Consider the following 286984-nt stretch of genomic DNA (forward strand, 5'->3'; position numbering starts at 1 on the left):
GTGGTTTAACCCACAGCGCCACCCGCATCCCTTCAGAGGTATTTACCTTTGTTATTAACCAATGTTGGCCAAGAACAAACATAATTCTTAAGCAAAACCAAGGACAGGTAGCCCAAATCCATAGAGAACAAATGTCTGCTTCCAGTTGAAGAACAACATTGCAGACACATCTTAGCACACAAAATATATTTATCAGAAAAAAGTGGTTTGTGTCATCTCTGAGGATTTATTAACTCCCAAGATCCAAACCTGTATGCTATATGTAACCTTGGTAACTATTTTGGTTTTATACACCTTCAAAACAGAAGGTATATATTGACCTCCTTTTGCATTGCAGAACCTCAGTAGTGTAGTGCAGCTAGAATATTCAGTGCACCTGATACAGTTGTTGCGAATCTTAAGGATGAATGGGTGCCAAGATCCAAGTATAGGGCAAAAACCTTTTGGTAAGAGAACCCCAGCATAGATTTAAAATCACAAAATATGCAGCAAAGTACAGCATGGAAATAAAAACTTCCAAGTGAGTTTCAAAACTGTTCCATTTAGAAGTTCCTTCCAAAGTCCCTCCCCCCCCCCAGCATAGGAAAAGACCACACATTTGGTAAGTTAAAAATGGTTTACTTACAAACTCTCCAAAGTCAGATTCATGTGCTTTCCCCTACATCAGTCAGAAAAGTTGCACAGGCAGTAAAATGTAACTTTGTTGCAAAGTGGTCAAAGCCCCTAAACTATTGGTATGGAAACACAAAAGAGGCTGGTGAAAGCCATGCAGCTGAGTCAGAACGACCTGCTCAAACCTCACACACAGAACTCACTGGTAGACTGGGGACAACAACAAAGGCTTCATTACCTATTTCCTCCCAAGGTAAGAGGAAGTGACATAGCTAAGCCTTGCAAAGCAGCTTACTCTATGGTATTAACCCTTTCATATATTAAATTGACTTAAGGAAGTTGATTATATGAAGCTGGTCATCCTACAGCAGGCATAGGCAAACTCCGGCCCTCCAGATGTTTGGGACTACATTTCCCATCATCCCTAGCTAACAGGACCAGTGGTCAGGGATGATGGGAATTGTAGATCCAAAACATCTGGAGGGCTGGAGTTTCCCTATGCCTGACCTACAGAATCAGGTTCTTTTTTTTCTTTTCAAAAATCTTACTAGGTTTCCATGCCTTTCTTCTCTGCATGCCATCCTATCTTTAGTAAGAACACATTAACAAGAAGCCACTAATTAATATACAAAGGCCTCATCTGCACTCTACATTTAAAGCAGTATTGTAGCACTTTAAATAGCTATGGCTTTTCCCAAAGAAATGTAGCTTTAAAAAGGGGGGGGGGGTGCCTGGAATTGTTGAGACCTCTATTCCCTTCATGGAGCAACAGTTCTCAGACTGGTTTAACATTTCTCTTTCTTCATTATGTTTGAGTTGTCTGTATTCCAGCCACATTTTTAGAGTCCTTGTATAGCTTGGAAGCATGTGAGGAGGGGGGGCACATTGTTGCTGTGTGATCCAGCAGCCTTGCTCCCACAGTTTCTAGCGTGTGAGGCTTTTTAGAGCTTGGTGAACGTAACCCCACCCCTCGGGGCAGTCCTGTTTTTTATTTATATGTCTGTGGTCCAACTGAGTTCAGATGGAGTGCTGTGTGTGTGGAGATGAGCTGGAGTCATGAGGCTGTGTTGCTCCGAGTGGTTTTAATCAGCAGCCCGTTAGGGGAGAATGGAAAACGTCTGACAGGGCTAAGAAACCAAGTAAGTAAACATAACTTTGAACTCCGAAAGCTGGAAAGAAAGAAAGAAAGAAAGAAACTTAACTGAGGGAAATCTAGCCTTTCGGCTTGTTCGAAACCAGATGAATTCTCTTTGAGAGAAGGCATGCACATTTGCCGACAGGAAAAGGGCAATTTAAAAAGATCTGGAATGAAGGAAACGGTATTTTAAAAAGCAACAGAAGGGAGGGGGGACCTACAAGGAAATCTGTGGTGCTTTTCAGCTGTACAAAGAACACCTCATAATTTTTCACCTTTCGCTTTCACGAATGCAGTTGTTCAGCTGGAGTTTTGTGGGATAAACTTTCTTCCAAACGGTAAGATTCTTTCTGCCACTAACTATTTCAGGATGCTGAAGTCTGCTCCTTCCCAACCCACACGACGTATGTACGTGTGACTTCTTTCTCTTTTCCTGCCTCCTCTCTTTTTGCACAGGTCGGGGACTGCTTCCTGAAGGGCCGTTTGTCGTAGTCTGTTTTGCTTCGGAGACCTTGAACTTCTCGCCGGCTGATGCCATGGGAAAGCTCAAACCCAGAAGTGATGGAGAGCACTTCTGTTTCCCCGCGGGCAAGTCACGTTTCTCCCTTTATTTCGCGTTGATGAAGAGTAGCCAGAGTGACTCTTCCTACAATGTGGAAACGGGACAACATTAGAAACCCAGGGTGGCCATGGCTTGCCGGCAGATTCTGCCTGGTCGGAGGTGGTGTCGACTTCGCCCGTTCTTGGTGGTGCTGGTGCTGGCTGCTTGCCTTTTCTACCAGACCCTGACACCCTTAAGGACGAGGAGATACATCTCACCAGTTGGCAATGGAGTTCTACCAGACAAAGTGGTTTCGGAGTTGGTACAACACAGGAGGTACAAGGAGATTTCCGCAAGGCAAGCCCGTTGCTTCCTTCCTTCAAGCAATCTACAAGGACAGAAGGAGGTAAGACAAATTCAGAATGAAAAACTGGCTTAGAAACTGGATGCACATTTCTGGCAGTCACAGCTAAAATTAACCTTCAAATAAACGGAGATGGATCTGCTTGCTAGCTAAGGTGAATCCTTGGCCCTGTTATATTGTCTAGATGAGGTTGTTCCAAAGTGATGAACCCCCTGGAGTGAAACTATGGGCAAATATGTTAGATTTGTTTTTCTCAGTTTTTCAATCTTAAGTTCAGTTCTCTGCATCAGTTTGCTTCAACAGCAAAAAAAGTCCTCACAAACATTCATCAGCATCTTAACGTGAACTTTTCCTAACGTACGCAATTTTGCAAAGCAATTTTGCCAAACACAACGTATTTTGTTATGTTATATTCCCTAACATATCAATATGTATGCATACTGTACTCTAGCATGTTCATCTTTGTACTCGTGACTCGACTGTGGAACGGCATCGCAAAATTCAGCGACTTGCACATTTTGAAGGAGGGCTGCGATCCAGTTCGCATATTGTTTCTGGAGTGCAAATTGGGCAGCTTCACCTTTTGATGTGAACTGAATCGCATTCCTGCTCCATCCCTGCTGAAGCATAAAGAGCATGGTCAAAGGAATCGGTCCAGGAAAGGTGGGTGGGCTTACACAAAAAGGACATATAGAATGGGGAGAGGGAGAGGGTACTTCTGAGATGGATTTTGACTGTGGGATGGGTTCTCCTCATGCATGCATCTCGCAGCATCCGTACAACATCCTTGGGATCAAATGCTAGCTCATGTTTCTACACGTCCTATTTAATGCAGATCACTCTTTCCAGGAGAATCTGATAAGTTAAACAAAATCTGTTGCCAACCATTTCTGAATGACCCGTTTACGATATTAAGCCTCCACGTCAAAGCACCCCGAGCGAGGGAGAAAGTGCAGTTGCCCAGTAGCAATCGTGGCACCCCAATCTCATTGGGAAATGAATGTGGTTCTGCGTCGTTTGCAGTAAATGCATAGCTGTCAACGTTTCCCCCTTTTTAAGGGAAATTCCCTTATTCTGAAAAGGATTTCAAGAAAAGGGAAAAGTTGACAGCTATGCTAAATGCATAACAAGAAACCCAAAGTCCTGTGAAATGGCAAAGGCAACAGTAACTCCAGGCACATCCCGTAGATTTGCATTTATCTGTTATTATCCTACTTTGCTTCTTCCAAGACTTATGGCTTCAAATCATATAGAATATGTCAAAAAGAAACAGGGAGATGAAGGATGGGAGGAGAAGGATAGGATTGCGTATCAAATAGGATAAAGGAAGCAGGGAACAGTAGTGATCATAGAATGCATTGTGCTATCCTCTGGCCACAGGAAGTGGTCTGAGTGTTTACCAACCACTTTTCGTACATTTTAAATGCTTCCTCCATAATCATAGAACTACTATGATGGAATTTGCTGGGTAGAGAATTTCCCCTTGACTCAGTATATAGTTATTCCCATTCCAGGCCCAAGTGTGTTTGCTCAGAAATAATTGTGTTGAGTAGGCCTCACTGCCTTGCAAGTTCGTATAGGATTGTTGACTTAGCCTCCAGTAAACCCTATCCCGAAATCCTGCTTACGCCTCATTGCAATCCTTTGAACAGATTTTGATGGCTAGCACAGTGCTAAGCTGATTTGCTATGTACCCTCCAAACTGGCCCTCTCATTTCAGACCAAAAACAATTTGAATGTTCTGATTACAAGGACCTCCAAAATTTTGCTGCATCCTGGACTCTGTTGTTGCATATCATGGAAGCAGACTCCCAGGACTACTGAATTTTTTCTCTCATCTGTATGCTGACCTATTACCTAAAAATATGATGCTGTCTTCAAAGTCCAAGCCATTTGATGCTGGCATATTAGGGAGATTGGACTATTTTTCTTGCTTGGCTCATTGTGTTCTGGAACAGCTAACCTGACCTACCAGCATAACAGCAAAGGGTGCACACCCTCCAACCTTTCTCCAATGAGAACCTTTCTCCAATTCTGTTGTTGTTGCTGTATTTTATTTATACCCTACCCATCTGACTGGTTGCCCCAGCCACTTCAGGCAGCTTCCAACATATATAGAAACATAATAAAACATTAAACATTAAAAAAAAACCTTCCCTATACAAGGCTGCCTTCAGATGTCTTCTAAGGTTGTATAGTTACTTGTCTCCTTGGCTTGGAGGTCATGTAACTCCATACCTTCCAACATTTTTCCAATGAAAATAGGGATGTCCTAAGGAAAAGTGGGATATTCCAGGATCAAATCAGAAACTGGGACGGCTTCTGTAAATCTGGGACTGTCCCTGGAAAATAGGGATTCTTGGAGGGTCTGAGGGTGGGAATGAAAAGAAGAGGGCTAAACCCAGTCCTCCTAAGTTTGTATCACCCACAATTCTTTTCTGTAGGCCCTAATGACCTGGAGTGAAGCGGTGCTCCATCGGCCTGAACTAGAGATTGTAGGGATGCATGAAAATAATAGTGAGTGGTGTTCTGTATTTATGGTTCTCTCGGTGGTGGTGGTGGCAACTCTGGTGGGCTGCTTCTTCTTTGGCTATCACTTATAGCTGAATAAGATTATCTTCCATAAACATGGTTTTAAAAGTGAGTCCATAAGCGACTGTGGAGGCCAGTTCTGGATCCACACATCCTCCAGAGTGGGGACATAGGTATCCAGGCAGGAGTTGATCACAGTGAGGGTTTGCCAAGCATGCCTTCCTCTTAGCGTGTTTCCTCCTTTCGTCCTGAGTTCGAGCGTCTTCTAAACCCATGACACCTTTTTTTAAAGGCTGTTCTCCAATTGGAGCGCTCACAAGCCAGTGTTTCCCAGTTTATACTACATTTTTTTAGATTTGCCCTGAGACAGTCTTTGAACCTCTTCTGTTGACCACCAGCATTACACTTTCCATTTTTAAGTTCGGAATAGAGTTGTTGCTTTGGAAGACGATAATCAGGCATCCGCACAACATGACCAGTCCAACAAAGTTGATGTTGAAGAATCATTGCTTCGACACTTCGAAGCAGTGTCGAGTGTCTGGTGGGCTTCCTGGTACACAATTGTTGAAATATCCTGAATGTGTGCAGTTATAGGAGATGGATTCCTGTCTATTTGACTGTTGAGAAAAGGAGAGTTCTTGTGGATTAACACATTATTTACTCATTCAATACAGTGGTACCTTGGGTTACAAACACCTCAGGTTTCAAACATTTCAGGTTACAGACTCCGCTAACCCTCGGGTTAAGAACTTTGCCCCAGGATGAGAACAGAAATTGTGCAGTGGCAGCATGGCAGCAGTGGGAGGCCCCATTAGCTAAAGTGGTACCTCAGGTTAAGAACGGTTTCAGGTTAAGAACGGACCTCTGGAACGAATTAAGTACTTAACCAGAGGTACCATTGTACACTGTTATCACATCCTTCCTCAAAGGACCTTAGGGGGGCATACATGGTTTCTCCCCAGTTTTGCATCAAGAATGTGTGCTGGTTAGACTGATAAATACTGGGACTGGCCTAAAGTCTTCCAGCGAGCTTCATGGCTGGTCGAGAAGTTGAACAAGGGTCTCCCAGGTCAAAGCCCAACACTATGCACAACACCACTTGGGCACTACAAGTTAGTTTTCCTCCAGAGAAATAATATAGTTTTGGCAGAATGAAAGCTTGTTTACTACAGGGTGTGGTGTGCATAACTGAGGTTTTCTGCACTGCTAGTTTGCTAGTCGGGCAGCTATTTATACACACCGGCTAGTCTACACAGTTGGTGTGTTTGTTCAAAAGCTCTTACATTGCATCTTGCACTTGGGGAGTTAACACAGCAGAGGAAAATGGTAATAGTGTGACCCTCTCTTCCAGTAAACCTTTTAAAAGTTGATCTGCCCCGTCCTCAGTGCAGTGACCTAGCCTTATGATGACATTGCATGCTGTTAAATACTGGATTTTATACTTTCTTTCTTTCTTTGACAAGCTCCAGTACTCCAATGATCTACGAAACAGTGTTAGGAATTTTATGGAGTTCAGACACACAAGTCAAATGATAGGGCTTTTTTTTCAAGTGACTTCCAAGGTTAATTAGCACAGTTTCTTGTCCCCAAATTGCCCTCAGGAGTGCATGTAGAGATCGGCAGTATTTCAGAGCTGCGTGCGAGGCCACTTTCAGGTTCCTTAAATGATTTTCTGAAAAGCAACCATGACAGCAAAAAGACAAAACTTCGAGGGAATGATCCAGATTTAGGAATGTGCTTCCACCTTTTCCATTGGATTCAGAGGCTCTTAAGTGTGGCCAGAGAATATTCTATGTTTTTCACATCATAGTATTTGTTTATAGTTCCTTTGTGTGCCAGAAACAACCACTTGTCCTTGAGTTACCCACATTCCAGCTGTGCTGAAATATTTCAACCTTAGCTATTTGTTTGATCATAGTTATGAAGTGAACAACCTCTTGTGGCTGTGCAAGCTATTTTCCTGGTGACATTTGTTAGAAAATGTGCCAATGGCTCTTTAAATTAAATGTCCTCCAGACCATTTCTCTTATTACAAACAAATCTATGTCATGACTATAAATAAAACAGTCTTGTCGCCCCTAATTATTGGGCAGCTTGCATCTAGAAATTGCTCTGTAATCCAGATATAGTTTCATCTAAGGGGTGGCTGATAATTCAGATCGGTGCTTTTTTCTGGGGGTACACAGGGGTACGCATACCCCTAAACATTTTGTGATTCTAAGTTTGGCCTCATTGAGGGGCAATATTTAAATATGAGTGGGAAAATGAGAGTACCCCTAAACATTTTTTTTAGAGGGGGAAAGCACTGATTCAGATATCCTTTTGCTGATTTCTTAGTAGCAGGTCTGAGTGTAATTTGATGACATAGTTGTAAGCAAGTATGGCCAAATAATGCATCTAGAATGTTCTTCTTTGCTTGTTAGTATTTTATCACTTGTAGATTTTAAGACGCTTGACAAAAGTTTGTCCCTTCCAATAATTTTGAACCCTTTTAGGGCAATATTCACACCTTAGCGCCGTGATGTTGAACCTGTGGCCCTGCAGACGTTGTTGAACTCACAACTTCCATCATCTCTGACCACATAAATACATAAAGTTTCCAATATGTCCCAGTAGGCAGTGCTTTTTTCTGGGGGTACTCAGGAGTATACAGTACTGTCACCTCCCCCCTCCCCTAGAGATAGAGAGAGAGAGAGAGAGAGAGAGAGAGATGATAGATAGATAGATGATAGATAGATAGTGTGGCATTTAGAGTAACAACTAAAAAAGGAGAATACATTGGGGCTAGGAGAGATCCTTGTCTGAAATTCTGGAGAACCACTAGCTAGGTGGACTAATGATCTGACTCAGTTTACGGAAGTTTATGGAAGCGATTCCACAATACACAACATGACAAGGAGGCAAAAGTTTGCCTGGTGTGTATATTTAAGGGCAAGGCCTGGCTTTGGTATTCATCCTCTTTCCTGTTGCTGAAATATGAACTTCAATTACAGTAGGTAGTACATTCTTTGTGGCTAGCCCAGATTGACCTACACTCCTGTGGGAACTGCAATCAACCTAAAATAGGGACAGCTGAATGGAGGACCAATTTAGAGTCAGCTGAACTGAATATTTGTAGCTGTGCAAGTTCTGAGCATTCAGAAGAATGGCCGATCTTATTGTTTTAAAAGTTGGACGAAATCTATGCAGTTCTCACAGCAAATTTATTTATATTTGCCTTCTGGGAGGGACTTTGAAGCAGCGCTTGACCACAAGGCAACCAAGGGAGGAGAGAGGTTGGAAATTTAATTATTTACTAGATTTATATGTATGTATTTATTCTATTAAATTTATATACCGCCCCTCAACAAAAGATCTCAGGGTGGTTCACAGAACAAAATGCAAGATAAAACGCAAGTCAATAATTAAACCAAAACAACAAAACAATAACCCCCCTTCCCGCATACACATTTAAAAGGCTAAAAAAAGAGTAGGTACATTTAAAGGACGCGGGTGGCGCTGTGGGTTAAACCACAGAGCCTTGGACTTGCTGATCAGAAGGTCGGCGGTTCGCATCCCCGCGACAGGGTGAGCTCCCGTTGCTCGGTCCCTGCTCCTGCCAACCTAGCAGTTCGAAAGCACGTCAAAGTGCAAGTAGATAAATAGGTACCACTCTGGCGGGAAGGTAAACGGTGTTTCCGTGCGCTGCTCTGGTTCGCCAGAAGCAGCTTAGTCATGCTGGCCACATGACCCAGAAGCTGTACGCCGGCTCCCTCGGCCAATAAAGCGAGATGAGCGCCGCAACCCCAGAGTCAGTCACGACTGGACCTAATGGTCAGGGGTCCCTAGGGGTCAAATACCAGCGGTACATCATTTTCATAAAATTTTCTTTCAGCATACAACTTGCTGTAAATTTCCATTACCTGTCTGTCCAAGCATTAAACCCAGTACCACTCAATTTATAATCTGCATGAAACGACTCATACATGAACAACAGCCCACATCTTCCTTTTGGAATATATATGTCAAATTATTAAGGAAAATGAGTTTGTGTTTAGCACTATCTTTCCACCCAACACACAAAGTTCTGTCGACTAACCACATAAGCCATTCAGCCCACTCTTGTGTGCTACGATGCCAACAGTCACAGCATATCTTCCTGATTTAGGGGCCTGCCCTATATTTAGATAGCAAACAATGAGAAGCAGAGTAGCATTCCAGCCATCGCAGTTGAAATCCTCGTCCTTCCTGAACAAAAATACTAGTGATATAAAAAGCCAACAAATGTTTAAATAGCCTCCAGAGAAGGAAAAAAGAAAGATAGAGGAAATTAGTTTCTTTCTAGCAATGCAGGAAGCACTCAAGCATTCTAGGGTTGCCATATTTCAAAAAGTAAAAACCAGGACACCCCGAAAGTTGTTGAGCTGTTTTTAGGAAGACCTCAAAATTGCTGAACATTTTTTAAGGAAAACCCAGAAGTTGCTGAGCTTTCTTTTTTTAAGTCAAAAATGCAATTTTGCAATTGACTTGCCTAAGATCCAGGGCAAAGCGCCATCTTTCAGAAATTCTCCCTGGGTGTCAATTCTGCCTTCGAAATCCTGGCAATGTCCCAGACATATAGCAGCCCTAAATAAACCATATCCCAATAAAACATGCCAGAGGGGTGTGGACAACTGGAGGAGCTCCATATGATAATACAAAGAATCGTGTTTCAGAAATGTACATGTAATGAATGTATGGGGGTTGCTCGTGCGTAAGTTGCTACCATGCCTGGCTAGTTAGCCTGGTTAAACCTTTCCTGCCTGGACAGCCCTTCACTTCGTGGCTGTCTCAGTCGCTAGCAGAATCCATCAGTGGGCGTTTCTTAAACTTCTTCCAGCACAAAAGCTCTTTGACGCCAAGCCTACGCCTACTTTCCCTGCGCGGAAGTCTTCTGCGCAGGGTGGGTGTGGGCAGAGGAGGACCAGTGCTCTCCCCGCTGGTCTCCAGCGAAGAGTCCTGGAGACCCCTCTCCGATTCCCCCAACCGCCCCCCTTTATCCCTGGTGTTACGCTGATTTCCTTCCCCAGCCGATGAGTTCCCTCTCTCCCTGCTTGCCCCTTCTCCGGCATCGCTTGGGAGCTCTGTCTCCACTCCTGGCTCCGATGTCAGTTCCCTGACAGTACATTTGGGGTGTTGTTGGCAGCTGATTTGCATGTTCAGACCCAGAGACCTCCCCCTTCAATAAACACACAATTGACTCAAATTATAGTTTTGGTTTTGGGCAGAATTTAGGCCACAACTTTATTGATTACAGAAAGTGAGTGGTTGCATATGCTCTGCTTCAACTAGCTCTCTGCACCCTTGCAAGTAGAGCTTACCCAGAGCTCCATCATAGGTCAGCCTATGGTTTTATATTTTGATTTTCCTGTAAACTGCCATGAGACCTCCAGATATAGGGCAGTATATAAATAATAATAATAATAATAATAATAATAATAATAATAATAATAATATCCAGTGGGGAAAGCACTTTGTCTTTTCAACTTATTTTTTAATGCAAGGCCTTTTTTGCTGGCCTCTGGTGCTCTCTTTAGCTTGCATAACTTCAAAGCAATTTCTGTTTAAATACAAAATTGGCTCAGGAACTTGTTCATAACTGCTGTCCTATTGGCCAAAAAAAGAGACTTATTTTATTTTATTTTTTAGGGCTAACATTCTGAAAGCTAGAAGGGGAGGAGCAGAGCTCATTCTTTAGAACTCTCTTGGCATAAAATGTAATTTTAGTACTCCTGCCTCATCTATGTCTGACTTTGATTAGAAACACAATCCACAAAGGGGGTGGGGGGTGGGAATCCACACTGGAACAGGAACCCCATGAAGCTGGCCTCCTCTACTTGGATTCATTCAACCCACCCACATTCAAAATAAGAGAGTGGGTTACATAACCTGGCTGCTTAGGAAGGGCCATTGACTTAACTGCATCACATCACATCTGTGCTCTTTGATTTGCATCACACTTCCCCAGTCGCAATCCTTCTTGCAGGACCATTGCAGAAGCCGAGTGGGAATAACTTATGGTTCTTGCAGCTGATGAACAATCCTGCACTTTTGCAATGGGGTGCAGAGAAGCAGTAATGCTGCATTTAACTGCGGTTAGGTTGGATGTGAGGGAGAGCCAGCGGTTGCTACAACACAGTGCGGGTGGCGCTGTGGTCTAAACCACTGAGCCTCTTGGGCTTGCTGATCGGAAGGTCAGCGGTTGATATCTGCACAACAGGGTGAGCTCCCATTGCTCTGTCCCAGCTCCTGCCAACCTAGCAGTTTGAAAGCACGCCAGTGCAAGTAGATAAATCGGTACCACTGTGGCGAGAAGGTAAACGCCATTTCTGTGCGCTCTGGTTTCCGTCACAGTGTCCCATTGTGCCAGAAGTGGTTTAATCATGCCGGCCACAAGACCTGGAAAGCTGTCTGTGGACAAACGCTGGCTTCCTCGGCCTGAAAATAAGATGAGCGCAGCAACCCTATAGTCACCTTTGACTGGACTTAACCGTCCAGGGGTCCTACAACACGAGGTGACAAAACACAGAAACACGGCAGCTATGTCCTTGGGAGACATATTCTTGAGGGGGCTGCAAACCTTATGGCTGTTGAGCATCTCTTCTATTTAAGCAGACATTTTGTGTCAGAGATAACAACTGCAGCTGTTTTACTTTTTCATAGATGCACCTATGTCTGCTTCTGTTTTATCATTACTATCATTACATTATCATTACTTCTGATAGTTATTACCTTGACATCTATAACTAGATAAATATACCCCCGTCAGCACATCACATATGCTTATCTGTTTCAAAATTGTTCTTCAGTGCAGCAAATGAGGCTGCTTTTGGAAAAGCAAAACCATCCACCCACACTAGTTAGAGGAGTATAAAAAGCATAAATTATTTGACCAGGCTCTTTTCATCTGTTGTTACTGAATCTTTTCATGCCAAGACTCAGCCTGAGGTACATTTTTTTATGTAGAAGCAGGTCTGAAAAAGCAAGATTTCTGCATAAATTGGAACGTTGCTTCCAAAGCACTGTGAATTATGACAGGCTCAACTGACAAAAATTTAAACAGAATTAATAGTGATGGCGACGTTTTGTGTACAAAATGGTTAACAGCTTGATGATACTCATTCAGAAAAGGGGAAACATGAAGTTTGACAGGTTGTTTTTTTAACCAAAACACAGTTCAGGTCTGTAAAATATATCTCAAAAGAAGGGGGAAGAAACTTTATATGTTGTTGGTCAGCAAGTAAAGGCCGTGAGTCAGTGATAGAGCACGTACGTATTTTACATGTAAAACCTTCCAGGTTTATCCCTGGCATACCAGAAGAACTGCTGAAAGTCTCAACAATACTAAGCTGGTGGACTGATGGTCTCACTTGGTAGAAGCCATCTTACTAAGTTCCTTGCCTTAGCAGAGCTATGCATTTAAAGCAGCATCATGCCACTATTTAGTCATGGCTCCCCCTACAGGAGCCAAATCCCAGGGGCCGAGATCCCTTTGTCGTCCCCCCCCCCCAAAAAAAATTGAAAATTGAAATATTTGAAATTGATGGGCATTGCCATTCAAATGACGTGTGTGTGCTGCATCTTGTGATCAGTTATACATAAAAGAGCTTACTTTGTCCCCCCCCCCATGTTTTATTCAAGTTGGCACCCCTAGCTCCTCCAAAATATTCTTGGGAACTGTAGTTTGTTGAGGATGCTGAGAGCTGTTAGGAAACCCCTATTCCCCTCACGGAGTTACAGTTCCCTAACTAGATTAACAATCAGTCCTTCTCAGGAAAGACTGGGAGTTACCCTCCAACATTTCTCCGATTAAAATAGGGACGTCCTATTCCATAATGATGTTGATGATGATTTTATTATTTACATTCCACCAATCTGACTGGGTTGCCTCAGCCCTTCTGGGCAGCTTCCGACCTATTCAAAAGCATAATAAAAAAATCAAACGTTAAAAAAACTTCCCAATACAGTGGTACCTCAGGTTAAGAATTTGATTTGTTCTGGAGGTCTGTTCTTAACCTGAATCTGTTCCTAACCTGAAGCACCACTTTAGCTAATGGGGCCTCCTGCTGCCACCGCACCGCCAGAGCACGATTTCTGTTCTCATCCTGAAGCAAAGTTCTTAACCCAAGGTAATATTTCTGGGTTAGCGGAGTCTGTAACCTGAAGCATATGTAACCTGAAGCATATGTAATCCAAGGTACCACTGTACAGGGCTACCTTCAGATGTCTTCTGAAGATTGCATAGTTACTTAGGTTCTTGGCTTGGGGTCTCATAACTCCAACATTGCTCCGATGAAAACAGAGATGTTCTAAAGAAAAGTGGGACATTCCGGGATCAAATCAGAAACCGAGACGGCTTCTGTAAATCTGGGACTGTCCCTGGAAAATAAGGACACTTGGAGGGGGGAAATAGGGATATTCTAACAATTCTCTGCAGCTTAAGAGACTACAGTTTCCAGGATTTTTTGGGAGAAGCTGTGGCTGTTTAAAGTGGTATGATACTGCTTTAAATGTATTGTGTAGATGGATCTCAATATAACAGAAATACAAATCCTGCTACTATTTAATATGAATCTATTGTCTTCAGTATAGGTCCTGTGCAGAACACAATCTTGAAACAATCCATGGAATCTGAACTCGGGTTTGCCAAGCCAAACCTCAGGTTTCTACCCAGTGGATACAGTGGCTAAATGGAAAGCTTAACAATATGCTTAGTCCAGTCCTGTATGCTAAACATCTTGTTGCAAATGGCACAATTAGAGAAAACTAGGGGCATAGCTGTCAACTTACAGATTTGAAAATAAGTGACCAGCAGCCTTGAAAATAAGGGACCAGCAGCCAAAATAAGGGACCTGCAGCCTCACCTGTTCCAGGCACTCCAGTCTTCCTGTCCTCCTACAGTCTGGTCAAACTCATGCTGGTAGCTTCGAGAACACTGTCCAACCAACTTTGTAACCAGAGGTTCAACTGAATAGAATCTGAATTGCATGCACCACAAGGCCTATGCAACCTCAACTTAAGATGGCTCCCCGGCCTGGTTTTGCACTGCGAAGTTTGCAGCAGCACGTGCAACAAAATGGCATCCAGCATTCAAAAAACCCCTCAGCTTGCATTAAATAGCCACACACAAGGCATGCAAGCTCCATCCCCAAGTCATTCTTAGACTTCTTATTGGGTGAGCAACACAGCCAAGCAACACAGTTGGAGCCTCCCTCCTCCCTGGCCGGCAGGGAGCGAGGGAGAGGAGCTGCTTCCTTTGAAATTTAAGGGACATCATTTAAGGGACATCCATCAATAAGGGACAGCAGCGGGACATGGTGCTGGAATAAGGGACTGACCCTTCAAATAAGGGACACTTGACAGCTATGACTAGGGGTCCTGGATTTCAAAGGGAAAGGGAAGTTTCCACGAAAGAAGCCAAATTTTTCATCATCCAGTTAGAACATATTTATTCTTTTAGTGCTACATGTGTGTTTTTGCAGTAGGAAACATTAATGTCTAGAAGTAGACCCTGTTTTACATTTTGTGGTCTGTTAAACAAGTGGCCAAGGAAAGATTTCAAAGCACCTGCATTTAAATCAAGAGTTTATGAAGAAAGTGTTTGGGTCAACTCCTTCCAGAAGCAGAACAATCCTGTACAAAAGCTTTCTGTCTAGACGCTTTGGAAATGAGAGGCTAGATGATCTATTATCCTGTTTTCCAAAACTGACTTGTGCAATGTTTTTAGGAACTATTTTTAACCGTTATCGCTGCCTGTGAAGGAAAATTACTGCTTGGTTTGGCTATGTTCCAGTCAGGCTGTTTTATTTCTAAGTATATATTCTGTCAAAGTTTTATTTGCTAATTAAAAGCACAAAAATGAAATGGCTATTGTTTCTACTGGACCATTAGTAGTAGTAGGCTTGACTAAAACATTTAGAATTCTTGAATCTTTCCAAGGTCAGATATTACAAACACACACACACACACACACAAATTTTGCTTTCTTCCTTTAGAGAAAAGTTGTAAAACATTTATGTCATCCTTATTCATATTAAAAAGGTAAAGGGACCCCTGACCATTAGGTCCAATCGTGGCCAACTCTGGGGTTGCGGCGCTCATCTCGCTTTATTGGCCGAGGGAGCCGGCCTACTGAGCGTCTTGGGCTTGCTGATCAGAAGGTTGGCGATTTGAATCCCCTCGACAGGGTGAGCTCCTGTTGCTCTGTCCCAGCTCCTGCCAACCTAGCAGTTCTAAAGCACACCAGTGCAAATAGATAAATAGGTATCGCTGTGGTGGGAAGGTAAACGGCATTTCTGTGCGTTCTGGTTTCCGTCACAGTGTTCCATTGTGCCAGAAGCAGTTTAGTCATGCTGGCCACATGACCCAGAAAGCTGTCTGTGGACAAATGCCGACTCCCTCGGCCTAAGAGCGAGATGAGCGCCACAACCCCATAGTTGCCTTTGACTGGGCTTAACTGTCCAGGGGTCCTTTACCTTTTTTACCTTACCTGTGAGAAGGGTCTCAGTGGCAGTCTCTGTCTAGAAGCCATAGAGCTTCCCTCTGTGGAGGGCCACCTTAGTAGATCTGCATCTTGAGTGGCCCTCCATCCCAGGCATGATCCTTCTTAAATGTACAGTAAGCCCTCCATCCGGATGCTGATAATGGATAAACAACCAATGCCTGAGCCAAAATCTACCTACATCTGTAATCAATAAAAGTTGTGGCCAATTTTAAATCACTAAACGTTGCCCTGCCTGTTTTGTTTGCATCTGTTGTTTCCTTGGTTTTGCCCTCCAGGAAGGGAGCACTGCAGGCAGGTCTGCAATTGTCTCTCTTTGTGAGGTTGCTTCCACCAGAAGGCCTCAATAAACAGGGACAGGACTAGGGTTGCCATACGTCCGGAATTTGCTGGACATATCCGGAATACAGCAGTGTCCGGCCGAAATCAGCAAAAAGAAAAATTGCTAGGAAAAATCCAGCCCATGTCGATAGTGATTTATTGTATTTTAATATTTAGTTGGAAGCTGCCCAGATGGGTGGGGTATAAATAAATTATTATTTTATTATTATTATTATTATTATTATTATTATTATTATTATTACCCATCCTCCATAAAAATAGCTCCAAAATGGCATTTTAAACCTTTTTTTTTTTTTTGCTGTCCAGATTTTTGTCGTTTGAAATATGGCAACCCTAGACAGTACGCAATAGACTCTGAGGAGTAGGTCCAAGTGGGAGGGATGCTGAACTGTCCAAAGTGTTGGAAAATGATTACCTGCAAACAAAAGAGTCATGGCAGAAGAGTGTGATACATTGGGACTGTCTTTTTATTTATTTTTATTCTCATGTAAAGGATCATGTGGAGGAGATGACCGTGTGAACCAGGATGCATGCAGAGACACCCAGCAGGCATTTCCGCAATGGCAAAAATTGTGTTTCTGGAGTCAAGGATTTGGAGAGTTTGGGGGTTCAGTTTAAGCGACAGTTTTTGATGTATTGCACTGTTTGGCTGGATGATGTAACTGTAATCACAGTTAAGACGAATCAACAGACACTGTGTGTGTGTGTACACACACTAATATTTGGTTTGCCTAAACTGTCAAATTCTAGTCCAGATGAAAAGGTTTTGTAAAAGTTGTGAAAGTTAGCTAGATTTTGGCAAGTTTCCAGGAGAAAGGAATTCCACAGCTGTGGGTTAGGCACTAAAATTGTCTCGCTGTGTTCCTTTGCCGGCTGTCCTTACCGGGCACACAGATAGTAAACTCAAGCCGGCATTCTCCCTTGAACCTCCAGATTCCACTGGGGCCTAGCGTAGATGAGAACATGACTCATAGGTATGTTAGACTCTACTGGTGTAGGACTTTATGTATTAAAAAAACTTGGGTGACTGCCAAATTCTGCTTAAAGTGGAATCTGGCTTAACATTTACTTTCTATTACAGTGAAATAGCATTGTAAAACAGCTCGCTTACTGAAAGCTGTCGTTTCCCATCAAATCCACTGCAGATTCATTGATATTTATCAAGGAAAATATTGAACCCTTCGCACCATGTGACAACTGGTATTCTGCTTTCTTACAATAGCTTCATCAGTCTCTTTATCCTCACTGTATTCCAGTCCTTCTGTGCCAAACTGCCTTCCATAATGAAGCCCATGGTGGCATTTCTGCCAGTGCTGGCTTGGCATTGTCTTGTGTGCATACATTCATTCATACAACTTTGCATTTACTCATAGAACACATGATCATATGTTTCTGTTCATCAGGATCTCAGGATGAAGCTACATGAGGCATAACGGATGCACAAAGTATTAAACGTTTGCAAATAGTGAGACATCACCTTGCCAACAAAGGTCCGTATAGTTAAAGCTATGGTTTTCCCGGTAGTGATGTATGGAACTGAGAGCTGGACCATAATGAAGGCTGATCGCCAAAGAATTGATGCTTTTGAATTATGGTGCTGGAGGAGACTCTTGAGAGTCCCATGCATTGCAAGTAGATCAAACCTATCCATTCTTAAGGAAATCAGCCCTGAGTGCTCACTGGAAGGACAGATCATGAAGATGAGACTCCAATACTTTGGCCACCTCATGAGAATAGAAGACTCCCTGGAAAAGACCCTGATGTTGGGAAAGATGGAGAGCACAAGGAGAAGGGGACGACAGAGGACGAGATGGTTGGATAGTGTTCTCGAAGCTACCAGCATGAGTTTGACCAAACTGCGGGAGGCAGTGGAAGACAGGTGTGCCTGGCATGCTCTGGTCCATGGGGTCACAAAGAGTCAGACACATCTAAATGACTAAACAACAACAACAAATAGTGAGGTTGTGCAGGACATAACCCAGTCTGGACCTTGACACAGGGAAGAGGAACTTGTCGCATTGCACCATTCCTCCATTGGTTGCCCCCCCCATTACTATTTGCACTTTTAAGAAAAGCACACATGTGCTCTGTCCAATATAAATCAGGACCCTTTGCAGCTGCTATCTGCAAAAGTTTAAAGAGATTAGTGATGCATTCAGCTGTAATCTTTGCCACATCTAGTTTGGCTGTAGCCTCCAGGTCCACAGCAATAGAGGGGAGCCCTTGTTTGAAAGACTACAAAACCCAAGGCGCAGCGTAATTGTGTGAAATATCATCTGCATAATTGTTTGATGCCTTCAGTTGAATTCAAACCAGAAGCTGAATTTTCCATGAAATGCCACTGCTTGCGAACATATCTTAATTCCCCCCACCCTCCTCTCTTTTCATGACAGAATTTCTCCAGTTGGTTTTGCATAATCCCAGTAAAAAACACTCTTTGAATTATATTCAGAAGAAAATAGGGAGGCAGACATTTGAAGCAATAGGAGACTTTAGTAGCCCTTGAGGCTAACTGAGAATAAGAATATAATGGGGAAGGAAATTTCAGAAGAAGATAGCAGAAAGGGGTAAAAAGGGATGAAGGGGTGTTTTGAGGTAAAATTGTACTTCGAATCATTGTACTCCCTGCAATGCAGGAATACCTAATCTCTCACTGTTGAATAAATAGGTTATAAATACAACCTCAGCTGGCCGAGCATGAATTACAAGAGTGTGCAACACAACACCGTTGAAATCCTAACTTCCTCTTTACTCCTGGTTACTTTTGCTTCTGAGCACAATGCATTTGCTGCCTGGAATATTTTGAAACTTCTTGCCTGACACGTTTGTTCAACATATTTCATAAAATGTGAATGGAATAGTTTCAACTAGCATCAACTGTACTGATTGTAGTCAGGGAAAGAGGTATACTCTATATTAAAAACAGAGACATGTTTGTCGTTCATCAAAGAGCTTAACACAGTTATGTGTTTGCCCCCCTGCAAAGAATTTTATACTTGAGCCAAGTGTAACATAAACCTACTTCCTGCGACTGGGAAAATATGGCTGTAAGCGTCACTTTATATCTGGCTATCGGGCACCTCAACAACTGGAAGCATTTTGACTGACACTCATTTATAGTGAAACATATAGCCAACACCCAAAGACCCACAATTCCATGTTTGCATAATGTCTCCTGTAAACACTCCTTGGCATCAGTTTAGCAAATACGAAATTTATCTGGCAGCCCTCTAACTTTCCAGTTTTGTTTTTGCATGGTGGATGTACAGTGTACAGTGGTACCTCGGGTTAAAAACTTAATTCGTTCTGGAGGTCCGTTTTTAACCTGAAACTGTTCTTAACCTGAAGTACCACTTTAGCTAATGGGGCCTCCCACTGCCCCTGTACCGCCAGCACACAATTTCTGTTCTCATCCTGAAGCAAAGTTCGTAACCAGAGGTACCATTTCTGGGTTAGCAGAGTCTGTAACCTGAAGCGTCTGTAACCTGAAGCATCTGTAACCCGAGGTAGCACTGTACACGCAAGCAAAATTCCAGATTAAAGCTTCTGCACAATTACATTCCCAACGGGAACTTGAAACTTTGTATTTTGTGGTTACCAGATAGTCTTGCCACAGTTACTATGCATGCTCTAACAACAAGTAGATATGAAACATTTTGCATAGGGGGTTGTGTTTAAAGTCGTCTGAGAAATTTCAGAATCTAGCAGCCAGATTGATGCCATTAGTCTTAAAAATTAGTCAGTTTCCCAGAGTCTCCAACATTTCTCCGATGACAATAGGGACGTCCTATTCCATAATAATAAATCTATTATTTATATCCCACCCATCTGATTGGGTTGCTGGGGCCACTCTGGGCAGTTTTCAATGTACAGTGGTACCTATTCGAACGACGTGGCTCCCGAACAAACCGGCTTCCAAACACCGCAAACTTGGAAGTGAGTGTTCCAGTTTGTGAACATTTTTTGGAAGCCAAACATCCAACGCAGCTTCCGCTTGAGTGCAGGAAGCTCCTGCAGCCAATCGGAAGCCACGCCTCGGTTTTCAAATGGTTTTGGGAGTCGAACGGACTCCCGGAACAGATTAAGTTCGAGAACCAAGGTACTACTGTATATAAAAACAGCTTGGGACCACTGTATCTGAGCAACTGACTCCTTCCATGTGGGCTCTGGTCCCTTTCACCACTCTAGTGCAGCCAAATATACAACCTTTTCGTGGTGGCACCCAAGCTATGAAATATTCTCTCCAGGTACACCTGTATGGTATCTGTTTTACTTGTTTTCAAAGGCAGATTTTGGGGGCAGTGCGCGGATTTTCACATCCTGTCTGTAGAGAACAAGTGAGAAGAACAATTCATGTATAAAGGAGCCAGCATATAAAAAATGAAACTCTGCATGAATGATCTCCTAATTTTGGGTTTGTCCTGGGAACTACAAGGAGAACCTGTGTTCTGTGTCCCTTGTTGCACTTCTGGGGTAAATGCAGTTTCAAAACTATTTAGTCAAGGTGGATTCAGACAACCAGCTAACAACTCCTATGGGAATTATCTTACTAGGTGGGAATTTTCTTTCCACCCCTAGGAAGTAAAAATGACTGTCCCCTAGTGAGTCAGAATGTAACTAGATATTCAAATGTCACATGACTACATTACTATTGTAATTATTGCATAAATAATATGGTTGTCTGAAACTGCTCCCAGGAAAAACATATACTATTTTGCATGTGATAGCATTTCACGGTCCTGTGTGTTGCCTTATATAGCTTACGAATACCCCTTTTACTTGTTTTAGATGGAGGACTCCATTTTTAAATTCTTTGGAAGTCAGACAAGGACAGTAATCCTGTACATCCCGTCTTCCGGCAGTGAAGAAGACCTCCTGTTATATCGGCACATCCTTGCACAGCACCGTTATAGAGTTACAGTCCTTGAAGACAGGAAACTGAGTGAACATGCAATCCCCAATCCAGGTGAGAAGACTTGACGGAGCCGTAATATTTTCCCAACTGTAACACGATCAGATCATGAGGGAGAGGAGAGTTTAGTGACCATATATTCCACAGATTATTATTCAGAGGGTTTCCAAGTTGAATCAGATCGTGATCTAGGGTTACTGCATACTTTTTAAATTTTATTTGCAGTTTTCTTTCATCTCAGTCACAGTGCAAACGGCAAAAGGCAGCTTGAAATTTGCATAAGTGCATGCATTAGTATTTAATCCAGCTCAATTGCACTCCCACTACTGATGTTTGAAGCCAGGTACACATACCGTTAGCCGCAATCCATATTTATCATGGGAAACACTTCTGTTTTATTTGTTTACAATCAAACCAGCTTCCACCTGATTTGAAAATGCAAATCACGGTTAAGCTGAGGTGTGTACCTTAGAGACAGCCACTGCACATGTGCAGACGACAGCTTTGCTGAGTCAGAATTTGGGGGCAGGGTGGGGTTGCAGGCACAGAGAAACAAACTTGGTGAATACATCCCTGCCCCCTCCCTGGTGTGTACAGCATTGTAAAAATGTGATTTGAAACACAGTGGGAGTGAGGGGTGGGAATGACGTTGCTGCATTTTAAGTTGCAAATATGTACTTAAGCCTTAGGTTAGGTTCCATACATTTGAAGCTCATCCAACAAATGACTCTCCATTCCCACCCACCCCAAATCCTGAGAACTGTTAATTCCACCTCACAGAGGTATAATTCCCAGCACCCTTAAAACAAAACTGCAATTCTCAGGATTCTCTGAGAGAACTAATGTAGAACTGCCAAAAGTCTGGATTTTCCTGGAGATATCTGGGATTTGTCCATTGGAAATATCATCTGGATGGAATTTCCTGAAATTACGAAAAATGTCCAGGAAAACCTGGACGTATGGCAACCCATGTTGGAAATGTTGATTTTTGGGGGGGAAATTTCCTTAAAAATAGCTGGAAAATTTCTTCTTCTTCTTCATCATCATTATTGTTATTATTATTATTATTATTTTGCAAAGAAAGCTCAACAACTTTGTGTCTGGGTTTCCACTTTTTGAAATATGGGAACCCTAACTAATGTGCTTTAAATGTGCATTTAGTCTGGCATCTAAAGGGCTTGAAGGAAGGAGCCAATCTGATCTCCTGGGATAGGAAGTTTCAAAGTCTTGGCACCACAACACAAAAGGCCCTGCCAGTGTGTTCCCATCAGCTATACCTCTAATAGGGGCAGGACACAGAGCAAAACACAGACACATTGATCCGAGTGGATGGGAAGGATTACATAAATGTGTGAATGATGTTCAGCCTGGAGGCAGTGTCAGGCTGCCTGCTTCTCAGCTGTGTCAGGCTGCCTGCTTCTCAGCTGTGAGGAGTGTGTGATTTATGGCCAGCATAGATAACTCTTTTCCTTAAAGGTTTGTAATCAAATACACTCTGACGCACTGTGTGGTTCACCAGTACAGGTGAAGTTTATTCATGTTCTGAGATCAGCAGTAATAATTCCTTACATCCCCCACCCCCCGCAGCCGTAAAAGGGGATTTAAAGGCTTTTTTTCAACGTCCAGATGTACCTGCAGCCTTGCCCTTTGGGAATTGTATGGAAAACATCAAACAGGCGACATTTTTAATTTGGGGGACGTCTGCTTCATGAGTTGGAAGGGTTTGTAGCTTGCTTATGTTTCCAGATTTACGAATAAGCTTTTTGAATAAATTTGAGAAATGAAGTAACTTGCTTACATACCAAAGCGATGATCTTCTCTATAACAGATGGAAAATCGTTCCTTTTTTCTTGCTAGCAAATAACATTTCCGTGTGTTTTTGCAAGCACAGTACTCGACGTGCTCGTTTCTGAAAGCATATGCTTTATGTTGTGTCATAACATTTTCCTAGCAGAATGGTTCTGATGTATAAAAACATGCTCCTATTTAAAAGAGTCAGGCTTTACATACTGAAACAGATGAACTGAAAATGGTAGGATGAGGAGATAAGAATCACTTCTCCTTGTATAATGTAATTATCCGAGGTTTCTTCCTCCTTACTTTCAGGTTTCCAAATTCTGCCTCATTTATCTATATCCTAGAGTTAAGAGGAGTATTTTAAGGAGTTTTGAAACACTGGCTTTGACGTAAACCAACAGATCAGAGTGATAATGGAGAGAGAAACATTTATTTTTTTATCTCTACCCTTTGAATACATAATAGTTGTGCAGCAGTTAAGATTATTATGTGAAGTCCATGCTTTAATCCTTTGGGCTACTTCTTCATTTGAACCACTCATGGGGCCAGGAGTTGCCTAGAGAGTAGTAAAGCTTACGTTTGCATGCAAAGAATCCAAGTTCAATTCCTGGCATCTTCAATTAAAAGGACAAGGTAGCAGAACAAATCTAATGCCTGAGTTCTTGAATGCTGATGCCAGCCAGAGAGAGCACAATGCTAGGCTAAATGAGCAAATGATTTGACCTACTCTAACATAGCTTCCTATGTCCCTAATATATCAGACCCTCCATGTGTCTCTATTTTCGAGGGATGGTCCCAGATTTACAGAAGCCATCCCAGTTTCTGATTTGATCCCATAATGTCCCGCTTTTCCTTAGGATGCCCCTATTTTCATCAGAGAAATGTTGGAGGGAATGCAGTTTTGCGACCCTCGAGCTAAGGAGATAAGTACAGTGGTACCTCGGATTAAGAACTTAATTCGTTCTGGAGGTCCGTTCTTAACCTGAAACTGTTCTTAACCTGAGGTACCACTTTAGCTAATGGAGCACAGTTTCTGTTCTCATCCTGAAGCAAAGTTCTTAACCTGAGGTACTATTTCTGGGTTAGTGGAGTCTGTAACCTGAAGTGTCTGTAACCCGAGGTACCACTGTAACTATAAAACCATTTGAAGGCATTTGAAGGCAGCCCTGTAGAGGGAAGCTTTTTAAAATGTTCAGCGTTTTATTATGTTTTTTATATATGTTGAAAGCTGCCCAAAGTGGCTGAGGCAACCTAATCAGTCCCTACTTTGAAAAATTTTGGTGGGCACTTGGCTCCTCTTTCCCTCCCTAGATGGCACCCCTGCAATAGTAAAGTTAAAAAGATAAAGGACCCCTGGATGGTTAAGTCCAGTCAAAGACGGCTATGGGGCTGTGGCGCTCATCTTGCTTTAGGCTGAGGGAGTTAGCGTTTGTCCTCAGACAGCTTTATGGGTCACGTGGCCAGCATGACTAAACCGCTTCTGGCACAAAGGGACACTGTGACGGAAACCAGAGCGCATAGAAACGCCGTTTACTTTCCCGTCGCAGTGGTACCTATTTATCTACTTGCACTGGTATGCTTTAGAACTGCTAGGTTGGCAGGAGCTGGAACAGAGCAACGGGAGCTCACCCCATTACGGGGATTCGAACCGCCAACCTTCCAAGAGGCTCAGTGGTTTAGACCACAGTGCCATCCACATCCCTTAGTAGTAACCCTCATATATCCCTATCAACTTCTCTAGGAATGGACAGCTAGTAAATAACTATATTCCTTAAATTTCAGGCTGTTCATCCACAGCTACACTTGCTCCTATTGCTTCTATACATGGACCATATCTTCTGCCTCTTCTTGCTCTTATTACAATCCTGTGTAATCAGAACATGTCATCCAAAGATAGCTACTTCCTCTTCTTTCTGAAGAGGACACACACACACACACACACACACACACACATCCAAAGAAGGATGTAAATTCCTGCGCAGCTTTTGGCCCAACAGTCCTATGCAGCTGCTGAAAAGGAGGCAGAATTAGCCATTTGGGTTGAGGTTGGGGAGGGGAGAATCACAAAATTATAATGGGAGGGACACAACACAGCTGCCGTTCTGAGCTACAGTTACTAAGACGCTCTTACTCATTTTACTTGCCAATCGACTGCATTTATTTTTACACCAGTTTACTTAGCGTACGTAGGATCTCTTGCTGAAGTCTGGTTTTGCCAAAAAAGACCTTTTAGAACAGACATAAATAGACGCGAGTAAATTCAGAGTACATAAACCATATGACAGAAGGGCATAAAATGCAGAACGTATTAGGAAATGTTAAAGGCACTGGTTTTGTCGGCCAGGAGAAGGAACCAAGTTAAGAGGGGGCGTAATGGCTCTTTTGCCACTAAAGAAAGGAAAAGGCAGAGTAGCTACAATCCACAAACCCACACAAATCTAGCTGGAGGAACTAAGTAGGCAGCTTTCAGTGTTCAAAAGGAATTTGGCTGTGGAAACTGGTTTCCTGGTGGAGTTGCAGGATCTTCGACAAGCTGTAATCAGGAAAACAGGCAATGCCCTTTCCAGCTCCTGCTGTTACAAAACCCAGTTCTGAGGTACTTCTTGGCATGTAATGTTACCAGAAGAAGAAATTTTCCATATCAGTTTTGCGAGGCAACTATTCCGTATGAATGTACTCTCATTCAGCAAGAGTCGATACTTTATGGGACTGGCCAGGACTTATGGGAGCGGAAGTCCAAAACATTTGAAGGCCACCATGCCTCTTTTCAAGGAGCAGTCCCGGATTTACAGAAGCCATCCTGGTTTCTGATTTGATCCCGGAACATCCTGCTTTTCCTTAGGACAAGCATCCCCAACCTGTGGCCCTCCAGATGTTTTGGCCTAAAACTCCCATGATCCCTAGCTAACAGGACCAGTGGTCAGGGATGATGGGAATTGTAGTCCAAAACATCTGGAGGGCCGAAGGTTGGGGATGCCTGCCTTAGGATGTCCCTATTTTCATCAGAGAAATTTGGCGGGGTATGGAGTTATGCGACCCCTGAGGCAAGGGGATCATTATTATTGAATAAAAAGGTAAAAGACCCCTGACAGTTAAGTCTAGTCGCAAACGACTCTGGGGTTGCGGTGCTCATCTTGCTTTGCTGGCCAAGGGAGCCAGCATTTGTTCGCAGACAGTTTTGGACCACAGTGCCACCCGCATCCCTGTTTTCATTGGAGAAATGTTGGAGGGTATGGAATAGGATGTTTCCAGGGGGTTTTTTCCCAGCTGGAATTGACCAGGAACTCAGCTGCAGCACCTCTCAGGCAGGCGTCATTGCCATTCTATGCGAACGAGGGAGGCATTCATGGTGAGTTCCGGCACCTCTTTTTCTAGAAAAATAGCACTGGACGACCCTTTTTTCATCAGAGAAATGTTGGAGGATATGGAGAAGGCTCCAGTATAGCCACAACATGAGTCCATTTATACTCCCAACAGAATCAAATGGTGAAGCTTTTTGTAGACTGTGGCACTTCAGGTGGAGTTCACGCAAAATTCTTACACACATGTAAAAAGCGGCACATGCAGAAGGGTAGGCCAAATTTCTCCTAGTAGCCAGGTATGTGCCTCATCTTCTGCATGCGTACAAATAGCACAAATAGAGGAAGAAAGGTATGTTCAACTTCCAATAGCAGCCAGTTACGTATTGTACTGTGGAGAGTGTATTAACTTATGGTTTGTGTGTGTGGTTTGGGAGCTGCACGGTTAGGGAAAAAACAATGCTGTCCAGGGTTGTAAAGACTGTGGAAAGAATAATTGGGTGCACTTTTCCCACCTTGGATCAAATCTATGCTTCCAGGTGCCATAAGAAAGCTGCAGAGATAGTGCAGGATAGTGCTCACCCCAGAAATGATCTCTTCCAGCTTCTGCCTTCTAGAAGAAAGCACAGGGTTATATAGACTAGGACTAGCCGCCTGAGAAACAGCTTCTATCTAAATGCGATTTTGGTTTTAAACACAGTGTAAGGTAGTCTCTATGGGAGTATATTGTATTTAATTATGGGGTATCAGAGTTTTTAGGGGGTCAACCAGGCTAGGATAGCTGGGATAGCAGGCTTATTGGTTTTTGAATGTCTGATGTAGATTTTTTTCAATTTCATTGTTCTGTATGGGACAATGACAATAAAGATTATCGTATCGTATATAACCTAATATGTGATTGTAGAATTCAAGCAGTGCATGCAAGTCTTCTTTCATCAAAATAAATAGCTATAGCAAACGGAAATAAAAGCACCAGATGCCCTGAAGGGAAAAATGCTATAGTGTTCTGTAAACATCTGGATGCCATTTTCAATTAGGACTGAAGGACCCGCCTTTTAAAGGAACTGAAATATGTTTTTAAAAATAAATAAATGGGACACTAGGCATTCTGTTCTTTTCATGCCTGGGGGGTAAAGGAAACACCATGGATAGAGAGGTCACAAGAAGCTCAGCTTTTCTAAACAAGAAAGTCTGAGAAATTTAAAGTGAATTGAACTCAAGTTCCAGCAGTATAAACAGTCCAACAGAGTTAAGGTTAAATAAACATGCCTTGGGACCCACCGATTCTAGTAGAAGCACAAATGTTCTTGTGCCATTAATGCATCCATTCTAGAGTAACCACAAGAGAAACATCTTAGTAATAAAGTCAAGCAATAAATAATTAAATTGTGCAGTAAATAGCTTAAAAAGTACCACAACATTCTTGCCTTATTTTCTCTTAAACGGAAGATGTGAGCACAACTGGCCCAGGACAAGCAACACTTATTTCTTAATTCAGAGCATATGTTGCAGGCATTAATTTTTTTTTTCCTTTGGAAAGCAAAATATTCATTTCAGTTGCACCCTTTAGTCCCATCTTTCAGCAGAGTACGCCTGTAAACAAAAGCTGTGGAATGATAATAACACATTCTTACAGTTTAGCATTGCTTGTATAGAGATGAGTAGATTGTCGTGCAACTTTTGAGCGTTTCAGTTTACAGTGAAAACTTTCTGAAGCTTAAGGAGGGTGAAAGAGCAAGGCGGGGTAGGATGCTTAATTTCAAAAGTATCGTAATGCTGCAAAGAACTGTTAAAACACTGAACCCTTCATAAACATGCACAATAGGCATTTCTTTGAAATCTGTTTCCAGCCTTAAATTACACAATTGGGGTCTCAACCTCCGCCACCCTCAAAGAACCAGAGTTTCTTTCATTTTGTAACAAGGTTCTCAGTAGTTCACAATTATTTGTAGGTACAGAACAGCTTCAGACGTTGATAACTGGTCACAAAAACATAGCATATCCTGCATTTATTTAATTTGCTTATTTTGAAGCGGGTTTCTGTTTCTTATGGATGCGAAGATAGTCTTGAAAATGTGTGAGCCCTGGGTGCTTTGATAATCCAACGGGTTTAGCTTACCATGTGGAGAATGTAGTTGCACGGGCCTAGATAATTTTTCCAAGCAAACCTTTTGGCCAATTCTATCCAATTTATTTATTTTTTTGTTGGTCAAGGTAGATGGGCGGGTGGATGATTGGACCTATTTTCATGCAAACAAACTCTGCACAAATTCTAGATATATACAAATTCCGATGTAAGCTAGCTGGAGGTTCAAAAAAGCACACCCAAAGGCATATCCCACTGAAATCAATGAACAGCATCCCCAATGGATGTGCATTTTGATCCATGTCCTTTTAAAATATATATATTTTAATACTTTTCAGGTTTATACATTTCATTAATTTTACAATCGTTTTAAAATGTCAAAGTTTGACTCCCTTCCCCTTCTTTCTGCAGTTCCTTAAATTTATTTTTTAATATCTTCTGCATACCCAAATTCATTTAATTATCTACTTTAAATATATACTCTTATGAAGCTGCAGATTATTACAATAATCTTGTTTTTTATCTGTTTGCAATTTATCTGTAAATATTCAAGAAACCATTTCCGTTATTTTATAAAAAGTTTGCTATCTTGATTTCTTATTCTTCTGGTAAGTTTCTCCATTTCAGCATATTCCATAAGTTTTTATATCCATTCTTCCTTTGCTGGGACTTCTGCTTCTTTCCATTTGGGGGCAAGTAACATTCTTGCCACTGTAGTTGCGTACATGAACACGTTTCTATACAATTTAGGTAGTTCTGTCCCTATAATTCCCAAGAGAAAGGCTTCTGAGTTGTTGTTTTACAAACGTTATTTTGAACATCTTTTCCATTTCTGCTGACCCTAAATTAGTGGTTGTGTGACTTGGCCCAGTAAACAGAATCAGTTACATAAAACATTGTTTGCAATAGGGACCCGGTTGTAGGAAAGTCAATGGGTAAAGTCAATGGGTGAAGGTTCCCACTGTACTAGGGTGAGGGTTCAGAGCAGCAGCTAACAGTATGGGGAGCTAAGAGAGATGTGATTTCAGAGGGCAATCTATGATTCTATGATTCTAGGATGGTTGGCATGCTGGGGCATTATCAAATGTGCTGCTGGAGAGGTTCCGGGCATGGAGGGAAGTTGAAAATGTTGTAATCTGCTTGCAAGGGGAGTCAGAAGAAGAAGAAGAAGAGTTTGGATTTGATATCCTGCTTTATCACTACCCGAAGGAGCCTCAAAGCGGCTAACATTCTCCTTTCCCTTCCTCCCCCACAACAAACACTCTGTGAGGTGAGTGGGGCTGAGAGACTTCAGAGAAGTGTGACTAGCCCCAGGTCACCCAGCAGCTGCATGTGAAGGAGCGGAGACGCGAACCCGGTTCCCCAGATTATGAGTCTATCACTCTTAACCACTACACCACACTGGCTCAGAGTCAGAACTCGGGAGCAGCTCTTTCTCATACTATAGTCTCCTTGGATGCCAGAGGCTATTCCAGAAAGAAAGAAAAAGCGCTGTAGTTTTAGGTTCAGATATTCTGGAGGGAGAAGTTCTGGCTTAGAAACCAGCTCTTGACAGATGCATCCAGTATGTAGGAAGCAGTACTTGGGACTGCCAATATGATGAGCACATTCTGCAAAAGTTTGAAGGTTCATCCAAAGTACCAAGGTCCAGGACAGAAACAGGAAAGCACGATGTGCTAGGATTTCTGTTATTTGTTTGCAGTTGCAAAGGTGTCTTCATCTTGAAATAAATAGATGTTGGTACGTCTTTCTTTTCGTTAGGCCTTTCATGGTGCCTTAAAGCTGTAAAGTCTCGTTTATTTTCCTGTTTATAGAGATGTTTGTGTATTCATCCTGACAGTGTTTAATTCGTTCCACGGACACAGAAGATAAATAACAATGGTGCTGTGAATGGAGAAGGCACTATTCCTAATGCATATCAAGACAATTCTGTTGGGTAGACTCATTCACGTTGATTAACAGAGTTGACTGGGTTACATTTATCTTTCTGTCCCTCTGGATTAGCCAGATGATGTTTTCCTGTGCTCTTGATTCTTCTGTGGGGTGTAAAACTGGGATTCTAACAGCTGCCCAGGGGGAAAGCAGGCATCTTTTCTGTGGGATCATCCTGTAGCGATGGCAGGATGTTGTCAAGAGAGCAGAGTGCTGCTATTTGATGTGTGTACCTTAATACAGTCTTCATTTATTTTGCCTGTAAAGGAAAGCTAAACAGACAACAATGGTAGCAAACCCGGCTTAAATTCAGTTTTACTAATTCATGCGTCAGGCTTGTGGCTCTCATTATGTTTGTTTCCCCTCCATTTTAGGGTCTTCAAAATTTAAATATTTACTTTTCCTATATACTACCATTCATACAGAAATTTTGCATTATTACCGTGATATCCAAATCTAGTCAAATATCCAAATCTAGCGGACCCGTTTGACTCTGAAGACAGCTTAGTCAGATGTATAGTCAACAAGTTCTATGTTTTACTTTGCTTGAGATTGTGGAAGGAATTTGTGTGTGGTTGCAGCTGGCTCTTATATACTAATAAATAATGATTTAATAGCCCTCTTCATATCTTCAGTAGCTTGTTGCTGTAAACGGAAACAGTACTGCACAGTTGTTTGTCATTGCGATAATCAGATTTTAATAGCTGTCTCTTGCCTGCCACCGAATTGTTGCTTCCAAGATGGATCCCACAAAGGTTGGCAACTGATCAGGGAGGGAAAACCAGCCAGGCCTGCCCTTCTGCCTTTAATAACAGTTTTCAAAAATTAGCAGGTGATAACATGATGGTAAATGATGGTGATAATGTCTGGACAGTGGCAAGTTGAAAAGTTGCAACCTCCCACCTGTCCTGGTACATACTTGTCCCATAACTGTGGCGGTTTTTGGAGACATCTCTCAAGTCAGGAGTAAGTATTGGCACTTGAATTCCTAGGACAGCTGGCAGCTGCCCAAGGCTCCAGTCCCCCAGTAGTTGACACCTGCTCCAGTCCCTCCACAATGGGCAGCTGTGGCTGCGAACCTCAATTTTAATTTCACACAACCCCCTGGAGCAACATTACGGCAGGCATTCCAGGGCATTGTGGGAAAGCAAAATGGCATCTCCCTTGGAGTGTTCTTTGCTGTGTGGCAAGCCTAAAGGCATAGCCTCCAACATTTCTCCCATAAAAATAGGGACGTCCTAAGGGAAACATAGGGATGTGGGTGGCGCTGTGGGTTAAACCAGCATTTCCCAACCTTGGGCCTCCAGCTGTTTTTGGACTACAACTCCCATAATCCTCAGCTAGCAAGACCAGTGATCAGGGATGATGGGAATTGTAGTTCAAAAACATCTGGAGGCCCAAGGTTGGTAAACACTGGGTTAAACCACAGAGCCTAGGACTTGCCAATCAGAAGGTCAGCGGTTCGAATCCCTGTGATGGGGTGAGTTCCCGTTGCTCGGTTCCTGCTCCTGCCCACCTAGCAGTTGGAAAGGATGTCAAAGTGCAAGTAGATAAACAGGTACCGCTCCAGGGGGAAGGTAAATGGTGTTTCTGTGCGCTGCTCTGGTTCGCCAGAAGCGGCTTAGTCATGCTGGCCACATGACCCGGAAGCTGTACGCTGGCTCCCTCAGCCAATAAAGTGAGATGGCCGCCGCAACCCTAGAGTTGGTCACGACTGGACCTAATGGTTAGGGATCCTTTTTTTTTAAGGAAAACAGGGACATTCTGGGATCGAATCAGAAACTGGGATGGCTTCTGTAAATCCGGGACTGTCCCTGGAAAATAGGGGCACTTCGAGGGTCTGTAGAGAAGGCACTTTGCCCAGGTTACCTTCATTCTTCGAACCACCCCTGTCTCAAGTACACATCTCATGGACTCTGTTTATTTTTTTCATTTCATAAAGTTACACAAGGTAGTTTGCAATGCCACAAAGGGCTATTTTGGGGGTTTCGCACTTTTCTTCTATACGATGCAAAATATTTCTGAAAGTAGCCCAGTTTATTTTAAGCCCGTTTGTCGTATGAGGTCTTTGTTTTTGGTACCTCCGTTTGCAGAATAATATTCTCCCACTCCAAAAGCTCTTTGGATGAAAGAATGTTTGCCTTTCTCCTCCTACCAGCCCTTTGTCCATCTGCATTGCTTGGCCAGCTTAGGCATTCCATGTGGTTCGTTCAGAGGGCAGCGTTCTGAAGAGCGTGTGAGGAGAGAATGTTATCTTGCTGCCATCTGCTATCTTGATGAAAATATTGAGCCGCATATCTATGAGAAGCCAGTTGTCAATATGCTGCTTAATGTGTACAACACACTGCCGGGATCTAGACTGCTTGAAAAAGAACATTAGCAAGCAGGTATGGTATGATCTGATGTACCGAGGGTGCCCCCTAGAGGGCAGGTGAGGGAAAAGGTGAGGAGGGGGGGAAAGGATCCTAGCATCAGTGTTGCATTGCCAGGCCAACATTCCCTTTCTTGCCTCCCCATCCATATAAAATACACCCATGCTTATTCAGGTAAAGGAAATATGGAGCTAAGCTGGCCCACCTTTCAGTGAAGCTAAAAGCTCACCAGAGTAATTCCTGAGATTTGTATTCAGAGTGGTGCTGAAAACACCAAGGTTGCAGGTTCGATCCCCATATGGGATGGCTGCATAATTTAACAACAACAACAACATAGTATTTATATGCCACCCATCTGGCTGAGTTTCCTCAGCCAACAGAATAATAATACAGTGGTACCTCGGGTTAAGTACTTAATTCTTTCTGGAGGTCCGTTCTTAACCTGAAACTGTTCTTAACCTGAAGCACCACTTTAGCTAATGAGGCCTCCCGCTGCTGCCCCGCTGCTGGAGCACAATTTCTGTTCTCATCCTGAAGCAAAGTTCTTAACCCGAGGTACTATTTCTGGGTTAGCGGAGTCTGTAACCTGAAGCGTATGTACCTGAAGCGTGTGTAACCCGAGGTACCACTGTAATAATAATAATAATAATAATAATAATAATAATAATAATAATGGCAATAAAGTATCAAACATAAAAAACTTCCCTAAACAGGGCTGCCTTCAGATGTCTTCTAAAAGTCAGATAGTTGTTCATTTCCTTGACATTTGATGGGAGGGTGTTCCACAGGGCAGGCGCCACTACCAAGAAGGCCCTCTGCCTAGTTCCATATTCCTGCATTGCTGAGGGTTGGCTTAGAATTAGATGATCCTCAGGGTTCCTTCTGACTCAACAGTTCTGTGATTCTGTAACATATTATTCCCGGCAAATACACATTTATACCATCTTTCATCCAATGAGCTCAATGTGACATACATGGTGGTTCTCCTTCTCTCTGTTTTGATTCTCCCAGTACCCTTATGAGGTAGCTTACGCTGAAAGACTGTGACTGGTGAACTTTATGGCTAAGTGGGCCTTTGAGACATGATCTCCCAGGTTCTCTCCCACTAAGCTGCATTGGGATTGTACTTTCATTTCCCACCATAATACTCTTTAGCTGTGGTGATTTGAGTTTCAACTTGTGCTTCCCTATGAAATTTGATTTGAATTTCAAATTGTGCTTCCCTATGAAAATAAATACTTGGTCTATACAGGCAAAATAATTCTGACGAGAACTGAGAGGAGTCTTTAGCTGTACAGAGATACCTCAGGTTAAGAACTTAATTCGTTTTGGAGGTCTGTTCTTAACTTGAAATTGTTCTTAACCTAAGGTACCACTTTAGCTAATGGGGCCTCCCGCTGCTGCCGCACAATTTCTGTTTTCACCCTGAAGCAAAGTTCTTAACCCAAGGTACTATTTCTGGGTTAGCGGAGTCTGTAACCTGAAGTGTATGTAACCTGAAGCTTACCAGAGGCGTATGTAACCTGGTAACCTGTATGTACGCGTATGTAACCTGAAGCTTACTCTGTACCAGAGGTACAGAGGTACCACTGTATTAGTAAAAGTTGTGAAACTCTGCACAGGATCAAGTGAGGCCCCGAATCTTGTGTCCGACAAATGCTGCTTCATAGCAAAAAATACAAGTGGCACCTGGAGAATTTTTTAAAATAGTTGTTTCCTATTGTGCTTCTCTTTCTTTTGTACAGATGAATTAAGCTCTTGGGATCTTCTGATTTGCCTATCTTCCAGCAAAGCTGACCACGAAAGTTGCTTAAATAAAGTAGAATCGCATGGAGCCACATTACTGCAGAAGGTATGGTTCAAAACTGCCATCTTTGTTTTTGATATGCCCTTAAGTAGTTATTGGCCCACCCAGTTAGATGCTAGTTCTGGCACCTTTATCGTACGTTTTTGGTGTTATAGCTATCCAACCGATATGGGAATTTGCTAGTGTTAGAAGAGGACCATTGTGTGAATGATGTCTCAGGCACAATCTGCAAAAACTCTACTTGAAAGACCTCTGAGAATAAGACTGAGAGAAAACAGCCTCCTGAGATCTTGGATAATTTTTGCCAGGAACAGGCAACACTTGTTTCAATGAGGCTTTTGTGGCAATGAAAATTGCAGGTGCTGAGGGCTTGAATTGGATTGGGCCTGCAATAAACCCAGTGCTTTTTTTTCTTTAAAAATGTTTAGGGGTCCTCTCATTTTCCTACTCATATTGAAATATTGCCCCTCAATGAGGCCAAACTTAGATTCACAAAATGTTTAGGGATATGCATACCCCCAGAAAAAAGCACTGTATAAACCCATGCTTAATCCAGGCAGAGCCCCTATACAGTGGTACCTCAGAAGTTGAACAGAACCTGTTCTGGAAGTCCGTTCGACTTCCAAAACATTTGGAAACCAAGGCGCAGCTTCCAATTGACTGCAGGAAGGTCCTGCAGCCAATCGGAAGCTGCGGAAGCTGTGTTGGACATTGCAAATCGTAATGCTCACTTCCGGGTTTGTGGCATCCGGGAGCCAAAACGTTCAACTGCCAAGGCGTTTGGCTTCCAAGGTACGACTGTACTGGCAAATTAGAGAATCATGGAGTCAAAAGGGACGCTGAGGATCCTCTAGTCCAGCCCCCTGCAATGCGGAAATATGCAGCTGACCCTTACGGGGATTGAACCTGCAGCCTTGGCATTATCAGCACCACGCTCTAACCAACTGAGCTATTGTGGTGTGGGGCACAACAGCCCTGCATTTGAGGGTGGAACTCTGTGACTGACATCACCTGAGGTTTGGCCTGAGATAGCTAGTCCAATGGTCTGATTCATTCGAAGGCAGCTTCATATCCTGAGTGCAGGCCATCCCAGCATTTCAGGCTAAGAATCTCGAGCAAAAGACCTCTGAGATGCTGGAGAGGTAGCTTCTTGTAAGGGTGAACAGCACATCCCGTTGGCTTGATTCTGGAGAAGACAGCTTCATGGAGAGTTGTAAGCACATGTTTAATTCTCCCCCTTTGATATAAGTGAAAAGTGCAGTGGCTTAGCCTTGGCTGGATCATGCCCACTGAAATTTCTACACGATGCCGCAACAATTCTTCGTTATCTGACCTAGATTGTTGTAGTTCACCTCACCCACAGCTGGAATTCAGCTCTCACACATTGCAGTAAAAATATAGGATTCCAAAGAAATGGACACAAATGTCTCATTGAGGCAAGAATGCTTGGGAACAAAAGGAATTAAAGTGTGCAACATGCGCTCGGCATTTTGAAAGGATTGAGTGCCCCTTCTGTTGGGTGTAAGTGGGTGTCACAAGTTTTCTTGCCAGGGCAGGCTTGACTTTAAGATTTTTTTTTTTTTAAGGCTTTATTGCCCTTTTATAAACATCCCTCCTAGGAAATTGGCAGTTGTATCCATAAATAAACTAAATGCCAGTAGGGTTTTGGACTGAATGCCAAAGAGGAAACTTGCCTCGATTCCTGATGCCTTGGGGATGTTCACACCTACGTGACTTGCAGTTAAAAACGAACAGGATTTAGGGCTGATTGAAACCCTCAAGATAGTTTCTGTCCATTTTCTCTCCCCACAAAGGGAATGAGTCCCAGCTAATATCTCTGGAGCAGCAGAGCGCCTTAGTGGCATCTTTGACTGCCACAATAAAAGTGACGCAGCAGCTACGAAAAGGAAACGCCAATGATCAGAATCTCTCCCATTGTTTTCAGGCAAATGCCATTCCCCAAATACAGCGCCTGCTTTGCAGAAAAGAAGGGTTATGCCAGATAGTCAGAACATTTCCAGGTAAGATTTTGATTTATTCCAATGGACGTTTGGTTAATTTTTTTTTTAATAAAAAAGTCTTTGTGTTTCTGCTGGAATGTGAACCCACATTGGCTCATCTTGGGTCACTGTTGAAAATAACCTGTTACTCACAGTGCCAGGGCAGCCCATCCCGTTTTGCCGCCTGAGGGGAAATGAGAATGAGCTGCCTCCTGCTCCCCTGGCTGCCATATCCTGTCCTGCCCCCCACCTCCCTGTCTTCTCCTGCCCCCCACTTCTGCTGCCACTGAAATGCAGCAAGAGGGACATCCCACAAAGCCTCCCCACTTGTCCTCTCCACCCCAGGGGGTGGAAGACGAGTGGCAGTGCCATGTCCCGGAAGTGGTGGGGTGGGCAGGGAGCTGCCTCTTCTGCTTCTGCCACCTGAGGCGGCTGCTTTACCCTGCCTCATGTGTGGACCAGCTCTGCGCGGTACTTAAAGGTCATTCAGAGGCATTAAAGCTATTCAGTGCTCTTGTGATGGCCTGGGATTCAGACTCAGATGCTGAACCTGAGGGATCCCAGCCTGCACAGGATTCCCCGCCTCCAGAACCAGCTGAGCCAGGGCTGGGGCATGAGCCTGAAGGGTCCTCACCTGTGCTTTATCCTCAGGTGCAGGCATCAGCTGAGTCTGCTCTGGTTCCTGAGGTGATGGAGGACCCATTGCCTGCAGGTGCTCCACTCTCAGCCCCGTCAGAGGAGGCTGAGGTTGCCTCTGGGTCTAGTAACCCTCCAGCCTCTCCTGAGCTGCAGAGGCTCAGGGCAGAGAGGCAGAGGGAACTAAGTTCCCGCAGGAGGAGTGCTTGCCTCCAGGCCAGAAGGGCGAGTCACCTGTGGATTGGGGCTGCCCTATGCCTCGGGGAAGATAAAAACCGGCCAGCCCAGTCCCAAGTTGCGGGAGCAACATTGTTGGTAGCCTGTTCCTGACCTGCCCTGGCTTCCTGCTTGCAAGCCTGTTCCTGACTTCACCCTGCTCCCTGCCCTGCACCCAGCTTCAGCTACTATGGACTGCCTCCATGTTGCACCTTTGACCACGGACCGGACTTGGACCTTGCCTCTTGGGTAACCCACAGGACCAGCACAGCTCTCCATGCATTGAAAGAACATGTGTGTCTGGTGGTTGCCCTGGGAGCAAGCAGACGAGCATCACTGCAAACATGCCCTGCTGTCTGTGCATTCACAGTGTGGGAAGGGCCTCTATGCATCTTCTTCTTCTTCGGCAATCACTTGTAGCTGAGTAAGATTGTCTTCCATAAACTCAGTTTTAACAGTGAGTCCATAAGTGACTGGGGAGGCCAATCCTGAATCCACACATGCTTCCACAGTGGGGACATAGGTTTCTGGGAGTGAGATGAACACGGTATGGATTTGCCAAGCGTGCCTTCCTCTTTGTATCTTTCTCCCTTGCGTCCTGAGTTCGAGCGTCTTCAAAGTCCATGACGCCTTTGGTAAAGGCTGTTCTCCAATTGGAGCGCTCGCAGGCCAGTGTTTCCCAGTTGTTGGTGTTAAAGATTTGCCTTAAGAGAGTTTTTGAACCTCTTCTGTTGACCATTGGCATTACGTTTACCATTTTTAAGTTCAGAATAGAGTAGTTGCTTTGGAAGATCGTCAGGCACAACATGACCAGTCCAACGAAGCTGATGTTGAAGAATCATTGCTTGAATTATTGCTCATGCAGGAGGGGGACACTGCTTCAATGAAGGTCTCCCCTTTTCATGGAAGAGTCCTAGGGGCATGCACACTTACACTCTTAGTGCCCCTTTGCACACCAGCAATATGTGCAGATGGCTTTGTTGTGGCTGCATTGGAGGGCAAGGCTTGTCAGGAAAGCCCCATGAACCCCCATCACACCTCCTTCGGTGAATGAGAGAGTAATTCAGACCCCCTTGCCAGATAAAGGAGAATGTGGCCATTCTAGGCTTGCCCTAAGGCCTGGTTCTCCTTCATCCTGTTAGTGATATGCCCTTCCAGCCTGAATGTGCAGGCTCTCCTGACATAATGCTCCTCTGTGTGGAAAACAACAAGGTGTCTCCTTTTTGTCACTGCCATTGGTAAACAATTGGGAGCCAGGAATCCTTGCCAGGAATCTAGTGCAAATGGTAGCGAGATCTACCAGCAGAGGCAGATCTCCCTTCTGTTCTAGGGTAAGTTTCTGCATTATTGCATGATGTCAGTGGCCCACCTATCAGTGGCCCCAGTCCTGTTACTCACCACCTGGCCCAGGGCAGGGCCTGACAGGCCCATTCGGACTGCTGCTGCGGCTACCACCCAGGAGGACTACCCTGCTCAGCGCCTGAGGGCCCCAGTCCTGCCACTCAACACCTGGCCCAGGGCGGGGCCTGATGGGCTCTATAAAGGACTGCTGCCACTGTTGCTGCTGGGCAGAGAGGGCTCCGTTTTGTTTTGTTTTTTGCTTAAATTGCTGTTATTTTTTTACCTATGTCATTTTAAACTGTGATATTAATGCTGTATTCTTAGTTTTAGATTTAGATTTATGTGGACATTGTTTCCCATTTTTGGGAATGTGGTTTATTTATTGTTTATGACTTTTGTAATTATGTAAATCTTGTTATGCTGTAAGTCGCCTTGAGCATTGTTTCTTTAACTGTGGAAAGGCGGCATGCAAATAAAAAATGATGATAATGATGATGATCTGAATTTTCTGCCTGTTGTGCACCTATTGATATGGACATGGCATTTTTTAAAGTGGTAACTCGCCCACCACAAACCTGGTACTAGAAGCTTTAAAGACTGGGGGAAGAGGGAAGGATAATCTTTTTAATGGTTGAGCATACCCAGCCCCTAGTGTGTCCCTATTTTCCAAGGGCGTCCCGGATTTAGAGAAGCCGTTCTGCTTTCTGATTTCAACCCGAAATGTCCTGCTTCTCCTTAGGCTGTCCCTATTTTCATTGGAAAAATGTGGGAGGATGTAGAGTTATCCAACCCCCTAGTTGCCTGAAGGCAATCCCGTATGGGGAAGGTTTGTTTTTTTTAACGTTTAATGTTTTAATACATGGTGGAAACTGCCCAGAGTGGCTGGGGCAACCCAGCAAGATGTGTGGGGTATAAATAGTAAAATTATCATCATGGAATGGGAGTCCCTATTTTCATTGGAGAAATGTTGGCGGATATGCATACCTAGGGGGGAAATGAACTTAACTATTACATTATAAAAGGAATAGGATTGTTTTGGTGTCAAAGTGGCTCACACAGCCAAATGACACACCAAGGAGTGTCTCGTTTTTACCACCCAGAGTCCTCAGCCATACTTGAACTTTAAAAGGGGGGGGGGCTGAGTTATCTTAGAAACAAGGACATAGCCTGCACATTGATTCAAGAGGAGCGATTTCAAAATATAAATAAAACACTTTCCTATTGTTTCTCTATTTTCCCTTGGCTCTTCTCCTCAGTCAGGATATCCTCCCCTGTATCTGCTGTGTTGATTTAACTTTAGTTTTCCTGGCAGCACCTTTCGAATTAGCGTTCAGCGCAAGGATTACGGCTTGGAATTATGAAGTTTTATTGCCCGGGGGTCACGTGCATAATCTTGGAAAGGAAATTGGAATGGGCTCCTTTGGGTTGCTCTTGTGCGCTGCATGCGATGCCTTCTCGCAAATTAATAGCTGTGCTCCAAAAATGAGAAGTCACCACTAGAATGAGAGAACAAAATAGGGAGGAGAAAGAGGGAGACAAATAAAACTTGAGTTTTCCTAAGAGGGGTGAGGCACAACAAAGCAGAAAGTTAAGGGCATGATCTAGCTGTGTGAAAATCATTTGATTTTCTTTATGGGAGAGGCTTAAGCAGATGTTTACCTCTCACATTGCAATCGATGGGAGTTTAAAGTGTTTCTTTTTGTCTGGATTTTGCTATCAGCAGAGGGTTGTTGTTGTTTTGGATGAGTAGTGATAAATAATGGCAGTGTGACTGCTTCTTATAAGTGCCTATATTTCTTAGATTTGTTCCGTCTTTCGCAATACTTTTCACATTGCTTCTGCAATCGGGTCAGCCCGATTTCCCCTGTGTTTTTCTTTAACGTGCTTTCAAAACAACAATTTTGCCACAGGCAGCCTTTCCCTTCATCCTCCGGCCCGATGGCGGCATGTGGTGAGTCTGCTGCTCAGTTTGGCTGCCAGCCACCGTACACTCCCTTAGCCCTGACAGAGACATCGTGTCTCTCTTCATCTTTGTGGTATCTTCCACAACAAAAATAGTGTATCTAGACTGCAGATGAATTCATCATGCGAAAGGCTTGGCTGGATGAATCCCTAGCCAGAATGAAGATTGCCGGAAGAAATATCAACAACCTCAGATATGCAGATGACACAACCTTGATGGCAGAAAGTGAGGAGGAATTAAAGAACCTTTTAATGAGGGTGAAAGAGGAGAGCGCAAAAGATGGTCTGAAGCTCAACATCAAAAAAACGAAGATCATGGCCACTGGTCCCATCACCTCCTGGCAAATAGAAGGGGGTAGTGAGAGATTTTACTTTCTTACTGCAGATGGTGACAGCAGTCACGAAATTAAAAGACGCCTGCTTCTTGGGAGAAAAGCAATGACCAACCTAGATAGCATCTTAAAAAGCAGAGACATCACCTTGCCAACAAAGGTCCGTATAGTTAAAGCTATGGTTTTCCCAGTAGTGATGTATGGAACTGAGAGCTGGACCATAATGAAGGCAAGAATTGATGCTTTTGAATTATGGTGCTGGAGGAGACTCTTGAGAGTCCCATGGACTGCAAGAAGATCAAACCTCTCTATTCTGAAGGAAACCAGCCCTGAGTGCTCACTGGAAGGACAGATCATGAAGCTGAGGCTCCAATACTTTGGCCACCTCATGAGAAGAGAAGACTCCCTGGAAAAGACCCTGGTGTTGGAAAAGATGGAGGGCACAAGGAGGAGGGGACGACAGAGGACAAGATGGTTGGACAGTGTTCTCAAAGCTACCAGCATGAGTTTGACCAAACTGCGGGAGGCAGTGGAAGACTGAAGTGCCTGGCATGCTCTGGTCCATGGGGTCACGAAGAGTTGGACACGACTAAACGACTAAACAACAACAAAGACTGCAGATATTGACATGGCAGATGTTATGTGCTGAGCTGAATCCTAGAACAATAGGAGCCAGAATGCAGCAGTCTGACTGGTCTGCAGGAGCCACCCAATTCAGCTCCAGGTGGAAGTGAATCAGCGATCTGATTGGCCTGCAGGAGCAGCCAATCAGGCTTCTGGAGGAGGTCAATCCGCAACCTGATTGGCCTACAGGAGAAGCCCGGAATTATCAATGACGTGAGGCCCATTGTATAAATAATATATATATAGCTAGATGTCTTGGGGAAAGTTTCATTCATTGCTACTATGAGCTGAATAAAGAGCATGAAATTCACACTCAACTCCGAGTATATTTCAGCAGACATGGCTTGGAAGCTACCTACATTTCTGGTTGCTTTGCTTCTTCTTTCTTCTTCTTTTGAATTTTATTTATAAGTTTCCAGAGTTTACAAATTTAACACAACATACATACTTTCCCACTGATATTTAATTACCAGTCGACTCCCCGCCCCTGCTGCCCCTCCGTAATTTCTAGTGTTGCTGCATATTGAAATTATCCTATTCCCCGTCCTTTCCTATTATTCCCAAATACATATTTTACTGCCACTTTTCATTCAAATCCTACCTGCGTTTTTACATGTTTACAATGATTTTTCAAATATTCATAGAATCACAGAATTGTAGAGTGGGAAGGGACACGAGGGTCATCTAGTCTAACCCCCCCCCCCGAAATGTAGGAATTGGTTTGCAATCCTCTTTCAAACCTGCCTCTTCTTGGTCTCTAAATTTCATAGTTAAATTTTCATAGTTAAATTTGCTAATCGGGCACATTCCATTTCAACTGCCACCACATCTGGCTTCACTTTGTCAGAGGAAGCAAGAGCCATTGGTGAGGTGATCTTTCCTTCTTTCCCCACCCATTTTTCTGGAATATGTTGCAATTTCTTGATGTGAGAGACCATCACAGAGTTCCCCCCATCTTCCCAGTTACAGTTTCACAGTAGCAGGTGGTTGCTTAGTGCTGTCAGCTGTGAATTGTGTCATCTTCATCTTCATTCCTTCTGCAGGTTGATCGATAACCGGCTGCCTTAACCTTACATTTCTTGTCTTTTAAAAAAATATTTTTTTTTTTATTTTCTTTTCTCATAACAAATATCCAATAGCATTACTAAACATTCCCTTTTCAATTTCCCCCCTCCCTGTTGACTTCCCTCAGCTTCCATTTCTGGTTTATTACATCAAATGATATATTCTGCTGTTTGTATATAATATTGTGTTATCATATTGTTATACTTCTTGTTCTCTGTAAATAAAATTCTAAATGTTTATTTAAATCCTGCCAGCGAGTCCATATTTTGTTGTTGTTTCTGCAGATATATTGTAAAAGGTTCCCATTCTTTTTCGAAATCGCTATTGTCCTTTTCATGCAGTTTGTCCATTGACTTTGCTAACTCTGCATAATTCATCAGTTTTTCTTACCATTGTTCTTTTGATGGTACTTCTCCATCTTCCAATTTTGTGCTATTAAAATTCTTGCTGCTGTTGTAGCATGCATAAATAATGTCTGTTTTTCTCTTGACAACTCTTATCCTAAAATACCTAACAAAAAAGCTTCTGGTTTTTTGACAAATGTTATTTTAAACATTTTTTTCAGTTCATTGTATATCATTTCCCTTTTTTTAAAAAAATATCCTGCAATCTCACTGCATGTGGTAAAATGTACCCCTTAACTTTACATTTCATTGTAAGTTTCTTAGGTCTCTTTTAGCAGTGGGCTGAACCCAAATATCTTCCTTTCCTCCTAAGAGAAACACCCACACGTCCACAGTTAGTGATGCAAATAATTATTGCTTTAAAAATTGCCAGAGTGTCATCAGAAATCACTTGGAACCAAGCTACGAATCATTGCTTTGAGAGGAAATCCCCCGCTGGCAAAAAAAATTAAGGGGTCCCCCCCCAAAAAAAGCCAATACTAGCTTCAGAAAATGGATTTTCCTCAGGAATGCCCACCTACTCAAATCCCATTAACTATTGGTCACCATCCCTAAACTAATGCAATTTCCATTTAAACAACAACAACAGCTGCCAGGCATATGATTGTCATGTGTAGTTTGCTTCTTAGTCAGGTGATACTATGCTTGCTCTTTATGGGGAAATCTCTACTGAAAGTCAGGATAAGATTATATAGATTGTATTATATATCACTCAGCATCTTAAAAAACAGAGACATCACCTTGCCAACAAAGGTCCATATAGTTAAAGCTATGGTTTTCCCAGTAGTGATGTATGGAAGTGAGAGCTGGACCATAAAGAAGGCTGATCGCCAAAGAATTGGTGCTTTTGAATTATGGTGCTGGAGGAGACTCTTGAGAGTCCCATGGACTGCAAGAAGATCAAACCTATCCCTTCTTAAGGAAATCAGCCCTGAGTGCTCACTGGAAGGACAGATCGTGAAGCTGAGGCTCCAATACTTTGGCCATCTCATGAGAAGAGAAGACTCCCTGGAAAAGACCCTGGTGTTGGAAAAGATGGAGGGCACAAGGAGAAGGGGACGACAGAGGACAAGATGGTTGGACAGTGTTCTCAAAGCTGCCAACATGAGCTTGACCAAACTGCGGGAGGCAGTGGAAGACAGGAGTGCCTGGCGTACTCTTGTCCATGGGGTCACGAAGAGTCGGACATGATTAAACAACTAAACAACAACACCATATGGTGTTGTCATGAAGAACTTCTTCCTTTCTGTCAATATACCGATGGAACTTCCATTATGTGTTTATATATGCCTCCGCACTGCTTAACTCTGGACTCGGCTACGCAGCTGCCAATGAAATGTTTTAAATGTGTCGCAGAGCGCAATACACAAATGTGATGCTAGATGGCGATGGTGAGCTGTGCCAAATTCAATGTATTTTTCAAAACTTTTTTAAAGAAAGCATTTTTTATATGTGTGTAGATTCTGTGGGATTTTAAATATTTTTTTGTAGCTTCACTAAATACCTGTCACCAGTGCCTCTATTTGAAATCCTAGAATCTCAACATTCTCTGAATTCTCACATGGTGACCACGGTGGGAAAGCAAATTTTGCTTCCTCTTGTACTGTTTTCCTTTGTATCATAGTGACAGAGCCTTGAGAAACTGTTTAGAGGAGAAGGGTGACTGCCACATTCTTGGCACCTGGCCTAGTTTAAAGGAGTCCGTTCCCCTTCTTCCTGAAGCCCTTTCCTTTCCACTTGATGCTCCTGCTGCTGAAAATGTTGTTGGTGCAGGAGCAGGTTTGTACAGAAGACACTGCTTTCCCCCGCAATGGAGCAGCGCAGAATTAGCAGTGAAGTAAACGAAAAGCCAGCTTAACTGGCACCTTGCCTGGCCATCCCACACTGGGACATACCCTTGCTTGACATTCACCAGAACTACTGCTGCTGTTCTGCCTTACTAATGAATAAATACTCAGGGCCAAAGTTGGTGCAATGCTCAGCAGCCCTGATTTTTTTGTGTGCATTTGCCTGCAAAAAAATGTAAAAGGTTTCGGTTTCATGTAAAGACTCCTGATTCCTGCATACATCAACCTAGCTCTGTGTGTGTTTGTGTATCGGAAGAGTGCAGCTTGTTGTGCTGCACATCACTCTTGGCCCTTCTGGCTATTTTGCTGGGGTTCATAGCGGCAAAACTAAAGATTGTTCTGCTGTTAGATAATCTTCAGACGGAACATGGAACAGAGAAGCATTATTGTTTTAAATTCAAACCCTATTCAAAACAAAGGCTGGAATCCAAAGAGGCGCACGATTAGTTCTGCGTGACCCAGATGGATCTGGGATTTGTTTTGCATTTTATTATTGGGGGAGGGGGAGTCACAAACACTGCTGTGCATTTGGACTTTAACATATAAGTGGGCCTGCAACAAAATGTTGCAGTGTGGAGTGCTTATGTTCAGGGTTCCAACTAGCCAGCCCGTGTCCTTGTCACGGATAGTCTAGCCCAGGGGTAGTCAATCTTTTTTACCTAAAAAAAGGGTAAAGGGCCCCTGAGAGTTAAGTCCAATAGCAGATGACTCTGGGGTTGCGGCGCTCATCTCGCTTTACAGGCTGAGGGAGCCGGCGTTTGTCTGCAGACAGTTTTTCCGGGTCATGACTAAGCCGCTTCTGGCACAACGGAACACCGAAACCAGAGCACCACACAGAAACACTGTTTACCTTCCCACTGGAGTGGTACCTATTTATCTACTTGCACTGGTGTGCTTTCGAACTGCTAGGTTAGCAGGAGCAGGGACCGAGCAACGGGAGCTCAGCCCGTCACGGGGATTCGAACTGCCGACCTTCTGATCAGCAAGCCCAAGAGGTTCAGTGATTTAGACCACAGTGCCACCCACGTCCCTTTTTTATACCTACCACCCACTAATGCATCTTTCTTGATGGTAAATTTACTTACCGCCCACCAGTGCTCAATGGAAGGAGGATTCAGCTTGTGCCGTAGAACCTCCTACCGCCTACCTAGAATCCTGAAACGCCCACTAGTGGGCGATAGAAACCTGGTTGACAACCCCTGGTCTAGCTCAGTCCCCCTCTTGCACAGAGTTTTCTGTTTTATTTCCCTAACATTTGGTCAATATTCCACAGCTACTGAGCTTGCTCAGTCCTCATTTGGCTGTTTGGGGTATTTCCTCCCCACCCACCCACCCACTGGGCAGGTTGCCTATGTTTTAAATATATTTCTGCAAACCTTGGGGGTTCCCCATGCCTGCTGATACCTTCCTCTTGTGCATGAATGGCACCATTTCAGTTGCATATGCATCCACATAATAATGATCAATGGATCAAATGAGATTTTCGTTACTTCAAGACCATTTTAAATATGCCAAATTTTCCATATGGGAAGTAATACCATGAATAAAAGAGCATGGGAACCATGCTGAAAATGGCCTATGAACCATTTTGTTGTGTGTACCTTCACTGAGTTGAAGGGAACTTAGGTTGAGTCCTAGTTATTGTTTAAAGGGGGAGTTCAGCACTAGGCCATTTTTTTCTGTAAGACAGCAGTGCTTTATCGTATCTGCATTTTAGAGTGCTGTTATCTGACACCCCCAAAAGCACGATCATTTGGAGAATGCTATTCTGCATTTCCCAAAGCTTATATCCCATCATTGTGGCTGAATGGTTGAGGGTTTCATCCTTCACTTTCTAGTTTTCCATCCTAACCACTTTGAAAACCATGGATAATTAGAAAACTGTGCTTCAAAACAGTTAGCTTATTCAGTAGATAATTTGACTGGTATGTGCAAGCTTTTTCGAAAGGCTAGGTCATTGTGGTTGGAGAAATGAAAGTATTTTTCTCTCTAAGTTAGGCTGTGTTCCATTTTAAAAAAAAAAGCATGAAGATTTTCTTGCACCTTTTCCAAACATTCGGATGAGGTGCTTTCTAATATGTAGCTGCTTGCAGACATAATCAATTGATCAGAATTTCTCTTTACAAAATGTTCAATGTTCTCTCTTAATAAAGAGGAGGCATGGGAGGATACAGAGAGATAAGTTAAATTGTTTCCCCTGATGCAAGTGTTAAAGCCTTCTTTAACCACATTCCAGTCCTCTGAAATGTAATCGATATGTTTTCATTGACTTTTTGGATATGATGGATTAAATAACAGAAGGGGGGAAAGACGAATCAAGACACAGTTATTACTTTCCTTATATACTTGATGTTTGTCAGGGATTTTGGGTGCCAATTCATGCTGCAATGCTCTCTGCTATAAAACACTGGATTGATAGTTGTCTGTCATATGTGAATAACTGCATGTATATGCGTTCTTCGCCCACCCCAATGGGGCAAACTGCACACTGTAGAAATATGGTTTTGATCACATCAGGGAGAAAAGGATTAAGCATCTTCTCCTTTCACTGGTGCTTCAATAAATTGGCTTCCCCCCAAATGCCCACCACCAACTTTCACAGCTTGGACTATGGGGCTCGGATGGTGGATTTGACATGTACTGACTGTGTAGCTTGGCTCTTAAAGCCCCTGATGGGTGCTCAGTGTTATGTATTCAGTGGTCTGTGTTTCCCTGAGTTTGAGTCTGGATTAAGGATTCTGATCCCCTGTGTTCTGATTTGATACATGATATCCAATCACAGAACATTTCAGAATTTGGGCCTCTGCCATTGGCCCTTAAACTCTGAGTCATGATTCGCACCTCGGAAATTTAGACAGCCAATCACGTTGGGAGTGGGAGTGGCCCAGGCCTTCAGAAATGTGTACAGTGATACCTCGGTTTAAGAACTTAATTCATTCTGGAGGTCTGTTCTTAACCTGAAATTGTTCCTAACCTGAGGTACCACTTTAGCTAATGGGGCCTCCCACTGTTGCCACGCGATTTGTGTTCTCATCCTGAAGCAAAATTCTTAACCTGAGGTACTATTTCTGGGTTAGCAGAGTCTATAACATGAAGCGTCTGTAACCTGGGTACCATTCTGATGTAAAATGAGGCAAAATGTGATTTGATTTGATTGGATCTCTCACTCTTGTTGGCAAGCGTGGCAGCAAGCAAACTGTTTCAGAGAAAGTTTCTCGACTTCCTAAAGGGAAGCACTGTGACTGAAATGTTCAGGAAATTCAAATTAATAGAGGGGCACTCATTTCTGCCTTCTTGATTTTCACAAACCCACAGATCTTCCTTTACACGGGCATTCTGATTCTCTTCCTATCCTAATGTAGTGTCTCTGTGTTCTCGTTCAGGCCAATGAGGAAAAACCTGCGTTCCTTCACAAAAGCAGCTGCTAGCTATACCAAAAGAACTTCCAATACTATCCTCTCACAGCCAGACCCTAGAATAAACCTATGGTGGCATAATGGCTTCTTACTTTGACACATTCTCCTTTGCGGGATGAGTCATTAGGCAGGACATAGATCTTCATACTTTTTGCAGAGAAAAGAATCATTGGGTTTCTCCCCTCCCACCCCCCGCCACCAAACTACACTAGCAGGATTGCACTGTGACACATTTATTGTGGAATAATCTTCTGTGGGCCAGAGCACACTTCATCAGAAGCATAAAATATTGTGCTCATTTGGCAGCTGTAGATATAGCTCTTGAAGTCTTTACAAAAGATTTGATCTATGTAACAAACGCAGAAGAACATTTGTCCCGTTACTCAGGAAGAGGAAACGTTATTCAGAGTGCGGTTCAAATCTAACCTAACCACAATACTTGGGCCGCATTCTTTGGAAGGGGGAATTCATGAATTTATTTTATCTTCTTGGGTTCTATTAATTGTGTATTAGTAGCTGCTCACCCTTTTTGGTCCCCTTCACGCATACCCTGATGTATATGCTCTTTGCGACAGGACCACCCATTCAAATATTGCCTTTGCTGCTGATTCCTGTTTATCTGCTGAAGCACTTTGCGTCACAACTGCCTGCTCTCCTGAACTTCTCTCTCTCTCTCTCTCTCTCTCTTCCAGTCATTTGATTGCACTTGCTTTATTATATTTGAAGGAAGCTGTTCAGTCATTAATAACTTTGCTGCACGAGGAATGTAGCTTTTAAACGACTCCAGCTCTGATTTATTCATCAAACCATATACAGTACACTACGCGCCACCGGAGCCCGATTTCTGTTCTCATCCTGAAGCAGGGTTCTTAACCTGAAGCACTATTTCTGGGTTAGCGGAGTCTTTAACCTGAAGCGTATGTAACCTGAGGTACCACTGTATAGTCTGTTCAGTTCCAATGCCTAAGCCCAATACCACTCACATTCTGTAACCAATAAAGTTGTGGCCTTTTTTAGCCCATTAACCTAAAATACTTGTGTCCATAGAATAATAATAATAATAATAATAATAATAATAATAATAATAATAATAATTTTATTTATATCACGCCCTCCCCAGCCGAAGCTGGGCTCAGAGCGGCTAACAATAAAAGTAACACAACATCCTAAAATCGATTCATTCTAAAATCAATTCAGAATCAAATTAATGGCAACCATTGGGCTAGAATGTTTCATTTCATCACAAAGCGCAGAGCGGGGCCTCAACTCACAAGCCTATGTATCATTTCCTTGGAGTAACCTCTTGCTGCTTACTTCTGACTGCACCAGTTTTGTTAATCTGTAACAAAAGATCTTCAGCCAGCTTTATGCAGCCAGCTGAAGTTCAATCTTTAGCTTTAAATTTGAAATGCAAACAATCTTGCTAAGAAGTGCTGCCACTTAGAATGAAGTAGGAGCCACATCAGGGACGCGGGTGGCAGTGTGGGTTAAACCACAGAGCCTAGGACTTGCTGATCAGAAGGTTGGCAGTTCGAATCCCCACGACAGGGTGAGCTCCCATTGCTTGATCCCTGCTCCTGCCAACCTAGCAGTTCGAAAGCACATCAAAGTGCAAGTAGATAAATAGGTACCACTCCGGCGGGAAGGTAAACGGTGTTTCCGTGCGCTGCTCTGGTTCGCCAGAAGTGGCTTAGTCATGCTGGCCACATGACCCGGAAGCTGTACACCGACGCCCTTGGCCAATAAAGCGAGATGAGTGCCGCAACCCCAGAGTCGGCCACAACTGGACCTAATGGTCAGGGGACCCTTTACCTTTACCTAGGAGCCACATCAAAAGAAAGGAAAGATGTATCCAGCCTCTGACATAGTGCTCTGGCTTTCTCTATGCTAACTGGTGCAAGCAAACTTGGAAACCTCAGTATTCCCCTAATTCACTTCCCAAAGCAAAGACAGACCATCACTTACCCAGGTGCTCTTGAGTGATTATGTCATTGCTCCTGTTCTGAAATAAGTCTTGTTGTTCATGGTATAGCATGGCAGTAATAATCATAACTGTGATCAGATCATTGTGGCCTCGTATGCATCTGCCAAGGTACTTTGGAATGTGCATTCTTTTGAATAATATTTTGTCACCAATTCCTTATTCCTGTGCAATAATTAGACATCCTGCAGCCTCAATTATGTTCTTAGATTGGCATATTGAAATAAAGTGCATCTGTTTAAGTAGAAGTTATATTAATCACTTAATAAGCTTAGCACTGTGTGGTCTCATGCTAAGTAATGAGATCTGGGAATAATAGGAACAGCTTGACTTCTCTCTTAAGCATTAAGAAATGTCTAAAAATGGACTTTGCTGCAGTTAATAAAAAGCCACACCACATATGAACAAAAAAGGCTTTGTCACAAAAGCGTGGGGAAGGGAAAGGGAGAGCACGCCCTCTACTGGCAGATCTCATTACAATACCTTCGCAGTTTCATCACTGTAGATACAGTAACTTCTGTGAAGCAATTTATTGGTGCTATACCAGAAGCATTTAATTCAACTAATTGGCAGCATTCCATCAGTTCGATTACTTATGTAAAACACCGGATATGTTCACTTCCTATCCCACCATTTTGTGCAATGTGTAAAGCATATCATAAGCCCCATCATGGAAATATATGACTCAGCCTTACCTTGTGCATGTTTACTTACCAAAGTGTTCGGTGGAGCTTACTCTCAGGAAAGTGTGCATATCGGATCACAGCCTCAAGAACGTAATTGTGGGTTTAACCATTTCAAGGAATTTGGGTATGCCAAACTTTCCCTGGTTTTTTTCTGAATGGGTGCAATCCGCTGCGTGCTTATTTCAGAATAGATCCCATTAAGGTCAGTGGGACCTATAACCCAGTCCAATGGATATTTAATTATAAGTCAGCTAAACTTTTGTTGTGCTAGCCAAAGGCCATGGCATCATCCGAAGTAAGGGAGTGGGGAAAACAGCAGTCGCTACATTTGCAGTGAAACCATGATCAGATCCACTGAAATTTCTTACTTTTTCTTTTTTTCTTTTCTTTGTTAGGTCTTTTTCTCAGCCTACTCTCTGTTTTTTTAATGAATTTATTTATTTGGTTTTTCAGATTAAAGTTTTACAATCACATATCCAACATACAACATAAAAACAAGATTCCAAAGAATCTCCTGGACTTCCCTCCTCCCCTTTGTGGGTCCTACTTTTAATCATTTCCTCCTGCATCTTTTATGATAATCCAAATCTTTTACATCCCCACTATGTCCAAAATTCACCATTAAACTAGAAGTGTTATTCCAATCCTACTAACGATTTCAGCTGTTTACAGTGTTTTCCAGGATAAATTATAAATTTTCCTCATTACTTATTAAAATTTTGGTCTTCCTGATTTCTTATTCTTCTGGTCATTTTTGCCATTTTGGCATAATCCATCAACTTGATCTGCCATTCTTCTCTGATCGGGACTTGATCTTCTTTCCATCCCTGGGCCCATAACATCTGCACAGCTGTGATCATACATAAATATAGTCTTTTCTGCTCCACTGGGATTTCAGCGCCTAAAATCCCTAAAAGAAAGGCTTTGGGATTTTTAGAAAAAGTTACTTTAAACATTTTCCCCCAATGCATTATATATCATATCCACCGAAATTTCTTATTAAACAGAATAAAAAGTAATTCTCAGATAAAATATGCAAATTAGATCCCAGAGTCCCCATTGCAATTGACCGTTAATTATAAGAGTGTTTGTAGAATCATAGAAGTGTAGAGCCCAACCCCCTGCAATGCAGGAATCATTTGCCCAAGGTGGTGCTTGAACCCGCAACCCTAAGATTAAGAGTCTAGTGCTCTACTGACTAAGCTATCCCAGCAGTTACTGCCACAGCCACCTCTGCCTTCATCCAGCCCCCACCTGCCTGCTACTTTTCTTATATCCAGTCCAAGGAGTGGCACTGCTTATCAGCTTTGTCTTCCTTCGTCTCAGTGTTGCCCTTGCACGACTCAGGATGGAGGGGGATGGGGACAAAGCTAGAATTAGTGGGCTCTGCATGTCGTTGACTCTGGCTCCACTTTATGTTGGCCTCCCTGTCTTCTTCCACATCAGTTTCATTGAGCATCAGCCACCACAGATGGTCTTGGAAGACCAACACCTTCCTACTTTGAAATAAGTAGGACCTGACAAAGTGTCTGAAAATCTTCCACCACTGGAAATCTTATATAAGCCACTCTGCGTCTCCTGTAAGAAGAACATAGAATGAGCGTAATAAATAAAATGTAAGAAGGTGGAATAATAAAGCACTCTGTGTACACGGAGAAACGTTAAAGCGGAAAATAATAACAAAACATTGCAGTTCCTGAAAAGAGAGGCGCTAGCTACTTTAACAATCTTCTCGTTTTCATTCCTTCTCCAACTTGATGTTGTTTCAGATGTGCCTCTTCCAGTTGCCCTTTCTGCCTGCCCCGAATCAAACATTGTACCTCTTCATACTATGAAGTCCCAAGATGATAACAGAAGGGCAAGTTTTACACAAATGTTGCATCGGCCGATCGAGAACGCTCAGCAGTAAGAGACTGGTTTTCTGTTCTTAATAACTGCATCCCCATGGGTTGAACTAGATGTTACAATTTCCCCGTGGTGTATCTGGATTCCTTTATGATGCCAGTTTTGGAACTGGAAGGGGTATTTGCAAGGAACCGTTCCCTAAACAAGGCTGCCTTTAGATGTCAGATAGTTGTTTATCTCCTTGACATCTGATGGGAGGGCGTTCCACAGGGCGGGTGCCACTACCGAGAAGGCCCTCTGCCTGGTTCCCTGTAACCTCACTTCTTGCAGGGAGAGAACCACCAGAAGGCCCTCGGAGCTGAATGATGGGGGTGGAGACAGGTATACTGGGCCGAGGCCTTTTAGGGCTTTAGAGGTCAGCACCAACACTTTGAATTGTGCTCGGAAACGTACTGGGAGCCAATGTAGGTCTTTCAGGCCTGTGTTATACTGAACTATAGTGAAGTATTATGTGAATGAGCCTATCATCGTTCCATGCTCACATGCAGCGGAGCCAACTTGGGCCCCAGGTTATGGGTGCCCAGGGTGTGTGACGTCATGACGTAACATGCACACACACACCCAGCCTCGGAACCTGACTTCCAGTCCCACTGAAAGTCAGGTTCCAAGACCTTAGAAAGCATCTCTATGGTCTCGTGAGGCCTTGGAGGTGACTTCCGGTGCTTCGTGAGGCACCAGAAGTTGCGTCGTGTGCCCCACAGTGTAGGTGCTGAGCACCCACAACAAAAATTTTGTGGGTGCACGGGCACCCAGAGCCCCCTATAGTTGGCGACCCTGCTCACATGCAACCAATTTTCTCTCCCCCATTGTTGTGGCGGCAAGGAGAACATCTGAGGCTTTCGTTTCTGCTTTTGTTCAATCACAACTTGTCATGTCATCTGAACGGACAAAACTGTGGCTAATGTTAACTATGGCTTGCATTAAGCAAGCAAATGTCGACCATATGGCTAAACTGGTTTTAACATAGCGTCAAAATGTGTCCGGTGTATCCAAATTGGAGCACGCTAGTTCTGCAAGGCTTTGGGGATATATTGCTGCTTTGTGAAATAGAGGGCAAAGGTTGGTGTCTGAATTGTGCAGTGAGATATTTTCAAAACTACGGGTCCTCAGAAAGTGGGGTACCATTCTGACTCTATTTCAGCAGGAAAATGTTTGGACCAGCACTGAGGAACATAATGGGAGGCATTTTTGTGCCAGTTAAACAGGAAGGGAAGAACTTTTGATAGAAAGGAAGCAGCCCTTGCCTAACACTGTGCTGTCATTTTCCAGGCATCCGTCACCCACTAAAGACACCTTTAAAATTCAAGACATTTCAGTCATCATCAAAGTGTACGTGCTGGTGACATCTTTAACACCTCTGCGGGCATTCATTCATTCAACTGCTGTCGTCTGGTATCCGCCCAAGAAGAAGCACTTTTCAGTCAAGGTAAGCCTGTACTTTCATCTTCATTTCAGTTTTATTACCAAAGAGCTTGAAAAACACTTGGTTTGTTGGTTTGTTTTATTTCCCCACTTGTGTAAGAAGCTCTTTGCATCTTATCCACCGTGCACTGAAATGAAAGTTGGCTTTATAAATGCACGGGTGAGAGTGCTCAGATTTTGAAATCAGCTAGAGATGTGCAGAATACAATAGGACAATCTCTTTCTCTTTTTAAAGTTCCCACCCATGTTTTTCTCTGTCTGTCATTTTCACCGTTTTAGACTTTGACCGGATTGTGGTACAGCCAGTTACTTCAGCATCCGGTAGATGCTGATAGTATGTTAGGGTCCGTATTTCAGCCAGACTGCATATTACAGATATAATCTTGGCTCCCATCTCTTGCTGGGCTTCACGAATTTCATGAAGATGAAGAAATGCAACATAATTCAGGCTTTTGAAAACTCCTGCATTTTTTTTCCTTTTCATTTGCAGCTGCAAGCCTTTTTCGAAACCGTCTTGAAAGGCAGTTCCCCACAGCAGGCGCTGGAAGACATGAAAGAAGCAATAACCAAACTCTTATTGATAACTGAGGTTTTTAGTGAAGCCTCTTCTTCCGGACCAAAGACCTCCAGCCAGTAAGGAGATTGAAGCACACAAATTGAAATAAGCTGAATTTTCTTAGAGATGCTCTTTGGAATATGAGGGTGCCTTGGACCTGGCTTCCAAAGTCTGGGACATAATGGAGCCATGTAGCTTTGCCTTGATGGGTTTATTTGAACGCTCAGAGTCTAAAACAGCAATAGATACAGAAAGAAGTATCTGTTGGTAAGGAGAAAGACTTCTTTTTTTAAAAGACATCTTCTTGGAATCTGCTATCTGAAGCCACTGAACACTTTCCGAGGTGTTTTGTTCCTTCCTGGTTAAAGTATTGTTTCAGGCAACCCCAATCTCTGAGCAGTGCAAGATTCCAGGGTTTCCGGGATTAGTTTCCTCTAAATGAGGGTCAGCAGAGATTGTGGTGTCTTTATAATATATGGTTTATTTACACATATATACAGCTTAAGCCTACAGTGGAGGGGCTCACAGCCTCAATGCCCCAAGAGGGTCTTGCTTCTCTTATTGCCCCTGCCTTCGATTCTGGCAGAAATCAGACATGGCTCTCACTCTTTGCCTTCTCAGCTTTGCCCTGCTGCCAGCTTCCAGTTTCTAGTTCACATAATTTGACTCTCAATTCTGGCCTTTGTCTTTCTAACTTCCAGCGAATTGAAGGAGGGCCCCCCACCCATTTTCTGTCTGGCACAGAGTCACTTCCTTTGTTACCTTAATGGCCCATAGTTAGAGGGCCATTATCTCTCCAGGAAGCTAGCCTGGCTGTTCCAGGATTTGAATCCTGGTTTCATGCATACAATCTATCTCCACCCCCTCTACAAAAACAAAAGAAAGACCCCTCACAACAGTATTACTCACAGGCAGTCATTAAAATGAGGCTTTCTGAGAGAGATGCAGTGCATTTTGAAATCTGTATCTTAGGTCATTGCCTCCTTTGAAGACAGAACCAACTCTTCATTTCTGTCATCTTACTTCAGGTGCAGTTCCTGCTTTCAGATGCTAACCTTTGACGTTGGGCTCAGCCGCTCTATGGATCTGGTTCTTCTTGAGGTAAGCAAGCGTCGGCAGCATTTTCCCACATGAGCAGCTGCCTGCAGCTAAGCGAGAGGAAATCCTATACGAATTCCCAGTGAAGTTTCCTTATACTGCAGAAACCACGGAGCTTAAAGCATCACACTGGAATGGTGAACATAAAAGTAAATCCAGAAACAGTAATATGAAACACCTTCATCACCCTTACAGGGCTATCTCCATCCCCGCAAGTCAATTTAGCCTGGAGCTGAAGGTCTATGCATGTTGTCAGCCCTTCCAGAGGGACAGTTGATGTGTCATAGATGGACTCAGTGTGACTCGATATAAGGCATAGCATGTTGTCCTTCATGGAGAGCACATGTTGCGGTGGGGTCTAACAAGACATCCCACTGTTGCTCGGCGGGTAAAAGATAGTTGGCCACCATTGTGATTGGGCTCCTCTTGTCGTTGGGGAGAATGTGATGTTGTCATTTCGTGATTGACAGCCATAAGCTATATATTCCCTGCGCACACCGTTGAGCTTCCTCTTTTCGCTGTGCACATTGGATCACCCATCCACCCTCCCTATATTTAGGGTTGTTCGCTTGACCTTGCTATGCCTGTCCTGGGGCCGCCTGCTTTTGGGGCAGGGGCCGGTAAGAATTTTGTTTATTTGGCTGATTGGCTGGTGCCATTTGGTTTCCGCCTACTGCATAGCAAATCGTCACAACTTGCAAGGTTGCGGTTAGGCATTGGTTTTATGAATTGGTTGGTGGAGGGGCATGGATTGGCTGTGCCTGTCCCTCCAATGCTGCTGCTGCAAGGGTAATCCATTAAAGGAATCCAGGGGCTCGCCATGCTTTTGTCTTAACCCATGTCAAAGGGCTAGGGCCACGCAAGAGCCCCTGGGAGCATTTGGGGAGAGGTGAGGGCATGGTACCCAGCTCCACCTTTCTCCCCAAAATATTTCCCCTTTCTGACTTCGCAGGCTTGCAAATGTCAGTCTGTCCTCGGGCGGGGACAGATAGTTGCAACCAATGCCTAAGCAACCACTCACATTTTTTTGTATTTTAATAAAGTTGTGGCCAAAATTATGCCAAAAACCTTAAACAAAACTTCTGTGTGAATTGTGTTTTATTTGAGGTAGCTTGGGGACCTCGACACGCAACTCCCTTGGGCTCCCAGACCTGCTTTGGGCTCCTAGCCCAATATGATCACTGCCCATATTTTGTTCTGATAAACAACCCCTGGTGGATTTTACATTTATGGTCAAATTGTAGGTACTGAGAGCAGTGCACTTGATAAATATTCATCTCCGAATGAGTCAATAACCTTAAGTTAATAACCTTCCTAGGTACATGAACACTTTGATTTTCAAGCTGACGGAGAGTCGGATTTTCAGGACCAAACTGTTAAAGAAACCCTTCTTGGAGATACTTTCAGAATCCTCTTATCAAATCAGTCATCTTCCTCTACTTTCTTTGAGGCTTTGCAGAATGTTTACCGATCAACAGGGATTAAGGTATTGGTAGATCTGTTTATCTAATATTTATTACACTTAATTAGTCGCTTTTTTAAAAAAAAAAAACGCCTAACAATCTGATCACTCTGTAAAATATCTGTGCTTTTCTGTGTTTGTCCAGCATAAGAGTAAGGCTATACTCCTGCCAACCCAGCCATTTCTCAAAAATCCTCTGCTACTCTCGACCAGGTTTAACTTGGCACCAGTGTTAACCATGGTTAATGTTAATGTTACTCTATTTTAACTCAGAGGTGGGTCGTGTCTTGTGCTATGAGGCAGAGATATGAGGTTCCAGAAACATGATGCTGGCATGATGTAGAATCTCATAAGTTCAGATAGTATGCTCACCCCGTTTCTAGTATTCTGTTTATTTTAAGCACAATCCTGAACATGGTTTGCATTCTGTTATTATATGAAAAAAAATCATTTGGCCTTCTTCAACAGGCAGGAGAAGTTAGGAAAGTATAGGCTGACAATCCTCCAAACTATGGACCATTTCAGCCTATCCTATATATCTCAGATGGCTCAGTCAGCAGAGCATGAGACTCTTAATCTGGATTCAAGCTCCATGTTGGGCAAAAAGATTCCTGCATTGCAGGGGGTTGGACTAGATGACCATTGTGGTCCCTTCCAACTCTATGATTCTAGGATGTATTTGAAGCTGTGCCTCCAATATCCCAATCCTAAACTCACTTACTTGATTTCAGCTGGCAGATCCAAACCATACACTTAAAGCACACCAGTACACATTTACTTACAATGGGGACGCAGGTGGCACTGTAGTGTAAACCACTGACCCTCTTGGGCTTGCCGATCAGAAGGTCAATGGTTCGAATCCCCACGGTGGAGTGAGCTCCTGTTGCTCTGTCCCAGCTCTTGCCAACCTAGCAGTTCAAAAGCATGCCAGTGCAAGTAGATAAATAGGTACAGCTGCAGTGGGAAGGTAAATGGTGTTTCCGTGTGCTTTGGCTTCCATCACGGTGTTCTGTTGCGCCCAAAGCAGTTTAGTCATGCTAGGCACATGACCCGGAAAGCTGTCTGTGGACAAATGCAGGGCTCCCTTGGCCTGAAAGCAAGATGAGTGCCTGTTACATACTAAGCCTGGATCCTAGAACAATAGGCAGGTAGGATCCTAAAACTCAAAAGAAGCAGCCCAATTAGACCCCAGGAGGAAGTTAATCAGCCTATTAGGCCAGTACGATACTAGGATGCAACAACTGATTGGCCTGCAGCAGCAGCAGCCCAATCAGGAGCCAGGAGGGAAACATAATCAACCAATCAGACGGTACTCATTTTGTAAATAATGTATATAAAGCCTGAGGTTTTGGGGAAAATGAATCACTGTTCCTATGAGCTGAAATAAAGAGCATGAAATCCCTACTCGACTCTAAGTATATTTCAGCGCCGCAACCCTGTAGTCACTTTTGATTGGACTTAACTGTCCAGGCTTACTTGACCTTCTTACCTTACACATTTACAACACAAGACTGCCAGCAAATAAATATGGGAGCTATAGTTTGTTAAGAATGCTAGGAATTGTTGCTCTGTGAGGGGGTAACTCACAGCATTCTTTGGGGGGAAAGTCCTGTGTTTGAAATATGTGTTGGTCCTTAAAAGTATGGAGCTGTCCAGTGAGTCAATGCAAGGTGGATTTCTTCTGGATGTTGTGGTCATTAAGCATGTGTCCATCTTCCAGCAAAGGACAAGTTTATAAAACCCCAACAGATTAAAGTAATAAAGCTTTTTATTGGTCAAGGAGTCAGGGTGCCAGTAGCAGAGAGCTGTCTGCCTCAGAACACATGTACTTTGCCTTAGGACCCAAGGCTTCCCCTACTGCCTATGATCTTCTGCTTTCCTTTCACAGCAAGAGCATCTCCCAAAGGAATCTGACCATTGTCTAACTTTAGAAGAACTAAACCCACTGATCAATTTTGTGAAAGAGCTGCAGAATCTAGGACAATATGAAGTGGTAAGCCAACATTTGTGGGTTTGTTTTATAGCAAGTCTGTTTTGTCAATGCGAACATTTCCCCACATACCTTTGATATGATTTTTATTCACCAGAGCAGGGAGAAAGAAAATAGGGGGGAATATGTCTTTTTTTTTTTAACGAGTAAGAGATACAAAGACTTATCAGTGTGTACTTGTAATTTCACAAGGGCCGTACAATGTTTTATTAAATCTTTTAGTGTGGCAGCACCTATCATTTTGACCTCCCTGCCTATTGACATTAAATAGGCACTCTCACTATCATTTTTTATGCCAGCTGATTTTTTATTTCAACCTACACAGTAGTATAATTTAATTAGCTATATTTGCTTTAAAAGATTTACTGATTTTGCATTCCATTGATAATTATTTACGTATATTTTTAAACAGCTTTGTGGTTTTAACTGGTTTATTGGTAATTAAACTATGTACACCATGTAAACAACTATCTGACTTTTAGAAGACAGCTGAAGGCAGCCTTGTTTAGGGAAGTTTTTAGTGTTTGATGGTTTTATTGTGTTTTTAATATTCTGTTGGAAGCCATCCAGAGTGGCTGGGGAGGCTTACCCAGATGGAAGGGGTATAAGTAATAAATTTGTTGTTGTTGTTACTGAGTTTTATGATTAAGCAGTCTATAAATATTTCTACAACTATAAATCAACTGTGTTATGTACTGAAGTTCTCACCCTGGGCCAGCAGGGGGATACTGTAGATAGTTACGCAAATAAGGGATCGAAAGTGACCTTCAGTGATTGGATAGTTTTAGAAAATTGTTACAGTTACGTTGTCCTGGAGCTCTATATAAGCAGGCTGACTGAACCCTTCAGTTCTGTTCTGTTCTGGCCTGTGAATAAACAAGAGCTGTTTGAAGAATCACTGTGTCATCTGATATGTTCACCCACAAATTAACAAACTGCATGTCTGTACTAATCTGATCCACATTCACTTTTTTTCCTTTCAGCTGTTCCCCTCCACTGTTCCCAAGACCCACTTTTTGATGCATGACCTTTATCGTATGGTGAATCCGGGTGAAAAACTTGGCTCGATCCTGTCTGTGCATTGGCTCCTTTCAAATTTACTTGAACAGTTGCACATCATTAACAAAGTACCACGTGCAAACCTTCCAAAGGGGTAAGGTGCAATTTGACCCTATTTCTGGGTTTAGAGATAGATTCCATGCAAAGATGACAACGCTTTGGACTTCTGCAATGATACACTTTGTTGCATCAAATCATGCAGTTGGAAAGGACCCCTAGGATCATCTAGTCAATTATAAATACAAATAGCTTTCTTGGCATTAAGAGTTAAAACATTTCAAAACACTAGGATCAATTTAAAAGGAACAGGAGTGAGATTGTCGAGGATCACAAGGTACTCAATTGTTCTGCTTCACCCTATCTATTCCCTAGAGCAGGGGTAGGCAAACTAAGGCCCAGGGGCCGGATCCAGCCCAATCGCCTTCTAAATCTGGCCTGCGGACCGTCCAGGAATCAGCATGTTTTTACATGAATAGAATGTGTCCTTTCATTTAAAATGCATCTCTGGGTTGTTTGTGGAGCCATTCTACATGAGTAGAATGTTTGTTTTTATTAAAAATGCAGCTCTGGTTTATTTGTGGGGCATAGGAATTCGTTCATTTCCCCCCCCCTTCAAAATATAGTCTGGCCCCCCACAAGGTCTGAGGGACAGTGGACCCGGCCCCCTGCTGATAAAGTTTGCTGACCCCTGCCCTAGAGAGATGGTTCATTAAAAACCCTTTCAAGTAAGATGGAGGTTAAAAAGGAAGCCACTGGGGCAGTAATGTCCCTGTCCCTATCCGCTAGGAGGAACCTCATTCGGCTTTCTCTCGGAGCCATGAGTCGCAGGTCCAAAATCTTGCTCAGCACCTGGTCCAGCCCCCTGCAATCCAGGAATCCTGCACACAGCTGTTGCTGGGTGGCTTCAACCTACTTCTAGTTAACAGCCAGACACACTGACCCATTATATATCAATATCCATTTCCAGGCTAGGGCTACAATGGAGTTGTCCTTTGAGTTCCAATTCTGGCTTATTATCTTCAGTAATCTGTTAGATTAGGGTGCCAGCTATTGTGTGTGTGTGCTTAAATGGATTTTTTTTTAGCAATTTTAACAGAGTTTGAGGTGTTTTCTCTACAGGAGAAGCAAGGTAGACAAATCAAATACAGTGGTACCTCAGGTTAAGAACTTAATTCGTTCTGGACGTCCGTTCTTAACCTGTAACTGTTCTTAACCAGAGGTACCACTTTCGCTAATGGGGCCTCCCACTGCCACCATGCCGCCGCCGCGCGATTTCTGGGTTAGTGCAGTCTGTAACCTGAAGCATATGTAACCTGAAGCATATGTAACCCTAGGTACCACTGTAAACCAAATAGACACTGATACTGTAATTTGAATAATATCTCCCGTTAGAGTGAACAAGCAGTTTTTCCACAATTCACATTGTAGTGGGGGATGGGTTTGTGTGTGAAATCAGGAAGTAGAGTGGTTATGGCCACATCTGGCTTTGGCTTATCACCCACAAAGGAATGCAGCTCACTGCTATAAGATAGCAATTATTGATAACGTCTATAGTGTATGTGTAAGACAAGAAGAATGCCATAGGATCCACGTGACTTGGTTCTGTAAATCACATTCCTAATATTAGACCAATGTTTCTTTGCAACTGGGCAAGGCAAAGATGTTCCCGTTAAGTCCTTATACTTCTAGCACTATGAATCAAGGACTTTTAAGAATTATTTACTCTTTTTCCACAGGCAAAACAAGGATTCCAGAAACGTGCCCTGGATGAAAACCAAATGGTCAAGCCTTAGGTGAGAATTTAAAAGCATGTGTTTATATGTGCTGAAAGTTGCCCAGAGTGGTTGGGAAACCCAGCCAGATGGACGGGGTATAAACAAAAGAAGAAGAAGAAGAAGTATAAAGGAAATTTTTAAGCAACACTTGTACTTATTTTGTGTTTTTATCTTGTATTTTTATGCTGTGAACTGCCCTGAGACCTATGGATGGAGGGTGGTTAATAATAATAATAATAATAATAATAATAATAATAATAATAATGTAAATGACCCCTGGGTGGTTGAATCCAGTCAGAAGTGACTATGGTCTACAGAGCTCATCTCGCTTCAGGCCGAGGGTGCCGGCGTTTGTCCGCAGACAGCTTTCTGGGTCATGTGGCCAGCAGGACTAAACTGCTTCTGGCACAACAGAACACCCTGACGGAAACTAGAGCACATGGAAACGGCGTTTACCTTCCCACTGCAGCTGTACCTATTTACCCACCTGCACTGGTGTGCTTTCGAACTGTGAGGTTGGCAGGAGCTGGGATGGAGCAACGAAAGCTCACCCTGTCGCGGGGATATGAACTGCCAACCTTCTGATCAGCAAGCCCAAGAGGCTCGGTGGCTTAGACCACAGCTCCACCTGCATCCCTGGCAACAACAACAACAACAACAGTCGTATGAGCACCGTGGGAGAACCAGTGCAAAGGGAATAATGGGCACAGATACAGTCACTGCACAACCTCCATTTGCATCAACTGAGTGTGTACAAATTCTCCTACAAGTCCTGTTGAATTGAGTGGGGGTTGCACAGCAGCGAGTCCCTCCTAGGGAACTTCATTTGTTCGCTTCTGTGAATCATTTATCAGTAGCAGTGATTAGGGTCATCAGAATTGCGTAGCAGAATTTGATCATGCTGTCCAGCATTCAAATATTTTAGAAACTCACAAGCATAACATGATGGTGATAACCTTTTGTCCCAACACTGTAGGGAAAGTCAAGCCTCTGGCAAATGTCATTTTGCATATGCAATGGAAACTTTTCACTGAATGAATTTTTAAACCCTTATTAATGGAATGCCATGAAAAATATATATGACCCATGCTAGATTAAATTATATTATCTTTCCCTATAAAGATTATTGAAGCAAAGACCATCTACAAAGGTCAAGCTCTATTTCCTTTATAGGTTCCTTTACTATTCCAGATTAGCTTCTTCCATTTTATTAATGTCAGCAGTTACCAAAAGAATTCTACTGAAAGGAAAGTGCTTGGGGGGGGGCAAGGGGAGGGGGAAACAACCTCACACTAGTGTTGCATGCAGATGTTTTCTTTCCTTGCACTTGTTAGTTTAGAAATCTCTCTGCTTTTTCATCATTAGGACTGGTTACTCAGAGAAGGGCGGCATTAAAACAAGATCTTCTGCAATTAGAGAAAAACATGAAGGTAATAAAGTTTGTATTCTCTCTCTCATTCTATTTGCGGGGGGGGGGATCACTTATGGGCAGAGCAATATGAAGGCCATGTAGTCAAACTGAAGCAGCCAAGTAGAATTGCCTCAAGGAGATTTCCATTTGCCCAGGCAGGTGCATTATGTGACCCATGAGAACAGCAAAATAACCAGACTGTACAATGGTGCCGGGATAAAATCAGGCCAAATCTTTGCGTGGACAGGCAGAGTCCCCCAAACCCTGGGTGCCCCGCCCCATGTGGAATAATGACTCAAGACAACGTGCTATGAGATTAAAATTGGCCACAACTTTATTATGTTTCAGATGTGGGTAGACCTTGGCTCAGGCATTGGGCATTTATCCCTCCCAGTCCCCGCCAGGGATCTGGGGAACATCAGGGTTATCCAGTGTGTGTGTGGGGGGGGGGGGATGGGCTGGCCCTGGAGAACATATATTCAAACAGAGAGAGCTTGCCCCCGTTATGCCGCCATCACAGGGGAGAGCAATGACGACCTCTAGGCGTACGGCCAAAGCCTCCCCTCAAAACAACCACTTTAACGGGGAACCCTGGTATCGCCGCCACAAAGAGAAGGGGGGCGTGGATCACCGCTAAACGCTCACCCCCATTTAGAGAAGATAGACTAAAGGATTCCTCCCAAGGCCTAATACTGCCAAAATTGTGACGTTTTGCTATGGGAAAAGCAAACCTGCCAATGAAGGAGAATCCCTTTCCGGCCCTTCAACAGCGACCCTGACGTAGCAGCACCCGCGTACCTGTGGAGAAAAGGTTAACCTGCAAAAGAAGTCTTAACTGAGGGTGGGTAGGGTGGGAGAAGCTCTGGAGCCAACTGACGATTCCCAGGTAAGACCCTCCCCCTATTGTGTGGGCAGGTAGTCCCTCCCCCTACCTGGCCTGGTCACCTTGGCAACGCCTCCCCAGGCGGGATTGGGCAACTGGCTGAGGTAGGTGGAGACCACCAGGTATCCCACCTGGGGGAAAGCGAAGCCAAGCCTGTGCTAATGGAGCCACATAGGGTCAAGGGGCTGCGCATGACAACGCAAAGGGCGCCCCCCCATTTAGTGTGGGGAGCGGTCATTATTGACAGCAGCAGGCGGGGCAAGGGTTGGCATGGCATTGGGTCCCAGGATCAGTTAGTTCATCATTCCACAAGCCCCAGGTTAATGGAATGGATCCACTGGATTTGGATGGGAGTCGGCCAGTGTTAAACCTTGCCGTGGTGCAAGCCAAGCAAGCAAGGTCTCACTGGGGGACGAGGGTGAAGATTCCAACCAGGCAGATACTGAACCCACGCTTGGGTTTTGCCGTGGTCAGTCCTCCCCTCAGGCCCCTTATGGGGGGGGGCTATACTACGTTGATCCTGCCCAGTGCTATTTCCTCCCTCAAACAACGTTCTGCCTAACAAAGGAAAGCCATAATTTCACCGAGGGAAAGGTTGAAAAAACCCCAACCAAGTGCCAATTAGCTTGAGAGAGAAAAAAAATCATTTCTGGCCCTGTCAACCAACAACCCAAAACTGCTCAGTGAAGGCTCTAACCTGAGGGTGGGAGGGTGGGAAGCTCTCAAAGCAAAATGGCTGTGAGCTCCAACAAAAGCAGTCTTATACAGTGGTACCTCGGGTTACAGATGCTTCAGGTTACATACGCTTCAGCTTACAGACTCCGCTAACCCAGAAATAGTACCTCAGGTTAAGAACTTTGCTTCAGGATGAGAACAGAAATTGTGGGGTGGTGGCGGCGCGGTGGCAGCAGGAGGCCCCATTAGCTAAAGTGGTACCTCAGGTTAAGAAAAGTTTCAGGTTAAGAACGGACCTCCAGAACGAATTAAGTTCTTAACCCGAGGTACCACTGTATAGGCTTTCCCCTCGCTGCTGCAGTAAGGGCTCATGGGACAGCTATTTCCCATGAGCCCATCACACAGAGAAGATACTGGGCAAAAAACCTTGCCCAGTATTTTGCTGCAACCTATGGGCCACAGCACCACCAGGCAAAGGTGTCCTGTGCTTATTGGGCACAAGACGGGGCTTAACAGCAGTCGCTTGAGTGTTGTCATAAATACAGATTCCACCCTGACCATTCTTGGTTATTTAGTGTGGGAAATATGACTGTGCTGCTGTCGTGAACACATTTTAGATGGTGCCTGCAATGTTATTGCATGAGTCCCTCCTTCAGCCTTTTATCTCCCTTGCCACTAAAATGGCCTCTACACAGTGCTTTTCTTCCCTCTTTGAATAAGACTGTTGCTTCTTGATATACGTTTAGGGAAAGTACAGTGGTACCTCGGGTTAAGAACTTAATTCGTTCTGGAGGTCCGTTATTAACCTGAAACTGTTCTTAACCTGAGGTACCACTTTAGCCAGTGGGGCCTCCCACTGCTGTCGCACCACCAGCGCATGATTTCTGTTCTCATCCTGAAGCAAAGTTCTTAACCCAAGGTAATATTTCTGGGTTAGCAGAGTCTGTAACCTGAAGCATCTGTAACCTGAAGCATCTATAACCTGAGGTACCACTGTATTGTCCATTTCTATCATATTGGTCTCTCTGTGGCTTTTGGCCGTGATTATCAGAATTGTTTTATAACTGACATGGTTGTTCTGCAGATACTGGCAGAGTTATCTGCCATGATATTTTAGGGTTGCAATATATCCTGGATATATCTGGAATACTGCAGTTGGCTGCAGTGTCCAGGCGGGAAAACATCTGGGAAAATCTGCATGTATGGCAGCCGTTTTTGCTGATTTTCCATAAAAGTAGCTCAAAAATGTTGATTTTGCCAAAACAGGCAAAAACCCCTCTAGGTTCTCATTGTTTGAAATATGGCAATCCTATGATATTTTTATTTCTTCTCAGATGCAGACGTATGTAGTAGAGGTATCACAAACCATCCTGAATTGTCTTTGTTTATCCTCTAGGTTTGCGTTTTTTAAATCTGGCTAAAAAAATACACTGCAGTCATGGTAAGTCAAACCTAAGATTTTGGCAATAGGTGGCGCTCATTCAACAAAATTGCATGCTGTATTCATGTAACCTTTTTGGAGGATGATTTTTGCTTTCACTAGTTGCTTGGGTAAAATAAATATTTAGGCACTGAGAAATACTAATGGTGGATTTATAGACCTATAAGGAAACAAAACATCATCTACTTTCAGTCTCCTTCTTCCAATACGGTAACTACCTTGCAAATTGATTCATTTTCAAGACTGCCATCATTAGCCACATTTTCCCTCTCATTACCCTCACAAATGTTTCAGTTAATCTGTGGGAAGATCTTTTACCACTCTAATCCATATTAATTGTTTAAAGATCTTACTTCATGTGGTGCTTGGGGAAGAACCATGGAACTGCCCATCAGAAACAGTTTGGATTACAGTGGTAGCTTGGAAGTCAAATGGAATCAGTTCCAGAAGTCCGTTCGATTTCCAAAACATTCAGAAACCAAGGCATGGTTTCTGATTGGCTGAAGGAAGCTCCTGCAGCCAATCGGAAGCCACGTTGACATTCAGGTTCCAAAGAACATTCGCAAACCAGAACAATCACTTCTGGGTTTGCAGCGTTCGGGAGCCAAAACGTTCAACTCACAAGGCGTTCAGGATCCAAGGTACGACTGTATTTAAAACCTGATATTTTTATCCACTTTCATATGCAATTTTTTTTTAAAAAAATATGCCTGACAGAAGGGAATAGAATTTGGCCAAGAATAAGGAGTCAAGCCATTGATAATGTCCAATTGCTTATTTAAAAAACTGATTTCCCTTTTTGTTATAGATAAAGATTCCCTACCTCATATCAAGCAGATCTTCACCAATCCACATTTGGATTTAAATCCTAATTTTGACCCAAAGATCAAGGAATACTACTCTGAAGTCCCATTTGATGTGGTGACAATAAAGATTAGAGCAGAACCTGCAAACTGTCGCTGTGAAGTCCACCTGGATGAGAAGAACGGACCAAGGTATTTTGAGAGAGTGGGCTATTATTCAAGAGACATGGAATTAAAACACACACACACACAAATCCTAGTGATAAGACAATGTGGGTGAAATCCAAGTGAGATGAGACTCATAAACTTTAATGGACATAAGGAGATTGATTTCAGTGGATCTGCTCCAACTATGCCTTAGTTGTCTATCTCTCAATAGTCTTGCTTCTTAGGAAGGCCTGCTGTAGCAGATTTCTCCAGACTATTGCTAACTGGTTTGGTAGTTCACATGGAGAAGAGCATGCTGCTTCACATGGAAGATTTGTCAGGTGAAGCAGTTTCTAAGGTGCCCCTTTAAGCAGTTTGCTCCAATAAATTGGCCCTGATGCTGTGGTGCTCTTCATATGACTTGATGTATAGGGACGTGGGTGGCGCTGTGGTCTAAACCACTGAGCCTCTTGCGCTTGCCGATCAGAAGGTTGGTGGTTCGAATCCCCACGACAGAGTGAGCTTCCATTGCTCTGTCCCAGCTCCTGCCAACCTAGCAGTTCGAAAGCACGCCAGTGCAAGCAGATAAATAGGTACCACTGCGGCGGGAAGGTAAATGGCGTTTCCATGCGTCACAGTGTTCTGTTGCACCAGAAGCAGTTTAGTAATGTTGCCACATGACCTAGAAATCTGTCTGTGGACAAATGCCGGCTCCCTTCGCCTGAAAGCGAGATGAGCACTGCAACCCCATAGTCACCTTTGACTGGACTTAAACGTCTGGGGGTCCTTTACCTTTTTTTACCTATGACTTGATGTGTATGCAGATTTGCTGCAGCAGGCTTTGACTTGGGTATGTTAATGAATTTACAATCCCTATGCATGTACAAGTTGCAGAACAGGTACACTCTGTGTACATAGCTCAGAGCCCTCCAGAAACAAGGTTCCCAGCTATGCAATAATGAGCCCAGTTTTCATCACGCTGTAGACTTGTACCCATGTCCAATTGGGTCAGAACTGGTTGTGCATGCATAGATTGGGGAATGGGGCTTGCTGCCATGCTCTTCCTCTCCATTATATACATGTATGCACATTCAGTAACATGAACAATGCTTTGTAGTGAAATCATGCAGATTGCTAAAGGAAGAAATCAAAATATGCTCTACACCTGTGTTTTATGAACTAAAATAAACATCTCTACTGAAAACCATGGAGATCTCAAATCCAGACATATAGAGCTAAAAGAGCATTGGGAATGTTAATGAGAACAGGGGGGCAGAAAGACAAAGTTGCATGTCATCAGATAAACCTTCAGTTCATCTATAATCTTTTTATAAAAAAAACAACTTAAAAGTTGTTATGGCCTCTGATAAGAAGCTATAAAGTGCACAGGTTGCTCTACTTTTCGCTGATATTTTCTTGCTATTGTGCTTTTTTCAACAGTGTTGCAAATTACCCTCTTGGACTAGGAATAAACAGAATAAATGTCCTGGTAACAGATAGATCTCAATCACTCCACGAGGTTGTGAGCATGTACAAAATCATCATTTACCGAGAAGACCGCCCAAGCTTGCCATTGTTTGACGACTTTATGGTGTGTGGCTTTGTGCAGGTACTGTTTGATTTTGTGGAATAGTAGAAGTAATTTCTCATGTAAAACCCTTGTCGCTTCATGCATTCTTCTCCAGCAAAGGAATCAAATTGTCCTATAATGTTTTTGGGATCTCCTCTCTGTTCTCTGTGGATCGCATGTTTTCACTTGCCTCCACAGTTTCAGTCAATCCTTTTTCCTCTTCCTGGGCCATATTTCTCAGTTCCCAACTGCTTCAGAGGCTTCCTACTTTTGCAAGTCCTCAAAAGCAACTCCCAAGTGCATGTGGATGATTGCATGCTTGGATAGTCCCTATTACGTCTGTCCACACTGCAACAGTAGGGCATGTGTAATTTGCAACCGATCATAGAATCATAGAATTCCAAACAGTTCCAGGATAATAATAATAATAATAATAATAATAATAATAATAATAATAATAATTTATAATTTATAACCCACCCAGCTGGCTGGGTTTCCCCAACCACTCTGGGCAGCTCCCAACAGAATATTAAAAACACGATAAAAGATCAAACATTAAAAACTTCCCTAAAACAGGGCTGCCTTCAGATGTATTCTAAAAGTCAGATAGTTGTTTATTTTCTTGACATCTGATGGGAGGGCGTTCCACAGGGAGGGTGCCACCACCGAGAAGGCCCTCTGCCTGGTTCCCTGTAACCTCACTTCTCACAGTGACAGAACCACCAGAAGGCCCTCGGAGCTGGACCTCATTGTCCGGGCTGAATGATGGGGGTGGAGACGCTCCTTCAGGTATAGTGGGGCGAGGCTGTTTAGAGCTGTAAAGGTCAGCACCAACACTTTGAACTGTGCTCGGAAATGTACTGGGAGCCAATGTAGGTCTTTCAGGACCGGTGTTATATGGTCTTGGCGGCCGCTCCCAGTCACCAGTCTAGCTGCCGCATTCTGGATTAGTTGTAGTTTCCGGGTCACCTTCAAAGGTAGCCCCACGTAGAGCGCATTGCAGTAGTCCAAGCAGACCACTGTCAGAACAGGATACTGAACTAGATGAGCCATTGGCCTGATCCAGGAGCCTCTTCTTATGTTCTAATGGTCCGACTTGATACAAGGCAGATTCTTGTGCCGTTTCTTCAAAACTCGCTCACTGTGCAGGTGAAACCATAAGAGAGGCCGGAGGGAAGGGGTCACCTTACTAGCCATTTTACGAAAGTGATTGACTTTTGGTTAATACATATACTTCATTGTCCAAATGTTGCTTCAGTTCAAATTGTGTTATAGCAGTCCGGACTTAAGGCCTTTCAGGAGAACAACAGGAATGTCTGTGCAAATTGTGAGCGTGCGGCATGCCGCTTCAAACATGTTTCTATTTCCATGTACCCAGGGGACCTTTGGGCTTGCGTCTTGTGAACAGCAGGCCCCCACGAGACGCTGCAAACCGCTTTGAAAATGAAGGAATTCCCAAAGCAGTTTGCGATGCACCACAGCAGCCTGCTATTTAAAGGCGGAAAGCCAAAACTCCCGCGGGGCAGGCCCAGGCATTTGGGTGTGCCTGAGCTAGATCCTTGGACCCTGGCCAGTATTTGTATTAATTCTAAGGAAGGCACCCTTTCCGGGAACAAGCCATCCTATTCATTATATATCATTAAAGTGTCTAATGATTGCTTTTAGAGTTTAGAGAGGGAGCAGGCAAATAAGGTGCTGTTTGCACACGAGAATTTCTCCATAGCTTGAATATTGTAGCGCTGGTGTTTTTTTGTGTGTTTTTTCCAGTTCTGAAGCACATTACTCATGCTGGCGGGCTTTGCCTGTGCCAGAGATCAGAGACTTCCATGCCTTTTCTCTTTAGTAACCAGACACCTGTTCTAGGAGCAAAAGGATAAACAGAGAGGAAAGGGACGGGGTCTTCTTTAGACCCTCGGCTAGGCACAACTGGGCTCATGCATAGGAAGGAAAAGGTCAAAGACAGTGGCGTGGTCTTTCTCACAGCGGGGTTTCAGTTGAAAGCCCAATCCTGAGACTCTTCTCTTTCATGTCTAATCCCGTTAGGATATTCAAGTTTCACTGCAAGCTGATACCGTGATGAAGGCTGCAACACAAAGGGAGAGCTAGGGATGTTGTTTCCAGTCTGCCAGCAATTCTCATGCATTTGAGTAATCCTGGATTAAGTTCAAGGCTATTCAGCGAAGAAGTGTGCAGTTCCAAAGCTGAACAGCCCTTAAGAGACCAAATTATTGTTATTTCTCTTTCTTACAGTACCCATAATATCCTCATTAAAAGCAAATTAGTCGGGGGATAAACTGTTGAGCCTACGATGGCATTTTAAGAAGCATGGGTTTCCCATTGTTTGCATTAGGCCGACTTGTAGGAGGGTTCCCTGTAAATTAAGAGGTGGCTGTAGGGTTTATGCTGGGTTTCCTTTGGATTGAAAGGACTATGTTTAAAATGTGTGTTTCTGTCTCAAGAAGAAAGAAAAAATGCAATTACAACTTCGGCTCCACATTTCCAGCATCGTATTTCAAATAACTTTCTAGTAGCTGTGTGAGAGGCACATAAAAGGAGATATTGAAGTACACAGATTGGAAAGACTTGCGTAATTATCTTGCAATTCTCTTCACATGTTGCAAATATTAAATTTATCCTCAGTAGAGTGGTCTCCAAAACCAGATTCTGAATCGTCCAATTAAGTTAGAGTAGACCCAATGAAATCTATTGATATCAATGGGTCTACTTTGAGTATGACTTGATTGAATACAACCTATAGTCGCTAGTTTAGGCAAGTAATATAATAAAAATGCTACACTTAAGAAGCCCATATAAGCGTTGTTGTTGTTTTTTTCTAGGCCTGCATCACTGAATAACTGATTATAGCCCTTAAAAATAATAATTAAATTTCCAATAAAATAAAATAAAAATTAAGTGTCCCCATTAATTAACAAAAAAGTGCACACTTCTCTTTCTCTGCTCCAGTGCCTTCTAAATTGATATGTGCCATTTTCTGTCCCTTCTCTAATTAGTTGGCAAGGTATAGTAGGTGGAATCTTAGTATCCTCTTGTGTAGCCATTGCGTGCCATTACTGTAGCTCATTTTGGGACACGGTAAAAGTATGTTTAGCTATCCCACCACCAGGGAAGAACATCACATTGGTCCCTTTTGAGCATTCTGAAAATATCTTAAGTTTATTCCACAAATGCTGAATGGCTGAAAGAGAACCACCCTGGTCAGCAGCACTCCAAAAATCCCACACATGTACTGTAACTTGTACACGTGAATCTTATGTAGAAGTCACACTGAGACAGGATGTGGAGATGGCTCCTTGCTTAGTTGGCTTTTAAAAATAATTGCAGAAGTGCATCGAGATGGATGAAGACCAATACTGCTCAGAGGCTGTATAGGTCTAAATGTTCTGGAGAACATACATGGAGGGTGGGCATCAACCTTTTGTAGGATTCCTGGATCCACATGACTGGCCACTGGTAAAAATAGGATGCTGACCTAGGTGGACCTGTGAACAAACAGGTCCAGTAGGCTCCTCTTAAAGATCACTAGAACACTGTGTTCCTCCAAAAATAAATGAAGCAGTTGAGTTGCATAATGCCTTCAGGACATGAAATGCCATTGCCTTCTTCTGAAAATCATGGCAGGAGACACTCAGGAATGAGGAACAACAGCAGCACAAAAAGGGCATAGGAAAGGTGTGGGAATGTTAAAGACAGAAGGATATACAGTGGTGCCCCGCAAGACGAATGCCCCGCAAGACGAAAAACCCGCTAGACGAAAGGGTTTTCCGTTTTGGAGGCACTTCGCAAGACGAATTTCCCTATGGGCTTGCTTTGCAAGACGAAAATGTCTTGCGAGTTTTTCCAACTTTCCCCCCTTTCCCCCCTTTTTCTAAGCCGCTAAAAGCCGCTAAGCTGCTAATAGCGCTAATCCGCTAAGCCGCTAATGGGCTTGCTTCGCAAGACGAAAAAACCGCTAGACGAAGAGACTCGCGGAACGGATTCTTTTCGTCTTGCGAGGCACCACTGTATTGAATAAGTATTATCCTTCCTTCACTTATGCTAGTAAGTGATGTAGCAGAGCAGATTCCCTTCCATATAGCTGGAAGCCAGTTTGCAGATTCATTTGAATCTCTTAGTTAAGATTATTTCCTGGTGTCCCCTTTTATCCCTCCTAAAAGAATAAAAACACAAGAGTATTTCTGAGTAAAGTAACAAAAAGTTTACTCACATTTTAGTTCATGATATGATCCCTGAAAGGCAGGCTTTACTTGGTAGTTACACAAAGAAACCGTGAGTTAATCTCATATGGAGACTGAACTTGTGTGCTGCTGTCTGAGAGCCAGCAGACAGTAAAATGACATTAGGAATACAAAATGGCTGCAAGAGAGCAGCATGGCAGCAAAAGATCAACAAAACAAGAAGACAAGACAAAACTGCTAGAATCAAGACAATAGAAAGACTAAACAGACTCAGAAAAATGGCTGCATGACTCTGCTCTTTTATGGAGTCAGCCAGAGCCATGCCTATCTCCCAAGTCACATGCAGGGAGAGGAAAACTCCAGACCAGTGGAACAGGAAGTTATACTGACTGAATGCCCCCATGCCTGTGCCCACTCTAGGGAAATAAGGAATGTTGCATTTGACTGCACTAATGGATTACATCCCACAGAAGGGAGATGTGGCAGTCCTTGCAGAGAGTAGAACAAGACTGGGCAACTTATGACCTTCAAGATGTTGGGAGTATAACTCCCACGATGCCTAATTCTTGGCCATACTGGCTGAGATGGATAGGAGTTGAAGCCCAGCAAGAACAGGAGGGCCATAGGTTGTCCAAACCAGGAGGTTATCCCTAATAATGCTCACGGCTGATCTACTGCTTCTCCAAAATGGTTCCTTTCAGCCAAATGGTACTGCTTGCCTTAGATATGCTATTCAAATCGCCCAACAAGTGCATCATTTCCTCTCCAAATAGAGGCCGTGGGTACAGTTTAAAGTGGTTCAAAATCCATTAAATGAAAGCCATGTATGAAGCTAGGCAAGGACTCGCCCAACGATTGATCTGAAATATTTTCCTTGTTGCTTTTGTTTGTTCCTTGAAATATTTATAAGAAGGGGGCAGCCTGGTTTCCTCATCTACTTTTGTCCATTTTGCTGTAAACCTACCTCAGCCCTGAAAGTTCAGACTTTAAGAATGCTGAGTCTGTTTTTGCAGTTGGGTCACAAATGAATGAAATGACATCAGCAGACTATTTTCATTAATGGGCAGCAGGCTGAGGAAGGATTAACTCTGTGTGTCACTTAGCTAATTTAAATTCTCTTTAAGCTCCTTTTTTTGGTATGGCTTTTAGCCTTTCCTCATCTGTTCTCCTCCAAGGATGAGGCACTTATAATTAGCTATGATCTCATTCCTCGTTATGGCGGAGACCTGGCTATGTTGGGTCGCTTGCAACAATTCAGTTATTTCTCACGAATGTCTTCTAATCTTCCTGGCCTCCTCCTGCTCCTTCTTTTGTGCTTATACTATAGAGCATCATAGCCTACGAAGTCAACTGAATTCTGGGCTGTATGAGCTTTGGCCTTGACCCAGCAGGATTTTTCTTGTGCTCTTACAGGGCTACGTTTGAAATGAATTTGAAATGTGAATTCGAATGTAGAATTTGTCAACATATGTAGGTGATGGTACTGTTTCTTGCTTCCCAGTTCCTAACCCTAAACAGAGTAGCTGCATCTTTAACAGTTTAAGGGAAATAGATGCAATGACAAGGATCCTGCTTCTTGCTAAAATAATGCTGCAATAATAATTTTTTTAAAACCCACAACAGGTCAACTGAAATCACTGTTTGCATTACAACTATTAAAGGTACCTTCTTGAACTTCCTGGTTCGATGCTTAGAATCATAGAATTGTTCACACAATATTCAAATCTGGAGATTGGGATTTCCATACCCTCCATCCTTTCTCCAGTGAAAATAGGGGTGTCCTGCTATACCCTCCAACATTTATCCGACGAAAATAGGGGTGTCCTAAGGAAAAGCGGGACATTCTGGGATCAAATCAGAAACCAGGACGGCTTCTGTAAATTCGGGACTGACCCTGGAAAATAGGGACACTTGGTGGGTCTGGATTTCTGATGTAACAAGGTCATTTTGTGGTGTGTTTCCCCCTCATTTTTAAAGGCCTCATGTTTGCAAGAAACAAATGTGCTTGGGAGTATTCATTTCACTCACCCAACCTTTCTTGCTTGGTTGATTCCTTCTGCCTTGAAACGAAGCCCTATTAATTGGAGCACACAGTCACCGAAACCCTTTGAGCCTGTCTGAAGCCATCACTTTCGAACTCGGTAGACAATGTGAAGTAGTTTGCTGCACTTTTCCCTCAATGAGATGCACAATCGAGGTGAAAGAGGATCGAGGATCAGTCAGTAGGCAAGTTTCAAAGTGTTAACAGATTGTGAAAATTGGCAACAACTGTTTTGCTGACGATAGTAATCTTGCAAGCGGAGGGTGGATAATTTCACAGTGATGAGCGCTTGGCGCTTGAGCTGTGGTCGTGTTTGCCTTTCATGTCGTTTGGGCCTCCTGAACGAACTTCAGCGAGAGAGGAAAGCTAATGCAGCTGCCTTTGTTAATCAGCCCCAATGGCCCAGCCCTTCAGGAGGCAGGCGAAGGCAGATACACACTGAGACACACAATCCTTGCTGATTAACAGTAAAAGCTGGTAAAGTTACCCTCTAAGCCTGTCTGGTCCATCAGCCCTAGAAATGTAATTTAGATGATTATCTATGTGCCCATTAAACCTCGTGACCCACTGCTAGCCTGTTTGAAGTTTGCCTGCTTAAACTTGCTAATAGGAACAATAGCGGGATTAGCTCAGGGGTCGTGAAATATAAGAGAGCAGCAAAAAATGAAGACAAGAGCGTGGAGGAGAACTTCCTTCTTGCAAGAGTCTGTGACATGGGAAAGAGATGATTTTGCTATCTAAAATATAGCAATCCAGATAAGACGAGTGCCGGGTTATCATCCCAGAGCTCATGGGCATAGATGGGCAACCAAATAACCATACTAATTGGTTCCAGCCTCTTCAGTGATGCTTCATAAATAGATAACATTGGGGGGCAAAACCGTACAGTTACTTCCTTCCTTACTTGGAAGGAAAGTCAGCTGCAATAAATGGGGCTCTTTCCCCCCACCAAATATGTTTAGGATTAGAATAGAGCCTTGGCAGAAACCATCCTTTCCTTCTCTCAAACGTTTTCCAAAAACTGCACTGTTTAGACAGGCCTTCACAATACAAATTTTTCTTTAATACGAATTCTTTCTTTAAGTGTCTACTGATGTTTTAATTGTGTTTTCTAGGTATTTATAGACCGATTTAATTGCATCTTATATGTTGTAAGCCTCATTGCTATATTTTATAAAAAAATTCCTTCCAGTAGCACCTTAAAGCATGCACACGAAAGCTCATACCTAAAACTAACTTAGTTGGTCTTTAAGGTGCTACTGGAAGGAATTTTTTTATTTTGTTTTGACTATGGCAGACCAACACGGCTACCTATCTATAACTGCTATATTTTATGAAAGAGCTGTTTCACAAGATACAATGAGGTGGCTCACAACATATACAATACAATAAAGTTAAAAGCATATGATTTCTGCAGAGATGCATCAAGCTGCTTGCTTTTAATTATAGCTTGTGGCTTTCTCTCTCTCTCTCTCTCTCTCTCTGTGTGTGTGTGTGTGTGTGTGTGTGTGAGAGAGAGAGAGAGAGAGAGAGAGAGAGAGAGAGAATTTGTAAGGTGCTTATGAAATTCATTATTTATTTTGACATTGCACACCCAAACTTGGCTGTCGACCTTTCGTTGTTGGATTTGATTTCAGTTTGTTTTCCTCCATTCTCCATTTTGTCCTCAATATAAATGCATTACAAATGCATGTGAAGAACTTGGAATAAATCATAGGAGGCCAAGTAATGCTCAAGCTAGTATAAACGAGCAGGGAATGCCTCAAAAAGAAATGGAAATAAAATGGATGTGATACTTGTAGGGTAAATCAGCCACATATAATCAACATGCTTATCTCTAATTAATACATGAAGGGGTTAAGACAATAGAGTAAGCTGTCATGCCAGGCTTACCTAGGTCACAGTCCCCCACTTCCTGTCTTTTCTTGCTGTTGTGTGGAAAAGCACATGAATTTGACCTTTGAAGAGTTTGTAAGTAAACCATTCTGAAGTTAATCAAACATGTGGCCTCTTTCCATGTTAAGAGAAGTGGAGAATATTGGAAAGAACTTAGAAGGGTCTATTTTAAAGGTCTAACAGCCAATATTTCTACACTTTACATTGCTGCATGTTTTGTTATTTTAAATCTCTGCTGGATCTTTCTCACTTGCCCCAAATCTGGACCCAGGGATTTTTTTCTTTTATTTTACCTATGGTTTTTTCCCTTTTAAACAAGTTACAAACTAAAACTAACAATACTAGCACAAAGAGCAATAGATGAACATTGACTCAAGCATGTTAACAAGCAAACTATCATTTGATGACTTCCTTCAACAATTATAAAGTTTCCTTGGCCACTGTACCACATACTTGCATACAGACAATGCAGCCCCCAAAAAGGTTAGGCTAAAATTATTGTCCATGAAATACTGCAGTAAATTAGTTGGCAGATTATTAAACAATATTTGCCAGCAGACAATTGGAACACCAGAAGAATAAAAAATACATAACAATACGTGAGCCTATAGGTATGTACAAATACTGTTTGGGGAAATCTAGCCTGGCCTCTTCAGGGAGCTCAATAGCCAGTTACATAGCTGTATGTAACACTTCAACACCCATTCACAAAATGAACTATTGCCTTATCCCCTGTTGTCTGCTTCCTGCATAGACTAAGGAAGGCGAATACATAAAAATCAGGATTTAAATGTATAACCAGGTGAATACATTTTACACAGTAGGAAAGACTTGTGCCTGGAATCAGTTTTGGCAGCTCCTTCTTCTTTCTGACATTCCTTATTAATTATTGTTTCAATACCAATAAATTTTTGTTTCCACCTATTTTCCATGTGGAAATACTTTTCCCACTTGTGGGCCAGTGGGTCGCCGAAAGCAAAATGAATCACTAGCCACAGGAGAGAAAGTGTTCACTTTGTGGCATTGAGAAAATATGCAACAACAGATTTGGTGACTTGGGCAATATATTTTTCACATTTAATGCTTGTCCCTGTAATTTATTTTTCCTTTGTGCATATACGGTGCTTTTTTCTGGGGATACGCATACCTCTAAACATTTTGTGAATCTAAGTTTGGCCTCATTGAGGGGGCAGTATTTCAATATGAGTAGGAAAATGAGAGTACCCCTAAACATTTTTTTAGGGAAAAAAAGCACTGTGCATATAGATAGAGATAGAGATAGTTGTTGTGGTAGGACTTAGAAATCTTAAGTTCCTACACTTAATTATTTGTATATTTTAGAGCCTATTTCATGCCAGCAAACCAGATTGCTGCGTGCCACAACATAGGGCTTATGAGCCCTCCCGTATAATCAGAAGTCCATATATCAGTTGCCCAATACTTCTGCACTCATGTATGACCAGTCGATATGAAATGGTCCAGGCAAATTATGCAGCAGATGCATGTCTGTGTACAAGCTATAGGATCCAGGCATTTAACCAGTTTCATCTATATAATGTTCCATCAGGCTATTTAGTGGAATGGTTAAGCCTGAAATCTAATAATTTTAGCTTTCTGCATTTTGGGACAGAAGGACAAAACTTGTCATGCTGGTACATTGACCCACACTAAACATTTTTTTTAAAAAAAATTTTGTAAGCAACGCCTCTGCAGGAGCAGAAAATTGACAAATGTGTACTCTTGTCTTGTGTGCTCAAGCCTAAAATCATGTACTTTGGGTTACAAATATGAATCTTGGCACACATATCCACTGACCCGGTTTTTTATATGGACCCTAAGCAGTGCTTTTTTTTTCTTTAAAAAATGTTTAGGGTACTCTCATTTTGACTCAAGAAAATCAATATTTTATAGTTCGAATAGGGAAAAATAAGTACAGTGGTGCCCCACAAGACGAAATTAATTCGTTCCGCAATTTTTGTCGTCTAGCGAATTTTTCGTCTTGCGAAGCACGAAATCCCATAGGAATGCATTGAAAATCAATTAATGCGTTCCTATGGTCAAAAAAAGTCCAAACAAAGCCAAATTTGGTACAACAACAGTTTATTAACTGCTCTTTAAAGTCACACATACTGTAAAGAGCAGTTCAAAAATTGAAGGGAAAATAAATTAACTTTATAAACATGACAGAAAAACATTTAAAAATCAACAAAGTGTACAGTACATTTTCTAAGACTCTGGGGGACCACTCGAAGAAGGCTCCTCTTCCACTCTTTGCTTCTTGGTCAAGAACCTGTCCATAGTCTGCTGCTTTATCCGCCTTTTCAGCAGCTCCCTGAAAGACGACATGACCCTCGTATCATAAAAGTTCCCAGCGTCATGTGCCACGTGCTTCTCATGGTGGTGTAGATCTGCAAAAGTCTGCACCTCCTTCCACTTCTGGCAAATGTCCCTCAGTCTTTCGGAGGACAGCCGTTCCTCAGTTGCTTCCTCCTCTTCCAGTGAGGCCTGCTCCTGCGCAGCCTCTGCCTGCAGAATGTAGCCCTCCGTCGTCACAACCTCCAGGAACTCCGCTGCAAAGTCTTCAGCCGCAGGAACATCAGAACTGGCAGCCTCTCCATGCCTGACCACACTGTGGATGCCAGATCTTGTCTTGAACCGGTCAAACCAACCTCTGCTAGCCTTGAAGACTTCTGGCTCGGCTGAGGTTCCTGGCTGTTCCCGGATGAGGTCAGCGTGCAAGGCCTTGGCCTTCTCACAAATGACGGCCTCAGACACTGTGTCCCCTGCACGCTGCTTCTCTTCTATCCAGATGAGCAGCAACTTCTCGACCTCCTCCAGGACAGCTGGGCGGTTCTTCACGATCCTGGTGACTCCCTTGGCTGCATCAGTCGCCAGGATCTTCTCCCTCATCTTCAGGATGGTCCCGATGGTCGATGGGTTCCTGCCGTACTCCCTGGCGATGTCCGTCACACGCATTCCGCCGTCGTGCTTCCAGATGATCTCCTTCTTCATTTCCAGCGTCACCTTCTCCTTCTTCCTCTCGCCGGCCACCGCAGCAGCAGTCTTCTTGGGTCCCATGGCAGCACAGCTCCTACCTTCGTAAACTCAGAAACAGAAAAAAAAATCAGTGATGTGCTTCAAACCCAAAAAATACAAAAGCAGCCAGCCACCCACCACACAGAAATTAAAACCCAGAACCAAGGCCTTGAATCCCAAGCACCCCAACCCCAAATCCAAAATCCAAAAACCCCAAAAAAAGTTTTAAAAGTTTAGCTTACCAAATGGATGAAAGAGAAGTTCTCGAAAAGCTTCAACAATCAACCACCGACGTCCTCAGAAACCTCAAATGGCTGCAAAATAAGTTTAGGAAAAGCTTCAAAAATCACCAATGTCTTCAAAAACCTCAACTGCTCCCACAGACACGCACCAACCCACCCACAACACAGAAATTGCAAACCCCTCCCCAACTGCTCCCCCAGCCCCTCCCCAACTGCTGCAAACCCCTCCCCAACTGCTTCCCCACCCAGACAAAAAAAAATTTCAAAAAATAACAACATGGCCAGCACTCAGAAATTCAAACTCAGAAAATTTTTCAAAAAAAATAAACCTGGCCCAGTGGTCACAGAAAATCATAAAAATTCCCCAAAAAGGCCCACAAGCCCCCAGATTATCGCAAACCCCTTCCCAGCACCAAGTCCTTGAATCCCAAACACCCCAACCCAAAATCCAAAACCCCCCAAAAAAGTTTTAAAAGTTTAACTTACCAAATGGATGAAAGAGAAGTTCTGGAAAAGTTCTGGAAAAGTTTTGGAAAATCTTCAAAAGTGAGCAAAGTCTGAGAAAAGGCTACCAAACCACGTGCTAACAGTTGCTCCTCGAAGTCAAGTCGCAACTGCAGCTGCTCAAGCTAAGCACCCTTGGTTTTAACGGTTTTTACACAAAGGAAACAAAGTCGCGAGACGTTTTCGTTTTGCGAAGCAAGCCCATAGGGGAATTCGTCTTGCGAGGCAAATCGCGGGCGAAAAAACCTTTCGTCTAGCGAGTTTTTTGTCTTGCGAGGCATTCGTCTTGCGGGGCACTACTGTACAGTAAATGGACAACAGTACAAAGAATCACAAAATGTTTAGGTGTATGCGTACCCCTGTGTCCCCCCAGGAAAAAAAACACTGACCCTAAGAAATAAACACTGGGGAGGGAAAATGTCTTTTAAAGTTTTTGTCCACTCTACAAGGAGCCTGCGATTACAGTGGTGCCCCGCAAGAGGAATGCCTCGCAAGATGAAAAACCCGCTAGACGAAAGGGTTTTCCGTTTTGGAGGCGCTTCGCAAGAGGAATTTCCCTATGGGCTTGCTTCGCAAGACGAAAATGTCTTGCGAGTTTTTCCGACTTTTTTCCCCTCCCCCCTTTTTCTAAGCCGCTAATCCGTTTATCTGCTAAGCCGCTAAGCCCCTAAAAGCCGCTAAAAGCCGCTAATAGCGCTAATCCGCTAAGCCGCTAATGGGCTTGCTTCGCAAGACAAAAAAACCGCTAGACGAAGAGACTCGCGGAAAGGATTCTTTTCGTCTTGCGAGGCACCACTGTACTCTCATAGTCTGCAGGGGGCACTGATATATTCACAATGCATCCACCAGACCTACGGTACTGCCTTCTTTCAGCTCCCCAGGTTCTCTCCAGCAACATTGCCCATCCTTCTCAGCAACCCTTGTAAATCACATTGAGTTCAGTAGGAATTGCTCCCAGGGAAGTGTGCAGAATTGTAGTGTAAGTGGCAGCTATTGATGAACTGCAGGGGGAGATTTTCCATGCTGGAATATGAACCTTTTTTGCTTTCGTGGGAGCCTGTGGGGTCCATTTCCTCTGGCCTTCAGATAGGCCCTTAAAGCACAGGCATATAATTCAGCAGTGCTTGGACACCAGGAAACTTACTAGCATTCCCACGGTTCATCCGAGTGCTTACTTGCAACCCCATGACCTCTCTGTATGATTTATTTTTACAAATCAAGTGCACACAGAACCTCTGAATGGTTAGTAACTGACTGTTCCCATGAATAGAATTTAGGACACAAATTGAGCAGGAATAGACAGATTTAACCATGAACCCAGTGTATCTCAGCAGTTGTCCTCACACAAGTCATATTAAAGCACAGACACAGGACTCACCAGTCCCCAAATTCTGGGACAGAAAGGGTGGACAGTGGTCCCTTATAGTCTCTAGGTATCTTCAGCTAGAATTTCTGAATCAGCTTCGGTTATATATATTTCCTCCCATTATATACTAATAGCAAACAGTGTGATTATTGATGTAAACCTTCTATATGTAATTTGTATAGTTTAGGTTTTTACCTCTTCAGTACATGTACTTCAGTACATTTTATTTTATTTTATTGCTATGGCTAGTGGCTGATGCAAATAAAGATTCTTCTGATCTGATCTGTGAAACACAGCTCCCTAAGTTCCAGTTCTTAAATATCCAAAATGGTACCATCTGCCACAAGTACCTGTGGCCATTTGTTAGGGATAAGTTAGAGTTGCCATACATTCAGAAATTCCTGGATGTAGCCAGGATTTGGCCATCAGGAACAGTGTCCCGGTGGAAATTGCTGAAATGTCCTGAACATATGGCAGCCCATGTTGTAAGTGTAGATTTTGGCAGTTTTCATTAAAAATAGCTCAAAAAGAGAAAGGAAAGCTCAGCAACTTTAGTGTCCTGAATTTCACATTTGAAAATATGAAATATGGCAACCCTACTCACAATGCAGTGAGCTTGCTGTTGAGTATCACCGAACTCTTCTAAACCTATAAGAGGTGAGTGGGTGTGCTGAAAAAGATGTTACTGGTATAATAATAATAAAGTAATAATAATAATAATAATTAATGATTTATTACTTATACCCCATCCATCTAGCTGGGCTTTCCCAGCCACTCTGGGCAGCTCCCAACAGAATATTAAAAAAACGATAAATCATCAAACATTAAAAACTTCCCTAAACAGGGCTGCCTTCAGATGTCTTCTAAAACTCAGATAGTTTATTTTCTTGACATCTGATGGGAGGGCGTTCCACAGGGCGGGCGCCACTACTGAGAAGGCCCTATGCCTGGTTCCCTGTAACTTCACTTCTTGCAGTGAGGGAACCACCAGAAGGCCCCCGGAGCTGAACCTCAGTGTCTGGGCAGAATGATGGGGGTGGAGATGCTCCTTCAGGTATACTGGGCTGAGGCCATTTAGGGCTTTAAAGGTCAGCACCAACACGTTGAATTGTGCTCGGAAATGTACTGGGAGCCAATATAGGTGTTTCAGGACCAGTGTTATATGTCTCGGTGGCCGCTCCCAGTCACCAGTCTAGCTGCTGCATTCTGGATTAGTTGCAGTTTCCAGGTCACATGCAAAGGTAGCCCCACGTAGAGCGCATTTTAGCTGCCTGGTGGAACATATGTCGTCTTCCCTTTGTGAACCTAACATGGTTTTAAATCAGAGGGTATCTACCGCAGACCTCTGCATATAGGTCACGCGTTGCAGCCGTATGCAAACATGTGATTTAGAAAAGCACTTTTATCTTTCCGTAACCTTGAGAGTGTCGCACTTGTCGTGGCTTATAGTCTTTGAAGGAAAGCACACTTATTCCAAAGCATGAATGGAATGACTAGATGAAATAGCTGTCCTCTAGAAGAGATCTCTGGCATCGGAGCTGCTAAAAAGGGTGCGATCTAACATGGACATGAAATGGATGTGTTGTAGTGCAGGATATAGCTTGCTTCATTCATTTCAATAGGATTTAGGGTAGAGGTTCTCTACTGGATTCTGCCTTCATTCTTGTTTCTGATACTCTGCAGTGGTACTTTGTCTTAGGAAAAGTGCATCTATACATATGAATTAGGATATCTATAGATATACTAATTCATATGTCTAGATGCAATCTTCTGACCTCTGGATCATACGTTCATTTTCAGAAAGACTAAATTACAGCCGACTGCTTTAATTTAATTAAACTGATATCTGATTCAATATTTAGAATTAACAAATCACAGTTATTTAGAACGAACTCATCTGTGTAAAACTAATTAAATATGATTAACATTTTTGTGAGTATCTAGTTGCCTGAAGTAGACACAATTGATTTGTTAGAGTTGTTAGCGTTCAAGGAACATTTCGCCTACGGGCCAAATAAAGAGAAGCAAAATTGCTTTTGTAAAAACAGCAAATTGGATTATTAAATTGTGTTTCTCAAAACTTTTCTTTAAAAAAAAAAACACTCTAGCAGATATCCTTGTTGTAGATGACTCAGGACTCTGCCACATCATGGTGTGTGTGTGTTTTTGAGGCTGGAACAGACCAAAGTATCTTTGGTCTCAAAGCATACAACCAATAGCTTGGCCCCAAGTTTCCACCTTTTTCTGGTAATAAGCAATATTACCATTACTATAGCTGGAATCCATTCTGCTTCTGAACTTGAAGGTACCATATAGCCATCAAAACTAGAAGCCACTAATAGACTTATCCCCCATAAATCCTCTTTAAAAGCATCTAAGTTAATGGTCTTCACCACATTTTCATTCCACAGTTAAGCTGTGCACCATTCTGTTTTCCACCATTCAATCTCATTGGATGGCCCCGGATTCTAGTATCATGGGAGGAGGAGTAAAATTCCCTGTATCCACTTTTTCTACATCATGGATAACTTCAGAGATCTCCATCATATCCTCTCTTTCGGATTTGTTCCAGCGCTTTTCTGCAGCTCTTCCAGCTCCCCGGTGTCCTTGGGCTCATCAAAAGTAATGTTACAAAAGACCAGCGCTGGTCCCTCTCTCTGCTAAGCTGTGGCAAGGGCGCATGGGATCTCAGGCGCCCCCACAGGCTCTGTGTCCCTTTGGAGAATAGAAGACATGGTGGAGGCTGTCGCACTTTAAGAAATAGAGTTTATTTGCCTATTTAACACCCTCAGTGTGCATGGAGGGGGTCCAGATCTCATAGCATGGCCCCAAGCATTGCAGGCCGTCCTTCCTTCTGCCTGGCCAAGATGGATCTCCCCCTTCTTCTTCCCAGAAGCCCCTTGCCCTCCCCCAGGGCAGTTCCAGATCTCTGGTCTCTGGTCACACCTGGGACAAGGAGTTGTTGACGACCCTCAGTGGCTCTCTATTGTAATGCTAACTGATCTGCTCTTCCCTCTACCAGCCAGGCTGGTTTGCGTAAGGCAGCCCAGAAATTCCTCTGCAGCTTATATTCTCTCTTCATATCACAAATAATACCAAATCCTAGCATTTATTAGTTTTAGTGTTTAGGAGGAACACCCCCACCTTGGTTCTCTAACAGTAATTATCTAGATCTCAGCCAATATCTATGTGATGACTTTGTCAAATGAGATCATGTGTAACTCCTCGCTCCTCAACTGTACCTTCATCAGAACCTTGTAAGTTACCTTAGGCTGGCAGATAGTGACCGTCGCGAAGCTAGGTGGCTGAGATATCATTTGAATTTGGTTCCTGCTGTCCTAGTTGACATTCTGTCCATGTGGACTGACTTTGGCCAGTACAAATTTGCTCAGAGGACGACTTTCCTTGTGCTTTTAAAAGGAGGGTTGAAGGGTTGCTGTAGTGATGTTTCAAGGATGTGACAAACACAGATATCTTTATTACATAGTCCCGGGCTGAGTAACCTGTAGCCCTCCACATACAGGGTTGCGTGATTTCGGGTTGCGCACTGTGCCAAACCCGGAAGTACCGGACTGGGTTACGTCTGGGTTTCAGCGCATGTGCAGAAGCACTAAATCACGCTTTGCGCATGTGCAGAAGCACCTAATCACGACCCGTGTGTGCGCAGATGTGGTGCTGTGGGTTGCAGACGCTGCGGGTTGCGAACATGGTTTCCGTATGGATCACCTTTGCAACCCGAGTGTCCACTGTATTGTTAAATTCCCAACTCCCATCGACCCCAGTTGGCATCACCAACTGGGATTTGTAGCTCACCAACAACTGGAAGGACATAAGTTCCCCACCCTGGACTTAGCCAAAGTCCATTTCCTGCACAATAAAAAGTGAAGCTACAGTCAACATTTTAAAAAACTAACAGAATATTTTGTTTGTAAAACTTTAGTAAATCCCAATATCATTACAATAATAATAGTAAATCCCAATATCATTAGAATAATAACGTACAGTAACCCTCATTAAAACAACCAAGATCCTGTACATTTATAATGCAACTCAACATTTTAACAACAGTTCCCTGCAGTTTTCCTTTAGTGTTCAATTGCAGTGAATCATGTAGCATTCAGCTCGTTCCTTTTTAATAGGCTAAGACACAACTACAAAGCTATGCTTTGTCACCAGAAAGATCTGGGCATCCTCTCCTATGCAGCCTTGCCGTACTCCTTTCCCAATTTTGAACCAATCAGTTGTTCCATATCCAGTTCTAACTGTAGCTTCTTGTCCCACATAGAGATTTCTCAGGAGACAGATGAGGTGATCAGGCACTCCCATTTCTTTAAGAACTTGCCATAGTTTGCTGTGGTCGACACAGTCAAAGGCTTTTGCATAGTCAATGAAGCAGAAGTAGATGTCTTTCTGGAACTCTCTAGCTTTCTCCATAATCCAGCACATGTTTGCAATTTGGTCTCTGGTTCCTCTGCCCCTTCGAAATCCAGCTTGCACTTCTGGGAGTTCTCGGTCCACATACTGCTTAAGCCTGCCTTGTAGAATTTTAAGCATAACCTTGCTAGCGTGTGAAATGAGTGCAATTGTGCTGTAGTTGGAGCATTCTTTGGCACTGCCCTTCTTTGGGATTGGGATGTAGACGGATCTTCTCCAATCCTCTGGCCACTGCTGAGTTTTCCAAATTTGCTGGCATATTGAGTGTAGCACCTTAACAGCATCATCTTTTAAATTTTTAAATAGCTCAGCTGGAATATCATCACTTCCACTGGCCTTGTTATTTGCAGTGCTTTCTAAGGCCCATTTGACTTCACTCTCCAGGATGTCTGGCTCAAGGTCAGCAACCATACTACCTGGGGTGTACGAGCCATCCATATCTTTCTGGTATAATTCCTCTGTGTATTCTTGCCACCTCTTCTTGATGTCTTCTGCTTCTGTTAGGTCCTTACCACTTTTGTCCTTTATTATGGTAATCTTTGTACGAAATGTTCCTTTCATATCTCCAATTTTCTTGAACAGATCTCTTGATCTTCCCATTCTGTTGTTTTCATCTATTTCTTTGCATTGCTCGTTTAAGAAGGCCTTCTTGTCTCTCCTTGCTATTTTTTGGAAATCTGCATTCAATTTCCTGTATCTTTCACTATCTCCCTCACATTTTGCTTGCCTTCTCTCCCCTGCTATTTGTAAGGCCTCGTTGGACAGCCACTTTGCTTTCTTGCATTTCCTTTTCATTGGGATGGTTTTCGTTGCTGCCTCCTGTATAATGTTGCGAGCCTCCACCCATAGTTCTTCAGGCACTCTGTCCAACAAATCTAAATCCTTAAACCTGTTCCTCACTTCCACTGTGTATTCATAAGGGATTTGATTCAGATTGTATCTTACCGGCCCAGTGGTTTTTCCTACTTTCTTCAGTTTAAGCTTGAATTTTGCTATAAGAAGCTGATGATCTGAGCCACAGTCAGCTCCAGGTCTTGTTTTTGCTGACTGTATAGAGCTTCTCCATCTTTGGCTGCAGAGAATATAATCAATCTGATTACGATGCTGCCCATCTGGTGATGTCCACGTGTAGAGTCGGCTCTTGTGTTGTTGGAAAAGCATGTTTGTGATGACCAGTTTGTTCTCTTGACAGAACTCTATTAGCCTTTGCCCTGCTTCGTTTTGATCTCCAAGGCCAAACTTGCCAGTTGTTCCTTTTATCTCTTGATTCCCTATTTTAGCATTCCAATCCCCTATAATGAGAAGAACATCCTTCTTTGGTGTCACTTCTATAAGGTCTTGTAAGTCTTCATAGAATTTGTCAATTTCAGTTTCTTCAGCACCAGTAGTTGGTGCATAAACTTGGATTACTGTGATGTTAAAAGGTCTGCCTTGGATTCGTATCGAGATCATTCTATCATTTTTGGGATTGCATCCCAGTACAGCTTTCGCCACTCTTTTGTTGACTATGAGGGCCACTCCATTTCTTTTACAGGTTTCTTGCCCACAGTAGTAGATATGATGGTCATCCGAACTGAATTCGCCCATTCCCGTCCATTTTAGTTCACTGATGCCCAGGATGTCAATATTTATTCTTGCCATCTCATTTTTGACCACATCCAACTTACCCAGGTTCATGGTTCTTACATTCCAGGTTCCTATGCAATATTTTTCTTTACAGCATTGGACTTTCCTCTCGCTTCCATGCATATCCGCAACTGAGCGTCCTTTCGGCTTTGGCCCAGCCGCTTCATCAGCTCTGGATCTACTTGTACTTGTCCTCCGCTCTTCCCCAGTAGCATGTTGGACACCTTTCGACCTGAGGGGCTCATCTTCCAGTGTCATAACTTTTATATGCCTGTTGTCTTTGTCCATGGAGTTTTCTTGGCAGGGATACTGGAGTGGCTTGCCAGTTCCTCCTCCAGGCGGATCACGTTTGGTCAAAACTCTCCACTATGACCTGTTCATCTTGGGTGCCCTGCTCGGCATAGTTCATAGCTTCTCTGAGTTTTTCAAGCCCCTTCGCCACGGCAAGGCAGTGATCCATGAAGGGGAGTAGCACCTTAGAGACCAACTAAGTTTGTTCTGGGTATAAGCTTTCGTGTGCATGCAGATAGGCTGAGATGTGCTATTTTGAGATATGGGAGAAATCAACTTATTTTATTCCCCGTTATCCATGTAGAGACAGTTCGCCACAACTTTACCTGCTCACAGGATCTGTTTTCTGTTTCTGGGTTTGTCTAACTAACCGCCCACTTTAGTACACAACAGCGCTGGACCTCAGTGTCTGGGCTGAACGATGGGGGTGGAGACACTCTTTCAGGTATAGAGAGACGTAGCAGAGAAGCAGCAGACAGCACAAGGCTCCACTTGATTCCAGAACCCCTTGACTTTCATCTGTTCACTTATTGCCTTACCCCAAAATTTCCTTCTCTCTATTTCTTATAGCTGTATATCCTAATTTAGGTAACTGTGTTTTCCACCTTTTTAATTCAGCAGCAACCTTGCCTTGTGTTTTACGCACCTGCCAAGCTACCCTGTTAACTCATTCATCATGGTCTCATGCAGCAGATGTAAGTGCTTGAACTTAGTGATTCATTCAGTGTCCCAGATTAATTTATTGCCGCTGGAATGGCTTGAGTCACTTTTTGCTACCGGTTCCTTGATTACTCTTCCCGAATCGAAAGAAACTGAGGGTATGGAGCGCTGTGAACTTTCTGCTACGGAGAACAGAGTCAGTTTTTAACCGGGATCTTGCCCTTTGGCACCAGCTTCAGCATCCAATCTGTAAAAAAAGCTTCCTCCATGCCATCATGCTAGCAAGCTACAAGTAGACTGCGTTCTATCTGCTATGCACCAGAAGGCAAACCCTTAATCAATATCTTTTGGAAAATGTTGTGAGATACACACACACACACACACACACACACACACATACACAGTGGTACCTCAGGTTACATACACTTCAGGTTACAGACTCTGCTAACCCAGAAATAGTACCTCGGGTTAAGAACTTTGCTTCAGGATGAGAACAGAAATCGTGCTCCGGTGGCGCGGCAGCAGCAGGAGGCCCCATTAGCTAAAGTGGTGCTTCAGGTTAAGAACAGTTTCAGGTTAAGAATGGACCTCCAGAACGAATTAAGTACTTAACCCGAGGTACCATAGTGTGTGTGTGTGTGTGTGTGTGTGTGTGTGTGTGTGTGTATATATATATATGCCCATCCAACATTAAATTCTCTTCTTTGATTAAAGCAGCAAGAGCGCTGAAAATCTATTAGAGCCAATTTAGTTACCATTATGGGTTTCAAAGAAAGAAAGAACAGATTTGTAGGTGATTTGGGGGAGCCAATTTGTCTTCCTTATTTCTGTTCTCCAGCTGTGTGCATTAAACGAGAGTATATTTATCAGCAGCATTGGTATAAGCCAGCCAGGGAAATCTAACCTAGAGATGGCCGTTCTTTTATCGATTTTCCAAAGCAAAACGTTTCTTCACTTGACAGCTCTGAATCCCAAAATATTGGTATTGATTGGTAGTATTGATATCGATATAAACCACCCTTCAGTTTTATCGCCTTCAGTGTGCAGCCTCATTCTGAAATTGACCATGGGTTTTCATTCTCTTTTGTCCTGAACCCCTGGCCTACCTGGAAGCAAGCCAGTATGTCAAGCCCCCAGTCCAGGGTCAAGCCACATGTCCAAAGTCCTGCAGAGACCTTGCAACATCTCTACACCAGTGTGGTGTAGTGGTTAAGAGCAGTGGACTCGTAATCTGGTGAACCGGGTTTGCTTCCCTGCTTCTCCACATGCAGCTGCTGGGTGACCTTGGGCTAGTCACACTTCTCTGAAGTCTCTCATCCTCACTCACCTCACAGAGTGTTTGTTGTGGAGGAGGAAGGGAAAGGAGAATGTTAGCCGCTTTGAGACTCCTTAAGGGGAGTGAAAGGTGGGATATCAAGTCCAAACGCTTCTTCTCCTAAGCCGAGGTCCTTCAACATGGGCAGTGGAGCAGAGACAGCACCTCAGCTCTGCTTCCCTTTTATACTTTGCAGGGGAGCCAACTATAGGGGACCCTGGGGCCTTGAGTTTTGTTGTGCATGCTCAACACCGCAGGGCTCCTGATGCAACTTTCAGTGCCTTGCAAAGCACCGGAAGTCACGTCCGAGGTCTCACAAGACCTTGGAGGTGGAAGTCAGGTTCCGAGGCTGCGGGGCGTGTGATGTCATGATATGACATCACAGCGCACATGCTGGGCACCCATACCCTGGGGCCCAAGTCGGCACCCCTGCTATTTTCCCTGCTGGTTGCAGCATCTGGGTTTGATGAGGCAGGTGTCAGGCTTCAGGGAATTCGATCCCCCTCCCTCACGGCTGGCAGCCAGAAATGGGGAAACAAGAAGTTCTTACTGAGATAATTTATTCAATATTCAGAGAAAGAGACGTGTGATGCTGCCTCTTGGATAATGCCATTGCTGCGAGTAAAGTCCCACCATCTCTGCCTCTCCTATTATACATCATCCCTAAGTTGGTTGATCTGTGCTTTCTGCCTCTGAGCTTTCTGTTCTCCTACTCTCAATGCCTGCCTGGACATGGGAGGGAGTGGGTCTGGCCTGCTTTCCAAAGACACTGAGTCTGTCAGCAGTCTCTCCCCTGGTGCATCTTCTTCTTCCTCCTGCTCCTCTCCCAATATTTCCCACCTTCTCCCCTCTGCAGCCTCTGAACTGTGACCTTCTGCAAACCACTGTTCTAAATCTATACCGTCTCCCTCTTCTCTGATAGTGCAGGAGGAGGGGGAAGGTTTCTACCATTCCTCTTCAGTCCAGTCCCTGACAGCAAGTGACCCTCACCTGTTCCAAGCCTCCTCCATCTGAGGAATCACACATGTCCTCCCAGAGCTAGCAAGCCTCACCTGGCGAGCTAGGGACCTGGGCTGTAGGCCTTTGTCTGTCTCAGCTTCCTAGAGCACCCCTCTCACTGTTCCCTATGCTTCAGCACCCGCCATGCTCATGGAGACAGAGGTCCCTCTGGTGATGTGTCCTGCTGTTCTGGTTCCTGTGCATTGATCCCCCCCTTCCCCTCATTCTCCTCCATCACCCCATGAGTACTTCCTACACCCAACCTCTCCTTCCCCATCCCCAGCTCTCAGGTCTTTATCCACTCATCGATGGCAAGCAGACACCATGGCTCTGTTCTAGCTCCACTGCCAGAGGAAGGATGTTAGGAGAATCCTCAGGTTGTGCTTCTTGGGTTCTCACGAGCATCTGGTTCTTGCATCTGTGGAGCTCTGTGGCTTCCCTTTGGATCAAAAGGCTGCGAGTTGACGTCTAGCTCCCACGGGAACTCCAGCTTTCCTGGCAGCAAAAACACAACAATCATAGCTAACAATTTGATGCCCTTTCACCACACCCAAAACAACGGCTTGAGACAAACGCCTGCGTGCCTAACGGCTGGTCAGGAATGGAGGTTGCTGTATCAAGGCAATCAGGCCCAGATTTCCAATTTGGATTGAAGCCAGTTTGGGAAAGCAAACATAAGATTTCATTTTAAAAGACGAGATAGATCAGGATAGATGTGGATTGTGGTTATCGCCATGTGCACGCCACTTCCCAAAGCAGCACACTGGATGCAGCGTAAACAGCGGTCCTTCAAATTGTTATGAATAGAAAGCTACAAATGTCTTTCCAGTTGGTTCTTACCCAACCCATTAAAAATCATAGAAGGGATTGCAGAGGATTTGAACTGTCCTAACCAAGAGTCTGTGCTGTGTCAAGGTCTAGGGCTGACCCCTTTATAGATTCCCTCATTCAAGAAAGAGGTAGGCAGCGAAACGTCCTGGTTAATGGAAATCTATCGGCGGGAAGAAGGCTGCTTTTTTTGCAGCCCAGCCGGCACGTTTTTTTCTCATCAATCACCCATGTGATTCCTTAATTCCCCAAATGGGGAGATGAAGCATATGGCTTCACGGGTTTTTTTTTTTATAGATATACAGCCATCGCACCCGATACGAGACGCTGCTTTCATATGAGGCCTTTGTGATATTAACAAAATTAAAAACATCAAAGCCCTGCGGCTCGGATCTGTTGGAAGCATATTAGAGAGTAGACGGTAAACACGAACAAAGAGATATGCCTGCGAACAGAGTATGCTTTGCATTAGCGTTATCCCTCAACACACATGTAACCCCCCCCCTCAACTTTTGCATGAAGGGCAGGAATTAATTGGGTCTGTGGCGTTGTGTGGGAGAGCAGCCTAATCCTGTTCGTGTGCCTGATGCCGCGTTAACTTCCTCTCCGACTTTTATCAGAACATATTTACTTCAAAGGGAATCTTCCAGATGCTTACACACCCAGAGGAGTAGCCCAGATCTTCAGGGAACTAGTTGTGCAGGAACTAATGGCAGCAAATTTCATCCTTTGCCATTGTGCTGGAGTAAACCTTACGCTTTTTTATTGAAAGAAAACCCCAATATGAATTTGGTTTGCAACTAGCCTAGTCAAGGTGCGTAGTACAGTGGTACCTTGGATTACATACGCTTCAGGTAACATACGCTTCAGGTTACAGACTCCGCTAACCCAGAAATAGTACCTCGGGTTAAGAACTTTGCTTCAGGATGAGAACAGAAATTGTGAGGCGACAGCATCAGCGGGAGGCCCCATTAGCTAAAGTGGTGCTTCAGGTTAAGAACAGTTTCAGGTTAAGAATGGACCTCTGGAATGAATTAAGTACGTAACCAGAGGTACCACTGTACCTTGTTCTCAAACGTTCTCGAACGTTTTGGCTCCCGAACGCTGCAAACCCAGAAGTGACTGTTCCGGTTTGTGAATTATTTTTGGAAGCTGAACATCCGACAGGGCTTCCGTGGCTTCTGATTGGCTGTAGGAGCTTTCTGCAGCTAATCAGAAGCCCCGTTTTGGTTTCTGAACGTTTTGGAAGTCGATCCGACTTCCAGAATTGATTCCTTTCGACTTCCATGGTACGACTGTACCTAAAACGACACTTAGCACAAAAAACCTCACAAGCGACGCTTTCCATCTCTGGCAAATCATCATGGATGATTATTTGTTGCCCTTTAATTCCATCCAGAATATAGCATCGGTAAGGCCAGGGGTTTGTTTTTTTTCAGCCGAAACTCAGTCCCGGCATCTCTCAAGTGGGCACCACTGCCATTATAAGAGAACAAGGGAAGTGTTTATGGGAAGTTGCAGCACCTCTTCTAGAAAAATAGCAAGCACTGAGTAAGGCTATTCACTACCTCATTCACTCAGGGTAGAATGTCTTTTAATTCATGAACTTTTTACCAAATCTTCAGCCGTTTTCCCGTCTTTTCCAGCATGGAAGCACATATCTATTTTGAGCACCCTGTTCCCCCAAAAAGAGGGCAAAGAGTTCAATGTGTTGAGCTGGATATTGTGCTGTTGCTTTTAGATGGGACTTTTTGAGGCCAGAAATAGGGAGCCCAGAATGTGGCTGGGTGTGGAGCACACATACATCAATCATTTGCATAAAACCCCGAGGCAGGTGGGTTGCAGTAGAAACCACCGTGGCAATTATGGTGGCATTTGCTTCTCATTTGCTCTGCTGCATGAATCGTTTTTGATAGAGTAGGGTTAACCCATCTGCTCATAATTTATTTCTCTGCAGTGAGAATCCTATCTGACTTTTTATGAGCTCATTCCGACTAATGTTATTAGCCTACTTTTCCTACAGCATTTGTTAATCACTTTTCATCGTACACTTTGGTTGTGTATGAAAACGGACATCAGCTGACTAAAAGAATTCATGAGGAGCTTTTCCTTTTAAAAAAAATGCAATGAGTTGCAGATGTTTCAGAGAAGGAATTGGTAATTTCATTTTGTCCTGATTAGATGAGATAGAGCTGTGTAGTCACAACTGAACAGTGCAAGCAAGAATACTATTCCTCTTCTTTAGATATAGCTGTCATACCAAGCTGACTGCATACTTCATTCTGTTATGGCATGGAGTGATGTTCTCTGTGGCCCATTTGAGACATATATTTGAGATATTTTTTCATGGAGCTGAATATTATATGTTAGATATTATATGATATGATATATTATACCACCTGTGATCTGGACGCCCATCTTTCTGTTGGACGATTGGGCAAAGAGGAGCTGCAGGTTTCCTTGTGGTTCAGAAACCTGGAAAACTTGTTTGCTCAGAGCTAACAAATGCCATGCACATCATGGCAATCGTGGTTCTGTTTTATCACTAGAAAAGCTCTTAAAAACAACCGTATGTTTCTGGGTGAGTCCTGTTTGTACTTGTTTTGATTTAGAGGGCATATGTCTCCTTTAATATAACCAACCCTACTGTTTCCTGTTGTTTTGTGGGAATCTTACAGTGCCTTCCCTTTGGCAAAGCATAGGACCTATCGTTTAATTAAGGGGGAAGTACTCAGAACATAATTTGCCAAAAGTAGATGCCTAATGGCATGCCCATACCAGACAATTTGGTGTGATCAAGTGAATGTGAATGGACAGTCCACACCAAACGCAGTCTCCTTTCTCAGTTTTCTCTCCTTTTTCAGGGTTTTTAGTGATCAGTCAGTACCTCATTCCTCATTAAAAGAATGGTGCCCCTTACCACTAGGAATGCATAGTTCTTGAATTTCTGATTTTCATCATGACATGCAAGGATGCTTTTTTGCAATGTTCATATTATTTTTAGATTTTAAATTTCCTGAAATATAAATGCTATTCAAGTTAAATGAATGAATAGCAAGTCAAAGGCAACACACAGACATTTATTTATGAGGGCAGCAGAACTGTGCAGATCTATCCCCAAGCTAGTTCATTTCATTTTTCTATTACTCCTGTTTTACAATTTCAGTGATTTATTGCTGGACTCAAGCTTGATGAATCCAGAAAATGCCTTGGATGAGATCATAGGATGCTGATGCTCTAAGGATGTAATTATTCAAGTGTTTTAAATAAATTAGAACTTTTTAATATGTGAGAAGTATAGCTGTAATCATGTGATCTCAGGAACATGGACCCGAGCTTGAATCAACCTTGTTGCTAATATTTTGAAACACGTATTCTTGATATATTTATGGCTTGCTTAGATTTACATACAAGCGTGTCGCTTTTTCAGCTGACATGAAGCCAAGTTACCAAATAACCTGCTGAAATCAGTTGCCATAATCCATTTAAGACCACATTGGCATATTCACTAGAGGTTGTATAATTTATTTCCCTTTCAGTATGTCTCGCACCAACCTCTCTCTTGAACATAAATTAATAACATAAGTTGTGGGTTCAGTAGAACCCCTTTGGGAGACCTCCAGAGAGTTCAGGTGTTGGAATCAATGCCAGCATGATTAACTCAACATAAACTGTACTACTCCAACTAAACTAGGTGCTCATTTTTTGTTCCCTATTGAATCTTCTCTGTTGTGACTTGCAGTGGTATAAATAACATTATCACGCTATGATTTAAAGGGCACCTGCCAACCTGGCATTCTTTTGAAATCAGTCCAGACATTTCAAAGGTTCCTTCTTGATTCCCTTGTATAAATGAGGGTGCCCCTCCCCAAAAAGAAATATAATTTGTTTGCCTGCCTCTCATTCTAAGTGTCCGATATTTTTGACAACTTCCAAAGTTTTGTCAGCTTTCATCTTTGAATAAAGCATTGGAAATTCTGCAGTTCTGCAAGTGCCTGTAAGGAACCTTCCAAAGCCACACACTCTGAATAAAATCCTCGGAGTATCTTATGCGGAGCTAAAGTAAATGTGAGTGGCTGACCTTTGGCCACTCCATTTTACAAGGCAATATTAATGCCGCCTTTGATCACAAGACATTAGCCCTCCCTTGCATACTGCATACGTCCTGCATTCATCCCTGCAAGAGATCAGGGGTTGTTTTAAACATTAAACAAAATAAAATAACGTTTTTGGTCATATTTTCATTAGCTGAATTGAAGGCAAAGATGCATTTAATCAGCCTGCAATGAAAGCAAAGATTATGGCATGTTGCTTAAATACCTGCAACATCCGCAAGAAATGAACAAGAAAATCCCTGTTCAATTTTCTTATGACACTCGGGCGACGGCAATAGCAGTTGGTTCAGGAATCTGGAATTTGCCTGCGAAGGCTTGTGCAAATTGTCATGCCTTATGGTAGAAGCCTTTGATAGTACTGTTGGTGGTTGCTGTTCCAATGTTGTGTAAATCCTGGGCTCAGAGGTTCCATACGGACCTGACAGAGTCACCAATGGAAAGCGCATGGTTGTGATGCTTCTGTATATGAAGCTGTCTTGTTCCAAGGCAGGAGATCGGTTCACCCTTTCTCGCTATTGTCTGTGCTGCACCTGTAGTAGCCCTCCAAGGTTTCAGTCAGAATTTTCCCGAAGCCTATTTGGAACTGCAGGGGATCGAACCTGCAACCTTCTACATGCAAAACACATCCATTGTGCTATCATTTAGGGATGGGGGAGAAATTCAATTTGGTCCATATTTAAAGGCAACTATCTTACTCACATTTCCGTTGAATGTCTTTAGGTACTGTTTTTGTTTTCTCATGTATTCTTGTGTCTTTATATGTGAACTGCCCTATGATCCTCAGATGCAGAGCTGTATAGAAATTTAAAACAAAACAAAACAAAACAAAACAAAACACTATCATCCTTCGAAATGCACACTATACTGAATTTTGCAATACAGCTATCTAGCCAAGTACATGTACAAAAGTGCATAAACTGTGGTAAAGAATCCTTAGAAATGCATATATTCGTGACAATGACATACAAAAAATGTATTATTTTAGGGGAAAATTGCTTTGCAAAATTGGTATATTAGGCAAAGTTGCAAACCACCATGTGTAAAAAGGTAAATGGACCCCTGACCATTAGGTCCAGTCGTGGCCGACTCTGGGGTTGTGGCGCTCATCTCGCTTTATTGGCGAAGGGAGCTGGCATACAGCTTCCGGGTCACGTGGCCAGCATGACTAAGCCGCTTCTGGCAAACCAGAGCAGCGCACGGAAACACCGTTTACCTTCCCACTGGAGTGGTACCTATTTATCTACTTGCACTTTGATGTCCTTTCGAACTGCTAGGTGGGCAAGAGCAGGGACTGAGCAACGGGAGCTCACCCCATCGCAGGGATTCAAACCACCGACCTTCTGATCGGCAAGTCCTAGGCTCTGTGGTTTAACGCACAGCGCCACCCACGTCCCTTTTATTTTATAATTTATTCTATAATTTGTATTTTAGTACAAATTGACGCAGATAACATGAGGAATTTTCATGATAACTTTTTAAAATTGCAAACTGATGTGGAAATGTTGAAAACTGATCTTAAGATTCTGAAAGCAAGAAGCTGAATGAAACTATGACTGAGAGACTTGTGCATCCCCAGAAGAAGAAAAAGTCCATATTTGCAGAGTTGGGATTATGTATGTTTGATTTTTGGTCATGTTTCAGAGCCAGCTAAGTCTGACAGCAGGAACCAGGAAAGAACAGCTTCCCTTGCAACATTCTCTTAACTGGGGAGTTCTTAATATTGTATTGTCCAATGTATTTTATATGTGATATTACAAAATAACGGCTGGGTGTTAACAAATCGTATCTGCACATTTTAATACAGGATTGTGGCACACTCATTCATCCTGAAGAACCCTGTGGCTTGCAACCTCTCTCTGCTGTCTACCTGTCAGCCATTTCAGAGCCGCAGTTGAAAACATGTGAAATGGGAGACACAAAAGGTTTGTTCCTGACATATTTCATACAGGTTCAGAAAGGCATCCTGTTCCACTAGAATGCAGGTTATTTTGCTACAGGGAGCCACATTAAGCGAAAAAGATCAAGAATGAACCATGAACTTTGAATGCTGATGACACAGCTAGGTTAGGTCAAAACTCTGTGTGCTTCTTGAGAAACAAATGTCTGTTGGATATATAACAATATTTTAATATTGCTAAAAAGTGCATAATTCCTTACTACTCCTAGATATTCCTATACCCATTATTATCAAGAAATAAGCTCCCTTGATCACAATGGGTTTTAGCTCCTGAGTCAACATGCATAGGATACTGATGGAAATGAGCTGGTGAAAAAGACTTTTAAAATAGTATTAAAGGAAAGAAGACTCTCTCCTTTCATGGTGGCAGCTTAAGATGGGCAAAGCTTTATACAGAATGAGGAAGGCTTTTCTTTAGATACTACAGTGGCAAAACCCTAATCTCCTAAGGAACCAGGAGAGGCAAGTGTTGACAGCAGGAACTTTGTTCAACACTTGTCTAGTGTTGTATAAATTAATTATAAAAATTATAACTTTGCAATGTTTAGAGAAGGGATCGAAAATCTGTGATGGAGCTCAAGCCTTTCATGGGCAGGTTCTCAGGTTCATTCTTCAGTATCTCTAGTTGAAAGGATCAGGTAGCAGGTGATATGAAAAACCTAGGCCTGTTTCCCAAACTTGGGTCTCCAGCTGTTTTTGGACTACAACTCCCATCACCCCTAGCTAGCAGGACCAGTGGTCAGGGATGATGGGAAACCTTGGTCTAGATGGACAAACGATCTGACCTGGTATAAAGTAGGTTTAAGTTCCCACTGGGTGACCCCATGGCCAGTCACCATCTTTGAGCCTAACCTAACCCACAAGGCTGTTGTGAGGAGAAAATGGTGTGTGTGTGGGGGGGGGGGGGTAATCTACACAGCCTTGAGCTCCTGGGAGGAAAGGCAGATACAGAAATAAGATTCTTGCGTTATTCTGCCAAGCTTAAAGGTTGTCACATTGAGGTCTTGTCTGGCAGTCAGTGACCAGGCGGTAGGAAGAAATCTTGTCCTAGTCACACACGCCTCCTCCTAGTAACAGCGAATACAAGTGTGTTTAACAAAAGCCCAGATGAAAACCAAAGTGTGGTTATGTTCTGTTTTTAGGACAATGGATCGTGCCCTGTCTGAGTTGTTCCGACAACAGAACCTGTGATTGGAGGCAGATAACATGGCAGCCGCACAATTGTCAATATCCCATTGTGAACAAACCAGAGCTGCAACAATGTGTAAAAAACAAAAAGGTAGGTTGTAAATTTGGAACAGGAAAGCTGAAAAGGGATTCAGCTTATCTCAGCGCCGAATACATTGTCCTGACATTCTTCGGCATAAGTTTGCACATGAATATACGCTATTAATATATTAAAGTAGCCTTGATTTACTTCAGAATTATCTCCCTGTGACCGTTGCGCTTTCATTTCTAGTTGGCCTTGACTTGACAGTATTCAGGCATTGAATGAAATACAGTGGTACCTTGGGTTACAGATGCTTTGAGTTACAGACTCTGCTAACCCAGAAATAGTACCTCGGGTTAAGAAATTTGCTTCAGGATGAGAACCAAAATCGCGCGGTGGCAGCGGGAGGCCCCATTAGCTAAAGTGGTAACTCCGGTTAAGAACAGTTTCAGGTTGAGAACGGACCTCCAGAACGAATTACGTTCTTAACCCGAGGTACCACTGTAGGTCCCAGTCACACATTAAGATGTGACATGTTTGAGATGAAGACTAAAACACAACATACAGTGGTACCTTGGTTCTCAAACGTAATCCGTTCCGGAAGTCTGTTCCAAAACCAAAGCGTTCCAAAACCAAGGCATGCTTTCCCATAGAAAGTAATGCAAAATGGATTAATCCGTTCCAGACTTCTAAAAACAACCCCTAAAACAGCAATTTAACATGAATTTTACTATCTAACGAAACCATTGATCCATAAAATGGAAGCAATAAACAATGTACTGCAGTCACACAATCAAGCAATCAATAGCTGAACTGGGTTCCACATAGTCACACACAAAAAGAGCCGCAAAAAACAAAAACACAAAATAAATAGCAAAAACAGACAGACCTCAGCGTAACACCCAAAAGGGAAGTGAGGCACTCAAATCGGAAGCGTAACACTCAAAACGGAGGACGTTCGGCTTATGAAAAAAGTTCATAAACACTTCCGGGTTTTCAGTGTTTGGGTTCCAGGTTGTTTGAGTGCCAAGGTGTTTGAGAACCAAGGTACCACTGTATTATGGTTGGAGAATAGACACACTTTGCATGCACTCTGTTTCTTTTGCTGGGTATCTAATGCATGGCATTGCTTCTGCCTAATCTTAACAAATCTCCCTTCTTTCACATTCTTGTGCAGGTCTCAGGCGGACCTCACTAGACTGACTTTTCTTGTAGTGAACATTCTAAGATGGTTGCTTGGAAATTCTTAATAGGCATGGCTTGACTGTCTAACATTTGACAGAGATCTGTGGCTCAGGTACAATAGCCGGTGGCACAAGTTTTACAAGTAAGTAAAAAAAAAAAAAAAGTACAGATTTTGCTATATGTTATCCAAATTAAGGAACACTTAAACCCAGCTGTAGGAAAAGGAGCTTTTCTTAAGGAAAGCTGGTTGTGGAGCCTCTCCTGGGACCCTGCAGGATCACTTGCTAAGGAGAGGAAAAGTGATTCCTAAAGGAATCCCACTTACAGAGCACCCTATAGGTGCACAGCCCTATACAAACTTCCAGGCTTGCAAGTGGATCCCAGGATTGCAAACATTTTTATTTTTTTCTGGAAGCAAATATAACACGGAAATTAGCACTAAACTTGCATATTATTCCGCTAGATTTCTAGAAGTGGCTTTTACATCACGTGAAAGCTGGAATATAACACACAAATTAACACACAAATTAATGCTGTCCAATGAATGCTTGGTCCAATGGGAGCCATTAAATGTGTCCAGGGACTCAGCTATACAGCTGCAAATAAAACATTTTAAATGCGCTGTAAAGTGTGATATACAAATGTGACACTAGATGGCGAGAGTGAGCTATGCCAAATTCAACATATTTTTCAAAACTTGTTTAAAAAGCATTTTCACAGCGGTTTTTTTAATATGTGTGTAGATTCCACCCAGGAGTGTAGTTTCAGTCTATCTCTAATAGGTGCTATTGCCTTCATCTGAACCACTCCCCCCCCCCCATTTCCATGCATGTGACTTTGTGCTTGAATTATTTCTGTCAGTACTAACTCAAGATCACCTGTGGTGAAATGAAAGCCATGGATTGGCTGAGACATGAAAAGGGGAAATATATAAATTCCCCAAAGTATTTTTTTTAAAGAGGGTCTATATAGATTAATGGTGTGTTAGCAAAGTTAATCAGTCATATGTGGAGTCTGAAAGGAATTCCGGGTTGAGAAGTTCTTTGCTCACTTCCTTTCATATTATATGCAGCAGTTTGTCTTTGAAGCCCTTATTAACGCAAACTATGTGAAGGCTATATTGCATTTGTTAAATTGTATCCATTTGGGAAATGACATGAGCTTAACAGTGTTGGGGGGGGGAATGTGAAAACCAAATAAAAATGGTTTAATTAGTTTTACATCTGTGTCACAAAACCTCATATAAGTTTATGGTTAATTAACTTTTACCGTAATAGTTCAGTGATGTGCTGAAGCATAAAACTTTAATTATTGTACACGTCAACTTTTGAGAAAAAGTTGAAGTGAGGAACAGGTCATGAATAATAAGTAGTTGTTCAGATAACTAGGTATACCTAATTGCACAATTACATTTTAAGTGAAAGGTGATGAAGCATACATATTATTTATTATGGTAAGAAAGCAATTCACATTTTACTGCTGTAATAAAACGCCCTCAGCGATGTATTATATAAGAACACGAAATATTAAAAAGACAATATTTACTAACGGTCTTACAATACACCTGTTTAAACAGGAACTTGTATACTTTTACCTAAAGGAGCATTTTAGAGTTAAAGGTGCAATCTAAAACATACTTACCTGGGAGAAAGTTTGAACTCAGTAGGACCTACTTCTGAGTAGATGCGGTTAGATTCTGCTGTAAATCTCTTAACTGTGCCTGATTTATGATACCTGTCTAATTAATTCCATGATTTAATCCCATTTTATAGACATAATGAGATATTTCCATGCTTGGTCCTTGCAGCAAAAAGCACAGACTTCCTTCTACACTAGGCAACTGTCAAATAGTTTAAATTTTAGCTTGTGGTCATTTTCCAACAGAGCTGTCCAGTGCTATAATGCTGGGCAATATCTTGACCAAGACCATAATTATCGCACATTCTTTAGTTGAAATTGAATGGTAATTAATTGCCATTCTTTCCCACTTGCTTTGTGTTAAGGGCAAAGCACAGTTACAGATCACAAAACACGTGAAGAGCCCTAGCTCGGTTGGGCGGGGGGAATAACTCAACAACAGAGTATCTGCTCTGCTTGCTGAAAATCAGAAGTTCAATCTCTGTGTAGGACTGGGAAAAACTCCAGCCTGAAAGCTTGGCAGGCCAATCCCAGACTATGTAGACTTGGGACTCAGCTATACAGCTGCAAATAAAACGTTTTAAATGTGCTTTATGGCACTGTGGGTTAAACCACAGAGCCTAGGACTTGTCAATCAGAAGGTCAGCGGTTTGAATCCCCGCGACGGAGTGAGCTCCTGTTGCTCGGTCCCAGCTCCTGCCAACCTAGCAGTTTGAAAGCACGTCAAAGTGCAAGTAGATAAATAGGTACCGCTCCAGCGGGAAGGTAAATGGCATTTCCATGCACTGCTCTGGTTCGCCAGAAGCGGCTTAGTCATGCTGGCCACATGACCTGGAAGCTGTACACCGGCTCCCTCGACCAATAAAGCGAGATGAGCGCCGCAACCCCAGAGTCGGCCACGACTGGACCTAATGGTCGGGGTCCCTTTACCTTTATGTGCAATATACAACGCAACACTAGATGGCGATGGTGAGCCTTATGGAAAATTAAATGTATTTTTTAAAAATGCTGCTTCTTTTTTTTTAAAAAAATAGCATTTTCATAATGGTTTTCATATGTGTGTAGATTACACTTTGGTATAAGTCAGTTTCCTGTCTTTCTACATAACATGGATGCTTCTAGCGACTTGTTAGCCTTGCCAGAATTAGAAGTGGAACACAAATACCTACAAATACCTGCAGCAGGCAGGTTGATGTCGTTTATATGTGGTGTATTTCCCCCTAAGTATTTGAAAGTACCTGATCAATGTTGTCCACTTGTAACGGGGTACTGCTTTTTGTTGTTGGCTTCCTACAGATGTTAGTATTGGTTTCATGGTGTCATTGCGTTTTGTCCCTTTAATGATTTTCTACGCGCAAACGGCCCGGAGGTTATTTATGACAACCGGTGGTGTAGAAATTCATTGACTATAAGAAAACAAATAAATAGCCTCTCGGCTGAGCAAAAGCGCTTCGATTTAAGCTGCTTTCGTTCCGCAGATGCCTGCAAACTTGAGAACATGAAATGCTGCGATATGCTTTTTCGCCCTTAAAGGTTCTTTTCATTGGCGATTCCACCAACAGAGGGATGATGTATTACTTAATAGAGAGAGTGAACGAGACTCTCCAAGAATGGCAAAAGGCTCATGACATGAAGTTCTATCATAACGTGAACAACAGGGACACTTTTATCAGCTACTCCTATTACCCCCAGTTTTGGATTGACGTAAAGCAAAGACCAACCTTTGAAGAGGCTCTCAAGCAGCTGCTACTCAGGTATGATAGAGCGTCTGTTTCCCAAGGTATCGTTTTTGACAGCGATTCACTTGATTTCCTTGCATCCAGTGTCTCTATGCCAGCATTTTCTAGCCCATCGGTAGGCAATCTAAGGCCTGGGGGCTGGATCCAGCCCAATCGCCTTCTAAATCCGGCCCTCGGACGGTCCAGGAATCAGCATGTTTTTACATGAGTAGAATGTATGCTTTTATTTAAAATGCATCACTGGGTTATTTGTGGGGCATAGGAATTCACTCATTATTATTTTTTCAAAATATAGTCCGGCCCCCCACAAGGTCTGAGGGGCAGTGGACTGGCTCCCTGCTGAAAAAGTTTGCTGACCCCTGCTCTAGCCACAAGAGGGAAGGAATTTGTGAGAGGTTCTGAGTCCCTTGGAGACGTTTTAGTCAATTATTGTATTGATGAGAAGGAATTACTACTTAGGGTGCCAACTATAGGGGGCAGAAGGGGCTTTGGCCCCCTCAATATTTGTGGGCAGGGAGCTGAGCCCCCCAATTTTTTTTGAGGGGGCCACCATCCTCTGACACCAGGCGAGCATGGGCAAGCATTGGCGTATATCCACGGGATGTTCGGAGGGTGAAGATCACCCTCCATGCACCCCATCCCCCACTGCCAACACAAGAGCGTTGGTGGGACACATCACATGATGCTGAGACCCCTCAATGGGCAGGCAAGTTGGCAGTCCTGATTACTTAATGCAGAGCTTCAGTAACTGCCTCTAAGGTAAAGGTAAAGGTACCCCTGACCGTTAGGTCCAGTCGCGGACAACTCTGGGGTTGCGCACTCATCTCGCTTTACTGGCTGAGGGAGCTGGCGTTTGTCCGCAGACAGCTTCCAGGTCATGTGGCAAGCATGACTAAGCCACTTCTGGCAAACCAGAGCAGCACACGGAAACACCGTTTACCTTCCCGCCGGAGCGGTACCTATTTATCTACTTGCACTTTGATGTGCTTTCGAACTGCTAGGTGGGCAGGAGCTGGGACCGAGCAACGGGAGCTCACCCCATCATGGGGATTCAAACCGCTGACCTTCTGATCGGCAAGCCCTAGGCTCTGTGGTTTAGACCACAGCGCCACCCGCGTCTCTAGGTCTATATTATTAATTTTTTTTATTGAATTTATATTCTGCCCTATACCTGGGAGTCTCAGGGCTGTTCACAGAAAAGATCATGACATATATAATCAGAATAAAAACAACAACCCAATAACACCCTCCCCACAGAAGAGAGCCCAATTTTAGAAGGGCATAGAATGTAAATCAAATCAGCCAAAGGCCTGGTTAAAAAGGAATGTTTTTGCCTGGCGCTTAAAGGTGTATAATGTAGGCTCCAGGCAAACTTCCCTAAGGAGAGCATTCCACAGATGGGGAGCCACTGCAGAACAGGCCCGTTCTCATGTTGCCACCCTCTGGACCTCTCGAGCAGGAGACACATGAAGGAGGGCCTCAGAAAGTGATCTCAGGGTCCAGGTAGATTCATATGGAAACGGGCGGTCCTTGAGGTATTGCGGTCCTGAGCTGTACATCACACTCTGCCTCTTAGTGATGTATCATCTGACACAGATTATTTCTTCTTCTTCATGCCCCCTTTATGTCAGTAGTATTCCATGGGTATTTTTGCACACTGAGCAAAAGAGAAGATTGTGAAGAGGTCACCCTATAACCTCCTTCGAATTCCAGTCCAATGCTGATATCTTGGCACAATGCTGAAATTCTCTTCCCTGACAATATGTGTGTGTGTGTGCTGCCTTTGCCAAATATATATCTAGATTTGTGCAAAATGAAAATGAGAAAAAGTATAACTACTTAATATGTCTCTAATTTCTTTAAGCTTATGTAACTTTAAATGACATCAGCCATTTGTGGCCAGGAATGGCCTGTAGGGTTGGCTGAAGTCAGTGCTTGCCATCTGTTCTGATTCTGCGGCAGGGTATATTTTGCAGTTTTGGCTTTCTTCTTTATTCCAGATCACAGCCGCTAGAGAACACAGACCAGACTATATTAGTTGTCGGTGGTGTCCAATGGCTCAATTTCAACCACTTACATATTATTCAAAAAGTGCTGAAGCGGTAAGTGTCCACGCTACAGTCTTTCGTTGCTGTTCTTGCACCAAACTGTAAAATAACTTCCACTTCAATTCACATGATGAGTTCTCCATGCCTAGAAGGTTTTCCGGCAGTCATCGGCACAGAGCCCATTCTTCCAGAGGATTTCAATACCTTTCCTAGTGCTCTGTGCAGTGGTAGAGCATGGGGGGAGGCCATAGGAGCGGTTGCCCTGGGCGCAAAATTGTTAGGGGTGCAAAATTTCAACACCCTGTGCTGCCTCAATACAACTGTGTGCTTCAGTTGAAAATGGGTTTCTACATGCGAACCGGGAAGTGACCTCTTCTAGGGTTGCCATATTTCAAACGGTGAAAATCTGGTGAGAAAAGTTGTTGAGCTCTTTTTTTGCCCAAAGTTGTTGGACGTTGCTGCAGGCTGCAGTATTCTGGGAAAATCAGGACATATGCCAACCTTCCCTCTCCAGACAACAGAACAACTCTTCTTTTATCAGCTCTAGGGCTGTGATCTGCTGGGTGATGGCGATGCCGTTAGACAGTGGAATGTGCATACGTACCCCCTTCATGTGGCCCGGGCACTGGCAACCCATGCTATGTCACTGTCTCCATCTCTGTCCTCTTGCAAGCTTCATTTTTAGCCTGTGAATTATGGAATGACATGCATTTCTTTTGTATTAGGGCATGTTTGTTTGTTTTTTTAAAAAATATTTTTATTAGACAATTTCAGCAGAACAAATTATCAATCCAAATAATCAATTACATTATTTTCCCCCTTTTTATCCCTCCCTCTCCCCCTCACCAAAGACTTCCCTCAGCTCCCCTCTCTGATTTCTTTGCACATATTATTCTCTGCATGTTAAAGTTTGTACCTTATCTGTCATATATTCTATTAATAAATTTGTGGATGTTTATTCAAAACCTGCCAAGGAGTCCATGTCATTTTGTTGTTTTTTTAAATACCTTGTAAAAAGTTCCCAGTCTTCCTTGAAGTTACAATTGTCTTTCTCACATAGTTTATGTGTCAATTTTCCAACTCTGCATAACTCATCAGTTTTTTGTATTAGGGCATGTTTTCATTTGTCAGTGCTTTGCTACTATCGTAAGCCATTTTGAGCTCACTTTGGTTGCTGGGAAGGTGTCACACAAATACCAGACAGATTAAAATGAAAAAAAAAACCCTACTCACCAAAATGAGCTACAATTCACTGACAAAACATGATCCGGAATGTATCGTGGTGATAGCCAAGGGCTCGCGAACCCTGTGCTAAACTTTTGATAGCTCATATTCTCAGTATCAAACTGGCTGCTCCCAGAAAAAACAAACAGACATCATTTTATCTGATTCTGCATTGTATGGGACATTATACGAAACGGAGACAAAAGTAAGAGGTGCTTATGGTACGTCAGTTTTATATATCTGTAAATAAAATGTGTGTGTTTTATTTCATTTGATCCACAGGGCGAATCTGTCAAATATCCTGGTAGTGATAAAATCCCTGGGAATGGGCTTTCACCTGCCAGTGGATGGAGTGCATTTCTTGTCACCAGTAGGTTACATTTTTTTCTCCGTTAGGATGGGTTTGCAATTTTCTTTTGCGTGGACAGGCGGAGTCCCCAGATCCCGAGCACCCCCCCCCCATCATGTGGAATAACGACTCAAGACAACGTGCTATGGGATTAAATTGGCCACAACTTTATTATATTTCAGATGTGGGTAGACTTTGGCTTAGGCATTGGGCGTTATCCCTCCCCAGTCCCCAACCGGGGATCTAGGGAACATCAGGGTTATCCAGTGGGGGGGGGGGGATGGGCCGGCTCTGGAGAACATATGTTCAAGCAGAGATGGCCGCCCCCGTTATGCCGCCGCAGGGGAGAGCAATGACGACCTTTCGGCGTACGGTCAAAGCCTCCCTTCAGAAACCCCTTTAACGGGGAACCCTGGTATCGCCGCTGCAAAGAGGAAGATAGACTAAAGGATTCCGCCCAAGGCCTGATACCGCCAAAGTTGTGACATTTTGCTACGGGAAAGGCAAAACCTGCCAATGCAGGGGAATTCCTTTCCGGCCCTTTAACAGCGACCTTGATGTAGCAGCGCCCGCATACCTGTGAAGAAAAGTTAACCTGCAAAATAAGACTTAACTGAGGGTGGGTAGGGTGGGAGAAGCTCTGGAGCCAAGTGAGGATTCCCAGGAAAGATCCTCCCTCTATTGTGTGGGCATGTAGCCCCTCCCCTACCTGGCCTGGTCTCCTTAGCAACGCTTCCTCCAGGTGGGATTGGACAACTGACTGAGGTAGGCGGAGATCTCTAGGTATCCCACCTGGGGGAAGGCGAAGCCAAGCCTGTGTTGATGGAGCCGCTCCCGATCCCCGTTTTATGCGGGGAGCGGTCATTGTTGACACGTTGCTCCTCAGAAGTATGGTGGGTCATGTTCCTGTCGAGCACAGCTGCTATGCCCGTACAACATTATATTTTGCCAGGTTATGTTTTATGCCTCATCCTAAACACGTAGAATTGTAGAACTGTAGAGTTGGAAGGGACCACGAGGGTCATCTAGTCCAATGCAATGCAGGAATCTTTTTGCCCAATGTGGGGCTTGAACCCACAACCTTGAGATTAAGAGTCTCCTGCTCTACTTACTGAGCTAGATGGTGCTGCATGTTTTGGTATTACTAATACAGCGGTACCTTGGTTGTTGGACGGCTTGGCTCTCGAACAAATCAGCTCCCATACACTGCAAACCTGGAAGTGAGTGTTCCGGTTTGTGAACCTTTTTCGGAAGCCGAACGTCCAACATGGCTTCTGCGGCTTCCTGCAGCCAATCAGAAGCCGCGCCTTGGTTTTTGAATGGTTTCGGGAGTCGAAAGGACCCCGGAACGGATTAAGTTTGACAACCAAGGTACCACTGTACCTTTATTTTATTTTATTTTATTTTTAACTGTATATCTTATATCATTATTGTTTTAAAATAGATAAATTTATGCCAGGAAAGCAAACAAACCAACAGACAAACATACAATCAGATAAACAAACATACAGTCAAATAAACAAACTATAAATTCACAAACAGACAGTAGCAGCACTGTACCTTAATTTTAATGAGGCTCCCTAAATTGGCTTTAAATCTAAACACTTGGCCAGAAGGGGTTAGTGTTTGGCCTGGTTTGGAAGCCCTTTCCCTTAAATCCTGTTGAGCAACCCCTCTATGAATATTCAGTGATTAAAGAAATGTACTTTGCACCCGTCTAGAGGCCCGTTCATATTTTCTGACATCAAGTGTTTCAGAGTTGAGCCTTGGCATTGAAAACAGGTTCTAGGGATAGTTTGTATCCACAATTTAAGCCCCTTCATCCATTCTGTCAACCACCAAAATAAAAACATGTTTATACTGTACCATACAATTATTATCATCTATGGCTTTCAGGCTATGTACCATCTATGCATTTGTTACTGTAGAACAGCTTTATATACCAAATGTATTAAATCTATTCTCCCAGGCTTTTGGCTAATTAAACAGACTGTGGCCTTTTAAACTGTCGGGGGTGGGTATGGCTTTCATTTGTTACTATGGTATGTATTTTTGTGTTTTTATGTTGTAAACCATCCTGTGATCATCGGATGAAGAAATCAATCATTCAAATAAATAAAATAAAAAAATAAAAAAATAAAAATCAACCAAATAAATAACATAATAAAATAATAAAAATAAAAATAAAAAATTAGAAAATTGTTTAAATGCATGCAATGTGGTATGGTAGAATTCTGTTTCTAGTCCCAAACTGCCACACTGGAGCACAGCACTTTTTGCACCTTCTCATTTGTGCACATCTGTAAGTTTGGGGTTCAGTTATTTTAAAAGGTGTGACATCTAAGGGACACAATATTTCCCCCTCTGTTCCTCTCTTTTGAAGAAATACATGTTTGAGCTTAACTATTTGCTGGGGGAAACACTGATCAAATAACTCAAGAATTAAGGTTATCTTTTCTCCAGCCCAACACCTGTACATAATATCCATATGCTTACTGTCCCAATGATAACATGTCTTGATTTAACCAAAAGCTGGATAAATGAGATAATATGAGATGACTTGATTTCAATTGCAGGCCGAAGTGCGAGATCTGTGGAAGGAAAACCAAGCTATTTTGAACACTGCAAAGCAATATGGCTTCGAAGTGGTTGATACTTTTATTATTACCATGGGACGGTACAAGGAGTTTTTGCAAGGGAAGTGTGGGTGCCATTTTCACGAGGTAATTGCTTGTCATTTAATCCTTGACGCTAACCAAGGGTGCCCATGCCAAAGCAAGATTGGGGAGCAATAAGGGGGGGGGGCTAAACAAGGCCACAACATTACAGTGGTACCTCGGGTTAAGTACTTAATTCATTCCAGAGGTCTGTTCTTAACCTGAAACTGTTCTTAACCTGAAGCACCACTTTAGCTAATGGGGCCTCCTGCTGCTGCCGCGCCTCAGGAGCACGATTTCTGTTCTCATCCTGAGGTAAAGTTCTTAACCCAAGGTACTATTTCTGGGTTAGCAGAGTCTGTAACCTGAAGCGTATGTAACCTGAAGCATATGTAACCCGAGGTACCACTGTATTGTGAATAGAGCATCTCTAGTTTGCCATGGCCTTCGGACGTCCCAACTGCTGTCTGAACTAACCCTAAGCTGCTTTTGTGGATCCCGCTAGCAAGCTGGGAGCATGGACATTGGCTTTGCCCCACCCTGCACCCCAACTGGGGCAGATGTTTTTCAGCACCCATCCAGGAGCCTCATGGTTCCTTCCTGCTCCCTGCTGGGACGGTGGTGCCGAGGGGCCTTGAGCCAATTAGAGGGCTATATTTTGTCAAGTGAGAGATTTACCTAGACAGCATCTTAAAAAGCAGAAACATCACCTTGCCAAGAAAGGTCCGTATTGTTAAAGCTATGGTTTTCCCAGTACTGATGTATGGAAGTGAGAGCTGGACCATAAAGAAGGCTGATCGCCGAAGAATTGATGCTTTTGAATTATGGTGCTGGAGGAGACTCTTGAGAGTCCCATGGACTGCAAGAAGATCAAACCTATCCATTCTTAAGGAAATCAGCCCTGAGTGCTCACTGGAAGGACAGATCCTGAAGCTGAGACTCCAATACTTTGGCCACCTCATGAGAAGAGAAGACTCCCTGGAAAAGACCCTGATGCTGGGAAAGATGGAGGGCACAAGGAGAAGGGGGTGACAGAGGACAAGATGGTTGGACAGTGTTCTCGAAGCTACCAGCATGAGTTTGACCAAACTGCGGGAGGCAGTGGAAGACAGGAGTGCCTGGTGTGCTCTGGTCCATGGGGTCACGAAGAGTCGGACACGACTAAACGACTAAACAACAACATTTTGTCAAGCTTTGGTGCAAAGATTTGCAATGCAAGCACACCAAAGCAACCCACACTAGGGCTTCAGACGTTATGCTGCATCCCTAAATGCACTTACTAGTAAGCCCCATTGACTTTCCCATGAGTAAGCACGCATAGAAATGCAGAATGAGGGACCAGGGATGGAGAGTTTGTGCTTGTGCCCTCCATGGGATAGCTTGTGCTCACTGAACTGAGAAGGTGCATTGAGAGATTCTGTCAGCACCGGGCTGATCTGTATCTTGAGCTGCAGATCCCTACAGCAGACCTCTCTATCCGCATGCATTTGCACACTTCTTTCCCTCGGCAGGTGCTAATCGCAAAGAGATTTGAGATTTCCCCAAAGATACCATTTAAAGTACATTAAGCAACCTCTCTGCGTACATTACAGCACTTTGCTTGCAATCAGAAATAGCCGGTGGGCAGTTCCCCCTTGTAATTTTATCTGGTCTTTTATGGCCCTGCTAAATATTAAACCAGGTAAAATGTCGTTCCAGCAGTTTTACTCAGGGAGAAAAGAATAATGCTTTCAAGGGCAGATATGACAAACTTCAGGGTGACATATCCGTATTGGATTTGGTTCATACTTCTACGCAGTATAACGTGCTCCATAATGAAGACCTTAATTATGCTAGATGGCACCAAATTGGTCATGGAACCTGACCTCTTGGGGGTGGGGGTCAGTTTATTGTGGCAAACTGTGCTCCTGGCCCTCAAACCATGTCTGGAGAATAGAACATTCCCTCAAGAAGACAAAAGTTGGCCATCTCTTAAACTGCCATTTAGCCCATCTAAAAGACATGGAAAGTACCTTCGACATTTAAGGCTGATCCTCCGATATTTTTGAGGAATGCCTTTCCATCTGCGCAAGTTAGAATACCCATTGCCAGCTGATCACCTCTATCCTGCTAAGCCCCATGTTGTCACCCCCAAAGCTGCTCCTGAGAGTTTGGGGGCCCTCTGGAGCAGTATGGGAGAAAGCACAGGGTTGCTTTCAAAATCTGGACACAAAAGTTTGAGCTTCAGGCAAAGTTGTTGAAATTTGCCAAAATCTACACGTCCGACATGGGCTGCCATACGTTTGGGTTTCACCAGACATTTCAGTGATTTCTACCAGGACGCTGTTTATGAGGGATGAATACCAGCTATGTCTGGGAAATGTAGATTGGACCCTGATTTGTGCTAGTGGAAGCCCTTTTTTGCTGAGGCAAGCGTCTCCATTGGATACAAACCTCAGAGTTAACATATCATGGAACCACTCTGCTTCTTAGAGGAGCCTCAATGGGATAGCACTTCAAAGCACATCAACATATTGTTTTGTCTGGAGCTGATGCGCTGAAATGAAAGGAAGAGGAGAAGCAGCTGCGTCAGCTGGTTTGGTTTCAGGTGTTTGACTTCAACCAGAATGATCCCTGCTGTGAAAAGCAGGACGGTGCACTCAGAGATTATCAGTCATGGAGCATTTCAAAATGAAACAGTTGAAGAATTAGAGGAGGCAGGTCAATCTGCAGTCACGTCAAAACGCTCAAGTTGCTCAGAAGTGAAAAGCGATAGCGGCAGCAGGTCTCTGAGCCCTGAAGCTCAAGCAATGCTACTTGACAACACGGGCGATGACGTTCCATGCATCAAAATTATCACGAACTGTTTTGTAGATGGCGGTGTGTGGAGACTCTGCGGCTGAGAGCTCCCTGGAGGGGAGTCAGGGTTTGTTAGGACGAATTATTTATAGCCGATATGAAATGCTGTTATATACTAAGCTTGGATCCTAGAACAATAGGCAGGTGGGATCCTAAAATGCAACAACTGATTGGCTTGCAGGAGAAGACCAATCAGGCTCCAGAAAGAAGTTAATCAGCCTATGAGGCTAATCCAAAATAAAGCAGAAATAGAATCTAGCTATCCCTCCGCAATTCATCCATAGCTTAAATGGGTGCTGCATTCTGTTACCCTGAAGCACCCGTGTGAAAGTTTCACAAGGACATTTTCTTTCTTTTTCAGGTGGTGAAATCTAAAGCTTCTGAAGGAAGCTCTCCCATGGCAATGATTTTATCGAGGCCCTATGCTCTGGGCAAATTTTTCAACAGCCAAAACAACCTGATGAAACTGCAAGCCTATGCCTCAAATTCTCAATCCCCTTATCATGTGCGAGGTCCGATAAACCAAGTGTATTCAGAAATCCTCCTCAGCCGCATTTGTGCAAATGACAGGAAGGTTCTTGGAATGTAACTTTGCTCGGCTGAAGTGCCTGGTTCCAGCCTCCTCTCTTTCCCATGTGGCGATACACAGGCCATACCAGATTTGGCTATTATTTTTTTTACACACTTCTCTGAGTGGCTGAACATACCAGCATAACTCAAGACATGTGGCACTTTCCGCAAAGCCTTATAAAATCAAGATGTGTCCACATGTATCTGTGGTTTCAGAATGGGAGACAGAGAAGCACGAGAAATGGCAGTGAGGGCAAAGGGAGGGGGAGACGTTACTTGAAATATTGCCAAATGTTTAAACAGTTGTAAGCTAAGTAAATGTAATGTTATATAGGATGTGATATATGTTGCTCAAGTTTAGGTACGGATTAGAATGCTATATTGCCGGTGAAACAAATCTCATTCCATTTTGAAGAGTTTTATGGCATAGCAAAATAGTAGTACAAGAATATGCACTTAAGAACAGGCATCACATCTTCATCTATAGAACCAGATGTCCATTTCTAGCATTTGCACTTAGGTAATGATGGCAAACAGGTCCTGTAGTCCTAAGGGCCAACGCAGACACGACATGGGAGTGCCATGACTGGAGATTGTGAAATCATTTTCTTGTCCAAATTACCCTGTAGGCAGGTTGCTTTAGATCTGAGCTGCAAGTTAACTTAACCTCCCTATTGCAGCACTAATTAAAATCGCACACATGTCCCACAGCTGTTTTTTGAACAAGAAAATGACCTTGGGTGCTCCAATCACATCACGTCTAGTTTTGCCCTAAATATGTTGTTTCGTACCTCTTGGTCCTCCTTAATTTATGAACTATTCTTGGATGCGAGACGAGAACTTCTCCAAACACCCACAAGTGTGCAGCCATGGAGAAGCCACTCGTTTTATTGGAGCTTTACAACAATTTTTTTAAAAAAGGGAGCAGAGACTTGGCACGTTTTGGATTGCACAATAGCTAATACAAGGTGTGACCAGAATGGTGAATGGTCACAGAAATTGGACAGTGAGAAATATTCTAGCATACAATTGGCATCAGAAACCCATGAAATGCTCACAATTGTGTACAGAGATGAAGTTGCGTGGCAAGTTCCCGCCTCCCCCCAGTAAGAATAAAGACACAGGACACAGTTATTTAAGGTTAATGGGCTAAAATTGGCCACAACTTTATTGGTTACAGGTAAGAGTGGTATTGGCTTAGGCATTGGTCCTATCAGACTATCCGGCTTCAGCCTGTTTGCTTGAACACCGGAAAGGGTTAACACCAGCAGGGGGAGCCCTGCTGATGCACATCAACTAGGTACTCCCCCAGGGTCACCAATCAGGGGCGCGCTTTAGGCCCTGGCCTCCATAGGCTTCAGACGAGGCAACGCCCCCCGGAATCCTTTACCAGACTACCCTTCCATATTTGGGGGGAGGTGATGGTGCTCCTCCCCCCCAACACATCTACATAGCAATACCCCTACCAATACCTAACCGCCAAAACCAAGGAGTTGTGACGATTTGCTACGAGGTAGGCAAAAAACCAAATGGCCAGTGCCAATTTGCCAAGTGGAAACCGGCAAACCATTGAAGATGACCCTCCGTCTGTCAGACCGCTGACAAGCAGAACAGCGACAAATGTCAACAGAGTTTGTGAGTTATTGATGTGGGATCGGTGCTTGTCCGTCCGAATGATGGCAGAAGAATTGCATATTCCGAGCGAAATCGTTACTGAGGTTACTGAGTTGTCCCACCCGCCATATTCTCCCAATCTGGCCCCACCAGATTTATTTATTTTTCCAAAATTGAAATCTGCACTAAAAGGGCACAGATTTTTCAACATTTCACACCTCCAAGCTGCTGTGACGAGGGATCTGAAAGCAGTACGAAAAGAGGACTTCTCCAGAAGTTTCCAACAGTTCTACAAACATTGTCAATGGTGCATTGTATCAGAGAGGGCCTACTTTGAAGGCCTGTAAGGTATGTATGTTCAAATATTTCTCGCTGTCCGATTTCTGTGACCATTCACCGAACTTTCCGGTCACACCTTGTAGCAAAGCTTTACCAAAGCCACCTAGTGAGTTAGTGCCTGATACCAAGTTTGGACAGAGGACTTTCTGGCTCACAGTCTGACCCATCACAATACATCAACTCTCTGTTTTGCTTATGACTGTGACTTCCTGTGCTATGTTGGAAGTCTCTCCCAAAGGTCAGAAGCAGCATGGCGGATGCTTCCAGCACCCAAAAATTACAGGCAGAGCTTGTTGAACTGATATTTGGAACCCTGCTATGAGTCAGAAGGTCCATAGATTGCATGTGCAATTTCTCATAGAGTTCTGGAAAACCCCAAGTGGCAGCCTCCCCTCATCCGGCCAAGTGTGTGCCACCAACCATCACACCTATAAAATGAAGGGACAATTTCCACATTTCCCAGTGGATGACCTCAGAATTTGCACATATAATAAGCCCTGCCCTTATTTGCATTCAATTTGCAAGCTCACCATTTCCCTCTCATTGTAGGCTTAAAGAAATAAATACATATTTGTTGCAGAAATAATTCATACATTGACTCCAGCATGAAAGATGCTGCAGTAGGGCCAAAGGTATGTTTGTGGGGGGAAAGCAGGCCTGTTTTATTGTACAGTCTTAAAAATCACTACCTTTTATCTTTAGATTTCTGAATATTAATTCTGATTGTGTTCTTTATATATATATATTTCTTTTCTACATTATGTGGTTTCTTGTGACTGGGTTTTCTTGCAATGGAAGCAAAAACTTAGAGAGGGTTGCTTATACAAAGATGTTTATATTCATAGTAATATTAAAGTGGGACTCGGGTTCCTTTTTTATTAAGGATGAATTTTGGTCGTGTTATAGTTCATGCTGGCAAATGTGCAATGCAGTTTCTGCATAATCACCATTGTATGGTTTTCCTATGCTGTAGTACATTGTGTTTAATTTTCCTCAGATGCTGCTGTTTCGAAAGCGACCCAGGCTATATTTTTATACGTATATTTTTATATGAAGTTATCACTATAGCATGAAAGCCCACTGGCATTTAATGTAATAATTAGTGTGGACCAGATATTTTCATAAGTAGTTGCTCATCAGTGATAAAAGTAAATGTGTAGAAAAGGAGTCTGATCAGTGTATTATGTGGTACAAGATTTCCATGAGATAATGTTTGTTTGTTTGATGCACATCCTGGTATGTGAGGAGATCAGGAGAAAGTATCCCTTTATTGTGTGCTGTCTTCATCATGACCAATTATAGAATACATTGCGGTACTCAGTTTTTAAATTTCAAAATTTTCTCTAGCATAACCTTCCTCATATTTTGGACCACAGCTTCCCTCAGTCCCAGCCAGCATAACCAATGAACTCAAATGATGCAGAAGTATTTCATTGGCAATAGGTCACAATGAAGTTATGAAGTTGTGCCTTTAGTCACTAGTTCCCTGAAACTGTTCAACTAACACAGGGTTGCCATATTTCCAAAATTTCCCAGACATATATGGCATTCGGCCATCAGAAACAAGGGTCCGGGTAGAAACTGCTGAAATGTCTGAGAAAATCCATACCCTTGTCGGAAGTGTAGATTTTGATGAATTCCCTTCAAAATACCTTTAAAACTTCATTATTATTTTAGATTGGGGGGGGGGGGACTGTGTCTGGATTTTCACTTTTTGAAATATGGCAACCCTAACTAACTTCTAACACTTCTTCTTGGGTAAACAACTTTTCCAAATTATTCCACAGTGAATTAGCACAATTTGGTGTGACCAAAGAGTCCATTTGCACGTGGGTGAAGCAGTCGTTTCACCAAAACAGCTCGCAGTTATTTCAATGAGTTCAGGAACACTTTTTTCCATAGTCAGTGGAGACAGAAATTTAAGACACGAGCTTTGCCTCTGTGGATATACACCTTCTGCTTGGTTAAGGGTAGCTGATATGAATTTTGCATACGTTTTGCTTGGTACAATCTGTGCCACTTTAGATGGGAATAGGGTCCTGCAAGCTTTCAAGGAAAGGTGATCCCTTCCACTCCTCGAAAAATCATTGCTGATTAGAAAGGGCTTTGTCAGTCTCAGGCCTGTGTCTAATCTTCCAAACAACTTAAGGCATTCACAGATGAAATATCTGCTCTCAATCCATTTGTCCGACTTCTGACCTGGTTGTGACACAGAGACAGGTTTAGGAGCCTAGGTGGATAAACTGTGCTTCCAGACTGATAGGGAAATAATTATCTTGGCCACAACACAGTACACAGCTTTGGCATGGCATGGGGTGGTGATCCTGATATAAATGGGTCTGACTGCTAGCCAATGTTCACATATGAGGAATTAGCTGGAATGTCTTGCCCACTTACACCCCTCTAGCAACCTGGGGGTTCAGCAACCTAATGCCCCTCCCTGAGCTAGGGCTGCAGGCATAGGTGCCACCACAAGATCCATTAAGGGAATTCCCTCTGAGGAAAGTGGGGCACCCATTACCTGGTTAACCCAGCTATAGATGCTGCCCAATGCCTCTCCCATGGCTACCAAGCTGAGACAATAAATGTTAATAGTCCTAACCATTGCATTGCAATGAGGAAGGTAAAATCACAGGTCCAATTGTGCTAGTGACTAAAATTTCTTCCCAGCCCTGTTAACCATGGGCTGACCACTGTCCAGAGCCATGCACTTTATGGAAACCCACCAAGTGGCAAAATCTGGAGAGCAAGAAAATGAGGGATGGCAGAGAGGTTGTTGACCAAACTATTGGAGACCCATAGCCAGGGCTGTATGCATAGTCCAGGAGGGGACCAGAGGAAAGAAGTCTTTTCTCTGGCCAACTCTGCTGGCTGCATCTCTGGTCCTAAAAGACCTACATTGGCTCCCAGTACATTTCTGAGCACAATTCAAAGTGTTGGTGCTGACCTTGAAAGCCCTAAAAGGCCTTGGCCCAGTATACCTGAAGGAGTGTCTCCACCCCCATCTGGACACAGAGGTTCAGCTCTGAGGGCCTTCTGGCAGTTCCCTCACTGCGAGAAGCCAAGTTACAGGGAACCAGGCAGAGGGCCTTCTCAGTTGTGGCACCTGCCATATGGAATGCCCTCCCATCAGATGTCAAGGGAATAAACAACTATCTGACTTTTAGAAGACATCTGAAGACATCCCTGTACTGGGAAGTTTTTAATGTTTGATGTTTTATCGTGCTTTAAATATTCTGTTGGGAGCTGCTCAGAGTGGCTGGGGAAACCCAGCGAGATCGGCAGGGTATAAATAGTAAGTTATTATTATTATTTCAGGAGGTCATTCGGGGCTTTTGATTGGTCAGCCAAGGCAGATTGATTCGAATCCCCATGTGGCAGGTTGGCAGCATGAGAGACGCCTCGCAGCCACATCATAACATGCTAGGGAACTTGCTCCCTCCTGCAAATTGGGATCCCCAGGGAAGACAGAGACCTGAGATTTGTATTAGATGGAGTTTAGCCAGTGTTCACTGTTCTGCACCATTTACCAGAGGTGTGCAATCAGTAACATTACCCAAATGGGGATGAAGGAAAAATTACCCTTGAAACACGCTCCTACTTAACTCCAAACTTAGTGCTTAATTGAGAGCAAGAGAATGCTGTTCCAAGTGAAATGAAACCATTGAATCCGGTGGGGTAAACCTTAGCCAAGTCCCAACAAGCAAGGCAAAAATTAATTTCATGAATGTCTCCTACAGTGACTTGTTTGTATATCCATGGGCTTGTCAACTGTTATACCATACATTATAGTTTCTTTATGAACTCACATATTCAGTATTTTCAATGGGACACCTTTTTTTTTTAAGAACACAGGAAAAGAGATTTATGGCACTGCTTGCTGCTATTAAGATCTGCAATTGCATACAGCGTACATTACTGTCATTGCAAAATATGTGGAGACCTGTATGTCCAATCTGAAAACTGTATACTTATGGTTGTTGTTGAATAAATAAAGCACAAATATTTTAACAGACCATCAATCGGAAACTTTTTTTAGTAATTTATTAGTGTGTCTTTTTATTTTATGATTTCCCTTAAATGTGCCTAAGGTAAAGGTAAAGGATCCCTAACAGTTAAGTCCAGTCATGAATGACTCTGGGGTTGTGGCGCTCATCTCACTTTTCCCGGGTCATGTGGCCAGCATGACTAAGCTGCTTCTGGCGAAACCAGAGCAGCGCATGGAAACACTATTTACCTTCCTGCCGTAGTGGTACCTATTTATCTACTTGCACTTTGAAGTGCTTTCAAACTACTAGGTTAGCAGGAGCTGGGACCGAGCAACGGGAGCTGACCCCATTGCGGGGATTCGAACTGCCGACCTTCCAATCGGCAAGCCCAAGAGGCCAAGTGGTTTAGACCACAGCGCCACCCGCATCCTTTAAATGCACGTACTCCTTCCTTAATACAAGCTTCAGCTCCAGACAACGATAAGCAGAGTGACCTCTTGTCTCTAATACCTTTCTATTCCAGACATTACAAGACAAATTATTTGGGGCAGCAGTTTTCATGGATGATAAAAAGGAAAATAACAACAACAGAGCCAATACTTTAAAAGAAGCACCTGCAGACTGCAATCCTGTATACACCTTCATAGGATGAAGTTCTAGTTAACAATGGGACTTAGTTTTAAGTAGAAATGCATTGGATTTCACTGGCCCGCACTGCAGACGTTTAATACTTAAGATGAATCAAAGCTCTTCATTTTGAAGTTAATTAGATGACAACCGTGGAGGTCACTACTGAATTACCCTTGCAATCATCCAGGCCTGTATTGAGCACTTCCAGTGTAAAATAACAGTGGCAAAAGACACAGCTTTGCCAATGTTATGTCTAATTGTTATTATTATTTCCAAATCATCGGAATATCAGCCAAAATGAAGCAAATTTGCTAACGTTTGCCAAAGGAAAAGCATCAGTGAAAAACTGCACAGCTGATCAAGTGATCAATGCCGTCATGAATATAGGTAGACCTCAACAAATTCTGTGGGGTGCTATTGCTGACGTTTGAGTTCCAGTTATGTGGTTTGATTTTGTATTCCACATTACGAATTTCATCTTCCATTGTTCCTTAGTTTGCGTCAGGACTCAAGTCCTATATTGAATGCCAGAAATATCTGAAGTAATAAGAAATGTCTCTAGGTCTTACGAAGGTGATTCCATTGCTACTAAATTACCATAGACAGGCTATGTATTTCTTGGCTTAGTATCTAGAGCAGTGTTTCTCAAACTTGGGTCTCCAGCTGTTTTGGACTACAATTCCCATCATCCCTAGCTAGCAAGACCAGGGGACAAGGATGATGGGAACTTTAGTCTGAAAATAGCTGGAGACCCAAGTTTGAGAAACACTGATCTAGAGCTTCCAGCCAGGTTCACAACTGACATCTTTCTTTAGAAACTATTTTTGTTTATAAGCCTCCCTTTTAGTTGTGCTTTGTTGGAGACGTACTGTCCAGTACAACCCTAAGCAGAACCAATACCTGTATGACATACGTCGTAGCACTGATAAAAGGTTAGTCAGAAAATATATCTTGGACTTCCCAACAGTGTTCGAAACTCCCATTTTGCGACAGGGCATTTCATTAGCGCGAGCAGTTTCTGAGCTCTGGGCACAGCGCTGCGCCTAAGATTTCAGATTAAGACTGCAGAGTGGAAGGAAAGGAGGACCTTTTTCTGCCTCCCCCACTACTCTCTGAAGACTGAAAAAGAGACCCTCTGAAGAATATTAGGGGGGTGGGCAGGGGAAAGACTAGACCATGTGAAAAATGAACATAGTATTTTAGCTGCAGTTCATTCATTTTTAGCTTTGTATGCTTGTTATTAAAAAAAAGCACACCTGAAGAGTCTGTTGTTGCGCCTGTAACTTTGGTTTAATGTGCCTTCTAGCTCCTAGCTTCCATATCTTTAACATTGCTACCCAAGGTATAAGGTCATGGTTGCGAACCTTCACAGTCTGAATCCTCAAATGGGAAATTGTCAAAGTGTAGAGGAAGAATTAGCTGCTCAATGTGATACCACTCCCTCTGTTTCAAGCCATTATTTGCAAGCATCTGGAATATCTGTGGAGACCTTACGGTCCATATGTGGTCAAAGCTGTGAAGACTTCTGGAAACCAGAACAGCTGCAGTGGGCAGGAGACATCTGAAGTAAATACGGTCAACTTGCTGGCCATGCTGAAGAGCCCAAAATGTACTCGGCTAAGAAGAAGAAAAATACTTAATTCTCTGAGATAAGTTACCTCAATTGCTGGCCAAAGCGGAGGATTGAGTGGAAGAAGACACTGTGCTATTCAGCTGAGGGCAAAGTATCTCATATTTCACTCCTGATTATTGTATGAAGAGACGGTGGCTGTGAGTGTTGCAAACCATCTCCTCACGAACGCAGCCTTACAGCAATTTCTCCATGTGGTTGCTGTTACCAAGTGAGGAGGACATCATATGAGGCGGCTTGCTTAGGCACAGCCTATATTTCCTTCAGGGTGTTTGTGGTGCTGTGGGCAGAAGAATCCACCAGAGCCGATGGCAAGAATCTGCACACAAGAAGCTTACCACAGGGTCACCGTTGCCAAGAGGAACAAGCGAACGAGGTCTCTACGTGGCAGCCGATGTAGAACTGGTCCCGAGGGACAGGCCTGAGAAGTACTCTTTGAAGCACCAAGACTTGACAAGCACTTCCATAGCACCCAAGACGACAGATGAAAAATTAAACTCCTGACTCCGAAGCTTCCATTAACATTACAAAAAATAATAATAATGCATTCATCCACTGAAAGTTTGATGTGCAAGTTATATGTAATCATTTGAGCCTTTGGAATATGCCTGCGGGAGCTATTTGGACGGCTTGTGCTACAGCGAGAAGTTAATTTACTGCAGAAGCCAGGCTTTAAAAATGATAGGGTGGCTTTTTTATTTTCTTTGAATGAAAACGAGTGGCCTGGCACGGCGGATCATTTTATGTCAGAATTGGAGGACTTCCTTCAGTTAACTCCCCAAGGCAGCTGCAGGGAGGTTTTAACCTGTTGCCACTGAAGAATGTCAAGAGCGGTGTTAAATATGAAGCAACTTAAATAAATCCCGTTTTCCCACTTAGCTTTAACCTTGACACTTCCGTAAATGATGTGTTGTGTTTCGGTGTATTCATCCATCTGTGTTTCCATTCACTATTAGTAAGGGCTCATCCACACTTCAGTTTGTGCTATGACAGCTCAGTTGGTAGAGTGTGAGACTCATAATCTCAGAGTTGTGGGTTTGAGCCCCACGTTGGGCAGAATATTCCTGCATTGCAAGGAGTTGGACTAGATGATCCTTGTGGTCCTTTCCAACTCTACAGTTCTATGATTTCTAGGTCTGAGAGGTTTTTCTACTGTCCCGCAACTTATCCTGGGAAAACCCACTGCCAACTGCTGAATCAGAACAAACCCCAATCTGCAGATTGTTCCAGTTCAGCAGGAAACAGCAGGTATTTTCTGAGGAAGACAGCAGGACAAAAGAAGAACCTCTCAGAAATCACGGGACAAACAAAAGTGCGAATGAGCCCTAAGTTACAGTCAGTTGCTGTCCTGCAATTTAGTCTTAGCATCCTCCTGAACAAAGAAAATTAATCAAGAATTATGTAACCTGCAAGCATTTTACATTTTATGAAGTCTTAGTAGTTCGAGGGAGCATTCTACTCAGAGGCTTTGTTCTGTTTCACTGTATTGTGTTTCCATCATTCAGTTATTATTATCTTTACGTTTCAGACTGTGCTATAAACTGCCTCAGGATTTTGAAGGGCAGGATACAAATATATCCCCAAACCAATCAACCAATGTACATAAAGCCTGAATCGCTTTTCGTGAGCTATAAATCTATGGAGGTGCACACAGCTATTATCTTCTTACGCCTGCATGCTGAGACTTCCTTACAACAAAGTGACTCACCCAAATACAGTCATACCTTGGTTTTTGAACAGCTTAGTTCTCAAACGTTTTGGCTCCCGAACACCTCAAACCCAGAAGTGACTGTTGCAGTTTGCGAACTATTTTTGGAAGCTGAATGTCCGAAGGGGCTTCCAATTAGCTGCAGGAGGTTCCTGCAGCCAATCGAAAGCTGTGCTTTGGTTTCCGAACATTTTGGAAGTCGACCACACTTCCGGAATGGATTCTGTTTAACTTCCAAGGTACGATTGTACAAGACAAGCTGTCTCCTGACGAAGGGCACCATATACCCCCAATTCACCCCTCAAAGTTTTCAAATTTGTAAAATTCCTGAATGGAACTGATACGGGCTTGAGAGTCTTTTTCTTCAGTGAGGCACAGCTGAGATGGATGTAGTTTCAGCAAACAGAAAGCCAGTTGGTTTCATCCCTGAAATGAGTCCTCAGGCAAGTATTAAGTGAGTGTAGATGCACCACTGGTGGAACTCTGCTGTGGATCGGTTGAGATGATTAGATTTATTTCTGTAGACACCCATTGGTCCAAGAAACGCGGGGCTTGGGGTAAAGGGACCCCTGACCATTAGGTCCAGTCGTGACCGACTCTGGGGTTGAGGCACTCGTCTCACTTTACTGACCGAGGGAGCCGGCGTACAGCTTCCGGATCATGTGGCCAGCATGACTAAGCCGCTTCTGGTGAACCAGAGCAGCGCACAGAAACACCGTTTACCTTCCCGCTGGAGCGGTACCTATTTATCTACTTGCACTTTGACATGCTTTCGAACTGCTAGGTTGGCAGGAGCACGGACCGAGCAACGGGAGCTCACCCCGTCACGGGGATTTGAACCACCAATCACTTTACTGCTTCATATTTGAGTCCCCCCCCCCCAATAAAATGTCTATTAAAAAAGAGAGAGAGACTGATGTAAGGTCAAGAGGAAAGCTAAGAGAAGGTGGGAGGAGAATGTACCAAAGGCTGGACTCCATCATCCTTCATCTGATCCATAAAGGCAGTCTTCCATTATCATTCTGTGTGATACACAAACACAGCAACTTACCGGTGTGTGTGTGTGTGTCTGTATGTTCTATTCTCAAACAATATCCCGATGTTTTCCTTCTACAATAAACCTCACAAACGCCGCACCCAATTAAATAGGGCTGCCCTCGTTTGTGGAATGCAACAGCTGTAAAACTGGGATGTGTTCCCCTACCCTCCAACAGAAATATTTCCCGAAGTAAAATTATCTCATTTATGGAGCATTCACTCTCCTTCACATCCTTTGCCAAGTAAAAAAATATCTGAAAGAAGATTTCTGCACTTCCTTGACTTCAGGCAAGTCAGATAGCCTTTGATGAAGTAAGTCGTTTCGGATATAGATCAAGATAATGGCAGAAATGTTGTTTTTCAGTTCATAGAATCGTACTAGGGCTGGTAGAAAACAGAAGGTCGAATCAAAACTTCTCCTCTGAGTGAGTGGATGTCAGGCTCCCCCCCCCCCCTGCCAAACCCATGGCCACTTAATATTTATTTCTTTTGTTCTACAAATCAAAGCACATGCGTAACTCATATTTTAATAAGCGTAGTCTTGCTGTTCTAATGTGATGGATGCCCACCCACTCCTTCAGAAAAGTTCTGAGAAGTCAGGTGCATTTGTTGTCCACCTCAGTCATTCATCTTGCTTCTGTTATTTGGACTTGAGGGCAGTAACTGATGAAAAGGACCATAGCTCGGCCACAGAGAATCTGCTTTGAAGGCAGAATATCCCATGTTCAATTCCTAGGTAGGGAATCTCTAGGTAGGGCTGGGAACGCCCCCTGTCTGAAACCCCAAAATGCCCTTGACAGTACAGTGGTACCTTGGTTCTCAAACTTAATCCGTTCCGGAAGTCCGTTCCAAAACCAAAGCGTTCCAAAACCAAGGTGCACTTTCCCATAGAAAGTAATGCAAAACGGATTAATCTGTTCCAGACTTTTAAAAACAACCCCTAAAACAGCAATTTAACATTATCCATTTCCGCAGTCACACCATCAATCAATCAGTAGCTGAACTGGGTTCCACACAGTCACAAAAACAAATTAACCGGAAAAGCCTCAAAAACAAAAACGCAAAATAAATAGCAAAAACAAAAGCGTCAAACTTAATCCGTTTCTGGAAGTCTGTTTGACTTCCAAAATATTTGAAAACCAAGGCGCGGCTTTTGATTGGTGTAGGCACCCCAGAAACAATATCTGACAGCAGCATTGGATGTTCGGCTTCCGAAAAATGTTTGAAAACCAGACACTTACTTCTGGGTTTTTGGCGTTTGAGTACCAAGGCGTTTGAGAAACAAGGTACCACTGTATATAGATGGCTAGATGGACCAGTGCTATTTTTCTAGAAAAGAAGTTGCCAGAACTCACCATGAACGCCTCCCTTGTTCTCTTAGAATGGCAATGGCACCCACCTGAGAGGTGCCGGAACTGAGTTCCGGTGAGTTTTGGCTAAAAAAAGAGAGCCTTGGATAGACCAATGGTCTAAGACAGTGTTCTCGTATATTCCTGTGTAAAAATCCCCATTCTGTACAGCTAGGGGCCTGGTCAAAACAGCCTCCATCTCTGTTTTCAGAAATAAAATAAATCAATTACAGGTCCATAGATGGGGGGGGGGCTGTGAGGCTGTGCCCCTCGGTGTTTTTTGTGGGGGGTTTTTTTAGGGGGCGCAAGTAGGTGCCCCCACAACAGGGTACTTCATCGGAACCTGGCTCCAGTGCACGAGGGAGATGCAGAGTCATAAACAGCAGATTCAAAACGATACAACATCCCTCCTAAATGTGTCAAAATCCTGGAGGAATGGTTCCAGAATTTAACACAATTTCCATTTCAGGTGATACAGCAATTTGTAATAATTTGGCTCGCGCTACTTGCTGAAAAACGAGCGAGGCTGCAATCCTATGCACTGGGAGAGAGGACGCTTTCCTTCTTTAGAAAGTAACTTTTTTAAACCTCCAGAACTATCGGGATTGGAAACTATTCTGATTTCTCTGTCTAAAGCTTTTATAAGAATTAGATTTATTCAGATCTATTGCAGGGATAGGTAAGGAATTTTAGGCATGGGAGCTAATCGTGACCCCCAAGTCTAAAATCCTGCCCTTGGCTCCTCCCTAGACCACACCCCCTTCCCAAGCCACGCCCCTCACCAGCCTTACTTTGCCCCTGCCTTTAGTGTTTAGACCTGGCTGGAACATACCCTCAAACTCTGATAATGCACGGATGGAGGATAGGTGAGCATGGGAAACTAGGCCACTGTACAAAGGGAAAAGTTGCAATTTATTGTTCTGCATGGGTACAGCCATGGGGCAGCTGCCCCCTAAACCAATAAAAATACATAGCTAACTGAGGTTCTGCCCCCTCCCAACAAAAATCCTGCCTAGGCGGCATTTTTATTATTTATTGAATTTATATACAGTGGTACCTCGGGTTAAGTACTTAATTCATTCCAGAGGTCCGTTCTTAACCTGAAACTGTTTTTAACCTTAAGCACCACTTTAGCTAATGGGGCTTCCCGCTGCCGCCACGCCACCGCCACACGATTTGTGTTCTCATCCTGAATCAAAGTTCTTAACCCGAGGTACTATTTCTGGGTTAGCGGAGTCTGTAACCTGAAGCATACGTAACCCGAGGTACCATCGTACCGCTCTATAGCTGGAGGTCTCAGGGGCGGTTCACAGAACAAAATCAAAAGACAACACCACAAAACACTCAATTAAAATAAAAACAACAAAAAACCACATTTTAAAAGGGCATTGGATGTCAATCAATCAACCATGCGGCCCTCAGATGGCTGCCCGGGAGGGAACGTGGCCCTCGAGCTGGAAAAAGGCTGCTCATCCCTGATCTCAAAACAAAAAAATTCCTTCCAGTAGCACCTTAAAGACCAACTAAGTCAGTTCTTGGTATGAGCTTTCGTGTGCATGCACACTTCTTCAGATACCTTCTTCAGGTATCTGAAGAAGTGTGCATGCACACGAAAGCTCATACCAAGAACTGACTTAGTTGGTCTTTAAGGTACTACTGGAAGGAATTTTTTTGTTTTGACTATGGCAGACCAACACGGCTACCTATCTGTAACATCCCTGATCTGTTTTCTTATTGATGCAGCGAGCTTTCCTAAGGATGCAAACTTCAGCTTGCTATCACATTCCAGGGAGTTATTGTGCCATCTCTCCCGGCGGCAAGCGGAGAATTCCTAGTAAAATGGTGTTGAGACACGGAAAGCAGCATTTTTCAGGATCCAGAGCAGCGCCTGTTCCGTGATGCGCGTTCTCCCTTCTTGCAGCGCAAAATTTTGGTTTTATTCTTATTTTTTTGCAGAAGGCTCGCAGAGCACAGCACAGGCCGCCTGATTGCGACCGCGTGCGGGCGAGCCCTTCGGAACGCGCCGCAGCCAATGAGAAGCGCGTTTCATATTGATGAGCCGCCGCCAGCCAATGAGGCGGCGAGCGAGAGTCGCCGAAGTCGAGAGGAGCGAGGCAAGGCGCGCCAGAACTTCTCTCCCTTTCGGAGGGCGCGCTGCTCTCTTGGGTCGCGTCCGGTGGATCGCCGGCCGGGGATCGCGCTGCCCTCGCAGGTGATCCGCGTGAGCGGCGCTCCCCTCAGTTAGGGGAAGGGCTTTTAAGGCGCTGTCTCTGCTCAGGACTGAAGATCGCAGCTGCGGGAGCGGAGAGCGGCTGGGTGGGGATCTCCCGGGGATCTCCATGCTCTGGCTATGGAGAAGGGGGCGCCCTGGGGAATCCTGCCTCGCCTGTGCGTGCTGTGCACGGCGCTGCTCTGGCAACTTTGGCCCTGCGGCGCCCACGGCAACTGGATGTGAGTAGAAGCGGGTGCCGAGCGGGATCCCTCATCTCCCGGGGTCGGGGGTGGGGTGATCGAATTGGCTGCGCCTCTCCTGCCTTCGGGACAAATGAAAGCCGTTCTCAGCTCTGCAGAATGTCTCTCAAAGATAATAGTTGGAAAGGGATCACGAGGATCATTAATCCAACCCCTTGCTATGCTGGAATACGCAGTTGTCCCATACGGGGATCGAACCTACAACCTTGGCGTTATATCAGCACGGTGCTCAAACAACGACGTTACCCAGGCGTTAACTCGATTCCGAGCTTTGGGCAGTTTTCACACGTGCGTGGTTTGGATCTCCCGGGTCTGTGCATAATAGAATGCCAGCTTTCCCGCACGACACGGAAGCGTCTTTCTTTCTTTCTTTCTTTTTGCACGTGCGAGGCGCGGCTGTTTATAAGGAAAGCTCTTTGGTGGGTTGTCACGCGACTTTCAAACCTTCGCCTGGTGGGCCAGGATGTTCATTCCCATAACAAATGCCGCCGCGTTAGTAAAGCTCAAAGGGGTGGTTGCATGCATAGTCATTTATGCCGATCTAAAAGGAGCTGCTTTACTAAGGAGGCTCCAAGAATCCAGGGAATCCTGTTGTCTTCTTGAGAGAAGGAACGCCAAGGCAGGATGTGTGCAAATGCTCCTGAAACACCTTTTTAAACGTCCCTTTTTAAACTGGGAAATGTTAGCGCGCAATATATATATATATATATATAAATGGCAGAGACATTGCCTGTACATTTTCACCAGGGTTGCCATTTTCCCCATCAAATGGCACATTGCAAACGTAGCAAAGCGGAAGGCTGATTTCATCCTTACAAGTTTCTAGAACGCCCTAGAAAGCGAACTTTTTCGATTCCTTTATTAAAAATAAATACAAACCTGCCTCCCCTTTTATAATATTCACAAATGGTGGCAGTAAAGTTTGCAGATCTATTTCGTGTGTGTTGTTTGAGAGGAACCTGAAACCCTGATTTGATTTGAAGGTACGAATCTGTTTGAAACTTGGTTACATGGTCTACAGTTTAGCATGCATTTATTTATATCCTATCTTTCCTCCAAGAAACTGAAGGGTACATGCATGGTTCCCCCCCTCCCCATTTTATCCTCACAACAACCCTGTGAGGTAGGTTAGGCTAAGAAACGGTGGCTGGTCCAAAGAGTGAGTGAAGATTTAAAGCTGGTCTCCCAACGCTCTAAACACTAGATCAGCCCTGGATGCTCTCACCCAGCATGGAATGGAGAAAGTGAACTGTGAAGCATTTCTCCCTTGCTCTGTAAATACTGGAAACCAGGGTTATCAAATAAGGCGGCGGCGGCGGCAGAATCCAGCACACCAGTTACATGGCAACAGTAGTGGGTCAGTGTGGTGCAGTGGTTAAGAACGGTAGACTTGTAATCTGGGGAACCGGGTTCGCTTCCCCGCTCCTCCACATGCAGCTGCTGGGTGACCTTGGGCCAGTCACACTTCTTTGAAGTCTCTCAGCCCCACTCACCTCACAGAGTGTTTGTTGTGGGGGAGGAAGGGAAAGGAGAATGTTAGCCGCTTTGAGACTCCTTCAGGTAGTAATAAAGCGGGATATCATATCCAAACTCCTCCTCTTCTTCTTGCTTCCCACACGCATTTGCTTGGGAAAGAGAATGCCTTTGGCCTCATCCCACAAGTTTTTTTTAGTTTGTGCTCAGAGGATGTGTTCTGTGAAACAATTCTTTCACATTTGCAGAGATAATTTTGTGCTCAGGATCTGGCAAGGTGGAATCCTGCCTGGATATGTCTTGTGGTGATTAAATTAAACACACACACACACACACAAATGCCAGGGGCTTGGGGTGTTTGCGGGAATGTCATTAACTGCAGATGTGATACAGGCTGTTACAATCCAGTAGTCTCTCATGAGTGTATTTTCCCCAAGTGGCTCCAGGAATTGTGTTTGAATTATCTCATATCAGTACAGTGGTACCTCAGGTTACATATGCTTCAGGTTACATACGCTTCAGGTTACAGACTCCGCTAACACAGAAATAGTACCTCGGGTTAAGAACTTTGCTTCAGGATGAGAACAGAAATTGTGTTCCAGTGGCGCGGCAGCAGTAGGAGGCCCCATTAGCTAAAGTGGTGCTTCAGGTTAAGAACAGTTTCAGGTTAAGAACAGACCTCCGGAACGAAATAAGTACTTAACCCGAGGTGCCACTGTATATCAAAAGGGGAAAGCTACATTGTACAATGAGATTTTTAAAATCGCCCTTTGTTTACTATGGGAATTTCCTCAGTGACATCTATCACCTACCATGGGACTGTTCAGTCCTCTTTCTGACTGTTGCCGAGTTAGAAGGCCACAGTGGGAAGCCTCTAGCCCAGCCTTCCCTAACACTGGGTCCCCAGATATTGTTGGACTACAACTCCCATCATCCCTGGTAGCTGAGGATGATGGGAGTTGTAGCCTAACACCACCACCCAAGTTTGAGAAAGGGTGCCTAGGACTTGGACCTCATTAGATTCTCTAGAACTCCTGTGGGGCTCTTTTGGCCAAGCTCACCTGCCCCACACCTGATGTCATATAAGGTAAAGAAAGAAAAACTGGGTCGCCTGATGTCATGGTGGCGCCAGGTGATTGACAGATGGGCGACTCCACCCAGCTGTCAAACCCTGCGCTCTGGGGATGTGGGAGATAGTGATCCCTCCTGCAGAATCCTCTCAGGCAATCCTCTCAGTCTTGCCCTGCCACAGAAATCCAAGATGCCTAGTACTAATCCCTCCCTCTCCTCTCCAGTCCTAGCTTATCGTCTGATTTCAGGTGCTTCTTGTTCCACACCTATTTCTGAGGAATGTTGCATTTGGAAGCGTCATATAATGCTTTCGGAAGTGGCCAATAAAGATTACAAGGTATTCTGAGCATCACTTTTTTTTTAAAGGGAAATGCCCAGATTTATTTATTTACCTTGGAAGTCAAACGGAATCTGTTCCAGAAGTCCGTTTGACTTCCAAAAGATTTGAAAACCAAATCACAGCTTCCGATTGGCTGCAGGAGGTTCCTGCAGCCAATCAGAAGCTGCTGAAGCCCCGTCGAACGTTTGGTTTCCAAAAGAGCGTTCACAAACCGGAACAATCACTTCCAGGTTTGCGGCGTTCAGGAGCCAAAACGTCCAAGTTCCAGGGCGTTCAGGAGCCAAGGTACGACTGTACTTGATTGATTGATTGATTGATTGATTGATAGATAGATATACGGCCCTTCATCATAAGATCTCAGAGCGGTTCAAAGATTGAAATGCAGGATAAAACAAGTAAATAAGTAAAACAAAACAACAAAATAATAACACCCCCCTTCCCACATCAGTCAGCCAAAGGCCTGGTGAAGAGGAACGTTTTTGCCTGGTGCCTAAAAATATAGAATGAAGGCGCCTGACGAACCGCCCTGGGGAGAGCACTCCATAAGCAGGGAGCCACTACAGAAAAGGCCACCATCTGGACATCACGTGGAGGAGGCTAAGGAAGAAGGGCGTCAGGTGATGAATGCAGAGAGGCGGTCCTTGAGGTATTGCGGTCCTGAGCCACTTAAGGCTTTATAGGTCAAAACCAGCATTTTGAATTGGGCCCAGAAACTAATTGGTAGCCAGTGCAGTCGTTCCGGGATCAGTGTAATATGATCTAACTGGTGAGCATTGTTTACTATCCAGATGTTGAGGACCACAACTCCCATTGGTCTCAGCCAGCGTGGCCAATGGTCAGGGATGATGGGGGTTGTAGTCCAGCGACATCCGAAGGACACAGCTTTGGCTACTCCCTCTGTGGGTCTTCTGTGAATTTGTGTTCCTTTGACCCTCTGGTGTTTTGATAGTCCTTTCGCATCGCTGGGTTGTTTGAGCTCCTCTTTCCTGATTTGGCCGCTCTCGTCTTACCTGTGTCAAATGAAATGTCCGGTGCTTGGGTCTCACCCCAGGGGCTGCTTTTTCAGGTGGCTGGGCATGGCCTCCTTCGGTGTCCCCGAGAAACTGGGCTGCGCCAACCTGCCTCTGAACGGTCGTCAAAAGGAGCTGTGCAAGAAGCAGCCCAACCTCCTGTCCAGCATCCGCGAAGGAGCCCGCCTGGGGATTGAAGAGTGCCAGAGCCAGTTCAAACACGAGCGCTGGAACTGCCTCCTGCCACTTGAGACGGCTTCTATGGCTTCCAACCCTTCGCCCATCTCTGCGGCTCCCGCTTCCTCCGGCTTTGGCTATGAACTGAGCAGCGGTAGGTCCTCTGGTTGGGAGGAGTGGGAAAGTGGCGGGTTTGAGACGCACCATCTCACGTCCCATCCATGCAATGCACATTAGAAATTAGCCGGGTGCCTTTTGCGACTGGCGCAGGGCCAATTGTGACCATGTGGAGACCATGTGGCAAAGATTCCCCATCCTTTGGACTAATTCAAAGGTAGCCAACAATTGCCTTCCAAATGTTGGTGGTCTACAATTCCTGCCTTCCCCAACCAGCAGAACTAGTGGTCATTGTTGTTGCAACATCTTGAGGTAAAGGTTAAAGCTAGGACTGTTAAGTCCAGTCAAAGGCGACTATGGTGTTGCGGCGCTCATCTCGCTTTCAGGCCAAGGGTGCTGGCATTTGTCCACAGACAGCTTTCCGGGTCATGTGACCAGCATGACTAAACCACTTCTGGCGCAAAGGAAATCAGAGCGCACGGAAACGCTGCTTCACTTCCCGCCACAGCAGTACCTATTTATCTAATTGCTCTGGCGTGCTTTCGAACTGCTAGGTTGGCAGGAGCTGGGACGGAGCAATGGGGGCTCACCCCGTCGCGGGGATTGAAACCACCAACCTTCCGATTGGGAAGCCCAAGAGGCTCAGTGGTTTAGACCACAGCGCCACCCGCATCCCTCCTAGAGAACACCAACCTGGTGACTGCTGCCCTAAGTTATGTGATCTTGGTACACTGGCCCCAATCCAAAGCAAGCTGGTAACACTGAAGTCCCTTTGAACTTCGTTGCGACTAAATTGCCCTGTTGATTTCAGCTGGACGTAAACTGAATGAATTTCTCCAGGAGGGGGGCCAAGATTTCTCTCTCTCCTGCTGGCTTAATGGGAGCGGGCACTATTCTGGCCACACCTTTTTGAGTGATGTTTTGAAGAGTGGTACACTCCTATTTGGGATGGTCGGCCTCTTCCACCAAGCGTGCAGCTTTGGGAGGGAGGCACATGAGGCGGTGAGGGTGGAAGGGGAAAGCTGCCTAGCCCTCCAGATCAGTCGAATCCAACCCTGGCGATCAGTGGGGTGACAGACATTGCAGCCAGATCGCCCTCACATCCTAGAGATTGAATTCAAAACCCTTAGCAGCGCAGCCAACAAAACCTGTTTCCCTTTGGGGTTGGGAATTCCACCCTCGTTCGGTCAGGACGCTCCTTATTTACAACAGCTTTCAATCCCCACATACGCAGAGCTCTTTCCCTTGCAAGATTTAATGTCTTGCCACCAGCAGGTAGATTTTCGACAATCCCATCCTCTGAAAGTCACTGCCCTTGTGGCAAAAAACAGGTTGAATCCCTCACACGTGTTTTATTTTATTTTCCAGTTTATGCAAAAAACATATGATAAATATTTGACCCCCTTTTTTGAAGGAGGGGATTTAGCGACTCTTCCAGGGTGTCTTATCTGCTGAGCAATTGTAGAAATGACATTGTGGAGAATGTGGCAAGATTTTTGAGTGACGCCACGAAATTACGTCACCGTAGGTCCCAAGAGCCATTTTCGTATCTCACGGTGCCTGTACAGTTTCATCCTAAAGTATCTCCTATGTTTCGTTAACTGTGTTGTGTTCTGATCATGTACAGTCGCACCTTGGTTGACGAACGCCTTGCGAGTCGAACATTTTGGCTTCCGAACACCACAAACCCAGAAGTGAGTGTTCCGGTTTGCGAACGTTCTTTGGAACCCAAACATCCGGCGCGGCTTACGTGGCTTCTAATTGGCTGCAGGAGCTTCCTGTAACCAATCGGAAGCCGTGCCTTGGTTTCCGAACATTTTTAAAGTCGAACAGACTTCCGGAACAGATTCCGTTTGACTTCCGAGGTACGACTGTATATGAAGCACTTTTTCTATGCCGATAAAGGAGATTGATTGAATGACTATGTCCTTCTGCAGGTACCAAAGAAACAGCGTTCATCTCAGCGGTGACAGCAGCGGGCCTTGTGCATTCCATAACTCATTCGTGCAGCGTGGGGAACATGACCGACTGCGCATGTGACCCCAAGCTACAGAGTGGCGGCTCCGCCAGCGAAGGCTGGCACTGGGGCGGCTGCTCTGATGACATCCAGTACGGAATGTGGCTGAGCAGAAAGTTTTTAGACGGCCCTGCGGAAAATGTCACGGGGAAAGATGGCAGCAGGCTGCTAGCCATGAACCTGCATAACAACGAAGCTGGAAGACTGGTATGGATTTGACTCCTGCCCCCCCCATTCCACTTCTTTCCCTGTAATATGTAGCCAATGAATGGTAGAGGGAGACACAGTTTCCTGGCTGATTCCCCATGTCCCTGGCCTTAAGTCACCATGCCCCAAGATCTTCCATCTCTTTGACCTGCACACAAAAAGATAGCTTCCTCCGATTATGCATTCCCTGTATGGAGCTTTTCTTTAAGAAACCTGCATGTTTTAAATGTGAAGGTTGAAAACTTGTCTTTCCCCACCGTTGCATTTCAGTCTGAATGGTGCCACTGTCTGACAAATTCTGGGCCGTGCACAAAGTGGCTTGTTTTTTATGGGGTAGATCCAGGCCTCGCGGGTGGCACTGTGGTTTAAACCACAGAGCCTAGGACTTGCCGATCAGGAGGTCGGCGTTTCAAATCCCCGTGACGGGGTGAGCTCCCGCTGCTCGGTCCCTGCTCCTGCCAACCTAGCAGTTCGAAAGCACGCCAACGTGCAAGTAGATAAATAGGTACCGCTCCAGCAGGAAGGTAAACGGCATTTCCGTGCACTGCTCTGGTTTGCCAGAAGCTGCTTAGTCATGCTGGCCACATGACCTGGAACCTGTACGCCGGCTCCCTCAGCCAATAAAGTGAGATGAGCACCGCAACCTCAGAGTTGGCCACGACTGGACCTAATGGTCAGGGGTCCCTTTACCTTTACCTTTAGATCCAGGCCTATGCAGAGTTGTGTCCACGCGGTTTTTCAGCGGTTCCTCCTTCCCTCTGCAGCCTGCTAAAAAAACTACACCAGAAAGTTGGGGAACACTCTTGAGCTGCCTGGGAGGGCAAGTGTTGGGGGTTGCAGATGGAATTTGTGAAAATCACTTCTCCCCACCCTTAGCCAGGAACCTCAGATGAACCTCGGGGCCTGCTGTGAGCAGAAAGAGCCTGTTCATTCATGGAGGGGCATGTCTGGATCCAAACCTGTATTTTTATCCTGTCCACCCTCAGGTTGTTCAAAATAACTGCCCACCACCTCTTGTGTCTTCCTTATCCTGTGTTATCTTCACAGCAACTAGCTGCGAAGTAAGTTAAAGTGAGACTTGTCCAGGGTCACTTAGTGAACATCACAACCAAGTCCAAGACTAACCACTAAACTCTCTAGTTTTTAGATACCTGGGATTTGCTGCAGAAGGTATGACTTCTAAGCAGCATCCTACCACCACCGCTGCAGGAATTAAAACAAAAATATATATTCTAATATATTCCAATAATGCAGCTCAGATCAATACTGGACTCGGATTTTGCAAGCTCTTAGTTGTCAGGGGTGCTATTTCAAGTTGGGGCTTGGGTTAGCAATGATTTCAGTAGAGGACAAGATTCTAGTGAAAAGCATGGTTCTCGTGGTTCAGGTGCACATATCAGCTGCTCTGCCATAAATATAGGTATATACAGTGGTAACATACCCTTCAGGTTAAAGATGCTTCAGGTTACAGACTCCGCTAACCCAGAAATAGTACCTCAGGTTAAGAACTTTGCTTCAGGATGAGAACAGAAATCGCACAGTGACAGCGGGAGGCCCCATTAGCTAAAGCGGTGCTTCAGGTTAAGAACAGTTTCAGGTTAAGAACGGACCTCCAGAACTAATTAAGTACTTAACCCGAGGTACCACTGTATATATAATCTTGTGCTTATTCAGATGCTTACACAGATTGATGTGCCATTTTTAAGAACATGAGAGGTGCACTTGGATAGAGGAAAAAGGAGTTACTGTGTATAGGTGGGGAAGACAAGTATTTGTGTTTCGGAGAGAAAAGCAGGTGTGTCTCTGGTATCTATATGTGCTGAGAGTGTAAGAGTGAGACTGGCATGCCCGCCTTACATATTTTTCCTGGTCCAGGAGGAATGCTTTTTTTGTTGTTCTTACACAAACAAAAACAACAATAACAATTGTGTTGCTGGCCATGTGCAAAGTCAATTTTGTGTTATCTCCACAATCGAAGCCAGCAGGACATAGGTGATTCCCCGTGGCAAGTATGAGGTTGTCTGACCATGGGGCAGCAGCAACGACGACGCTGTCTCTAATTTTGAGTTATGCAACTCTGCCATCACCACGGCAGCCGTGTTGTGCTGTGCCATGACCCCATAACAACCATTCTGTGAATCGCCCCCGAGATCTTTTCACGAAGGGCAGTATTTAAATTTTGACAACAATTAATAGCAGCAACAATAATAACAGTAATAATAGGCTTTTTTATTATTTTTGTGACTGCTGCCCCACAGCTCTTTCTCAAAATTTGAAATTTGCCTGCTGGTCCTAAAAGGCGGGCAACTTTTGCCGTAGCTGAAGAGACTGGGTGTAGTTCTGTTTTGAGAAACAGCTTGGCTCTTCGGCTACAAGAACTATTGCAATGAAAGCAAGAACCTGAGCTCTAGTTGTGCATATGGCTCTCTCTCACTTACATGTCTGCTTTTTTGTTCTTTAATCTCTGGCCTCATTTCTGAGAAGCAAATGACTCCCAAATGGAAGATGTTTAAACATTTTGGGCATTGTCATTTCATAGCCTTAGAAGCGTAGAATCTGTTGCTCGGTAGTTAACAAATGAGTGGAACGTTGCTTGATTGATTTGGTCTCAACTTTTCCCCAGGCCGTCGCAAAGCTGATGACGGTGGATTGCCGTTGCCACGGAGTCTCGGGCTCCTGTGCTCTCAAGACATGCTGGAAGACTATGTCCTCCTTTGCAGAGATTGGCAGTTTTTTGAAAGAGAAGTACGAAAGCAGCATCCAGATTTCCGAGAGGGCGAGAAGAAAGATACGCAGGAAAGACAAAAGGCAGCGGAAGATACCAATCCGCAAAGAAGATCTGCTGTACATCCACAAGTCCCCCAACTACTGCGTTGAAGATCCCAAACTGGGAGTCCCTGGGACGCAAGGAAGGGAATGCAACCGTACTTCCGAGGGGCCGGATGGATGCAACCTCCTGTGCTGCGGCCGCGGTTACAACACACATGTTGTCAGGCAAGTGGAGAGATGCGATTGCAAGTTTGTTTGGTGTTGTTACGTACGCTGCAGAAGATGCGAGACCATGACTGATGTCCATACTTGCAAGTGAAACCGTACTTGCCCTGAAAATAGATGACGAGAGAAAAACCCTGAGAAGTAGCCTTCTCGTGGTCCTGCTAAGGAGACGTCTTGAGATGAAGAGCCTCGAGGGCCAAAGGTGTTGGTTCGTATCGAAAGGGCAGCTCGGAATAAGCAGAGGCCCCATTTAAAACTAATAGTAGTGGAGACCTGGATCATCTGAAGAATTTTGCCTAGCTGGGTGGCCTACTGGATCGACTCGTGTCCCTGATCGCCGTGAATAGTCAGTATTTTGATCATTGAAGTCGAGATGGACACGTCTTTGCCAACGCTGGACACGCACAGATCTCAAGGCAGCCAGAAGAGCTTAAATGAAACATTTGGAGGCTACAATGATGCCTGGTACGAGATAAGCTGATCCCATGTATTAAGAGTACTCTGTTTATTGAGACCTTTGGGAGCAAAGGATTACCAGCAGTTGTACAGCTGTTTACTTAGCTAGTCAGATGTTAAGGGTAAGACTGAGATGTTCATCAGTTAACCGAGCCGAGTCTAAAATGGGTTGAATAGCTTTCTTGGGCAGATCTGGACCTTGGCGTTGGGAGTACACGCCAGTTAAAGTGAAATGATGTGTAGCTGCACCCTCCTGGTGGTTTTTTAAAATTTTAGTTGTGTCTTCTCCAGTGCCATTAAAAGCTTCATTGAGGAAAAGGGAGAGAAATGGAGCAGCTTTGTAGGAACGTTGTTGTGTCATCGCTTAAGGCATTCTCATTCTCTCTCCCCCCCCCCCCCCAATTATGCTGTTTATTTTTGTTTGGTGATGCTCCATTCTTTTTATGAAAATGTCTCCCATATGCTATTGCTAAACACACCTGTCTGTGACTATAACACACCAGTGTGCTATGAAAACTGTGGTGTGCGTGTCAGTGAATTTGACGCATGCTCCATTGACCGGAGGATCATCAATCCATGATGGATGGATGCATTGTCTTCCTCCTATCAGCTGCAGGACTGCTGCCAGCTCAGCTTATTAAGAAGGGTAGATAAATCCTAGAAAAGATATTGCTCCCTTTAGATCTTTTGGGCCACCCTGCAATAAAAGAGGCATTTATTCCGATCAGGTTAATCCATTATCTTGTTTCTTTGGCACAGTCATCGTTTCCTAGTCATTGCAAGTATGGCCAGTCAAAAGTGGTTTGCCAGCTCGGGTGGAGGAAGGAAGGGGGTGACTTGGAGGTCATTGTGGTGCAAATGCACTAGCAGGAGTATTGGATCAACTCCTTTGGTGTCTTTGCACAACAATGACCTCGCCACCACCTCATCCCTTCCTCTTGCACCGAAAGCCACTTCTGTGGCCAATATTGATAAACCGATAAGCTTTGTGAGTCTGGATCTACTAGATGGCATTGGAGCTCCGTCCAATAAAATTTTTAATCTGTAGATTTAGTCATATACTGTACTTGATGTAAGGAAAAAATAGGCTTTGCAAACTTAAGAACTTGCTTGCAAATTTTGGGCAATGTTGGCTATTCAATGAACATGCATCCTGATTTGTTTGCACAGAGGTTAGGTGACATTGTGTCGCAGCAAACATTGTCCCATACTTTCTATCGAGTGCCTTTTCCTGTCACTTTCCTTATTGCAAAAAGTCTGTTCTATTGGGGGAATGGCTTTTGTTGCAGCAAACCTTCCAGTCAGCTATAATGGCAGAGCCTGAATTTGCCAGTTTGTGGTAGAATCCCACCCCCAAATAGCAACAGTCTGGAATTGCCTCAAGTCCTGTTGAAGTTAGAGGGGTGAGCTCCTGAGTAGACATACAGGATTGCACTGTTAGTATATTTGCTTAAATTATGCTTTCTGGAATTTTCTAAGAGAACACTGGACCAACCTTTAATGGCCTCACTTTCAACATAACTCTTAAAACAGAAGCTCCTTATAAGAAAGGAAGAGAGAGGAACACAAAATTATCCTCTAGATTTAGTTTTTCAGGTGTTTGCTGATGTGCCTTTGGTCTTATAGGAAGAAATGTCTTAGAATCATAGAATTGTAGAGTTGGAAGGGACCACAAGGGTCATCTAGTCCAGCCCCCTGCAATATGGGAATATTTTGCCCAACAGGGCTAGAACCCACAACCCTAAGATTAAGACTCTTTTGCTCTGCCATCTGAGCTACTAAGGTAGATCAGCTCTTTTAATCTGGTTCACCAACCTACTGATTCTAAATTACCTTGGCTCTTAATTACTTTGGCTCTTCTAGCTTATCCAATATGGATAGCTTGAGGCTGTTATCCCATTTACTTGGAAGTAAGGCCCATTCTGATTTGTTCTTCTTGTTGTTGTTTAGTCGTGTCTGCCTCTTCGTGACCCCGTGGACCAGAGCACGCCAAGCACTCCTTCTCCTTGTGTCTTCCATCTTTCCCAGCATCAGGGTCTTTTCCAGGGAGTCTTCTCTTCACATGAGGTGGCCAAAGTACTAGAGCCTCAGCTTCAGGATCTGTCCTTCCAGTGAGCACTCAGGGCCGATTTCCTTAAGAATGGATTGGTTTGATCTTCTTGCAGTCCATGGGACTCTCAAGAGTCTCCTTCAGCACCATAATTCAAAAGCATCCATTCTGATTAGTCATGGGTAAAGTTGTGCTGTGAAAAAAGGCAAGTCAAGGCGTTCCTGCTTTGTGAATGGTGCCATTGTTTCTAAGGACATTGTCCAACTGGAGCATGTCTTGCCAATCAAGGTCGGTGGTTCGAATCCGCGCAATGGGGAGCATGTCTACAGGAGGGTTGATCAGGTGAAGGATCTGGAAACCAAGTTCTGTGTGCAATGCTTGAAAGAGTTGGGTATATTTTGCCTGAAGGAGTGATGATTAAGTTCAAGCCTTCAAATATCTGAAGGGATGTCATACAGAAGACAGAACAGGCTTCTTCTCCACTGTTCCAAAGGATGGGACTAGGACCAGCAGTGAGATTGCAGGGAAGGAAATTTCGGCTAAAGTTTTTAAGGGAAGCCTTTCTTAAGAGCCATTCAATAGCAGAATATGCAGTCTCAGACAGTTGTGGGCTGTCCATTGCTGGAGGCGTTCAGGCAGAGGTTCAAGCAAAGGTTTATGCTGTTGTTTGATCCTGCACTGCAGATCTTGCCTGGACCAGATAACCTCTATGTATCATAGAATCATCACCAATGAACAACAGTAGGTTAATCTATTGCACAGCAGGAGCAGCTCTGAATTGAATTTTAAAATTCAGTGAGATGGCGTGGGACTTTTTTCTAAAAACAGCAGAAAATCTGACTGTATAGGTCTGTTGTGCAAGCTTTCCTGGATCACGGCTTCTGGTTGTTATGGGGAGGAGATGTGTGAGGGAAAAGTGTTTAATTCTCAGGTGGTGAACTTTTTGGCTCTGCAGATTCTTACTGGATCAAAGTTCACAGGTGGACAGGGCTGCCCACCCATTAACACATGACCTCCCATTGATGTCAGGTAGTTGGGTGCTTTGAAGTCCCAAAGTTAGGACTTCAAAGCACCATGCAGGATTTGCAAAAGAGCTTTGCATGGTCTTTTCAAGCTCCTCGAACGTCACCTTTACCCGTTAGCCGATGGGCGGCAGTTCCAAAACCTACTGCTTGCAGACATCAGCTACTACGGGAGCAAGGGCCACCTAGGAAACCTGTTTGCCAATGCACAATCGGCTTGCTCTAAGGCTCCTAATGGTGCATTGAAAGCCACATCACTACCTGCTACAACCTGATGTCACATATGTTGGGGGGGGGCAAGTGAGCGTGGATCGAAGAAGACAGTCTTGCGCTCCAAATTTGAATCCCTGTTGGGCCACCCTGCTTTAATGGCTAGTGGTCCCCTTCTATCTTCCATAGCTGGCAGCAGACTGCCCTGTTTGGTGTCATACATTGGCCTGTTTTGCTGGATCATGGGCGGTTTCGTGGAAACATCTCATTGATTTGAATGGACTTATTTGCATCTGGTTATAATCTCTCAACTGGTTATCTTATATGCCGGCTTAGCCACTCAGCTTGGCTCATATATCTACTTAGCAGCCTGAGCAGCGTTTTGTCAACATCAGCACTATTGACGGGAAGAAATGCTGGCGGAACTGGGCAAGCCTCGAGTTTCAGCTCAAAAGCAGAATTTTTATTAGCTCTTGCAGATCTTGCTTTGCAGCCACTGTGTGGTACATATTTTTTTTTTAAAGTCCCAAATTGCATAGAGTCAGATGTTTACTCACGGGTTGTTGTTTTCAAGGCATAAATTTCAGGAAGAAAGGTCAGCGCTCACTGGCAACAGCTACGCGGCTTCACTCCGCCGATTGCGGAACGACCCACAGCGCCGCAGCCTCCTCCGCGATCCGGAGCCCCTTACGGGGTTCCTTCAACGTTTCGGTGGCCGCTACAGGCGCCCGCCGGGTCCCAGGACCGCAGGCTTCTGCTGCCTGCGGTTTTCCGTTTTGGGTCTCCGCTGCGCCGTAGCGGACGACCCTTCTCGTGCGGAGCTTCCCTTCCCCGTTAGGAAAGGGCAGCCATTACCCTTCGCGCCGCCTCCGGAAGTCTCCACTGTGTGGTACATAAAACCCTAAATGCTATGCACATGTGGGTTGGCTTCCTGGAACTGCTGGAATACATATGCACATGAAACCCGCTACTTAACCCAGCTCATTCCTATGCTTGCTTGTTCTGATCCTATCGAGTTCAGTGGTTTTGACTCCCAGCTAAGCATGCATAGGGGTGGCAGCCTCAACAGTGTCTTTCAGGACTGATTATACTTCTGAAAAAATGAAGGGTGATGTCATGGTAATTATTATGTAAATGGAAGCTTTGAAGGAAAGCATCTGTGCTTAAATGTCTTGTATTTTTGATACGACTAAAAGTTTATATAGTGCATGTATTTAAGTTATGCGTGTTCGCATCCAGTGTTTTATTTAAGCCTGTTAAATTTCTAGAACTGAGATAAGCTTTGGTTGGTTTTTTGTGCATGGCTTCTCAGCAGCAAGTCTGAGATTAATGAGACTTCTTCCCATGCAAGTGTGTGTAGAACTGGCAGTGTGGTTATAGGGTTGGATCCAGAACTAATCATGCTTAGACTGAAATCGGTGGGAACTTAACCACAACCAACTTAGATCCCTTTGATTCCAGTGGTTTCTGCCTGAAGTATGGTTAGATCTGGATCCTACCCCTTCGCCTTTGATGGAGACAAGCTTAATCTTCCCCATTTGGTAAGGTGGTTTTTAGATCTTTTATAACTCATCACATGGGTTTGAGAGCAGAGATGCAGGCAGCTCACGTGGCATCTGCACAGACAGAGACTCAACGGGAGAATGAGTAAGATTATTGCAGGTGGAGCAACTGAACGGGGTAACCAAGCAACTTCCATCTAATATGCTTAATTTTTTAAGGTGCTGTATTTCATTGCTTTATACTTAAAACATGACCATGTTCTTTCACCTTCGTTAACTGAATAAAAAGTTATTTATGGTTACATATGCATCACTCTTGAAGTCCAAGCCTTAGACAGGGCCATCTGCAAGGAGACACCTACACCCTTTCCCTGCACCCTGAAACCCTAGTTGGTTCCAGAACGCAGGGAGGTTTTGTGACACTCAAAAAACCTATGCTCAGAAGGAATTCCCTGGCAGATGTCCACAGCTAGCATGCTTTGCACAATGTAAGCATGAAGCAGCTACAGTGTGGCTTTCATACTTCTTGATCCCAGGGATCAACGATGCAAGCATCAAACTCCTTTTTCAAAGAGATTGTGTGGATTCTCAGCAGAGCTGCAGCCAATCAGGACTTCCTGCTTTTCGTGTAGGGGGATTGATGCTTGGGTTTGTCACATTTGTGCTTCACCTTTCTAAGGCAGGCTTTCAGCATCTTTGTACACCAAGTAAAAACATGGGCTTCTGGCGGAGCCCATAAAACTTTTGGTCGTGGGTTTTAAAAACTTTTATTGAAGTTTTATTTTTATTTGATGAAAAAATATAATACTCGGAAATGTGGTTTTATTTCTTCTGAACATGAACAACAAATCTGCATGGTATTTACAAATAATTGCCTTGACGGTTGAGGGTGCATTTTATTGCTAGACTACAGTAAATTGCTAAGAAGGGAGAAAAAACATGGTATGAACAGGTTAAAACAGTAAAGCAGCTCAGATTCCAGTCACCAGCTCTTGGTTTGGAAAGTTGGGTGGCTCTTCTGAACTATTTTAAGTCATAATTATCAGTATTGCTTTAATATCTTTAGTGCAAACAATATTTGATTAGTCCAACTGCAACTCTCAGTAACCAAGTCAACTGCTTGGTTTTAAAATGCTCCTACTGTCGGGGCAGGGAAGGTTGGCTAACCCTATCTGCCAACACAGCACAGACTTGACAAGACTGTACACAGAAGTATAACTTGATCCCCTACAGCAAACACACCATCAAAATTATATTACACTTTGATAAGGTCTTTAAGACCAGTGGGGAGGCGGGACGGTAGTTGTAGCTGAATTACATCTGAAGGGCTGCAGGTTCACTGCCTCTGAGTTGGGTACAAGTAAAAAAAAACCCCCAAATTGGAACCCCAATGGAGGACTGCAGAAATTAGCACCACTGCAGCCCTCCCCCCCCTCCACTACTAAGAAGAACCCAAATGGCCTGAGTCACTTTTAGGAACACTGGGCCCACAGTTCTCACCAAGTACCAGCATGTTGTGGAAGAAGCTTGCCTTTCTGCTTCCTGGAGGTGGTTTTTTGTGGAGGGGGGTGCAACAAGCGGTCTGTGGATTCTAGCGATTGCCAGAGGTGTGCACTGTGCATGTAGAGCCCTTTAGAGCCTAGTCACAAAAAATGTGGCACATGGATTTTCCAAACCATCAGTACCTATAGGATGCACACACCTGCCATGTGGAAGATGGCAGGGGCAAGGGGTGATGAAATGCACCGTAAACGAACATCAAATATCCTTAAAGATGTGGTCTGCCCTTTTAAACCCTATCGTTAAAACGGGATATTCAATTGGCAACATTTTCAGTCCTATAATGTAGATGTGCTCCGTAAGAGTTCCCTTCCCCAAAATATTCAACCCCTTTCCTCAATTTTTTTACTTGTAGGATAGGTAGCAAAACTGCCCAGGTTGGCTGATGCGTGCTGAGTTTAATTCCTAATAGAAATTAAGTCTACTTTTTAACATGCAATTGCTTGCTTCCAGAATAACACTAACTGCCAATGGTGGGTTTCTCTCCAATACTACCTAAAGCAACTGGAGCGGTTGGTGGTTTATAGAACTTTAAAAGATGTCTAGCTGAACACACACAGACACAAAGCAACTACATTATCCTGCTCTATTAGCAGTATGTCTTGCTAACCAGAAGCATGGGCCACAGATAATCTAACAATAGCAACGAACGCAATGATATAACATTGGTTTTCATTTTAAAAGGGTTTAATTGTGCTTCTTATAGCAGCCTACAATTTTGTATTCAACACTCAACCTTCACCTATCTGAAGGTTTGAAAAGGAGTAGAGATCACAGAAGAATGCTGCTTTCAAAGAGGCAGAGCATAAATATAAGTTCCCATTTTTGGCTAAGGTTGGCGTATCCCACTAGATATGCACTTGCAGCCAATGTCACCATTGTTTGAGCAAACTACAACATAGCTCAGGATCAGTTCAGTTATTTATTGGGTACATTTAATGGCCTATGCTGGTAGTTCTAAAAGAGGTTTACCATAAAATAACCTGAACATTGTGCTTGGGGGGGGGGGGGAGAGTAAAAGAAAAGCAAGTAAGGATAGGAGGAAGATGCTTAGAAAGAGTAATTTCCTCGGTCTGGGCCTATGTACACATTTACACCAAAAGAAGGATCTCTGTTTTGACAATAAATAAATCGGATTTTCAAAAATGTCAATGCCCATGCACATTCTAAGGTGGAAACATGCTTGGAGAGTATTTACATGGGGCACAATCTGGCCGGATAAATCCCTGCACAAGCCCCATTTAAAAATGAATTGCGCCATTCACCATGCTCGTTTGCTCAGCTCCCATTCATTTTTATGGGTCTTGAGCGAGATACTAGCCTGGATGGGATGTGCCCATACATAGTAATAATTCTTCCTCCATACAAAGTATTCTCTACCCAACAGCAGGAGAAAGTGCATTTTCCCTCCAATGTCCTTTCGCACTGTAAATGTCCATTTGACAATGCCTTCAGTCCAGTTTCTGTGGAATGCAGCCTTCCATCTCCACGACTTCTGGCCATCCTTCATACTTGTTTGTGTCTTTGTTGTTCTTAATATGCTGCAAACAGGGGTGGGGGGTGGGGTGACAATTGCAACAGTCAAAATACTAAAGTGATAATTGGCTTTCAGCATACATTTACGAAATAAAACTTTTTTACATACCTCGGGTTAAGAACTTAATTCGTTCTGGAGGTCCGTTCTTAAGCTGAAACTGTTCTTAACCTGAAGCACCGCTTTAGCTAATGGGGTCTCCTGCTGCCGCCACACGATTTCTGTTCTCATCCTGAAGCAAAGTTCTTAACCTGAGGTTCTATTTCTGGGTTAGTGGAGTCTGTAACCTGAAGCGTCTGTAACCCGAAGCGTCTATAACCCAAGGTACAACTGTAGTCTCCTTTCATCTACTGTGATCTTGCAAATATATACATAACCAGGTATGTCACAGTTGGTTTAATAAGGCTTACTCTACTTCCTGTAGAATAGTAAGACAGTAAGACACCTAGTTAAGCTATCCTTGGTCAAAGGCTAAACACTCACAGTGGTACCTTGGGTTACAGAAGCTTCAGGTTACAGACTCTGCTAACCCAGAAATAGTACCTCGGGTTAAGAACTTTGCTTCAGGATGAGAACAGAAATCACGCAGCAGCGGGAGGCCCCATTAGCTAAAGTGGTGCTTCAGGTTAAGAACAGCTTCAGGTTAAGAATGGACCTCCGGAACGAATTAAGTTCTTAACCCAAGGTACCACTATATTTTTAAAATCTATATTCTATTTTTTTTATTATTATAAATATTTATTAAAGTTTTTGAATACAATACATAAATAATAAACAACATTACTTATATCATGACATAGTTTCATCACTTCTTTGGACTCCCTCACGTCTCCCGCTCCCACTTACATCGTTATAAAAAAAATTTTCAAGCAAATTATCATCTTGTTTAAAACCTTATATCCGCTCATTTAAATAAAATCTAGCAGTTCTCCAAAAAATTTATATTTTCCTTAATCTCACTTATCGTCAAAATCAAATCTAATTCAGTGGTGGACAATTATTTATGATCTAGCATCCTTCTTAACATTCAACCAAATTACAATATTTTTGTAGATAAATCTTAAATTTCTTCCAGTCTTCTTCAACCCTCTCTTCTCCCAGGTCTCGGATTCTATATTCTAGCCTTCCATTTTGTTTTTTAATAAAATGATAAGGAAGCAATCATGGAGCAAACACTTTAACTTGCTGGTGTGCCTGAAACATGAAAGGCAGAGGCTTTTGGAAACTTGTGTGTAACAGAACTGAATTAAACGTTCCAATTGCACCAAATGAAAGGGAAAATTCAAATCAATGCAGATGTATAACAGCAGTTGCAAGTTTGCATATATTTCTACAGCTGCAATACAGAAGAGGAGGAATGTGCTCTGAGGCTAATTTTCAGAACCCGTTAAAAACAATGCAGATATGATCTAGGAAATGCAGAAACCGTGAGCATTATCTGAGATGTTCCCGTATCTGTTACAGAAACGGCAAGTTCTAACTTCCCTCGCAGGGTGAACAGTGGAAATTCAATGTGCTTTCGGATTACGGCAAAAGGTATTACTGAGACTTCTTGCAGCAGAGTAAGGTGTTTAAAATGCTGGGATGGCAGAACAGGCGACACCATTTCATTCTGCAGGTGGAAACCACTCGATGTTTCCCTATCTTAAACACTTCCTGCAAACAGAAAGCCTGCAAAGTTAAAACTTTTCTCTCTTAAAGTGCTGGATTTCTAGTTACAGGAAGGTTGGTTGCTTGAATGTTTTTAGTGCAGAAACATTAAAATGGGCATCCTCTGTCTGCAGTCTGAAGAAGTGCAGTCCTTCATATCATCTCAGGATTCTACAAGCACATTCATTCTGCTGCCTGCAGAGGCCAAGGTACGTCAGCTGTGAGTCTTGGACTCCACATGGCTTTTCCAAACGTTAACCTGGGAACAAACCTGTTCAAATGGGCTTTTAGTCTTGATTCCTTTCCCGCCGCAGAAGACCCAGTTGTCTCTGAAGCCAAGGTTCGTGATGGATGTGCTTCCTAGTTCAGATATTAGTTTCCGCGATTCTTCGTTAAGCCTTGGAAAAGATTCAAAAGGGTTAATATACAAATGAACTGATAAGGTCCTGGCTTTATTAACCATGGGTTGCCAATAGGTTGGCTTCTGAGTGCGCAACTTTCATCTGCCACAACCAGCATGACCAGATGTCAGCAATGACAGCAGCAACCTCTGGGGGGTAACATTGGGGTAACGAATCAAATAACCATTCTGATTCGTTTGCCATTCGAGTTGTGTTTACTTGTGCAAAACGGTACAATTCAAGTCCAGTGATGCCTTCACTTTGATACAGATGGATGCTATTGGATGCCAATGCTTTAGATAAACTTCCATGGCCATTGAAGAAAAATATGTATTTCATCTACCGTATATACTCGAGTATAAGCTGACTTTTTCAGCACATTTTTTTTGCTGAAAAAGCCCCCCTCGGCTTATACTCGAGAGAGGGTCCTTTTGGGCTGCTCCTTCCTCCTCCGCTGCTGCCACCACCAGGTTTGTGGTGTGGTGAACCGGCTTATACTTGAGTCAATAAGTTTTCCCAGTTTTTTGTGGTAAAATTAGGTGCCTCGGCTTATATTCGGGTCGGCTTATACTCGAGTATATACGACAATTATCCTAGCCTCTCTCGGGTCACTACCCCTTCTCCTTGCTCCCAGCTGTAAACTCCAGAGGCATGGCCTATTCAAGGGCAATTGCATTCAAGTTCTCAGGGATTTTCCTAGTCATTTTGCCTGATTATATAGCTAGATCAGGCCACGGACCTAATTAGATCCACAAGGTCATTTTCTCAAAACCACAGCTACCAGCCCCACACCTGACATTGGAGAACAGTCTACATCAGGAGGCTTAGTTTGGTCAGAATCGAATGTACACTTCCAGAGTTCACGCTAAATACGTTACTGGTAAATGAGCCACCATAGCATGAAAATTTGGGTCCCGGGCTTTTCAGACTCGTCTATAGAATCACAGAACTGTAGAGTTGGAAGGGACCATGTGGGTCATCCAGTCCAACCCCCTGCAATGCAGGAATTTGCATTGGTTGCAAAATGTGGTTATTATTTTTCCTGCTCTCATACCCCACTACCTTGATCTCCACGCTTTGGCAATGTGTATCCTCTCCTCCCCACAAATCATAGAATCATAGAGTTGGAAGAGACCACAAGGGCCATCGAGTCCAACCCCCTGCCAAGCAGGAAACACCATCAGAGCACTCCTGACATATGGTTGTCAAGCCTCTGCTTAAAGACCTCCAAAGAAGGAGACTCCACCACACTCCTTGGCAGCAAATTCCACTGTCAAACAGCTCTTACTGTCAGGAAGTTCTTCCTAATGTTTAGGTGGAATCTTCTTTCTTGTAGTTTGGAACTATTGCTCCTCTGCTCCGCTTCTCTGGAGCAGCAGAAAACAACCTTTCTCCCTCCTCTATGTGACATCCTTTTATATATTTGAACATGGCTATCATATCACCCATTAACCTCCTCTTCTCCAGGCTAAACATGCCCAGCTCCCTTAGCCGTACCTCATAAGGCATTGTTTCCAGGCCTTTGACCATTTTGGTTGCCCTCCTCTGGACACATTCCAGTTTGTCAGTGTCCTTCTTGAACTGTTTGTCAGTGTCCTTCTTGAGCCTAAATGCTTAGGCTCAGCCACCTCCTACAGACTGGGGAAATGGCCTTAGGAATGTCAAACATTCAGAGAAATGGTGTCCTCCACTGCTACTACAGCAGCTGACAAGTTAAGATATCGCCGCCTTAGTCCTTATCCATATGACTGATTCCCTATGTGTAAACAACCCTCTTTTTTTGGGTGGTCTTAGCAACTGCTTACTTAGTTGCGCCATCATCGTAGGTTGCCATTAATACGATTGTTCCATCTTTAATGGTCTTCAGAAAGTCAATAAGCGGGGCGACATCTAAACGAAACAGAAGTTTAGCACAACACAGTCACAATCGAATGCAGTGCTAAAATTTCTACATGGGACTTCCTTTCAAAGAAGATATGAGATGGAAAATAGCAATGTTGCTGGGATTAAGAGCCCCAACTAATTTATGTTTAAGAATTACCTCTGAATGTTCTTTGCTAAATTTCGATGCCAAGTGTTTGCAGACTGCTCAAAATTTCTATTTCTGGCGTTTCACAGTAGTGATAGGTGACATGCCATGGTGTTTAGCATTTGATGATAATGACAGCCAATATGCAATGGTATATGCTAATGTTTTTAACTTCCTTCAACCAGGGAATGCTATCCACATTTATTTGTCTACTATGGAACTTCTGCACGCCAATTACAAAAATCCTACCGTAGCTACCGTAGTGATGAGGAACATGTGGCGTCCAGATGTTGCTGGAACCCCACTGGCCTCAGCCAAAAGTAGAGAGATGTAGTTCAACATCTGGAGGGATACAGGTTCCCCAGCTGTGATCTTCTGGGGGCACTTTCTAGGTGCACACTCCATTCCATGCATGGCTCTAGTTCTTTCCATTTCCTGCTGTGAGCTGAGACTACACCCATAACACACCCAGCCTTTTGCTGTGTAGATTTCAGAAGCATGGTTGTTGTTGTTTCATTGTTGCTTTTAGACATTTATATACTGCTTGTAGTTAAACAAAACTCTTAAGCGGTTGACAACATAGGTTAATACATCTGAAATAAACAGCAAATAATACCAAAACAAAAGGAGACAATTTCTACATTCTATAAAACTTAACTAACTAGAGCATCCTCATCAGTATCAAAATCAACATTGTCACATAAAAATCAGCTGCGAAAAAAATGCAAAGAAAATCCATTGCAAAGGACTAAATCCAAGCATCCTCTAAAGATCAGGAAGCAAAATAATTCAAAATGAAAATGAGCTAAAAATATAAATTTCACATTTTAACATATAAACCTGATTCACAATGAAGCAAAAGAAAATCAACTCATTCTTCCCCACCACCGTACATCAATCAATCATGCCATTAAATGAATCAATCCAATTAAGTGCCCAGCTCCCTATTCAGCAATCTGCACAAGCTAAAAATGCAGAGATCATTCAGTTTCGCTCACACACCTGCCAGCATATAACATATTTGATAGCTGATGGGAGATTTTATATTTCAAGTCTGCAAACAATCTAGCAATGCCAATAAGTTTCAAATGTCTAGATTCTGAGATTATTATTAGTATTAAATCAAAATGCAATTTTCGATTCAAAGTTCTTCTTTCAACATCTGAGCAGGAAAACTCGCTTAACTACTTTCATTTTATACTGATTTTTTAATATAATAAGCAAGTATTCCAGCACTTACCTCCACCCCACATGTCAAAGAATTTTGTATCCACCATGCTACCTGTTTTGCCTAGAAAAGGATTAATAAATAAGTTAAACGCAATAGCACGTTCGAAAACCACTACAGATAAAGTGAACAGCTTTTGCTCACATGGAAGCTGCAAACAGTCCCTTCAAAAGGCTCTGCATTGTTGTGCTTATAACAAAGCAAAGTGGGCTTTTAACACAGCTGCCAACCAGAGACAGAATCTGGCTAAGTGTACAGGATGCCTCCATCTTTGGCCATTGCTTGACTTTAGCCATCACCAGCAGAGGCCACGAGCGATTTCCACATTTTTAAAGCTAGTGATTACCAGAATGTTAAAAGCCATTACACACAACTTTGGCTAAGCTTTCGCCTAATGTCCTCCCCACTGAAATTGTCCTCCAATTTAGTTGTTTTTTCTTGAAAAAAATACACCGCATTTTTCGCTCTATAGGACGCACCGGACCATAGGAGGGGGAGAATGGGGGGGGGAATTCTCCCCCTCTCTGCTCAGCACCCCTTCAGCGAAGCGGGAGGAGAAACGGAGCCCCTTCCATTTCTCCTCCTGCTTCGCTGAAGGGGTGCTGCGCAGAGAGGGAAAACTGCAGCGCCTCTCCAGCGAAGCGAAGCCTGGAGAGCAAGAGGGATCGGTGTGCACCGACCCCTCTCGCTCTCCAGGCTTCAGCGGCTATCCGCAAGCCTTCGGAGCGCAGCGGAAACTCCTGTTGCGCTCTGAAGGCTTGCGGATAGCTACCTGAAGCCCCCGGAGCGCAGCGGTAGTTCACGCTGCACTCCGGTGGCTTCAGCGAAAGCAACGCAAAGCCTCCGGAGCACGGGGGGGGGGGCTCTCCCTCTGCGCTTTGGAGGCTTCGCGTTGCTATCGCTGAAGCCAAGAAGCCTGCATTCGCTCCATAGGATGCACACACATTTCCCCTTAATTTTTGGAGGGGAAAAAGTGCGTCCTATAGAGCAAAAAATACAGTAATACTGACAGATGCAAGTTGTCATTTTGTAAAGATTTTTAATAAAGTTATCGGAGTGGGCTGCTTACAACAGGGATGCAGTGCTGGATTTAATCACAGTATACACACAAAGATTAGATTATGTTTGGGGACAGAAATGTGAACTATTGGCCAACAGTTTCATTAGCAAACCAAAATCACCATGTAAACTAGGAAAAACCACAATCAGAACTGTTTTAGAGTTTCATGAAGGTTTTAAGAAGTAGGTACTTAGCAGGAATACCCCCAAAACTCTGCCCATTTGGGGCTGGACTGCTAGAGGATAACATCCTAGGAAGCAACGGGCAACAGTTCAGCTCAGAGTCACCCAAGTTATTAAGGTTTTTGCAAAGGGCAATGGCAGCAATCTCTTTCTGGAATTACTTCTAATGACTTCAGCAAGTACAAAAAGGCAAGAGCGTGCTAGGATCCAATCAATTTTTATAAGTTTTACTGTGATTTTGTTTCGGTGCTGTCGGCTGCCATGAAGGAAGGAGCGAATAAAACCTTTCAGTTAACAAAGCGAGAACCAGTGCCAGCCAGACTTTGTATGTTTCTTCTCAAGGAAATAGTCAATACATAAACACTCTTTTTCCAAGTGTAGATCTGTATGTTGGCAAAATGGTGCCATCCACCCAAAGTTTGCAAGGGGGGGACCAGATGAAGAGACGCACCCCCCCCCAATGAGGACTGGGCATGTTCTGTGGGGAAAGCAGGGGAGGGAATGATGGTGGGGGAGTGGAATGGAATTATTCTGGAAGGACCCTGAACAGGACCACTCTAACGCTGCAACATTTAGTTGCAGGTCACGCTAGCCACTTTTGAAAGTTACCACTGACTGTTCATTTGTAGCTAGGTCCAGTCATTCCACATGTGAAATTTGCCTTCTACTATGATTAATTCTCCGAGCCAGCATTCAGGCTTCCTTACTACTTGCCTGGAAATAGTTGTAACGTTAATATAAGAACGCTGATACGGTTTAAAAACCCCAAACCAGTCACTTACCATTGACCAGAGCTATATTAATCCCTCTTCCAACGTTGTTTTTAACTCCACTCATCAACCTGAAACGAAAACCACAGAGAAAGGGAATTATGACAAGCTTTCCCCCTCTCCAACTCCCCGCTGCCAACTGGAGGTTGTGGAGAGTATAGTATACTTTCTAACGACATCCTGTAAGAAATGTGAACTTTTCCCCTCTGGGCTAAATGAAATTTGCACACCTTACAGCTACAGGAAGTGTTGGCTCTTTTTCCATCATCACTTTAAATTATTACAGATGGCAGACAGCATAACAAATTGGACTGTGCATCTGATTTAACATGCAAGAGGAGTCCACCCAGGGTCTACTTTGAAAAGCTACAATTCAGGGAGACCAGTTATTCCAGTGCCAGCTGTGAGACTCATCTAGCCAATCTCAAAACATACAGCTTTAACTAACACACGTTCTTCAAGTTAAGCAAATCTGACTAATTAACCCATGTCCCATTTCTGGGAAAAGAGAACCTCCTATTATTATAAGAAGAAGAACATGCACCATCTTAATCAACTTCCTGTTAAACAACAGGTCCATCTACAGAGCAGCTTTTCTGGCACTATCTTACGGAGCATAGAAACTGAAACAAGAGTTGGGCTATGGAAGAGAAAATACTCTTGATATGGCCTTTGCTCGGTTATGGTTTGGGTTCAGCACACATGATGTCCTTTATGGACCATCAGATTGTCACAGCAGAACAGCATTTGTGAGCCAAGTATTGTATTTCATTTTTAAGATACAGGTGCTGGGTTTTGGTTTTTTACCAATTCCGTCGTGAGTTAGCTACTGTGATGCATAGGATTTACCACAAGGGGGTAGCAATACATCACTTTAGGTTTCTTGCTGAAGTGTTGGTAGAAAGGAACCTGGACAGGAAGAGTGTACGATTAACACTGCGTCTGTCAAACGTGGGTCCCCAGCTGTTGCCGGACTACAATTCCCATCATCCATAGCTAGCAGGACCAGCGGTCATGGATGATGGAAGTTGTAGTCCCAACAAGAACAGGGGACCCACGTTTGAGAAACAATGGATTAACATTTCAACAGAGGATGACTTGGGTAAGGACGCCACCAGGTGTGCCCACTGAGCTTTGAGAAAGACGTTGTGTGACACAGGTGAACTTGGGGGTGCCCAGTTAAGAGCCAGATCTGAAAGCAGCCCCCAAGCTGCAAACCTTAAAAGGGACCCTGCAGCCCTGCTCAGCACAGCCTGAGTGCCATCTTAACTTATGAAACAATGGAGGAAGCACTTAAAGGAGGACATTAACCTCATCAGATACATCAAGAAACACTTCTTTTCCTGCTTCGTAAGTCCCTCAGATGTCACCTGAGGTTCCAGATCACAACTCTGGCCTTTGGATAAGTAATCTAATCTTGCAGTGAAATAAAACAATCTGGAAGCTTTGGAGCCAGCTGACTGGTTGGGGTGAAAGGGCAAAGGACCAAGGAGGCCGAACAATGGCTCTAGAAGTTTCAAGAGAAATAGCGATCGAAAGAAGAAAACTCTTAATATGAACACGCACAAGAATGCAAGACCAATTTGTTCTTTCCAGTAACTCTCAAAGTTGAAAGATGAAAGCAGATGACAAGGGGCTCCGGAGAAGCTGGGCCAGTAATACCCCCCCCCCCGTAAAGGTTTGGAATATATCCAATTAAGATCCATTAAAAACAATGGGCTTAAGTTAGTCATGTTCATTAGTTTCAATGAGTCTACTCTGAGTAAGGCTAGCATTGGACTGGCAGGGCTGAGCCCTTTTGGGATGGTGGTGTATACTGCAGAACAGTAAGGAAGCCATGCAAATATTTGGCATGGCTGTTAATCACTAGTACAAATCCATCCTTAAACCTTGACATTATCTCCAGCACTCTACAGTAAATTTGCATCCAGGATACAAAAACACAGATGAGTATGGACAGGGTTTCATCCTGGTACATTATAAAGCAGAGTATGAGACTGACTAACTCCACTAGGGAAAATGGCCTGTGCTGAGCAAAAAAATCTGCAAAGAGATATATATGTTATTGTGCTGGATACTAATCTTACAGAAATGGACTTCAAGTTTTGTATACTTAAGTGGCGGTGTGTGGGGAAAGTTCTGCTACTGACCCTGATGAAGCCGCACGGAGGAAAGAGGCTGCCCCATGGTCACAAATGCTTCTAATCTTACAATGCCATTTTAATCACAGTAAAAAGTGACAAAGCCTAACCTATTACAGAACATTTGGGGCTGTATCCAACCGTGTCACTCCGCTGATGGTTAAGGAAGGCTTTTGTCAGTGGAAAGGGGCAGGAAGCCATTTCTGGCAATTCCTTCTTCCCCCAAGTCCTCCCAGGTCCCCCTTAAACCTCCAGAAGGGTGGGAGGACCCTCTTAAACAGCGGTTCTCAACCTGTAGGTCCCCAGAAGTTGTTGGACTACAACTCCCATCATCCCTGAGCTCTGGCCTTGCTAGCTAGGGGTGATGGGAGTTGTAGTTCAACAACATCTGGGGACCCACAGCTTGAGAAAGGCTGCTCTAAAAGGACCTTTGGACAGTTAAGTCCAGTCAAAGGCGACTATGGGGTGCAGTGCTCATCTCGCTTTCAGGCCGAGGGAGCCGGCACTTGTCCGCAGACAGCTTTCCGGGTCATGTGGCCAGCATGACTAAACCGCTTCTAGTGCAATGGGACACTGTGATGGAATCCAGAGCACATGGAAACGCCGTTTACTTTCCCGCCGGAGCGGTACCTATTTATCTACTTGCACTTGCATGCTTTCGAACTGCTAGGTTGGCAGGAGCTGAGACAGAACAACGGGAGCTCACCCCATCATGGCGATTCAAACCACCGACCTTCTAATCAGTAAGTCCAAGAGGCTCAGTGGTTTAGACCACAACGTCACCCACGTCCCTGGAAGGACCCTCTAGACTAGAGCATGTTGAGAGGAGATGCAGGAAGAAATGCCCAAATCTGCACCCTTCTCCATTCTGCCAACCAAGACCTGACTGCCAAGTCTGGGTAAAACCCTTTGCAATTAAAAGAGTAACCTCCAGTTTGACGTCTTATGACGTTATCCAAGGAGCAGACTATCTTAACAGAGTGCAGTTATGTGAAGCATGTGGAACATACACGCATTAACATTCATAACCGCAAGATACCCATAAATTTTGTTTCCACTTTCAGCACTGCCGGTTTGGCACATCAACACAAAACTGGAAGAATGGATGTGGTTGCTTAAAAACAAACAAAGACAGGCTTCATCCACCCTTCTCTCGTACCATGCGTTTTGGTGCCAGAAACACCAGCTCTTCCCATTTTCCCTGGACTGGATCAGATATTGTTTATTAAGAAATCCTATATCCTGCCAATCCAATGTAAAACAGCAGCCAAGGCACTTTTTCTATTCAAGACCAGGGTGCAAATTATCCAAAACTACCTTCCGGAAACCAACAGAAGAGAAATCAGGTGATACGTACACATTATCTTCTACGCAAATTTTAGGCCCAACGACGTTGGCTGCTCCACTTGCCATTTTGAATGCAAAATGGTTCTCTGGACAAATTTTAGTCGTTCCACATTTATATCTCGGGGGTTTTGTAGCTTTGGAGGGAAAAAGAAATTCCATTAGCAGAAAAACGATATAACATCAGATGCTCTCTTCTCTTTCTTTCTAAAGACTATACAGCATGAACACGTTGATTTCAACAGGATGGTTTTTTTTTAAAGAAAATCATCTGAAAAAGTGTTTTGTGAAGCCAAAAAAATTACACACTTGTCTTGATGAATATTATGTTAACGGTTAAGAACTGGGAAATAAAAGCAGCATCCTTTACCCCACCAACTTCTACTAGAGCAGACATGTGCAAATTCATGCGTTCTGGAATGTGAGATATAGATATTTCATAGAGTTGGAAGCAACCCCCTGCAAGGCAGGAATATGCAGCTGGGATTGAACCAGAAACCTTGCCACTGTCAGCACCACGCTCTAAAACCAACAGAGCTGCCCAGCTGTTTGTATACGGCTCTTTCTTTTTCAGGCTCCACAAATTACACAGAAGGATGGAGGTAAGTGCAATGGCTACCCCAAGCTTGAGTCTCCAAATGTTGTTGGGACTACAGCTTCCATTGCCCATCCTGGTTACGATTGATGGAGTCCTGGTCCAGCAAAAAATGGGGACCCGGGCCAAGATACAGCTCACTGTAATGTTCACTGGGCAGAACATAAAGAATGTGTAAATCTGGAGCTGAACATTCCAGTGGCGGTTCATATAGGGTGGGGTGGAGGCAGTGGCATCTTCCCAGTGGCGGCACTGAAGTGGTCAGGATGAAGCAAGGTGGCGATGTCAGGGGAACTCCAGGTTCAGCAGCCCCACACAGATGCTCCCGCAAACCTTGCTGTTGCTGCCTTGGCCCAGTATACCTGAAGGAGCGTCTCCACTCCCATCGTTCAGCCTGGACACTGAGGTCCAGCTCCAAGGGCCTTCTGGTGGTTCCCTCCCTGCGAGAAGCAGTTACAGGGAGCCAGGCAGAGGGCCTTTTTGGTAGTGACGCCCTCCCAGCAGATGTCAAGGAAACAGACAACTACCTGTTTAGGGAAGTTTTTAAGGTTTGATGTTTTATCCTGTTTTTAATATTCTGTTGAAAGCCTCCCAGAGTGGCTGGGGAAACCCAGCCAGATGGGCTGGGTATGTCTGTCTGTCTGTCTATAATTTATTATTATTGTGAGTACAGTGCCAAGAGGATGAGCCACCATGTCTGAGATGAGCCACCTCTTTGAAAAAGTGATCAAAGCAACTGTTAAACACTCCTGAACAATTTTAATGGCTTTACTGTAAGCCCGAGTCAAGAAGTGGGAACGTCTCCATCCAGGAAGAAGAAGAAAAAGGAGGAATAATAGGTACCTTTTAGGGCCCCATCTAGGTGATGGAGTTCGCTTCAGTTCATTAGTAGCTGGAAGGGTTTTCAGCAAGGAAACTCAAACCCAGGGCTCATGACCACTCCTCCAAGGCTTTCTGCCCCAGCCCCTATGGTCCTGCTCTGCCACTGTGTGTAAATTCACATGTGGTCTAGTTATTCTTAGGAAAGTTGGGATAAGAGAGTAGGCTGGAGATTGCCTGTGGGTCATGTGCATCTTATTTTGGGTTTATAGGAGAACTAAGAACATAGAACACGAAAAAGTAAAAACCCTGCTATGCGATACTTACGCCGTGCAGGTACCTCCAGTGGAGATCTTGCTGAAAGAGATAACATTTTATATTATTCCTTAATCACGTTCAAACAAAGAAAAAACATGTCAAAGTCTATCAAATAGAAGAGAAGGCTTAAAAGTTATGGCTTTTCTCCAAGGTTAGACAATGCTGGCCTACAGAAGCTGTACAATTCCAGTTTGAGTGCAGAACGTGCTGTCACGGAACAGTATTTTTACTGGATGGGATAACTGCCTACAAATTAATATTTCTCCATTCTAAATTGTGTGATTGAGTTATTGGCTCATTAAAGAAAGCCATTTTAGGTTCTATAAAGTTTTATTTGCTATAAGTAAAGATTAAAAATAAAACTTTTTCTGTATATAAAACAGGAAGCAAAACACTAACAAATTAGCAACAAATGAAATAAAATAGAATAAATAAAAGGAGGACTCTTTTTGACTTGCTGCTGATAAGCAATTTGCAAAAATCAAAAACAAAACAAAACCACCCAGCACGGTTTAGTTTAACATCACAGCATATATGAGAACACGAGGCTCAGAAGAGAAATAATTCTTTCAAAGCAGTATTAAACATGCACAAATCACCTAGCCTGCAACTCTGTATGCACTTACTAGGAAGTAAGCTCCACTGAACTCATTGGGAATTAAATCTGAATAGATGTGTGTAAGATTACACTCTTTAGCGGCATAATTCTGGCTGAAATTATATGCAGGGAAAACAACAGAAGCAAATCACTTACCAAACAGGTTCCCTAGGCTGGCGTCCATTTTTATTTCAAATACTTGGGATATGACGTAAAATGTCAGCAGAAAGACAGCTACCGCTACCGCCAATTTCGCAGCTCCTGCTCCGAAAAAAGGATGCGTTATCACCAACTGCTATTATTTTGATGCAACAACACATTTCTCAAGCCATCTGACTAAGACTTCTAGATCAAAAAGAGCAACACCCTGAACGCTGCTGGGAAAGGAACAAGAGCCCTTGGCCCACAAAAACGAGCCTTGCTCTCTCTCTGTGTGTGTGTGTGTGTGTGTGTGTGTGTGTGTGTGTGTGTTTTCTTTCTTTTGAATAAATTTTATTAGAATATAAAGAATACAGAGCTTATTATCAAATATGGTCCCCCCCCAAAAAACTATATATCTGTATATATTGCAATGTACCTCTAAAATACGTATCTTACACATGGCACTTTATTATAGAAATGGACTGGTGAAATGTATTAATTCTGGCATGAACGTGTATGACTGCTCTGAATAGTGCTGTTGCATTTTGCTCCTCTTTTTATTTATTTGCATTATAAAACTGAAATAAAAACATTTATATAACAAAAGATAAACTCCCCAGACCTTAAACATACCAAAATCCATTCCTGACTGCTCCCATTGCTAATATACTAATATGCTACAAAAAGCAGGAAAAAACAGATACACCTCAAACCACACATAATTTAAACCAGCCTGGCCATATAGTCCCAATGAATTAAATGTTGGCTGACCACTTCAAAACTAAACACTCATGATTAACTGAACTGTGAAACATTGAGAGGACAGATCTTCATTTCCGTGCAGACTAACGTACCTTGTTTCACCAGCCAAAAAATAAGGTGGTCGTTGTTCTTACCTGCTATTCTCATGGTTGCCCTTCTTTCGTTATTGACACAATTGCATTTAACCAGCTCCCTAGGAGAATGAAGGGATAAAAGCAGCGTTCAGTTATACTGTACTAGAACAATCAAACAGAGCATTTTTTGTTAATCAGTGCCGTTAGAACATTATAATGGGCTGATGACAACACCATGATCCCGAATAAAAAATGTATAATTTCACCATGCAATGAAATCTGGAGACTTTTAGAAATTATTTTGGTAAGCAACTAAGACAGGATACAAGAAGAGGCTGCAAGGGTTATCTGTATACATTTCATTTTAGGTTGGGCACTCTGAGCCCCATACAGTGGTACCTCAGGTTACATACACTTCTGGTTACATACGCTTCAGGTTACAGACTCTGCTAACCCAGAAACAGTACTTCAGGTTAAGAACTTTGCTTCAGGATGAGAACAGAAATCGTGCTCCGGCGGCGCGGCAGCAGCAGGAGGCCCCATTAGCTAAAGTGGTGCTTCAGGTTAAGAACGGACCTCCGGAACGAATTAAGTACTTAACCCAAAGTACCATACTTCTGTTTTCCTTGGAACACTGCACAACTTTTATTAGGTAAGAAGAGGCAACATTACAGAACATTAAAAAGAGAAGCCATGGGATTTGTTAGAGATTACAAGCGCTCTACGAAATCTCCTATGGAAATCAATAAATGTATCTATTTTCATTCGTATTGCAATTGAATTGTGAATATGCACCATGAGCTGTATTTATTTGCACCTACCAATTCCAAATAGATTATATGCTGTATGGATTAAAAATAAAGGCTAGGGAGGGAAGGGGGGGAATCAGAATAAACCATCTGCGCTCATTTGGCATACCCTCACTCAGTGAAAAATGTTTGCACAGGAAGAATGACGCCAACTGTACTACTATCAAAACCAAGAAGGTGCAAAAAACGAAACCTAGTTCTGAGTGCTGAAGTGCTTTGAATAGTTCCCCATGCTGCATGCAAAACAGATTTGAAATCCCACAGAGATTTCAAAAGCACTTTGCAATATATGACACAGGGGCCCAGTTCTCAAAAAGGAAGAGTCAATTTCCCAGAGGGTGCCTGCAAGCTTTTGATTGTGCCTAAAATAGCTCCTAGGATTCCAGTCTTAATATTAATATAATGATTTTCCCCCCCCTGCATGCTCAAAGGCTGTCTGTTGTTGAATAACTCGATTCTACGTACTGTACACCTGTACAACACTGGCGAAACCAATAAACTAAAGTAACATGACTTTACCAGTTCCACATATTCCTCGCTAATTTTGTCTTTCACCGAATGCTCCTAAATTAAAATGTCATAAAAATAGGGAAGGGGAGCCCATTCTAAGGATCCTTTTCCCGCTCAAGAAAGTAGGGCACTGGGCTAACAGCCAGGACTCTCGCACAGCTAGATTAGCATTAATTCAAATGTGTTTTGGAGGAAGATTGTTTGTAGCTCTTCCTACATTCTCCAGGCTGGAAAAGAGCTAATCTCAAAAGGCACGTGCACCTTCCTTCTCTCTGATGCTTACAGCGTAAACCAAATATAAAAGCAGGTTGGGTGCACACTGATATTTTTTCAAGATAGAGATCTGGTTCAACAGGATCTGCTGCCTAAAACCCAGCTTCAGCTGAATGTTTTACCGCAGATGCACCAATTTCTACACCAAGACTTGACCATCTGGAATTCTAACATGCAGTAACAATTTCTGGAAAATTGGTCATCTCCCACCCTTGTAGAATTCCCTGAGCAGGTATTTCAAAATCCAAGCAATGCTTTCAATAGGCTTTCCGCACATAAACGTAATTTAAAATATGCCTGTAAGAGCCAATTTATTCCACGTTTCCATTTCACTAAAATTAACTTATTTAAAAACTCCAATTTCAAAGCAGTTCAGTTTGGGCAGTCTCATAAACGTGCTGTTAATCAGATCATTTTATAGCATCACATCTGCTCAGCTGCAGCAGCAACCATAATTTGTCTGAATTAAGCCACAATATTTTCCACTGCTAAGCTTATGACTAAAGCCTGCATTATCTTTTTATTGTTCCACATCACCAAGCAAAGTTGGGAACTCTTTCTGAACAATTCAGGGAACAGAAAGGAAAAAGAAAAAGAAAGAAAGAAGAAAAAAGAGAAGAGAAAAGAAAAAGGGAGTTCAATGTAAAAGAGAAGAGTCAAGGTTGAGGGGCTGTACAAATTCATTCCAGCATCTGAAGTATCAAAATGGAAAGTGAACAGACCTCACCTTGAAATGCAGGAAATTTTATCCCTCTTAAGCAGGCCATTTTTTTTATTTGTAGCTACTGCCATGCTTTCCCCTCGGACTTTCCCCTTGTCGCCCCAATCTTCCAGTTCCTCCACTAATTATTTTTATTATTATTACTTTTGTATACCGCCCTATACCCAGGTCTTAGGGAAGTGCACAACAAAAAAAATAATCACAATATAAGAACACAAAATACATAATAAAAACAAATCCGCTCTCCCCATCACATTTTTGAAGGGCACTGGATGTCAATCAGCCAAAGGCCTGGTTAAGGTTTATAATGAAGGTGCCAACCAACTCTCCCTAGGGAGAGCATTCCACAAACAGGGAGCCATTGCAGATAGCACAGTGGGGACTTTTCCTCCCTCTTCCCCCACCCCTGCTGCAGGCAGTTTCGAAATTCCCATTGTTCTAGGTGCACTTCATTAGTTTCTGAGCTCTGGGTGCAGTGTTGCGCCTAAGATTTCAATTAAAACTGCAGCGTGGAAGGAAAGGAGGACCCTTTTCTGCCTCCCCACTTCCAGCTACTCTCCAAAGACTGGAGAAGAGACCCCAGGGGGGTGGGCAGGGGAAGGACTAGACCATGTGAAAAATGAACATAATATTTTAGCTGCAGTTCATTAGGCTTGTTGTAAAAAAAAGCATGCCTAGACATCCCATTGTTGCGCCTATTACCTAGGTTTAAGGTGCCATTTAGCTCCTAGCTTTCATATCTCACTTTCTAACACTGCCTAAAAGGCGCTGTGGTCTAAACCACTGAGACTCTTGGGTTTGCCGATCAGAAGGTTGGTGGTTTGAATCCCCGCGACGAGTGAGCTCCCATTGCTCTGTCCCAGCTCATGCCAACCTAGCAGTTCGAAAGCACACCAGTGCAAGTAGATAAATAGGTACCACTGTGGCGGGAAGGTAAGTGGTGTTTCTGTGCGCTATGGTTTCCGTCATGGTGTTCCTTTGAGCCAGAAGTGGTTTAGTCATGCTGGCCACATGACCTGGAAAGCTGTCTGTGGACAAACGTCGGCTCCCTCGGCCTGAAAGCGAGATGAGCGCCGCAACCGCAGTCACTTTTGACTGGACTTAACCATCTAGGGGTCCTTTACTTTTTAACCTTTTCTAACACTGCCTACAGGGAAATGAGCCCCTCCCCAGCTGATTCCAGCCATGCCTACCATCTTCGTTTTCCCCTAGCTGGCAGGTGAGCTGGGGTTGACAACAGAACATGCTGAATGCCTCAGCCATGCTAGCCTGATCAGCTTCCAGGATGAGGGAGAAGAAGCAATTTCACTTCCACTGCTTGCAGAGCACCCTTGCCTCTCTGCCAGCCCAAACTCTCACCTGGGAGGAATTCTGCATACTCGCCTAGACAGAATTTGTGGTTGCCTATGGTGACCTGGTGAACAGTTGAATATACATTCCACGGTCTTCCTTACTCTGATCGCTTAGAACGCACATCTCTATGCACTAATACTTCTCCTGAGTCTGCTGCCCCAACCCTGTCCTTTGGCATTTATTGTTTTCTAAACCCCTACTTGCAAGTTCAGCACTTCAGACATTTTAAACTGCTATAACTCAGCTGCTCTTCAGCTGATTTTTATGAAATTATGCAGATTAAACCAGTGAGTGGTTTGCTTATTTAACTATGTGTATGTATGCTGCTCAAAGTAGTTATTTGGTGGCTTGCAACGATTAAGTAAAAATACGATTTCATTACAAAATGAATATGTAAAATTTTAAAATGTGCCTGCAGAGGCTTTATAACATACTTTCCAACATTTCTCTGATGAGAATAGGGACATCCTGTTCATTCATACATACATACATTATACATACATACCCTGGTCATCTGACTGAGTTGCCCAGCCACTCTGGGCAGCTTCCAACACAGATAAAAACATAATAAAACATTAAAAAATAACTTCCCTATACAGGGCTACCTTCAGATGTCTTCTAAAGGTTGTATATATACTTATCTCCTCCTGACTTCCTTGCATTATTCCATACCCTCCAATATTTTTCTGATGAAAATAGGGACATCCTAATGGAAAGCAGGATCAGATCAGAAACCAGGACCGCCGCTGGAAAACGGGGACACTTGGAAGGCCTGTTATAATAGCAGGAAGTTTGGAAAACCCAGAGGTCTTACATCGTATTTGCATGACATGGAGAGAGACTGATCTAAGGCTTCTGCATTTTATTTTTATTTTTTTGCTATCTAGAAACCTGACCCGATGGCAACTTCTTGTAGGGTACTATAGTACCCTTGGAAAATGTAAACATTTTTCATCTCTTTTTCACCATAGTCACCCTGAAAATACATGGCGATTCTATCAGTCACGCGAACAAGCAAAGTCAGCAGTGTTTTCCTCATTCTTCCCTCATGTCCTTGCTTCTCAGATCACTGAATATTTATTTCTCTTTGCCTCTGTGCCTTTTCCCCCACTGACATTTCCTGCTCGAACACCTCCTCCACTTCCTATTAACAGCCAAAAATACAAGTTCGTCTTTGCTTCCGAAGCAGTCCCTACCACCTAGAAAAAGTTTCACTTCTTCCACACAAGCAGTGTTAGATACTCAGCTATATAACCTAGGCACCAAAAGGCTCCTTAAACCAGGGTTACAATCGCCAAAGGGGAATGTATAGTTGCTATTTGGGGGCCAGAAGGCTCAAAAGTTGTATTTTTCAATACACTTTTTGGGTTCCTGAAATTCGTTCTCATTGTGCAGATAAAATATAGCAGAGAGAATTCTACAGGATATTTTGCTGGTGTGTGAAAACAGTCGAGATCCCAGGATCCCAAGGCAGGCACCTCCAGATGGTGGAGATGTCAGGTGCCATCCTGGCGCTTGGACATCTTCACTTGATTACAAGTGGTTGATAAAAGTAAAGGGACCCTGACCATTAGGTCCAGTCGTGGCTGACTCTCGGGTTGCGGCGCTCATCTCACTTTATTGGCCGAGGGAGCCGGCATTTGTCCGCAGACAGTTTCCGGGTCATGTGGCCAGCATGACTAAGCTGCTTCTGGCAAACCAGGGCAGCACACGGAAACGTTCAAATCCCTGTAACAGGGTGAGCTCCTGCTGCTTGATCTCTGCTCCTGCCAACCTAGCAGTTTGAAAGCATGTCAAAGTGCAAGTAGATAAATAGGTACCGCTCCGGCGGGAAGGTAAACAAGTGGCTGATAGCCCGGTGCAAAATGCGCCTGGCAAATTATGAAAGTTGCACACAAGTTGTGCTCTACTTTCTCTATGTACATCCTAGTGCCAACACTTTTCCTGAGGGCAGGGGTTGACAGGCATATCTACACACCTTCCAGCGTTCCATTGTTGCGTCCATAACCTCGGTTTAAGGTGCCATTTCACTCCTAGCTTTCATCTCCGTTTCTAACATGGATGCCTTCACATTCACTTTATTCAGGGAGAGCTTACCAGGGAGAGCTTACTCAGCTTTCAGCTGAATCCAGTGTTCAACATTAGCCAGGCACCAGGGGCATTTGGCCCCTGGCTTTTGACCACTTGAAGATGCCTCGGCACCAGGATGAGGCCTGACATCTCTACCATCTGGGGATCCTTGGATCTGGTCTGTTTTCACACACAAATACCCCGCCCTGTAGAATTCTATGAGTTATATTTAATCCTCACAATCGGAATGAATTTCAGACAACAAAATGCCTTTTCTGTGCAGCCTGAGCAGGAGCAGTCACCAATAAGAAAAAGAGGTCGGAATAGGACAATACATATGTGGACTGTCCCTGGATCAAGTGATTTTTCTTCTTTATGTTTTCAAAGTTCTTAACCTAGGCTCAAGGTTGTCATCTGAACTAGCCAGATGTTTAGCTGAGAATCAATCGCATTCACTCCATAATTTGAAAAATAGAGCCATCTTGCCCCAAAATGGTAACTAGACATTTTGTTTGGGCGGCCATTTGGAGTCTAGCTTTTATATCTGAGTTTCTAACACTGGTTTTGACCAGGAAACAGGTTTTTCCATCCACCCCTTTAACTATCAGGCAGATTAGAATGCAGCATGAGATACTTGTAGAACAAGGGGAAAGTGCAGACTCAGTCAAATAACAATGCAGTTTTTGTATGAATGCTGGAGATTAGAGGACACAGAAAAACAAAAGACAAAATGCTATGTTAGTTAAATCAATTCAAAGTGTTCTCACTGAGTTAGAAGAACATGGGGTGCTCATTTGTGAAAGCATCAGGAAGTTAATTCTGCCTTTATGACAATGACTTGGGAATCTCTGATTCTAGTAGAACTAAACAGTAAAATAAGTTGATAAACATTTCTCTATAATAAATAAATTGCCTAAAATGAAATAAACATGTAATGTATTGAGTTAAGGAATACTGGAAAGCAAAGCACACCAAAAACTCTTTAAAAGGAAGCCTCAGATAAAAGTTGTGGTGGTCTATTGTGGAGTTCATCAGACATGGATAACTGTGGCCAGGTGACTTCTGTGCATGAGAAGCCCCAGAAGGTGGACAGTATCAGTGTTCCAAACTCAGATGTATAAGCTAGGTGCTAAATGGCTCCTTAAACCAGGGTTACAGTCACCAAAATGGAATACCTAGTTGCCATCTGGGGGGCCTGATGGCTCGAAAGTCGTATTTTTCAATAGCACTTTTTGGTTCCTGAAATTCGTTCTGATTGTGCAGATAAAATATATTGGAGAGAATTCTACAGGATGTGTTGCTGGGCATGCACCTCCAGATGGCCAAGATGTCAGGTGCCATCCTGCTGCCTGGTCATCTTCACTTGGTCCCAAGTGGCTAATAAAGGTAAAGGGACCCCTGACCATTAGGTCCAGTCGTGGACGACTCTGGGGTTGCGGCGCTCATCTCGCTTTATTGACCGAGGGAGCCGGCGTACCAGAGCAGCGAACCAGAGCAGCGCATGGAAATGCTGTTTACCTTCCCGCCGGAGTGGTACCTATTTATCTACTTGCACTTTGATGTGCTTTCGAACTGCTAGGTTGGCAGGAGCAGGGACTGAGCAACGGGAGCTCACCCCGTCGTGGAGATTTAAATCGCCGACCTTCTGATCAGCAAGTCCTAGGCTCTATGGTCTAACCCACAACGCCACCCGCTAATAGCCAGGTGCAAAATGAGCCTGGCAAATTTCTAATGCTGGGAAGCATACAAGTTTCATTCCTTGATATATAAACTAGATAAGTCTGACTGCCCAAGAGCTAACTTCCAAGGCAGTGGGAAGCCCCGTAGAGCAAGTGGAAGTCCTTGAACAGGGCTTCCACTGGCAGGACTCCTTAGCTAAACCCTGCCCTATAGTTTGCAAAATCTGGATAAAATGGCAGACGATACTCTGCATGAATGGGGAAGTGAGAGAGATAAAGTTTGTGAGGAAAGCAGGGAGAATGCAAACACAAGCCTCATTTGGTACGGCTGCCATACATCCAGGTTTCCCTGGACACATCCGGGAATTGGGCAGCCATTCTGTGGCCTGGTGGATTTTTACTAAATTGGCAAAATGTCCAGGAAAACCCAGACGTATGGCAAGGGGGGGGGGGTATTACAATAAATAAATCATTAAAAAAACGGGGAAAGCACAAAAAAGTCCTATCATTTGGACACTCATAGTTTGGTGTTAGATATGAATCAAGCCCATGTTTGAAGAAAATGTTTTGTTACGCTGAATGAATCTCTCCATTTAAGATATAAGCTGCATTCAATGGGGAGGGGAACAGCTCATTCATTCATGAATGGGTGGGGAAATACATTCTCAAAAGAGAAAGGCAATTATCTCACCTGTTACGCACTATGTCGTACAATTCATCAAAAGACATAGTTAGCACTGAAAGTAATTGAAGTTACATCATACGCCTTTGCCTCTCTCAGGGGAAAATAGGTAGCTTAATTGCAAGTGCAATCGGAAGGAAGTACACAAGGAACCTGTATGGTTTGGAAGGAAGATATACCCTTTAATTGATCAAAACAAGGATTGGTATCCAAGCATTCCAAGCCCCTCGAGGAGCTAACAGGCCAGGTTCCAGTTCGAGAAACGAACTACTGATTGCTGTTATCAAAACACCTAACTCTCTTGTTACTATAAACCAGCCTCCCCACATTTGGAGAAAATCAGAAACGGAAGTTTGTTACAGATTCGGCTCCAAATTTATTACCTTACATACAAACCCAAAGCTGTTCTATGGTTTACTGCTATGTCTAAATGAGTCCATTGATGTCAATTCCACCTTTGAAATCCCGGTAATGGTGATCTACAGCACTGAACATGAGAGGAGTTCATAAAATTTATACACCACTTTAGTGTAACAAAACAAAACCTTAATGCAGCTTCCAGAAATTGCGGTTTATAAACTGCATTCTCAGATCTTCTTGTTCAAATCAACATTAAACAATAATTTATGTACAGTGGAAGCTCAGGTTGTGAACGTGATCCGTGCAGGAGGCACATTCTAAACCCACAGCGCAGTGCTGCGTCTGTGCATGCACGACACAATTCGGCGTTTCTGCGCATGCGCAAAGTGCAATTTAGTTATTCTGCACATGCGCGAGTGCCGAAACCCAGAAGTAACCTGTTCTGGTACTTCTGGGTTTCAGCGCATCTGTAACCTGAAAATGCGCAATCGACAGCGATCGTAACCCGAGGTATGACTGAACTTGTGACATTTCTATTCCACCTCTTCTCCAAGGGTCTTCCCTCTTCACAACATCCCAGTGAAGTGGTCTAGGCTGATAGTTATTGGCTCAAGGTTCATGGTTGCATGGGTTCCTAGTCCAGCACTCTAAGACTCCCCCCACTTTGGTGCCACAGTATACTAAAACCAAAGTTTAGAATATTTACTTACTTTTTTTGCCAATTAATTTTTATTACTTTTCAAAAAAAGTAATGAATTTAACATCACATTAATTCAAATTTCATGCAAATTTAAAGGTGACTTCCCACCCCGCTTCCTTGATGTTTCACTTCCCACCCTTTTTAGCTTGCTCAATAGTACATACGTTTCCATATTACATTTCAAAAAACTTAAAATATTTTAGCATTTTATCTTTGATTTCCTCCCCCAATTTTCTTCCTCTTCATTTCCCACTGGCTGCTCATTTTTAGTTCCTGCTAGACTTTTACTTAACTATTAACCTATTCCCTATTTGCCAGCCCACAAATCCTTACTTTTAAATCAGCAATCACCCATTAAAGCCCATCTCTCCTGCTATTTTCCATACAGAATGTTTCCTTTCCACATAGCATTTTCTTTAAAACTGGATAAGCCAGATCTGACTCTCTGAAAAGATCTGACTCTCTGAAAATCAGTGTTAAGAAATTCTGGAATGATGTTACTTTGGCCCAGAGCATTCACAAGGCCCATCATTTCCCACATTTTTTTCCCCATTCAGAGCAATAAAGACTGAAGTGAAAAAAATCATTTTTGAGGTGAAAAAGAGAAAGCCACTTCTCTCCACATTAGGGAATATAATGGGGGCTTTGGCTGCTTGGGAGCTCTTACAGCAAAGGCGGGCATTTATCAGAGAAACAAAAAATTCACATTCCTCCCAATGTCCTAGCTCAAACAGGATTTTCTTCCTTATCTTTACATGTGTTGGAGGGGAAAGGGCTTGCCCAGGGATAGATTAACAGCCTACCTACCCAATTTCACAATTGCTGCCCCCAAGCTTCCAAATCTAAAGAAGCAACTTTTTCTAGAAACTTCTCTTTTTGCAGCTTGATCCAACAAGGCATGTTGACTCAGATGCAAATCCCAGTGATTTTAAAGGAGCCTCTCCGCAAGTCTATGCACCTAAGGTCACAGCTATAGTGATGCATTTTTAAAAATGTAATAAAACCTTTTACAATCAAATGCAGATTCTGATGTAGACCTTTCACCCAATGTAGAGAAACAGAAGCTAAAATATGGTTCCTAGAACAATTTGGTATGGGGCGGGGAGAGGAGAATGCCCTCTGAGAAACTGCTCAAATTAAACTTCCGAAAAAGCTGTTTGTGGGTAAGATGAAAAACTATTCACTAAAATCTTTACGGTTTTTACCCGCGGCAGGCTGCAATTACACACAGCAGGTGCACCAGTATTAAAAACACCAGCCTGTCTTAATCATTCTTAATTTAGTAATAAGTAACTACCGCATGCGTGCCCATGCAAGATTGTAAAACATGATCATTCTGGCCCGCTTAAACCTGAAAAGCGTGGGGGGCGGATCGACAGCCTTTAATACCAAAAAAATAAATAAATAAAAGTCTTCTACCTTGCTTCAGGTGTAAGTTTTTAAATATATATATTATTCCTTCCTGGCACTTAGACAGCAGCTACACTTGAGGCATTTTACCATGCAACACTTAACACACTTCTTCAGAAGGGAGCCCCCATTAATCCCATAAAGCTTACTCCCTAGGGAAATGTCTACAAGATTGCAGCCTTCATAAATCTGCACACAGCCTTGCCCATCCTGGTGACCTTCAGATTTTCGGACTGCAGCTTCCATCAGGCCCAGCCAGCATGAGCGATGGTTGGAGATGGGAGGAACTGGGAGCCCTCAACAACTGTTGGGGAAAGATAATCTAATATTTTAGGGTTGAGTTATTGAATAGAGTTGTGAAAAAGAAAAGGGTGAGGAGTGAAAAGCATAAATAAAAAGAGAATGGCAGCCAATTGTAACCTGTGTTAGAAATTAGCAAGGCGCCATTTGCGTCTGGCACAGGTCCAATTGCGACCACATAGAGATGTCTGGATGCCAGGATGGCAGCTGACATCTCCATCTGGCTGGCCCCTCCAGATTTCTTAAGCAGGTAAGGTAAGCAGAAGAGCTTATTTGTTTGCATTTCTATCCCACCTTTTTCTCCAAGGAGTACATGGTTCTCTCACCTCCTCAGGCTAATTCCTACAATGACCCTGTGAGGTAGGGCAAGAGGCTGTGACTGGCCCAATGTCACCACTACACCCCACTGGCTTCCTAGAGCATTTCTGCTGGGGGGCAACTCTATAAATTAAGCAGGTAAATGAATATGGGGAAGGCAGAATGTCACTTAGAGAAGGATCTGAAATATTTTCCTTGAATTTGTTTTATTCTGGATTGCTGTATTTGATATTTTAATGTGTTGTAAACCACTTTGATATTTTTTTCTTTAAAACATAAAGTAGTATAGAAATAATAATAACAATGATAATACAGTAATAAGCAATTTCATTGCAAAAAAAGTGCCTGGGTATTCCGTTGTGGTGACCGTAATCCAGGTTTAAGGTGCCATTTGGCGATAATCTTATATATCTGATTTCTAACACTGCCCCTGAGGAAATGCCTCATTTCTGTCACTGGTCAACACTGCTTCTTAAATCTTTATTCTCAGCATTCAAGTTAATCCAACTTAATGTGAAATAATCTTGTTACTTATACATAAAACTTTAGAACAGTTGACATCACGCCACTAGGCATCAGATATGCAAATCCTAATTTACAAATTGTTTTTCTTAATAACTGTTACCATTTCCACACAACTACTTCAGGCTCATTAGCATGTTGCCAGGTCGCCACCAGCGACTAGAAACTGTCCCAGGCGATTTGCAGCAGATTCCCTTTTTCAGTAATAATACTGCACTAGATGAACCTCAGGGTCCCTTCTAACTCTGTGATTCTATGATATATATATAGCTGCCGTTGGGCATGCTCAGCGCACTACAAATGAAACTCTTTATCAGTTATCGAGTCCGTACCTTCCCACCACAAACCTCCACTCCTTATCATTTTTCTTGACCTGATCAACACCAAATGTAGTCTCTGGAAAGAGATCATATTTCGTTCCGTTTACTGAGTCGCAGGGCGTAGTGGGAAGGGAACTCTAATCAGCTGGTTGGCTTTGCTGCAAAAACTGCACCTCCCTTAAGAGAAAACAGCTTCTGTGTACAAGTTTATTTGAAGGACTATGCAGGATTGAATTTGGCGTTTTATTTCATAACCAGAAGAGGCGCTTTACCGATATTCAGAGACCATCCCTTCTCTATGTAGCTATGCCAAATCCTAGCAGCACTTGCAAGCCTGGCTCAAATTAAAGTAGCAGAGGCAAAGAAAGGAAACAAGGAAGTTCTCTTGCAAAATATTACACATAGCGCTGCAAAAAAGTACTATGGGTTAGAATCTGTGAAGGAGAAGTAGGAAATAACAGCTCTTCTGCAACAGTGGTCATGATTTTTCTATTACATGTTCCTTTGGAGGTTAATTAGACGTATTTTTTTTTCAAGTCCTCAGATATTTTTCTCCAAGTGTGCGTGCACTTTCACCTTTTCAATTTCGCAATTGCAGAATAGCTGGATTTTGAAAGCATACGTCAGCACCTGATATCTCTGGGCAGCTGGCTGGGCCCAGGGACAAAGGTTGCCCTGGGCCCCTCCTAGATCCTTCTTTCTGAGCAGTGGCAAGTGACTGGGAATAGCCACTCTTTAAATTTCCCACAATGCCTCCAGCCCAGGTTCACCCTGGGGCATTGTGGGAAATTATACAGGTGGCTTAATGCTCTTTGGATCACTGCCACTGTAGTCACATTAAACCCACCAGGGCCACTGACAGAGAAGGGGGCTGACCAGAAGACACTTTGCCCAGTTTTAGAAACTCAGATAATATAAGCCCAGGTGCCAAATGGTTCCTTAAACCAAGGTTAGGCTTGCCAAAACAGAATGTCTAGTTTCCATTTGGGGGCAAGACAGCTTTAAAGTCTTATTTTTCAAATGATGGACTGACTGTGATCAATTCTCAGCTAAACATCCGGCTAGTTCAGATGACAAGATTGAGCTTCGTTAAGAACTTAAAGAGGATCACTTGATCCTGCCTCTTTTTCTGAATGGTGACACAGACGATTCCTAACGTAAGAATACTCCTCGCAACTGTGAGCAGGACAGTGGGGTGGAATAAAGGAAGACAAGTTACAACAATTAATTACAATGCTGTACACCGCTCCTGCTCAGGCTGCACGGAAAAAGCATTTTGGTTTCTGAAATTCATTCTGATTGCGCAGATAAAAGTAACTAGTGATTTCTACAGGATGTGGTTTTAGTGTGTAAAATAGTCAAGTTCCAATGATTCCCCAGGCATGCACCTCCAGATGGTGGAGATATCAGGTGCCACCCTGGCACCCAGGCATCCTCACTAGGTTGCAAGTGGTCAAAAGCCAGGTGCCAAATGCACCTGGTGTTTGGCTAAACCTGATTTTGCCTGGCACTCCCAACGGGCCTTGTACCAAAGATCTCATTATACCAAAGATCTCATTCCACACAACCCACGCAAAAGAAAGGTGTTTTAAAATTAATTTGTGTATCAGTAGATGGACCATTAAAGAAAAAATGGTAAGCTAGCAATTTCTCAATTTAATTTTTAAAAGCTAGATTGCATGCATTTCTTCAGATGGAAAAATACAGAAATGCAAAAATACTGAGCCAGAGAACTGGTTAATCAAGCCCAGTATGATCTACTCTCTGCTGGCCATAGATCTTTGAAGATGCCAGAGTTTGACCCAGGGCGTTCTTCATGAGAAGTGTGTGCTCTGCCGCTGCGCTTCCTCTCTACACTACGCTTCCCACGCTATGCTTCCCCCACTTTTGCCTTTGGCCTGAAATCACATAAGGCAATCATGTGTGGCGGCCACATGCATTTTCGGTTCGATGCTTTAGTGCTAAACTAGGGGTTGTGAAGGAAAAACCATTTCAAGGACCAAAAGGGGATGTACCTTCTTCAGGAGGGTAATTTTTTTAGCCACGGCTTTCATTTATCTCACCCATGCAGACTGTACGGCTGGCTGCTATCAAACATTGCATGCCAGGAAAGGCGAGACCTGGAGATTTTGCTTAATGCCGTTGCTTCTAGGAAGTAAGGAGCTACTGTGGACCACTGAAAAACTTTTATTCAGAATTCTGTGCAATTTTCCTCTATTTCCCGAGGACGAATTTCCTATCTATCACCAGTCTTAAGGGCTACAATCTCTCTCTCTCTCTCTCGATACATAAAGATGCTCAGGGGCCCAATATAAATGTACATGTTTGTATCATGCAACTGCAAAATAACTCTGCTGTTAACTGTTCCACTTCAGAATGAAAATTAAAAAGCAATTTAAGACCATCGTATCAGAAAAGCCAGGCCTACAATGCAAACACTTGTGGTTTTTATTATTATTTTACAGCTGGAAAGGCAAATACTGTAGTGCTTAGATAATAAGGAATCCTTTGTCCCATGACCTCCTGTACAATATTTTACTATAATATTAACAGTGCAATTCCCATGCATGCTTACTCTGAAGCAAGTCCTCAGTACTCTGCGTTCAGTCTCAGGCACGTGTGAATAGCATTGCAGTAGAAGACTGAAACTGTACAAATAATGTTAAGTATAGGAATAAGCCCTATAAACACTTTTCTGTACATTCAGTTTTAGGATTCCTCATCAGTAAAGTATAAATTACTATGGAGTGGAAGTACTATTGAGTTGACCTTCAACTTACAAGGGATTATGTTCCAGGGATCACGTGTAAAGCCAAAATTGTGTATAGTCAAAACACACTCTCACTGCACCTCCAAACGCTCTCCCAAGGCTATACACAGTCTCCCAAGGTCAGTGCCATTTATTCTTTCCTGGATGCCCCCCCCTCTCATTTATCTGTTTAGACCAAGCGCAAAAACATAATTTGCACAATTTAAATGCACAGAAGTTGCAAGCCGATTTTATATATACACACATGCACACACAAACTAAAGCGCTAATTAAACTATTCAAGAAAGGTATGACCTCTACTGCTTTTTAAATGCCTAGTCTAAAGGCATGCACTTACAAAAAAAATTAACTGAACTAAACTGAGCACTGTCAGATATTTTCTTTTTGTAAAACAAACTGCTAACACTTGGGAGAAGGGCGCGAATGTGGTATCTACCAATGGATATACTACACAGAGCTATACAAAGTAAAAAAGGTCAGTCTCCTGCTTCTAGATGATGATTACGACCTAACAAAGGAAGGGGAAGTACATAAATGCAGGGGGGAACCAGGGAGAACATGGATGCCAAATTCAATGTATTTTTCAAAATGTTTCTTAAAAGAAGCATTTTCACAGCGTTTTTTATATGTGTGTAGATTTCACCTTAGTTACCAAAGAGATTGGAATGCTCCACACTATACAGTCATACCTCGGGTTACAGACGCTTCAGGTTACGTTTTTCCGGGTTACAGACCCACCGAAACCCAGAAGTACTGGAACAGGTTACTTCCGGGTTTCGGCGGTTGCGCATGCGCAGAAGCGCCTAATCGCAACCCGCACATGCACAGACACGCTGCAGGTTGCAAACGCTGCGGGTTGCGAACGTGCCTCAGGTTGCGAACGGATCATGTACGCAAGCTTGAACATCTACTGTACTGCACATGGAAGAAGTGGGTGGCCTGCGTTCTCCCTTTAGGGAGCCCCACGGTCCAAATTCTCCACATTGCCAAACCAGGTTTGTCAAGCAAGAGAAGGAAGTGGCGACTGCAGCCTCTCCGATTTCTCTTGCTTCTGCCCTCTCCCTGGGCAGAGTCACAGGGCACAATTCCCTGCCATGCTCCAGAGAGAGAGACCGCATGTGCACTCCTCCTCTTGAGTGATGCAGCAACCTTTACTACCACACCCCCACGAGAGGGGCAGGACATGAAAGCATGATAGTGGTCCCAACAAGCATCAATTGACACTTACTTATGAAGCCCCATTTATTATTTTGTTCTCAATTGACCCCGCCCTTTTAAAACTCTTTGCAGTCAGAGGCTCCATCAAACTGCCTTAAGAACTACTCTATATATATGTAGTGCCTACAAATTCATAGCCGTTGTGCATGCTCCTTTCTGACAAGGTTTAGTCAGCTAATTGTGTGTCTGAACTCCCCACCCCCGCCCCAAAGAGAGGTGCCTCCTCACAATGCCCCACAGGGGCCTGGGAAGCATCCCTTGGCCAGCGCCAGAGGTACCATTCCCCTGGGGAGCTTGCAGCCAGGACTGCTGCAACAAACAGCTGTGCAAGCCTTTGGGAGGCAGAGACACAAGAGGGCATCAGAAGAGGGAGGGAAGGAAAGAGGGATAGAGGCCAGTGGTGCCCGCTGCACCCCTGACCATCATTCAAGGCACCCCAGGGTTCCATGAAAACCACTGCCAAAGACCTAGAGGCCTCTGTTTTGCAAGTGGGATTCAACTGCACATTTGGGTTGCACAATTAAAGTACAGCAAACCCACCCACACACACACCCCATGGGCTTTTTGCAATAAGTGACAGGAAAATGCACTGGCAAGTGTGGGAAAACAACTGCCTCATGCGGCAGGGCAAACAAATCAGAACAAATGATCAGCAATGGGCTAACATCATCTAACCTCCCTGCAAACTTTGCACAAGGACATCACAATCATGACTCAACAAACAGGTCATCCTGACGCCTCCCACCCAGTACAGAAGCAGAGTAATCTCTACTTTGATGGGTCTGTAAATGTTAATAACGCAAAAGTGGTGTGAAGGGGAAACTGTCCAGTAGGCTTTGCTGCATATGCCTTTTGGGAAAGCTGCCCCTTCCTTGAAATACAAGGAATGCTCCAAGGCTGCAGAGAAGGAGAGGTCAGGGCAAGAAACCAACAAATATTGGTTCTGCAGAATCTAGGCAGATAAAAAGGAAAGGACATAGCCTAAGAGGAAGAGGCAGAAAAAGTTTTCAAAGAGGTTTAGCTGTAGCTTTAACATGCATAGAAGTTGTCACTGTAACCTCCTATTAAATTTTATCTAGAAAACCAATCCCCACTTCACTGATAATGAATTGAGAATGCAGACTTTCACCACTCCAGTGGTGACATGGATAAGAGACAAACGAATGTCATCATGCTCAGCTTTATGCACCCATAATACACGAGGCGGGGAGGGAGAATGTGCCCTGTTATCACTCAGAGTGACAAGAGTACAAGAGGATTAATATGTGTTAAGCAGTATTTAATTTCTCGGAAGAAGTGTAGGTGCTCAAAGTTCCTGGAGGAGGCGGGGACTTCAGACTTCCCCAGCTCCAGGTGCGTGGCAGCTGACTGCGGCTACTCAGCGGCCATGGGAACCACACTCTGTAAATGCTCTGGGATGTTCATTTAACCCATGCAGTCTGAACTTCTCAGGACACCTGCAAGCGCATAGAATCACTGCACTGCAGAATTGGAAGGGGGCATATATGGGATTAACATCAAACAAAATAAAATGTTTTCAAGCACGCAAAGAGCTTCACATGCCTTATGCAGCGGCGACCCTTCCATCAAGCACAGGGGTGCTAACCTCAGCCCCGCATAACGGATCACACGATGTGGTCCATGCACACCATTAGAAAGAGCTTCACATGCCTTATGCAGCGGCGACCCTTCCATCAAGCACAGGGGTGCCAACTTGAATAAAATATTGGGGGTGCCCAGCTAACCTCAGCCCCGCATAACGGATCACACGATGCGGTCCATGCACACCATTAGAATGGCAACGCCTACCAACTATGGGAGGAGAGCCAGCCCCCTCAAATATTTTATTGGGGGGGGGGGTCAAAGGGATCTCAGCTCCTAGGAGTTGGCTCAAGTACCTAAAGTCAGCCAGTATCACCGAATGCACATACACACCATTTAGCAGATGGGTAGACTGAGGCTGAGAGAAAGACATGAGTAGAAACCTAGGAAGTTCAGGGCAGAGGCAAGACTCAAAGCAAGGTATCATTGTTGGAAACTGAGATATGAAAGCTAGGAGCTAAATGGCACAGGGAAACCCTGTCCTAATCTAACACTGTAACCACCACGCAATGTGTGTTATATATTGGCTCCTTCCAGCTCTTGAATCACTGTTTCTGTATTCAACTGAAAGCTTCCTTTTGCTACTAACTGAATAAAGTATAAATGTGAAGGCATGCGTGTTAGAAATGGAGATACAAAAGCTATGAGCTAAACAGCACCTTATAAACCAAGGTTATGGGCACAACAATGGAATGTCTAGGCACACTTTTTTAATCACAAGAATACAAAGCTGAAAACGAACGAACTATAGCTAAAATATTACATTCATTTTTCACATGGTCTAGTCCTTCCCCTGCCCACCCCCCTAATATTCTTCAGAGGATCTCTTCTCCAGTCTTTGGAGAATAGCTGGAAGCAAGGAGGCAGAAAAAGGTCCTCCTTTCTTTCCGCTCTGTGGTTTTCGTCAGAAATCTCAGATGCAGGGCTGCACCCAGAGCTCAGAAACTGCTTGCACTAATGAAATTCGCTGTTGCAAAATGCCACTAGAACAATGGGAATTTCGAAACTGCCTGCAGGAGTGGGGGAAGAGAGACAAAAAGTTCCCACTGTTCTATCTACAATGTTTGTGGAATGCTCTCCCTAGGAAGAGATGGCTGGCACCTTCATTATACAGTGGTTACTTCGGGTTAAGAACTTAATTCGTTCCGGAGTGTTCTTAACCTGAAGCATCACTTTAGCTAATGGGGCCTCCCGCTGCTGCCGCCACGCAATTTCTGTTCTCGTTCTAAATCAAAGTTCTTAACTCGAGGTACTATTTCTGGGTTAGTGGAGTCTGTAACCTGAAGCATCTGTAACATGATGCTTCTGTAACCCTGTACCACTGAACACCTTTAGGCACCAAGCAAAAATGTTCCTTTTTAACCAGGCCTTTGGCTGATTGACATTCAATGCCCTTTTAAAGTGTGATGGGGGGGGTTATTTTTCTTATGCATTTTGTGTTTTTATATTGTGATCTTTTCCTCACGCATTGCCCTAAGACCTGGGCACAGGGCAGTATACAAAAGTAATGATCATCATCTCGTGGATTGGAGGAGAAGAAGGTCTCTTCTCCAGTCTTCGGAGAGTAGCTGGAAGCGGGGAGGCAGAAAAAGGTCCTCCTTTCCTTCCACTCTGCAGCCAGAGCTCAGAAACTGCTGGCGTTTCCGGTCGCCAAATGCGCCCGGAACAACGCGAGTTTCGAACCCTGCGAGGGCTGCGTGTGTTGCGCCGCGCGCGGGCTCCCTCGCCTTTCGGAAGAGAAGAGCCGGGGAGCCTCCTTCCTCCGCCGGCGTCCGAGGTGAGCGGCCACAGGCGCCCAGCCGAGGACGGGCAGCAGCCGAGAGGCGGCCGCGAAAGAGGAACCGGGCCGGAGGGAGAGATGGAAAAGGCCGCAGGGGACGCGCGCGCGCCTCTCCTCCCGGGGAGGCTCTTCTTCCCTCGCCCGCCTTACCTGCCGCCTTCGCCGGCCCAACAGCAGCGAGCGCCTCGCTGCTGCTGCCGCTGCCGCCTCCTCCTCGCCTCCTCCTCCGACTGCGCATGCGCCTTGGAGGCTCGCGATGCGTACCCAGCGGCGGCCGCCTAGAGCGGCTCCACAGAGCAAGGTACGGAGTACCGCCCTCTAGCGCTGGAGGACCGCCGCGCCTGTGGTGGCGCAGCGGCCTTCGTGTAGCCTGAGGCGCTCCAAGACCGAGAGCGCTCCGAGGCAAGTGCAGAGCGCGGTGTCCCGGGCCGCATTGTCCCCCCCACCACCACCAAAAAAAAACCCCACCTCTGGTTATTGAGATTCTAACAAATCGACTCCGCGTACAATATAGCATTCTTTTTTATGTCCCCCTTTTTCTTTTCCCCCTCGTTTCGGCGGGTTGCCATACGTCCGGAATTCCCCGGCCACAGGCCAACGCCGCGGGCGTGAGGGGGTGTCGGGTTGTGCCTCCGGGAAAACCCGGGCGGATGGATCGCGTGCCGCTTTTCCTCATAAATAGCTCGGAAACGTCCAGTTCTTTCGAAATTTTGCCAGGGGGCGGGGGGGAGCAGCTCCACAATTTCGCCAATGAAATCTCAACAAAGATTTGCCAAAGATTTTCACTTTTGAAAAATATAGCAACCCTATCGTTATAATCATGACCCTTAACTTAATTTTACCATTGCTTTTTTTATTCCCGCCTCTTATATCTCGAATCCAGCTCACGCTTTCAGATCATTTTGATGCTTCAACGGATAGCCCCAAAATGGGATTTCCAGAAGCAGATTCATCATTGGGGTCTCTTAGTTGCGCCGTCAAATTAAACCCATTTTAATTTAAACCCATCTTTTTTCTTTTTCTATAAATTTTATTTTCAGGTTTTTCCAAATGGACAGCAACAATCGTCAAATAACGATTGCATACATAGTTGTCGTTGCTTAGACTTCCCTCCACCTTATGGTCGCCACTCGCCATATTTCAAAAAGTGGAAAACCAGGACACCCCCAAACTATTTTTTACACAGATGCCAAAAAAGACTGATTTTTTTAAAAAAAATTATTATTAAGTTTTTCAGTTTTACATTTTTGAATATTCATTTAAACAACCTTAAAATATCAACGACTTCCTTCTTCTCTTTCTATTGTTCGTTTTGCATACCATAAATTCCTGCATCTTTTGCATAAACTAAAACATTCATTATGTTTAGATTGACTTGATTTTTTTATTGTTCCAGGACAAAGCGCCGCCTTTTGGATATTCCCCGCGGACGTCAATTCCACCTTTGAAATCCTGATAAATGCCCAGAAAAATCTGGACATATGCCAGCCGTACCGTATACAAACATTTGCCTCTCTTTCTTTGCTCCTTTGGTTTCTTACTCTTTGTATTTCTGCAAAAGTCACCTTTTAAAAATATCTTTATTAATTTAAAATAAATACATTTATGAGAAAACAGACGTACATACAAGTAAACAAACATACAATCAAACAAACAAATAACAGAAAAATCAAACAAACCACCACACTATAAGATACAAGAAGATTAATATAATTATCATCATATATACTCCTGATACTGAACACAATTATAAAACTTAGAGAGAAGAAATTTAAAACTGACTTCCAATTAATCTTACTGTAGTTTATCTATCCATTACTGTATACTGCACAGTTACATATTTCTTTTAACTGCTTGATGTATTTAATTGTTTACCATTTTTTTTAAAAAAAATCTGCATATCTCCCCCATTCTTTGTTGAAAGTTCTTCCTTCTTTAAAGGCATCCCCCCCCCCTTTTTGGCAATTATTAATTGACATTTTATTGGGGGGGAAATTCAAATATAAAGTAGTAAAGTGATACGAAAAGAAGAAAAAATGGAAAAGAACAGAACACAGAACTATGTAAAGGTGAGAGAAACATGATATGAATAGATAAAAAAATACCCTAACCCATACATTATTTTATAAATTCCATATTATTAACTTATTACCAATATAAATATTTATAGTCTACTACAGTTTGTATAAATTCATTCCACATATTGTTGTGTTTATCCAATACTGTAGCTGCAGCAGTGTCTGGGCAAAAATCGTCAAAACGTCCAGGAAAATCTGGACGTAAGGCAGCCCATGATGGCAGTGCCGTTTTTGCTGACTTTCCATAAAAATAGCTCAAAAACAGTATTTTATTTTCTGCTATGTTGCCAAAAAGAGCTTGACAACTCTGGGCAAAACTTTAAAAAAGAGCTTAACAACTTTGCTTAAAAAAGCTCCACTGTTTGAAATATGGCAGCCCTAACATCTAAAGTTAGAGTCTCCAGATTGTACTGGATTTATGATACCCTCATCTCTAACTATTAGTCATGCTGGTTGGGTTGATAAGAACAGAAGTCCAACAAAATTTGGAAGGCCACAGATAAAAGCTGCAATCCTTTATTACATATTATTATTAATATTCTGTTGGGAGCCGCCCAGAGTGGCTGGGGAAACCCAGCCAGATATTATTATTATTATTATTATTATTATTATTATTATTATTATTATTTACCTGGCAGTAACTCCTGTTGTTCTCAGAAGGGCTTAGAGCAGCACAGAGAGCACCAGGGCTGCAGAATTTAATAAACTTGAGGGGGGGACTACGAAAAAGCTGCTAATTGTATGTTTTTTGCTGGGAGAACCTACTGTGATGGCTTTGCTAAGATGGGTGACCTTGCCGTGGCATCACTTGTTTCTAAAGAATTGGGGCGTGTTCTCATAGAAATGTCTATGGCGCAGAAAAAAACAGAATGACAGCCTGGAAGAAAGTTTCAAGAAATTGCATTGTTTATTATAAAGTAAGATATGATTGAGGGAAATGTTGGTTTCAATGTGAACATGGTTTTGGAAACTGTAATGATGAAAAATATAAATAATTTTTTTAAAAAATAAAGTTTCAAGAAATGCTATCGTTTATTATAAGGTAAGGTACGATTGAGGGAATGGAATGTGGTTTTGGAAACTGTAATAATGAATTTTTAAAAATAAAATTTAAGTTTCAGGAAATTCCAGACCTACCTGCTGCTTCAGCTATTACGGTGACCAGAGGAGGCTGATCTCATGCTCAGCCTATCCTAGGCTTCCCCAACCTGCCACTCTCCAGATGTGTAGAACTACAACTCCTATCACCCCCAACCAGCATTCCCAGTTTTTTTTTTCAGAGTTTCAGACTATCGTGCATTTAAAGCACACAGCTTTCCCTCAAAGAATCCTGGGAACTGCAATTCCTAGCACCCTTAGCAAACCACAGTTCCTGGGATTCTTTGGGGGGGGGGAGGAAGACAATCCTTTCTTCCGACTCTCATCTCCAGCTTGAGGAGACCCCGAACAACCACATATGGACTCAGTCACACAGCTGCCAATAAAATGTGTGTTGTAAGGTGCAATATACACATGTGACACTAGATAGGAAAATAAAACTCCAAGGTGGCTTTCACCTCTGGAAGCTAAGGCCCGAAAAAGACCCAATATGGAAGCCGACTGGCCAAAATATTGGGAAATATTAGAAAAAGATGGAAATAATTGGAAATTGCAGAGTTTGGAGAAAATGAAGGATAAAGTGCGAGACTGGTTACATTACGCTCAGATTAAAGAAGTGTTTAAAAATGACAAAAAGTTAGGGTTCCAGGTGGAGAAATCGAAGTTGGAAACAGAGCTGTTAGAACCTAAGACTAAGGTACTTTCAAGAATGTATAACTTGCTGTTGAAATGGAATACACAAGACGAAATGGTTAAATCGGCTATGATAAAATGGGCACAGGATATTGGGCATAACATTATGTTTGAGGACTGGGAAAGGTTGTGGACCACTGGGCTGAACTTTACTGCATGTAATGCTTTAAAGGAAAATGTAATGAAAATGATATACAGATGGTACATGACCCCAGTTAAACTTGCCAAAATATACCATTTGTCTGATAATAAATGTTGGAAATGTAAAGAAAATGAAGGAACATTCTTTCACCTCTGGTGGACCTGCCCTAAAGTGAAGGTCTTCTGGGAAATGATATATAATGAGCTGAAAAAGGTATTTAAGTATACCTTCACTAAGAAACCAGAGGCCTTCCTTCTGGGTATTGTCTGCCAGAAGGTGTTAAAGAAGGATAGAACATTCTTTATGTATGCAACAACGGCAGCAAGGATACTCATCGCTAAGAACTGGAAAACTCAAGATCTACCCACACTGGAAGAATAGCAGATGCAGCTGATGGACTATATGCAACTGGCGGAGATGACTGGCAGAATTCGAGACCTGGGAGAAGAAAGGATTGAAGAAGATTGGAAGAAATTTAAGATTTATCTACAAAAATATTGTGATTTAGAGGAATGTTAATAAGGATGCTTGGTTATAAATAATTGGCCATCACTAAATTGGATCGGAAATTGACGATAAATGAGATTAAGAGAAACAAAAATTTGTTGGAGAATTGTTACACTATATTGAATTGAGCGGTTATAAATTTGCAAATAAGATGATAATTTGCTTGAAAAAATTTATTAACGATGTAAGTGGGAGCGGGAGACGTGAGGAAGTCCAAAGAAGTTATGAAATTTTGTTAAAACAAAGCAATGCTGTTTATTATCTTTGTATTTCTTTTATAAAAAACCCTAATAAATATTTTATTAAAAAAAAAAAAATACACATGTGACACTAGATGGCGGCGGTGAGCTATGGCAAATTCAATGTGGTTTTCGAAACGTTTTGAGAAGAAGCATATTGACAGCATTTTTTATATGTGTGTAGATTCCACCTTCGTCAAGCCAGAGGCTGGAGCAGGGTTTCCCAAACTTGAGTCTCAGGCTGTTTTTGGACTATGACTCCTGTCATCCCTAGCTAGCAGGACCAGAGGTCAGGGGTGATGCGAATCATAGTCCAAAAACAGCTGGAGGCCCCAGTTTGGGAGAGCCTGAGCTAGAAGCAGTTTGCTGCCCTCCTTAACCCAGTTTCTAGGGTTTTGAGATGAGGGGGTGACATATTGGAAACCTATTGCCTCCTTAATAATAATAATAATATTAATAATAATTTATTATTTATACCATGCCCATCTGGCTGGGCTTCCCCAGCCACTCTGGGCGGCTTTCAACAAAATATTAAAATACAGTAATGCATCAAACTTTAAAAGCATCCCTAAACAGGGCTGCCTTCAGATGTCTTCTAAAAATCTCATAGTTTCTGTTCTCTTTGACATCTGGTGGGAGGGTGTTCCACAGGGCGGGTGCCACTACCGAGAATGCCCTTTGCCTGGTTCCCTGTAACTTGGCTTCTCGCAGTGAGGGAACCGCCAGAAGCCCTCGGCGCTAGACCTCAGTGTCTGGGCAGAACATTGGGGGTGGAGACACTCCTTCTCGAGTGACTAGGCCAGGCATCCCCAAACTCGGCCCTCCAGATGTTTTGGGGCTATAACTCCCATCATCCCTAACTAACAGGACCAGTGGTCAGGGTTGATGGGAATTGTAGTCCCAAAACCTATGGAGGTCCGAGTTTGGGGATGCCTGGATTAGGCCAACAACAGCAGGTTTTCTGTCTCTGGAGCAATGTTTCCCCTTGGTTGTAACACAGGGATGTGACGCCAGGCTTCTCTATCCAGCCCTCAAGACTCTCCTCAGGCTGCCATGCTCCCCGCAGCCCGGGTCACAACCTCCTTGGCTGGGAAGCATCCTTCAAGTTTGATAATATCTTGCTTTCCTGGACGGGGGTTTTCTCTGCCCACTTTTGCATTCTGGCCCATCTTGGTTTTTTGCTCCTGACTCCATGCATGACCTGCCCTTTGGGCACAAGATGTGGGTCATAATATTGATTTGAATTTGTGGAAACAATTGTGGAAAACAAATTTAAAATTCACTGCTAGTTATGCGTTAAAAGAGAACTACCCAAAAATCATTCACAGATGATACTTTACACCAAGCAAACTAGGCAAAATGTCTAAATATAAAAGTGACCTGTGTTGGAAATGCAAAGAAACAATTGGCACATTTTACCATTCATGGTGGTCTTGTAGAATAATAAAAGAATTATGGGAGATAGTACATAATGAACTTAAGGAAATGTTTAGAAAGACGTTTCCCCAAAACCCAGAAGCTTTTCTTCTGGGAATAACAACAGAAATCCCCAAAGATCTATTTACTCTATGGATGTATGTGTCCACAGCTGCCCGAATTCTGGTAGCACAAAAGTGGACAGGAGATGCAGTACCATCCTGAGAAGAATGGCACCTTAAAATATTAGAATGTATAGAATTTGCCAGTATGACAAATAGATTGCGATATAAAGACAATAAGGGTTTAAAAGAGCACTGAACATTATATATAGATTATATGGGGAAATGTTATAACAAGAAAATAATCGTAACTGGCTGACAAAAATACTCAGCAGTAGAGGTTACAATGTGGAGTAATGTAAGGTCATGAAAGCAACTTTGTAGAGCAAGAAAACGCAGTTGAAAAGATAGCAGATGGGAAACCAGGAAGAGAGTAGAAGGGGAGTAAAAGTTAAGGTTTATAAGAGTCAAATAAATTGGAGGAATGAGTTATGGTGCCATTAATAGGAGGAGTTAGGCTAAGACCAGACCATGTCATTACCGAGGAAGCAGATTTAGTCGCTGTTTGAAGACTATCTTTGCCTCCAGGTCTGGTCTTGACCAGATGGATACTGGAATCAGCAACGGAGACCCACATGACCTGAAGGTGCAGCTGTACAATGCCAGGTCAATGAATCACAAGACCACTGCCATCCATGAGTTGTGGTGAATGCTTCTCTCTGTGAGGGAGCCTTCCCAGACCCGCTGAAAGAGGTGGTTATTAAACCGCTTCTTTAAAAAACATCTTTAGACATAGCCAATATGGCCAACTATTGCCCAGTCTCAAATCTTCCATTCTTGGGCAAGGTGATTGAGCGGGTAGTTGCTGAACAACTCCAGGCATGCCTGGAGGATCCAGACCAATTTGATCCCTTCCAGTGGGATTCAGGCCTCATCATGGGACTGAAACTGCCTTAGTTGCGCTGGTCAATGATCTCCAGCAGGCTAGGGACAAAGGTGAAAGCTAGTTCTGCTGGATCTCTCAGCGGCCTTTGATACCACCGACCAAGACATCCATTTCGCAAAATTTTGAACCTGCGGGTTAGAGTTCTGAGGACTGATTGATTAAATCTAAGATAAAACTGCCAAACCTTTCAGGGGAGAATTTGCACCTATTTAGAACCATTTTTGAGTTATTCTAATAACATTAGATTTTTGGTGAAATTGTGACCCAGTGAGCGAGGGATTTCCCCCAAAAAATGCTTTTCGAGGGGATAGGGGGCCAAGGGCTGGTTTTAAATGTATAATAAAACCTTCTGTTTGCACTGCAAAAACTTTCACGGGAGCATTTGCAACAGTTTGGCACCATTTTGGAGTGAATAGGAGAATGTCAGTTTTTTGCTGAAATTGTGACCGCGCAGCTTACGGATTTTTTCAAAAAAAACACTTCCGCAACCTAAGACGTCGAGGACTAATTCTTTTTCCAATGATAAAAACCCTTCTGTTTCCACGGAAAAAGCTTTCAGGGGAGCATTTGCAACAGTTTTGCACCATTTTTGAGTGAATTGCAGAACGTCAGATTTTTGCTTAAATTGTGACCCCGGGACTTAGGGGTATTTTTTAAAAAAAAATTTTCTGCCGGTTAAGTTGTCGAGGGCTGATTTCTTTTCCTGTGATAAAAAGCCTACTGTTACCGACCGCCAAACCTCTCAGAGGAGCATTTGCAACCGTTTGGCACCATTTTTGAGTGAATTGGCGAAAGTCAGATTTTTGATGAAATTGTGACCCCGGGGCTAAGGGATTTTTTCAAAAAAAATATTTCTCTCCCGGTTCAGTTGTCGAGGGCTGATTTCTTTTCCTGTGATAAAAAGCCTTCTGTTTCGACCGCCAAACCTCTCAGGGGAGCATTTGCAACCGTTTGGCAGCATTTTTGAGTGAGTTGCCGAAAGTCAGATTTTTGATGAAATTCTGACCCCGGCTTAGGGATTTTTTCAAAAAAATATTTTTCTGCCGGTTAAGTTGTCGAGGGATGATTTCTTTTCCTGTTATAAAAAGCCTACTGTTTCGACCGCCAAACCTCTCAGGGGAGCATTTGCAACCGTTTGGCAGCATTTTTGAGTGAATTGGCGAAAGTCAGATTTTGGATGAAATTGTGACCCCGGGGCTTAGGGATTTTTTCAAAAAATATTTTTCTGCCGGTTTAGTTGTCGAGCGCTGATTTCTTTTCCTGTGATAAAAAGCCTACTGTTTCGACTGCCAAACCTCTCAGAGGAGCATTTGCAACCGTTTGGCACCATTTTAGAGTGAGTTGCCGAAAGTCAGATTTTTGATGAAATTGTGACCCCGGGGCTTAGGGATTTTTTCCAAAAAATTTTTTTCTTCCGGTTGAGTTGTCGAGGGCTGATTTCTTTTCCTGTGATAAAAAGCCTTCTGTTTCGACCGCCGAACCTCTTAGGGGAGCATTTGCAACCGTTTGGCAGCATTTTTGAGTGAATTGCCGAAAGTCAGATTTTTGATGAAATTGTGACCCCAGGGCTTAGGGATTTTTTGAAAAAAAATATTTTTCTGCCGGTTGAGTTGTCGAGGGCTGAGTTCTTTTCCTGTGATAAAAAGCCTTCCGTTTCGACCGCCAAACCTCTTAGGGGAGAATTTATAACCGTTTGGCAGCATTTTTGAGTGAGTTGCCGAAAGTCAGATTTTTCATGAAATTGTGACCCCGGGGCTTAGGGATTTATTCACAAAAATATTTTTCTGCCGGTTAAGTTGTTAAGGGCTGATTTCTTTTCCTGTGATAAAAAGCCTTCTGTTTCAACCGCCAAACCTCTTAGGGGAGCATTTGCAACCGTTTGGCAGCATTTTTGAGTGAGTTGCCGAAAGTCAGATTTTTGATGAAATTGTGACCCCGGGGCTTAGGGATTTTTTTCACAAAAATATTTTTCTGCCAGTTGAGTTGTCGAGGGCTGATTTCTTTTCCTGTGATCAAAAGCTTTCTGTTTCGACCGCCAAACCTCTTAGGGGAGTATTTGCAACCGTTTGGCAGCATTTTTGAGTGAATTGCCGAAAGTCAGATTTTTGATGAAATTGTGACCCCGGGGCTTAGGGATTTTTTTCAAAAAAATATTTTTCTTCCGGTTGAGTTGTCGAGGGCTGATTTCTTTTTCTCTGATAAAAAGCCTTCTGTTTCGACCGCCAAACCTCTTAGGGGAGCATTTGCAACCGTTTGGCAGCATTTTTGAGTGAATTGCCGAAAGTCAGATTTTTGATGAAATTGTGACCCCGGGGCTTAGGGATTTTTTTCAAAAAAATATTTTTCTTCCGGTTGAGTTGTCGAGGGCTGATTTCTTTTCCTGTGATAAAAAGCCTTCTGTTTTGACCGCCAAACCTCTTAGGGGAGCATTTGCAACCGTTTGGCAGCATTTTTGAGTGAATTGCCGAAAGTCAGATTTTTGATGAAATTGTGACCCCGGGGCTTTGGGATTTTTTTCAAAAAAATATTTTTCTTCCGGTTGAGTTGTCGAGGGCTGATTTCTTTTCCTGTGATAAAAAGCCTTCTGTTTCGACCGCCGAACCTCTTAGGGGAGCATTTGCAACCGTTTGGCAGCATTTTTGAGTGAATTGCCGAAAGTCAGATTTTTGATGAAATTGTGACCCCGGGGCTTAGGGATTTTTTCACAAAAATATTTTTCTTCCGGTTGAGTTGTCGAGGGCTGATTTCTTTTCCTGTGATAAAAAGCCTTCCGTTTCGACCGCCAAACCTCTTAGGGGAGAATTTATAACCGTTTGGCAGCATTTTTGAGTGAGTTGCCGAAAGTCAGATTTTTGATGAAATTGTGACCCCGGGGCTTAGGGATTTTTTCAAAAAAATATTTTTCTGCCGGTTAAGTTGTCGAGGGCTGATTTCTTTTCCTGTGATAAAAAGCCTTCTGTTTTGACCGCCAAACCTCTTAGGGGAGCATTTGCAACCGTTTGGCAGCATTTTTGAGTGAGTTGCCGAAAGTCAGATTTTTGATGAAATTGTGACCCCGGGGCTTAGGGATTTTTTTCAAAAAAATATTTTTCTTCCGGTTGAGTTGTCGAGGGCTGATTTCTTTTCCTGTGATAAAAAGCCTTCTGTTTCAACCGCCAAACCTCTTAGGGGAGCATTTGCAACCGTTTGGCAGCATTTTTGTGTGAATTGCCGAAAGTCAGATTTTTGATGAAATTGTGACCCTGGGGCTTAGGGATTTTTTCGCAAAAATATTTTTCTACCGGTTAAGTTGTTAAGGGCTGATTTCTTTTCCTGTGATAAAAAGCCTTCTGTTTCAACCGCCAAACCTCTTAGGGGAGCATTTGCAACCGTTTGGCAGCATTTTTGAGTGAGTTGCCGAAAGTCAGATTTTTGATGAAATTGTGACCCCGGGGCTTAGGGATTTTTTGAAAAAAAATATTTTTCTTCCGGTTGAGTTGTCGAGGGCTGATTTCTTTTCCTGTGATAAAAAGCCTTCTGTTTTGACCGCCAAACCTCTTAGGGGAGCATTTGCAACCGTTTGGCAGCATTTTTGAGTGAATTGCCGAAAGTCAGATTTTTGATGAAATTGTGACCCCGGGGCTTAGGGATTTTTTTCACAAAAATATTTTTCTGCCAGTTGAGTTGTCGAGGGCTGATTTCTTTTCCTGTGATAAAAAGCCTTCTGTTTCGACCGCCGAACCTCTTAGGGGAGCATTTGCAACCGTTTGGCAGCATTTTTGAGTGAATTGCCTAAAGTCAGATTTTTGATGAAATTGTGACCCCGGGCTTAGGGATTTTTTTCAAAAAAATATTTTTCTTCCGGTTGAGTTGTCGAGGGCTGATTTCTTTTCCTGTGATAAAAAGCCTTCTGTTTCAACCGCCAAACCTCTTAGGGGAGCATTTGCAACCGTTTGGCAGCATTTTTGAGTGAGTTGCCGAAAGTCAGATTTTTGATGAAATTGTGACCCCGGGGCTTAGGGATTTTTTGAAAAAAAATATTTTTCTTCCGGTTGAGTTGTCGAGGGCTGATTTCTTTTCCTGTGATAAAAAGCCTTCTGTTTTGACCGCCAAACCTCTTAGGGGAGCATTTGCAACCGTTTGGCAGCATTTTTGAGTGAATTGCCGAAAGTCAGATTTTTGATGAAATTGTGACCCCGGGGCTTAGGGATTTTTTTCACAAAAATATTTTTCTGCCAGTTGAGTTGTCGAGGGCTGATTTCTTTTCCTGTGATAAAAAGCCTTCTGTTTCGACCGCCGAACCTCTTAGGGGAGCATTTGCAACCGTTTGGCAGCATTTTTGAGTGAATTGCCTAAAGTCAGATTTTTGATGAAATTGTGACCCCGGGCTTAGGGATTTTTTTCAAAAAAATATTTTTCTTCCGGTTGAGTTGTCGAGGGCTGATTTCTTTTCCTGTGATAAAAAGCCTTCTGTTTCAACCGCCAAACCTCTTAGGGGTGCATTTGCAACCGTTTGGCACCATTTTTGAGCGAATAGCCGAAAGTCAGATTTTTGATGAAATTGTGACCCCGGGGCTTAGGGATTTTTTGAAAAAAAATATTTTTCTGCCGGTTGAGTTGTCGAGGGCTGATTTCTTTTCCTGTGATAAAAAGCCTTCTGTTTCAACCGCCAAACCTCTTAGGGGAGAATTTATAACCGTTTGGCAGCATTTTTGAGTGAGTTGCCGAAAGTCAGATATTTGATGAAATTGTGACCCCGGGGCTTAGGGATTTTTTCAAAAAAATATTTTTCTGCCGGTTAAGTTGTCGAGGGCTGATTTCTTTTCCTGTTATAAAAAGCCTTCTGTTTTGACCGCCAAACCTCTTAGGGGAGCTTTTGGAACCGTTTTGCAGCATTTTTGAGTGAGTTGCCGAAAGTCAGATTTTTGATGAAATTGTGGCCCCGGGGCTTAGGGATTTTTTCACAAAAATATTTTTCTTCCGGTTGAGTTGTCGAGGGCTGATTTCTTTTCCTGTGATAAAAAGCCTTCTGTTTCGACCGCCAAACCTCTTAGGGGAGCATTTGCAACCGTTTGGCAGCATTTTTGAGTGAATTGCCGAAAGTCAGATTTTTGATGAAATTGTGACCCCGGGGCTTAGGGATTTTTTTCAAAAAAATATTTTTCTGCCGGTTGAGTTGTTGAGGGCTGATTTCTTTTGCTGTGATAAAAAGCCTTCTGTTTCGACCGCCAAACCTCTTAGGGGAGAATTTGAAACCTTTTGGCAGCATTTTTGAGTGAGTTGCCGAAAGTCAAATTTTTAAAGAAATTGTGACCCCGGGGCTTAGGGATTTTTTCAAAAAAATATTTTTCTGCCGGTTAAGTTGTCGAGGGCTGATTTCTTTTCCTGTTATAAAAACCTTCTCTTTGGTCCACCAAACCTCTCAGAGGCGCATTTGCAACCGTTTGGCACCATTTTTGAGTGAGTTTCCGAAAGTGAGATTTTTGATGATATTGTGACCCCGGGGCTTAGGGATTTTTTCAAAAAAATATTTTTCTGCCGGTTAAGTTGTTGAGGGCTGATTTCTTTTCCTGTGATAAAAAGCCTTCTGTTTCAACCGCCAAACCTCTTAGGGGAGCAATTGCAACCGTTTGGCAGCATTTTTGAGTGAGTTGCCGAAAGTCAGATTTTTGATGAAATTGTGACCCCTGGGCTTAGGGATTTTTTCAAAAAAATATTTTTCTGCCGGTTGAGTTGTCGAGGTCTGATTTCTTTTCCTGTGATAAAAAGCCTTCTGTTTCGACCGCCAAACCTCTTAGGGTAGCACTTGCAACCGTTTGGCAGCATTTTTGAGTGAGTTGCCGAAAGTCAGATTTTTGATAAATCGGCTTAGGGATTTTTTTAAAAAAATCTTTTTCTGCCGATTAAGTTGTCGAGGGCTGATTTCTTTTCCTGTGATAAAAAGCCTTCTCTGTGGTCCGCCAAACCTCTCAGAGGCACATTTGCAACCGTTTGGCAGCATTTTTGAGTGAGTTGCCGAAAGTCAGATTTTTGATGAAATTGTGACCCCGGGGCTTAGGGATTTTTTGAAAAAAAATATTTTTCTGCCGGTTGAGTTGTCGAGGGCTGATTTCTTTTCCTGTGATAAAAAGCCTTCTGTTTCAACCGCCAAACCTCTTAGGGGTGCATTTGCAACCGTTTGTCACCATTTTTGAGCGAATAGCCGAAAGTCAGATTTTTGATGAAATTGTGACCCCGGGGCTTAGGGATTTTTTGAAAAAAAATATTTTTCTGCCGGTTGAGTTGTCGAGGGCTGATTTCTTTTCCTGTGATCAAAAGCTTTCTGTTTCGACCGCCAAACCTCTTAGGGGAGCATTTGCAACCGTTTGGCAGCATTTTTGAGTGAGTTGCCGAAAGTCAGATTTTTGATGAAATTGTGACCCCGGGGCTTAGGGATTTTTTTCAAAAAAATATTTTTCTTCCGGTTGAGTTGTCGAGGGCTGATTTCTTTTCCTGTGATAAAAAGCCTTCTGTTTCAACCGCCAAACCTCTTAGGGGAGCATTTGCAACCGTTTGGCAGCATTTTTGAGTGAATTGCCGAAAGTCAGATTTTTGATGAAATTGTGACCCCGGGGCTTAGGGATTTTTTCACAAAAATATTTTTCTTCCGGTTGAGTTGTCGAGGGCTGATTTCTTTTCCTGTGATAAAAAGCCTTCCGTTTCGACCGCCAAACCTCTTAGGGGAGAATTTATAACCGTTTGGCAGCATTTTTGAGTGAGTTGCCGAAAGTCAGATTTTTGATGAAATTGTGACCCCGGGGCTTAGGGATTTTTTCAAAAAAATATTTTTCTGCCGCTTTAAGTTGTTGAGGGCTGATTTCTTTTCCTGTTATAAAAAGCCTTCTCTTTGGTCCGCCAAACCTCTCAGAGGCGCATTTGCAACTGTTTGGCACCATTTTTGAGTGAATTGCCGAAAGTCAGATTTTTGATGAAATTGTGACCCCGGGGCTTAGGGATTTTTTCACAAAAATATTTTTCTACCGGTTAAGTTGTTAAGGGCTGATTTCTTTTCCTGTGATAAAAAGCCTTCTGTTTCAACCGCCAAACCTCTTAGGGGAGCATTTGCAACCGTTTGGCAGCATTTTTGAGTGAATTGCCGAAAGTCAGATTTTTGATGAAATTGTGACCCCGGGGCTTAGGGATTTTTTTCAAAAAAATATTTTTCTTCCGGTTGAGTTGTCGAGGGCTGATTTCTTTTCCTGTGATAAAAAGCCTTCTGTTTCAACCGCCAAACCTCTTAGGGGAGCATTTGCAACCGTTTGGCAGCATTTTTTTGTGAATTGCCGAAAGTCAGATTTTGGATGAAATTGTGACCCTGGGGCTTAGGGATTTTTTCACAAAAATATTTTTCTGCCGGTTAAGTTGTCGAGGGCTGATTTCTTTTCCTGTGATAAAAAGCCTTCTGTTTCAACCGCCAAACCTCTTAGGGGAGCATTTGCAACCGTTTGGCAGCATTTTTGAGTGAGTTGCCGAAAGTCAGATTTTTGATGAAATTGTGACCCCGGGGCTTAGGGATTTTTTTCAAAAAAATATTTTTCTGCCGGTTGAGTTGTCGAGGGCTGATTTCTTTTCCTGTGATAAAAAGCCTTCTGTTTTGACCGCCAAACCTCTTAGGGGAGCATTTGCAACCGTTTGGCAGCATTTTTGAGTGAGTTGCCGAAAGTCAGATTTTTGATGAAATTGTGACCCCGGGGCTTAGGGATTTTTTTCAAAAAAATATTTTTCTTCCGGTTGAGTTGTCGAGGGCTGATTTCTTTTCCTGTGATAAAAAGCCTTCTGTTTCAACCGCCAAACCTCTTAGGGGTGCATTTGCAACCGTTTGGCACCATTTTTGAGCGAATAGCCGAAAGTCAGATTTTGGATGAAATTGTGACCCCGGGGCTTAGGGATTTTTTTCAAAAAAATATTTTTCTTCCGGTTGAGTTGTCGAGGGCTGATTTCTTTTCCTGTGATAAAAAGCCTTCTGTTTCAACCGCCAAACCTCTTAGGGGAGCATTTGCAACCGTTTGGCAGCATTTTTTTGTGAATTGCCGAAAGTCAGATTTTGGATGAAATTGTGACCCTGGGGCTTAGGGATTTTTTCACAAAAATATTTTTCTGCCGGTTAAGTTGTCGAGGGCTGATTTCTTTTCCTGTGATAAAAAGCCTTCTGTTTCAACCGCCAAACCTCTTAGGGGAGCATTTGCAACCGTTTGGCAGCATTTTTGAGTGAGTTGCCGAAAGTCAGATTTTTGATGAAATTGTGACCCCGGGGCTTAGGGATTTTTTTCAAAAAAATATTTTTCTGCCGGTTGAGTTGTCGAGGGCTGATTTCTTTTCCTGTGATAAAAAGCCTTCTGTTTTGACCGCCAAACCTCTTAGGGGAGCATTTGCAACCGTTTGGCAGCATTTTTGAGTGAATTGCCGAAAGTCAGATTTTTGATGAAATTGTGACCCCGGGGCTTAGGGATTTTTTACACAAAAATATTTTTCTGCCAGTTGAGTTGTCGAGGGCTGATTTCTTTTCCTGTGATAAAAAGCCTTTGTTTCGACCGCCAAACCTCTTAGGGGAGCATTTGCAACCGTTTGGCAGCATTTTTGAGTGAGTTGCCGAAAGTCAGATTTTTGATGAAATTGTGACCCCGGGGCTTAGGGATTTTTTTCAAAAAAATATTTTTCTTCCGGTTGAGTTGTCGAGGGCTGATTTCTTTTCCTGTGATAAAAAGCCTTCTGTTTCAACCGCCAAACCTCTTAGGGGTGCATTTGCAACCGTTTGGCACCATTTTTGAGCGAATAGCCGAAAGTCAGATTTTTGATGAAATTGTGACCCCGGGGCTTAGGGATTTTTTTCAAAAAAATATTTTTCTTCCGGTTGAGTTGTCGAGGGCTGATTTCTTTTCCTGTGATAAAAAGCCTTCTGTTTCGACCGCCAAACCTCTTAGGGGAGAATTTATAACCGTTTGGCAGCATTTTTGAGTGAGTTGCCGAAAGTCAGATTTTTGATGAAATTGTGACACCGGGGCTTAGGGATTTTTTCAAAAAAATATTTTTCTGCCGGTTAAGTTGTCGAGGGCTGATTTCTTTTCCTGTGATAAAAAGCCTTCTGTTTTGACCGCCAAACCTCTTAGGGGAGCATTTGCAACCGTTTGGCAGCATTTTTGAGTGAGTTGCCGAAAGTCAGATTTTTGATGAAATTGTGACCCCGGGGCTTAGGGATTTTTTTCAAAAAAATATTTTTCTTCCGGTTGAGTTGTCGAGGGCTGATTTCTTTTCCTGTGATAAAAAGCCTTCTGTTTCAACCGCCAAACCTCTTAGGGGAGCATTTGCAACCGTTTGGCAGCATTTTTGTGTGAATTGCCGAAAGTCAGATTTTTGATGAAATTGTGACCCTGGGGCTTAGGGATTTTTTCGAAAAAATATTTTTCTGCCGGTTAAGTTGTTAAGGGCTGATTTCTTTTCCTGTGATAAAAAGCCTTCTGTTTCAACCGCCAAACCTCTTAGGGGAGCATTTGCAACCGTTTGGCAGCATTTTTGAGTGAGTTGCCGAAAGTCAGATTTTTGATGAAATTGTGACCCCGGGGCTTAGGGATTTTTTGAAAAAAAATATTTTTCTTCCGGTTGAGTTGTCGAGGGCTGATTTCTTTTCCTGTGATAAAAAGCCTTCTGTTTTGACCGCCGAACCTCTTAGGGGAGCATTTGCAACCGTTTGGCAGCATTTTTGAGTGAATTGCCGAAAGTCAGATTTTTGATGAAATTGTGACCCCGGGGCTTAGGGATTTTTTTCACAAAAATATTTTTCTGCCAGTTGAGTTGTCGAGGGCTGATTTCTTTTCCTGTGATAAAAAGCCTTCTGTTTCGACCGCCGAACCTCTTAGGGGAGCATTTGCAACCGTTTGGCAGCATTTTTGAGTGAATTGCCTAAAGTCAGATTTTTGATGAAATTGTGACCCCGGGCTTAGGGATTTTTTTCAAAAAAATATTTTTCTTCCGGTTGAGTTGTCGAGGGCTGATTTCTTTTCCTGTGATAAAAAGCCTTCTGTTTCAACCGCCAAACCTCTTAGGGGTGCATTTGCAACCGTTTGGCACCATTTTTGAGCGAATAGCCGAAAGTCAGATTTTTGATGAAATTGTGACCCCGGGGCTTAGGGATTTTTTGAAAAAAAATATTTTTCTGCCGGTTGAGTTGTCGAGGGCTGATTTCTTTTCCTGTGATAAAAAGCCTTCTGTTTCAACCGCCAAACCTCTTAGGGGAGAATTTATAACCGTTTGGCAGCATTTTTGAGTGAGTTGCCGAAAGTCAGATATTTGATGAAATTGTGACCCCGGGGCTTAGGGATTTTTTCAAAAAAAAATATTTTTCTTCCGGTTGAGTTGTCGAGGGCTGATTTCTTTTCCTGTGATAAAAAGCCTTCTGTTTTGACCGCCAAACCTCTTAGGGGAGCATTTGCAACCGTTTGGCAGCATTTTTGAGCGAATAGCCGAAAGTCAGATTTTTGATGAAATTGTGACCCCGGGGCTTAGGGATTTTTTTCAAAAAAATATTTTTCTTCCGGTTGAGTTGTCGAGGGCTGATTTCTTTTCCTGTGATAAAAAGCCTTCTGTTTCGACCGCCAAACCTCTTAGGGGAGAATTTATAACCGTTTGGCAGCATTTTTGAGTGAGTTGCCGAAAGTCAGATTTTTGATGAAATTGTGACCCCGGGGCTTAGGGATTTTTTCAAAAAAATATTTTTCTGCCGGTTAAGTTGTCGAGGGCTGATTTCTTTTCCTGTGATAAAAAGCCTTCTGTTTTGACCGCCAAACCTCTTAGGGGAGCATTTGCAACCGTTTGGCAGCATTTTTGAGTGAGTTGCCGAAAGTCAGATTTTTGATGAAATTGTGACCCCGGGGCTTAGGGATTTTTTTCAAAAAAATATTTTTCTTCCGGTTGAGTTGTCGAGGGCTGATTTCTTTTCCTGTGATAAAAAGCCTTCTGTTTCAACCGCCAAACCTCTTAGGGGAGCATTTGCAACCGTTTGGCAGCATTTTTGTGTGAATTGCCGAAAGTCAGATTTTTGATGAAATTGTGACCCTGGGGCTTAGGGATTTTTTCGCAAAAATATTTTTCTGCCGGTTAAGTTGTTAAGGGCTGATTTCTTTTCCTGTGATAAAAAGCCTTCTGTTTCAACCGCCAAACCTCTTAGGGGAGCATTTGCAACCGTTTGGCAGCATTTTTGAGTGAGTTGCCGAAAGTCAGATTTTTGATGAAATTGTGACCCCGGGGCTTAGGGATTTTTTGAAAAAAAATATTTTTCTTCCGGTTGAGTTGTCGAGGGCTGATTTCTTTTCCTGTGATAAAAAGCCTTCTGTTTTGACCGCCAAACCTCTTAGGGGAGCATTTGCAACCGTTTGGCAGCATTTTTGAGTGAATTGCCGAAAGTCAGATTTTTGATGAAATTGTGACCCCGGGGCTTAGGGATTTTTTTCACAAAAATATTTTTCTTCCGGTTGAGTTGTCGAGGGCTGATTTCTTTTCCTGTGATAAAAAGCCTTCTGTTTCAACCGCCAAACCTCTTAGGGGTGCATTTGCAACCGTTTGGCACCATTTTTGAGCGAATAGCCGAAAGTCAGATTTTTGATGAAATTGTGACCCCGGGGCTTAGGGATTTTTTGAAAAAAAATATTTTTCTGCCGGTTGAGTTGTCGAGGGCTGATTTCTTTTCCTGTGATAAAAAGCCTTCTGTTTCAACCGCCAAACCTCTTAGGGGAGAATTTATAACCGTTTGGCAGCATTTTTGAGTGAGTTGCCGAAAGTCAGATATTTGATGAAATTGTGACCCCGGGGCTTAGGGATTTTTTAAAAAAAATATTTTTCTGCCGGTTAAGTTGTCGAGGGCTGATTTCTTTTCCTGTTATAAAAAGCCTTCTGTTTTGACCGCCAAACCTCTTAGGGGAGCTTTTGGAACCGTTTTGCAGCATTTTTGAGTGAGTTGCCGAAAGTCAGATTTTTGATGAAATTGTGGCCCCGGGGCTTAGGGATTTTTTCACAAAAATATTTTTCTTCCGGTTGAGTTGTCGAGGGCTGATTTCTTTTCCTGTGATAAAAAGCCTTCTGTTTCGACCGCCAAACCTCTTAGGGGAGCATTTGCAACCGTTTGGCAGCATTTTTGAGTGAATTGCCGAAAGTCAGATTTTTGATGAAATTGTGACCCCGGGGCTTAGGGATTTTTTTCAAAAAAATATTTTTCTGCCGGTTGAGTTGTTGAGGGCTGATTTCTTTTGCTGTGATAAAAAGCCTTCTGTTTCGACCGCCAAACCTCTTAGGGGAGAATTTGAAACCTTTTGGCAGCATTTTTGAGTGAGTTGCCGAAAGTCAAATTTTTAAAGAAATTGTGACCCCGGGGCTTAGGGATTTTTTCAAAAAAATATTTTTCTGCCGGTTAAGTTGTCGAGGGCTGATTTCTTTTCCTGTTATAAAAACCTTCTCTTTGGTCCACCAAACCTCTCAGAGGCGCATTTGCAACCGTTTGGCACCATTTTTGAGTGAGTTTCCGAAAGTGAGATTTTTGATGATATGGTGACCCCGGGGCTTAGGGATTTTTTCAAAAAAATATTTTTCTGCCGGTTAAGTTGTTGAGGGCTGATTTCTTTTCCTGTGATAAAAAGCCTTCTGTTTCAACCGCCAAACCTCTTAGGGGAGCAATTGCAACCGTTTGGCAGCATTTTTGAGTGAGTTGCCGAAAGTCAGATTTTTGATAAATCGGCTTAGGGATTTTTTTAAAAAAATGTTTTTCTGCCGATTAAGTTGTCGAGGGCTGATTTCTTTTCCTGTGATAAAAAGCCTTCTCTGTGGTCCGCCAAACCTCTCAGAGGCACATTTGCAACCGTTTGGCAGCATTTTTGAGTGAGTTGCCGAAAGTCAGATTTTTGATGAAATTGTGACCCCGGGGCTTAGGGATTTTTTGAAAAAAAATATTTTTCTGCCGGTTGAGTTGTCGAGGGCTGATTTCTTTTCCTGTGATAAAAAGCCTTCTGTTTCAACCGCCAAACCTCTTAGGGGTGCATTTGCAACCGTTTGTCACCATTTTTGAGCGAATAGCCGAAAGTCAGATTTTTGATGAAATTGTGACCCCGGGGCTTAGGGATTTTTTTCAAAAAAATATTTTTCTTCCGGTTGAGTTGTCGAGGGCTGATTTCTTTTCCTGTGATCAAAAGCTTTCTGTTTCGACCGCCAAACCTCTTAGGGGAGCATTTGCAACCGTTTGGCAGCATTTTTGAGTGAGTTGCCGAAACTCAGATTTTTGATGAAATTGTGACCCCGGGGCTTAGGGATTTTTTGAAAAAAAATATTTTTCTGCCGGTTGAGTTGTCGAGGGCTGATTTCTTTTCCTGTGATAAAAAGCCTTCTGTTTCAACCGCCAAACCTCTTAGGGGAGCATTTGCAACCGTTTGGCAGCATTTTTGTGTGAATTGCCGAAAGTCAGATTTTTGATGAAATTGTGACCCTGGGACTTAGGGATTTTTTCACAAAAATATTTTTCTTCCGGTTGAGTTGTCGAGGGCTGATTTCTTTTCCTGTGATAAAAAGCCTTCTGTTTTGACCGCCAAACCTCTTAGGGGAGCATTTGCAACCGTTTGGCAGCATTTTTGAGTGAATTGCCGAAAGTCAGATTTTTGATGAAATTGTGACCCCGGGGCTTAGGGATTTTTTCAAAAAAATATTTTTCTGCCAGTTGAGTTGTCGAGGGCTGATTTCTTTTCCTGTGATAAAAAGCCTTTGTTTCGACCGCCAAACCTCTTAGGGGAGCATTTGCAACCGTTTGGCAGCATTTTTGAGTGAGTTGCCGAAAGTCAGATTTTTGATGAAATTGTGACCCCGGGGCTTAGGGATTTTTTTCAAAAAAATATTTTTCTTCCGGTTGAGTTGTCGAGGGCTGATTTCTTTTCCTGTGATAAAAAGCCTTCCGTTTCAACCGCCAAACCTCTTAGGGGTGCATTTGCAACCGTTTGGCACCATTTTTGAGCGAATAGCCGAAAGTCAGATTTTTGATGAAATTGTGACCCCGGGGCTTAGGGATTTTTTGAAAAAAAATATTTTTCTGCCGGTTGAGTTGTCGAGGGCTGATTTCTTTTCCTGTGATAAAAAGCCTTCCGTTTCGACCGCCAAACCTCTTAGGGGAGAATTTATAACCGTTTGGCAGCATTTTTGAGTGAGTTGCCGAAAGTCAGATATTTGATGAAATTGTGACCCCGGGGCTTAGGGATTTTTTCAAAAAAATATTTTTCTGCCGGTTAAGTTGTCGAGGGCTGATTTCTTTTCCTGTTATAAAAAGCCTTCTGTTTTGACCACCAAACCTCTTAGGGGAGCATTTGGAACCGTTTTGCAGCATTTTTGAGTGAGTTGCCGAAAGTCAGATTTTTGATGAAATTGTGACCCCGGGGCTTAGGGATATTTTCAAAAAAATATTTTTCTGCCGGTTAAGTTGTTGAGGGCTGATTTCTTTTCCTGTGATAAAAAGCCTTCTGTTTCAACCGCCAAACCTCTTAGGGGAGCATTTGCAACCGTTTGGCAGCATTTTTGAGTGAGTTGCCGAAAGTCAGATTTTTGATGAAATTGTGACGCCTGGGCTTAGGGATTTTTTCAAAAAAATATTTTTCTGCCGGTTGAGTTGTCGAGGTCTGATTTCTTTTCCTGTGATAAAAAGCCTTCTGTTTCGACCGCCAAACCTATTAGGGTAGCACTTGCAACCGTTTGGCAGCATTTTTGAGTGAGTTGCCGAAAGTCAGATTTTTGATAAATCGGCTTAGGGATTTTTTTAAAAAAATCTTTTTCTGCCGATTAAGTTGTCGAGGGCTGATTTCTTTTCCTGTGATAAAAAGCCTTCTCTGTGGTCCGCCAAACCTCTTAGGGTAGCACTTGCAACCGTTTGGCAGCATTTTTGAGTGAGTTGCCGAAAGTCAGATTTTTGATAAATCGGCTTAGGGATTTTTTTTAAAAAATCTTTTTCTGCCGATTAAGTTGTCGAGGGCTGATTTCTTTTCCTGTGATAAAAAGCCTTCTCTGTGGTCCGCCAAACCTCTCAGAGGCACATTTGCAACCGTTTGGCAGCATTTTTGAGTGAGTTGCCGAAAGTCAGATTTTTGATGAAATTGTGACCCCGGGGCTTATGGATTTTTTGAAAAAAATATTTTTCTGCCGCTTAAGTTGTCAAGGGCTGATTTCTTTTCCTGTGATAAAAAGCCTTCTGTTTCAACCGCCAAACCTCTTAGGGGTGCATTTGCAACCGTTTGGCACCATTTTTGAGCGAATAGCCGAAAGTCAGATTTTTGATGAAATTGTGACCCCGGGGCTTAGGGATTTTTTGAAAAAAAATATTTTTCTGCCGGTTGAGTTGTCGAGGGCTGATTTCTTTTCCTGTGATCAAAAGCTTTCTGTTTCTACCGCCAAACCTCTTAGGGGAGCATTTGCAACTGTTTGGCAGCATTTTTGTGTGAATTGCCGAAAGTCAGATTTTTGATGAAATTGTGACCCCCGGGGCTTAGGGATTTTTTTCAAAAAAATCTTTTTCTGCCGGTTAAGTTGTCAAGGGCTGATTTCTTTTCCTGTGATAAAAAGCCTTCTGTTTCAACCGCCAAACCTCTTAGGGGTGCATTTGCAACCGTTTGGCACCATTTTTGAGCGAATAGCCGAAAGTCAGATTTTTGATGAAATTGTGACCCCGGGGCTTAGGGATTTTTTCAAAAAAATATTTTTCTGCCGGTTAAGTTGTCGAGGGCTGATTTCTTTTCCTGTTATAAAAAGCCTTCTCTTTGGTCCGCCAAACCTCTCAGAGGCGCATTTGCAACCGTTTGGCACCATTTTTGAGTGAATTGCCGAAAGTCAGATTTTTGATGAAATTGTGACCCCGGGGCTTAGGGATTTTTTTCACAAAAATATTTTTCTGCCAGTTGAGTTGTCGAGGGCTGATTTCTTTTCCTGTGATCAAAAGCTTTCTGTTTCGACTGCCAAACCTCTTAGGGGAGCATTTGCAACCGTTTGGCAGCATTTTTGAGTGAATTGCCGAAAGTCAGATTTTTGATGAAATTGTGACCCCGGGGCTTAGGGATTTTTTTCAAAAAAATATTTTTCTTCCGGTTGAGTTGTCGAGGGCTGATTTCTTTTCCTGTGATCAAAAGCCTTCTGTTTCGACCGCCAAACCTCTTAGGGGAGCATTTGCAACCGTTTGGAGGCATTTTTGTGTGAATTGCCGAAAGTCAGATTTTTGATGAAATTGTGACCCCGGGGCTTAGGGATTTTTTGAAAAAAAATATTTTTCTTCCGGTTTAGTTGTCGAGGGCTGATTTCTTTTCCTGTGATAAAAAGCCTTCCGTTTCGACCGCCAAACCTCTTAGGGGAGAATTTATAACCGTTTGGCAGCATTTTTGAGTGAGTTGCCGAAAGTCAGATTTTTGATGAAATTGTGACCCCGGGGATTAGGGATTTTTTCAAAAAAATATTTTTCTGCCGGTTAAGTTGTCGAGGGCTGATTTCTTATCCTGTTATAAAAAGCCTTCTCTTTGGTCCGCCAAACCTCTTAGCGGAGCATTTGCAACCGTTTGGCAGCATTTTTGAGTGAATTGCCGAAAGTCAGATTTTTGATGAAATTGTGACCCCGGGGCTTAGGGATTTTTTTTCACAAAAATATTTTTCTGCCAGTTGAGTTGTCGAGGGCTGATTTCTTTTCCTGTGATAAAAAGCCTTCTGTTTCGACCGCCAAACCTCTTAGGGGAGAATTTGCAACCGTTTGGCAGCATTTTTGAGTGAGTTGCCGAAAGTCAGATTTTTGATGAAATTGTGACCCCGGGGCTTAGGGATTTTTTTCACAAAAATATTTTTCTGCCAGTTGAGTTGTCGAGGGCTGATTTCTTTTCCTGTGATCAAAAGCTTTCTGTTTCGACCGCCAAACCTCTTAGGGGAGCATTTGCAACCGTTTGGCAGCATTTTTGTGTGAATTGCCGAAAGTCAGATTTTTGATGAAATTGTGACCCCGGGGATTAGGGATTTTTTGAAAAAAAATATTTTTCTTCCGGTTTAGTTGTCGAGGGCTGATTTCTTTTCCTGTGATAAAAAGCCTTCCGTTTCGACCGCCAAACCTCTTAGGGGAGAATTTATAACCGTTTGGCAGCATTTTTGAGTGAGTTGCCGAAAGTCAGATTTTTGATGAAATTGTGACCCCGGGGATTAGGGATTTTTTCAAAAAAATATTTTTCTGCCGGTTAAGTTGTCGAGGGCTGATTTCTTTTCCTGTGATCAAAAGCCTTCTCTTTGGTCCGCCAAACCTCTTAGCGGAGCATTTGCAACCGTTTGGCAGCATTTTTGAGTGAATTGCCGAAAGTCAGATTTTTGATGAAATTGTGACCCCGGGGCTTAGGGATTTTTTTCAAAAAAATATTTTTCTTCCGGTTGAGTTGTCGAGGGCTGATTTCTTTTCCTGTGATAAAAAGCCTTCTGTTTTGACCGCCAAACCTCTAAGGGGAGCATTTGCAACCGTTTGGCAGCATTTTTGAGTCAATTGCCGAAAGTCAGATTTTTGATGAAATTGTGACCCCGGGGCTTAGGGATTTTTTCAAAAAAAAATATTTTTCTGCCGGTTGAGTTGTCGAGGGCTGATTTCTTTTCCTGTGATAAAAAGCCTTCTGTTTCGACCGCCAAACCTCTTAGGGGAGAATTTGCAACCGTTTGGAGGCATTTTTGAGTGAGTTGCCGAAAGTCAGATTTTTGATGAAATTGTGACCCCGGGGATTAGGGATTTTTTCAAAAAAATATTTTTCTGCCGGTTAAGTTGTCGAGGGCTGATTTCTTTTCCTGTTATAAAAAGCCTTCTCTTTGGTCCGCCAAACCTCTTAGGGGAGCATTTGCAACCGTTTGGCAGCATTTTTGAGTGAATTGCCGAAAGTCAGATTTTTGATGAAATTGTGACCCCGGGGCTTAGGGATTTTTTTCAAAAAAATATTTTTCTTCCGGTTGAGTTGTCGAGGGCTGATTTCTTTTCCTGTGATAAAAAGCCTTCTGTTTTGACCGCCAAACCTCTAAGGGGAGCATTTGCAACCGTTTGGCAGCATTTTTGAGTGAATTGCCGAAAGTCAGATTTTTGATGAAATTGTGACCCCGGGGCTTAGGAATTTTTTGAAAAAAAAATATTTTTCTGCCGGTTGAGTTGTCGAGGGCTGATTTCTTTTCCTGTGATAAAAAGCCTTCTGTTTCGACCGCCAAACCTCTTAGGGGAGAATTTGCAACCGTTTGGAGGCATTTTTGAGTGAGTTGCCGAAAGTCAGATTTTTGATGAAATTGTGACCCCGGGGCTTAGGGATTTTTTTCACAAAAATATTTTTCTGCCAGTTGAGTTGTCGAGGGCTGATTTCTTTTCCTGTGATAAAAAGCCTTCTGTTTCGACCGCCAAACCTCTTAGGGGAGCATTTGCAACCGTTTGGCAGCATTTTTGAGTGAATTGCCGAAAGTCAGATTTTTGATGAAATTGTGACCCCGGGGCTTAGGGATTTTTTTCAAAAAAATATTTTTCTGCCAGTTGAGTTGTCGAGGGCTGATTTCTTTTCCTGTGATAAAAAGCCTTCTGTTTCGACCGCCAAACCTCTTAGGGGAGCATTTGCAACCGTTTGGCAGCATTTTTGAGCGAATTGCCGAAAGTCAGATTTTTGATGAAATTGTGACCCCGGGGCTTAGGGATTTTTTTCAAAAAAATATTTTTCTTCCGGTTGAGTTGTCGAGGGCTGATTTCTTTTCCTGTGATAAAAAGCCTTCTGTTTTGACCGCCAAACCTCTAAGGGGAGCATTTGCAACCATTTGGCAGCATTTTTGAGTGAATTGCCGAAAGTCAGATTTTTGATGAAATTGTGACACCGGGGCTTAGGGATTTTTTGAAAAAAAAATATTTTTCTGCCGGTTGAGTTGTCGAGCGCTGATTTCTTTTCCTGTGATAAAAAGCCTTCTCTTTGGTCCGCCAAACCTCTTAGGGGAGCATTTGCAACCGTTTGGCAGCATTTTTGAGTGAATTGCCGAAAGTCAGATTTTTGATGAAATTGTGACCCCGGGGCTTAGGGATTTTTTTCAAAAAAATATTTTTCTTCCGGTTGAGTTGTCGAGGGCTGATTTCTTTTCCTGTGATAAAAAGCCTTCTGTTTTGACCGCCAAACCTCTAAGGGGAGCATTTGCAACCGTTTGGCAGCATTTTTGAGTGAATTGCCGAAAGTCAGATTTTTGATGAAATTGTGACCCCGGGGCTTAGGGATTTTTTGAAAAAAAAATATTTTTCTGCCGGTTGAGTTGTCGAGGGCTGATTTCTTTTCCTGTGATAAAAAGCCTTCTGTTTCGACCGCCAAACCTCTTAGGGGAGAATTTGCAACCGTTTGGAGGCATTTTTGAGTGAGTTGCCGAAAGTCAGATTTTTGATGAAATTGTGACCCCGGGGCTTAGGGATTTTTTTCACAAAAATATTTTTCTGCCAGTTGAGTTTTCGAGGGCTGATTTCTTTTCCTGTGATAAAAAGCCTTCTGTTTCGACCGCCAAACCTCTTAGGGGAGCATTTGCAACCGTTTGGCAGCATTTTTGAGTGAATTGCCGAAAGTCAGATTTTTGATGAAATTGTGACCCCGGGGCTTAGGGATTTTTTTCAAAAAAATATTTTTCTGCCAGTTGAGTTGTCGAGGGCTGATTTCTTTTCCTGTGATCAAAAGCTTTCTGTTTCGACCGCCAAACCTCTTAGGGGAGCATTTGCAACCGTTTGGCAGCATTTTTGAGTGAATTGCCGAAAGTCAGATTTTTGATGAAATTGTGACCCCGGGGCTTAGGGATTTTTTTCAAAAAAATATTTTTCTTCCGGTTGAGTTGTCGAGGGCTGATTTCTTTTCCTGTGATAAAAAGCCTTCTGTTTAGACCGCCAAACCTCTTAGGGGAGCATTTGCAACCGTTTGGCAGCATTTTTGAGTGAATTGCCGAAAGTCAGATTTTTGATGAAATTGTGACCCCGGGGCTTAGGGATTTTTTTCAAAAAAATATTTTTCTTCCGGTTGAGTTGTCGAGGGCTGATTTCTTTTCCTGTGATAAAAAGCCTTCTGTTTTGACCGCCAAACCTCTAAGGGGAGCATTTGCAACCGTTTGGCAGCATTTTTGAGTGAATTGCCGAAAGTCAGATTTTTGATGAAATTGTGACCCCGGGGCTTAGGGATTTTTTGAAAAAAAAATATTTTTCTGCCGGTTGAGTTGTCGAGGGCTGATTTCTTTTCCTGTGATAAAAAGCCTTCTGTTTCGACCGCCAAACCTCTTAGGGGAGAATTTGCAACCGTTTGGAGGCATTTTTGAGTGAGTTGCCGAAAGTCAGATTTTTGATGAAATTGTGACCCCGGGGCTTAGGGATTTTTTTCACAAAAATATTTTTCTGCCAGTTGAGTTGTCGAGGGCTGATTTCTTTTCCTGTGATAAAAAGCCTTCTGTTTCGACCGCCAAACCTCTTAGGGGAGCATTTGCAACCGTTTGGCAGCATTTTTGAGCGAATTGCCGAAAGTCAGATTTTTGATGAAATTGTGACCCCGGGGCTTAGGGATTTTTTTCAAAAAAATATTTTTCTTCCGGTTGAGTTGTCGAGGGCTGATTTCTTTTCCTGTGATAAAAAGCCTTCTGTTTTGACCGCCAAACCTCTAAGGGGAGCATTTGCAACCATTTGGCAGCATTTTTGAGTGAATTGCCGAAAGTCAGATTTTTGATGAAATTGTGACACCGGGGCTTAGGGATTTTTTGAAAAAAAAATATTTTTCTGCCGGTTGAGTTGTCGAGCGCTGATTTCTTTTCCTGTGATAAAAAGCCTTCTCTTTGGTCCGCCAAACCTCTTAGGGGAGCATTTGCAACCGTTTGGCAGCATTTTTGAGTGAATTGCCGAAAGTCAGATTTTTGATGAAATTGTGACCCCGGGGCTTAGGGATTTTTTTCAAAAAAATATTTTTCTTCCGGTTGAGTTGTCGAGGGCTGATTTCTTTTCCTGTGATAAAAAGCCTTCTGTTTTGACCGCCAAACCTCTAAGGGGAGCATTTGCAACCGTTTGGCAGCATTTTTGAGTGAATTGCCGAAAGTCAGATTTTTGATGAAATTGTGACCCCGGGGCTTAGGGATTTTTTGAAAAAAAAATATTTTTCTGCCGGTTGAGTTGTCGAGGGCTGATTTCTTTTCCTGTGATAAAAAGCCTTCTGTTTCGACCGCCAAACCTCTTAGGGGAGAATTTGCAACCGTTTGGAGGCATTTTTGAGTGAGTTGCCGAAAGTCAGATTTTTGATGAAATTGTGACCCCGGGGCTTAGGGATTTTTTTCACAAAAATATTTTTCTGCCAGTTGAGTTTTCGAGGGCTGATTTCTTTTCCTGTGATAAAAAGCCTTCTGTTTCGACCGCCAAACCTCTTAGGGGAGCATTTGCAACCGTTTGGCAGCATTTTTGAGTGAATTGCCGAAAGTCAGATTTTTGATGAAATTGTGACCCCGGGGCTTAGGGATTTTTTTCAAAAAAATATTTTTCTGCCAGTTGAGTTGTCGAGGGCTGATTTCTTTTCCTGTGATCAAAAGCTTTCTGTTTCGACCGCCAAACCTCTTAGGGGAGCATTTGCAACCGTTTGGCAGCATTTTTGAGTGAATTGCCGAAAGTCAGATTTTTGATGAAATTGTGACCCCGGGGCTTAGGGATTTTTTTCAAAAAAATATTTTTCTTCCGGTTGAGTTGTCGAGGGCTGATTTCTTTTCCTGTGATAAAAAGCCTTCTGTTTAGACCGCCAAACCTCTTAGGGGAGCATTTGCAACCGTTTGGCAGCATTTTTGAGTGAATTGCCGAAAGTCAGATTTTTGATGAAATTGTGACCCCGGGGCTTAGGGATTTTTTTCAAAAAAATATTTTTCTTCCGGTTGAGTTGTCGAGGGCTGATTTCTTTTCCTGTGATAAAAAGCCTTCTGTTTTGACCGCCAAACCTCTAAGGGGAGCATTTGCAACCGTTTGGCAGCATTTTTGAGTGAATTGCCGAAAGTCAGATTTTTGATGAAATTGTGACCCCGGGGCTTAGGGATTTTTTGAAAAAAAAATATTTTTCTGCCGGTTGAGTTGTCGAGGGCTGATTTCTTTTCCTGTGATAAAAAGCCTTCTGTTTCGACCGCCAAACCTCTTAGGGGAGAATTTGCAACCGTTTGGAGGCATTTTTGAGTGAGTTGCCGAAAGTCAGATTTTTGATGAAATTGTGACCCCGGGGCTTAGGGATTTTTTTCACAAAAATATTTTTCTGCCAGTTGAGTTGTCGAGGGCTGATTTCTTTTCCTGTGATAAAAAGCCTTCTGTTTCGACCGCCAAACCTCTTAGGGGAGCATTTGCAACCGTTTGGCAGCATTTTTGAGTGAATTGCCGAAAGTCAGATTTTTGATGAAATTGTGACCCCGGGGCTTAGGGATTTTTTTCAAAAAAATATTTTTCTGCCAGTTGAGTTGTCGAGGGCTGATTTCTTTTCCTGTGATCAAAAGCTTTCTGTTTCGACCGCCAAACCTCTTAGGGGAGCATTTGCAACCGTTTGGCAGCATTTTTGAGTGAATTGCCGAAAGTCAGATTTTTGATGAAATTGTGACCCCGGGGCTTAGGGATTTTTTTCAAAAAAATATTTTTCTTCCGGTTGAGTTGTCGAGGGCTGATTTCTTTTCCTGTGATAAAAAGCCTTCTGTTTAGACCGCCAAACCTCTTAGGGGAGCATTTGCAACCGTTTGGCAGCATTTTTGAGTGAATTGCCGAAAGTCAGATTTTTGATGAAATTGTGACCCCGGGGCTTAGGGATTTTTTTCAAAAAAATATTTTTCTTCCGGTTGAGTTGTCGAGGGCTGATTTCTTTTCCTGTGATAAAAAGCCTTCTGTTTTGACCGCCAAACCTCTAAGGGGAGCATTTGCAACCATTTGGCAGCATTTTTGAGTGAATTGCCGAAAGTCAGATTTTTGATGAAATTGTGACCCCGGGGCTTAGGGATTTTTTGAAAAAAAAATATTTTTCTGCCGGTTGAGTTGTCGAGCGCTGATTTCTTTTCCTGTGATAAAAAGCCTTCTGTTTCGACCGCCAAACCTCTTAGGGGAGAATTTGCAACCGTTTGGAGGCATTTTTGAGTGAGTTGCCGAAAGTCAGATTTTTGATGAAATTGTGACCCCGGGGCTTAGGGATTTTTTGAAAAAAAAATATTTTTCTGCCGGTTGAGTTGTCGAGGGCTGATTTCTTTTCCTGTGATAAAAAGCCTTCTGTTTCGACCGCCAAACCTCTTAGGGGAGAATTTGCAACCGTTTGGAGGCATTTTTGAGTGAGTTGCCGAAAGTCAGATTTTTGATGAAATTGTGACCCCGGGGCTTAGGGATTTTTTTCACAAAAATATTTTTCTGCCAGTTGAGTTTTCGAGGGCTGATTTCTTTTCCTGTGATCAAAAGCCTTCTGTTTCGACCGCCAAACCTCTTAGGGGAGCATTTGCAACCGTTTGGCAGCATTTTTGAGTGAATTGCCGAAAGTCAGATTTTTGATGAAATTGTGACCCCGGGGCTTAGGGATTTTTTTCAAAAAAATATTTTTCTGCCAGTTGAGTTGTCGAGGGCTGATTTCTTTTCCTGTGATCAAAAGCTTTCTGTTTCGACCGCCAAACCTCTTAGGGGAGCATTTGCAACCGTTTGGCAGCATTTTTGAGTGAATTGCCGAAAGTCAGATTTTTGATGAAATTGTGACCCCGGGGCTTAGGGATTTTTTTCAAAAAAATATTTTTCTTCCGGTTGAGTTGTCGAGGGCTGATTTCTTTTCCTGTGATAAAAAGCCTTCTGTTTCGACCGCCAAACCTCTTAGGGGAGCATTTGCAACCGTTTGGCAGCATTTTTGAGTGAATTGCCGAAAGTCAGATTTTTGATGAAATTGTGACCCCGGGGCTTAGGGATTTTTTTCAAAAAAATATTTTTCTTCCGGTTGAGTTGTCGAGGGCTGATTTCTTTTCCTGTGATAAAAAGCCTTCTGTTTTGACCGCCAAACCTCTAAGGGGAGCATTTGCAACCGTTTGGCAGCATTTTTGAGTGAATTGCCGAAAGTCAGATTTTTGATGAAATTGTGACCCCGGGGCTTAGGGATTTTTTGAAAAAAAAATATTTTTCTGCCGGTTGAGTTGTCGAGGGCTGATTTCTTTTCCTGTGATAAAAAGCCTTCTGTTTCGACCGCCAAACCTCTTAGGGGAGAATTTGCAACCGTTTGGAGGCATTTTTGAGTGAGTTGCCGAAAGTCAGATTTTTGATGAAATTGTGACCCCGGGGCTTAGGGATTTTTTTCACAAAAATATTTTTCTGCCAGTTGAGTTGTCGAGGGCTGATTTCTTTTCCTGTGATAAAAAGCCTTCTGTTTCGACCGCCAAACCTCTTAGGGGAGCATTTGCAACCGTTTGGCAGCATTTTTGAGTGAATTGCCGAAAGTCAGATTTTTGATGAAATTGTGACCCCGGGGCTTAGGGATTTTTTTCAAAAAAATATTTTTCTGCCAGTTGAGTTGTCGAGGGCTGATTTCTTTTCCTGTGATCAAAAGCTTTCTGTTTCGACCGCCAAACCTCTTAGGGGAGCATTTGCAACCGTTTGGCAGCATTTTTGAGTGAATTGCCGAAAGTCAGATTTTTGATGAAATTGTGACCCCGGGGCTTAGGGATTTTTTTCAAAAAAATATTTTTCTTCCGGTTGAGTTGTCGAGGGCTGATTGCTTTTCCTGTGATAAAAAGCCTTCTGTTTAGACCGCCAAACCTCTTAGGGGAGCATTTGCAACCGTTTGGCAGCATTTTTGAGTGAATTGCCGAAAGTCAGATTTTTGATGAAATTGTGACCCCGGGGCTTAGGGATTTTTTTCAAAAAAATATTTTTCTTCCGGTTGAGTTGTCGAGGGCTGATTTCTTTTCCTGTGATAAAAAGCCTTCTGTTTTGACCGCCAAACCTCTAAGGGGAGCATTTGCAACCATTTGGCAGCATTTTTGAGTGAATTGCCGAAAGTCAGATTTTTGATGAAATTGTGACCCCGGGGCTTAGGGATTTTTTGAAAAAAAAATATTTTTCTGCCGGTTGAGTTGTCGAGCGCTGATTTCTTTTCCTGTGATAAAAAGCCTTCTGTTTCGACCGCCAAACCTCTTAGGGGAGAATTTGCAACCGTTTGGAGGCATTTTTGAGTGAGTTGCCGAAAGTCAGATTTTTGATGAAATTGTGACCCCGGGGCTTAGGGATTTTTTCAAAAAAATATTTTTCTGCCGGTTAAGTTGTCGAGGGCTGATTTCTTTTCCTGTTATAAAAAGCCTTCTCTTTGGTCCGCCAAACCTCTCAGAGGCGCATTTGCAACCGTTTGGCAGCATTTTTGAGTGAATTGCCGAAAGTCAGATTTTTGATGAAATTGTGACCCCGGGGCTTAGGGATTTTTTTCAAAAAAATATTTTTCTTCCGGTTGAGTTGTCGAGGGCTGATTTCTTTTCCTGTGATAAAAAGCCTTCTGTTTAGACCGCCAAACCTCTTAGGGGAGCATTTGCAACCGTTTGGCAGCATTTTTGAGTGAATTGCCGAAAGTCAGATTTTTGATGAAATTGTGACCCCGGGGCTTAGGGATTTTTTTCAAAAAAATATTTTTCTTCCGGTTGAGTTGTCGAGGGCTGATTTCTTTTCCTGTGATAAAAAGCCTTCTGTTTTGACCGCCAAACCTCTAAGGGGAGCATTTGCAACCATTTGGCAGCATTTTTGAGTGAATTGCCGAAAGTCAGATTTTTGATGAAATTGTGACCCCGGGGCTTAGGGATTTTTTGAAAAAAAAATATTTTTCTGCCGGTTGAGTTGTCGAGCGCTGATTTCTTTTCCTGTGATAAAAAGCCTTCTGTTTCGACCGCCAAACCTCTTAGGGGAGAATTTGCAACCGTTTGGAGGCATTTTTGAGTGAGTTGCCGAAAGTCAGATTTTTGATGAAATTGTGACCCCGGGGCTTAGGGATTTTTTGAAAAAAAAATATTTTTCTGCCGGTTGAGTTGTCGAGGGCTGATTTCTTTTCCTGTGATAAAAAGCCTTCTGTTTCGACCGCCAAACCTCTTAGGGGAGAATTTGCAACCGTTTGGAGGCATTTTTGAGTGAGTTGCCGAAAGTCAGATTTTTGATGAAATTGTGACCCCGGGGCTTAGGGATTTTTTTCACAAAAATATTTTTCTGCCAGTTGAGTTTTCGAGGGCTGATTTCTTTTCCTGTGATCAAAAGCCTTCTGTTTCGACCGCCAAACCTCTTAGGGGAGCATTTGCAACCGTTTGGCAGCATTTTTGAGTGAATTGCCGAAAGTCAGATTTTTGATGAAATTGTGACCCCGGGGCTTAGGGATTTTTTTCAAAAAAATATTTTTCTGCCAGTTGAGTTGTCGAGGGCTGATTTCTTTTCCTGTGATCAAAAGCTTTCTGTTTCGACCGCCAAACCTCTTAGGGGAGCATTTGCAACCGTTTGGCAGCATTTTTGAGTGAATTGCCGAAAGTCAGATTTTTGATGAAATTGTGACCCCGGGGCTTAGGGATTTTTTTCAAAAAAATATTTTTCTTCCGGTTGAGTTGTCGAGGGCTGATTTCTTTTCCTGTGATAAAAAGCCTTCTGTTTCGACCGCCAAACCTCTTAGGGGAGCATTTGCAACCGTTTGGCAGCATTTTTGAGCGAATTGCCGAAAGTCAGATTTTTGATGAAATTGTGACCCCGGGGCTTAGGGATTTTTTTCAAAAAAATATTTTTCTTCCGGTTGAGTTGTCGAGGGCTGATTTCTTTTCCTGTGATAAAAAGCCTTCTGTTTTGACCGCCAAACCTCTAAGGGGAGCATTTGCAACCATTTGGCAGCATTTCTGAGTGAATTGCCGAAAGTCAGATTTTTGATGAAATTGTGACCCCGGGGCTTAGGGATTTTTTGAAAAAAAAATATTTTTCTGCCGGTTGAGTTGTCGAGCGCTGATTTCTTTTCCTGTGATAAAAAGCCTTCTGTTTCGACCGCCAAACCTCTTAGGGGAGAATTTGCAACCGTTTGGAGGCATTTTTGAGTGAGTTGCCGAAAGTCAGATTTTTGATGAAATTGTGACCCCGGGGATTAGGGATTTTTTCAAAAAAATATTTTTCTGCCGGTTAAGTTGTCGAGGGCTGATTTCTTTTCCTGTTATAAAAAGCCTTCTCTTTGGTCCGCCAAACCTCTCAGAGGCGCATTTGCAACCGTTTGGCACCATTTTTGAGTGAATTGCCGAAAGTCAGATTTTTGATGAAATTGTGACCCCCGGGGCTTAGGGATTTTTTTCAAAAAAATATTTTTCTTCCGGTTGAGTTGTCGAGGGCTGATTTCTTTTCCTGTGATAAAAAGCCTTCTGTTTTGACCGCCAAACCTCTTAGGGGAGCATTTGCAACCGTTTGGCAGCATTTTTGAGTGAATTGCCGAAAGTCAGATTTTTGATGAAATTGTGACCCCGGGGCTTAGGGATTTTTTTCACAAAAATATTTTTCTGCCAGTTGAGTTGTCGAGGGCTGATTTCTTTTCCTGTGATCAAAAGCCTTCTGTTTCGACCGCCAAACCTCTTAGGGGAGCATTTGCAACCGTTTGGCAGCATTTTTGAGTGAATTGCCGAAAGTCAGATTTTTGATGAAATTGTGACCCCGGGGCTTAGGGATTTTTTTCAAAAAAATATTTTTCTGCCAGTTGAGTTGTCGAGGGCTGATTTCTTTTCCTGTGATCAAAAGCTTTCTGTTTCGACCGCCAAACCTCTTAGGGGAGCATTTGCAACCGTTTGGCAGCATTTTTGAGTGAATTGCCGAAAGTCAGATTTTTGATGAAATTGTGACCCCGGGGCTTAGGGATTTTTTTCAAAAAAATATTTTTCTTCCGGTTGAGTTGTCGAGGGCTGATTTCTTTTCCTGTGATAAAAAGCCTTCTGTTTCGACCGCCAAACCTCTTAGGGGAGCATTTGCAACCGTTTGGCAGCATTTTTGAGCGAATTGCCGAAAGTCAGATTTTTGATGAAATTGTGACCCCGGGGCTTAGGGATTTTTTTCAAAAAAATATTTTTCTTCCGGTTGAGTTGTCGAGGGCTGATTTCTTTTCCTGTGATAAAAAGCCTTCTGTTTTGACCGCCAAACCTCTAAGGGGAGCATTTGCAACCATTTGGCAGCATTTCTGAGTGAATTGCCGAAAGTCAGATTTTTGATGAAATTGTGACCCCGGGGCTTAGGGATTTTTTGAAAAAAAAATATTTTTCTGCCGGTTGAGTTGTCGAGCGCTGATTTCTTTTCCTGTGATAAAAAGCCTTCTGTTTCGACCGCCAAACCTCTTAGGGGAGAATTTGCAACCGTTTGGCAGCATTTTTGAGTGAATTGCCGAAAGTCAGATTTTTGATGAAATTGTGACCCCGGGGCTTAGGGATTTTTTGAAAAAAAATATATTTTTCTGCCGGTTGAGTTGTCGAGGGCTGATTTCTTATCCTGTTATAAAAAGCCTTCTCTTTGGTCCGCCAAACCTCTTAGCGGAGCATTTGCAACCGTTTGGCAGCATTTTTGAGTGAATTGCCGAAAGTCAGATTTTTGATGAAATTGTGACCCCGGGGCTTAGGGATTTTTTTTCACAAAAATATTTTTCTGCCAGTTGAGTTGTCGAGGGCTGATTTCTTTTCCTGTGATAAAAAGCCTTCTGTTTCGACCGCCAAACCTCTTAGGGGAGAATTTGCAACCGTTTGGAGGCATTTTTGAGTGAGTTGCCGAAAGTCAGATTTTTGATGAAATTGTGACCCCGGGGCTTAGGGATTTTTTTCACAAAAATATTTTTCTGCCAGTTGAGTTGTCGAGGGCTGATTTCTTTTCCTGTGATCAAAAGCTTTCTGTTTCGACCGCCAAACCTCTTAGGGGAGCATTTGCAACCGTTTGGCAGCATTTTTGTGTGAATTGCCGAAAGTCAGATTTTTGATGAAATTGTGACCCCGGGGATTAGGGATTTTTTGAAAAAAAATATTTTTCTTCCGGTTTAGTTGTCGAGGGCTGATTTCTTTTCCTGTGATAAAAAGCCTTCCGTTTCGACCGCCAAACCTCTTAGGGGAGAATTTATAACCGTTTGGCAGCATTTTTGAGTGAGTTGCCGAAAGTCAGATTTTTGATGAAATTGTGACCCCGGGGATTAGGGATTTTTTCAAAAAAATATTTTTCTGCCGGTTAAGTTGTCGAGGGCTGATTTCTTTTCCTGTGATCAAAAGCCTTCTCTTTGGTCCGCCAAACCTCTTAGCGGAGCATTTGCAACCGTTTGGCAGCATTTTTGAGTGAATTGCCGAAAGTCAGATTTTTGATGAAATTGTGACCCCGGGGCTTAGGGATTTTTTTCAAAAAAATATTTTTCTTCCGGTTGAGTTGTCGAGGGCTGATTTCTTTTCCTGTGATAAAAAGCCTTCTGTTTTGACCGCCAAACCTCTAAGGGGAGCATTTGCAACCGTTTGGCAGCATTTTTGAGTCAATTGCCGAAAGTCAGATTTTTGATGAAATTGTGACCCCGGGGCTTAGGGATTTTTTCAAAAAAAAATATTTTTCTGCCGGTTGAGTTGTCGAGCGCTGATTTCTTTTCCTGTGATAAAAAGCCTTCTGTTTCGACCGCCAAACCTCTTAGGGGAGAATTTGCAACCGTTTGGAGGCATTTTTGAGTGAGTTGCCGAAAGTCAGATTTTTGATGAAATTGTGACCCCGGGGATTAGGGATTTTTTCAAAAAAATATTTTTCTGCCGGTTGAGTTGTCGAGGGCTGATTTCTTTTCCTGTGATAAAAAGCCTTCTGTTTTGACCGCCAAACCTCTAAGGGGAGCATTTGCAACCGTTTGGCAGCATTTTTGAGTGAATTGCCGAAAGTCAGATTTTTGATGAAATTGTGACCCCGGGGCTTAGGGATTTTTTGAAAAAAAAATATTTTTCTGCCGGTTGAGTTGTCGAGGGCTGATTTCTTTTCCTGTGATAAAAAGCCTTCTGTTTCGACCGCCAAACCTCTTAGGGGAGAATTTGCAACCGTTTGGAGGCATTTTTGAGTGAGTTGCCGAAAGTCAGATTTTTGATGAAATTGTGACCCCGGGGCTTAGGGATTTTTTTCAAAAAAATATTTTTCTTCCGGTTGAGTTGTCGAGGGCTGATTTCTTTTCCTGTGATAAAAAGCCTTCTGTTTTGACCGCCAAACCTCTAAGGGGAGCATTTGCAACCATTTGGCAGCATTTTTGTGTGAATTGCCGAAAGTCAGATTTTTGATGAAATTGTGACCCCGGGGCTTAGGGATTTTTTGAAAAAAAAATATTTTTCTGCCGGTTGAGTTGTCGAGCGCTGATTTCTTTTCCTGTGATAAAAAGCCTTCTCTTTGGTCCGCCAAACCTCTTAGGGGAGCATTTGCAACCGTTTGGCAGCATTTTTGAGTGAATTGCCGAAAGTCAGATTTTTGATGAAATTGTGACCCCGGGGCTTAGGGATTTTTTTCAAAAAAATATTTTTCTTCCGGTTGAGTTGTCGAGGGCTGATTTCTTTTCCTGTGATAAAAAGCCTTCTGTTTTGACCGCCAAACCTCTAAGGGGAGCATTTGCAACCGTTTGGCAGCATTTTTGAGTGAATTGCCGAAAGTCAGATTTTTGATGAAATTGTGACCCCGGGGCTTAGGGATTTTTTGAAAAAAAAATATTTTTCTGCCGGTTGAGTTGTCGAGGGCTGATTTCTTTTCCTGTGATAAAAAGCCTTCTGTTTCGACCGCCAAACCTCTTAGGGGAGAATTTGCAACCGTTTGGAGGCATTTTTGAGTGAGTTGCCGAAAGTCAGATTTTTGATGAAATTGTGACCCCGGGGCTTAGGGATTTTTTTCACAAAAATATTTTTCTGCCAGTTGAGTTGTCGAGGGCTGATTTCTTTTCCTGTGATAAAAAGCCTTCTGTTTCGACCGCCAAACCTCTTAGGGGAGCATTTGCAACCGTTTGGCAGCATTTTTGAGTGAATTGCCGAAAGTCAGATTTTTGATGAAATTGTGACCCCGGGGCTTAGGGATTTTTTTCAAAAAAATATTTTTCTGCCAGTTGAGTTGTCGAGGGCTGATTTCTTTTCCTGTGATCAAAAGCTTTCTGTTTCGACCGCCAAACCTCTTAGGGGAGCATTTGCAACCGTTTGGCAGCATTTTTGAGTGAATTGCCGAAAGTCAGAGTTTTGATGAAATTGTGACCCCGGGGCTTAGGGATTTTTTTCAAAAAAATATTTTTCTTCCGGTTGAGTTGTCGAGGGCTGATTTCTTTTCCTGTGATAAAAAGCCTTCTGTTTAGACCGCCAAACCTCTTAGGGGAGCATTTGCAACCGTTTGGCAGCATTTTTGAGTGAATTGCCGAAAGTCAGATTTTTGATGAAATTGTGACCCCGGGGCTTAGGGATTTTTTTCAAAAAAATATTTTTCTTCCGGTTGAGTTGTCGAGGGCTGATTTCTTTTCCTGTGATAAAAAGCCTTCTGTTTTGACCGCCAAACCTCTAAGGGGAGCATTTGCAACCATTTGGCAGCATTTTTGAGTGAATTGCCGAAAGTCAGATTTTTGATGAAATTGTGACCCCGGGGCTTAGGGATTTTTTGAAAAAAAAATATTTTTCTGCCGGTTGAGTTGTCGAGCGCTGATTTCTTTTCCTGTGATAAAAAGCCTTCTGTTTCGACCGCCAAACCTCTTAGGGGAGAATTTGCAACCGTTTGGAGGCATTTTTGAGTGAGTTGCCGAAAGTCAGATTTTTGATGAAATTGTGACCCCGGGGCTTAGGGATTTTTTGAAAAAAAAATATTTTTCTGCCGGTTGAGTTGTCGAGGGCTGATTTCTTTTCCTGTGATAAAAAGCCTTCTGTTTCGACCGCCAAACCTCTTAGGGGAGAATTTGCAACCGTTTGGAGGCATTTTTGAGTGAGTTGCCGAAAGTCAGATTTTTGATGAAATTGTGACCCCGGGGCTTAGGGATTTTTTTCAAAAAAATATTTTTCTTCCGGTTGAGTTGTCGAGGGCTGATTTCTTTTCCTGTGATAAAAAGCCTTCTGTTTCGACCGCCAAACCTCTTAGGGGAGAATTTGCAACCGTTTGGAGGCATTTTTGAGTGAGTTGCCGAAAGTCAGATTTTTGATGAAATTGTGACCCCGGGGCTTAGGGATTTTTTCAAAAAAATATTTTTCTGCCGGTTAAGTTGTCGAGGGCTGATTTCTTTTCCTGTTATAAAAAGCCTTCTCTTTGGTCCGCCAAACCTCTCAGAGGCGCATTTGCAACCGTTTGGCACCATTTTTGAGTGAATTGCCGAAAGTCAGATTTTTGATGAAATTGTGACCCCGGGGCTTAGGGATTTTTTTCAAAAAAATATTTTTCTTCCGGTTGAGTTGTCGAGGGCTGATTTCTTTTCCTGTGATAAAAAGCCTTCTGTTTTGACCGCCAAACCTCTTAGGGGAGCATTTGCAACCGTTTGGCAGCATTTTTGAGTGAATTGCCGAAAGTCAGATTTTTGATGAAATTGTGACCCCGGGGCTTAGGGATTTTTTTCACAAAAATATTTTTCTGCCAGTTGAGTTGTCGAGGGCTGATTTCTTTTCCTGTGATAAAAAGCCTTCTGTTTCGACCGCCAAACCTCTTAGGGGAGAATTTGCAACCGTATGGAGGCATTTTTGAGTGAGTTGCCGAAAGTCAGATTTTTGATGAAATTGTGACCCCGGGGCTTAGGGATTTTTTTCACAAAAATATTTTTCTGCCAGTTGAGTTGTCGAGGGCTGATTTCTTTTCCTGTGATCAAAAGCTTTCTGTTTCGACCGCCAAACCTCTTAGGGGAGCATTTGCAACCGTTTGGCAGAATTTTTGAGTGAATTGCCGAAAGTCAGATTTTTGATGAAATTGTGACCCCGGGGCTTAGGGATTTTTTTCAAAAAAATATTTTTCTTCCGGTTGAGTTGTCGAGGGCTGATTTCTTTTCCTGTGATAAAAAGCCTTCTGTTTCGACCGCCAAACCTCTTAGGGGAGCATTTGCAACTGTTTGGCAGCATTTTTGAGCGAATTGCCGAAAGTCAGATTTTTGATGAAATTGTGACCCCGGGGCTTAGGGATTTTTTTCAAAAAAATATTTTTCTTCCGGTTGAGTTGTCGAGGGCTGATTTCTTTTCCTGTGATAAAAAGCCTTCTGTTTTGACCGCCAAACCTCTAAGGGGAGCATTTGCAACCGTTTGGCAGCATTTTTGAGTGAATTGCCGAAAGTCAGATTTTTGATGAAATTGTGACCCCGGGGCTTAGGGATTTTGTGAAAAAAAAAATATTTTTCTGCCGGTTGAGTTGTCGAGGGCTGATTTCTTTTCCTGTGATAAAAAGCCTTCTGTTTCGACCGCCAAACCTCTTAGGGGAGAATTTGCAACCGTTTGGAGGCATTTTTGAGTGAGTTGCCGAAAGTCAGATTTTTGATGAAATTGTGACCCCGGGGCTTAGGGATTTTTTTCAAAAAAATATTTTTCTTCCGGTTGAGTTGTCGAGGGCTGATTTCTTTTCCTGTGATAAAAAGCCTTCTGTTTCGACCGCCAAACCTCTTAGGGGAGCATTTGCAACCGTTTGGCAGCATTTTTGAGCGAATTGCCGAAAGTCAGATTTTTGATGAAATTGTGACCCCGGGGCTTAGGGATTTTTTTCAAAAAAATATTTTTCTTCCGGTTGAGTTGTCGAGGGCTGATTTCTTTTCCTGTGATAAAAAGCCTTCTGTTTTGACCGCCAAACCTCTAAGGGGAGCATTTGCAACCGTTTGGCAGCATTTTTGAGTGAATTGCCGAAAGTCAGATTTTTGATGAAATTGTGACCCCGGGGCTTAGGGATTTTGTGAAAAAAAAAATATTTTTCTGCCAGTTGAGTTGTCGAGGGCTGATTTCTTTTCCTGTGATAAAAAGCCTTCTGTTTCGACCGCCAAACCTCTTAGGGGAGAATTTGCAACCGTTTGGAGGCATTTTTGAGTGAGTTGCCGAAAGTCAGATTTTTGATGAAATTGTGACCCCGGGGCTTAGGGATTTTTTTCACAAAAATATTTTTGTTCCGGTTGAGTTGTCGAGGGCTGATTTCTTTTCCTGTGATAAAAAGCCTTCTGTTTCGACCGCCAAACCTCTTAGGGGAGAATTTGCAACCGTATGGAGGCATTTTTGAGTGAGTTGCCGAAAGTCAGATTTTTGATGAAATTGTGACCCCGGGGCTTAGGGATTTTTTTCACAAAAATATTTTTCTGCCAGTTGAGTTGTCGAGGGCTGATTTCTTTTCCTGTGATCAAAAGCTTTCTGTTTCGACCTCCAAACCTCTTAGGGGAGCATTTGCAACCGTTTGGCAGAATTTTTGAGTGAATTGCCGAAAGTCAGATTTTTGATGAAATTGTGACCCCGCGGCTTAGGGATTTTTTTCAAAAAAATATTTTTCTTCCGGTTGAGTTGTCGAGGGCTGATTTCTTTTCCTGTGATAAAAAGCCTTCTGTTTCGACCCCCAAACCTCTTAGGGGAGAATTTGCAACCGTTTGGAGGCATTTTTGAGTGAGTTGCCGAAAGTCAGATTTTTGATGAAATTATGACCCCGGGGCTGAGGGATTTTTTTCACAAAAATATTTTTCTGCCAGTTGAGTTGTCGAGGGCTGATTTCTTTTCCTGTTATAAAAAGCCTTCTGTTTCGACCGCCAAACCTCTTAGGGGAGCATTTGCAACCGTTTGGCAGCATTTTTGAGTGAATTGCCGAAAGTCAGATTTTTGATGAAATTGTGACCCCGGGGCTTAGGGATTTTTTTCACAAAAATATTTTTCTGCCAGTTGAGTTGTCGAGGGCTGATTTCTTTTCCTGTGATCAAAAGCCTTCTGTTTCGACCGCCAAACCTCTTAGGGGAGCATTTGCAACCGTTTGGCAGCATTTTTGAGTGAATTGCCGAAAGTCAGATTTTTGATGAAATTGTGACCCCGGGGCTTAGGGATTTTTTTCAAAAAAATATTTTTCTTCCGGTTGAGTTGTCGAGGGCTGATTTCTTTTCCTGTGATAAAAAGCCTTCTGTTTCGACCGCCAAACCTCTTAGGGGAGAATTTGCAACGGTTTGGAGGCATTTTTGAGTGAGTTGCCGAAAGTCAGATTTTTGATGAAATTGTGACCCCGGGGCTTAGGGATTTTTTCAAAAAAATATTTTTCTGCCGGTTAAGTTGTCGAGGGCTGATTTCTTTTCCTGTTATAAAAAGCGTTCTCTTTGGTCCGCCAAACCTCTCAGAGGCGCATTTGCAACCGTTTGGCACCATTTTTGAGTGAATTGCCGAAAGTCAGATTTTTGATGAAATTGTGACCCCGGGGCTTAGGGATTTTTTTCAAAAAAATATTTTTCTTCCGGTTGAGTTGTCGAGGGCTGATTTCTTTTCCTGTGATAAAAAGCCTTCTGTTTTGACCGCCAAACCTCTTAGGGGAGCATTTGCAACCGTTTGGCAGCATTTTTGAGTGAATTGCCGAAAGTCAGATTTTTGATGAAATTGTGACCCCGGGGCTTAGGGATTTTTTTCAAAAAAATATTTTTCTTCCGGTTGAGTTGTCGAGGGCTGATTTCTTTTCCTGTGATAAAAAGCCTTCTGTTTTGACCGCCAAACCTCTAAGGGGAGCATTTGCAACCATTTGGCAGCATTTTTGTGTGAATTGCCGAAAGTCAGATTTTTGATGAAATTGTGACCCCGGGGCTTAGGGATTTTTTGAAAAAAAAATATTTTTCTGCCGGTTGAGTTGTCGAGCGCTGATTTCTTTTCCTGTGATAAAAAGCCTTCTCTTTGGTCCGCCAAACCTCTTAGGGGAGCATTTGCAACCGTTTGGCAGCATTTTTGAGTGAATTGCCGAAAGTCAGATTTTTGATGAAATTGTGACCCCGGGGCTTAGGGATTTTTTTCAAAAAAATATTTTTCTTCCGGTTGAGTTGTCGAGGGCTGATTTCTTTTCCTGTGATAAAAAGCCTTCTGTTTTGACCGCCAAACCTCTAAGGGGAGCATTTGCAACCGTTTGGCAGCATTTTTGAGTGAATTGCCGAAAGTCAGATTTTTGATGAAATTGTGACCCCGGGGCTTAGGGATTTTTTGAAAAAAAAATATTTTTCTGCCGGTTGAGTTGTCGAGGGCTGATTTCTTTTCCTGTGATAAAAAGCCTTCTGTTTCGACCGCCAAACCTCTTAGGGGAGAATTTGCAACCGTTTGGAGGCATTTTTGAGTGAGTTGCCGAAAGTCAGATTTTTGATGAAATTGTGACCCCGGGGCTTAGGGATTTTTTTCACAAAAATATTTTTCTGCCAGTTGAGTTGTCGAGGGCTGATTTCTTTTCCTGTGATAAAAAGCCTTCTGTTTCGACCGCCAAACCTCTTAGGGGAGCATTTGCAACCGTTTGGCAGCATTTTTGAGTGAATTGCCGAAAGTCAGATTTTTGATGAAATTGTGACCCCGGGGCTTAGGGATTTTTTTCAAAAAAATATTTTTCTGCCAGTTGAGTTGTCGAGGGCTGATTTCTTTTCCTGTGATCAAAAGCTTTCTGTTTCGACCGCCAAACCTCTTAGGGGAGCATTTGCAACCGTTTGGCAGCATTTTTGAGTGAATTGCCGAAAGTCAGAGTTTTGATGAAATTGTGACCCCGGGGCTTAGGGATTTTTTTCAAAAAAATATTTTTCTTCCGGTTGAGTTGTCGAGGGCTGATTTCTTTTCCTGTGATAAAAAGCCTTCTGTTTAGACCGCCAAACCTCTTAGGGGAGCATTTGCAACCGTTTGGCAGCATTTTTGAGTGAATTGCCGAAAGTCAGATTTTTGATGAAATTGTGACCCCGGGGCTTAGGGATTTTTTTCAAAAAAATATTTTTCTTCCGGTTGAGTTGTCGAGGGCTGATTTCTTTTCCTGTGATAAAAAGCCTTCTGTTTTGACCGCCAAACCTCTAAGGGGAGCATTTGCAACCATTTGGCAGCATTTTTGAGTGAATTGCCGAAAGTCAGATTTTTGATGAAATTGTGACCCCGGGGCTTAGGGATTTTTTGAAAAAAAAATATTTTTCTGCCGGTTGAGTTGTCGAGCGCTGATTTCTTTTCCTGTGATAAAAAGCCTTCTGTTTCGACCGCCAAACCTCTTAGGGGAGAATTTGCAACCGTTTGGAGGCATTTTTGAGTGAGTTGCCGAAAGTCAGATTTTTGATGAAATTGTGACCCCGGGGCTTAGGGATTTTTTGAAAAAAAAATATTTTTCTGCCGGTTGAGTTGTCGAGGGCTGATTTCTTTTCCTGTGATAAAAAGCCTTCTGTTTCGACCGCCAAACCTCTTAGGGGAGAATTTGCAACCGTTTGGAGGCATTTTTGAGTGAGTTGCCGAAAGTCAGATTTTTGATGAAATTGTGACCCCGGGGCTTAGGGATTTTTTTCAAAAAAATATTTTTCTGCCAGTTGAGTTGTCGAGGGCTGATTTCTTTTCCTGTGATAAAAAGCCTTCTGTTTCGACCGCCAAACCTCTTAGGGGAGCATTTGCAACCGTTTGGCAGCATTTTTGAGTGAATTGCCGAAAGTCAGATTTTTGATGAAATTGTGACCCCGGGGCTTAGGGATTTTTTTCAAAAAAATATTTTTCTGCCAGTTGAGTTGTCGAGGGCTGATTTCTTTTCCTGTGATCAAAAGCTTTCTGTTTCGACCGCCAAACCTCTTAGGGGAGCATTTGCAACCGTTTGGCAGCATTTTTGAGCGAATTGCCGAAAGTCAGATTTTTGATGAAATTGTGACCCCGGGGCTTAGGGATTTTTTTCAAAAAAATATTTTTCTTCCGGTTGAGTTGTCGAGGGCTGATTTCTTTTCCTGTGATAAAAAGCCTTCTGTTTCGACCGCCAAACCTCTTAGGGGAGCATTTGCAACCGTTTGGCAGCATTTTTGAGCGAATTGCCGAAAGTCAGATTTTTGATGAAATTGTGACCCCGGGGCTTAGGGATTTTTTTCAAAAAAATATTTTTCTTCCGGTTGAGTTGTCGAGGGCTGATTTCTTTTCCTGTGATAAAAAGCCTTCTGTTTTGACCGCCAAACCTCTAAGGGGAGCATTTGCAACCATTTGGCAGCATTTTTGAGTGAATTGCCGAAAGTCAGATTTTTGATGAAATTGTGACCCCGGGACTTAGGGATTTTTTGAAAAAAAAATATTTTTTTTTTTTTTATTAAATTTTTATTGGGTTTTCAAATTTTTTAACAACACACAACATATATGACTTCCCCCCACCCCCCCACATACATCCCACTTCCCCCATTTAATTCAGCAAGTTCTTATTCCTCTCTCTAAACTTAATCTCTTTATTCTCCAACTTAGTTCATCTTATTAAACCCCATAATATTACCCTATCTTCTTATATGCAATAAATCCTTGTTTCTAAGATCAATCAAAATTTATATACCAATCTCCCCTTTTTTTTATATTAAAGTATAAATCGAATTTACAATAGCCAAAAATCATAAAGTTTTTCAAAAATCTGTTTTCCCCCCTCCCTCCCTGCCCGGGTATCTGTCCCTTCCCAAATAGTTATCCTTCCATAAAATTCCTAGCCAGGATTCCTCACATCTCCAGCCCTCAAGTCTATTTCAGTCTCTCTCCGGTTTTTCTGTTGATATTCCTTTTTGCTGGTTTCCAGGTCTCGAAGGGTGTCTGTTACAGTTACTTCCTCTTCTCCCAGTTCAAACCTAATTGAGAAAATTTGTTGCCAGGGTTCTACCAAAAGTCCTCCAGGTTGCAGATAATAAAGGCCAGAAAAGAGGAGGAAGTCCCAGTTATATTTCTTTACTCCTTTAATTTTCATAATTCCACAGTTTCCAAGGGCTTCCTCCTTCACTTTTCTCCTCAGTCTCATGTCTTCATACTTTGTAATCCAAAAGATTTCTTTGTTCTCTGGCACCATAGGTTTCCACACTTTCTCTTCTCCGACTTCCTCCTTCACCCCCTCCAAAGATGTCATATTTGGTTGAGCTACAGAGTCTCTCAAGAACAAGTCTCTAGTTCCGTCAGCAAGATTGTTTGTTTTGAAAATCAAGGTCGTGTATTGTTCTTGTAAGATTCCCACGAGAAAAGAAGCTCTCTCAATTTGTGCTAGTAATTTTCCTTCTGCAGCCATTGTAGTGTCACTGGTTTCCCCTAGGGGGATTTCCATTGTTCACAGTTCTACGCCAGCAATCCTTTACCCTATTGTTTATTTACTTTGTTTCAAATCACGTCTGTTTATATGTAACACCTTTAAACCAAAGAGATATATAGTAATACAGTTTTGTCCTTTGTTCAGCTGTTTGACAGCTCAGTTGACAGCTGTCAAACTCCGATTCCTTAAGGCTAGATTGGTGCAGGACGCTCCCAGGTCCAAGGGGGGGGGGTCACAAAAGTTTCCAAAGTTCGTTTCTTCCCTCCAGCACAACTTGACAAGATAAAACTTGTTCTTAAAAGTTATTAAAGTCTCTTACCAGTTTCCGTAAACGTAAAATCTTTTTCCCGATCTTAGATTTTCGCTCCTTGCTTCCAATTGCCTGTATGAAGGGGGGGTGCGGACTTCCCTTTAGCACATCCCCCCGTTTGCCCGATTTAAGGATAACGGTTTTTTTAAAAGTCCAAATTTTCTTCTACTCACGGGGTGTTTGTATCCAATCGAATTTTCAGGTAGAAAGTTGACGCTCTCCGGTGAATGGCTTGCGGCTTCACTCCACTGAGGTAGCGGTTTACTCTCAGCACCACGCCACCCCCCGTACCTTCTCCGCAGCCTTTAAAAAGGCTCTTCGACTGTCAGGGGGGGCGCTTAAGGTGCCCACCGAGTCACCAGGTCCACAGGTATCCGCACCTGTGGTTTCTAAGGGTCCCCGCGTCGCCGGCGCGGCAAGACCCATCCTCAGAGGAGCCGATTCCCTCCGGAGCTCGGAGGGAATCCGCCATTACACCGATCGCATCAACCCGGAACCGTTTGGCAGCATTTTTGAGTGAATTGCCGAAAGTCAGATTTTTGATGAAATTGTGACCCCGGGGCTTAGGGATTTTTTTCAAAAAAATATTTTTCTTCCGGTTGAGTTGTCGAGGGCTGATTTCTTTTCCTGTGATAAAAAGCCTTCTGTTTCGACCGCCAAACCTCTTAGGGGAGAATTTGCAACCGTATGGAGGCATTTTTGAGTGAGTTGCCGAAAGTCAGATTTTTGATGAAATTGTGACCCCGGGGCTTAGGGATTTTTTTCACAAAAATATTTTTCTGCCAGTTGAGTTGTCGAGGGCTGATTTCTTTTCCTGTGATCAAAAGCTTTCTGTTTCGACCGCCAAACCTCTTAGGGGAGCATTTGCAACCGTTTGGCAGAATTTTTGAGTGAATTGCCGAAAGTCAGATTTTTGATGAAATTGTGACCCCGGGGCTTAGGGATTTTTTTCAAAAAAATATTTTTCTTCCGGTTGAGTTGTCGAGGGCTGATTTCTTTTCCTGTGATAAAAAGCCTTCTGTTTCGACCGCCAAACCTCTTAGGGGAGAATTTGCAACCGTTTGGAGGCATTTTTGAGTGAGTTGCCGAAAGTCAGATTTTTGATGAAATTGTGACCCCGGGGCTTAGGGATTTTTTCAAAAAAATATTTTTCTGCCGGTTAAGTTGTCGAGGGCTGATTTCTTTTCCTGTTATAAAAAGCCTTCTCTTTGGTCCGCCAAACCTCTCAGAGGCGCATTTGCAACCGTTTGGCACCATTTTTGAGTGAATTGCCGAAAGTCAGATTTTTGATGAAATTGTGACCCCGGGGCTTAGGGATTTTTTTCAAAAAAATATTTTTCTTCCGGTTGAGTTGTCGAGGGCTGATTTCTTTTCCTGTGATAAAAAGCCTTCTGTTTTGACCGCCAAACCTCTTAGGGGAGCATTTGCAACCGTTTGGCAGCATTTTTGAGTGAATTGCCGAAAGTCAGATTTTTGATGAAATTGTGACCCCGGGGCTTAGGGATTTTTTTCACAAAAATATTTTTCTGCCAGTTGAGTTGTCGAGGGCTGATTTCTTTTCCTGTGATAAAAAGCCTTCTGTTTCGACCGCCAAACCTCTTAGGGGAGAATTTGCAACCGTATGGAGGCATTTTTGAGTGAGTTGCCGAAAGTCAGATTTTTGATGAAATTGTGACCCCGGGGCTTAGGGATTTTTTTCACAAAAATATTTTTCTGCCAGTTGAGTTGTCGAGGGCTGATTTCTTTTCCTGTGATCAAAAGCTTTCTGTTTCGACCGCCAAACCTCTTAGGGGAGCATTTGCAACCGTTTGGCAGAATTTTTGAGTGAATTGCCGAAAGTCAGATTTTTGATGAAATTGTGACCCCGGGGCTTAGGGATTTTTTTCAAAAAAATATTTTTCTTCCGGTTGAGTTGTCGAGGGCTGATTTCTTTTCCTGTGATAAAAAGCCTTCTGTTTCGACCGCCAAACCTCTTAGGGGAGCATTTGCAACTGTTTGGCAGCATTTTTGAGCGAATTGCCGAAAGTCAGATTTTTGATGAAATTGTGACCCCGGGGCTTAGGGATTTTTTTCAAAAAAATATTTTTCTTCCGGTTGAGTTGTCGAGGGCTGATTTCTTTTCCTGTGATAAAAAGCCTTCTGTTTTGACCGCCAAACCTCTAAGGGGAGCATTTGCAACCGTTTGGCAGCATTTTTGAGTGAATTGCCGAAAGTCAGATTTTTGATGAAATTGTGACCCCGGGGCTTAGGGATTTTGTGAAAAAAAAAATATTTTTCTGCCGGTTGAGTTGTCGAGGGCTGATTTCTTTTCCTGTGATAAAAAGCCTTCTGTTTCGACCGCCAAACCTCTTAGGGGAGAATTTGCAACCGTTTGGAGGCATTTTTGAGTGAGTTGCCGAAAGTCAGATTTTTGATGAAATTGTGACCCCGGGGCTTAGGGATTTTTTTCAAAAAAATATTTTTCTTCCGGTTGAGTTGTCGAGGGCTGATTTCTTTTCCTGTGATAAAAAGCCTTCTGTTTCGACCGCCAAACCTCTTAGGGGAGCATTTGCAACCGTTTGGCAGCATTTTTGAGCGAATTGCCGAAAGTCAGATTTTTGATGAAATTGTGACCCCGGGGCTTAGGGATTTTTTTCAAAAAAATATTTTTCTTCCGGTTGAGTTGTCGAGGGCTGATTTCTTTTCCTGTGATAAAAAGCCTTCTGTTTTGACCGCCAAACCTCTAAGGGGAGCATTTGCAACCGTTTGGCAGCATTTTTGAGTGAATTGCCGAAAGTCAGATTTTTGATGAAATTGTGACCCCGGGGCTTAGGGATTTTGTGAAAAAAAAAATATTTTTCTGCCGGTTGAGTTGTCGAGGGCTGATTTCTTTTCCTGTGATAAAAAGCCTTCTGTTTCGACCGCCAAACCTCTTAGGGGAGAATTTGCAACCGTTTGGAGGCATTTTTGAGTGAGTTGCCGAAAGTCAGATTTTTGATGAAATTGTGACCCCGGGGCTTAGGGATTTTTTTCACAAAAATATTTTTGTTCCGGTTGAGTTGTCGAGGGCTGATTTCTTTTCCTGTGATAAAAAGCCTTCTGTTTCGACCGCCAAACCTCTTAGGGGAGAATTTGCAACCGTATGGAGGCATTTTTGAGTGAGTTGCCGAAAGTCAGATTTTTGATGAAATTGTGACCCCGGGGCTTAGGGATTTTTTTCACAAAAATATTTTTCTGCCAGTTGAGTTGTCGAGGGCTGATTTCTTTTCCTGTGATCAAAAGCTTTCTGTTTCGACCTCCAAACCTCTTAGGGGAGCATTTGCAACCGTTTGGCAGAATTTTTGAGTGAATTGCCGAAAGTCAGATTTTTGATGAAATTGTGACCCCGCGGCTTAGGGATTTTTTTCAAAAAAATATTTTTCTTCCGGTTGAGTTGTCGAGGGCTGATTTCTTTTCCTGTGATAAAAAGCCTTCTGTTTCGACCCCCAAACCTCTTAGGGGAGAATTTGCAACCGTTTGGAGGCATTTTTGAGTGAGTTGCCGAAAGTCAGATTTTTGATGAAATTATGACCCCGGGGCTGAGGGATTTTTTTCACAAAAATATTTTTCTGCCAGTTGAGTTGTCGAGGGCTGATTTCTTTTCCTGTTATAAAAAGCCTTCTGTTTCGACCGCCAAACCTCTTAGGGGAGCATTTGCAACCGTTTGGCAGCATTTTTGAGTGAATTGCCGAAAGTCAGATTTTTGATGAAATTGTGACCCCGGGGCTTAGGGATTTTTTTCACAAAAATATTTTTCTGCCAGTTGAGTTGTCGAGGGCTGATTTCTTTTCCTGTGATCAAAAGCCTTCTGTTTCGACCGCCAAACCTCTTAGGGGAGCATTTGCAACCGTTTGGCAGCATTTTTGAGTGAATTGCCGAAAGTCAGATTTTTGATGAAATTGTGACCCCGGGGCTTAGGGATTTTTTTCAAAAAAATATTTTTCTTCCGGTTGAGTTGTCGAGGGCTGATTTCTTTTCCTGTGATAAAAAGCCTTCTGTTTCGACCGCCAAACCTCTTAGGGGAGAATTTGCAACGGTTTGGAGGCATTTTTGAGTGAGTTGCCGAAAGTCAGATTTTTGATGAAATTGTGACCCCGGGGCTTAGGGATTTTTTCAAAAAAATATTTTTCTGCCGGTTAAGTTGTCGAGGGCTGATTTCTTTTCCTGTTATAAAAAGCGTTCTCTTTGGTCCGCCAAACCTCTCAGAGGCGCATTTGCAACCGTTTGGCACCATTTTTGAGTGAATTGCCGAAAGTCAGATTTTTGATGAAATTGTGACCCCGGGGCTTAGGGATTTTTTTCAAAAAAATATTTTTCTTCCGGTTGAGTTGTCGAGGGCTGATTTCTTTTCCTGTGATAAAAAGCCTTCTGTTTTGACCGCCAAACCTCTTAGGGGAGCATTTGCAACCGTTTGGCAGCATTTTTGAGTGAATTGCCGAAAGTCAGATTTTTGATGAAATTGTGACCCCGGGGCTTAGGGATTTTTTTCACAAAAATATTTTTCTGCCAGTTGAGTTGTCGAGGGCTGATTTCTTTTCCTGTGATAAAAAGCCTTCTGTTTCGACCGCCAAACCTCTTAGGGGAGAATTTGCAACCGTATGGAGGCATTTTTGAGTGAGTTGCCGAAAGTCAGATTTTTGATGAAATTGTGACCCCGGGGCTTAGGGATTTTTTTCACAAAAATATTTTTCTGCCAGTTGAGTTGTCGAGGGCTGATTTCTTTTCCTGTGATCAAAAGCTTTCTGTTTCGACCGCCAAACCTCTTAGGGGAGCATTTGCAACCGTTTGGCAGAATTTTTGAGTGAATTGCCGAAAGTCAGATTTTTGATGAAATTGTGACCCCGGGGCTTAGGGATTTTTTTCAAAAAAATATTTTTCTTCCGGTTGAGTTGTCGAGGGCTGATTTCTTTTCCTGTGATAAAAAGCCTTCTGTTTCGACCGCCAAACCTCTTAGGGGAGCATTTGCAACCGTTTGGCAGCATTTTTGAGCGAATTGCCGAAAGTCAGATTTTTGATGAAATTGTGACCCCGGGGCTTAGGGATTTTTTTCAAAAAAATATTTTTCTTCCGGTTGAGTTGTCGAGGGCTGATTTCTTTTCCTGTGATAAAAAGCCTTCTGTTTTGACCGCCAAACCTCTAAGGGGAGCATTTGCAACCGTTTGGCAGCATTTTTGAGTGAATTGCCGAAAGTCAGATTTTTGATGAAATTGTGACCCCGGGGCTTAGGGATTTTGTGAAAAAAAAAATATTTTTCTGCCGGTTGAGTTGTCGAGGGCTGATTTCTTTTCCTGTGATAAAAAGCCTTCTGTTTCGACCGCCAAACCTCTTAGGGGAGAATTTGCAACCGTTTGGAGGCATTTTTGAGTGAGTTGCCGAAAGTCAGATTTTTGATGAAATTGTGACCCCGGGGCTTAGGGATTTTTTTCACAAAAATATTTTTCTTCCGGTTGAGTTGTCGAGGGCTGATTTCTTTTCCTGTGATAAAAAGCCTTCTGTTTCGACCGCCAAACCTCTTAGGGGAGAATTTGCAACCGTATGGAGGCATTTTTGAGTGAGTTGCCGAAAGTCAGATTTTTGATGAAATTGTGACCCCGGGGCTTAGGGATTTCTTTCACAAAAATATTTTTCTGCCAGTTGAGTTGTCGAGGGCTGATTTCTTTTCCTGTGATCAAAAGCTTTCTGTTTCGACCTCCAAACCTCTTAGGGGAGCATTTGCAACCGTTTGGCAGAATTTTTGAGTGAATTGCCGAAAGTCAGATTTTTGATGAAATTGTGACCCCGCGGCTTAGGGATTTTTTTCAAAAAAATATTTTTCTTCCGGTTGAGTTGTCGAGGGCTGATTTCTTTTCCTGTGATAAAAAGCCTTCTGTTTCGACCGCCAAACCTCTTAGGGGAGCATTTGCAACCGTTTGGCAGCATTTTTGAGCGAATTGCCGAAAGTCAGATTTTTGATGAAATTGTGACCCCGGGGCTTAGGGATTTTTTTCAAAAAAATATTTTTCTTCCGGTTGAGTTGTCGAGGGCTGATTTCTTTTCCTGTGATAAAAAGCCTTCTGTTTTGACCGCCAAACCTCTAAGGGGAGCATTTGCAACCGTTTGGCAGCATTTTTGAGTGAATTGCCGAAAGTCAGATTTTTGATGAAATTGTGACCCCGGGGCTTAGGGATTTTTTGAAAAAAAAATATTTTTCTGCCGGTTGAGTTGTCGAGCGCTGATTTCTTTTCCTGTGATAAAAAGCCTTCTGTTTCGACCGCCAAACCTCTTAGGGGAGCATTTGCAACCGTTTGGCAGCATTTTTGAGTGAATTGCCGAAAGTCAGATTTTTGATGAAATTGTGACCCCGGGGCTTAGGGATTTTTTTCAAAAAAATATTTTTCTTCCGGTTGAGTTGTCGAGGGCTGATTTCTTTTCCTGTGATAAAAAGCCTTCTGTTTTGACCGCCAAACCTCTTAGGGGAGCATTTGCAACCGTTTGGCAGCATTTTTGAGTGAATTGCCGAAAGTCAGATTTTTGATGAAATTGTGACCCCGGGGCTTAGGGATTTTTTTCACAAAAATATTTTTCTGCCAGTTGAGTTGTCGAGGGCTGATTTCTTTTCCTGTGATAAAAAGCCTTCTGTTTCGACCGCCAAACCTCTTAGGGGAGAATTTGCAACCGTATGGAGGCATTTTTGAGTGAGTTGCCGAAAGTCAGATTTTTGATGAAATTGTGACCCCGGGGCTTAGGGATTTTTTTCACAAAAATATTTTTCTGCCAGTTGAGTTGTCGAGGGCTGATTTCTTTTCCTGTGATCAAAAGCTTTCTGTTTCGACCGCCAAACCTCTTAGGGGAGCATTTGCAACCGTTTGGCAGAATTTTTGAGTGAATTGCCGAAAGTCAGATTTTTGATGAAATTGTGACCCCGGGGCTTAGGGATTTTTTTCAAAAAAATATTTTTCTTCCGGTTGAGTTGTCGAGGGCTGATTTCTTTTCCTGTGATAAAAAGCCTTCTGTTTCGACCGCCAAACCTCTTAGGGGAGCATTTGCAACCGTTTGGCAGCATTTTTGAGCGAATTGCCGAAAGTCAGATTTTTGATGAAATTGTGACCCCGGGGCTTAGGGATTTTTTTCAAAAAAATATTTTTCTTCCGGTTGAGTTGTCGAGGGCTGATTTCTTTTCCTGTGATAAAAAGCCTTCTGTTTTGACCGCCAAACCTCTAAGGGGAGCATTTGCAACCGTTTGGCAGCATTTTTGAGTGAATTGCCGAAAGTCAGATTTTTGATGAAATTGTGACCCCGGGGCTTAGGGATTTTTTGAAAAAAAATATATTTTTCTGCCGGTTGAGTTGTCGAGGGCTGATTTCTTTTCCTGTGATAAAAAGCCTTCTGTTTCGACCGCCAAACCTCTTAGGGGAGAATTTGCAACCGTTTGGAGGCATTTTTGTGTGAGTTGCCGAAAGTCAGATTTTTGATGAAATTGTGTCCCCGGGGCTTAGGGATTTTTTCAAAAAAATATTTTTCTGCTGGTTAAGTTGTCGAGGGCTGATTTCTTTTCCTGTTATAAAAAGCCTTCTCTTTGGTCCGCCAAACCTCTTAGGGGAGCATTTGCAACCGTTTGGCAGCATTTTTGAGTGAATTGCCGAAAGTCAGATTTTTGATGAAATTGTGACCCCGGGGCTTAGGGATTTTTTTCAAAAAAATATTTTTCTTCCGGTTGAGTTGTCGAGGGCTGATTTCTTTTCCTGTGATAAAAAGCCTTCTGTTTCGACCGCCAAACCTCTTAGGGGAGAATTTGCAACCGTATGGAGGCATTTTTGAGTGAGTTGCCGAAAGTCAGATTTTTGATGAAATTGTGACCCCGGGGCTTAGGGATTTTTTTCACAAAAATATTTTTCTGCCAGTTGAGTTGTCGAGGGCTGATTTCTTTTCCTGTGATCAAAAGCTTTCTGTTTCGACCGCCAAACCTCTTAGGGGAGCATTTGCAACCGTTTGGCAGAATTTTTGAGTGAATTGCCGAAAGTCAGATTTTTGATGAAATTGTGACCCCGGGGCTTAGGGATTTTTTTCAAAAAAATATTTTTCTTCCGGTTGAGTTGTCGAGGGCTGATTTCTTTTCCTGTGATAAAAAGCCTTCTGTTTCGACCGCCAAACCTCTTAGGGGAGAATTTGCAACCATTTGGAGGCATTTTTGAGTGAGTTGCCGAAAGTCAGATTTTTGATGAAATTGTGACCCCGGGGCTTAGGGATTTTTTCAAAAAAATATTTTTCTGCCGGTTAAGTTGTCGAGGGCTGATTTCTTTTCCTGTTATAAAAAGCCTTCTCTTTGGTCCGCCAAACCTCTCAGAGGCGCATTTGCAACCGTTTGGCACCATTTTTGAGTGAATTGCCGAAAGTCAGATTTTTGATGAAATTGTGACCCCGGGGCTTAGGGATTTTTTTCAAAAAAATATTTTTCTTCCGGTTGAGTTGTCGAGGGCTGATTTCTTTTCCTGTGATAAAAAGCCTTCTGTTTTGACCGCCAAACCTCTTAGGGGAGCATTTGCAACCGTTTGGCAGCATTTTTGAGTGAATTGCCGAAAGTCAGATTTTTGATGAAATTGTGACCCCGGGGCTTAGGGATTTTTTTCACAAAAATATTTTTCTGCCAGTTGAGTTGTCGAGGGCTGATTTCTTTTCCTGTGATAAAAAGCCTTCTGTTTCGACCGCCAAACCTCTTAGGGGAGAATTTGCAACCGTATGGAGGCATTTTTGAGTGAGTTGCCGAAAGTCAGATTTTTGATGAAATTGTGACCCCGGGGCTTAGGGATTTTTTTCACAAAAATATTTTTCTGCCAGTTGAGTTGTCGAGGGCTGATTTCTTTTCCTGTGATCAAAAGCTTTCTGTTTCGACCGCCAAACCTCTTAGGGGAGCATTTGGAACCGTTTGGCAGCATTTTTGAGTGAATTGCCGAAATTCAGATTTTTGATGAAATTGTGACCCCGGGGCTTAGGGATTTTTTTCAAAAAAATATTTTTCTTCCGGTTGAGTTGTCGAGGGCTGATTTCTTTTCCTGTGATAAAAAGCCTTCTGTTTCGACCGCCAAACCTCTTAGGGGAGCATTTGCAACCGTTTGGCAGCATTTTTGAGCGAATTGCCGAAAGTCAGATTTTTGATGAAATTGTGACCCCGGGGCTTAGGGATTTTTTTCAAAAAAATATTTTTCTTCCGGTTGAGTTGTCGAGGGCTGATTTCTTTTCCTGTGATAAAAAGCCTTCTCTTTGGTCCGCCAAACCTCTTAGGGGAGCATTTGCAACCGTTTGGCAGCATTTTTGAGTGAATTGCCGAAAGTCAGATTTTTGATGAAATTGTGACCCCGGGGCTTAGGGATTTTTTTCAAAAAAATATTTTTCTTCCGGTTGAGTTGTCGAGGGCTGATTTCTTTTCCTGTGATAAAAAGCCTTCTGTTTCGACCGCCAAACCTCTTAGGGGAGAATTTGCAACCGTATGGAGGCATTTTTGAGTGAGTTGCCGAAAGTCAGATTTTTGATGAAATTGTGACCCCGGGGCTTAGGGATTTTTTTCACAAAAATATTTTTCTGCCAGTTGAGTTGTCGAGGGCTGATTTCTTTTCCTGTGATCAAAAGCTTTCTGTTTCGACCTCCAAACCTCTTAGGGGAGCATTTGCAACCGTTTGGCAGAATTTTTGAGTGAATTGCCGAAAGTCAGATTTTTGATGAAATTGTGACCCCGCGGCTTAGGGATTTTTTTCAAAAAAATATTTTTCTTCCGGTTGAGTTGTCGAGGGCTGATTTCTTTTCCTGTGATAAAAAGCCTTCTGTTTCGACCCCCAAACCTCTTAGGGGAGAATTTGCAACCGTTTGGAGGCATTTTTGAGTGAGTTGCCGAAAGTCAGATTTTTGATGAAATTATGACCCCGGGGCTTAGGGATTTTTTTCACAAAAATATTTTTCTGCCAGTTGAGTTGTCGAGGGCTGATTTCTTTTCCTGTTATAAAAAGCCTTCTGTTTCGACCGCCAAACCTCTTAGGGGAGCATTTGCAACCGTTTGGCAGCATTTTTGAGTGAATTGCCGAAAGTCAGATTTTTGATGAAATTGTGACCCCGGGGCTTAGGGATTTTTTTCACAAAAATATTTTTCTGCCAGTTGAGTTGTCGAGGGCTGATTTCTTTTCCTGTGATCAAAAGCCTTCTGTTTCGACCGCCAAACCTCTTAGGGGAGCATTTGCAACCGTTTGGCAGCATTTTTGAGTGAATTGCCGAAAGTCAGATTTTTGATGAAATTGTGACCCCGGGGCTTAGGGATTTTTTTCAAAAAAATATTTTTCTTCCGGTTGAGTTGTCGAGGGCTGATTTCTTTTCCTGTGATAAAAAGCCTTCTGTTTCGACCGCCAAACCTCTTAGGGGAGCATTTGCAACCGTTTGGCAGCATTTTTGAGCGAATTGCCGAAAGTCAGATTTTTGATGAAATTGTGACCCCGGGGCTTAGGGATTTTTTTCAAAAAAATATTTTTCTTCCGGTTGAGTTGTCGAGGGCTGATTTCTTTTCCTGTGATAAAAAGCCTTCTGTTTTGACCGCCAAACCTCTAAGGGGAGCATTTGCAACCGTTTGGCAGCATTTTTGAGTGAATTGCCGAAAGTCAGATTTTTGATGAAATTGTGACCCCGGGGCTTAGGGATTTTTTGAAAAAAAAATATTTTTCTGCCGGTTGAGTTGTCGAGCGCTGATTTCTTTTCCTGTGATAAAAAGCCTTCTGTTTCGACCGCCAAACCTCTTAGGGGAGCATTTGCAACCGTTTGGCAGCATTTTTGAGTGAATTGCCGAAAGTCAGATTTTTGATGAAATTGTGACCCCGGGGCTTAGGGATTTTTTCAAAAAAATATTTTTCTGCTGGTTAAGTTGTCGAGGGCTGATTTCTTTTCCTGTTATAAAAAGCCTTCTCTTTGGTCCGCCAAACCTCTCAGAGGCGCATTTGCAACCGTTTGGCACCATTTTTGAGTGAATTGCCGAAAGTCAGATTTTTGATGAAATTGTGACCCCGGGGCTTAGGGATTTTTTCACAAAAATATTTTTCTGCCGGTTAAGTTGTTAAGGGCTGATTTCTTTTCCTGTGATAAAAAGCCTTCTGTTTCAACCGCCAAACCTCTTAGGGGAGCATTTGCAACCGTTTGGAGGCATTTTTGAGTGAGTTGCCGCAAGTCATATTTTTGATGAAATTGTGACCCCGGGGCTTAGGGATTTTTTTCACAAAAATATTTTTCTGCCAGTTGAGTTGTCGAGGGCTGATTTCTTTTCCTGTGATCAAAAGCTTTCTGTTTCGACTGCCAAACCTCTTAGGGGAGCATTTGCAACCGTTTGGCAGCATTTTTGAGTGAATTGCCGAAAGTCAGATTTTTGATGAAATTGTGACCCCGGGGCTTAGGGATTTTTTTCAAAAAAATATTTTTCTTCCGGTTGAGTTGTCGAGGGCTGATTTCTTTTCCTGTGATAAAAAGCCTTCTGTTTCGACCGCCAAACCTCTTAGGGGAGCATTTGCAACCGTTTGGCAGCATTTTTGAGTGAATTGCCGAAAGTCAGATTTTTGATGAAATTGTGACCCTGGGGTTAGGGATTTTTTGAAAAAAAAATATTTTTCTGCCGGTTGAGTTGTCGAGCGCTGATTTCTTTTCCTGTGATAAAAAGCCTTCTGTTTCGACCACCAAACCTCTTAGGGGAGAATTTGCAACCGTTTGGAGGCATTTTAGATTGAGTTGCCGAAAGTCAGATTTTTGATGAAATTGTGACCCCGGGGCTTAGGGATTTTTTCAAAAAAATATTTTTCTGCCGGTTAAGTTGTTAAGGGCTGATTTCTTTTCCTGTGATAAAAAGCCTTCTGTTTCGACCGCCAAACCTCTTAGGGGAGAATTTGCAACCGTTTGGAGGCATTTTTGAGTGAGTTGCCGAAAGTCAGATTTTTGATGAAATTGTGTCCCCGGGGCTTAGGCATTTTTTCAAAAAAATATTTTTCTGCTGGTTAAGTTGTCGAGGGCTGATTTCTTTTCCTGTTATAAAAAGCCTTCTCTTTGGTCCGCCAAACCTCTTAGGGGAGCATTTGGAACCGTTTGGCAGCATTTTTGAGTGAATTGCCGAAAGTCAGATTTTTGATGAAATTGTGACCCCGGGGCTTAGGGATTTTTTTCAAAAAAATATTTTTCTTCCGGTTGAGTTGTCGAGGGCTGATTTCTTTTCCTGTGATAAAAAGCCTTCTGTTTCGACCGCCAAACCTCTTAGGGGAGAATTTGCAACCGTATGGAGGCATTTTTGAGTGAGTTGCCGAAAGTCAGATTTTTGATGAAATTGTGACCCCGGGGCTTAGGGATTTTTTTCACAAAAATATTTTTCTGCCAGTTGAGTTGTCGAGGGCTGATTTCTTTTCCTGTGATCAAAAGCTTTCTGTTTCGACTGCCAAACCTCTTAGGGGAGCATTTGCAACCGTTTGGCAGCATTTTTGAGTGAATTGCTGAAAGTCAGATTTTTGATGAAATTGTGACCCCGGGGCTTAGGGATTTTTTTCAAAAAAATATTTTTCTTCCGGTTGAGTTGTCGAGGGCTGATTTCTTTTCCTGTGATAAAAAGCCTTCTGTTTCGACCGCCAAACCTCTTAGGGGAGCATTTGCAACCGTTTGGCAGCATTTTTGAGCGAATTGCCGAAAGTCAGATTTTTGATGAAATTGTGACCCCGGGGCTTAGGGATTTTTTTCAAAAAAATATTTTTCTTCCGGTTGAGTTGTCGAGGGCTGATTTCTTTTCCTGTGATAAAAAGCCTTCTGTTTTGACCGCCAAACCTCTAAGGGGAGCATTTGCAACCGTTTGGCAGCATTTTTGAGTGAATTGCCGAAAGTCAGATTTTTGATGAAATTGTGACCCCGGGGCTTAGGGATTTTTTGAAAAAAAAATATTTTTCTGCCGGTTGAGTTGTCGAGCGCTGATTTCTTTTCCTGTGATAAAAAGCCTTCTGTTTCGACCGCCAAACCTCTTAGGGGAGCATTTGCAACCGTTTGGCAGCATTTTTGAGCGAATTGCCGAAAGTCAGATTTTTGATGAAATTGTGACCCCGGGGCTTAGGGATTTTTTTCAAAAAAATATTTTTCTTCCGGTTGAGTTGTCGAGGGCTGATTTCTTTTCCTGTGATAAAAAGCCTTCTGTTTTGACCGCCAAACCTCTAAGGGGAGCATTTGCAACCGTTTGGCAGCATTTTTGAGTGAATTGCCGAAAGTCAGATTTTTGATGAAATTGTGACCCCGGGGCTTAGGGATTTTTTGAAAAAAAAATATTTTTCTGCCGGTTGAGTTGTCGAGCGCTGATTTCTTTTCCTGTGATAAAAAGCCTTCTGTTTCGACCGCCAAACCTCTTAGGGGAGCATTTGCAACCGTTTGGAGGCATTTTTGAGTGAGTTGCCGAAAGTCAGATTTTTGATGAAATTGTGACCCCGGGGCTTAGGGATTTTTTTCACAAAAATATTTTTCTGCCAGTTGAGTTGTCGAGGGCTGATTTCTTTTCCTGTGATCAAAAGCTTTCTGTTTCGACCGCCAAACCTCTTAGGGGAGCATTTGGAACCGTTTGGCAGCATTTTTGAGTGAATTGCCGAAAGTCAGATTTTTGATGAAATTGTGACCCCGGGGCTTAGGGATTTTTTCACAAAAATATTTTTCTGCCGGTTAAGTTGTTAAGGGCTGATTTCTTTTCCTGTGATAAAAAGCCTTCTGTTTCAACCGCCAAACCTCTTAGGGGAGCATTTGCAACCGTTTGGAGGCATTTTTGAGTGAGTTGCCGAAAGTCAGATTTTTGATGAAATTGTGACCCCGGGGCTTAGGGATTTTTTTCACAAAAATATTTTTCTGCCAGTTGAGTTGTCGAGGGCTGATTTCTTTTCCTGTGATCAAAAGCCTTCTGTTTCGACCACCAAACCTCTTAGGGGAGAATTTGCAACCGTTTGGAGGCATTTTTGATTGAGTTGCCGAAAGTCAGATTTTTGATGAAATTGTGACCCCGGGGCTTAGGGATTTTTTCACAAAAATATTTTTCTGCCGGTTAAGTTGTTAAGGGCTGATTTCTTTTCCTGTGATTAAAAGCCTTCTGTTTCAACCGCCAAACCTCTTAGGGGAGCATTTGCAACCGTTTGGAGGCATTTTTGAGTGAGTTGCCGAAAGTCAGATTTTTGATGAAATTGTGACCCCGGGGCTTAGGGATTTTTTTCAAAAAAATATTTTTCTTCCGGTTGAGTTGTCGAGGGCTGATTTCTTTTCCTGTGATCAAAAGCTTTCTGTTTCGACCGCCAAACCTCTTAGGGGAGCATTTGCAACCGTTTGGCAGCATTTTTGAGTGAGTTGCCGAAAGTCAGATTTTTGATGAAATTGTGACCCCGGGGCTTAGGGATTTTTTTCAAAAAAATATTTTTCTTCCGGTTGAGTTGTCGAGGGCTGATTTCTTTTCCTGCGATAAAAAGCCTTCTGTTTCGACCGCCAAACCTCTTAGGGGAGCATTTGCAACCGTTTGGCAGCATTTTTGAGCGAATTGCCGAAAGTCAGATTTTTGATGAAATTGTGACCCCGGGGCTTAGGGATTTTTTTCAAAAAAATATTTTTCTTCCGGTTGAGTTGTCGAGGGCTGATTTCTTTTCCTGTGATAAAAAGCCTTCTGTTTTGACCGCCAAACCTCTAAGGGGAGCATTTGCAACCGTTTGGCTGCATTTTTGAGTGAATTGCCGAAAGTCAGATTTTTGATGAAATTGTGACCCTGGGGTTAGGGATTTTTTGAAAAAAAAATATTTTTCTGCCCGTTGAGTTGTCGAGCGCTGATTTCTTTTCCTGTGATAAAAAGCCTTCTGTTTCGACCACCAAACCTCTGTTTCGACCGCCAAACCTCTTAGGGGAGCATTTGCAACCGTTTGGCAGCATTTTTGAGCGAATTGCCGAAAGTCAGATTTTTGATGAAATTGTGACCCTGGGGTTAGGGATTTTTTGAAAAAAAAATATTTTTCTGCCGGTTGAGTTGTCGAGCGCTGATTTCTTTTCCTGTTATAAAAAGCCTTCTCTTTGGTCCGCCAAACCTCTCAGAGGCGCATTTGCAACCGTTTGGCAGCATTTTTGAGTGAATTGCCGAAAGTCAGATTTTTGATGAAATTGTGACCCCGGGGCTTAGGGATTTTTTTCAAAAAAATATTTTTCTTCCGGTTGAGTTGTCGAGGGCTGATTTCTTTTCCTGTGATAAAAAGCCTTCTGTTTCGACCGCCAAACCTCTTAGGGGAGAATTTGCAACCGTATGGAGGCATTTTTGAGTGAGTTGCCGAAAGTCAGATTTTTGATGAAATTGTGACCCCGGGGCTTAGGGATTTTTTTCACAAAAATATTTTTCTGCCAGTTGAGTTGTCGAGGGCTGATTTCTTTTCCTGTGATCAAAAGCTTTCTGTTTCGACCTCCAAACCTCTTAGGGGAGCATTTGCAACCGTTTGGCAGAATTTTTGAGTGAATTGCCGAAAGTCAGATTTTTGATGAAATTGTGACCCCGCGGCTTAGGGATTTTTTTCAAAAAAATATTTTTCTTCCGGTTGAGTTGTCGAGGGCTGATTTCTTTTCCTGTGATAAAAAGCCTTCTGTTTCGACCCCCAAACCTCTTAGGGGAGAATTTGCAACCGTTTGGAGGCATTTTTGAGTGAGTTGCCGAAAGTCAGATTTTTGATGAAATTATGACCCCGGGGCTTAGGGATTTTTTTCACAAAAATATTTTTCTGCCAGTTGAGTTGTCGAGGGCTGATTTCTTTTCCTGTTATAAAAAGCCTTCTGTTTCGACCGCCAAACCTCTTAGGGGAGCATTTGCAACCGTTTGGCAGCATTTTTGAGTGAATTGCCGAAAGTCAGATTTTTGATGAAATTGTGACCCCGGGGCTTAGGGATTTTTTTCACAAAAATATTTTTCTGCCAGTTGAGTTGTCGAGGGCTGATTTCTTTTCCTGTGATCAAAAGCCTTCTGTTTCGACCGCCAAACCTCTTAGGGGAGCATTTGCAACCGTTTGGCAGCATTTTTGAGTGAATTGCCGAAAGTCAGATTTTTGATGAAATTGTGACCCCGGGGCTTAGGGATTTTTTTCAAAAAAATATTTTTCTTCCGGTTGAGTTGTCGAGGGCTGATTTCTTTTCCTGTGATAAAAAGCCTTCTGTTTCGACCGCCAAACCTCTTAGGGGAGCATTTGCAACCGTTTGGCAGCATTTTTGAGCGAATTGCCGAAAGTCAGATTTTTGATGAAATTGTGACCCCGGGGCTTAGGGATTTTTTTCAAAAAAATATTTTTCTTCCGGTTGAGTTGTCGAGGGCTGATTTCTTTTCCTGTGATAAAAAGCCTTCTGTTTTGACCGCCAAACCTCTAAGGGGAGCATTTGCAACCGTTTGGCAGCATTTTTGAGTGAATTGCCGAAAGTCAGATTTTTGATGAAATTGTGACCCCGGGGCTTAGGGATTTTTTGAAAAAAAAATATTTTTCTGCCGGTTGAGTTGTCGAGCGCTGATTTCTTTTCCTGTGATAAAAAGCCTTCTGTTTCGACCGCCAAACCTCTTAGGGGAGCATTTGCAACCGTTTGGCAGCATTTTTGAGTGAATTGCCGAAAGTCAGATTTTTGATGAAATTGTGACCCCGGGGCTTAGGGATTTTTTCAAAAAAATATTTTTCTGCTGGTTAAGTTGTCGAGGGCTGATTTCTTTTCCTGTTATAAAAAGCCTTCTCTTTGGTCCGCCAAACCTCTCAGAGGCGCATTTGCAACCGTTTGGCACCATTTTTGAGTGAATTGCCGAAAGTCAGATTTTTGATGAAATTGTGACCCCGGGGCTTAGGGATTTTTTCACAAAAATATTTTTCTGCCGGTTAAGTTGTTAAGGGCTGATTTCTTTTCCTGTGATAAAAAGCCTTCTGTTTCGACCGCCAAACCTCTTAGGGGAGCATTTGCAACCGTTTGGAGGCATTTTTGAGTGAGTTGCCGCAAGTCATATTTTTGATGAAATTGTGACCCCGGGGCTTAGGGATTTTTTTCACAAAAATATTTTTCTGCCAGTTGAGTTGTCGAGGGCTGATTTCTTTTCCTGTGATCAAAAGCTTTCTGTTTCGACTGCCAAACCTCTTAGGGGAGCATTTGCAACCGTTTGGCAGCATTTTTGAGTGAATTGCCGAAAGTCAGATTTTTGATGAAATTGTGACCCCGGGGCTTAGGGATTTTTTTCAAAAAAATATTTTTCTTCCGGTTGAGTTGTCGAGGGCTGATTTCTTTTCCTGTGATAAAAAGCCTTCTGTTTCGACCGCCAAACCTCTTAGGGGAGCATTTGCAACCGTTTGGCAGCATTTTTGAGTGAATTGCCGAAAGTCAGATTTTTGATGAAATTGTGACCCTGGGGTTAGGGATTTTTTGAAAAAAAAATATTTTTCTGCCGGTTGAGTTGTCGAGCGCTGATTTCTTTTCCTGTGATAAAAAGCCTTCTGTTTCGACCACCAAACCTCTTAGGGGAGAATTTGCAACCGTTTGGAGGCATTTTAGATTGAGTTGCCGAAAGTCAGATTTTTGATGAAATTGTGACCCCGGGGCTTAGGGATTTTTTCAAAAAAATATTTTTCTGCCGGTTAAGTTGTTAAGGGCTGATTTCTTTTCCTGTGATAAAAAGCCTTCTGTTTCGACCGCCAAACCTCTTAGGGGAGAATTTGCAACCGTTTGGAGGCATTTTTGAGTGAGTTGCCGAAAGTCAGATTTTTGATGAAATTGTGTCCCCGGGGCTTAGGCATTTTTTCAAAAAAATATTTTTCTGCTGGTTAAGTTGTCGAGGGCTGATTTCTTTTCCTGTTATAAAAAGCCTTCTCTTTGGTCCGCCAAACCTCTTAGGGGAGCATTTGGAACCGTTTGGCAGCATTTTTGAGTGAATTGCCGAAAGTCAGATTTTTGATGAAATTGTGACCCCGGGGCTTAGGGATTTTTTTCAAAAAAATATTTTTCTTCCGGTTGAGTTGTCGAGGGCTGATTTCTTTTCCTGTGATAAAAAGCCTTCTGTTTCGACCGCCAAACCTCTTAGGGGAGAATTTGCAACCGTATGGAGGCATTTTTGAGTGAGTTGCCGAAAGTCAGATTTTTGATGAAATTGTGACCCCGGGGCTTAGGGATTTTTTTCACAAAAATATTTTTCTGCCAGTTGAGTTGTCGAGGGCTGATTTCTTTTCCTGTGATCAAAAGCTTTCTGTTTCGACTGCCAAACCTCTTAGGGGAGCATTTGCAACCGTTTGGCAGCATTTTTGAGTGAATTGCTGAAAGTCAGATTTTTGATGAAATTGTGACCCCGGGGCTTAGGGATTTTTTTCAAAAAAATATTTTTCTTCCGGTTGAGTTGTCGAGGGCTGATTTCTTTTCCTGTGATAAAAAGCCTTCTGTTTCGACCGCCAAACCTCTTAGGGGAGCATTTGCAACCGTTTGGCAGCATTTTTGAGCGAATTGCCGAAAGTCAGATTTTTGATGAAATTGTGACCCCGGGGCTTAGGGATTTTTTTCAAAAAAATATTTTTCTTCCGGTTGAGTTGTCGAGGGCTGATTTCTTTTCCTGTGATAAAAAGCCTTCTGTTTTGACCGCCAAACCTCTAAGGGGAGCATTTGCAACCGTTTGGCAGCATTTTTGAGTGAATTGCCGAAAGTCAGATTTTTGATGAAATTGTGACCCCGGGGCTTAGGGATTTTTTGAAAAAAAAATATTTTTCTGCCGGTTGAGTTGTCGAGCGCTGATTTCTTTTCCTGTGATAAAAAGCCTTCTGTTTCGACCGCCAAACCTCTTAGGGGAGCATTTGCAACCGTTTGGCAGCATTTTTGAGCGAATTGCCGAAAGTCAGATTTTTGATGAAATTGTGACCCCGGGGCTTAGGGATTTTTTTCAAAAAAATATTTTTCTTCCGGTTGAGTTGTCGAGGGCTGATTTCTTTTCCTGTGATAAAAAGCCTTCTGTTTTGACCGCCAAACCTCTAAGGGGAGCATTTGCAACCGTTTGGCAGCATTTTTGAGTGAATTGCCGAAAGTCAGATTTTTGATGAAATTGTGACCCCGGGGCTTAGGGATTTTTTGAAAAAAAAATATTTTTCTGCCGGTTGAGTTGTCGAGCGCTGATTTCTTTTCCTGTGATAAAAAGCCTTCTGTTTCGACCGCCAAACCTCTTAGGGGAGCATTTGCAACCGTTTGGAGGCATTTTTGAGTGAGTTGCCGAAAGTCAGATTTTTGATGAAATTGTGACCCCGGGGCTTAGGGATTTTTTTCACAAAAATATTTTTCTGCCAGTTGAGTTGTCGAGGGCTGATTTCTTTTCCTGTGATCAAAAGCTTTCTGTTTCGACCGCCAAACCTCTTAGGGGAGCATTTGGAACCGTTTGGCAGCATTTTTGAGTGAATTGCCGAAAGTCAGATTTTTGATGAAATTGTGACCCCGGGGCTTAGGGATTTTTTCACAAAAATATTTTTCTGCCGGTTAAGTTGTTAAGGGCTGATTTCTTTTCCTGTGATAAAAAGCCTTCTGTTTCAACCGCCAAACCTCTTAGGGGAGCATTTGCAACCGTTTGGAGGCATTTTTGAGTGAGTTGCCGAAAGTCAGATTTTTGATGAAATTGTGACCCCGGGGCTTAGGGATTTTTTTCACAAAAATATTTTTCTGCCAGTTGAGTTGTCGAGGGCTGATTTCTTTTCCTGTGATCAAAAGCCTTCTGTTTCGACCGCCAAACCTCTTAGGGGAGCATTTGCAACCGTTTGGCAGCATTTTTGAGCGAATTGCCGAAAGTCAGATTTTTGATGAAATTGTGACCCCGGGGCTTAGGGATTTTTTTCAAAAAAATATTTTTCTTCCGGTTGAGTTGTCGAGGGCTGATTTCTTTTCCTGTGATAAAAAGCCTTCTGTTTTGACCGCCAAACCTCTAAGGGGAGCATTTGCAACCGTTTGGCAGCATTTTTGAGTGAATTGCCGAAAGTCAGATTTTTGATGAAATTGTGACCCTGGGGTTAGGGATTTTTTGAAAAAAAAATATTTTTCTGCCGGTTGAGTTGTCGAGCGCTGATTTCTTTTCCTGTGATAAAAAGCCTTCTGTTTCGACCACCAAACCTCTTAGGGGAGAATTTGCAACCGTTTGGAGGCATTTTTGATTGAGTTGCCGAAAGTCAGATTTTTGATGAAATTGTGACCCCGGGGCTTAGGGATTTTTTCACAAAAATATTTTTCTGCCGGTTAAGTTGTTAAGGGCTGATTTCTTTTCCTGTGATTAAAAGCCTTCTGTTTCAACCGCCAAACCTCTTAGGGGAGCATTTGCAACCGTTTGGAGGCATTTTTGAGTGAGTTGCCGAAAGTCAGATTTTTGATGAAATTGTGACCCCGGGGCTTAGGGATTTTTTTCAAAAAAATATTTTTCTTCCGGTTGAGTTGTCGAGGGCTGATTTCTTTTCCTGTGATCAAAAGCTTTCTGTTTCGACCGCCAAACCTCTTAGGGGAGCATTTGCAACCGTTTGGCAGCATTTTTGAGTGAGTTGCCGAAAGTCAGATTTTTGATGAAATTGTGACCCCGGGGCTTAGGGATTTTTTTCAAAAAAATATTTTTCTTCCGGTTGAGTTGTCGAGGGCTGATTTCTTTTCCTGCGATAAAAAGCCTTCTGTTTCGACCGCCAAACCTCTTAGGGGAGCATTTGCAACCGTTTGGCAGCATTTTTGAGCGAATTGCCGAAAGTCAGATTTTTGATGAAATTGTGACCCCGGGGCTTAGGGATTTTTTTCAAAAAAATATTTTTCTTCCGGTTGAGTTGTCGAGGGCTGATTTCTTTTCCTGTGATAAAAAGCCTTCTGTTTTGACCGCCAAACCTCTAAGGGGAGCATTTGCAACCGTTTGGCAGCATTTTTGAGTGAATTGCCGAAAGTCAGATTTTTGATGAAATTGTGACCCTGGGGTTAGGGATTTTTTGAAAAAAAAATATTTTTCTGCCCGTTGAGTTGTCGAGCGCTGATTTCTTTTCCTGTGATAAAAAGCCTTCTGTTTCGACCACCAAACCTCTGTTTCGACCGCCAAACCTCTTAGGGGAGCATTTGCAACCGTTTGGCAGCATTTTTGAGCGAATTGCCGAAAGTCAGATTTTTGATGAAATTGTGACCCCGGGGCTTAGGGATTTTTTTCAAAAAAATATTTTTCTTCCGGTTGAGTTGTCGAGGGCTGATTTCTTTTCCTGTGATAAAAAGCCTTCTGTTTTGACCGCCAAACCTCTAAGGGGAGCATTTGCAACCGTTTGGCAGCATTTTTGAGTGAATTGCCGAAAGTCAGATTTTTGATGAAATTGTGACCCTGGGGTTAGGGATTTTTTGAAAAAAAAATATTTTTCTGCCGGTTGAGTTGTCGAGCGCTGATTTCTTTTCCTGTGATAAAAAGCCTTCTGTTTCGACCACCAAACCTCTTAGGGGAGAATTTGCAACCGTTTGGAGGCATTTTTGATTGAGTTGCCGAAAGTCAGATTTTTCATGAAATTGTGACCCCGGGGCTTAGGGATTTTTTCACAAAAATATTTTTCTGCCGGTTAAGTTGTTAAGGGCTGATTTCTTTTCCTGTGATAAAAAGCCTTCTGTTTCAACCGCCAAACCTCTTAGGGGAGCATTTGCAACCGTTTGGAGGCATTTTTGAGTGAGTTGCCGAAAGTCAGATTTTTGATGAAATTGTGACCCCGGGGCTTAGGGATTTTTTTCACAAAAATATTTTTCTGCCAGTTGAGTTGTCGAGGGCTGATTTCTTTTCCTGTGATCAAAAGCTTTCTGTTTCGACCGCCAAACCTCTTAGGGGAGCATTTGGAACCGTTTGGCAGCATTTTTGAGTGAATTGCCGAAAGTCAGATTTTTGATGAAATTGTGACCCCGGGGCTTAGGGATTTTTTTCAAAAAAATATTTTTCTTCCGGTTGAGTTGTCGAGGGCTGATTTCTTTTCCTGTGATAAAAAGCCTTCTGTTTCGACCGCCAAACCTCTTAGGGGAGCATTTGGAACCGTTTGGCAGCATTTTTGAGTGAATTGCCGAAAGTCAGATTTTTGATGAAATTGTGACCCCGGGGCTTAGGGATTTTTTTCAAAAAAATATTTTTCTTCCGGTTGAGTTGTCGAGGGCTGATTTCTTTTCCTGTGATAAAAAGCCTTCTGTTTCGACCGCCAAACCTCTTAGGGGAGAATTTGCAACCGTTTGGAGGCATTTTTGAGTGAGTTGCCGAAAATCAGATTTTTCATGAAATTGTGACCCCGGGGCTTAGGGATTTTTTCACAAAAATATTTTTCTGCCGGTTAAGTTGTTAAGGGCTGATTTCTTTTCCTGTGATAAAAAGCCTTCTGTTTTGACCGCCAAACCTCTTAGGGGAGCATTTGCAACCGTTTGGAGGCATTTTTGAGTGAGTTGCCGAAAGTCAGATTTTTGATGAAATTGTGACCCCGGGGCTTAGGGATTTTTTTCACAAAAATATTTTTCTGCCAGTTGAGTTGTCGAGGGCTGATTTCTTTTCCTGTGATCAAAAGCTTTCTGTTTCGACCGCCAAACCTCTTAGGGGAGCATTTGGAACCGTTTGGCAGCATTTTTGAGTGAATTGCCGAAAGTCAGATTTTTGATGAAATTGTGACCCCGGGGCTTAGGGATTTTTTTCAAAAAAATATTTTTCTTCCGGTTGAGTTGTCGAGGGCTGATTTCTTTTCCTGTGATAAAAAGCCTTCTGTTTTGACCGCCAAACCTCTTAGGGGAGCATTTGCAACCGTTTGGCGGCATTTTTGAGTGAATTGCCGAAAGTCAGATTTTTGATGAAATTGTGACCCCGGGGCTTAGGGATTTTTTTCAAAAAAATATTTTTCTTCCGGTTGAGTTGTCGAGGGCTGATTTCTTTTCCTGTGATAAAAAGCCTTCTGTTTTGACCGCCAAACCTCTTAGGGGAGCATTTGGAACCGTTTGGCAGCATTTTTGAGTGAATTGCCGAAAGTCAGATTTTTGATGAAATTGTGACCCCGGGGCTTAGGGATTTTTTTCAAAAAAATATTTTTCTTCCGGTTGAGTTGTCGAGGGCTGATTTCTTTTCCTGTGATAAAAAGCCTTCTGTTTCGACCGCCAAACCTCTTAGGGGAGAATTTGCAACCGTTTGGAGGCATTTTTGAGTGAGTTGCCGAAAATCAGATTTTTGATGAAATTGTGACCCCGGGGCTTAGGGATTTTTTTCACAAAAATATTTTTCTGCCAGTTGAGTTGTCGAGGGCTGATTTCTTTTCCTGTGATAAAAAGCCTTCTGTTTTGACCGCCAAACCTCTTAGGGGAGCATTTGCAACCGTTTGGCAGCATTTTTGAGTGAATTGCCGAAAGTCAGATTTTTGATGAAATTGTGACCCCGGGGCTTAGGGATTTTTTTCAAAAAAATATTTTTCTTCCGGTTGAGTTGTCGAGGGCTGATTTCTTTTCCTGTGATAAAAAGCCTTCTGTTTTGACCGCCAAACCTCTTAGGGGAGCATTTGCAACCGTTTGGCAGCATTTTTGAGTGAATTGCCGAAAGTCAGATTTTTGATGAAATTGTGACCCCGCGGCTTAGGGATTTTTTTCAAAAAAATATTTTTCTGCCGGTTGAGTTGTCGAGGGCTGATTTCTTTTCCTGTGATAAAAAGCCTTCTGTTTCGACCGCCAAACCTCTTAGGGGAGCATTTGCAACCGTTTGGCAGCATTTTTGAGTGAGTTGCCGAAAGTCAGATTTTTGATGAAATTGTGACCCCGGGGCTTAGGGATTTTGTGAAAAAAAATATATTTTTCTGCCGGTTGAGTTGTCGAGGGCTGATTTCTTTTCCTGTGATAAAAAGCCTTCTGTTTAGACCGCCAAACCTCTTAGGGGAGCATTTGCAACCGTTTGGCAGCATTTTTGAGTGAATTGCCGAAAGTCAGATTTTTGATGAAATTGTGACCCTGGGGTTAGGGATTTTTTGAAAAAAAAATATTTTTCTGCCGGTTGAGTTGTCGAGCGCTGATTTCTTTTCCTGTGATAAAAAGCCTTCTGTTTCGACCACCAAACCTCTGTTTCGACCGCCAAACCTCTTAGGGGAGCATTTGCAACCGTTTGGCAGCATTTTTGAGCGAATTGCCGAAAGTCAGATTTTTGATGAAATTGTGACCCCGGGGCTTAGGGATTTTTTTCAAAAAAATATTTTTCTTCCGGTTGAGTTGTCGAGGGCTGATTTCTTTTCCTGTGATAAAAAGCCTTCTGTTTTGACCGCCAAACCTCTAAGGGGAGCATTTGCAACCATTTGGCAGCATTTTTGAGTGAATTGCCGAAAGTCAGATTTTTGATGAAATTGTGACCCCGGGGCTTAGGGATTTTTTGAAAAAAAAATATTTTTCTGCCGGTTGAGTTGTCGAGCGCTGATTTCTTTTCCTGTGATAAAAAGCCTTCTCTTTGGTCCGCCAAACCTCTTAGGGGAGCATTTGCAACCGTTTGGCAGCATTTTTGAGTGAATTGCCGAAAGTCAGATTTTTGATGAAATTGTGACCCCGGGGCTTAGGGATTTTTTTCAAAAAAATATTTTTCTTCCGGTTGAGTTGTCGAGGGCTGATTTCTTTTCCTGTGATAAAAAGCCTTCTGTTTTGACCGCCAAACCTCTAAGGGGAGCATTTGCAACCGTTTGGCAGCATTTTTGAGTGAATTGCCGAAAGTCAGATTTTTGATGAAATTGTGACCCCGGGGCTTAGGGATTTTTTGAAAAAAAAATATTTTTCTGCCGGTTGAGTTGTCGAGGGCTGATTTCTTTTCCTGTGATAAAAAGCCTTCTGTTTCGACCGCCAAACCTCTTAGGGGAGAATTTGCAACCGTTTGGAGGCATTTTTGAGTGAGTTGCCGAAAGTCAGATTTTTGATGAAATTGTGACCCCGGGGCTTAGGGATTTTTTTCACAAAAATATTTTTCTGCCAGTTGAGTTGTCGAGGGCTGATTTCTTTTCCTGTGATAAAAAGCCTTCTGTTTCGACCGCCAAACCTCTTAGGGGAGCATTTGCAACCGTTTGGCAGCATTTTTGAGTGAATTGCCGAAAGTCAGATTTTTGATGAAATTGTGACCCCGGGGCTTAGGGATTTTTTTCAAAAAAATATTTTTCTGCCAGTTGAGTTGTCGAGGGCTGATTTCTTTTCCTGTGATCAAAAGCTTTCTGTTTCGACCGCCAAACCTCTTAGGGGAGCATTTGCAACCGTTTGGCAGCATTTTTGAGTGAATTGCCGAAAGTCAGAGTTTTGATGAAATTGTGACCCCGGGGCTTAGGGATTTTTTTCAAAAAAATATTTTTCTTCCGGTTGAGTTGTCGAGGGCTGATTTCTTTTCCTGTGATAAAAAGCCTTCTGTTTAGACCGCCAAACCTCTTAGGGGAGCATTTGCAACCGTTTGGCAGCATTTTTGAGTGAATTGCCGAAAGTCAGATTTTTGATGAAATTGTGACCCCGGGGCTTAGGGATTTTTTTCAAAAAAATATTTTTCTTCCGGTTGAGTTGTCGAGGGCTGATTTCTTTTCCTGTGATAAAAAGCCTTCTGTTTTGACCGCCAAACCTCTAAGGGGAGCATTTGCAACCATTTGGCAGCATTTTTGAGTGAATTGCCGAAAGTCAGATTTTTGATGAAATTGTGACCCCGGGGCTTAGGGATTTTTTGAAAAAAAAATATTTTTCTGCCGGTTGAGTTGTCGAGGGCTGATTTCTTTTCCTGTGATAAAAAGCCTTCTGTTTCGACCGCCAAACCTCTTAGGGGAGCATTTGCAACCGTTTGGCAGCATTTTTGAGCGAATTGCCGAAAGTCAGATTTTTGATGAAATTGTGACCCCGGGGCTTAGGGATTTTTTTCAAAAAAATATTTTTCTTCCGGTTGAGTTGTCGAGGGCTGATTTCTTTTCCTGTGATAAAAAGCCTTCTGTTTCGACCGCCAAACCTCTTAGGGGAGAATTTGCAACCGTTTGGAGGCATTTTTGAGTGAGTTGCCGAAAGTCAGATTTTTGATGAAATTGTGTCCCCGGGGCTTAGGGATTTTTTCAAAAAAATATTTTTCTGCTGGTTAAGTTGTCGAGGGCTGATTTCTTTTCCTGTTATAAAAAGCCTTCTCTTTGGTCCGCCAAACCTCTTAGGGGAGCATTTGCAACCGTTTGGCAGAATTTTTGAGTGAATTGCCGAAAGTCAGATTTTTGATGAAATTGTGACCCCGGGGCTTAGGGATTTTTTTCAAAAAAATATTTTTCTTCCGGTTGAGTTGTCGAGGGCTGATTTCTTTTCCTGTGATAAAAAGCCTTCTGTTTCGACCGCCAAACCTCTTAGGGGAGCATTTGCAACCGTTTGGCAGCATTTTTGAGCGAATTGCCGAAAGTCAGATTTTTGATGAAATTGTGACCCCGGGGCTTAGGGATTTTTTTCAAAAAAATATTTTTCTTCCGGTTGAGTTGTCGAGGGCTGATTTCTTTTCCTGTGATAAAAAGCCTTCTGTTTTGACCGCCAAACCTCTAAGGGGAGCATTTGCAACCGTTTGGCAGCATTTTTGAGTGAATTGCCGAAAGTCAGATTTTTGATGAAATTGTGACCCCGGGGCTTAGGGATTTTTTTCAAAAAAATATTTTTCTTCCGGTTGAGTTGTCGAGGGCTGATTTCTTTTCCTGTGATAAAAAGCCTAATGTTTCGACCGCCAAACCTCTTAGGGGAGAATTTGCAACCGTATGGAGGCATTTTTGAGTGAGTTGCCGAAAGTCAGATTTTTGATGAAATTGTGACCCCGGGGCTTAGGGATTTTTTTCACAAAAATATTTTTCTGCCAGTTGAGTTGTCGAGGGCTGATTTCTTTTCCTGTGATCAAAAGCTTTCTGTTTCGACCGCCAAACCTCTTAGGGGAGCATTTGCAACCGTTTGGCAGAATTTTTGAGTGAATTGCCGAAAGTCAGATTTTTGATGAAATTGTGACCCCGGGGCTTAGGGATTTTTTTCAAAAAAATATTTTTCTTCCGGTTGAGTTGTCGAGGGCTGATTTCTTTTCATGTGATAAAAAGCCTTCTGTTTCGACCGCCAAACCTCTTAGGGGAGAATTTGCAACCGTTTGGAGGCATTTTTGAGTGAGTTGCCGAAAGTCAGATTTTTGATGAAATTGTGACCCCGGGGCTTAGGGATTTTTTCAAAAAAATATTTTTCTGCCGGTTAAGTTGTCGAGGGCTGATTTCTTTTCCTGTTATAAAAAGCCTTCTCTTTGGTCCGCCAAACCTCTCAGAGGCGCATTTGCAGCCGTTTGGCAGAATTTTTGAGTGAATTGCCGAAAGTCAGATTTTTGATGAAATTGTGACCCCGGGGCTTAGGGATTTTTTTCAAAAAAATATTTTTCTTCCGGTTGAGTTGTCGAGGGCTGATTTCTTTTCCTGTGATAAAAAGCCTTCTGTTTCGACCGCCAAACCTCTTAGGGGAGCATTTGCAACCGTTTGGCAGCATTTTTGAGCGAATTGCCGAAAGTCAGATTTTTGATGAAATTGTGACCCCGGGGCTTAGGGATTTTTTTCAAAAAAATATTTTTCTTCCGGTTGAGTTGTCGAGGGCTGATTTCTTTTCCTGTGATAAAAAGCCTTCTGTTTTGACCGCCAAACCTCTAAGGGGAGCATTTGCAACCGTTTGGCAGCATTTTTGAGTGAATTGCCGAAAGTCAGATTTTTGATGAAATTGTGACCCCGGGGCTTAGGGATTTTTTGAAAAAAAATATATTTTTCTGCCGGTTGAGTTGTCGAGGGCTGATTTCTTTTCCTGTGATAAAAAGCCTTCTGTTTCGACCGCCAAACCTCTTAGGGGAGAATTTGCAACCGTTTGGAGGCATTTTTGAGTGAGTTGCCGAAAGTCAGATTTTTGATGAAATTGTGTCCCCGGGGCTTAGGGATTTTTTCAAAAAAATATTTTTCTGCTGGTTAAGTTGTCGAGGGCTGATTTCTTTTCCTGTTATAAAAAGCCTTCTCTTTGGTCCGCCAAACCTCTTAGGGGAGCATTTGCAACCGTTTGGCAGCATTTTTGAGTGAATTGCCGAAAGTCAGATTTTTGATGAAATTGTGACCCCGGGGCTTAGGGATTTTTTTCAAAAAAATATTTTTCTTCCGGTTGAGTTGTCGAGGGCTGATTTCTTTTCCTGTGATAAAAAGCCTTCTGTTTCGACCGCCAAACCTCTTAGGGGAGAATTTGCAACCGTATGGAGGCATTTTTGAGTGAGTTGCCGAAAGTCAGATTTTTGATGAAATTGTGACCCCGGGGCTTAGGGATTTTTTTCACAAAAATATTTTTCTGCCAGTTGAGTTGTCGAGGGCTGATTTCTTTTCCTGTGATCAAAAGCTTTCTGTTTCGACCGCCAAACCTCTTAGGGGAGCATTTGCAACCGTTTGGCAGAATTTTTGAGTGAATTGCCGAAAGTCAGATTTTTGATGAAATTGTGACCCCGGGGCTTAGGGATTTTTTTCAAAAAAATATTTTTCTTCCGGTTGAGTTGTCGAGGGCTGATTTCTTTTCATGTGATAAAAAGCCTTCTGTTTCGACCGCCAAACCTCTTAGGGGAGAATTTGCAACCGTTTGGAGGCATTTTTGAGTGAGTTGCCGAAAGTCAGATTTTTGATGAAATTGTGACCCCGGGGCTTAGGGATTTTTTCAAAAAAATATTTTTCTGCCGGTTAAGTTGTCGAGGGCTGATTTCTTTTCCTGTTATAAAAAGCCTTCTCTTTGGTCCGCCAAACCTCTCAGAGGCGCATTTGCAACCGTTTGGCAGCATTTTTGAGTGAATTGCCGAAAGTCAGATTTTTGATGAAATTGTGACCCCGGGGCTTAGGGATTTTTTTCAAAAAAATATTTTTCTTCCGGTTGAGTTGTCGAGGGCTGATTTCTTTTCCTGTGATAAAAAGCCTTCTGTTTCGACCGCCAAACCTCTTAGGGGAGAATTTGCAACCGTTTGGAGGCATTTTTGAGTGAGTTGCCGAAAGTCAGATTTTTGATGAAATTGTGACCCCGGGGCTTAGGGATTTTTTCAAAAAAATATTTTTCTGCCGGTTAAGTTGTCGAGGGCTGATTTCTTTTCCTGTTATAAAAAGCCTTCTCTTTGGTCCGCCAAACCTCTCAGAGGCGCATTTGCAACCGTTTGGCAGAATTTTTGAGTGAATTGCCGAAAGTCAGATTTTTGATGAAATTGTGACCCCGGGGCTTAGGGATTTTTTTCAAAAAAATATTTTTCTTCCGGTTGAGTTGTCGAGGGCTGATTTCTTTTCCTGTGATAAAAAGCCTTCTGTTTCGACCGCCAAACCTCTTAGGGGAGCATTTGCAACCGTTTGGCAGCATTTTTGAGCGAATTGCCGAAAGTCAGATTTTTGATGAAATTGTGACCCCGGGGCTTAGGGATTTTTTTCAAAAAAATATTTTTCTTCCGGTTGAGTTGTCGAGGGCTGATTTCTTTTCCTGTGATAAAAAGCCTTCTGTTTTGACCGCCAAACCTCTAAGGGGAGCATTTGCAACCGTTTGGCAGCATTTTTGAGTGAATTGCCGAAAGTCAGATTTTTGATGAAATTGTGACCCCGGGGCTTAGGGATTTTTTGAAAAAAAATATATTTTTCTGCCGGTTGAGTTGTCGAGGGCTGATTTCTTTTCCTGTGATAAAAAGCCTTCTGTTTCGACCGCCAAACCTCTTAGGGGAGAATTTGCAACCGTTTGGAGGCATTTTTGAGTGAGTTGCCGAAAGTCAGATTTTTGATGAAATTGTGTCCCCGGGGCTTAGGGATTTTTTCAAAAAAATATTTTTCTGCTGGTTAAGTTGTCGAGGGCTGATTTCTTTTCCTGTTATAAAAAGCCTTCTCTTTGGTCCGCCAAACCTCTTAGGGGAGCATTTGCAACCGTTTGGCAGCATTTTTGAGTGAATTGCCGAAAGTCAGATTTTTGATGAAATTGTGACCCCGGGGCTTAGGGATTTTTTTCAAAAAAATATTTTTCTTCCGGTTGAGTTGTCGAGGGCTGATTTCTTTTCCTGTGATAAAAAGCCTTCTGTTTCGACCGCCAAACCTCTTAGGGGAGAATTTGCAACCGTATGGAGGCATTTTTGAGTGAGTTGCCGAAAGTCAGATTTTTGATGAAATTGTGACCCCGGGGCTTAGGGATTTTTTTCACAAAAATATTTTTCTGCCAGTTGAGTTGTCGAGGGCTGATTTCTTTTCCTGTGATCAAAAGCTTTCTGTTTCGACCGCCAAACCTCTTAGGGGAGCATTTGCAACCGTTTGGCAGAATTTTTGAGTGAATTGCCGAAAGTCAGATTTTTGATGAAATTGTGACCCCGGGGCTTAGGGATTTTTTTCAAAAAAATATTTTTCTTCCGGTTGAGTTGTCGAGGGCTGATTTCTTTTCATGTGATAAAAAGCCTTCTGTTTCGACCGCCAAACCTCTTAGGGGAGAATTTGCAACCGTTTGGAGGCATTTTTGAGTGAGTTGCCGAAAGTCAGATTTTTGATGAAATTGTGACCCCGGGGCTTAGGGATTTTTTCAAAAAAATATTTTTCTGCCGGTTAAGTTGTCGAGGGCTGATTTCTTTTCCTGTTATAAAAAGCCTTCTCTTTGGTCCGCCAAACCTCTCAGAGGCGCATTTGCAACCGTTTGGCAGCATTTTTGAGTGAATTGCCGAAAGTCAGATTTTTGATGAAATTGTGACCCCGGGGCTTAGGGATTTTTTTCAAAAAAATATTTTTCTTCCGGTTGAGTTGTCGAGGGCTGATTTCTTTTCCTGTGATAAAAAGCCTTCTGTTTTGACCGCCAAACCTCTTAGGGGAGCATTTGCAACCGTTTGGCAGCATTTTTGAGTGAATTGCCGAAAGTCAGATTTTTGATGAAATTGTGACCCCGGGGCTTAGGGATTTTTTTCACAAAAATATTTTTCTGCCAGTTGAGTTGTCGAGGGCTGATTTCTTTTCCTGTGATAAAAAGCCTTCTGTTTCGACCGCCAAACCTCTTAGGGGAGAATTTGCAACCGTATGGAGGCATTTTTGAGTGAGTTGCCGAAAGTCAGATTTTTGATGCAATTGTGACCCCGGGGCTTAGGGATTTTTTTCACAAAAATATTTTTCTGCCAGTTGAGTTGTCGAGGGCTGATTTCTTTTCCTGTGATCAAAAGCTTTCTGTTTCGACCGCCAAACCTCTTAGGGGAGCATTTGCAACCGTTTGGCAGAATTTTTGAGTGAATTGCCGAAAGTCAGATTTTTGATGAAATTGTGACCCCGGGGCTTAGGGATTTTTTTCAAAAAAATATTTTTCTTCCGGTTGAGTTGTCGAGGGCTGATTTCTTTTCCTGTGATAAAAAGCCTTCTGTTTCGACCGCCAAACCTCTTAGGGGAGCATTTGCAACCGTTTGGCAGCATTTTTGAGCGAATTGCCGAAAGTCAGATTTTTGATGAAATTGTGACCCCGGGGCTTAGGGATTTTTTTCAAAAAAATATTTTTCTTCCGGTTGAGTTGTCGAGGGCTGATTTCTTTTCCTGTGATAAAAAGCCTTCTGTTTTGACCGCCAAACCTCTAAGGGGAGCATTTGCAACCGTTTGGCAGCATTTTTGAGTGAATTGCCGAAAGTCAGATTTTTGATGAAATTGTGACCCCGGGGCTTAGGGATTTTTTGAAAAAAAATATATTTTTCTGCCGGTTGAGTTGTCGAGGGCTGATTTCTTTTCCTGTGATAAAAAGCCTTCTGTTTCGACCGCCAAACCTCTTAGGGGAGAATTTGCAACCGTTTGGAGGCATTTTTGAGTGAGTTGCCGAAAGTCAGATTTTTGATGAAATTGTGTCCCCGGGGCTTAGGGATTTTTTCAAAAAAATATTTTTCTGCTGGTTAAGTTGTCGAGGGCTGATTTCTTTTCCTGTTATAAAAAGCCTTCTCTTTGGTCCGCCAAACCTCTTAGGGGAGCATTTGCAACCGTTTGGCAGCATTTTTGAGTGAATTGCCGAAAGTCAGATTTTTGATGAAATTGTGACCCCGGGGCTTAGGGATTTTTTTCAAAAAAATATTTTTCTTCCGGTTGAGTTGTCGAGGGCTGATTTCTTTTCCTGTGATAAAAAGCCTTCTGTTTCGACCGCCAAACCTCTTAGGGGAGAATTTGCAACCGTATGGAGGCATTTTTGAGTGAGTTGCCGAAAGTCAGATTTTTGATGAAATTGTGACCCCGGGGCTTAGGGATTTTTTTCACAAAAATATTTTTCTGCCAGTTGAGTTGTCGAGGGCTGATTTCTTTTCCTGTGATCAAAAGCTTTCTGTTTCGACCGCCAAACCTCTTAGGGGAGCATTTGCAACCGTTTGGCAGAATTTTTGAGTGAATTGCCGAAAGTCAGATTTTTGATGAAATTGTGACCCCGGGGCTTAGGGATTTTTTTCAAAAAAATATTTTTCTTCCGGTTGAGTTGTCGAGGGCTGATTTCTTTTCATGTGATAAAAAGCCTTCTGTTTCGACCGCCAAACCTCTTAGGGGAGAATTTGCAACCGTTTGGAGGCATTTTTGAGTGAGTTGCCGAAAGTCAGATTTTTGATGAAATTGTGACCCCGGGGCTTAGGGATTTTTTCAAAAAAATATTTTTCTGCCGGTTAAGTTGTCGAGGGCTGATTTCTTTTCCTGTTATAAAAAGCCTTCTCTTTGGTCCGCCAAACCTCTCAGAGGCGCATTTGCAACCGTTTGGCAGCATTTTTGAGTGAATTGCCGAAAGTCAGATTTTTGATGAAATTGTGACCCCGGGGCTTAGGGATTTTTTTCAAAAAAATATTTTTCTTCCGGTTGAGTTGTCGAGGGCTGATTTCTTTTCCTGTGATAAAAAGCCTTCTGTTTTGACCGCCAAACCTCTTAGGGGAGCATTTGCAACCGTTTGGCAGCATTTTTGAGTGAATTGCCGAAAGTCAGATTTTTGATGAAATTGTGACCCCGGGGCTTAGGGATTTTTTTCACAAAAATATTTTTCTGCCAGTTGAGTTGTCGAGGGCTGATTTCTTTTCCTGTGATAAAAAGCCTTCTGTTTCGACCGCCAAACCTCTTAGGGGAGAATTTGCAACCGTATGGAGGCATTTTTGAGTGAGTTGCCGAAAGTCAGATTTTTGATGCAATTGTGACCCCGGGGCTTAGGGATTTTTTTCACAAAAATATTTTTCTGCCAGTTGAGTTGTCGAGGGCTGATTTCTTTTCCTGTGATCAAAAGCTTTCTGTTTCGACCGCCAAACCTCTTAGGGGAGCATTTGCAACCGTTTGGCAGAATTTTTGAGTGAATTGCCGAAAGTCAGATTTTTGATGAAATTGTGACCCCGGGGCTTAGGGATTTTTTTCAAAAAAATATTTTTCTTCCGGTTGAGTTGTCGAGGGCTGATTTCTTTTCCTGTGATAAAAAGCCTTCTGTTTCGACCGCCAAACCTCTTAGGGGAGCATTTGCAACCGTTTGGCAGCATTTTTGAGCGAATTGCCGAAAGTCAGATTTTTGATGAAATTGTGACCCCGGGGCTTAGGGATTTTTTTCAAAAAAATATTTTTCTTCCGGTTGAGTTGTCGAGGGCTGATTTCTTTTCCTGTGATAAAAAGCCTTCTGTTTTGACCGCCAAACCTCTAAGGGGAGCATTTGCAACCGTTTGGCAGCATTTTTGAGTGAATTGCCGAAAGTCAGATTTTTGATGAAATTGTGACCCCGGGGCTTAGGGATTTTGTGAAAAAAAATATATTTTTCTGCCGGTTGAGTTGTCGAGGGCTGATTTCTTTTCCTGTGATAAAAAGCCTTCTGTTTCGACCGCCAAACCTCTTAGGGGAGAATTTGCAACCGTTTGGAGGCATTTTTGAGTGAGTTGCCGAAAGTCAGATTTTTGATGAAATTGTGACCCCGGGGCTTAGGGATTTTTTTCAAAAAAATATTTTTCTTCCGGTTGAGTTGTCGAGGGCTGATTTCTTTTCCTGTGATAAAAAGCCTTCTGTTTCGACCGCCAAACCTCTTAGGGGAGCATTTGCAACCGTTTGGCAGCATTTTTGAGCGAATTGCCGAAAGTCAGATTTTTGATGAAATTGTGACCCCGGGGCTTAGGGATTTTTTTCAAAAAAATATTTTTCTTCCGGTTGAGTTGTCAAGGGCTGATTTCTTTTCCTGTGATAAAAAGCCTTCTGTTTTGACCGCCAAACCTCTAAGGGGAGCATTTGCAACCGTTTGGCAGCATTTTTGAGTGAATTGCCGAAAGTCAGATTTTTGATGAAATTGTGACCCCGGGGCTTAGGGATTTTGTGAAAAAAAAAATATTTTTCTGCCGGTTGAGTTGTCGAGGGCTGATTTCTTTTCCTGTGATAAAAAGCCTTCTGTTTCGACCGCCAAACCTCTTAGGGGAGAATTTGCAACCGTTTGGAGGCATTTTTGAGTGAGTTGCCGAAAGTCAGATTTTTGATGAAATTGTGACCCCGGGGCTTAGGGATTTTTTTCACAAAAATATTTTTCTTCCGGTTGAGTTGTCGAGGGCTGATTTCTTTTCCTGTGATAAAAAGCCTTCTGTTTCGACCGCCAAACCTCTTAGGGGAGAATTTGCAACCGTATGGAGGCATTTTTGAGTGAGTTGCCGAAAGTCAGATTTTTGATGAAATTGTGACCCCGGGGCTTAGGGATTTTTTTCACAAAAATATTTTTCTGCCAGTTGAGTTGTCGAGGGCTGATTTCTTTTCCTGTGATCAAAAGCTTTCTGTTTCGACCTCCAAACCTCTTAGGGGAGCATTTGCAACCGTTTGGCAGAATTTTTGAGTGAATTGCCGAAAGTCAGATTTTTGATGAAATTGTGACCCCGCGGCTTAGGGATTTTTTTCAAAAAAATATTTTTCTTCCGGTTGAGTTGTCGAGGGCTGATTTCTTTTCCTGTGATAAAAAGCCTTCTGTTTCGACCCCCAAACCTCTTAGGGGAGAATTTGCAACCGTTTGGAGGCATTTTTGAGTGAGTTGCCGAAAGTCAGATTTTTGATGAAATTATGACCCCGGGGCTTAGGGATTTTTTTCACAAAAATATTTTTCTGCCAGTTGAGTTGTCGAGGGCTGATTTCTTTTCCTGTTATAAAAAGCCTTCTGTTTCGACCGCCAAACCTCTTAGGGGAGCATTTGCAACCGTTTGGCAGCATTTTTGAGTGAATTGCCGAAAGTCAGATTTTTGATGAAATTGTGACCCCGGGGCTTAGGGATTTTTTTCACAAAAATATTTTTCTGCCAGTTGAGTTGTCGAGGGCTGATTTCTTTTCCTGTGATCAAAAGCCTTCTGTTTCGACCGCCAAACCTCTTAGGGGAGCATTTGCAACCGTTTGGCAGCATTTTTGAGTGAATTGCCGAAAGTCAGATTTTTGATGAAATTGTGACCCCGGGGCTTAGGGATTTTTTTCAAAAAAATATTTTTCTTCCGGTTGAGTTGTCGAGGGCTGATTTCTTTTCCTGTGATAAAAAGCCTTCTGTTTTGACCGCCAAACCTCTTAGGGGAGAATTTGCAACCGTTTGGAGGCATTTTTGAGTGAGTTGCCGAAAGTCAGATTTTTGATGAAATTGTGACCCCGGGGCTTAGGGATTTTTTCAAAAAAATATTTTTCTGCCGGTTAAGTTGTCGAGGGCTGATTTCTTTTCCTGTGATAAAAAGCCTTCTGTTTTGACCGCCAAACCTCTTAGGGGAGCATTTGCAACCGTTTGGCAGCATTTTTGAGTGAATTGCCGAAAGTCAGATTTTTGATGAAATTGTGACCCCGGGGCTTAGGGATTTTTTTCACAAAAATATTTTTCTGCCAGTTGAGTTGTCGAGGGCTGATTTCTTTTCCTGTGATAAAAAGCCTTCTGTTTCGACCGCCAAACCTCTTAGGGGAGAATTTGCAACCGTATGGAGGCATTTTTGAGTGAGTTGCCGAAAGTCAGATTTTTGATGAAATTGTGACCCCGGGGCTTAGGGATTTTTTTCACAAAAATATTTTTCTGCCAGTTGAGTTGTCGAGGGCTGATTTCTTTTCCTGTGATCAAAAGCTTTCTGTTTCGACCGCCAAACCTCTTAGGGGAGCATTTGCAACCGTTTGGCAGAATTTTTGAGTGAATTGCCGAAAGTCAGATTTTTGATGAAATTGTGACCCCGGGGCTTAGGGATTTTTTTCAAAAAAATATTTTTCTTCCGGTTGAGTTGTCGAGGGCTGATTTCTTTTCCTGTGATAAAAAGCCTTCTGTTTTGACCGCCAAACCTCTTAGGGGAGCATTTGCAACCGTTTGGCAGCATTTTTGAGTGAATTGCCGAAAGTCAGATTTTTGATGAAATTGTGACCCCGGGGCTTAGGGATTTTTTTCACAAAAATATTTTTCTGCCAGTTGAGTTGTCGAGGGCTGATTTCTTTTCCTGTGATAAAAAGCCTTCTGTTTCGACCGCCAAACCTCTTAGGGGAGAATTTGCAACCGTATGGAGGCATTTTTGAGTGAGTTGCCGAAAGTCAGATTTTTGATGAAATTGTGACCCCGGGGCTTAGGGATTTTTTTCACAAAAATATTTTTCTGCCAGTTGAGTTGTCGAGGGCTGATTTCTTTTCCTGTGATAAAAAGCCTTCTGTTTCGACCGCCAAACCTCTTAGGGGAGCATTTGCAACCGTTTGGCAGCATTTTTGAGCGAATTGCCGAAAGTCAGATTTTTGATGAAATTGTGACCCCGGGGCTTAGGGATTTTTTTCAAAAAAATATTTTTCTTCCGGTTGAGTTGTCGAGGGCTGATTTCTTTTCCTGTGATAAAAAGCCTTCTGTTTCGACCGCCAAACCTCTTAGGGGAGAATTTGCAACCGTATGGAGGCATTTTTGAGTGAGTTGCCGAAAGTCAGATTTTTGATGAAATTGTGACCCCGGGGCTTAGGGATTTTTTTCACAAAAATATTTTTCTGCCAGTTGAGTTGTCGAGGGCTGATTTCTTTTCCTGTGATCAAAAGCTTTCTGTTTCGACCGCCAAACCTCTTAGGGGAGCATTTGCAACCGTTTGGCAGCATTTTTGAGTGAATTGCCGAAAGTCAGATTTTTGATGAAATTGTGACCCCGGGGCTTAGGGATTTTGTGAAAAAAAAAATATTTTTCTGCCGGTTGAGTTGTCGAGGGCTGATTTCTTTTCCTGTGATAAAAAGCCTTCTGTTTCGACCGCCAAACCTCTTAGGGGAGAATTTGCAACCGTTTGGAGGCATTTTTGAGTGAGTTGCCGAAAGTCAGATTTTTGATGAAATTGTGACCCCGGGGCTTAGGGATTTTTTTCACAAAAATATTTTTCTTCCGGTTGAGTTGTCGAGGGCTGATTTCTTTTCCTGTGATAAAAAGCCTTCTGTTTCGACCGCCAAACCTCTTAGGGGAGAATTTGCAACCGTATGGAGGCATTTTTGAGTGAGTTGCCGAAAGTCAGATTTTTGATGAAATTGTGACCCCGGGGCTTAGGGATTTTTTTCACAAAAATATTTTTCTGCCAGTTGAGTTGTCGAGGGCTGATTTCTTTTCCTGTGATCAAAAGCTTTCTGTTTCGACCTCCTAACCTCTTAGGGGAGCATTTGCAACCGTTTGGCAGAATTTTTGAGTGAATTGCCGAAAGTCAGATTTTTGATGAAATTGTGACCCCGCGGCTTAGGGATTTATTTCAAAAAAATATTTTTCTTCCGGTTGAGTTGTCGAGGGCTGATTTCTTTTCCTGTGATAAAAAGCCTTCTGTTTCGACCCCCAAACCTCTTAGGGGAGAATTTGCAACCGTTTGGAGGCATTTTTGAGTGAGTTGCCGAAAGTCAGATTTTTGATGAAATTATGACCCCGGGGCTTAGGGATTTTTTTCACAAAAATATTTTTCTGCCAGTTGAGTTGTCGAGGGCTGATTTCTTTTCCTGTTATAAAAAGCCTTCTGTTTCGACCGCCAAACCTCTTAGGGGAGCATTTGCAACCGTTTGGCAGCATTTTTGAGTGAATTGCCGAAAGTCAGATTTTTGATGAAATTGTGACCCCGGGGCTTAGGGATTTTTTTCAAAAAAATATTTTTCTTCCGGTTGAGTTGTCGAGGGCTGATTTCTTTTCCTGTGATAAAAAGCCTTCTGTTTCGACCGCCAAACCTCTTAGGGGAGCATTTGCAACCGTTTGGCAGCATTTTTGAGCGAATTGCCGAAAGTCAGATTTTTGATGAAATTGTGACCCCGGGGCTTAGGGATTTTTTTCAAAAAAATATTTTTCTTCCGGTTGAGTTGTCGAGGGCTGATTTCTTTTCCTGTGATAAAAAGCCTTCTGTTTTGACCGCCAAACCTCTAAGGGGAGCATTTGCAACCGTTTGGCAGCATTTTTGAGTGAATTGCCGAAAGTCAGATTTTTGATGAAATTGTGACCCCGGGGCTTAGGGATTTTTTGAAAAAAAAATATTTTTCTGCCGGTTGAGTTGTCGAGCGCTGATTTCTTTTCCTGTGATAAAAAGCCTTCTGTTTCGACCGCCAAACCTCTTAGGGGAGCATTTGCAACCGTTTGGCAGCATTTTTGAGTGAATTGCCGAAAGTCAGATTTTTGATGAAATTGTGACCCCGGGGCTTAGGGATTTTTTTCACAAAAATATTTTTCTGCCAGTTGAGTTGTCGAGGGCTGATTTCTTTTCCTGTGATCAAAAGCTTTCTGTTTCGACCGCCAAACCTCTTAGGGGAGCATTTGCAACCGTTTGGCAGAATTTTTGAGTGAATTGCCGAAAGTCAGATTTTTGATGAAATTGTGACCCCGGGGCTTAGGGATTTTTTTCAAAAAAATATTTTTCTTCCGGTTGAGTTGTCGAGGGCTGATTTCTTTTCCTGTGATAAAAAGCCTTCTGTTTCGACCGCCAAACCTCTTAGGGGAGCATTTGCAACCGTTTGGCAGCATTTTTGAGCGAATTGCCGAAAGTCAGATTTTTGATGAAATTGTGACCCCGGGGCTTAGGGATTTTTTTCAAAAAAATATTTTTCTTCCGGTTGAGTTGTCGAGGGCTGATTTCTTTTCCTGTGATAAAAAGCCTTCTGTTTTGACCGCCAAACCTCTAAGGGGAGCATTTGCAACCGTTTGGCAGCATTTTTGAGTGAATTGCCGAAAGTCAGATTTTTGATGAAATTGTGACCCCGGGGCTTAGGGATTTTTTGAAAAAAAATATATTTTTCTGCCGGTTGAGTTGTCGAGGGCTGATTTCTTCTCCTGTGATAAAAAGCCTTCTGTTTCGACCGCCAAACCTCTTAGGGGAGAATTTGCAACCGTTTGGAGGCATTTTTGAGTGAGTTGCCGAAAGTCAGATTTTTGATGAAATTGTGTCCCCGGGGCTTAGGGATTTTTTCAAAAAAATATTTTTCTGCTGGTTAAGTTGTCGAGGGCTGATTTCTTTTCCTGTTATAAAAAGCCTTCTCTTTGGTCCGCCAAACCTCTTAGGGGAGCATTTGCAACCGTTTGGCAGCATTTTTGAGTGAATTGCCGAAAGTCAGATTTTTGATGAAATTGTGACCCCGGGGCTTAGGGATTTTTTTCAAAAAAATATTTTTCTTCCGGTTGAGTTGTCGAGGGCTGATTTCTTTTCCTGTGATAAAAAGCCTTCTGTTTCGACCGCCAAACCTCTTAGGGGAGAATTTGCAACCGTATGGAGGCATTTTTGAGTGAGTTGCCGAAAGTCAGATTTTTGATGAAATTGTGACCCCGGGGCTTAGGGATTTTTTTCACAAAAATATTTTTCTGCCGGTTGAGTTGTCGAGGGCTGATTTCTTTTCCTGTGATCAAAAGCTTTCTGTTTCGACCGCCAAACCTCTTAGGGGAGCATTTGCAACCGTTTGGCAGAATTTTTGAGTGAATTGCCGAAAGTCAGATTTTTGATGAAATTGTGACCCCGGGGCTTAGGGATTTTTTTCAAAAAAATATTTTTCTTCCGGTTGAGTTGTCGAGGGCTGATTTCTTTTCCTGTGATAAAAAGCCTTCTGTTTCGACCGCCAAACCTCTTAGGGGAGAATTTGCAACCGTTTGGAGGCATTTTTGAGTGAGTTGCCGAAAGTCAGATTTTTGATGAAATTGTGTCCCCGGGGCTTAGGGATTTTTTCAAAAAAATATTTTTCTGCTGGTTAAGTTGTCGAGGGCTGATTTCTTTTCCTGTTATAAAAAGCCTTCTCTTTGGTCCGCCAAACCTCTTAGGGGAGCATTTGCAACCGTTTGGCAGCATTTTTGAGTGAATTGCCGAAAGTCAGATTTTTGATGAAATTGTGACCCCGGGGCTTAGGGATTTTTTTCAAAAAAATATTTTTCTTCCGGTTGAGTTGTCGAGGGCTGATTTCTTTTCCTGTGATAAAAAGCCTTCTGTTTCGACCGCCAAACCTCTTAGGGGAGAATTTGCAACCGTATGGAGGCATTTTTGAGTGAGTTGCCGAAAGTCAGATTTTTGATGAAATTGTGACCCCGGGGCTTAGGGATTTTTTTCACAAAAATATTTTTCTGCCGGTTGAGTTGTCGAGGGCTGATTTCTTTTCCTGTGATCAAAAGCTTTCTGTTTCGACCGCCAAACCTCTTAGGGGAGCATTTGCAACCGTTTGGCAGAATTTTTGAGTGAATTGCCGAAAGTCAGATTTTTGATGAAATTGTGACCCCGGGGCTTAGGGATTTTTTTCAAAAAAATATTTTTCTTCCGGTTGAGTTGTCGAGGGCTGATTTCTTTTCCTGTGATAAAAAGCCTTCTGTTTCGACCGCCAAACCTCTTAGGGGAGAATTTGCAACCATTTGGAGGCATTTTTGAGTGAGTTGCCGAAAGTCAGATTTTTGATGAAATTGTGACCCCGGGGCTTAGGGATTTTTTCAAAAAAATATTTTTCTGCCGGTTAAGTTGTCGAGGGCTGATTTCTTTTCCTGTTATAAAAAGCCTTCTCTTTGGTCCGCCAAACCTCTCAGAGGCGCATTTGCAACCGTTTGGCACCATTTTTGAGTGAATTGCCGAAAGTCAGATTTTTGATGAAATTGTGACCCCGGGGCTTAGGGATTTTTTTCAAAAAAATATTTTTCTTCCGGTTGAGTTGTCGAGGGCTGATTTCTTTTCCTGTGATAAAAAGCCTTCTGTTTTGACCGCCAAACCTCTTAGGGGAGCATTTGCAACCGTTTGGCAGCATTTTTGAGTGAATTGCCGAAAGTCAGATTTTTGATGAAATTGTGACCCCGGGGCTTAGGGATTTTTTTCACAAAAATATTTTTCTGCCAGTTGAGTTGTCGAGGGCTGATTTCTTTTCCTGTGATAAAAAGCCTTCTGTTTCGACCGCCAAACCTCTTAGGGGAGAATTTGCAACCGTATGGAGGCATTTTTGAGTGAGTTGCCGAAAGTCAGATTTTTGATGAAATTGTGACCCCGGGGCTTAGGGATTTTTTTCACAAAAATATTTTTCTGCCAGTTGAGTTGTCGAGGGCTGATTTCTTTTCCTGTGATCAAAAGCCTTCTGTTTCGACCGCCAAACCTCTTAGGGGAGCATTTGCAACCGTTTGGCAGCATTTTTGAGCGAATTGCCGAAAGTCAGATTTTTGATGAAATTGTGACCCCGGGGCTTAGGGATTTTTTTCAAAAAAATATTTTTCTTCCGGTTGAGTTGTCGAGGGCTGATTTCTTTTCCTGTGATAAAAAGCCTTCTGTTTTGACCGCCAAACCTCTAAGGGGAGCATTTGCAACCGTTTGGCAGCATTTTTGAGTGAATTGCCGAAAGTCAGATTTTTGATGAAATTGTGACCCCGGGGCTTAGGGATTTTTTGAAAAAAAATATATTTTTCTGCCGGTTGAGTTGTCGAGGGCTGATTTCTTCTCCTGTGATAAAAAGCCTTCTGTTTCGACCGCCAAACCTCTTAGGGGAGAATTTGCAACCGTTTGGAGGCATTTTTGAGTGAGTTGCCGAAAGTCAGATTTTTGATGAAATTGTGTCCCCGGGGCTTAGGGATTTTTTCAAAAAAATATTTTTCTGCTGGTTAAGTTGTCGAGGGCTGATTTCTTTTCCTGTTATAAAAAGCCTTCTCTTTGGTCCGCCAAACCTCTTAGGGGAGCATTTGCAACCGTTTGGCAGCATTTTTGAGTGAATTGCCGAAAGTCAGATTTTTGATGAAATTGTGACCCCGGGGCTTAGGGATTTTTTTCAAAAAAATATTTTTCTTCCGGTTGAGTTGTCGAGGGCTGATTTCTTTTCCTGTGATAAAAAGCCTTCTGTTTCGACCGCCAAACCTCTTAGGGGAGAATTTGCAACCGTATGGAGGCATTTTTGAGTGAGTTGCCGAAAGTCAGATTTTTGATGAAATTGTGACCCCGGGGCTTAGGGATTTTTTTCACAAAAATATTTTTCTGCCGGTTGAGTTGTCGAGGGCTGATTTCTTTTCCTGTGATCAAAAGCTTTCTGTTTCGACCGCCAAACCTCTTAGGGGAGCATTTGCAACCGTTTGGCAGAATTTTTGAGTGAATTGCCGAAAGTCAGATTTTTGATGAAATTGTGACCCCGGGGCTTAGGGATTTTTTTCAAAAAAATATTTTTCTTCCGGTTGAGTTGTCGAGGGCTGATTTCTTTTCCTGTGATAAAAAGCCTTCTGTTTCGACCGCCAAACCTCTTAGGGGAGAATTTGCAACCGTTTGGAGGCATTTTTGAGTGAGTTGCCGAAAGTCAGATTTTTGATGAAATTGTGTCCCCGGGGCTTAGGGATTTTTTCAAAAAAATATTTTTCTGCTGGTTAAGTTGTCGAGGGCTGATTTCTTTTCCTGTTATAAAAAGCCTTCTCTTTGGTCCGCCAAACCTCTTAGGGGAGCATTTGCAACCGTTTGGCAGCATTTTTGAGTGAATTGCCGAAAGTCAGATTTTTGATGAAATTGTGACCCCGGGGCTTAGGGATTTTTTTCAAAAAAATATTTTTCTTCCGGTTGAGTTGTCGAGGGCTGATTTCTTTTCCTGTGATAAAAAGCCTTCTGTTTCGACCGCCAAACCTCTTAGGGGAGAATTTGCAACCGTATGGAGGCATTTTTGAGTGAGTTGCCGAAAGTCAGATTTTTGATGAAATTGTGACCCCGGGGCTTAGGGATTTTTTTCACAAAAATATTTTTCTGCCGGTTGAGTTGTCGAGGGCTGATTTCTTTTCCTGTGATCAAAAGCTTTCTGTTTCGACCGCCAAACCTCTTAGGGGAGCATTTGCAACCGTTTGGCAGAATTTTTGAGTGAATTGCCGAAAGTCAGATTTTTGATGAAATTGTGACCCCGGGGCTTAGGGATTTTTTTCAAAAAAATATTTTTCTTCCGGTTGAGTTGTCGAGGGCTGATTTCTTTTCCTGTGATAAAAAGCCTTCTGTTTCGACCGCCAAACCTCTTAGGGGAGAATTTGCAACCATTTGGAGGCATTTTTGAGTGAGTTGCCGAAAGTCAGATTTTTGATGAAATTGTGACCCCGGGGCTTAGGGATTTTTTCAAAAAAATATTTTTCTGCCGGTTAAGTTGTCGAGGGCTGATTTCTTTTCCTGTTATAAAAAGCCTTCTCTTTGGTCCGCCAAACCTCTCAGAGGCGCATTTGCAACCGTTTGGCACCATTTTTGAGTGAATTGCCGAAAGTCAGATTTTTGATGAAATTGTGACCCCGGGGCTTAGGGATTTTTTTCAAAAAAATATTTTTCTTCCGGTTGAGTTGTCGAGGGCTGATTTCTTTTCCTGTGATAAAAAGCCTTCTGTTTTGACCGCCAAACCTCTTAGGGGAGCATTTGCAACCGTTTGGCAGCATTTTTGAGTGAATTGCCGAAAGTCAGATTTTTGATGAAATTGTGACCCCGGGGCTTAGGGATTTTTTTCACAAAAATATTTTTCTGCCAGTTGAGTTGTCGAGGGCTGATTTCTTTTCCTGTGATAAAAAGCCTTCTGTTTCGACCGCCAAACCTCTTAGGGGAGAATTTGCAACCGTATGGAGGCATTTTTGAGTGAGTTGCCGAAAGTCAGATTTTTGATGAAATTGTGACCCCGGGGCTTAGGGATTTTTTTCACAAAAATATTTTTCTGCCAGTTGAGTTGTCGAGGGCTGATTTCTTTTCCTGTGATCAAAAGCTTTCTGTTTCGACCGCCAAACCTCTTAGGGGAGCATTTGCAACCGTTTGGCAGAATTTTTGAGTGAATTGCCGAAATTCAGATTTTTGATGAAATTGTGACCCCGGGGCTTAGGGATTTTTTTCAAAAAAATATTTTTCTTCCGGTTGAGTTGTCGAGGGCTGATTTCTTTTCCTGTGATAAAAAGCCTTCTGTTTCGACCGCCAAACCTCTTAGGGGAGCATTTGCAACCGTTTGGCAGCATTTTTGAGCGAATTGCCGAAAGTCAGATTTTTGATGAAATTGTGACCCCGGGGCTTAGGGATTTTTTTCAAAAAAATATTTTTCTTCCGGTTGAGTTGTCGAGGGCTGATTTCTTTTCCTGTGATAAAAAGCCTTCTGTTTTGACCGCCAAACCTCTAAGGGGAGCATTTGCAACCGTTTGGCAGCATTTTTGAGTGAATTGCCGAAAGTCAGATTTTTGATGAAATTGTGACCCCGGGGCTTAGGGATTTTTTGAAAAAAAATATATTTTTCTGCCGGTTGAGTTGTCGAGGGCTGATTTCTTTTCCTGTGATAAAAAGCCTTCTGTTTCGACCGCCAAACCTCTTAGGGGAGAATTTGCAACCGTTTGGAGGCATTTTTGAGTGAGTTGCCGAAAGTCAGATTTTTGATGAAATTGTGTCCCCGGGGCTTAGGGATTTTTTCAAAAAAATATTTTTCTGCTGGTTAAGTTGTCGAGGGCTGATTTCTTTTCCTGTTATAAAAAGCCTTCTCTTTGGTCCGCCAAACCTCTTAGGGGAGCATTTGCAACCGTTTGGCAGCATTTTTGAGTGAATTGCCGAAAGTCAGATTTTTGATGAAATTGTGACCCCGGGGCTTAGGGATTTTTTTCAAAAAAATATTTTTCTTCCGGTTGAGTTGTCGAGGGCTGATTTCTTTTCCTGTGATAAAAAGCCTTCTGTTTCGACCGCCAAACCTCTTAGGGGAGAATTTGCAACCGTATGGAGGCATTTTTGAGTGAGTTGCCGAAAGTCAGATTTTTGATGAAATTGTGACCCCGGGGCTTAGGGATTTTTTTCACAAAAATATTTTTCTGCCAGTTGAGTTGTCGAGGGCTGATTTCTTTTCCTGTGATCAAAAGCTTTCTGTTTCGACCTCCAAACCTCTTAGGGGAGCATTTGCAACCGTTTGGCAGAATTTTTGAGTGAATTGCCGAAAGTCAGATTTTTGATGAAATTGTGACCCCGGGGCTTAGGGATTTTTTTCAAAAAAATATTTTTCTTCCGGTTGAGTTGTCGAGGGCTGATTTCTTTTCCTGTGATAAAAAGCCTTCTGTTTCGACCGCCAAACCTCTTAGGGGAGCATTTGCAACCGTTTGGCAGCATTTTTGAGCGAATTGCCGAAAGTCAGATTTTTGATGAAATTGTGACCCCGGGGCTTAGGGATTTTTTTCAAAAAAATATTTTTCTTCCGGTTGAGTTGTCGAGGGCTGATTTCTTTTCCTGTGATAAAAAGCCTTCTGTTTTGACCGCCAAACCTCTAAGGGGAGCATTTGCAACCGTTTGGCAGCATTTTTGAGTGAATTGCCGAAAGTCAGATTTTTGATGAAATTGTGACCCCGGGGCTTAGGGATTTTTTGAAAAAAAAATATTTTTCTGCCCGTTGAGTTGTCGAGCGCTGATTTCTTTTCCTGTGATAAAAAGCCTTCTGTTTCGACCACCAAACCTCTGTTTCGACCGCCAAACCTCTTAGGGGAGCATTTGCAACCGTTTGGCAGCATTTTTGAGCGAATTGCCGAAAGTCAGATTTTTGATGAAATTGTGACCCCGGGGCTTAGGGATTTTTTTCAAAAAAATATTTTTCTTCCGTTTGAGTTGTCGAGGGCTGATTTCTTTTCCTGTGATAAAAAGCCTTCTGTTTTGACCGCCAAACCTCTAAGGGGAGCATTTGCAACCGTTTGGCAGCATTTTTGAGTGAATTGCCGAAAGTCAGATTTTTGATGAAATTGTGACCCTGGGGTTAGGGATTTTTTGAAAAAAAAATATTTTTCTGCCGGTTGAGTTGTCGAGCGCTGATTTCTTTTCCTGTGATAAAAAGCCTTCTGTTTCGACCACCAAACCTCTTAGGGGAGAATTTGCAACCGTTTGGAGGCATTTTTGATTGAGTTGCCGAAAGTCAGATTTTTCATGAAATTGTGACCCCGGGGCTTAGGGATTTTTTCACAAAAATATTTTTCTGCCGGTTAAGTTGTTAAGGGCTGATTTCTTTTCCTGTGATAAAAAGCCTTCTGTTTCAACCGCCAAACCTCTTAGGGGAGCATTTGCAACCGTTTGGAGGCATTTTTGAGTGAGTTGCCGAAAGTCAGATTTTTGATGAAATTGTGACCCCGGGGCTTAGGGATTTTTTTCACAAAAATATTTTTCTGCCAGTTGAGTTGTCGAGGGCTGATTTCTTTTCCTGTGATCAAAAGCTTTCTGTTTCGACCGCCAAACCTCTTAAGGGAGCATTTGGAACCGTTTGGCAGCATTTTTGAGTGAATTGCCGAAAGTCAGATTTTTGATGAAATTGTGACCCCGGGGCTTAGGGATTTTTTTTCAAAAAAATATTTTTCTTCCGGTTGAGTTGTCGAGGGCTGATTTCTTTTCCTGTGATAAAAAGCCTTCTGTTTCGACCGCCAAACCTCTTAGGGGAGCATTTGGAACCGTTTGGCAGCATTTTTGAGTGAATTGCCGAAAGTCAGATTTTTGATGAAATTGTGACCCCGGGGCTTAGGGATTTTTTTCAAAAAAATATTTTTCTTCCGGTTGAGTTGTCGAGGGCTGATTTCTTTTCCTGTGATAAAAAGCCTTCTGTTTCGACCGCCAAACCTCTTAGGGGAGCATTTGCAACCGTTTGGAGGCATTTTTGAGTGAGTTGCCGAAAATCAGATTTTTCATGAAATTGTGACCCCGGGGCTTAGGGATTTTTTCACAAAAATATTTTTCTGCCGGTTAAGTTGTTAAGGGCTGATTTCTTTTCCTGTGATAAAAAGCCTTCTGTTTTGACCGCCAAACCTCTTAGGGGAGCATTTGCAACCGTTTGGAGGCATTTTTGAGTGAGTTGCCGAAAGTCAGATTTTTGATGAAATTGTGACCCCGGGGCTTAGGGATTTTTTTCACAAAAATATTTTTCTGCCAGTTGAGTTGTCGAGGGCTGATTTCTTTTCCTGTGATCAAAAGCTTTCTGTTTCGACCGCCAAACCTCTTAGGGGAGCATTTGGAACCGTTTGGCAGCATTTTTGAGTGAATTGCCGAAAGTCAGATTTTTGATGAAATTGTGACCCCGGGGCTTAGGGATTTTTTTCAAAAAAATATTTTTCTTCCGGTTGAGTTGTCGAGGGCTGATTTCTTTTCCTGTGATAAAAAGCCTTCTGTTTCGACCGCCAAACCTCTTAGGGGAGCATTTGCAACCGTTTGGCGGCATTTTTGAGTGAATTGCCGAAAGTCAGATTTTTGATGAAATTGTGACCCCGGGGCTTAGGGATTTTTTTCAAAAAAATATTTTTCTTCCGGTTGAGTTGTCGAGGGCTGATTTCTTTTCCTGTGATAAAAAGCCTTCTGTTTTGACCGCCAAACCTCTTAGGGGAGCATTTGGAACCGTTTGGCAGCATTTTTGAGTGAATTGCCGAAAGTCAGATTTTTGATGAAATTGTGACCCCGGGGCTTAGGGATTTTTTTCAAAAAAATATTTTTCTTCCGGTTGAGTTGTCGAGGGCTGATTTCTTTTCCTGTGATAAAAAGCCTTCTGTTTCGACCGCCAAACCTCTTAGGGGAGAATTTGCAACCGTTTGGAGGCATTTTTGAGTGAGTTGCCGAAAATCAGATTTTTGATGAAATTGTGACCCCGGGGCTTAGGGATTTTTTTCACAAAAATATTTTTCTGCCAGTTGAGTTGTCGAGGGCTGATTTCTTTTCCTGTGATAAAAAGCCTTCTGTTTCAACCGCCAAACCTCTTAGGGGAGCATTTGCAACCGTTTGGAGGCATTTTTGAGTGAGTTGCCGAAAGTCAGATTTTTGATGAAATTGTGACCCCGGGGCTTAGGGATTTTTTTCACAAAAATATTTTTCTGCCAGTTGAGTTGTCGAGGGCTGATTTCTTTTCCTGTGATCAAAAGCCTTCTGTTTCGACCGCCAAACCTCTTAGGGGAGCATTTGCAACCGTTTGGCAGCATTTTTGAGCGAATTGCCGAAAGTCAGATTTTTGATGAAATTGTGACCCCGGGGCTTAGGGATTTTTTTCAAAAAAATATTTTTCTTCCGGTTGAGTTGTCGAGGGCTGATTTCTTTTCCTGTGATAAAAAGCCTTCTGTTTTGACCGCCAAACCTCTAAGGGGAGCATTTGCAACCGTTTGGCAGCATTTTTGAGTGAATTGCCGAAAGTCAGATTTTTGATGAAATTGTGACCCCGGGGCTTAGGGATTTTTTGAAAAAAAAATATTTTTCTGCCGGTTGAGTTGTCGAGCGCTGATTTCTTTTCCTGTGATAAAAAGCCTTCTGTTTCGACCGCCAAACCTCTTAGGGGAGCATTTGCAACCGTTTGGAGGCATTTTTGAGTGAGTTGCCGAAAGTCAGATTTTTGATGAAATTGTGACCCCGGGGCTTAGGGATTTTTTTCACAAAAATATTTTTCTGCCAGTTGAGTTGTCGAGGGCTGATTTCTTTTCCTGTGATCAAAAGCTTTCTGTTTCGACCACCAAACCTCTTAGGGGAGAATTTGCAACCGTTTGGAGGCATTTTTGATTGAGTTGCCGAAAGTCAGATTTTTGATGAAATTGTGACCCCGGGGCTTAGGGATTTTTTCACAAAAATATTTTTCTGCCGGTTAAGTTGTTAAGGGCTGATTTCTTTTCCTGTGATTAAAAGCCTTCTGTTTCAACCGCCAAACCTCTTAGGGGAGCATTTGCAACCGTTTGGAGGCATTTTTGAGTGAGTTGCCGAAAGTCAGATTTTTGATGAAATTGTGACCCCGGGGCTTAGGGATTTTTTTCAAAAAAATATTTTTCTTCCGGTTGAGTTGTCGAGGGCTGATTTCTTTTCCTGTGATCAAAAGCTTTCTGTTTCGACCGCCAAACCTCTTAGGGGAGCATTTGCAACCGTTTGGCAGCATTTTTGAGTGAGTTGCCGAAAGTCAGATTTTTGATGAAATTGTGACCCCGGGGCTTAGGGATTTTTTTCAAAAAAATATTTTTCTGCCGGTTGAGTTGTCGAGGGCTGATTTCTTTTCCTGTGATAAAAAGCCTTCTGTTTCGACTGCCAAACCTCTTAGGGGAGCATTTGCAACCGTTTGGCAGCATTTTTGAGTGAATTGCCGAAAGTCAGATTTTTGATGAAATTGTGACCCCGGGGCTTAAGGATTTTTTTCAAAAAAATATTTTTCTTCCGGTTGAGTTGTCGAGGGCTGATTTCTTTTCCTGCGATAAAAAGCCTTCTGTTTCGACCGCCAAACCTCTTAGGGGAGCATTTGCAACCGTTTGGCAGCATTTTTGAGCGAATTGCCGAAAGTCAGATTTTTGATGAAATTGTGACCCCGGGGCTTAGGGATTTTTTTCAAAAAAATATTTTTCTTCCGGTTGAGTTGTCGAGGGCTGATTTCTTTTCCTGTGATAAAAAGCCTTCTGTTTTGACCGCCAAACCTCTAAGGGGAGCATTTGCAACCGTTTGGCAGCATTTTTGAGTGAATTGCCGAAAGTCAGATTTTTGATGAAATTGTGACCCTGGGGTTAGGGATTTTTTGAAAAAAAAATATTTTTCTGCCCGTTGAGTTGTCGAGCGCTGATTTCTTTTCCTGTGATAAAAAGCCTTCTGTTTCGACCACCAAACCTCTGTTTCGACCGCCAAACCTCTTAGGGGAGCATTTGCAACCGTTTGGCAGCATTTTTGAGCGAATTGCCGAAAGTCAGATTTTTGATGAAATTGTGACCCCGGGGCTTAGGGATTTTTTTCAAAAAAATATTTTTCTTCCGTTTGAGTTGTCGAGGGCTGATTTCTTTTCCTGTGATAAAAAGCCTTCTGTTTTGACCGCCAAACCTCTAAGGGGAGCATTTGCAACCGTTTGGCAGCATTTTTGAGTGAATTGCCGAAAGTCAGATTTTTGATGAAATTGTGACCCTGGGGTTAGGGATTTTTTGAAAAAAAAATATTTTTCTGCCGGTTGAGTTGTCGAGCGCTGATTTCTTTTCCTGTGATAAAAAGCCTTCTGTTTCGACCACCAAACCTCTTAGGGGAGAATTTGCAACCGTTTGGAGGCATTTTTGATTGAGTTGCCGAAAGTCAGATTTTTCATGAAATTGTGACCCCGGGGCTTAGGGATTTTTTCACAAAAATATTTTTCTGCCGGTTAAGTTGTTAAGGGCTGATTTCTTTTCCTGTGATAAAAAGCCTTCTGTTTCAACCGCCAAACCTCTTAGGGGAGCATTTGCAACCGTTTGGAGGCATTTTTGAGTGAGTTGCCGAAAGTCAGATTTTTGATGAAATTGTGACCCCGGGGCTTAGGGATTTTTTTCACAAAAATATTTTTCTGCCAGTTGAGTTGTCGAGGGCTGATTTCTTTTCCTGTGATCAAAAGCTTTCTGTTTCGACCGCCAAACCTCTTAGGGGAGCATTTGGAACCGTTTGGCAGCATTTTTGAGTGAATTGCCGAAAGTCAGATTTTTGATGAAATTGTGACCCCGGGGCTTAGGGATTTTTTTCAAAAAAATATTTTTCTTCCGGTTGAGTTGTCGAGGGCTGATTTCTTTTCCTGTGATAAAAAGCCTTCTGTTTCGACCGCCAAACCTCTTAGGGGAGCATTTGGAACCGTTTGGCAGCATTTTTGAGTGAATTGCCGAAAGTCAGATTTTTGATGAAATTGTGACCCCGGGGCTTAGGGATTTTTTTCAAAAAAATATTTTTCTTCCGGTTGAGTTGTCGAGGGCTGATTTCTTTTCCTGTGATAAAAAGCCTTCTGTTTCGACCGCCAAACCTCTTAGGGGAGAATTTGCAACCGTTTGGAGGCATTTTTGAGTGAGTTGCCGAAAATCAGATTTTTCATGAAATTGTGACCCCGGGGCTTAGGGATTTTTTCACAAAAATATTTTTCTGCCGGTTAAGTTGTTAAGGGCTGATTTCTTTTCCTGTGATAAAAAGCCTTCTGTTTTGACCGCCAAACCTCTTAGGGGAGCATTTGCAACCGTTTGGAGGCATTTTTGAGTGAGTTGCCGAAAGTCAGATTTTTGATGAAATTGTGACCCCGGGGCTTAGGGATTTTTTTCACAAAAATATTTTTCTGCCAGTTGAGTTGTCGAGGGCTGATTTCTTTTCCTGTGATCAAAAGCTTTCTGTTTCGACCGCCAAACCTCTTAGGGGAGCATTTGGAACCGTTTGGCAGCATTTTTGAGTGAATTGCCGAAAGTCAGATTTTTGATGAAATTGTGACCCCGGGGCTTAGGGATTTTTTTCAAAAAAATATTTTTCTTCCGGTTGAGTTGTCGAGGGCTGATTTCTTTTCCTGTGATAAAAAGCCTTCTGTTTCGACCGCCAAACCTCTTAGGGGAGCATTTGCAACCGTTTGGCGGCATTTTTGAGTGAATTGCCGAAAGTCAGATTTTTGATGAAATTGTGACCCCGGGGCTTAGGGATTTTTTTCAAAAAAATATTTTTCTTCCGGTTGAGTTGTCGAGGGCTGATTTCTTTTCCTGTGATAAAAAGCCTTCTGTTTTGACCGCCAAACCTCTTAGGGGAGCATTTGGAACCGTTTGGCAGCATTTTTGAGTGAATTGCCGAAAGTCAGATTTTTGATGAAATTGTGACCCCGGGGCTTAGGGATTTTTTTCAAAAAAATATTTTTCTTCCGGTTGAGTTGTCGAGGGCTGATTTCTTTTCCTGTGATAAAAAGCCTTCTGTTTCGACCGCCAAACCTCTTAGGGGAGAATTTGCAACCGTTTGGAGGCATTTTTGAGTGAGTTGCCGAAAATCAGATTTTTGATGAAATTGTGACCCCGGGGCTTAGGGATTTTTTTCACAAAAATATTTTTCTGCCAGTTGAGTTGTCGAGGGCTGATTTCTTTTCCTGTGATAAAAAGCCTTCTGTTTTGACCGCCAAACCTCTTAGGGGAGCATTTGCAACCGTTTGGCAGCATTTTTGAGTGAATTGCCGAAAGTCAGATTTTTGATGAAATTGTGACCCCGGGGCTTAGGGATTTTTTTCAAAAAAATATTTTTCTTCCGGTTGAGTTGTCGAGGGCTGATTTCTTTTCCTGTGATAAAAAGCCTTCTGTTTTGACCGCCAAACCTCTTAGGGGAGCATTTGCAACCGTTTGGCAGCATTTTTGAGTGAATTGCCGAAAGTCAGATTTTTGATGAAATTGTGACCCCGCGGCTTAGGGATTTTTTTCAAAAAAATATTTTTCTGCCGGTTGAGTTGTCGAGGGCTGATTTCTTTTCCTGTGATAAAAAGCCTTCTGTTTCGACCGCCAAACCTCTTAGGGGAGCATTTGCAACCGTTTGGCAGCATTTTTGAGTGAGTTGCCGAAAGTCAGATTTTTGATGAAATTGTGACCCCGGGGCTTAGGGATTTTTTTCAAAAAAATATTTTTCTTCCGGTTGAGTTGTCGAGGGCTGATTTCTTTTCCTGTGATAAAAAGCCTTCTGTTTCGACCGCCAAACCTCTTAGGGGAGCATTTGCAACCGTTTGGCAGCATTTTTGAGTGAATTGCCGAAAGTCAGATTTTTGATGAAATTGTGACCCCGGGGCTTAGGGATTTTTTTCAAAAAAATATTTTTCTGCCGGTTGAGTTGTCGAGGGCTGATTTCTTTTCCTGTGATAAAAAGCCTTCTGTTTCGACCGCCAAACCTCTTAGGGGAGAATTTGCAACCGTTTGGAGGCATTTTTGAGTGAGTTGCCGAAAGTCAGATTTTTGATGAAATTGTGACCCCGGGGCTTAGGGATTTTTTTCACAAAAATATTTTTCTGCCAGTTGAGTAGTCGAGGGCTGATTTCTTTTCCTGTGATAAAAAGCCTTCTGTTTAGACCGCCAAACCTCTTAGGGGAGCATTTGCAACCGTTTGGCAGCATTTTTGAGTGAATTGCCGAAAGTCAGATTTTTGATGAAATTGTGACCCTGGGGTTAGGGATTTTTTGAAAAAAAAATATTTTTCTGCCGGTTGAGTTGTCGAGCGCTGATTTCTTTTCCTGTGATAAAAAGCCTTCTGTTTCGACCACCAAACCTCTGTTTCGACCGCCAAACCTCTTAGGGGAGCATTTGCAACCGTTTGGCAGCATTTTTGAGCGAATTGCCGAAAGTCAGATTTTTGATGAAATTGTGACCCCGGGGCTTAGGGATTTTTTTCAAAAAAATATTTTTCTTCCGGTTGAGTTGTCGAGGGCTGATTTCTTTTCCTGTGATAAAAAGCCTTCTGTTTTGACCGCCAAACCTCTAAGGGGAGCATTTGCAACCGTTTGGCAGCATTTTTGAGTGAATTGCCGAAAGTCAGATTTTTGATGAAATTGTGACCCTGGGGTTAGGGATTTTTTGAAAAAAAAATATTTTTCTGCCGGTTGAGTTGTCGAGCGCTGATTTCTTTTCCTGTGATAAAAAGCCTTCTGTTTCGACCACCAAACCTCTTAGGGGAGAATTTGCAACCGTTTGGAGGCATTTTTGATTGAGTTGCCGAAAGTCAGATTTTTGATGAAATTGTGACCCCGGGGCTTAGGGATTTTTTCACAAAAATATTTTTCTGCCGGTTAAGTTGTTAAGGGCTGATTTCTTTTCCTGTGATAAAAAGCCTTCTGTTTCAACCGCCAAACCTCTTAGGGGAGCATTTGCAACCGTTTCGAGGCATTTTTGAGTGAGTTGCCGAAAGTCAGATTTTTGATGAAATTGTGACCCCGGGGCTTAGGGATTTTTTTCAAAAAAATATTTTTCTTCCGGTTGAGTTGTCGAGGGCTGATTTCTTTTCCTGTGATAAAAAGCCTTCTGTTTCGACCGCCAAACCTCTTAGGGGAGCATTTGCAACCGTTTGGCGGCATTTTTGAGTGAATTGCCGAAAGTCAGATTTTTGATGAAATTGTGACCCCGGGGCTTAGGGATTTTTTTCAAAAAAATATTTTTCTTCCGGTTGAGTTGTCGAGGGCTGATTTCTTTTCCTGTGATAAAAAGCCTTCTGTTTCGACCGCCAAACCTCTTAGGGGAGCATTTGCAACCGTTTGGCAGCATTTTTGAGTGAGTTGCCGAAAGTCAGATTTTTGATGAAATTGTGACCCCGGGGCTTAGGGATTTTGTGAAAAAAAAAAATATTTTTCTGCCGGTTGAGTTGTCGAGGGCTGATTTCTTTTCCTGTGATAAAAAGCCTTCTGTTTCGACCGCCAAACCTCTTAGGGGAGAATTTTCAACCGTTTGGAGGCATTTTTGAGTGAGTTGCCGAAAGTCAGATTTTTGATGAAATTGTGACCCCGGGGCTTAGGGATTTTTTTCAAAAAAATATTTTTCTTCCGGTTGAGTTGTCGAGGGCTGATTTCTTTTCCTGTGATAAAAAGCCTTCTGTTTTGACCGCCAAACCTCTTAGGGGAGCATTTGCAACCGTTTGGCAGCATTTTTGAGTGAATTGCCGAAAGTCAGATTTTTGATGAAATTGTGACCCCGGGGCTTAGGGATTTTTTTCAAAAAAATATTTTTCTTCCGGTTGAGTTGTCGAGGGCTGATTTCTTTTCCTGTGATAAAAAGCCTTCTGTTTTGACCGCCAAACCTCTTAGGGGAGCATTTGCAACCGTTTGGCAGCATTTTTGAGTGAGTTGCCGAAAGTCAGATTTTTGATGAAATTGTGACCCCGGGGCTTAGGGATTTTTTTCAAAAAAATATTTTTCTTCTGGTTGAGTTGTCGAGGGCTGATTTCTTTTCCTGTGATAAAAAGCCTTCTGTTTTGACCGCCAAACCTCTTAGGGGAGCATTTACAACCGTTTGGCAGCATTTTTGAGTGAATTGCCGAAAGTCAGATTTTTGATGAAATTGTGACCCCGGGGCTTAGGGATTTTTTTCAAAAAAATATTTTTCTGCCGGTTGAGTTGTCGAGGGCTGATTTCTTTTCCTGTGATAAAAAGCCTTCTGTTTCGACCGCCAAACCTCTTAGGGGAGAATTTGCAACCGTTTGGAGGCATTTTTGAGTGAGTTGCCGAAAGTCAGATTTTTGATGAAATTGTGACCCCGGGGCTTAGGGATTTTTTTCACAAAAATATTTTTCTGCCAGTTGAGTAGTCGAGGGCTGATTTCTTTTCCTGTGATAAAAAGCCTTCTGTTTAGACCGCCAAACCTCTTAGGGGAGCATTTGCAACCGTTTGGCAGCATTTTTGAGTGAATTGCCGAAAGTCAGATTTTTCATGAAATTGTGACCCCGGGGCTTAGGGATTTTTTTCACAAATATATTTTTCTGCCAGTTGAGTTGTCGAGGGCTGATTTCTTTTCCTGTGATCAAAAGCTTTCTGTTTCGACCGCCAAACCTCTTAGGGGAGCATTTGCAACCGTTTGGCAGCATTTTTGAGTGAATTACCGAAAGTCAGATTTTTGATGAAATTGTGACCCCGGGGCTTAGGGATTTTTTTCAAAAAAATATTTTTCTGCCGGTTGAGTTGTCGAGGGCTGATTTCTTTTCCTGTGATAAAAAGCCTTCTGTTTCGACCGCCAAACCTCTTAGGGGAGAATTTGCAACCGTTTGGACGCATTTTTGAGTGAGTTGCCAAAAGTCAAATTTTTAAAGAAATTGTGACCCCGGGGCTTAGGGATTTTTTCAAAAAAATATTTTTCTGCCGGTTAAGTTGTCGAGGGCTGATTTCTTTTCCTGTTATAAAAACCTTCTCTGTGGTCCGCCAAACCTCTCAGAGGCGCATTTGCAACCGTTTGGCAGCATTTTTGAGTGAGTTGCCGAAAGTCAGATTTTTGATGAAATTCTGACCCCGGGGCTTAGGGATTTTTTGAAAAAAATCTTTTTCTGCCGGTAAAGTTGTCAAGGGCTGATTTCTTTTCCTGTGATAAAAAGCCTTCCGTTTCGACCGCCAAACCTCTTAGGGGAGAATTTATAACCGTTTGGCCGCATTTTTGAGTGAGTTGCGGAAAGTCAGATTTTTGATGAAATTGTGACCCCGGGGCTTAGGGTTTTTCTTAACAAAAATATTTTTCTGCCGGTTGAGTTGTCGAGGGCTGATTTCTTTTCCTGTTATAAAAAGCCTTCTCTTTTGTCCGCCAAACCTCTAAGGGGAGCATTTGCAACCGTTTGGCAGCATTTTTGAGTGAGTTGCCGAAAGTCAGATTTTTGATGAAATTGTGACCCCGGGGCTTAGGGATTTTTTCACAAAAATATTTTTCTGCCGGTTAAGTTGTTAAGGGCTGATTTCTTTTCTTGTGATAAAAAGCCTTCTGTTTCAACCGCCAAACCTCTTAGGGGAGCATTTGCAACCGTTTGGAGGCATTTTTGAGTGAGTTGCCGAAAGTCAGATTTTTGATGAAATTGTGACCCCGGGGCTTAGGGATTTTTTTCACAAAAATATTTTTCTGCCAGTTGAGTTGTCGAGGGCTGATTTCTTTTCCTGTGATCAAAAGCTTTCTGTTTCGACCGCCAAACCTCTTAGGGGAGCATTTGGAACCGTTTGGCAGCATTTTTGAGTGAATTGCCGAAAGTCAGATTTTTGATGAAATTGTGACCCCGGGGCTTAGGGATTTTTTTCAAAAAAATATTTTTCTGCCGGTTGAGTTGTCGAGGGCTGATTTCTTTTCCTGTGATAAAAAGCCTTCTGTTTCGACCGCCAAACCTCTTAGGGGAGAATTTGCAACCGTTTGGAGGCATTTTTGAGTGAGTTGCCGAAAGTCAGATTTTTGATGAAATTGTGACCCCGGGGCTTAGGGATTTTTTTCACAAAAATATTTTTCTGCCAGTTGAGTTGTCGAGGGCTGATTTCTTTTCCTGTGATAAAAAGCCTTCTGTTTCGACCGCCAAACCTCTTAGGGGAGCATTTGCAATCGTTTGGCAGCATTTTTGAGTGAATTGCCGAAAGTCAGATTTTTGATGAAATTGTGACCCCGGGGCTTAGGGATTTTTTTCAAAAAAATATTTTTCTGCCGGTTGAGTTGTCGAGGGCTGATTTCTTTTCCTGTGATAAAAAGCCTTCTGTTTCGACCGCCAAACCTCTTAGGGGAGCATTTGCAACCGTTTGGCAGCATTTTTGAGTGAGTTGCCGAAAGTCAGATTTTTGATGAAATTGTGACCCCGGGGCTTAGGGATTTTTTTCAAAAAAATATTTTTCTTCCGGTTGAGTTGTCGAGGGCTGATTTCTTTTCCTGTGATAAAAAGCCTTCTGTTTTGACCGCCAAACCTCTTAGGGGAGCATTTGGAACCGTTTGGCAGCATTTTTGAGTGAATTGCCGAAAGTCAGATTTTTGATGAAATTGTGACCCCGGGGCTTAGGGATTTTTTTCAAAAAAATATTTTTCTGCCGGTTGAGTTGTCGAGGGCTGATTTCTTTTCCTGTGATAAAAAGCCTTCTGTTTCGACCGCCAAACCTCTTAGGGGAGAATTTGCAACCGTTTGGAGGCATTTTTGAGTGAGTTGCCGAAAGTCAGATTTTTGATGAAATTGTGACCCCGGGGCTTAGGGATTTTTTTCACAAAAATATTTTTCTTCCGGTTGAGTTGTCGAGGGCTGATTTCTTTTCCTGTGATAAAAAGCCTTCTGTTTCGACCGCCGAACCTCTTAGGGGAGCATTTGCAACCGTTTGGCAGCATTTTTGAGTGAATTGCCGAAAGTCAGATTTTTGATGAAATTGTGACCCCGGGGCTTAGGGATTTTTTTCAAAAAAATATTTTTCTTCCGGTTGAGTTGTCGAGGGCTGATTTCTTTTCCTGTGATAAAAAGCCTTCTGTTTAGACCGCCAAACCTCTTAGGGGAGCATTTGCAACCGTTTGGCAGCATTTTTGAGTGAATTGCCGAAAGTCAGATTTTTGATGAAATTGTGACCCCGCGGCTTAGGGATTTTTTTCAAAAAAATATTTTTCTGCCGGTTGAGTTGTCGAGGGCTGATTTCTTTTCCTGTGATAAAAAGCCTTCTGTTTTGACCGCCAAACCTCTTAGGGGAGCATTTGCAACCGTTTGGCAGCATTTTTGAGTGAATTGCCGAAAGTCAGATTTTTGATGAAATTGTGACCCCGGGGCTTAGGGATTTTTTTCAAAAAAATATTTTTCTGCCGGTTGAGTTGTCGAGGGCTGATTTCTTTTCCTGTGATAAAAAGCCTTCTGTTTCGACCGCCAAACCTCTTAGGGGAGCATTTGCAACCGTTTGGCGGCATTTTTGAGTGAATTGCCGAAAGTCAGATTTTTGATGAAATTGTGACCCCGGGGCTTAGGGATTTTTTTCACAAAAATATTTTTCTGCCAGTTGAGTTGTCGAGGGCTGATTTCTTTTCCTGTGATAAAAAGCCTTCTGTTTCGACCGCCAAACCTCTTAGGGGAGCATTTGCAATCGTTTGGCAGCATTTTTGAGTGAATTGCCGAAAGTCAGATTTTTGATGAAATTGTGACCCCGGGGCTTAGGGATTTTTTTCACAAAAATATTTTTCTGCCAGTTGAGTTGTCGAGGGCTGATTTCTTTTCCTGTGATAAAAAGCCTTCTGTTTCGACCGCCAAACCTCTTAGGGGAGCATTTGCAACCGTTTGGCAGCATTTTTGAGTGAATTGCCGAAAGTCAGATTTTTGATGAAATTGTGACCCCGCGGCTTAGGGATTTTTTTCAAAAAAATATTTTTCTTCCGGTTGAGTTGTCGAGGGCTGATTTCTTTTCCTGTGATAAAAAGCCTTCTGTTTTGACCGCCAAACCTCTTAGGGGAGCATTTGGAACCGTTTGGCAGCATTTTTGAGTGAATTGCCAAAAGTCAGATTTTTGATGAAATTGTGACCCCGGGGCTTAGGGATTTTTTTCAAAAAAATATTTTTCTGCCGGTTGAGTTGTCGAGGGCTGATTTCTTTTCCTGTGATAAAAAGCCTTCTGTTTCGACCGCCAAACCTCTTAGGGGAGAATTTGCAACCGTTTGGAGGCATTTTTGAGTGAGTTGCCGAAAGTCAGATTTTTGATGAAATTGTGACCCCGGGGCTTAGGGATTTTTTTCACAAAAATATTTTTCTTCCGGTTGAGTTGTCGAGGGCTGATTTCTTTTCCTGTGATAAAAAGCCTTCTGTTTCGACCGCCGAACCTCTTAGGGGAGCATTTGCAACCGTTTGGCAGCATTTTTGAGTGAATTGCCGAAAGTCAGATTTTTGATGAAATTGTGAACCCGGGGCTTAGGGATTTTTTTCAAAAAAATATTTTTCTTCCGGTTGAGTTGTCGAGGGCTGATTTCTTTTCCTGTGATAAAAAGCCTTCTGTTTAGACCGCCAAACCTCTTAGGGGAGCATTTGCAACCGTTTGGCAGCATTTTTGAGTGAATTGCCGAAAGTCAGATTTTTGATGAAATTGTGACCCCGGGGCTTAGGGATTTTTTTCAAAAAAATATTTTTCTGCCGGTTGAGTTGTCAAGGGCTGATTTCTTTTCCTGTGATAAAAAGCCTTCTGTTTTGACCGCCAAACCTCTTAGGGGAGCATTTGCAACCGTTTGGCAGCATTTTTGAGTGAATTGCCGAAAGTCAGATTTTTGATGAAATTGTGACCCCGGGGCTTAGGGATTTTTTTCAAAAAAATATTTTTCTGCCGGTTGAGTTGTCGAGGGCTGATTTCTTTTCCTGTGATAAAAAGCCTTCTGTTTCGACCGCCAAACCTCTTAGGGGAGAATTTTCAACCGTTTGGAGGCATTTTTGAGTGAGTTGCCGAAAGTCAGATTTTTGATGAAATTGTGACCCCGGGGCTTAGGGATTTTTTTCAAAAAAATATTTTTCTTCCGGTTGAGTTGTCGAGGGCTGATTTCTTTTCCTGTGATAAAAAGCCTTCTGTTTTGACCGCCAAACCTCTTAGGGGAGCATTTGCAACCGTTTGGCAGCATTTTTGAGTGAATTGCCGAAAGTCAGATTTTTCATGAAATTGTGACCCCGGGGCTTAGGGATTTTTTTCACAAAAATATTTTTCTGCCGGTTGAGTTGTCGAGGGCTGATTTCTTTTCCTGTGATAAAAAGCCTTCTGTTTCGACCGCCAAACCTCTTAGGGGAGCATTTGCAACCGTTTGGCAGCATTTTTGAGTGAGTTGCCGAAAGTCAGATTTTTGATGAAATTGTGACCCCGGGGTTTAGGGATTTTTTTCAAAAAAATATTTTTCTGCCGGTTGAGTTGTC

General features: G+C 42.9%; 4 protein-coding genes and 2 long non-coding RNA genes across 8 annotated transcripts; 2 read left to right on the forward strand and 4 right to left on the reverse strand.

The window, feature by feature from the left end:
- Window positions 1-2436: 2436 nt before the first annotated feature.
- Window positions 2437-119896, forward strand: CPED1 (cadherin like and PC-esterase domain containing 1; the record flags this gene model as incomplete). Its single annotated transcript, XM_081877864.1, has 23 exons — window positions 2437-2694; window positions 20834-21011; window positions 34189-34295; window positions 36196-36271; window positions 52530-52665; window positions 53935-54091; window positions 54578-54720; window positions 55672-55744; window positions 57060-57227; window positions 59092-59196; window positions 60177-60346; window positions 61989-62045; window positions 63393-63457; window positions 66393-66437; window positions 67246-67432; window positions 68828-68996; window positions 98311-98428; window positions 99606-99742; window positions 104030-104250; window positions 106236-106337; window positions 107790-107877; window positions 110433-110579; window positions 113713-119896. 23 exons carry the CDS (start codon window positions 2437-2439, stop codon window positions 113938-113940), a joined length of 3135 nt encoding a protein of 1044 aa, XP_081733990.1. The 3' UTR covers window positions 113941-119896.
- LOC309350914 lies at window positions 69395-85752 on the reverse strand. The gene is made up of 3 exons (XR_014160592.1): window positions 85505-85752; window positions 82843-82886; window positions 69395-71040 (listed from the first exon to the last, which is right to left on the reverse strand). It is a non-coding gene; the product is annotated as an uncharacterized lncRNA (long non-coding RNA).
- Window positions 79174-80508, reverse strand: LOC309350672 (putative CENPB DNA-binding domain-containing protein 1). Its single transcript, XM_081877711.1, has 2 exons — window positions 79686-80508; window positions 79174-79610 (listed from the first exon to the last, which is right to left on the reverse strand). The coding sequence occupies exons 1-2, from the start codon at window positions 80166-80168 to the stop codon at window positions 79317-79319; spliced, it is 777 nt and encodes a 258-aa protein (XP_081733837.1). The 5' UTR covers window positions 80169-80508; the 3' UTR covers window positions 79174-79316.
- Window positions 119897-128374: 8478 nt separating the features above from the next.
- WNT16 (Wnt family member 16) lies at window positions 128375-138870 on the forward strand. Of its 3 annotated transcripts, none has more exons than XM_081878083.1 (4): window positions 128375-128669; window positions 132626-132915; window positions 134816-135102; window positions 137726-138870. In XM_081878083.1, the coding sequence occupies exons 1-4, from the start codon at window positions 128569-128571 to the stop codon at window positions 138188-138190; spliced, it is 1143 nt and encodes a 380-aa protein (XP_081734209.1). In that variant the 5' UTR covers window positions 128375-128568; the 3' UTR covers window positions 138191-138870. The 3 variants fall into 3 exon arrangements, with proteins under 3 accessions (XP_081734209.1, XP_081734210.1, XP_081734211.1); XM_081878084.1 differs by having other exon boundaries at window positions 132641-132915; XM_081878085.1 differs by lacking the exon at window positions 128375-128669 and adding an exon at window positions 130971-131571.
- A 5268-nt stretch (window positions 138871-144138) lies between these two features.
- On the reverse strand, window positions 144139-180199 carry FAM3C (FAM3 metabolism regulating signaling molecule C). The gene is made up of 10 exons (XM_081878165.1): window positions 180090-180199; window positions 160603-160661; window positions 159722-159826; window positions 158977-159006; window positions 157249-157372; window positions 153763-153821; window positions 151751-151801; window positions 150287-150371; window positions 148352-148478; window positions 144139-146437 (listed from the first exon to the last, which is right to left on the reverse strand). The coding sequence occupies exons 2-10, from the start codon at window positions 160613-160615 to the stop codon at window positions 146348-146350; spliced, it is 684 nt and encodes a 227-aa protein (XP_081734291.1). The 5' UTR covers window positions 160616-160661; window positions 180090-180199; the 3' UTR covers window positions 144139-146347.
- Window positions 180200-181505: 1306 nt separating this feature from the next.
- On the reverse strand, window positions 181506-182988 carry LOC309350595. The gene is made up of 2 exons (XR_014160469.1): window positions 181962-182988; window positions 181506-181694 (listed from the first exon to the last, which is right to left on the reverse strand). It is a non-coding gene; the product is annotated as an uncharacterized lncRNA (long non-coding RNA).
- Window positions 182989-286984: the final 103996 nt, after the last annotated feature.

The sequence above is a fragment of the Podarcis erhardii genome, assembly GCF_964252035.2.
Source record: "Podarcis erhardii genome assembly, chromosome: 10".
NCBI lineage: Eukaryota > Metazoa > Chordata > Lepidosauria > Squamata > Lacertidae > Podarcis > Podarcis erhardii.

Bases quoted from the DNA above. Each gene is read 5' to 3' on its own strand.
- LOC309350672 (XM_081877711.1), bottom strand. From the start codon at position 80,168: ATGGGACCCAAGAAGACTGCTGCTGCGGTGGCCGGCGAGAGGAAGAAG. The intron at 79,611-79,685 runs GTTCCTGCGGCT...CTGCAGGCAGAG, and splicing joins GAGAGGCTGCCAGTTCTGAT to GCTGCGCAGGAGCAGGCCTC.
- WNT16 (XM_081878083.1), top strand. From the start codon at position 128,569: ATGGAGAAGGGGGCGCCCTGGGGAATCCTGCCTCGCCTGTGCGTGCTG. The intron at 128,670-132,625 runs GTGAGTAGAAGC...GTCTCACCCCAG, and splicing joins GGCGCCCACGGCAACTGGAT to GGGCTGCTTTTTCAGGTGGC. The intron at 135,103-137,725 runs GTATGGATTTGA...ACTTTTCCCCAG, and splicing joins ACAACGAAGCTGGAAGACTG to GCCGTCGCAAAGCTGATGAC.
- FAM3C (XM_081878165.1), bottom strand. The intron at 159,007-159,721 runs GTAAGTGATTTG...TATCTCTTTCAG, and splicing joins CAGCCTAGGGAACCTGTTTG to CAAGATCTCCACTGGAGGTA. The intron at 150,372-151,750 runs GTAAGTGCTGGA...TGTTTCGTTTAG, and splicing joins CTTTGACATGTGGGGTGGAG to ATGTCGCCCCGCTTATTGAC.